Source organism: Camellia sinensis, chromosome 5 (assembly GCF_055761805.1).
Source record: "Camellia sinensis isolate YWXY chromosome 5, ASM5576180v1, whole genome shotgun sequence".
NCBI classification, from domain to species: domain Eukaryota; kingdom Viridiplantae; phylum Streptophyta; class Magnoliopsida; order Ericales; family Theaceae; genus Camellia; species Camellia sinensis.
In genome coordinates this window covers 203097674-203386031 of record NC_138965.1, presented here as the reverse complement: position 1 = coordinate 203386031, position 288358 = coordinate 203097674, and the positions used below count along the sequence as shown (strand labels likewise).

The following is a 288358-nucleotide window of genomic DNA, read 5'->3' as shown; positions in this document are numbered from 1 at the left end:
AACTTAATATAAGAAGTGCAAATTATTTCAATGTCATTCTCAGGATTAGGAAGTACAAAAAACATACACAAAAAGTATATGAATAGACAAGATTTTACAAAATTTGTTTGTGAGTTTCACTTCTTGAAAATCCAATAATTCATTTATTTTTTGTATTATATTTTATGTTTAGTTTTTGTGATTTTTTTAATATAATTTTCTTTGTTTTCTTTAAAAGTTTATTTTTAAAAATTAATTAATAAATAAATAAATCATTTTCTATTTCAAACAATTTCAATTTTGTTTTTATTTTTTATTTTTTCTTAAAGTAGATTTAGTTTTGGACAATTACTTACTTTTTTTCTATATATTGTAATTTTGTGCATTTTAAGTGTATGATGTTTTCACTAATATACTCGGAGATATACTATGAAAGAAGAATAATGTGAAAATCAAGTAAGAAGATGAAAAATAAATAAATAAAATAATACGATGAATGTGGAGTAAAGATCAAATGTCAAAACTCCCAAAGCAAGCAAGCAAGCAAACAAACAAGCAAGTAAAATAGAATGTTTAACAATAGACATTTGAAATTTACAACAAAATTTTATAACTTTCCTTTTTGCTAAGAAAATTCTATTTGGTATTAGCTGAATAAAATTCTTTTAAAATAGTTTTTTTATTATTATTTAAAATTTGAAATTAACACTATAGTAAATTTATATAAGCATAATTGCTAATCACATTGTTACTTAATGTATAATATTTATATTGACTATCATTTTCAGGTTTATTTTTGAAAGTATTCATATAGAAGTAAAAAAATGTCGTTAATAATAAATTTTTTCTTAATTTAGTTAAAAATTTTATCTGTACATTATTTTTAAATTTTGAACAAAAATAAATATAAAATAATTGATTGAAGATATGCTATATATTTCTTATATTCTTTTTTCTATGTATAATAAATAAATAAATAAATAAATAAAAATCACAATTCATATATATATACAAATAATTATAACGGAAATGATCCAGAGCTCGAAACTCTACGGCTCGAAATTTTTTTCCCCTTTTCAAGCAAAGGAGCTCTGCACAAACAGAGGGAAGAGGAGAGGAGAAAGAGGGAGAGAAGAGAGGAAGAAGAGAGGAAGAAGAGAGGAGAAGAGAAAGAGGAGGAGGCAGCACCACTGCCGTCGCAGTCGCCTCGCCGCCGTCGTCGTAGCACCACCTCCTCACCTCCTCGTCGATCGTCGCACCACCGCCTCGCCGATCGTCGCAGTCGCAGTCGTAACCCCCTCTTGTCCAGTTCGTCGCAGCAACTAACCTGGCGCAGCCCCGCCTCCTCCTCCAGCCCCATTTTTATGGCCCCCACCTCCTTCCGATCTTCTTCTCCACCCTTCTTCTTCTCCCTTCTTTTTCTTCTTCCTTTTCTTCTTCTTCTCTGTTCTCCTTCTCTGCAAACAACACAGGAAAAAAGAAAAAAGAAAAAAAAAAAACGACACCAAAACCGTTCTCCTTCTCTGCAAACAACACAGGAAAAAAGAAAAAAGAAAAAAAAAAAACGACACCAAAACAACGTCGTTTTGGTGTCGAGCCAATTTCGTGTCAAAGAATTTCGAACTACGTAGTGGGGTCGTAATTATAAATATAACCCGGTGGAACACTATTAGTATGATGAAGTGAATTGAACTGGCAATAGAATATTCAACATTGATGATGATGATGATGATGATGATGATGATGATGAAATGGGCTTTGGGTTGTGTTTGTGCCATAAGTGAAATCACATTTATGCAAAGGAGGGTGAGAGGTTGATGTCATGACAGAGCTGCGTGTGTGTACCTAATTGTACAAAACTATAGGGATGGTAGTGGGAAAGAATTCATGAGTTTTAGTGCAATTGTTGAATAGATGAGGAAGAAAGGTAGGGTTGGGGTTGAGGATGTGCAGTCAACTACATTGGATTCCCTCTATAATGTCTTTTCCTTTCTAAAACGACAAAAGCATCTTCAAATGCATAAAGTTGGGATTGGGGTATTTGGTAGGGTTGATTTATGATTTGTATAATTTATTTTTGTAAAGTTTACTGAACAGGTTATCAACATAAAAATTAAGTTGATAAGATATCGTTAATTACATTATCATATTATATTTATTTTAATAAATTGGAAAGTCTACTATCAAAATCGCATTTGTCATCTAATTTTTTTAAGACAAATGTGATTCGATCACGTGATTGTTGATATTCAATCTTTGTTTGGGAAGAACTAAAATAACTTTACTTTTTAATTTTTTAACTTTTTTAGCCTAATTTTTTTAACCTCGTTTGGTTTTTGTTTTTGACTTTTTTGAATTTTGTGAGAAAAAAAATATAATGATTATGGTTTAGATGTGACATTTTGTCTTATTGACTTATGTAACCAAAAAGCCAAAACCAAACATAGCTTATCAATTTGATTTTTACATAAATAATCTGTTTGATGTGTTTAATAAGATAAATGACTTAGATCACCACAATAGATCCAGAGTAGGACACAAATCCCATAAAATTACATATATAGAGTTTGTTTAAAAATTTATCCAAAAAAATACACTGCATATTAGATTTAACTCAATTAAAATGAATTTGTACTGTACATTAATTTTTGTGAATAATTTTTTAAACTTTCGAATTGATAAAAATTGTTAAATGGGAAGAGATAATCGGTGTGTTTGATTTCAGTTTTCTGAAATTAATTTTTTTAAAAATTAATTTTTTAATTTTTCGTGTTTTTTTTTTGTTTTTAGTGAATATTTTTAAATTTTAAGTATTTTTTTTTTACTTTTTTAGATAGACCTTACTTAAATGTAACTAAATAATAAAATATTTGTGAAAAAATATTTTAAAAAATTAATAAATACACAAAAATATAAAAAATGTATCGAATTTTTATATTTTTTGTTTTGGTATTTTTGATATTTAGTAAATTTTTTGAAGATTTTTTTCTCAAATATTTTACTTTTTAAGTATATTTATATTAAGTGTGTCTAAAAATTTAAAAAATTATTTAAAATATTAAAAAATTTAATAAATATAAAAATAAATTTTAAAAATTGTAACCAAATGGAGTGAATAGCTACCCTTCTCTCCATTCAAACACACCCAAGTGATAGAAAGGAACAATTATTTTCCACTCATTTGGGTACCCAACCACGTAAAGTGAGTGTCTTCATTAGGATTATGGTCAATTTGGTCCAAGTTTGACTCTCTTTTGGCTCCAACTGTCCTATTTGAGAGAGAGAAAGAGAAAGGTATTAGGTAGGCACCTTCTTCAAGTTTTGTTTGGCATGCATGGAGTAGTATAGTCAATTTTTTTTTTGTATTGAAACTTTTTTAGCCTAATTTTTTTAGCGACAATGCTACGTAGCTCAAATTTTGTGGCTCAAAAGTGGCTCAAATGGCCAAAACGACGTCGTTTTGAGTACAGAACAACATAAAAATGGCCAAAACGACGTCGTTTTGGCCATTTGAGCCACTTTTGAGCCACAAAATTTGAGCTACGAGACATTTTCCTTTTTTTAGTCATGTTTGGTTTGAATTTTTTTGATTTTTGTGAGAGAAAAAGTGTAATAATTATAGACTGAATGTGATATTTTGTCTTATTAATTTATTTAATTTATTTTGTCATTTTATACATTTTTTGCCCAAAAATAATAGTCAAACCAGGGCTTAGTTGATTGGCAACAAGTTTAAAGGAGAAAAGGGATAGAGAAGGTGAAAAATGGGGTCAAGAATTATAAATATGCTGGAATTTTTTTTTTTTGAGTGCTAGTTTGATTTGTGTTGAGCCTAAGTTCAGAAGCAAATATAAATTAGATTTACTATTGCACCATATATAAGAGTCTTAAGAATTAAATTTTTTTATTTTTAAAATTAAAAAATTTGTTACAAGAAATATTTGAGATTCAATTTCTGTTGTCGTAAAGATAATCATTAAAAAATTATTTCAAAAAGTTAAAAAAAGATTTATCGACAAAATTTAAAATAACTGATTTGATTATATAAACCAATAATTAAAGAGTTATTTAGAAAGTGTTAAATTAGTATATTTTTTAATTTTTTATAAAAAATATAAAATATAAATTAGAATTAAAATGATATAATAAAAAAGTAATATGACCAAATCACGTCAATGACATCATGGGGTCTACATTTTGGTCCTAAACAAGCACAACCTCAACTAAACCCATATGTTCTGGATCTCATGAGTGTTTACTTAAATTTATTACAAATTAGAAATTAATAATTACAAAATAAAATTTATAAACACATTTTAAAAAAAAAATTTACAAATAATTAATTAATTAAAAATATTTTTATTTAATAAATAATAAACAAAAATTGTACTAATCAATTTGAGATAAATTCTCAAATTAAAATAAATTATAAACAATTAATTTAATAATAATAAATTATAAAATTTCATGCTTTTGAAATGTTGATTGGTTGGGACTGTCTCTCTTTGTCTTGACTATACAGAAAGAGATATCATATGTAATGAGTGTTGTAGAGTCAAATAAATCAAAACCTAATTCGTGTAATAAAAAGAAAAAAACTAAAAAAAAAGGTGGACACATACATAATTTCAATCAACAAAGATCTCACGAGGAGCCAATTACATCACTCATCTCGAGTTTATCCCTCCAGATTCTCACCTCTTTTTTTTATTATGTTTTTTCATTTTTTAAAATAAATTATACTTTACCCATTTAAATTTCATGATTTTCCCATTTTGATTCATAAATTATTATTACTTTTACTTTAATTCTAATATTTGTAGTTTTTCCAAATTTAGTGAAAAAAAGAAAGGCGCTAATTATTTTTATATGATTTTTTTGGAGCAAAAATATTTTTTTTAAAAAAATTTAAAGGCCAAAATAAAATATTTCTAAAAATGTAAGGGAGTAAAGTGTAATTTACTCTTATTTTATCTACATGAACCTATAGATATAATCATATAGGTGTCTAAATTGTAGTCTATCTATAATTGCAATCATATGATGTTATTTTGGGTAAAGCGCTTCTTTTTTGCATATTATGGGGACATTTAGTAATATGGGTTAAAGTTAAAAGTAAGTTTTTAATTCATTTTCAATCACATTACTTCTCGCATAAAATAGTAAAAAAAGTTAAAAAAATTAAAAAGTCAACTTTTAATCATTTTTCTAAAACATTCCCATAAAAAGAAATGTAAAAAAATAAAGAGATAATGGGATGAAAATAAGCCAATAAGCTAATAAGAAGCTTATATTTGTATAGTTTTAAAATTATATTGATCATCTTTTCTTTTTTAATAAAATAAAATATTACATTTAAATCATAATCATTATACTTTTTTTCTCATAAAAGTCAAAAAAATCAAACCAATCAACACTAAAAGAGTCCCAATACAAAAAAAACTAGTTAAAAAAATTAATGCCAAACGAAGACTAAGAAGCCCAGGGAATGTAGGATTCACACATGCCATAGAAGAAGTTTTAGCAAACCAAAGCAAAGTCTAACACCCATGCATTCTCGGTCTGCTTCTCTACGTCAAGAAATGTACATACATAGATATATGCACACAACACAGAGGGCTTGACTACAAACTGTCTGACCCACAAGAGATTTTTTTGATTAATAATTAACTATTCCAGTGCTTAACAGCCCAGCACTTGAGTTCGCTTTTCATTTTTTTATTCAAGGGAATAAGCATAGAAAATTCTCTACGAACCCCTTTTTACTAAACCAATGAATAATTGAAGGAATTTTCTTCTATCTATCATTAAAAAAAAAATAGTAAGTATACATACAACATATAAATTTGATGAGATTTTTGAGAAGTAGACTTTACTAATAAATTTTATAAATTCTTGTCTATTTATATGATTTTTATATTAAATTTTGTATTTAGTTTTTGTGTCTCTATAATTTTTGGAAAAAAAAAGATTTATCATTAGTATTTTTTGATGATGCAAGTTTCAAGTCACCAAAACAATTTGCCCTTCTCAAATCCCCCCGCTTTAACGTACTAAGTCACATTTTTTATGATATTTTGAATAAACAATGATATAATTTTTTTTTTCTTTTTCTATAATGATGTGGCCTCACACAATCTTTTCATTTTCAATCAAAACATCCACAATTTTGACTGATAATTTTAAAAATTTCACTATCACATCATCTTGGATGATTTTTTTTTGTTGTTGTTGGCATAAAAACTCTATTTCTAAATCACTTTATCCTTGTGAATATATCTTGATTATTAGTTTGGGTTAGCTATATATTCTTTTCTTCACATTGCTGAACAAGTGTCAGGCTTGTTAGTCTTCACTTTTGCTACCAAAACCTACTGGTTTTTCTTGTTGAGCCAGACAAAAGCAGTGAGTGAGTGCACTATTGGCATGTAATATACATTGTCCACATATATTATTACATAACACAAAGAGAAACCCTTTTGAAATTGTTTGTTTTGAATCCATCAAAACGACTCCTCACCTGCTTCTTCCACTGCCAAAGATTGTTCTGGTTTTGAAACTCCTTAACTCTTAATGGAAACAAGAAGAGAAAATGCTGTTTTATGTTGTGTGGCTTTGTTCAGCTTCTGGGCCTCATCAAGTGCTTTGCTTTCTCCCAAAGGTGTCAACTTTGAAGGTAAGTGATTTTTAATTTTTAATTTGTTTATCCTTTTGATCCTCCAAGAAGTGAGACATGAAAAGCTCGTTTGGAACAATGTTTCTGGTAACTGTTTTTGGAAAAATTTCTGAAAACACCCATTTTTGAGGAAATACTTTTAAGAAGTTCTTTAAATTTTTAAAAACTATTTTTGCACAAAGATGGAAATGATGGGTGTTTTCGAGCTTTCATTGAAAACAAAAAATATCCAAAATGAAAATGATACCCAATTGAAAAACTTGTTTGGCAAAATGTTTCCGAATTTTTTTCTAAAGGCACCCATTTTTGGAGGAAACACTCTTTAGTTGTTTGAAAATTTTTGAAAACTATTTGTACACAGAGATAAAAAACTTTACATTGTTTTGTTTCATTAAAAATGAAAAATGATACCAAATTGACTAGAAGTTTTTTTTTTTTTTTTTTTTTCCTTTCTCTCTCTCTCTTAAAGTAATATTTTCTTTTTTGTATTTTTTAAATCAGTGCAAGCTTTGATGGGTATCAAAGCTTCTTTGGAAGATCCTCATGGTGTGCTAGATAATTGGGATAGTGATGCAGCTGATCCATGTAGCTGGGATATGGTCACTTGTTCAGATGATAAGCTTGTTATTGGCCTGTAAGTTCACAAAAATAACACCCCCTTTCATTGTCTAGTGAAGTTGTGACATAAAAGAAACATACAAATATAGAAGATTTTCACATAATGGAACAGTCTCTCACATCTGTATTCCATTCTGTGAAAATTCTTTGTACAGTTAGATTTACTCTACAGGGAAAATTCATAATAAACTTGAAATGTAGTGACTTGAGTTTCTGAAAAAGTTGAAATTGATCATGATGCAGAGGAACTCCAAGCCAGAACCTATCCGGTATTCTTTCGCCGAACATTGGGAACTTGATAAATCTCCAGATTGTGTGAGTACCTGAAAAGGGGCCGAGGATTCTCTGTTCCCCTATCTCCAAACATATGTGAAAATCTCGAGATACGGAAATTTTGAGACATGATTCAATGATTGTGAGTATTTTGAAATAGGAGACAGAGATCACGTGCCCCCAAAAAGAAAAGAACAAAGTGATTTCAATTTATGCATTTACGTATGCTTTTTAATGATCAATATGTTTTGCAGGCTCTTGCAGAATAACAACATATCTGGGCCAATTCCTCCTGAGCTTGGGAGGCTACCAAAGCTACAGACACTTGATCTTTCTAACAACTTCTTCACCGGTGAAATTCCCCCTTTTCTAGCCCACCTGAAAAGCCTCCAATACTTGTAAGCATCAAACCAAGCACACTCATAAATTCAACCATTGTGAATTTCTTTTTCCTTTTTTTTTTTTTGGTTGATAGTATTGGGTATTTTATTTTATGAGGGTATTCGGGGATTTGCCCCGACTAGTCCCCCGGGTACTTGTAATCCGACGAAATAACCATTCTATTCAAATGAACCAAACACTACATTAAGGCTATGTAAATTGTTGAGTTAGGGAAGAATTCCTCTAATTTCTATGATTCTTATAGTGGTTTTCTTGAATTGTGAGCAGGAGGTTAAACAATAACAGCCTCTCAGGAGCAATTCCTTCACCTTTGGCTAACATGACTCAGCTAGCATTCTTGCAAGTCTCCTTCAACCTTTTCCAATAACTGCATATTTTCTAATTTCTAATGAAACTACATTTGAAAAACAAAAAAACAAAAAAAATGAAAGAATTTTGTTTTTGAAAAATGTTGGCTGTGTGCTTTGTTCATGTTCCAGGGACTTGTCTTTCAACAATTTCAGTGGTCCTGTGCCAAGGCTTCTTGCCAAAACATTCAAGTAAGTTTATTTTTTTGGGGATACTTTTATAAATTGCTTCTCAAATTCAATATCTAAACACGGGCTTAAAGTAAAAACTGCCATCGTTGATTATTTTCTTTCATTGACATAGCCTTCTCGGAAACCCGATGGTATGTGCAACTGGGAAAGAGCAAGACTGCAATGGAACAACAGCGATGCCACTTTCCTACTCCTTCAATAATGCACAGAGTAAGAAAATTGGAACTACCTCAGGGTCTTGTGTATTCCAATTCTGTTCAATTTTTTTATTTTTTATTCTTTTTAAACTAATATTTTGAATTTTAATGGGGCAAAGGGGTGGACACAGCCCAGTGGCCCGCCCAGCCCTTCAAACCCAACCGATCAGTTTTAAGGGCTTGAAATAGAGATATATATATTTTTGAGAATATGAAAAATAATTATATTAAAATAAAATAACCAAAATAAGAAAAATAATAAGATTATAGGATGAGGCACAAATAAATTTCAAAATATGATCTTGTGAACTGTTAAGCTTCCGTTTGGGAAGTGGGTTGACTTTTTGACTTTTTTGGTTATTTGAGCATGTGCTCAAAAGTTTGGTTTGGGAAGAGTTTTTTGACTTTTTGACTTTTTTGACTTTTTTTGTGAGAGAAAAGTGTAATGATTATGGGTTGGATGTGATGTTTTGTCTGTTGTGGCTCAAATAGCCTATTCTGTTTTTTATGACTCAAAGAGCCAAAAGAGTCCAAATGAGCTCTTCCCAAACGACACCTAAGTCCTCTATTTTTTTTATGAATCAAAAAAATCCTATTAAAGTGGAACTTAAACAAAAGGGTGGTTACTTATATGTTTCGGTTTAATTTTTTAGAGATAAAAGTGAGTTTCTTCAAATATGAAATTATATATTTGGGCAATCCGCACTATAGAAGTTTTAGATTTTTCCACTTTTTGAAACAAATCCCACATTACGAAAAAAGAATGTAACACTCTAATATAACGATTAAGAATATAACACTCTAATATAACACACTAAAGAATTTCTTAGTGTACTTTTTCCAAACATAATAACATAACATTCCAAACTCTTTTCAAACTTAACACTCCAATGTAACACACAAAAAACTCTTTAATATAATTTTCCCAAATATAACACTCCAATCAATGTAATCCCAAACGTAACACTCTAATATAACACACACAAAAAAACTCTTTAGTGTACTTTTTTCAAACGTAACATTCTAATCAATGTAATCTCAAACGTAATACTCTAATGTAACACAAAAAACATTAAAAAACTCCTTAGTGTATTTTTTCCAAGCATAACACTCATAGTTTGAAATTATACATTTGTCCAAAACTTATTACGGAAACCTACATCTTTCTTTTTGGAGTGTTACATTTGGAAAAAGTGCATTAACGAGTTTTTTTGAGTGTTACATTGGAGTGTTACACTAAGTATTTTTTTTTTTTGAGTGTTCCGTTTGAAAAAAGTGTACTAAAGAGTTTCTTTGAAGTCTTACATTGGAGTGTTACATTAAATAGTTTTTTTTAGTGTTACATTTGAGTGTTATGTGTCAAAAAAGTATACTAACGAGTTTTTTTTGAAGTTTTACATTTGAGTGTTACATTTAGAAAAAGTATATCAATGAGTTTTTTTTAGTATTACACTTACATTTGAATGTTACATTAAAGAGTTTTTTTTAGAGTATTTCATTTAAGTGTTACGTTTGGAAAAAATATATTAAGAATTTTTTTTTTAGAGTGATACATTGGAGTGTTATGTTTGAATATTACATTAGAGTGTTACAGTTTAAATTATACGTTTGTCCAAAATTTACTAATGAGTTTTTATATTCTTTTTAAAATGTTTGAAAAATCTCACATTTCAAGTCATTCCAAATAAAAAAGATTTTCATATTAAAATTAATTCTAAATTTAATTTTCATAGATGGTGTATCTTACTTTTCTAGCATAAAAAGAAAAAGAAAATAAAAAAAATAAGGGTATTATCATAAAATTAATTTCTAAATAATATATTAAATCTCATTTTCTAAAATCAATAAGACTAATTAGTCTATAAAAACACTCTTAAGACTAGAATTACTATTTTTGAAGATGAGATTTATAAGTAAATTTTCCAATATTCTAAAAGATCAACCAAACAATAAACAAACAAACAATAACAAAATTTGTCAAAAAAATCAATTATGAATTAGAAAAAACTATCCATCTTCTCAGAGATCTACTCTTCTATTAAATGAAATAATCTTGAAAATAGTCATTGAAATTCAGTCCGGCCGATTGATTATTACATATTACATAATATATATAAAAATATTTTCTATGGATTTTCTTATCATGGGAAAGTCAAGAAAAAATTATTATAACTATTGGTAAAAAAATATATAAATTTCAAAATTTCTTAGTAGGAAATTTTGGAAATATATAAAATCATTTTGTTAAGTGACAAATGTACACATTTTATTTTATAATTAATGTTATAAAATTTTGTGATAAAACTACACATTTGCGGTGGGGCAACATTTTCCATGCTCTGAGTTTTCAAAAACCCATTTACCATTCTCTGATTTGTGGTTGTGTTCGGCTTTATTTTAGATTCTGAAACTTCTAGAAGGCTAAATGATAAAAAAATAGCCTTAGCAATTGGAACAAGCCTTGGGAGTGTCTGCATACTAATTCTAGGGTTTGGGTTTCTTCTCTGGTGGAGACGACGACACAACCAACAAATGTTCTTCAATGTTAACGGTTAGTACAAATGTGTTTTTTTAATATTTCACATAATTATAATTGGGTTCTTTTACATTTCAACTAAGACATTTCTCTTGAAAAAAAATATCCATTGTAATTTCAATTAAAATTTCCTTAATGTGAATATTTCAATTCATTAATTTAAATCAAAGCTACATTATTTAAATATATTAAAAATAAAAATGAAAACGAGATTGTGCATAGATATAAATAGGTTTATGCATAGATGTGATTTTTATCTCGGTGATGCTATATGCACCAATAAGTGTACACTAGTGACTAGTGTTATAATATTATTGTTGATCATATTTATTATACAAGTTACAAATACTTAAAACTTTACAAGTGATGTAACTTCATCTGTTAGTACACTAGTGTGACATTAATTGATACATATAGTATTATTCTTTTTATCTTTATATTTAATTTATTGTGATTGGTTTGTGTAGAATTAACTCTCACTCACTCAATTTTTTTTCCACATGACATGGTTGTAGTTGTAATTAATGATAATTAAGCTCTAAAATAAAAAGGCATATGATATCTATCCTCTTTTAGTCATTGTCCATCTAAATAAAAAGGTGAAAAAGTCCAATCATTTTTATTCTTTTCTTTTAAACGATCCAAAAACCGAGTGTAATTATATTAGTATAGACGTAATTTAAAAAAAAGAAAAAAAATCAACTAATCAAATGTGTAGTATAAAATAAGACTATGCTAATTTTTGTGTCAAATTTAGGACAAGAAATAACATTTGCTATTTCAACACAATATATAGTGCAATTTAGAGTGAATTTTTAATTCTAGCACTGATACATCTTAAATAACATTATTTTGGAGATAATCTTAATTCATGAATGCACCAACAATTTGATTTGACAAATCCTATGTACTCTGTGTAATTCAATAATTTTTCCTGATTCACAAAACAAACTGTTTCCTTAAAATTTCAGAGCAACATCATGGAGAAGTATTGCTTGGAAACTTGAAGAGGTTCCAATTCAGAGAACTTCAAATTGCCACAAACAACTTTAGCAGCAAGAACATAATTGGGAAGGGTGGTTTTGGGAATGTGTACAAAGGGTACATCCAAGATGGGACTGTTGTCGCCGTAAAAAGGCTCAAAGATGGAAATGCAGTTGGTGGGGAGATCCAATTTCAAACTGAAGTCGAGATGATCAGCCTTGCAGTTCACCGGAACCTCCTCAGGCTCTATGGGTTTTGTATGACTGCAACAGAAAGGCTTCTGGTTTATCCCTACATGTCCAATGGGAGCGTTGCTTCGCGCCTCAAAGGTAAAAAGAACCATCAAGATTGCTATTTAATAATTCTCTTCAAGTGCATTGGAACAGAGTACTGAAAAATTAGACGACATAGAATCCCGTGCCTTTCTTCAATTGTTTTTGAAAAATTCTACGGTTACAAAATGTACCGAATGCACATATGTGACTCAAAATGTTTGCAACTATAGATGTAAACATTTTGAGTCACATTTTGTATATCATTTTGTGAAATTCTTTGTGTGTGTATGGCATAGCTGATTGTTTTTTTTTTTTCTAGTTTTAGTTGTTCTTTGAACTTTTTCCCAATTGAAAGTTGCTTTTCTTTTTCTTTCTCAAATTCTTTGACTTGCTAATGTGACTATATTAGGTTTTAAATATTGAACGATTGTAGACTTTTGAAATTGATAGTTTCCATATATTGGTTGATATTATCCCATATCAGTCGATATATGACCATATCACCAATACTGATATGTATCTTGATACTGTTATTTAAAACAATGACCTATATCTTGTTTGTGCAAACAAAAAATTTAGGTACTTAACCATTAGATTCATAGTTTTCATCTCCTTTCAGCCAAACCAGCCTTGGATTGGGGTACTAGAAAAAGCATTGCCTTGGGTGCTGCAAGGGGTTTGCTATACCTGCATGAGCAATGCGACCCCAAGATCATTCACCGCGATGTCAAGGCTGCAAATATATTGCTTGATGAGTACTGTGAGCCAGTGGTAGGAGATTTTGGATGGGCAAAGCTTTTGGATCACCAGGATTCACACATTACGACAGCTGTTAGAGGAACTGTGGGGCATATAGCTCCAGAGTACCTCTCGACAGGCCAGTCGTCAGAGAAAACAGACGTTTTCGGTTTTGGAATTCTTCTACTTGAATTGATCACGGGTCGAAGAGCACTTGAGCTTGGGAAAACAGCAAACCAGAAAGGCGCTATGCTTGATTGGGTGAGGAACACATAAATGTTTTAGATGAATTCTTTTGAACTGTAAATAGTTTTGTTGTATTTTATTTTGCATCAGATATTTTGTTGTTGCAGATAGTATTTTTTTTTTTTTTTTTTTTTGAGGGGGGGACCATTGCAACTGCAAAAGAGACGACACAAAAAAGTTGGACGCAAAAAGCCCTTTTTCTAGTAGTGATTTGCATTGTTTGCCCTTTTTTGTGACAATTTATCCCGCCAACACTGAAAAGTACTAATTGTGACAACAAGGGAACTTACGCAAAAAGCCCTTTTCCTAGTAGTGTCATTAGCGTTGAATTAATGGCTATGATTGCAGGTTACAAAAATTCATCAAGAAAAGAAACTTGATACATTGGTTGACAAGGATCTGGAAAACAACTATGATAGAATTGAGCTCGAAGAAATGGTAAGAGTGGCTCTCCTATGTACCCAGTATCTTTCAAGTCATAGGCCCAAAATGTCTGAAGTAGTTCGAATGCTTGAGGGAGATGGGCTTGTGGAGAAATGGGAAGCTTCCCAGAGAGCCGAGGCAATGAGGAGTAGAGCAAATGAATTATCTTCTTCAGAGCGATACTCTGATCTAACCGATGACTCCTCGTTGCTTGTCCAAGCAATGGAGCTCTCAGGACCACGGTAAGAAATTTCTCGAAGAGAAAGAAAGAAGTCAAATAAGCATAAAAAGAAATTTTGATTGCAAGACTTTGTGTTGCAATGTGTTTGTTGTATAGTAGAAGCTGATTTGAGATACTGACATGTGTTTACTAGTCTTTTTTTTGTGTTGATGAGTGAAGTTTTTTTTTTTTTTTCCCCAAGTTTGTAAGAATAATGTATGAGTTCAAGAACTGACTTGCTTTTTCTGTAAAATACAGAAGAATTTCAAAGTGAATTGTCAAAGACCCCATTACCTTCTGTGAGTCTAGTTTGGTGCTGAGGGTATTGTTAATAGCATCATAGACAGGTATGGTGGATCTCTATACTTTGTTTGGATTGAAAGTTGTTTCTCTCATCAGAAAAATTTGAAGCCTAACACTATTTGTTTTGCTGAAACACGCTTTCTGTTTAACTTTTTTTTTTTTTTTAAAGTAGTTTGAAGGTCATTTTTAAAAGGAGAATGTTTTTGGTAGAAAAATATTTTTTTGCCGAAATAAACAGTGCAAGTGAAACTGATTAGTGTAATTTGAAGTGGCCTCCAAAAAGTAACAATACATAAACAGAAAAATTATACAAAAAGTGAAATGATATATATTTGTATTTATCCATTTCCAACTAAATCAAAAGAGCATTAGAATGACTTATTATTTCAAAAATATTTGTCGCATTGTTCATGTTAAGTTTTCCATTTATTTTCCGTCACAAAAATGAGAAGGATTTGCAGGAAGCTTAGATTCTTCAACGGTTCAACTATGCACTGCCAAAATTGTATTTTTCATTCAGAAATCATAGATGGTAAACAATGTCTAAAATTACATAAACTTACACACGAATCACAATTCATGGCAAACAATGCCAAAGTTGTATAGTATCCCAAAGCCCCGTTTGTTTGGAGTTATACGGAGGGGATTGGGATTACTAATCCCTTGGTATTACTAATGGGGTGTTTGTTTTGAGAGATGGGTAGGGGACTATTAATCCCTTAGTATTAGTAGTCCCTTTGGAAGGGGATTGGTAAGGAGGAAATAGAGATGGTATTAGAAAAATAGTGAGGGGATTAGAAATTTTTTTATTTTTTATATATTGAGAATTTTTTTAAAAATATTAATGTTTAATTTTTTATATTTTTTTATTTGCTTTATTATTTTATATAAAAATAATTTAACAATTCTTCACTATTAATCCCCTCACTAACAATCCTCTCACTATGAATCCTCCCACTATGAATCCTCTCCATTCTATCTCTGAAAACAAACGGGGCCTTCAAGCTTTTAAAATCAGGGAAATTTAATCCAAACAAGTAGAAAGTTGTAGCAACCAACCTCCGTTTGTTAGGGTAAAAAATAATATTTTTTTTGTGCATATATTGGCATTAAATATAACAAAAAATGAAAGTCTAACAGGAAATAATTTCAATGTAAAACAAACCTATTTAGGTAAAAATATTTTCCACTTTGACAAATATGGAAAATATTTTATGGACTAAACTCTTATCAATGTCACTACACCACTATCAATACTCACTACACCGCCACTACCTCCAACCCACCTCCATCCTGCCACCACCACCTCCAACCCTCCACCACCACTAATACAACAATTAATACATTAATTTCAAGCATGCAACCAAATATATACACATAAAAGTTATTTTCGATAAATATTTTCAGCCAAAACAAATGGAACAAATGGAGCCTAAGGGAATTTAAGAGGAGGATAAACTCTGTGAAGTATGTAGATCACATTGTCAATGCCAAGTTCCTGCCTAATTGATTACCGGAAATGAGGAACATGGAATGTGATGGGGGAGAACTTGATATAAAGTTAAAAATATCACCTAAATTCAATCACAAACATCATTGCCAAATTTCACATAATTTAAACAGTTGAAGAATTTTTCATTTTTCCTAAAAGGAGATCATTCTTTCGCCATCAGGCTGTTCCACTTTCCCTCAGTGAATGTCAATAGCAGTAATTATTTTTAAACATGGACCTATCAGACAACAATACAAAAAAGATCATCTCTCTGTCACACTCAAACCAAAGATGGCCAAAATGGACACAAACCATTTGCTAAACTTGATCTTCATCTTTATATTCGAATTCGATTTCTGCTTGAGGTGACAAGTGTGGAAATTGTGTCACCTCATTCAAAATTCTCAGTCCTTCGTCAGCAACCTTCTCTGTGTCTGTTTGAATAAACATTGTCTCCAGCACTGGCAATATAGCTAATAGAAGCTTAATAAACTTCAATTCAGACTGTGTGCCATATAGACCCCCCAACTGCACTACTTGAAGTTGATTTAACGAGACACCTGACCAGTCTTTCATTTCTAGAAGCTCCAGAACAGGATCAATAACATCAGCAGTTTCAGTACTTGATGCCTGGAAAGAAGAAAAGGGAATTGTGTCTCAGCCTAAAGATTCAAAATATACATTATAAACATAGGAAATAATAATATCTGTTGTTGCTTACCACAATTGTAATTTTTTCCAGGTTTGGAGAGCTTCTGATTAAACAAAGAATAACTGAGATCTCATTTACTTCTTCAAAACAAACAAAAAACAACTTGAGAGTTTTAAGGTTGTTCAAAGAAGTTGGAAGCCTCTTTGGTACACCACCTGCAGACATGTACTAGAAGCAAAAGAAGAAAAAAAAAGATCAAAGAAACATGGGTTAACTTACTTATAACATCCTGCCAAACAGCAACAACAAAAGAAAAAAAGAAGTGGTTTACTAAGCTAATCATACCCGAACAGTATCATACTCCAATTGCAGAAACTCAATGACAGGTAGACTACCAAAAAGCGTGACCAATTTGGAAGTTTCTGCCTGCGTAATTACATCCACATTCATGAAGTCCTTTAAACAAATAAAAACCGTTTCAAGTCGAGCAGTATTTTTTAAACAAATAGAACAGGCATGGATTTCACAGCATAAGAATCTAAGATTAGGAGCGTTAATTTCAAGGGAATCTAAACTGCCGGAGCTTTTAAGTGACAGATTCTCAAGTAGTGGGCAATTGGAGATTAAACTTGAAAGTATGTCGGCAGTAACAACAACTTCGTAAAGCACCAGTTCAAGGAGCCTGCTAAATCCTTTAACTTCAGGTGGAGATTTAAATACACAAGAACGAAGCCTCAAACACCTAAGTTGTTCACATGAAAATAATGATGACGGAAATTTATAAGGGTCACCCTTCCGAATCAGAAGGGCGAATTCCTAGATACCATTGTTTGAAAGGAAAAGTATCAGCTGATTGATCTCCGGGCAACTTTCCAGTCTAGATAAATTGAGTATGAACTTGGGTATTGGTCCACGATGAAGTAATAAAACTTGATAAATAGTCATTATAAGTTCAGTCTTAGTTTTTCTGGTTGATTCTCTGCAGAAGTTATCATCAAATATAAGTCGGGGAAGTTTTGTCCAGATATACCTCAATTTCTTTGACAAAACACTAGTCCTCACCGCTTCCTGTATTGGCAAACACACTAAGATTGTTTCTTTTACACTTTGTGGAAGATTACTGATTATGTCTGAAGTTGATCCACGCATTTCCTTCATGTTTCTCTCCATGTTTCTAATTGTTCTGACAATCAGCAAGCTTAACCAAATTGAAGTAAGTACCAAGCTCTCCAAGGTAATGTTTTTATTGCATTTCTCGGCACAAAATAAAAGAGCAATAAGGAATAACTCATTATCATATCTTCTGTTACAACATTCTATTAACCCAAATTTGCAGTAATGGAAAGAAAAAAGAGAACCACCAGAGAAAAATTTCCCAAATAACACAACTCCTAAAAATTAATCTAATCAACAACATTTGGATGGAACAAATGCACACAACTTGTAGACAAGAATCAGGAATTTAGCTGCCACAAGCATACCATTGGTTGATAGTGTGGAGTCTGTGAGATAGTAACTAGAATAGGAAGTAGAAAACAATTGATGGAGTCATTTTTGAGAGGAAAAAACAATTTTCGGAGTGTCGTTGCCTACAAAATAATGTTTAAACATTTTCATAATTTATTTATGTAAATAGATATTTTAGTTAAATGAATTAAGAGAGAGATGTGATTATTGAGTTTAAACTAGAGAGGTATGACTTTTGGGTTTAAATCAAGAGGTAAGAGGACTGTTAGATTTAAACAAAAAAGTATGACCTACCAACAAGTTGATTCTTTATTGCATTAGCTATTAATGATAGATTTTATAACTATAATAATGTCCTTGGACATGAAAATTAGATGAATCCGACAGAGAGTCGATGTAACATGAGTCAATTCTCTTCACGAAATCAGTGAGCAAACCAAACTAAACCTTGCGTCCAAATCAAGTGGGATCAATATGAACATTTTATGCCATTTCACTCTAGGAAAGGTTATACGCTTAATTAAATAAAATAAATATAAATCATTTTTTCTACCATATCTTATATCAATTTAGGTCTTCTCCTTCTTCTAACATTTCCATTTATAGTGATCGTATTTGATGATGCAGTTCATCCTGGGTGGATGGGTCGGGCTAGTCCAAGCTCTTTAAGTTCCGATTCAGGCGAGTGATCCCACCAGATGACCTGCAAGCAAGTCCAAAGGGGAACGGGGTAGTCCCCTAGTGAACCCTCCGGCGAGCGAATCAGTAGAGGAAGAAGGAAATATAGAGAGAGAGAGAGAGATAGAAAAGCTTAACCTTCCTCTTGTCTTCGATTCTTGCTTATATCCCTTGGTAATCATTTCACTGTCCCTTGTGAAGTACCCCCTTCCGCCGAAAGCCTGTGCCGTAGCTTACCTTGTTCAGGGTGAGGGGGCTCTGTTCCGACGGGGAGGTGTTGTCGTAATAAATGCTGTGATGGGCTGCATTAATGGTGATGTGTTGTGGCAATAACTCTGCAGATCTTTGTCTGCTGATGTGGGCTGTGTTTCACCTGCCATGTGCCCGAATGTCATTGGCCCTCCATGGCCAGATGGCCTCCAGCTGTCCTGGGCTTTGCCAACCGGGTTATGCTATGGGTCCCAAGCGATGGGTTTGGGGTTGTTTGCTGTGGGATGTAAGCCTTATGGGCCTATCCATGTCAGTAGTCCCCCATTTCCGAGTGCAGCTTTAGTCCAACGAAGGGAATAGTAATAAGGAAAAGAAGTGCGAACCGGGTGGAGAGGCCGACCATTAGGTGTGCCAACCGTGAGGTGTGCCGACTGCAAGGGTGGCTGAGCGGGAGGAGCTGACCGTGAGGGTAGCCGAGCAGGAGGGGTCGACCGTTAGGCGTGCCGACCGCAGGGGTGGCCGAGCGGGAGGGTCGATCGTTAGGCGTGCCGACCGCAGGGGTGGCCGAGCGGGAGGAGCTGACCGTAAGGGTGGTCGAGCGGGAGGGGTCGACCGTTAGGCGTGCCGACCGCAGGGGTGGTCGAGCGGGAGGGGTCGACCGTTAGGCGTGCCGACCAGGACGGCGCGGGGCTCAAAAAAAGAGGGGGCGTGCCATGTGATGATGTGAAATGGAAAGGACAGGGCAAGGGGAGGGGACAGTGCATCGTGGCCATACACGTGGCAATATCGTGGGGGAAGTGAAGCGTTGGAGCAGAAATGAAACGATAGGTCACGAGGGGGGTTTTGAAAAGGCGATTTTGGCGGTTGATTTGAAAGGTTTTTAAACGGGCGAAAATTAATGTGGATCAATGGAATACGGGTAAGCCGTGGGTTTTTGGCATAATTCGTTTCACCTACCTTTTTACAAAAACTCAAAACACCCAAGAGTTAATTCCTTCATTGCGTACGACACACCTGTGCAAAATTTTCTCAACTTCCTTGCTCCTGCGTCAGAAGTGATTCGTAAGCAAACCCTAGAAATGGCACAAGAAGAAGTGGTGAATGTGAGGGTGGACCCTCTGGGAGACGATGATGCAGAGGAGCTAGCAGCGCGATATAGGACGGAGACACGAATGGTGGGGGTGGGGGAACCGGTGGGACAATCGCAGGCGGTGGCCCTGATATTGACTCCAAGGCCAATAAGCTAGGTAGAGCCGGATCAGTGGCACATGAAGGCTGACAAATCCACAATTACTACGGCGGATTTAGAGGCTATCAGGGAAAAATACCAGATTCTGGCTGAGGTGGAGTTACTGCTGCCAACATCAAGGGAAAGGCCGTCTGATGCCAGGCCAGGGGAGTTTTCCCTTTACGAGGAGGCGCTAAAAGGTGGACTGAGGTTGCCACTGCCCCAAGTGGTGGTTGACGTACTGAACCGTCTGGAGGTAGCGCCGGGGCAATTGATGCCCAATGCATGGAAGATTCTGCTGGCCTGTGCTAGCGCGTGGCCCAAGGCGAATGGAGGAGAAGCCATGGCGGTAGACGAGTTCTTTTCCTATTATAAGGCGTCGGGGCAGCAAGAGACGTGGGTCACCCTACAGGCAGTGATGGGGAGGGGATTGGTGGCGGGGCTGCCGACATCAATCAAGGGGTGGCGGCCACGGTGGTTCTACGTGTCTGCCAATGGGGGATTGGGAGTGCGCACCGTCTGGAAGGTGCCCATTAGGTCGATGGAGTCAAGATTGGGGGCAGCGGTGGAAGAGAGGGTGAAGAAGGTGAAGGAGTAGAGGGAGAGAGAGAAGGCCAAATGGGACGAGCTTGTTCAACCGTCCGCATTGTTTGAGGCAGGGTTGGGACCGCAGCCGAGGGGTGGGGACCTCGACCGAGCAGAATTGGAGGCGAGAAGAGAAGTGCAGGAAGTAGAGGATCAGGCCATACTTGCCAAAGCCACAAAATTGAAGGAAACGCAAGGAGACCGATCGCCTCAATCGATCGCGCGGGAAAGGATCCGATCGCGCCCAAGGCCGCTAGGGGGGAAGGACTTAAGCAGTTTTGAGCCACGACCGCCCCCAGTAGATCCTGTAAAAGAACAGGCCAGAAAGGAGGGAAAGGCTCTGAAGAAGAAGAAGAAAAAGAAGAGGAGTGCCCCAGAGGGAGCTGCAGATGAGTCTGGGGCCAAGAGGGCTAAGGTGGCCCCAACTGAGGTGGAGGCCCCCGTGGCCAAGGATACCCCAGAGGTGGTGGGGGTCACCCCCACACTGGAGGCTGTGGAGATTGCCCCAACGGTGTAAGTAGGAGTTGGGATGACTGAGGCTGAGCCGAGCGGGAGGGAGTAGACCCAAAAGGGCCCTGCTGCCCAGGAAGGAGGGGTCCGTCTGGCCACGGCAATCTATCACGCTCGCGCGGTAACTGGAAGGTTGGAGGGAGAAGAAGGCCTAGCTAGGGCGGGGGCAGACCGCTTGGTGAAGATTGTGGAGGAGACAGCCCTGCGCTCGGCATCGGGATTCAATGAGGCTGACCTACTGAGGGGGTTATGCTCCGCCCAAATGGAGGTAACCACCTTGGCAGGGGCCCTTCTAAGGAAAGCAAGGGCTTCCAAGTTAAAGGTTGAAGAGGTCAAGGCCCAGTTGGCCAAGTTGAAGAAGGAGAGCGCCGACTGGAAGGCTGCCCATTCTGAGCTGCAAGCAGTCAAGTTGGAGCTGGAGGACACACGCCGTAAGGTCGTGTCGCTCGAGTTCCAACTGGCTGGTGAACAGAAAAAGTTGGAGGAGTCTGAAAGAGCCTGCGCCGTTGCAATCGAGCGGCATGAAGAGGCCATGAGCAGCAATGAAGAGCTGGTCAGGCAAAAAGATGAGGCAGATGCCAGAATTGGAGGTCTGTTGAAGGAGTTGGAGGAGGAGCGCGTCAAAGCAGAGGAGGAGAAGGGGAGGTTGGTGAGGGAGTTGGAAACAGAGAAGGCGAAGGCGATGGCAGAGATGGAGAGTCTGAGGAAGGGAGTGGAAGAGGAAAGGGCGACGGCGGTTGCTGAAAGGGGGGCCCTGCAGAGAGAGCTGGGTGAGGAGAGGGCGAAGGCGGCTTCTGAGAGGGCGGCCTACCCCGATCTGTGCGTCGCAGTAGTGGAGCAATACAAAGGGTCGTCCGAGTTTCAGATGGCGGTAGACGCCGCAGTCGCCAGGAGTCTGGCTGGTCAAGAGTCTGGGGGGGTGGGCCCATCAAGGACGACTGCTGGAGGTAGGACGGAGGTAGAAGTTATTGAGAGCTTCCAGTAGTCAGACTTCTACAAGCACGAAATGGCTGAGTTCTGGGACAGCGGTTGGAAGATGTTCAAACGCAGAGCTGAAGAGCTGTTCCCAGACTTGGACCTGAGTAGTGTAACGATTGGTGAAGATGATGTGGCCCAGACCCCCCTAGACGAGGGCATTGAAGAAGAAGAGCTTGTATCCAGCGAGGAGGAATAACCAAGATAGAATAAGAGCCCCCTCTTTGTGTTTGTTTTTGTTTTGTTTTTTGTTTTTTTGTAATGAACTTGTGTACACATTGTAAATGAATAAAATTTCGTTTATGTTGTCAATTGACTTGTGTTGGCCTGTACTGGCTAAAATGTATGATGTCTTGTTATAAAAACTGGTCATAAAAATTGTGCAATAAAAATTTGTATGAAAACTAAAAAGTATTAAGTTAAAAGTTTCTCCCCGCAGAGTGAGATTGGGTTTGTATGAAATTTGAAAGGATGATAGTGGTTTATTGAAAAATTGGATTATGAAATTGTAGAACATAATATTCGAATGGGGTTAGTACTTCCAGTTTAATAAAGACGAATGAAGAATCCATGGATGAGGACAGAGAAGTAGGTTGAAAATCGTGACTAAACAGCCAATTGTAAACTTGTAGAGAAGAGATTGGATAAACAAACTGGGTGGGGTGGGAGATAATCTGATTAGCAAGTGGAATACGTGAGAGCATCTTTGGAATCTAACTAAGTAAAAACGTGGTTCTGGAATTGTGAATAAGCTTCAAAATGTGACTAAGTGTTAAAAATGTGGTCCTGCTTGGCTTTGAAGTGCTCAGTCTGGCTGAGGCTTCGAGTGCTCGGTCTGGCCGAGGCTTTGGAGTGCTCGGTCTGGTTGAGGCTTTGAAGTGCTCAGTCTGGCTGAGGCTTTGAAGTGCTCAGTCTGGCTGAGGCTTTGAAGTGCTCAGACTGGCTGAGGCTTTGAAGTGCTCAGTCTGGTTGAGGCTTTGAAGTGCTCAGTCTGGTTGAGGCTTTGAAGTGCTCAGACTGGCTGAGGCTTTGAAGTGCTCAGTCTGGCTGAGGCTTTGAAGTGTCTAGTCTGGCCGGGGCTTTGAAGTGCTCAGTCTGGCTGAGGCTTTGAAGTGCTCAGACTGGCTGAGGCTTTGAAGTGCTCAGTCTGGCTGAGGCTTTGAAGTGCTCAGTCTGGCCGAGGCTTTGAAGTGCTCAGACTAGCTGAGGCTTTGAAGTGCTCAGTCTGGCTGAGGCTTCGAGTGCTCGGTCTGGCCGAGGCTTTGGAGTGCTCAGACTGGCTGAGGCTTTGAAGTGCTCAGTCTGGCCGAGGCTTTGAAGTGCTCAGACTGGCTGAGACTTCGAGTGCTCGGTCTGGCCGAGGCGTTGGAGTGCTCAGACTGGCTGAGGCTTTGAAGTGCTCAGTCTGGCTGAGGCTTTGAAGTGCTCAGACTGGCTGAGGCTTTGAAGTGCTCAGTCTGGCTGAGGCTTCGAGTGCTCGGTCTGGCTGAGGCTTTGGAGTGCTTAGACTGGCTGAGGCTTTGAAGTGCTCAGTCTGGCCGAGGCTTTGAAGTGCTGCAAGTGAAAGTGTCATGGGAGCGACATACAGACAGTTGAATTATAAAAGCTGAAAACTTCAGTCGGAATTTGCATTATGCATTAAAGAGGGAAATACAATAATGTTGACAATACAAAAGTGTGAACTTATTGGTAGTAACGCTTCAAATGTTCCGCATTCCAGGGATGGGGAAGGTCTCGGCCTTCCATGTCTTGAAGTTGGTAAGTGCCTGGTCGTGGTCGAGCTCTCACAACGTAGGGTCCCTTCCATTTGGCTGCCAGTTTGCCCTCAGTTGGATTCTTTGTGGCAAGGGTCGCTTCTCTCAAGACAAGGTCGCCTATAGAGAACTCTCGTGGTCGAACTCTGCGGTTGTAGTGTGTTCTCATTTTCTGCTGGTACGAAGCTAATCTGACGGTGGCAGTCTCTCTGAGCTCTTCGATCCGGATGTAAAACCCTGGGGGTGGGCAGACCGACTTCTACCGGAATAACCGCCTCAGCGCCATATGTTAAGCGAAAGGGGGTTTCCCCAGTGGGAGTGCGAGCAGTGGTTCGGTAAGCCCAGAGTACACTTAGTAGTTCTTCAGCCCAAAGGCCTTTAGCAGCTTCGAGCTTAGTTTTGATGATTTTCAGAAGAGAACGGTTAGTGACTTCAACTTAGCCATTTGCTTGGGGATGACCGGGGAAGAGAAGCATGGTTGAATCTGGAGATCTGCACAAAATTTTATGTACTTCGCGTTGTCGAATTGTTTGTCGTTGTCGGAGATGATGGCTTGCGGGATGCCAAATTGGCAAACGATCGATTGCCAGATAAACCTGGTGGTGTTCCGTTCGGTGATTGTGGCAAGGGGTTTGGCCTTGACCCACTTGGTGAAGTAATCAATGGCGATAATCGTGAACTTGGTCTGGCCTCGACCGGTGGGAAGTGGACCAACCAAGTCGATCCCCCATTTGGCAAACAGATAAGGGCTGCAGAGTGTGATTAACTCTGTAGGAGGAGCATGGGAGATGTTGGCGAAACGTTGACATTTATCGCATTTGAGCACGAAGTCAGTTGCATCCTGATTAAGAGTTGGCCAAAAATACCCAGTACGGAGTATCTTGTGGGCAAGGGACCTGCCGCCTGAATGATTACCACAAATTCCCTCATGGATCTCCTGCATTACATAAGTTGCCTGAGCTGGATTGAGACACCGTAGATATGGCCGGGAAAAACCGCGCTTGTACAATATACCGTCGACAATGATGTAATTGGATGCTCGGGATCGGACTTTAGCTGCCTACTGTTGGTCATCTGGTAGTGTCCCTATGGTCAAGAATAGGAGAATGTCGGATGCCCAAGGAATGGGTTCGTTTTGGATGAACTGTACAGTTTGCAGGTCGGGTGAAATAGCCGGGTGGTGTAGATATTCGAGACGGACATCATGGCTGAGATTAGGATGGTCAGCAGAAGCCAGTTGAGCCATCTCATCTGCTTTGGAGTTTTCCGCTCGAGGTATATGCCTGATGTGGAAGGTATTGAAGAGGCGAGCGAGGGGGAGTGCCATATCCCTGTAAGCTCGCATTGTGTCTTCCTTGGCGTCGAAGTCCCCCATCATCTGACCAACGACGAGCTGGGAGTCGTTGAATACTCGGAGGTGGCTGACCCCAATGTCCTTGGCAAGTCGGAGTCCTGCTATCAATGCCTTATACTCGGCTTCATTGTTGCTTGCTTTAAACAAGAAACGGAGGGCACATTTGAAATAGCCGCCCTCGGGAGAGGTGAGGATGAGGCCGGTCCCACTTCCTTCTTTGCGAGACGAACCGTCGACATTGAGAGTCCAAGAATGAGGATCTTCTGGCTCTGTTGGAGTTGGTGGGAGTGGTGGGGTAGTGGTCGAGGCCGGGTTGGTGAACTCCAGGATGAATTCAGCTACAGCTTGCCCCTTGATTGCTGTCCGAGGGCGGTAGGAGATGTCGAACTGGCTGAGTTCTACGGACCACTACATTAGTCTGCCTGAGAGTTCTGGTTGCTGCATGATCTTTTTCAGGGGCTGGTCGGTGAGGACCACTATGGAGTGGGCTTGAAAGTATGGGCGGAGTCGTCTGGAGGCGATGACCAAGGCCAGGGACAGTTTTTCTAATAAGGGGTAGTTCTGCTCCGCTCCCCTGAGAGCCCGACTGATGTAATAGACTGGCCGTTGGATTGAGCCATCTTCTCTGATGAGAGCTGCACTGACTGCGGTGCTCGACACTGCTAAGTAGAGGAAAAGGGGCTCGCCCGTGATTGCCTGTGAAAGAGGGGGAGGATTGGCCATGCATTGCTTTAACTGTTGGAAGGCCTCTTCGGATTTAGTTGTCCATTCAAAAGTCTGCCGAAGAACTTTGAAGAATGGTAGGCACTTATCTGTTGCGCGGGAAATGAAGCGGTTGAGGGCCGCCACTCGGCCGGTGAGTCTTTGAACTTCTTTGACCGTCCTAGGGGACTGCATCTCAAAAAAGGCCTTGATCTTCTCAGGGTTAGCTTCAATGCCACGCTGACTGACCATAAAACCCAAAAACTTCCCAGATCCTACGCCAAAGGCGCACTTCTCTAGGTTGAGCTTCATCTGGTACTTGCGTAAGGTGGCGAAGGTCTCTCGTAGGTCAGTGAGGTGATCGGAGGAATATTTGCTTTTGACTAGCATGTCGTCGACATAGACTTCCATATTCCGTCCTATTTGGTGATGGAAAACGGTATTAACCAGCTGTTGATAGGTGGCCCCAGCATTCTTTAATCCGAACGGCATTACACAATAGTGGTAGGTACCTCGGTCGGTAAACACACCACTCAACTCCCCCATGGAGCACGTCCTCAATCAGATTCAGCGGGACTACCCCCTCAAGTGGCCCCTGCCTTCATGAAACCCTTCCAATCGGAAAGATCAGTCCAAATACTGCCGTTTTCACCAAGACCATGGCCATACCACCGACGAGTGTATTAACCTCAAAGATCAGATCGAGACCTTCATACGTCAGGGCCGCCTCAGCCGATTCACAGACACCCGCCCTCAGCAGAGGCAAAGAACCGACCTCCCCGAGAACAACCGCCGGCATACACCACCCCGGAACCAAGCCCCACCTAACCAAGGCCATGATCGCCCACCGCCACAGCCTCGACCTCCAGGCAATCCCCGTCCACCAGTCGGAGAAATCAGAGTCATTTCAGGCGGCCTTGCTTGCGGGGGACCATCCCGCTCGGCTCAGAAGGCAGAGCTCAGAAAAATAAGGCAGGGCTCAGACAAAGCAGTGGCGACGGTGGATCGACCTTCCAAACAGTCAAAACAGTGGATCGAACCCATCACCTTCACGGACACCGACTGTGCAGGAGTCCGCTACCCACATGATGACCCCCTTGTCATTTCCGCCATCCTCTCCAACTACAAGGTCAGACGAGTCCTCATAGACAACAGCAGCTCTTCAGACATCATCTTCCTCAATTGCTTCCGCCAGCTAAAGATTGGGGAAGAAAGCTTGTCTCCCCTCAAAACCCCTCTGGTCGGTTTCACCAGCGACCGTGTAACCTCCATCGGCTCCATCGATCTACCTATAACCATTGGCGAACACCCGAGGCAGACCACTAAGTTGCTCACCTTCCTTGTGGTCGACTGCCTCTCAGCTTACAACATCATCCTTGGCAGCACAGCCCTAAACGCCTTCCAAGCCATCACATCCACCTACCACCTTGCCATCAAATTTCCTACCGATCTTGGCGTCGGAACCTCGGTCGGTAATGAATGATGTGTGTTCCCGATCAGATGTGTGCATCAGGATTTGGTTGTACCCCAAGAAGGCATCCATGAAGCTGAGCATTTGATGACCGGTCGTGGCGTCGACCAGCAGATCTATGAGGGGAAGGGGGTAGTAGTATTTGGGGCAAGCTCGGTTCAGGTCAGAGTAATCGACACAGAGTCGTCATTTGCCATTGTGTTTGCGGATGAGGACCACATTGGACAGCCATCTAGGGTAGTCCACATTTTTGATGAATTGGGCCTCGAGGAACTTGTCAACTTCTGCGGCTATAAGAGTGTTGCGCTCTGGATGGAAAATGCATTGCTTCTGGCGGTGGGGTCGAAAGTGGGGCTCGATGTTGAGGCGATGGGTTATGAAGGAGGGGTCAATGCCTGGCATGTCTGAATGGGTCCAGGCGAATACATCTCTGTGCTCGGTCAGGAGAGCGGTAAGGTCGGCCTTGGCTTGGGAAGGTAGTTGGCTGGCGATTTTGGCAGTTTTGAGTGGGTTGGTGGGATCGATATTAACTTCAACAAGTTCCTCCACGGGTTCTCCTCTGACCAGCTCGTCCTCGTCTCGGACGTCAAGCCCTTCGATGATCATGGCCTTTTTTAGCTTGACTTCTTTGAGTGACGCGACATAACACTCTCGGGCCACGGTCTGTTCTCCTTTGACAGTTCCGACGCCGAGATCGATAGGAAATTTGATGGCAAGGTGGTAGGTGGATGTGATGGCTTGGAAGGCGTTTAGGGCTGTGCGGCCAAGGATGATGTTGTAAGCTGAGGGGCAGTCGACCACAAGGAAGGTGAGCAACTTAGTGGTCTGCCTCGGGTGTTCGCCAATGGTTATAGGTAGATTGATGGAGCCGATGGAGGTTACACGGTCGCCGATGAAATCGACCAGAGGGGTTTGGAGGGGAGACAAGCTTTCTACCCCAATCTTGAGCTGGCGGAAGCAATTGAGGAAGATGATATCTGAAGAGCTGCCGTTGTCTATGAGGACTCGTTTGACCTTGTAGTTGGAGAGGATGGCGGAAATGACAAGGGGGTCATCATGTGGGTAGCGGACTCCTGCACAGTCGGTGTCCGTGAAGGTGATGGGTTCGATTCACTGTTTTGACTGTTTGGAAGGTCGGTCCACCGTCGCCACTGCTTTGTCTGAGCCCTGCCTTATTTTTCTGAGCTCTGCCTTCTGAGCCGAGCGGGATGGTCCCCCGCAAGCAAGGCCGCCTGAAATGACTCTGATTTCTCCGATTGGTGGAGGGGGATTGCCTGGAGGTCGAGGCTGTGGCGGTGGGCGATCATGGCCTTGGTTAGGTGGGGCTTGGTTCCGGGGTGGTATATGCCGGCGGTTATTCCCGGGGAGGTCGATTCTTTGCCTCTGCTGAGGGCGGGTGTCTGTGAATCGGCTGAGGCGGCCCTGACGTATGAAGGTCTTGATCTGATCTTTGAGGTTAATACACTCGTCGGTGGTATGGCCATGGTCTTGGTGGAAACGGCAGTATTTGGACTGATCTTTCCGATTGGAAGGGTTTCGTGAAGGCAGGGGCCACTTGAGGGGGTTGTCCCGCTGAATCTGATTGAGGACGTGTTCCATGGGGGAGTTGAGTGGTGTGTACCGCTCGAACCGACCGGGCGGTCGGGTCGGAGCCGACCGGTTGGCTCAGTGGGGTCGGTCATTATAGTGGGGTGTTTGGCTATTATACTGGGCGGTCCTGGGTTCCGAGTCTTTCCTCTTGTCTCTGGGGGTCGGATTTTTAGTGATTGGCTCCTGCCGAGCGGCCAGGGAATCTTCAGCATTCATGTACTTCTGGGCTTTGGATAGTAGGGCTGCCATGGTGGTTGGAGGGTTTTTGGAGAGGGAGAAAAGAAAATCGGACAACTGCAGGCCGGCCATGAAAGCCGTGAGGATGACCTTGTCGTCGTTCTCCGCTACTTGAAGGGCTTCGGTATTGAATCGGGTGACGAAGTTGCGGAGCGACTTCCCCTCGGTCTGACGAATGTTAAGGAGTTGGGTGGCTGGGTGTCTCTGACGCTGGGCTCCGATAAAATGGCTCAGGAAAGAGTCACTGAGGTGTTGAAAGGTAGAGACGGAGTCCGCCGGTAGCTGGCTAAACCACAACCGAGCTGATCCCTTCAGTGTCACGGGGAAAGCTCGGCACATGATCTCGTCGGGGAAATCATGGAGGATCATGAGGGTGCGGTAGGTTTCCAGATGGTCGACTGGGTCCGTCGTGCCATCGAAGGAGTCACTGGTGGGCATTTTGAACTTGGCGGGCAATGGTTTGTCCCGGATGGAGGCAACAAAGGGCGAGTTGGTGGTGACTGAGGGTTTGTGCTGGATGTTCTGCATGACCCCTTGTAGTTGGAGCTTCATAGCCCGGAGTTCAGCGTCCCAGAGGGGAATGTTGTCGCCATGGTCGGTCAACGGAGGTTGGACGCTGCTGGCTTTCCCCTTAGGGGCTAGTGCCACGACTGACGGGCGTGGAGGTGGAGGTGGTAGGCTCATATGTGGAGGAGGAGGAGGAGGTTGAAAACCTTCTGGGTTGAGCGGAGGGGGTTGTGGAGCAGTGTGGACCGGGGTTCTTTCTTGGTTGGGTGGAATATCTGGAGGTGGAGTGGGGAGGTTTCTTTGGAGCAAAGCACTGATCAGGGCCTGGTTTTGCTCGGCCATGCGGTTAATGCTGTTAGTAAGTTCGATGATGTATTGTGGTGGGTTGTTTGGATGGGAAGGGTCTATTTGATGATCGGTGGTATTATGGTGAGAAGCCATGGACCTAGTCGTGACCATACACTTGGACGGGTGAGAGGAAAAGGTAACGGTGAGAAAGGGGGGGCTTCGGCGATAGTGAACACAACTAGCGCACGAATAAACCACAATTTCCCACAGACGGCGCCAACTGATGATGCAGTTCATCCTGGGTGGATGGGTCGGGCTGGTCCAAGCTCTTTAAGTTCCGATTCAGGTAAGTGATCCCACTAGATGACCTGCAAGCAAGTCCAAAGGGGAACAGGGTAGTCCCCCAGTGAACCCTCCGGCGAGCGAATCAGTAGAGGAAGAAGGAAATATATATAGAGAGAGAGATAGAAAAGCTTAACCTTCCTCTTGTCTTCGATTCTTGCTTATATCCTTTGGTAATCATTTCACTGTCCCTTGTGACGTGCCCCTTCCGCCAAAAGCCTGTGCCGTAGCTTACCTTGTTCAGGGTGAGGGGGCTCTGTTCCGACGGGGAGGTGTTGTCGTAATAAATGCTGTGATGGGCTGCATTAATGGTGATGTGTTGTGGCAATAACTCTGCAGATCTTTGTCTGCTGATGTGGCCTGTGTTTCACCTGCCATGTGCCCGAATGTCATTGGCCCTCCATGGCCAGATGGCCTCCAACTGTCCTGGGCTTTGCCAACCGGGTTATGCTATGGGTCCCAAGCGATGGGTTTGGGGTTGTTTGCTGTGGGCTGTAAGCCTTATGGGCCTATCCATGTCAGTATTATTTTTCTTGACCGTTGGGTCTACAACTCTTCATTGACATAACTGGAGCAAATGCGGGAAAAAATTGATTTTTGTCCTTACAATGTACAAGTTCATAATAGGGAATGTTCATTCTTTAATCCATGGATTCTATTTTGAAGCATTAGTAATGACCTCCAACAATATAGTATGAGGGAGAGTTATCTTGAATCTTTAAATAAATTTGGACGTGCTTGAAATGAAATGAAGCTTCAGTGAACTATCATGAGATGCAGAGTGCAAATATGTAAAAATGACACAATTCTCACGTGCACTCCATTGATTGAAAAATTTAGTAGATGAAGGGGTTAAGTGTTGCAAATTTTAGTTAAGGTAAAGAGACACGGGGCAATAAGGTGTAATTTGCCCTATATTTAGGCATACATGCAACAACTCACTACATTTGGTGAGTACTATATAAACTCCTTAAAATAGCGATTGTACTAGCGAGTTTGTTGGAGTTAAATTTTTTCATTAATCATTTTCTAATTTAGTTGAAAAACATAGATGAGTTGTTTGATGTACTTGTCCTAAGAATTTGAACGTTAGAGATTAAAAAATATATCATCAAATTAATATGAAATGCATATTTATAGTAACCCAAAAAAATAAAATAAAATAAAATAAAATGGTACCAACTATTTGAGTAAGTTGAAATAAATTCCTTACAGTACGGAATTAAAGAAACATCAAAGAAATCAAACCAAATTTCAAATGTTAGAAAAGTATAGACTTCAAAAGTATCAAAATACACAGAGAGAGAGAGAGAGAGAGAGAGAGAGAGAGAGAGAGGGTACTGTGGCCGAGGAGGCAGAGGAAAGTGGTTGAAGAAAATGGGAGAGAAAGAGATGCGCAGAAAGGGTTTTCCTTTTTATATTGTATGGACACGTGGCAATATGAAAAGAATCTGACAGACAGAGACGTGTGAACTGGAAATTGGGACAAGGCTCTTAACCCCACTATATTTTTTTTCCTTTTTTAAGTTTTTGGAAAGTTTGGACAGGTTAGAGTTTGTCTAAATTAGTGGGAGTTGGGTTTGTAACCCAAGCTTATCGCAATTGTTTGAATTGCTTAGATTTGAATCACGTTACCATGGCTTCAGATTGCCTCTCAACAGGTCAATCGTTACTAGAGAACTTGAGTTGATTACCAGTGAAAGAGCACTTGAGTTCAGGAAATATCGAACCAGAAAAGTGCTCTGCTCAATTGAGTGAGAAACACAAATTAGTGTATTTGGTTTTAGTTTCTTCAATTTAGTTTTTTGAAAATTGAATTTTTTTTAAATAGTAAAATATTTGTAAAATAATATTTTAAAAAATTAATAAATACACAAAAATAGGAAAAATGTACTAAATTTTCATATTTTTTTATTTATATTTTTTGGCATTTAGTGTATTTTTTTTAAAAAAAATTCACAAATATTATATTTTTTAAGTGTATTTATGTTAGGTGTGTCTAAAAATTAAAAAAAAATTACTTCAAATATTAAAAAAATTTATTGAAAACATTAAAATAGGAAAAATAAAAAAAGTAGAATTTTTTGAAAACTAAAACCAAACAAGATGAATGTTTTTCAAAGAAATTTTTTAAACTCTAAATAGTTGTGTGTATGTGTGTGTGTTTTTCTTTTCCACTTATTTTGCCATCATGAATAGTATTTTTTGGGAGACCATTTGTCCCGCTTATGCAAAAAATAAATAAATAATAATAATAAAATAAAAATTGTGATGGCAAAAGAGAAGACACAAAAAAGTTGAAAGCATCTGTTGGCTTATTTTTCCTACGAAGGAAAATATCATAAATGCGAGCGTGCCAGCAAGGATTGAAAAATCCTTACAGATTAAATTTAAGCCAATTACCAAGCGATTGTGTTGACGGTTCTTTTGCCTCAACGAAAAGGACTTCAAATTTGCCAAGTGTAGAGAAAAGAAAAAGTAAAAGAAGAAAAAGGGACGGAGAAAGATGATTGAGTGAACAATCAAAGTAATAAATACTTACCTCTACTCCTATGCTTCGAAAAGAAAGTACATAAAATGCTTCGAAATGGAAATACTGAAAATAAATGCTTCGAAATATAAATCTATGTTAAACTACTCCTAAGATAAGGAAAATGACAAGAAATATTGAAATCAATTGTCTTTGATTTAAGTTCTGGATCCTTTACAATGTAGCCATTAATGGCTATTTATAGAAGAAAAAATACAGCAATAACTACTTAGTAACTACCCATTTCTTCCATCTTCATTCTTGTCTTGCCATGTGTCCTTCCACTCATCCACTTTGTCCTCCCACTCATCCACTTTGTCCTTCATATTCTCCATTATCTCTATAACTTCTTTTAACTTCCAAATGAATAAGAGGATGCCATGTGTCCTGCAATTATATAAATAATAAGTAATAATAAAAATTGCAGATTTATGGTGCTAACATTACCCCCCGCGGCCCTTAAAAATGATGTTTATTTGAATTTTTGAAGGGCCGAACCAAGCACATGACTAACCTAAGCAGCAAAGTGCTTCGAATGATGTAACAACACCAATAAAGTGCTTCGAATGAGTATGAAATTATGACTAGATGACTCGAATTATTACTAGTAACATGCTTCGAAAGTGATATAAAGGACCAAAATCATTCTTCGAAGGTCAATGGAACCGACAAAAGACGAATTACATCCTCAAAAATACTCGACAAAGTTTTGAAGGTTCACAACCACCATTATTATTTCTTCGAAGCTGTTGTTGATGCAAGATAGAGTGCTTCGAAGCTTACAAAATTATGACAAAACGGCTTTCGAAGCAACTTATGGCAAAACGGCTTTCGAAGCTGTTTTTGGCCAACCATTGTGGTTTATTCAAAACTTATATGTTCTGGTTCACACATAATTAATGAAAATATTAATTTTGTGTTTCGAACCAATTATTAATTCTTCGAAGACACCAAAACTGTTGTTCTTCGAGCCAACTTATGATGCCAAAAACAGGCATTATTCGACAACTAATTAATTGTCATTTTACATATATTTGAAGAGATGTACACATTTCGAAAGTTTTCAAAGTTTTATACAGTTTCGAAGGTGAAGTAATCAACCTTCGAAACAACTCTTGATGTTTCGAATGTATCTTCAAAGCTTTATACAGCTTCGAATGTGAAGTAATCAACCTTCGAAACAACTCTTGATGCTTCGAATGTATCTTCGATGCTTTGATTGTGTACATACAAACAACTGGCCATCAATTTGAAAAGATAAGCCATTCTCAACCATTTATTTAAATGCACAGGCTTTTTCTAGCCAAGTTCATGCATTTTAAATGGTCATCCCTTGTTCTTAGTGCTTCGAACTCATAAGAACAATTTGTTAATTTTATTAGCCACGTCATCATAATTATATTTTGATGTGAACCACAAATCCAAAAAGGATTTTGAACACCAAAAGTCATGGTATAGTGTGACCATGAAAATTTATACTTTTTGACATTTTGAAAAATATCAAAAATTTTGAATTCATGAACAGTGGCTTGTTCATTATTCTTGACCATGTTTGTTTTAAAAACATGACTTTTGCCGAATAGGTTTTCATAATTATTTGGCAAAGTGAGTTGTTTTTCCATGTTAGCCATTAATGGCTTATGAAAATCACCCATAGATATATTATTTTCATGACTTGACTCTCTAAAATTTGGTTTTTGGACCCCTCGAGTCATACATGGAACATCATTCTTAGCCAAATTTGGCTCAAGAACATGCTCTTTCGTTGTGTTAATTTCATAATTTGGCTCTTTTAAAACGAACTCTTGAACCCCCCGAGCCATTGATGAAATCAATTCTTTGCTTTTGCTATTTTTAACCATGGAAAAATTCAGAAAAAATTCAACAATTCCGACCATTAAAGCCTCAGTTAAAGACTTGGTAGTGAGAGTTGATAACTCATCATTCCATTGGCGAATTTCCATATCAAGTTGATGAATTTCTCCAATTAAATGGTGTCTTTTTTCTTCCACCAAATAATATTGTAAGGGATGAAAGTTTATTTCATCAAGAAAATGGATCTCTTCTTGAAGATCCAAAATTTCTCTTTCACGCCAATATATTTCATATTGACAAGTTTGAATGGCGAAATCCAAATCGTTTATCATTTCTTACACTTAGCTGTCCCACCGGGCGTGCCAAAAAATGTTGGCTTATTTTTCCTACGAAGGAAAATATCATAAATGCGAGCGTGCCAGCAAGGATTGAAAAATCCTTACAGATTAAATTCAAGCCAATTATCAAGCGATTGTGTTGACGGTTCTTTTGCCTCAACGAAGAGGACTTCAAATTTGCCAAGTGTAGAGAAAAGAAAAAGTAAAAGAAGAAAAAGGGACGGAGAAAGATGATTGAGTGAACAATCGAAGTAATAATTACTTACCTCTACTCCTATGCTTCGAAAAGAAAGTGCATAAAATGCTTCGAAATGGAAATGCTGAAAATAAATGCTTCGAAATATAAATCTATGTTAAACTACTCCTAAGATAAGGAAAATGACAAGAAATATTGAAATCAATTGTCTTTGATTTAAGTTCTGGATCCTTTACAATGTAGCCATTAATGGCTATTTATAGAAGAAAAAATACAGCAATAACTACTTAGTAACTACCCATTTCTTCCATCTTCATTCTTGTCTTGCCATGTGTCCTTCTACTCATCCACTTTGTCCTCCCACTCATCCACTTTGTCCTTCATATTCTCCATTATCTCTATAACTTCTTTTAACTTCCAAATGAATAAGAGGATGCCACGTGTCCTGCAATTATATAAATAATAAGTAATAATAAAAATTGCAGATTTATGGTGCTAACAGCATCAAACTCTTTTTTCTAATAGTGATTTGCATTGGTTGCCTTTTTTTGCGATCATTTGTCTCGCCAACATCAAAAATTATTTGCGACAACGAAAACTTATGCAAAACGTCATTTTCTATGTATTTTTTGCTTAAAAAGTGAGAAGGATTTGCAGGAAGTGTTCAACCCAAGATGTGATTCAAATGTAAATCTAACACTTCAACTATGGCACTGCCAAAATTGTGTTTTTTCAGTCAGTCATCATCATAAACTTTCCACATGAGTCATGGCAAACCAAACCATGCCAAAGTTGTATAGTACCATAAGCTTTAAAAACAAGGGAACATATATAATCCTAACAAATAGAAAGTTACAACAACTAAAACTGCGTTCGTTTGGATAGAGTGGTTTTTTGGAAAGTTAATAAAAAACCGACTTTTTTAGCTTTTTTGTTTTTTTTGCTAAAAAAATTGGCTTTTTTCTGATTTTTTGTGGTTTTTTTTTTGTGTAAAAAAGCTGAAAAGCTAAAAAGCTGACTTTTTACCATGCTCTCAAATTGCCAAAGAATATATATATATATTGTGCATATTCTGACATTTAAAATAACAAAAAGACAAAAGTCAATAGAAAATATTTTCAACAAAAAACAAGCATAATTAGATGAAAACATTTTCCACTCCGAAAAAAATGAAAGACATTTTTTTGAACTAAACTATTACTAATGACACCATCAGAACCCACCACAGCCACTACCTCCAACCCACCTCTTTGCAAAAATAACTTCTGGAAAAAATTATGTAAAAAATATTTTCTGTCAAAATAAATAAAACCTAACAAAAACACTTTAAGAGGAGAATAAACTGTGTATAGTGTGTACATCACCGTGTCAACGCCAAGTTCCTGCCTAATTGATTACCTGAAATGAGGAATAGGGAATGTAAACTTGATATAAAGTTAAAAGTGGCACTTAAATTCACAATCACAAACATCATGGCCAAATTTTAACCAAATTTCATATAATTTAAATTGTTGAAGAACTTATATTTTACCTAAAAGGAAAGCAATTTTTTGCCCTCAAGATGTTCCACTTTCCCTCAGTAAATGTCTTAGCCGTTTTAATTTTTAAAAATGGACCTATCAGACGATGAACACAGAAAAGATCATCTCTCTGTCCCACTCAAACCAAAGACGGCCAAAAAGGACACAAACCACACTACAAGAATTTACACATTTTGCGACCACTTTTACCGACTAAAAAAATTTTGGTCGCAAAAAAATGACGTTTGGCGACCAAATATTAATTAGTCGCGAATGATCATTAATTTTGGCGACCAAATTTTATTGGTCGCAGAAGGTTATATTTTGGCGACCAAAAAATATGTTGGTCGCAGAAAGTGGTATACTTTTGCCGACCAACTACAAATTTGGTCGCGGAAGGTCACATATTTTTTAGCGACCAAAAATTTGGTCGCGAAAAACTTATTTTTAGCAACCAAAAAAAATTAGTCGCCAAATTAGTACTTTTAGCGACTAATATTTTAGTCGCCGTTGATTGAGATTTGGCGACTAAAAAAATTTGTCGGCGAAAGAACCTATTTTTGCGACTAATTTGAGAGTTTGGTTGCCAAAAATTTGGGGAGAAATTTGAAACGTGGGGCGGGAATTGAATTTCAGAAAAAAAATTCTAGATTGGGGTAATTTTCTACTTCACACATTGTTGATGCATCAATCGAACCCAGATTGGGGTAATTTGGTTTAACTCGTCTCCTCCCATTCCCTCTCTGTCTCTCTCTCCCTCTCTGTTCTTCTTTCCTACCCTCCCTCTTGCGCTCGCTCCCGACGCTGGCCTCGATTTCTGCCTCTCCCCCATTCTCTCTCAGTGTCTTCAAGTCGCAATCCTCCCACTCGCAAGGTAGAGTTTCCGATTGTGAATCGCGACATTCACTACAAGAAAATTGACATACAACAACGTTTATACAACATCGTTTTAAAAAAATGCCATTTTTTAGTGTTTTGCATATTTTACATTTAAAAAAAGAGGAAGAAAGAAAAGTCAATTAACAGATCTCACTCTCTCACACTCGTATCTCCGTCATGGTCCGTCTCTCTCAGTCTTACACTGATATCTCACTCTCACAGACATCACCCCCTCTCAGTCTCTCACACACCGCTCCTCTCTATCGTAATCGAACATCGATCTACATTCCTCGGGCAAACATCAATCTCTGTCGCTCTAGGGCTTTGCCCTAGCTGTTCTTCATCGAACTCGAACTTGATCTCGATCTGTTATTCATCTCAGATCAGATCATTATCATTCTTCGATTCTCTTCTTCTCTCTTAGATCTCTCTGCAAATCTCTCTCTCTCTAAACTCTGTTTGGATCTATCTGTGTTCGATCATGGAGATGGAACGTGTGATCGAGTTTCCACACGCGGACATGGATCGTCGTCCCAGAAAGAGACCGCGTTTGGGTTGGGATGTTGCTCCTCAGGCCCTTATGGTATCAAATCTGTTCTCTAGATCTGTAATTTCATAATTTTTTTTCTTTCTCTTTTTTGGTTCTATTTTTTGCTAGATCTGGTTGAAATTAGATACGTGGTAGATCAGGTATGAGAAAAGGTTTATGCTTTTATAAATCTGTAAATTTCATGGTAGATCGGGTTGGGAAAAAGGTTTATTATTATTATTATTTTTTCTTATGTATAATCGATTTTTATATATGATCTGTAAATTTCTGTCTTCCTTGGTGGAGATGCGAAGTTAATTGAGGTAGAAAAGCTTGTTCTTCGTCTTTTCTTGAGCGTATATCTTCGAGATTGTTCGAATCCCTCTGATCTAAATCGATCTAGGGCTCAAGGTAAGTGTTTTCTGACTTGGATTCGCTAAGTTCATGGTTAAAACAACGATTTTGAGTATATTTACGTTGAGTTTTGTTTGTAGGCATCAGATTGGAGTCTAGGACCAAAAGAATGTATACTACTGCTTGGATGGCGCCCTGATGTTGCAGAAATGATTGAAGAATATGATAATTATCTTGGACCTGGTAGTGTATTCGTATGTTCTAATGTTCTTTAAGAAACTTCATCATATCTGCTATTTTGTTTGAGGTCATATACAATAATAAGATTTTATTTCGTTGCTTTAAAATTAGGGGGAAACTTTTATAAATTTGGTTTCCTTTAAGGCATCATAGCATAAAACATCTCATAAGATTAGTTGGTCCATTGGGCCGAATACTAAGTTCTCATTTTTTTTTTTGATACATGTGGATCTGCATCAGCCATCAATAGAATGACATCATCATTCATTCTTCTTCTTCTTCTTCTTTTTCTTCTTCTTTTTTGTTGTTGTTGTTGTTGTTGTTGTATTGGTTTGCTTTCACCTCTTTTGAAATCAGACACAAGATATATTAATGTCTTAGATCGTACATTAAGTTCTTAGATTTTAAATATGTTGCTTGAAATTTTATTTTTTAAGATCCATGTATGTGCAGGAAATATTGTCAGATGTGCCAATGGATGACAGAAACAGGGCAAGCAGCCTTGCTGGTCAAGGCAAGCTCAAGAATGTCCGGGTTTCCCACAGGGTACTGTTTCATCAATATGGTTAGAACTATTCATCTTCGTTCTTTCTTTCTTTCTTCTTCTTCTTCGTCTTCGTCTTCATCTTCTCTTTATTATGATTATTATTATTACTATTTAATATAAGTTTGGAATACCTTCTTTACATTCCTTCAAATCCGTCATGATTTTTTATATTCACAGATTGGGAACCCCATGGACTATGATGTCTTAAAGGAAACCATTAGTAATATTCAAAAATCTTTGAAGAATGAAGATATTCCCTTGTCAATCGCTGTAATATCTGATAGAGAATGGCTGCTTGGAGGTAATGGAACATAATATTTGTATTCTCTTAAACTAGCTTATCAGTAATTATTCTTTCTTCAGATCCATCCAGGGCAGACAAACATTCCACATATTCCCTTCTACTTGCTGAAAATATTTGCAACAAACTTGGAGTGAAGGTGAGCGCAACTCATATTAAATTATCTTGAAGGATATTAACGTTTATTTCAATTGTAAATAACATGAGTATAGCAACTACTTTTTCTTTTCTTTTCCGGGAAATCTGCCTAATAGAATTTAGAATTAAGGAGAAAATTCTCATTTGGGTTGTGAAACTATAAACAATGGGCTAATATGATTGAGGCTTAACATGTGCAATGCTAGAAGGATCCAATTGAATGACCTAGCGAAGCATGCTAGCAGTTCTTTTTATCTTGTAATGCCTATATAGGGCATACATGGGCAACAAGCCCCATTTGGAAGCAAGGAAAAAACGCAATATTATGTCAATGTATAATGTGTAATTCAATATATTGTCTATGGTAATTTGGTTGATATCATTGCATATATGTGGATGTGTGGGTACCCATTTGTGTCAAAATGCACTTGTCTTCATGCTTCCAAACATGCTTGTAGAATTGCCATTTTGTTTATCTGTTTTCTATGTTTGTTTAAATATGGATCGTATAGTACTATATTAAGGGCATATCACTTTGCATCATCAAAAATGCTTTTAGGAAATACCAAGCGATGCTAAATGCCTTTTTCCATGTTTTTTTGGGTGCAGTTTACCAATGATGAAACTTGAGGTGCCTCTTTTGATACCAAGAAGCGGTGATGTCACAATTATTATTATTATTATTATTATTATTATTATTATTATTATTATTATTATTATTATTATTATTATTATTATTATTATTATCATCAAGAGAGGGATTATCGTATCTAACTTCCTCCCTTCCTCTCTCTCTTGGTGAAATGTGTTGAGGTTTTTAAGGAATTTTATCGAACAAAAACAAAGCATAGAAAGCTTTCTTGGATTTACTCATTGGGTACTTGTAACATAATTGGCAAGTTTGTGCCAAAAACTATAGAGTTGATTGTGGGAACTTGTCAGGTAAATTCCTATTTATATTGTACTTTGATTTGTACAAATCAGGGATTTGAACTTGCTCATAATGTATGAAAGGTTGTTTGTTTGATGAATGAATTTGATAGGTTCTGTTGTGTTTTACATGTGTAGTTGGGCAATCATTGCATCAAAATTCAAGGATAAATCAACCAGGCAATGTAGAAGAAGGTTAATTATTTTATAAAAACATGATTTTTTTAAAATTTATGATCTCCTTTGTCTTCCAATAATTCTTTAATTTTCTATTTTTTAGTCTAACCCCTATGTTGATGTGACATACCATTGCAGATGGTACACTTACTTGAATTCTGATTTCAAGAAAGGGGGTGGTCTCCAGAGGAAGACTTGCTTTTATGTGAGGTAAAATTGATGCTTTCTGAACTCAAAAGTCGCGATATATCAATACTGACAAGCTAGTTTTTCCTTTCTATTACTATTATTGATATATTTTCTTTTGAACTATATATGTAACACTATCTTTGGTCAATCATTAATTTCCTTAAATTTTCTTTGAGTTCATTTGTTTTGTTGTCTCCAATGGTCCAACAGATAATGCCAAGTGTATTTCAAAATTAGATAATTATTTCTCCATTATTGTCTGTGGGAATTTGATATCTTAAGATCCACTGCAGGCTCGAAAAGTATTTGGTAACAGATGGACTGAAATAGCCAAAGTGGTCTCAGGGAGGTATATAAAGTTGTAATGTTTTATTTCTTGCTTGGCATTGGAAAAGTTTGTGGTAATTACAAATTAATTTCTTCATCTATGCTTACAGAACTGATAATGCTGTGAAGAACTGATTTTCCAGTGTGTAAGAAGAGGGCAAAATATGAAGCCTTAATGAAAGAGAATGATAACACTTCATACATCAATCCAAACAACAAAAGGGTTATCTTTCGAGAAGTTGTAGCATTAAATTTCCAAGGATATAAATTAGAATTTTTATGGTCTTCAATTTGGCATTGTAATTCAAATTTGAGCCAATTTGTGTTCTTTTATATTAATTATTAGTCAATTCTTAATCTCTGTTCCTAGTTAAATATCAAACGTCGCAAAAACCTATTGTGGCGGTTATCAAGCCTATAGCGGCGTTTGAAAAATGCCGCTAAAAGTCAAGTTTCTTGTAGTGATTGTGCTTCGATTGGGTCACCGAAGGCTAGGGTTTCCACCACCACAGCCACCTTCATCATCATCAGCTTCCTCAAATTCTACATTGACGCCGCTGTCTTCTCTTTCTCTCTCTGCTTCGAACCCCCATGGGAGCTCTCCGGTACCTCTCTCCCTCTCTCTCTCTTTCTCTCTATGCTTCTCTATGCTTTAAGTAAATCGATATTTGTTGGTGGAATTGAGGTAATGGTAAAGACTGATTATTGTCAATAATCAGTCAAGTAAATCGATTACAGAGTGGAATTGAGGTAATGCTTTTCTATGCATTTGAGTTCAAAAACATGTATTTGTTGTCAGAAAAGTTGTGTAATTACATATCCTCTGGGATTTTGACTTAGTTAAGGAACTCATTATCTTTCCTTGGACTTAGGATCTCATACTGCTTTTTTTAGAATTTCAATTAATTTCACTAATTTAGGTTGTGTGATAATTTCAATGTTTACATTGCATTTTCTTTAATTCAATCTGAATTTCAGGGTACTGCATCAGTTTCTGAAAATCAGGATGCGACTTTGCTGTTGTAAGGTAATCTTTTTAAAAACCAATATCTACTCATTAATGAATGAACAAAAATGAAAAGAAAAAATCATCTCGAACAACAAAGACCTGGTAGTTCTTCATCTTTATATGTGTATGTGTGTATCTACTCATCTTTATGTGTGTATGTTTCTTTATATTTGTTGGTGGAATTGAGGTAATGCTTCTCTATGCATTTGAATTCAAAAACATATATTTGTTGTCAGAAAAGTTGTGTGATGACATATCCCCTGGGATTTTGACTTAGTCAAGGAACTCATTATCTTTCCTTGGACTTGGGATCTCATATTGCTTTTTTTAGAATTTCAATTAATGTCACTGATTTAGGTTGTGTGATATAGTTACTTCTAATTTTCTCCCTTTGATTATCATGTGACACATCTAGTTTGATCTGTCTCATTATCAAATGAGTCCCCAGGACCCCATGCCTCATTGTATGACTGCTGCAATATCTGCTTATTAGCTCTGCCAAGTTTTTGGTGCCATTGATACCTAGCGAAGCTACAGTATAGTACCCACAGTATGCTGAATTTTTTTAAAGGTCTCTTTTTTGGTGGAAGAAAATCTTTTCGAGGTTTTGCAACATAGCATAACAAATTTCCCCCCTCTATGTTGCTTCGCACTACAAAAATTCTCCAAATGATCTACAATTAATGGCGGATGCTCCAGCGCATCACTTATTTGTGTTACTTGGTATATTACTTGTTATGTTTGCTATCCATTAATGCTTGTCTATCTCCCTCCCTTAATGCCTGATGTATTTATTGAACTCCATGCAGGTCCTGTTGATGAGTCCAAAAATCACCTCCCTGATATTCTCTGTGTTATCCAGGCTTGTTTCTTTTTTATGTGACACACACACCAGTATTTAAGGATTGGTAATCTTTTTAAGAAATTGAATGACTTTGGTCTTATTATACATTCGTGAGGAAGGTAATCAAAAAAGAAAGAAGATGAGTTCTTTGTTTTATCACTTAGGAGCAGTGTGAGATGAAAGTCTTATGCATGGTTTTGAATGAGAGAAACAAGTGAGGAGATGTCTGCAACTCTTTTCTGTTACTGCAAACATTATTCTATTGTGACTTCTTTGACATGACATGAATATCCATTTCGCCCCTTTTATACATCCTTTTGGTGCAATGTTTTCTCCTCTTTAACCAGACTTCCATATCAATCAAATACTATTGTTGCTAGAGTTCTGTCCTCTTCATAATAAACTATAACGTGGAACATTTGCTAAGCATAATAGTTTGGAAAAATAAGTATGTTCTTGAAGGAAATAGGCTGTAACATGTTAAAAGACACCTGCTTGCAAGGGAATTGGCTCTAAATTAAGAAGTTAATTTGCAAGTGATCCATACATGTTTTAGTTTTTGTAATGTATGTTCTACATGCCTTTAGGGAAGCAGAGTCTATGATTTTCTGCAGTTCTTGACATTGGCATGGTGTCAAACTGTTGGTTGAGGAATAAGTTATTGGGTGTTGTTTGTTGTGTAAATCCATATCAGCAATGAAGTATTTTTATTTTTCGTTATTCAACTAGAAAATTATGTAATTGTCACCATCTTTTGTCATTTGTATACCCAACTTGCAATTCCATGCCTCAAATTTTCCTGACTCATGTAATGCTTGCTTGTCTCGATGCATCATTATCTGTTAAGCTCTTCGAGCTTCGGTAATGAGGCTCACACATGCTACAAGTCCTTTGTTACTATAATTTTTCCTATTTTATGTCCTTGTAGGGTTGAGAAGAACAATTTGCTCACTGAATTGAAAACCTTCTGCTTTTCAAAAGATGTACTTGTGTGGAAATAAGTTTTTAAAGTCTAGAATGCTTTGGGTATATTTTATTTATTAACTTTTTCTTCATGACAGTAATTAGTGTTGGTGTTCTCCTTGATTTCCTATGAACAATATCATATATCTTTGGCTGCAGATAGAGTGTTTGGTCTAGCAACAACTACTCGTCATGTTTATGATGTTGCTGCTCAACAGGTTGTCAATGGTGCCATGCAAGGAATTAATGGTAATTACTTTTCTTTACACCTCCTATCATCTAATCTGATGTGAGCATGCATCAGGCATAGCCTTTTGTTGTATGATGATCTTGTTTTTGCTAGGGATGACCATTGAACATAAAACTCTTTTCATTCAATTGCTCTGAACAACTTTTTCCCCCACCAGTCCCTCAACACCCTTCCCCTTTTAAGGTTGTGGATCTTGGGACATGAGTCATATTCCTATCAACCCTTAGCATCTCATCTTGTGATGTTGACATCCTCACTTATAGGATTTGTTGCAAAAATATGCTCGTGTATTGGATGACTTTTTGGTCTCTGCACTGCAGTTCCTCTCTATTCCCTTTCTTATAAACACATTCTCATCATTCCCCAATCCCTTATGTTATATTTCCTTACCATGATAATCTCTTAATGGCTTTTGAGTGTTTTTGTGTAATGGATATATATGCTGTTTTAGATTTTTTAATGTGGCCCTTGATTGCTTGTTGAATTTGAGAAAGGTTATTTACAGATCTAGGGTTTTGGTAACTTCAGGATTTAGGGTTTTATTTTCGAATTATAATTCTTAAATCTTTGTCTGCGACTGATGATTATTGATTAGGGTTACTTCAGATTTTTCTTTGTTAGATCTTGGGGTTTTCCTGATACTTTGAGGGTTGCTTTGCAATTATTGATGTTTGGATGTTTATCTATACAATGCAGGCATATCTTTACTTTAGGGTCAATGAAGATATTGAATTCTATTTTATTTTATTTTATTTTTTAAAAATTCTGGTTATTGATTATCCTATCCGATCCAATTCAATAGAAATAAACTAGGGGCTTTGACTACAGAGCACTTGGATTTTTGATTTTGAAGTTTTTCATGTGGAATTTAGGTTTCTGTTAGGGTTCTGTTATTGGTATGTTGTTCTAATGTGTCTGAAACTGAGGTTTTTTGTTTACATCATAACCATATAGTAGGAGTAATTACATAACCTTCATTTGTGTTGAATTCTGTTGGGTTCCTTTGAGAGATGCGTCAATTGCTTTGTTTGGTCCAGTGACAAAGCATAGCAAAGGCAGAACATCATCAAATATTGAACTTATTACTTGCTATCTGGTTTCCAACTTTGTAAAGGCTGTAAAAGCCTTCTAAGACAATTGGGTTTCTTCCAAATTTAAGTCATACCATGCATGTTTCGCTTGCCTGCTAATATGTAAATTCTAATTTGAATCTTTTTTATAAAAAAAGTTGGTTGCATATTCTGTTGTTTGTACATATAGTTTTCCTTACAAAGCCTTATTATGATTCATGTGCTTTGCTAACTGGCAAGTTCCTTCCACTCCCATGAAGGTTTTCTCCAACAATATGGGAAAAAAATCTGAGCCCGTCATAACAAAATGCAAGGAGAGCGAAAACTGGACAAAAGTTACATTTAAGCCTGACTTAGCAAAATTCAATATGACTCATCTTGAAGATGATGTTGTTGCCCTGATGAAAAAGCGGGTGATTGACTTGGCGGGGGATGCCTTGGAAAGACTGTGAAGGTTGAGCTTAATGGGCAACGTATTCCAATAAAGTCTTTTCTTGACTATGTTAATCTCTACCTTCAATTTGCCTCCAAAGCCAGACTAGATGCCCTCCCAGGGTTTTCATTTCAATATTTATTGATTCATTTTACTTCTCATAATTTTAATCAAAATATCTAAAATCCAAATATTTTCCAATAACTGATTTTGGAACCTGATCATTTTGTTTTCTTTTGAGCCAAACTTGTCTCTTCATCATGTGCTTAATTGAGTGGATGGAGACATTGGCAGGATGTGCTGCATTGCACTATATAGTTTACCAACTTAATGCAATGCACAGGAATCTTATAAGTTGCTTACTATTTGTAATGTTAATTCACTTGCCCCTCTCAGCTGCTGCATTCTAATTTGATGTGTTGATATTGTTTTGTAGAGCGTGATGAGTTACGTAAAGACATTGAACAGCTGTATATGCAGCAAGCTGGTCCTGGTTACCTTGCTGTGGCTACTCGAATGCATTTTCAGAGGTATATTATTTATCTCAGGTCCATCAGATGAAGTTGTTATCATTAATATGAGGCTCCTTACCTTTTTTCACTTTGTTATTTTTTATTTTTATAAGCACTTGCATAGTCCTACTGCCAAGGTTTGAAAAAATTCATACAAGCACTTTAACTTTAAAAAGATATAGTGGAATTTTTAATCCGAGTTTATATGCTAGTACCATACAAGCACTCTAACTTTAAATCCTCCACACTTATGACACTATTGCCAACAGAAGAGTTTTACACGATCTTGTCCTATTCTCTTGTCTCAAATTCTATATTGTACCACACAATAAATATTTTTAACATGATTGTGTAGTGGAGAGTTGATCTAGTATAAAGAGGAAGAGATGATTTGGACATAGGATTGCCAATTGTTAAAGAAATGGTTTGCTACAATACCCTAACTCTGCTGTGTATGCACGATTTGAGTGTATATCAGGATCATGATCACCGTATTAGCAATGTAGTTGTACCTACAATATGTGAGAAAGATACATATTGAAATGACATAGATCTGGATCGTATTGTGTGATACATCTTCATATCTAGATGATACTGACGACCCTGGAAGACATCAATTTTCTGTAAGCTACATGATCACAAAATTCATATGTTCATTATCTTGATTTTTTACTCCCTCCTAATGCGACTATAACAGGGGTATATTAATAGCCAAATGATTATTTTTGATTGTCAATTAAGTATGACTCACTTCATAAGGTCTCAATTTCCTTCTTTTCATTACAATTGGTTCTTGTAAAAGCCTGCTTGAAGTGGTTCTCCTGTATCTTGAATCTAACGTTGGTATGATAGAGAGATTGAATTTTCTTATGTTGGCTAAACTGAGCAAGTATACTTTTGTTTGTTCTGTTGAATGGAGGACACATCTCTCGACTGAGATAAAATCTCACTTGTGCTTTCCAGGAAAATAGCGAATGGAATGATTGGCAAACTACTGTTTTACAGGAGCGTAATATTGTGGAAAATGTCTACAGATGGGCTTGCGGGTATGCTTATGATTGTGTTTTAATGCATAGTGTGATTAGGATGTCAGTGCACAGTACAGGATGATGCTTGTTGCTCTGATGAAACTCAGCCCATCTGGTTGCTACTTTTTGCATCCAAAATATTTGAGGTTCATTGCACTTTATCATAAAAGTAGCATAAGAGGGAAGGGGGCATGGCTATTGGCAAGATTCAGTAGTAAAATTTTGATATCCCACATTACTAAACTAAAAAAATCCCCACCATCGTTGTATTTTCTGTGTTTGTTCCCTTTTGTAGCCTGCTCCAAATATTTGTTGGCCTGTTTTACTTCCTGATAATTATTTATTTTCTTTCTTTTTGATGTACAGGCGCCCAACTGCATTGCAAGATAGGACAAGGGATAGTGATGAGGATGATCTTCATGACAGAGATTTTGATGTAGCAACTTTAGCAAATAATCTTAGCCAAGCATTTAGATACTCGATATATGATAATGAGGATGCTGAGGAGGTATTAGTGGACTCTATTGTATGTTTTTCTTACAATGCCTTTCTTTTTGTTGACAGACTCTTTAGATACTATAAATTTATCTTTGCCATTGGTTGCAGGGCAATGGGGCTCTTGATCGAGTTGATGAGGTAATAGTTTTTTCTTTTCTTTTTTTTTTTCTCCACCCTTTCAAATCTATGGTCTTTTCTCCCTCTGATTCAATTGAAAAGAAACTGAAGGCTGGTTAATATGAATCTGCATTATTGAATTGGAGGCAGCATACTTTGCATAAGAACTCTTTCAGCTGTTTATTCTGTTTTATTTATTTTCTATGAAGGAAAAATTAGATTGCAATTGTTGTATTGTAATTACTTGAACAAATAATTTGTGTATCCATGTGCTTTCATATTGTTTCTAATTGCAGCTATGCATATGTTGATTACAGTCATGAAGAACATTCTTATATTGAAGAGTTATAGTGAACAATAGGAACTGAAGGAATGAATTGAGTGGTTGCGAAGTGTTTTCATTGTAATTCAGTGAGCTCAAGAATCTCTGTGGTTCTTTCTTGAATAATGGGTTCAAGAATTCAGATCTGTTTGCTGGTTGTTTCTGTCCAAATTTTACTTGTAGCAGCGCAGACGAATAATGACTGTAAGTTCCATTCTTATGCCTAAATTGTTAATAGTTATATTATTGTTGAATGATATCTGCATATGAGAGGCTCCAATATGTGTTCTTTCTTGCTTTGATTAATACAATCAAGAATACATCCCTACTCATCAGTTAATGCATCCTCCAAAAACACAAAGTCTATGCTAGTCCTGTTTATGGTTTCTTTCTAACGCCTCATTTATTGTGGGGTTGATCGCTGATAAAGGAGAAGAAACAAAAACGAAATAAAAAATTGTGTTTTATGTTGTTTCTTATAGTGAAAATTAAAATGATCTGCACTCCACTGCTGGATGTTATCTTCTCTTGGTTTCCAAATGACACAAGATTTGAGATTCAAAGTTTGAATAAATATACATTTTTACTTTTATTTTTAGCCCCAGGTCTTTCAGCAATCAAAGGAAAGCCTTACTCAAATAGGGACTGGGTTTGAATATAGGCTGAAACATGAGTTGAAGGGTCCTAGCTATGGTCTTCTCGATTCACCACTGCGAGATTTTAAATGCATGTCCTTGACTGGGTTATAAGAAGCCATTTCTGTCTGGAGTTTTCTAATTTACCTGGGAATAATTTCCACAATGTAAGGATGTGAATCCCTTCCCACCTCTGGAATACATAGTTGCATTCCTACTATGTGTTAACTGCTTTCCGAAACTAGAAATCTTAGGTCTTATTTAGTGCGCACACCTCTGGAATACATAGTGCGCACACAATTAAATTATGTTGAAAATTTGTAAACTTTTAAACCGCCAAACCGATTCGTATATATCCGCCAATCCGCTCATCCGCTCAATCCGCATCCGCCGGATTGGCGGACGGATGCGGATTGATTTTCTCCAATCCGCCAATCTGGCGGATGGATGGCGGATTAGAGGTTCCGTGGCCGCAATCGATCCGCGCCCACCCCTAGCTAGTTGTCTCAATTCGATGTACATGTTTATAGGATTTAATTGATTTTTGCAAAGATACGGGTTTGCAATCCAGTGTTGCTGCCACTATCATGCTTCTCTGATAAATTTTCCAATTCTGTTTCTTTATTAGGTGCCTTACATCACTACTGCTTTGATGGATGCGAAGCTTGGCACGGAAGGGCGCAAGGATCTTTTTGATTGGCTATCAAGGCAACTTAGTGGATTAAGCAATTTTCCTGATGCTGTAAATCTGAATTATGTATTGTTTCAATTTGTTATGCTAGATGGATGTGACTTGTGAATGAAAACTTAGAATAGTTGTATTGTGTCGAATGTTAATGAATTATGTATTGTGTCGAATGTTAATGATTCAGTTAATTTGAATGATGCTTTAAAATTATAGGTTTATTATGGATTGAATGAATTATTAGGAATTACAGGTGTATTGTTTTCTTGCTTTGGCGACCAATTTAGTAGTCGTGACAAATAAATTATTTTTTTTTGCAAAAAATAACAATTGCCGACCAAGAGTTTTGGTCGCAAAAAATACATCTATTGCCGACCAAAACCGCTCTTGGTCGTGGAAACTCACTTTTGCCGACTAAAAGTTTTGGTCGCGAAAATTAACAAATGGCGACCAAAACCTTTGTTGGTCGCGGAATGTCACGATTGGCGACCAAAATTTTTTGGTCGCGGAATGTCACGATTGGCGACCAAAATTTTTGGTCGCGGAATGTCACCATTGGCGACCAAACTTTTTGGTCGTTGAATGTGATAATTGGCGACCAAACTTTTTGGTCGGGAAAATATCACTTTTCGTGACCAAAGTGTTTTGGCGACAAAATAAATTAGTCGCGGTAATTAAATATTTAGCGACCAAAAATTTAGTCGCGAAATCCAACTTTTGCCGACCAACCACAATTTTGGTCGCGAATTACTTTTGCCGATCCTCAATTGGCGACCAAAGTAGCGACCAAAAAAATTGGTCGCGGATAACTTTTGCCGACCAAAAATTGACTTTTAGCGACCAATTTTTTTGTTGCCAAAAGTGGTAATTCTTGTGGTGCCATTTGCTAAACTTGATCTTTATCTTTATATTCGAATTTGATTTATGCATGAGGTGACCAGCGTGGAAATCGTGTCACCTCTGTCAAAATTCTCAGTCCTTTGTCAGCAACCTTCTCTGAGTCAGTCTGAATAAACATTGTCTCCAGCACCAGCGATATGGCTAATAGAAACTCAATAAACTTCAATTCAGGCTATGTGCCAGATAGATTGCCCAACTCCACTGCTTGAAGTCGATTTAAAGAGACATCTGACCAGTCTTGCATTTCTAGAAGTTGTAGAACATGATCAATAACATCAGCAGTTTCACACCTTCGTACCTGGAAAAAAGGAAATGGAATTGTGTCTCAGCCTAATGATTCAAAATATACATTATAAACATAAGAAATAAAAATATCTGTTGTTCTTACCACAATTGTAATTTTCTCCAAGTTTGGAGAGCTTCTAATTAAACAAAGAATAACTGAGATCTCATTTACTTCCGCAAAACAAATAGACAACAACTTGAGAGTTTTAAGGTTGTTCAAAGTAGTTGGAAGCCTCTTTGGTACACCACCTGCAGACATGTACTAGAAGCAAAAGAAGAAAAAAAAAAAATCAAAGAAACATGTGTTGACTTACTTATAACATCCTGCCAAACAACAACAAAAAAGGAAAAAAAAGAAGTGGTTTACTAAGCTAATCTTACCCGAATAGTATGATACTCCAATAGCAGAAACTCAATGACAGGTAGACTACCAAAAAGCGTGACCAATTTGGATGTTTCTGCTTCCGTAATTCCTTCCACATTAAAGATCCCCATAAAACAAATTGAAACCCATGCAAGTCTAGTAGTATTTTTTAAACAAATAGAACTACCATAGATTTCACATACTAAGAACCTAAGATTGGGAGCGTTAATTTCAAGGCAATCTGAACTGAAGGACCTTTTAAGTGACAGTTTCTCAAGTAGTGGGTAACTGGAGATTAAACTTGAAAGTGTGTTAGAAGCAACAAAAACTCTATAAAGCACCAGTTCAACGAGCCTGCTAAATCCTTTAAATTCAGGTGGAGATTTAAATACACAAGAATGAAGACTCAAATACCTAAGTTGTTCACATGAAAATAATGATGACATCAATTTATAAGGTTCACCCTTCTGAATGGGAAGGGTGAATTCCTAGATACCATTGTCTGAAAGGAAAAGTATCAACTGATCCATCTCCGGGCAACTTTCCAGTCTAGATAAATTGAGTATGAACTTGGGTATTGGTCCACAATGAAGTAAGAACTTGATAAATAGTCATCATAAGTTCAGTCTTGGATTTTTTGGCTGATTCTCTACAGAAGTTATCATCAAATACAAGTTGGGGAAGTTTTGTCCAGATATACCTCCATTTTGTTGACAAAACACTAGTCCTCACTGCATCCTGTATTGGCAAACACACTAAGACTGTTGCTTTTATATTTTCTAGAAGATTACTGATTATGTCTGAAGTTGATCCACGCACTTCCTTCGTGTTTCTCTTCATATTTCTAACTGTTCCGACAATCAGCAAGCGTAACCAAATCAAAGTACCAAGTTCCCAAGGTAGTGTTTTTATTGCATTTCCTGGCACATAATAAAAGAGCAATAAGGAATAACTCATTACCATATCTCCTGTTACAACATTCTATTAACCAAAATTTGTAGTTATGGAAAGAAAAAAATGAACATTACAATGGCTAACAAAAATCTCATCATTCACTAATATGACAAGATCTATTGGCGATAACATGGAGTAAAAAATTATAAATAAACATTACAAAAATTACAAATTCACAAATTATAAAGGGCAAACTTCACTTTACCCCCTTGTGGTTTGGGCCGGGTGGGGATTCCCTCTTGACATTCGGAAATCACCACGTAACCCTCATGTAGTTTGTGGACTAAAACGTACAGTTAGCTTTTTCGTTAAAGATAACACATTGTGAGAGTCACGCGCTTGCAAGGAGAGTAACACTATTTTTAAGACGAAAATGCCCCTGGCACATCTTCAAATTTATAAACAATGCCATCAGATTTGTAAACCTTTACCCAGGAAAAAAAAGAAAAGAAAAGATGACAGATGGTTTGATCTTACTGAATATGGTTTGATCTTCATACTACCAAAAATTTTTGAGCTTTTTATTGCCTAACTCTGGTCAATCCCATTCCGGCACCACTCTCCGGTCAACCCCAGTCCAGAGCCACTCTCCGGTCAACTCCATCATGACCTCCATAGTCGACCACCCCCAGCAGCTTCAGACAACCCCAATCCAGAGCCATCGCGGCAAGCCACCGTCCAGATTATAGATTATATGTAACAAAAGTTAATAAATGCTGGTGCCTGAGACTTTGGAAGAGAAAATGTGTAGCTATATATATAATCTGTATATATGTGTATGCAAATTATATAATCTATATATATATGTATATGTATATGTATATCAAAGCTAATTTCAATTCATCAAAAAAAAAAAAAAATTGATTATATAATCTATATATATATATGTATATCAAATCCATATATATAAATATATATCTGTGTTATGTTTAAAAAAAAATTGATTTTGTTTTTGCATCTGCTGTATGTATATATATATTTTTTGAATTTTATCCATATATATATATATATATATATATATTTGTGTCATTCTATTTCAATAAGTTTCAATGGTTTGTGAAGATGAAAGATGATGAAGTGTATGTACAACTTCAGTTAACTGTATGAAAGATGATGAAGTGAAGTGTATGTCAGTTGGGTGAAGTGTATGTCAGTTGGGTGAACTGTATGTAAGATGAAGAAGATGAGAGAGAGAGAGAGAGAAGATGAATGAGGGTATAATTGTCAATTTACAACTTCTGTTAACAGAAGTTAGTGTGCGTTTTAATCCACAAGCCACATAAGGGTTCTGTGGTGATTTCCGAATGTCAGAGGGGGTAATTCGCACCCGGCCCAAACCATAGTGATAAAGTGAAGTTTGCCCAATTATAAATAAACAACACAAAAATTTACAAATTCAGGGCGGTTCACAATTTCTATAAGCAAATTACAATCAAGGACTTCAATGTTCCAAGTTTTTTTTTTTTCTTAGACAAATATGACTTTAGACAGACCTGGACCACCTCAAAAGATATGTGTGTTACAACTTCGAACAAAGATTCAAGATGACTATTCTTGGTGGGCATACAATTTAGATTCATGTATCTTTCTTTGAAGTCCCATTTGGATCCATCAACATTGAACTTCAAAGAACCAAAACAATTCACATTAATTTGAACTTGACAAACAACACCCTTAAAAATTGTACCCAAAAACTAGTTCAAACACACAAAAACAGAGAGAGAGAGAGAGAGAGGGAGAGAGAGAGACTACAATGGAGCTAATTAACCTCTCACAGTCAACAATGAAGGAATGGCATTGAGGTTTAGTAGATGAAAATGACACAATTCTCACATGCACTCCATTGATTGAAAAATTTAGTAGATGAAAGGGGTCTAGTGTTGCAAATTTTTTGTTAGGATAAAGAGACACGGGGCAATGAAGTGTAATTTGCCCTATATTTAGGCATACATGCAACGACTTGCTACATTTGGCAAGTTACTATAGAATCTCCCTAAAAATGGCGATTGTACTAGTGAATTTGTTAGAGTTAATTTTTTTGATTAATTATTCATTATTTTAGCTGAAAAACATAGATGAGTTGTCTGTTGTACTTATTCTAAGAATTTGAATGTTTTGGATTAAAAAATACATCATCAAATCAATATGAAATGCATGTTTATAGTACCAAAAACTCACATTATTCCGATACCTCCTAAAAAAAAAAAATTTAAAAATAAATAAATAAAGTGATAAAGTGAAATGAAAGATCAAAGAAGAAATCTTTACTTGGGTGGTGGTGGTCTCTGTCAACCTCCTCGTATCATGGTTGCTTCTATTTCTACTTCGAATCCCTGTTACAAAATTCCGATACAGACTTCAAAAGCGTCAAAATTCTAGGATGATAAAGATTTTGAAAGAGAGAGAGAGAGAGAGAGAGAGAGAGAGAGAGTACTGTGGCCGAGGCGGAGCAAACTGGTTGAAGAAAATGGGATAGAGAGATACGCAGAAAGGGTTTTCCGCATTTATATTGCATGGACACGTGCCAATACGAAAAGAATCTGATAGACAGAGACGTGTGAACTGGAAATTGGGACAAGGCTCCTAACCCTTCTTTTTTATTTTTATTTTAAGTTTGAGTAATGGTAGACACCCAAAAAAATTCTACAAAAATTTCTATCAAATGTTTCATATGGGTGTGAGACCTACACAATATGAGTTCTGTGATTTGCTAAAACTTTTAATAAAATTTTTGACTTCTCTAACATTTTATTTAAATTTTCAGATAAGACAGATTGAGAAATTGTCTAAGCTAGTCAATTTGAAACCCAAACTTATCGCAATTGTCTGAATTGCTTAGATTTGTGATAGATATCATCGGAATTCTTACCATGGTTGTTAGCGGAATCGTGAGGCATATAGCTCTAGATTGTTGGAGATTTCAAAACTATATTTCATTTTTTGGTTTGGGTGTGTTGTTTGATTAGAGTTTTTAAAAATTGATTCTACACTCATTTTTGAAAACATGTCTATCTGGTAATCTTCCGAATATTCCCCGGACATTCGGCCGTTTGATTGAAACAATATTCGTGTTTTTTTTTTTTTGACAATTGGTACCTGTTATTTTTTTTATATTTTAAATAAAAAATATTTTTCAAAATTTTTTAAATTTTTTTATGAATTTTGGATTGTGTGTTTGGTTATGAATTGTAAGTTTTTTAATCAAAAAACTTTTCTAATTTCAAAACTCCCTCTAAAACTCAATTCAAAACTCATAACGAAACAAATTTTATCTTTTCAAATCATAATTCCAAAACTCATAAACTCAAAATACAACTCTATTATCAAATCATAATTCTAAAACTCTACCAAACACTTTCGGGTTTGGAATTAATCTACTTGAATTGGTCACCAGTCAAAAAGGATTTGAGTTTGGAAAACATCAAACCAGAAAGGTGTTATGCTCAATCGGGTGAGGAGTACATAAATGTTTTTGGAGAATTTTTTTAAACTCTAAATAGTTCTCTTTTGGGTAAATTATAAATACATTTCTTGAGATTTTTATTAAAATATGAATCGCCCCATGTGATTTTGAAAATTACATTCCACTCATGAAATTTTTAATTTCATAACAAATTGCTCATTTTATTAATAAATCATCAAGTCAATTAACAATTTTTAATGATGTTAAAAATATGTTTCAATTAATAATTTAAGTAATTTTATTATTGTATAGGAGTGGAATTATGAATTTTATTTTTTCAGTTAATTTTGTTAAATAAAAAATTCTAATAAGGGAGTATTTGTAATTTTTCAAATCACAAAAACCAATTTGTATTTTAAACAAAGCTCAGGAGGTATATTTATAATTTACTATTATTTTTTTCCACTTTGAAAAATATAAAAAATGTTTTCTGAATTAAACTCCTATCAATGCCACCACATCACCATCACAACAACCCACCATAGCCGCTGCCTCCAACCCACCCCTTTACAAAAAATAAGTTCTAAAAAAAAATTATGTAAAAAACATTTTTTTATCAAAATAAACTAAAGTTAAGGATATTTTAAGTGGAAAATAAACTGTGTGAAGTGTGCAGATCACAGTGTCAATGCCAAATTCCTGCCTAACTGATTACCTGAAATGAGGAACAGGAAATGTAAACTTGATATAATTCACAATCACAAACATCATTGCCAAATTTCAACAAAATTTCATATAATTTAAACTGTTGAAGAAGTTTTATTTTTCCTAAAAGGAGAGCAATTTTTTGCCCTCAAGATGTTCCACATTCCCACAATGAATGTCTCAGCAGTAATTATTTTTAAATATGGACCAATCAGGCAACAAACACAAAAAATATCATCTCTCTGTCCCACTCAAACCAAAGATGGCCAAAAAGGACACAAACCATTTGCTGAACTTAATCTTCATCTGGATCGTTGAATTCAATTTCCACTTTAGGTGACAAGTGCGGAAATTGTGCCAACTGCTTCAAAATTCTCACTCCTTTGTCAGCAATCTTCTCTGAGTCAGGCTCAATAAAGATTACCTCCAGCATGGGCGATATGGCTAATAGAAGCTTAATAAACTCTAATTCAGAACTTGTGCCAGATAGATTCCAGAAATCCAGGGTTTGAAGTTGGTTTAAAGAGACGTCCAACCACTCTTGCATTTCTAAAAGTTCTAGAACAGGATCAACAGCATTAGTTTCTTCATTGACATATGCCTGTGAAAAAAGAAAGAAAGGGAATTGTCTCAGCCTAAAGATTCAAAATACACATTATAAACATAGGAAATAATAATCTGCCATTACTTACCTGAATTGTAATTTTTTCCAAGTTTGGAGAGCTTCTAATTAAACAAAGAATAAGCAAGATATCATTTAGTTGGCCGAAACAAATTTCTAAAAACTGGAGAGTTTTAAGGTTGTTCATAGTAGGTTGAAGCTTCTTTGGTACACATGCTGCAGACATGTTACTTATAACTTTGGTTGTCGGACCTTCGTCAGCAACCTCCACTGGGTCAGGCTTAATAATCATTGTCTCCAGCGTTGGTGATTTGGCTAATAGAAGCTTAATAAACTCCAATTCAGACCTCATTATAGATATATCATACATCTCCACTGTTCGAAGTTGATTTAAAGAGACATCTGACCAGTCTTGCTTTTCTAAAAGTTTTAGAACAGGATTATCAATAACATCATCAGCAGTTTCATCAGTATGTACCTGGAAAGAAGAAAATGGAATTGTGTCTCAGCCTAAAGATTCCAAATTTACATATAAACATAGGAAATAGTAATATTACTTACCAGAATTCTAATTTTTACCAAGTTTGGAGAGCTTCTAATTAAACAAAGAAAAACCAAGATCTCATTTAGTTGCCCGAAACAAATTTGATTCAAGTAGAGAAATTTAAGGTTGTTCAAAGTAGTTGGAAGCCTCTTTGGTACACCACCTGCAGACATATACTAGAAGCAAAAGAAAAAAAAATCAAAGAAACATGGGTCACTTACAAAATCCTCCACACACCCACAAAAAGAAACAAAAGAGTGGTTTACTAAGCTAATCTTACCCGAAGATAATAATAGTCCAATTCCAGAAACTCAATGACAGGTAGACTACCAAAAAGCGTCACCAATTTGGAAGTTTCTGCTACCTCAAATTCTTCCACATCCATGGACGCCATTAAACCAATTGCAACGCTTGCAAGTTGAACGGTGTTTTTTAAACAAATAGAACCGGCATGGATTTCGCAGAGTAAGAATCTAAGATTAGGAGCGTTAATTTCAAGGCAATCTATACTGGTGGAGTTTTGAAGTGACAGTCGCTCAAGTAGTGGGCTACTGGAGATTAACCTTGAAAGTATGTCGGCAGTAACAACTACTTCGTAAAGCTCCAGTTCAAGAAGCCTGCTAAATCCTTTAAATTCAGGTGGAGAATTAAATATACAAGAATGGAGAGTCAAAATCTTAAGTTGAAGACATGAAAATAGTGATGATGGCAATTTATAAGGTTCACCATTCTGAATGTTGAGATTCAATTCCTGGATACCTCTTTTTGAAACGAAAAGTATCAACTGATCGAACTCCGAACAACTTTTCAATCCAGATAAAGAGAGTGTGAACTTGGGTATTGGTCCATGATGAAATAACAGAACTTGATAAATAATCGTCATAAGTTTATCCTTGGTTTTGCTGAACAAGTCGCTGCAGAATGTATCATCAAATACAAGTTGGGGAAGTTTCGTCCAGGTATACCTCCATTTTCTTGACAAAACACTAGTCCTCACTGCATCCTGTATTGGCAAACACGCTAGGATTGTTTCTTTTACACTTTCTGGAAGATTACTAATTATGTCTGAAGTTGATCGACGCATTTTCTTCTTGATTCTCTTTATGTTTCTAACGGTTCTGACAATCAGCAAACTCGACAAAATCAAAGTAACAAGCTCCCCAAGGTAGTGGATTTATTGCATTTCTTGGCACAAAATAAAAGAGAACAATAAGAAATAGCTAATTATCGTATCTCCTGTTATAACATTCTGTTAACCCAAATTTGCAGTTGTGAAAAGAAAGGAAAAATTTCCCAAATAACACAACTCCTGAAAATTAATCTAATCAATAACCCATCCTGTTGACCTTAAAATTTGGTTCAAACAGTTGGACGAAACATATGCGCACGACTTGTAGACAAGAATCAGCAATTTAGCTGCCATTGGTTGATAGTTTGGAGTAAGTGGGATAGTACCGAGAATGAGAAGTAGAAAACAATTTCATTTTCTTGTACAAACAATCAACAGTCAAATGAGAAACCTAATAATCTCATTAAGAAACTTTTACAAAATTGAAAGAAAAAATGTTAAATACCTGCTGGAACCTGTATGAGTTAAAGGATATTTACAACAAGTCTAATGAATGCTTAACTGGAACTCAAGTAAAAGGAGAAAAATATAACTAACAGAAAAATCTCTCGTGGATTTTTGTAGGAAGCACATAGAAAACAAATAAATATAAATTGACTATCTTTTTTGTGTTTACTAGAAATTAATGACTGGAAATAATAATAAAAAAAGGATTTATTCTCTAAGCAACAAAAAACAAATAGAACACGAGGACAACTAATTTAAAATGTAAATTGAAGAAGGTAAAATGAATTTGCCCATCTTAACATGATATATTTTCATATTTTTTTGGGGATAAATAACATGATATATTTTCATTAAATACTCTGAATTTCTATACTAACCAGCAATTAACTAGAACCAACTAAAATAAGTTAGTAGTATAAATATTTCTTGAATGCTAACATGGTAAGTAACAAGATAGATAGAACTTTACTAAAGATATTACTATTGCATAAACCTATGATTCTAAATTTTTGAGATATTAATGGTTTGTATTAATAGGTTCTTCTTTGTTAGCAAAAACAATGCTTGTCCACATTGTTTTGGCTCTCTTGGTGCTCCCAAACCCTTTGAACCTAGTAAGAAACATTTGAATGCAGTCCCGTGGAACAACCCACTGATCATCACATAAGCCGAAAAGCCACTGCCATAATACAAAAGCTATTGGGCAATGAAGGAATAAATGATCCACTACCTTCGAATTCCTCTTGCACATCACACACCATTGAGAACAAAGAGAATGATTAGGCCTTCTTCTTTGGAAGACATCATTAGTTGTGACCCCCTTTTGAGCCAAAGACCACATGAAAAACTTCACTTTATGAGGGACAACTGCTTTCCAAATTTTCTTATGAATAGGAAACAAGGGAACAAAGGGATTATCAACAAGCTTATCAAAAAAGGATTTACGGCAAAAGACCCTTGAAGAAACAAGATTCCAAACCCTAATGTCACGGGAGGAAGAAAGAGAAACCCCCTCAAGCAATACCAACAAAGATGCCAACTCTACAGCCTCCCTATCATTCAAGTTTCTAATGAGATCAAAATTCTAAGAGATGGATGCCATAGAAGAGCATGCCACCAACGCTATCAAAACATTCCGAAAATGAACCAACCAATAAAGAAGAGTAAAAGCACTAAGCGATATATCCTCTAACGAAACATCCTCCCAAAAAAGGATGGACAACTCATTCCCCACTCTCAATGAAAGGAAGTTAGACATAAGTGGATACAAACGAGAAATAGACTTTCACGGTGGATGACAATTGCCTTTATTAACCATGTTAGAATCTCTAACATTGGGTTGAACTCCATACTCGCTTTTAACAACTGAACACCATAGTGAATCACTGTCAATAAGAAATCTCCACAACCACTTGCCCAAGAGAGCAATATTCCTAGCAACAATGTTCCCTATAACTAGAATCTTTGATGGCAAGGAATCAAGTGTAGAAGCTTTGTGGGATAGGGCTGGATATTTGGCTTTGTTTTAGACATTTGTATCCCCTCATTTTAAAGGAGTTCCTTTGTTCTTGATCTCTAGGGATTGGGCTCATGTTTGCCATCCCTAGGGCTAGGAATTTTGTACTTTTGTTTTGTTCCTTCTCTTTCTTTGTATGACGACTTCTTGTCCTCTTTCACTTTTCTTTTTTAATAAAATTTGGTTGATGCTCACACAAAAAAAAAAAAAAAAAAAAAAAAAAAAAAAAAAAAAAAAAAAAAAAAAGAGGTTCTTCTTTGTTTCTTATATGCTTCTTTGAATAATACAAATTCAACTAGGGTTTTAAGTCTTTTAACTAGGATTTATACAAATAGGAGGATTGTTCAACTTGGGTTTAATTCTTTCAACATTGAAGTTGCAGGAGAAGGAAGGGGGGAGGTGGTGGTTCTGTGGTCGTTGAGCATGGAAAAGGTTACCAAATATTGCTAACCTTGATCAAATTTGAGGTTCAATAGGTAAGGTGGAAGTTCGGGAGGCATCTCTTAAATGAGATATATTTTTGGGGAGTTTGAGAGGAAAACAATTGTTGGAGCGTCGTGGCCTACAAAATAAGCGGGCAGGTTTGTGGAGGTGGTTGGTCTGCAAGGTTGTACTTCCTAGAGTCAGATTTTGGAGATGGATAGGAGGGGATGGTTAGCAGAGATGCCTTTGGAGTTCAATATGGGAGGGCTAGCATTGAGTGAAGACAACAAAGAAATTCCTGCAGCAGGCTCTGTCTCTCTGTTGATAGGCAGATAGACTCAATTGATTCCTTTATGCTCATAGTTGTTGACTCTTTTATTGCAAAAGACATTCCTACCAACAAGTTGATTCCTTATTGCATTACCTATTACTAATTGATATTATAACTATAATTGTTCTAATGTCCCCAGACATGAAAATTAGATGAATCCGATAGAGAGTCAATAAAACACAAGTCAATTCTCATCACGAAATCAATGAGCAAACCAAACTAAACCTTGCGCCCAAATCAAGTGGGATCAGCAATATGAATACTTTGTTATTTTGTTTTGTGAAGGGTTATATGCTTAGTTAAATAAAATAAATACATATCATTTTTACTGTCATATCTCATCTCAATTTAGGTCTTCTCCTCCCCCTTACATTTCCATTTACAGTGATCGTAATATTTTTCCTGGTCGTTGGTTCTACGACTCTTCATTGACATAATTAATGAGCAAATTTGGAAAAAAAAAAAATCAACTTCGTTGCATTCTTATAAACGACAAAAAAAACTTTAACCCATTAAAGTCAATAAGTTGTGGTACCATGATTAGGCTCAATTTTGGCTTCATTAAAATTTCACCTCAACTTCTTTAAGCATGGGAATAACAATCCCAACAGTCTGCAAATTTCTTGGTAAGGAGAAGTTGTGTTTCAACCACCTTCCTCACCAAACTAGCAAGTTCAAATCTATACATGAGATGGCTCAGTCTGTTTTTATGGAAAGTATTCCAAATGATTCCACCAATATAACAAATCTAATCAAGTCCTTTTGTAAAACTTCATGTGGAAGTTCCCATCACTTTTAACCAAGACAATAATAAACACTCATTTTTTTTTATTTTTTTAAATTATTAAAAAGCAATTACTAAAAATGATATCCATCAAAGTTTTCATATTTATAGAGGGATAATCAAATAAAATAGAAAACAGAAAAAATAATTGCAAATTAATGGAGTGCAAGTGAGACATACCTGATACAAGTGAGAACTATGCAAAAAATGGCACAATTCTTAATTGCTCCATTGATTTGCAATTATTTTCTATGTTTCCTGTTTGTCTTATATTCCCCTAATTTTATATGTTTAGTAACGTTTATGTTTACTGCGGTGTGCACGTGAGGCACACCCGGTACAAGTAAGAACTATGCAAAAATGGAAAAATTCCCACTTGCACTACATTGATTTGCAATCATTTGCCATGTTTTCCATTCCTAATTTTATATGTTTAGTAATATTTATGAACTCATTTAAGGTTTCAATTTTCCACTTCTAGACAACGACTCATCTTTATTGATGGGAGGATATATCAAACGGAATTCAAACTGTAAACCTAACTAGACCGAGACTCATTTACACTATGTTGCATTGTCAGTCTTTGTCTAATTTGTATTTGATTGGAGAATATGTAAGGGAATTAGAACTATAAACCCAACTAGACTGTGACACCTAATTAAGATTGTTGGATATGTTTGGTTGTATTCAATTAAATGGACGGTATTCCATGTGCGAGCACCTATGATGATGCTTGGTCAGTTGTTGAGTATAACTGTCCCGCTGTTTGATCTGAACAATTTGTCCTTTCGTGTACTGACCCAACACACATGACATGCCACTACTAGTGCACGAGACTGCCTCCAGTCACCTAATTTCTGAATCGAGGTAAACTTTTCCACTTGGATTCTAATAAAAAGAATTTATACCACCAATATATTCTAAATCTTAATATCAAAATCCCACAATTAAGTCTAATTGTGCACATAATTTAGTTGTTAGGAAAAGGCTACCATGTGCACCCGAAAGAGGGTGCATATAGTATGCACCTTATACAAGAAGTATAAATTTTTCACATCATAACTTTACTATTCATAGTTTTCACCACAAAAATCAGAACTTCCATTAAAAAAGATCAAAACTTTCACCACAAAAATCACAACTTTTCTTACAATGTGCAAGTGCACATTGTAGCTGCACTTCCCTGACAGGGATTGTTCAGCCTTTAATTCATGGATTCTAATTTGAACCATTAGTAATGATGTTGAGCAATACGGTAGGAGAGTTATCTTGAATCCATTTAATAACTTTGGACGTACTTGAAAAGAAATGAAGCTTTAGTGAACTACGAATGATACCCTTTTTCGCACAGTGTAAGTGAGAATTATGTACAAAATGACACCATTCTCACTTGCACTCCATTGATTGAAAATTTTAGTAGAAGAAGGGGGTTAAGTGTCGCAAATTTTAGTTAGAATAAAGTGACATGGGACAATAGTTAAGAGTGGGTAAAAGTGTAATTTGCCCTATATATAACGACTTGCTACATTTGGCGAGTTACCATAGAAACCCCTTAAAATAAGGATCGCACTAGTTAGTCTGTTGAAGTTAATTTTTTTTTTTTTGGGGTTACTTATTCTCTAATTTATCTAAAAAAAACAGAGATGAGTTGTCTGTTGTACTTACCTCTTAAGAATTTGAATGTTAGGAAATTAAAAAAGACATCATCAAATCAATATGAAATGCAATGCATATTTATAGTACCAAAAAATCACATTATTCTGATATCCCAAAAAAAATAATAAATAAATATCGTAACAACTATTTGAGTGAGTTGAATTGAATACATCTGAAAAATCTATCAGACTCATGATTTCATGAATCAAGGTTTGATGGAAAAAAATTGGGGTAAATTAGGGTTTTAAATTCCTTACAGTACGGAATTAAAGAAACATCAAAGAAACCAAACCAAATCAAATCCTATAACTGAGTTCCTCAATCAAAACAAAACAAGATTAGATTTCAAACATTTAAAAAAAAAAAAAAAAGATTGAAAAAACAGAAATGAAAGACCAAAGAAGAAATCTTTACTTGGGGGGTGTGTCTTTCAACCTCCTCGTATCATGGTTGGTTCTATCTGCATGTCTGCTCTCTACTTGGATACCCTGTTACCAAATTCCAAATGTTAAAAATTACAGACTTCAAAGAATCAAAATTCGAGCAAGATATTCAGATTTTATTTAAACGATGAGAGTGAGAGTACTGTGGCCGAGGCAGAGAAAGCTGGCTTTTTGGAGAGAAAGAAAGTGATACGCACACAGAGAGGGTTTTTCCGCAGTTTTTCTTCTGCATGGACACGTGGCAATACGAAAAGCATCCGACAGACAGAGACGTGTGAATAGGATATTCCGACTAGGATAATTTTTTCCCTTTTCGGGCAGGTTGAGAGTTGTATTGTGAGTTGTCCCAGTGGGTCCGAGCGCGCTTTGTAACCCAACTTATTACATAACAATGCCTCCGTTTGCGAAGTCTTTTTAATTTTTTTTGACTATTTTAGTTTGGACTTAAAAATTTGGTTTGAGAAGGATTTTTTGATTTTTTGACTTTTTTGAGTTTTTTTGTGAGAGAAGAATGTAATGATTATGGGTTGGATGTGATGTTTTGTTTGTTATGGCTAAAATAGCCTATTTTGTTTTTTGTGGCTAAAATAGTCAAAAAAATCCCAAACCATGGCTTCCCAAACGAAGCCAATGTCCTGTTTGGTAAGACTTATTTTCAGTTTATTTTAATTTTTAACTTAATTTAAATTATTTTGATATATTTGGTTCAGCTTAACAATACAATTTATAATTTTTTGTAAATCAAAAATCAACTTATTCTTTGAGTGGGGGAGAAGAAATTTAATTTATAAGTAAAAAATCAGCTTATGTTCACAGTTATAAGGCATAAGCTGTTAAGGTATAAGTTATAATCGCTTTCCCACAGCTCTACCAAACGGGCCAAATGTAATTGTTTAGGAAGTTATTATTTTAGTAAGTTTTTTTAGTTTTGGAGGAAATTTTTTTTGTGTTTGGGAAGATAGTTAAATTTTTTTGTAGTTACATGTGATGTTTGTGAGAGAAAAAGTAAAATAATTATGAATTTGATGTGATATTTTATCTGAATTTGTTTTTTTTTTTTAACCTATTTTGTCTTTTAGCAAAAAACTAACAAAAAAAAATAAATAAAAAAAATCCTTTCCCAAACACCGCCATGATTTATATCACTAAAAAAAATATTACTAATAGTATTAACGTATTAGGAATATCAAAAAAAAAAAAAAACCAAAAAAATAAGGCATAGGCAATGAACGGGGCCCACTGTCACAATATTAGTGGTGCTATTAGAGCACCACTTTTAGTGTTCTCAATCATTTTTCATTACATACAGTTTCGTTTGGGAGCAGGTTGACTTTTTGATTTTTTAATTTTTTAGTTATTTTAATTTAGGGTTAAAAATTTTCATTTTAGAAGATTTTTTTTGACTTTTTGTGAGAGAAAAAATGTAATGATTGTGGGTTAGATGTGATATTTTATCTTATTGAGTTAAAAAACTTTTTTTGTCTTTTTGTAACTAAAATAACCAAAACCCAACCCAATCCTTCTTCCCAAGCGAAGCCACAGTTGTTCAAATTGTTTGAATTGCTTAGATTGATTAATTTGTTAAAATTATTTTATAAACATTTTTTTAAAGTATAATTATTAAGTGTAATATTATATTTATTGAATTTTAGTTTGCTCGAATCTTTGGAATTTGTATACGCCGATCATTCAGTCAGTTATTCAACAACAAGGGTAATAATGACGGTTAACAAGGGTTTTACTAGTTATTCGAGTGGTCGTTTAGACAGTTAACCACCATGCACATATTCAGATGATTCAGATAAATTCAAATTCGATGAATGAATATTTTTTAATTATTAATAATGGTATCAAAATAAATAATTTGTAAAATGTGAAAGACGGAGAGGTAAAATATAATGATTGAATTATCAATGTACGGCTGTGGTGGATTTTGTAGTTTTTAAGTGAGAAAAAAAATATTAAATTTTGTGTTATATTATTTGTATATATAACATATACTAATGAATATATTTAACGATGTAAATTATTTTAATATTATTCAATTGCTAATGAGTTTTATATATATATATATATATATAATATTTTTATATTTACGATTCAAGATTCGGGTTGTTTAGTGTTTTTAGGAAAAATTAGTCTAAGGTCCCTCTCCTATTTTTAGTAATGGAAGAGATCCACAATATTATTTTATGATGTCTAAGGTCTCTCAACCCCACACCCATATATCATAGAAAAATTTGATTTTCTTAAATCAAATTGGCCTCTCCCTCTCTGTTCTTCCTTTTTATTAACGAAGAAAGCATTGAACTTGTCAATCTCATCCTCCAACAGCCTCACAAAATTGATCACCTCCTTCGTCACAACCTTTTTCGCTCCGCCGTTGTGCATTGTCTGTGTCCACCACCGTGATAAGGCATTCATACACATCAATTTAAAAGCCCGTGTAGGTGGTCACAAATGGTGCGTTGGTTTAGTTTGTCTTCACTCAACCTCTTTGTGTTGCCCCAATCGTCTGCATTCCAAATCGAGTTGAACACTCCCATTGCTTGGTCCTTCGAGAATGGTATGGCTCTGTGTTCCAAGTTTGCGTATCATCACTACTTTTCAGACCCATATGAGAGATACACAGAGAGAGAGAGAGAGAGAGAGAGAGAGAGAGAGAGAGAGAGAGAGAGAGAGAGAGAGAGAGAGAGAGGGGACTTACACAACTTGGCACTAGTTCTAGAGAATGGAGTAGGAGTGGAAGTCCTTGGTGGGGTGGAACTAAAGGAATTAGTCTTGAGGAGATCAAAAAGAATTCGTCAATTTGGTATCGGTTCATTTTCTTCTTCTTCTTCTTCTTCTCTCTCTCTCTCTCTCTCTCTCTTTGCATGCATAACTTCTATACGTATTTTCTTCCTATCTCTATGTTATATATACGATAGAGATAGCAATTTGTTAATCAGCTTCTCTTGATGTTGCCAACAAGATCTACACCATTTTTTTATTCTTTAATTGTTATGGGTAAGTGAAATCAGAAACATAAAAATAGAGATTTTATCACAGAAGCAAATGTATGTATTTAATCTATTTGTAATTAAATGTATGTAAATGCCAATTGCAATGATCAAAATGGGTTTGGTGGTTGTGTCGACAATTGTTGCTATTGAAGGAGCTTGAATTGAATTGCAGTGGTTGTATTGAAATAGATTTAATGTGGGTTATAAAGGGATTTTCTCTGGTTCGATCAAAAATACAGAGAAAAATCTAATACAGAGAAAATTCTCTCAACCACATTAACAAACAACATTGAACCCAATACCAAAACATCAGAGAAATTCTCCAATCTTTTCAGAATTTCTTTGGATCAGAATTTTGTCTGGATGTGGAAATTTTGTGAATTTTGTTTGGATTTCTGGTTTTGTATTACAGTTTTGCTGTGTGCCGTTGTTGTTATTGAATGAGCTTGATTGAATTGCAATGGTTGTATTGAAATGGATTTAGGGCTAGTTTGGCATGTACTAAATAAGTCAAAAAGTCAAAAAGTCACTATCTTATTTAAGTCACATCATCTTATTTAAATCACATCACCTCTCTAACACATCACATCAAACCCAACCCAAACCCACCAATAAGTCAAAAAGTGTATTTTTTTAGGACATCCCAAACCAACCCTTAATGTGGGTTTTAAAGAGATTTTCTCGGGTTTGGTAAAAAATATAGAGAAAATTCTAATCCAGAGAAAATTCTCTCAACCACATTAACAAACAACATTGAACCTAGTACCAAAACATCAAATAAATTTTCTAGTCTTTCCAAAATTTCTCTGGATCAGAATATTCTCTGGATGTGGAAATTGTGTGAATTTTCTCTAGATTTCTGGTTTTGTATTACTGGTTTTGGATTTCTGGGTTTAGTTTTCTCTGTATTGTTAAATTTTCTTTGGTTTGAACTTAGAGAAATTTGATTTTTCTCTAGTTTGAACTCAGAGAAATTCTTTGGAAAGTCTGGAATTTCTCTAGAGAGAATTTCTCTGGGAAGAATTTCTTTGGATTGAAATTTCTCTAGATCAATGTTGAGGGATCTTAGACATTATAAAAATATTGAATGTATTTTATGTTATAAATTTTTAATATCAGGGACCTAAAAAAAATCCCTTGTTTTTAGCTAGGCTTGGGCAAATTTTATTTAGATTTTTTAATTTTTTTTTCAAATCTGTTATGAATTCAAAATTATATTGTCCAAATCTTAAAAATTTTCAAACCGAGTCTGCATTACTCCAGTTAAGTCCACTCAAATTGTGTCCCTAGTTTCTATTTCCATAGACCAGCAAACTCTTACCACACATTTTCTTTCCATAATATTTTTGCAAAAATTATTACATGAGTCCGGTAATGTCACTCATCATGTGCTGGCCATCAAATAGTATTTGTGATTTTTCTATCATTTTTCTTATTTTGGGCTATATAATCATTTAATTCCACTGATAACCTAAAACTCCCGAAATATAACATAATTACTTCATTTTAATACTATTTATGTTTAAATTTTTTTCTTTATATCTATAAAAGTTATAAATAAAAACTCACTTGAGTATTTATTTTTCTCGACAACCACCTCTTGTAATCAACAATCACAACCGAATGCAACTAACCATCTTAGACCACCACCATTTGTCGAAAACTACCTCCAACGCTTAAAAATCACCTAATGCATATTTATAGTACCAAAATTACATTGTTCTCATATCCAAAAAAAAAAAAAAAAAAAAACCAAGTCTAATAAATATTGTACCAACTATTTGAGTCAATTGGAATGAATCTCATTTTCCATTTAGCTACAAATCTGAAAAATAATCAGAGTCATGATTTCTCAAATCAAGGTTTAACCAAAATGTTGCAACACAATGAAAACTCAAATTGATTTTTATTTATTTTTCATTAAATTAAATTAGGCTTTTAAATTTCTGAAGAGTACGGCATTAAAGAAACATCACAGAAACCTAACCAAATCCTATAACTGAGTTCCTCAATGAAACAAAGGACCAAGCAGGAAACAAACACCAAAAAGATCAATTCCCCCTTGTGTCTCACTCAAACCAATGCTCATACAAAAAAAAATTAAAAAATTAAAAAAAAAGAAAAAAAGACAAACCATCTGCCAAACTTCTTCTTCAGCTTCATCTGGATCATTGTATGTGATTTCTACTTGAGGTGATAAGCGCTGAAATCTTGTCATCTCTTTCAAAATCCTCATTCCTTTCCTAGCAATCGTTGGGTTCAATAAGCATTGTCTCCAGCATCGGTGATTCAGCTAATAGAAGCTTAATCAACTCCAACTCAGACCTCTTGCCAGAAAACCTTTGCATCTCCACTTCTCAAAGTTGATTTAAAGAGACATTCGACCAGTGTTGAATTTCTAAAATTTCTAGACCAGGATCAAGAGCAGTAGTTTCATTGATAAATGCCTGGGAAGAAGAAAACAGAACTGACTCAGCCTAAAAATTCAAAATAAACATTACAAATACTGGAAATAATAATGTCGGTCATTGCTTACTTGAATTGAAATTTTTACCAAGTTTGGGGAGCTTTGAATTAAGCAAAAAATAGCAGAGATCTCATCTTATTCCACAAAATAAATTTCAGACAACTTCAGAATTTTAAGGTAGCTCAAAGCCGTTGAAAGCCTATTTGATGCAACACCAGCAGCCATGTACTAGAAGTAAAAGAGAAAACAAATAAATAAATAAATAAAATCAAAGAAATATGGCTGAATAAGTAATTATTAAAAAAAAAAAAAAACCACAGTTCACTAAGCTAATCTCACCATAGCATAATAATAGTCCAATTACAGAAACTCAATAACAGGTATACTACCAAATAAGTATGCACGAATCATATGATTCTATGAGTACATATTCATGGTCTCATGCAAACGAGGTGTAGCTTCCACAAGGTGAGGGGCATTTTTGAAAGAAATAGAACTAATACGGCTTTCACAGCATAACAATCTAAGATTAGGAGCTGCAATTTCAAGGTGATCGAAACTGGCAGAGCTTTCAACTGTTAGTCACTCAAGTAGAGGGGAACGAGAGATTAACCTTGATAATATGTTGGTAGTAACACTACAAGAATTAACACTTTTGGCAACAAAAAAATTGGTCGCTAAAAGTCTATTTTTGGTCGGCAAAAGTTATCCGCGACCAATTTTTTTGGTTGCTACTTTGGTCGCCAATTGAGGGTCGGCAAAAGTAATTCGCGACCAAAATTGTGGTTGGTCGGCAAAAGTTGGATTTTGCCGACTAAATTTTTGGTCGCTAAATATTTAATTACCGCGACTAATTTATTTTGTCGCCAAAACACTTTGGTTGCAAAAAGTGATATTTTCCCGACCAAATTTCTTAGTCGCCAATTGTCACATTTCGCGACCAAAAATTTTGGTCGCCAATTATTACATTTCGCGACCAAATTTTTTGGTCGCCAATTATCACATTTCGCGACCAAAAAAATTGGTCGCCATTTGTGTCTTTTCGCGACCAAAACTTTTGGTCGGCAAAAGTGAGATTCCACGACCAAGAGCTGTTTTGGTCGGCAATACATGTATTTTTTGCGACCAAAACTCTTGGTCGGCAATTGTCATTTTTTGCAAAAAAAAATTATTTTGGATGTCGCAACTAATAAATTAGTCACCAAAGCAGGAAAACAATACACCTGTAATTCCTAATAATTCATTCAATCCATAATAAACCTATAATTTTAAAGCATCATTCAAATTAATTGAATCATTAACATTCGACACAATACATAAGGGCCCCACCTTGAGCCCTTAGGTTACTAGTGAAAATTTAAAGGATTTGTTTCAAACATTTCTCATCTATAAACAACTTCAGGATATCTTTTGAACAGTTTGTCATATGGAAGCCTGAAGCTCATCCGGGCTTACAGCAGTTCCATTTGGGGTATCATCAGGACGGAGCTGTGAAGAGACATCATCTATGGCAGAGTTTAGCTGCGCGATCTTCTCAGTCAGGATTTTGCGTGTTCTCTGTTCTCATCAAATCATATAAAGTGGATGAGAGTTCATATTGTCAACATGAATCAATGACAAGATCCCTAGTAAAAATTAAAAAATACACCAAATCTTTTGGCAGTTGCAGTTGCCAAAATGCAAGAGAAAGATCTCACCTCCAAGGCTTTCTCTTCATCATATATGAATTTTGGCAGCTTTCTCATCAAATCTTTCCTGTCTGCTCCTGCCAGTGCCTTGCTGATCTGTAAGGCAAATGAACCTCACAGCAACTATGTTATCCAATGAAATTTGAAGTACCGCATATCAAACAATCCGGAGATTTGACCAAATAAATCCAATTCTAATGGATAGACAACAGTTCAGGAATACACACATACCTGGGGTGCATATATACAACCTAGTGCTCCAACAACAATTCCACCCAAGACAAAGCCACCAACAAAGATACTTGCACTACTTGGTCTTCCACCATCCACACTGCACATGCACACAAAGTGAAAAATTGTCTTAGAAAAAATAAAGTTCAATCTGACAAGAAGTGACAACAAAATGCTCAAGAACTAAAACAGGATTCTTTGAAAATCATCATAGATGTAAAAGTTTAGAAACTATCTTTTGTAGTCAGCATCAGCAAGGTCATGCTTAATCTGAAATGGTAAGCAAGCATCAAGGGGACCAGAACCATGCCACAATAACTAAAAGGCAACAATTCATGCATGTATGCATTTGCATGTCCGTATGCATGAGAGAGAGAGAGGCAACTTGCATCAAATAACTACAGGGGGGGGGGAAATTAAATTATACATTTTTATATGATGTTCATATATATTTAGTTGAGATTCTGAGACCAACTTGACATTAATGTAATTTGCCACTAATCCAAAGTATTTCCTTACCGTTCTCTTCCTTTCTTTCCGTAGTTATGTCGTGTACTATATGCATATTCTTTATCAAATCTCTCTGTTCTTTTTGGTATGTCCTGGAACACAAGTGGTAGTTTAGTTACCTCCATTCTTGCAAAACTTGCCTCTGTGATTATCTGATGTTTGTAACTTGGTTACTCTATGTTGAAGATTAGATCATGAACTTGTAATGCATTCCCACTTTAATTCTCATTCAAACCAATTTCTATTTTGTTTTGTTGTAGTCCCTCAAGCATCAGACAGAAATTCATAATTGTAGTGTGTATTGATTTGTTTTTTCACCTTTCATAGAATTTCATTGCTTATGTTTCTGTTCAATCATAACTTGCTTTCTATGCAAATTTCACTACAAGAAATTTGATTTTTAGCGGCGTTTTAAAAACGCCACCATATGCTTGAAAAACGCCACAATAAGTTTTTGCAACGTTTAATATTTTCGTTGTAGATACGGCCGCCGCAATATCTTAGCAGTGTTTCAAAAACGTCGCTAAAAACATTTGACGGCGTTTTTCAAAACGTCGCAAAATCTTTAACAGCCATCTACTTTTCCGTCACAATTAATCTATGATGTAATGATGACGTCATTCAGTGGCATTTTTTGAAAAACCGCCACCTTTTTTCATTTTTACTACTTACCTCAGATGTGATGTCATGATGACAACATGTAGTGACATTTTTTTTGAAAACGCCATTTTTTTTAATAAGAATACAGCCCAATTAATTGAGAATTTAACTAAGAATAGAGATTGAGAATTAACTGAGAATTTATATAAATTTAATTAGGAACAGAAATTGAAAATTAACTGATAATTAGTATATAATAAAACAGATTGGCTCAAATTTAAATTACAATGCCAAATTGAAAACCATAAAAATTCTAGTTTATCTCCTTAGATATTTAACCCTACAACTTTCCAAATCTCAATCATATACTGTCAAACAATTTGAATTTTCTTCAAATCACCCCCTCATTTTTGTTATTTAGTGCAAATCTTCAAATCTTTACTTTGCAACCAGCAGAAGTCAGTTTGTTGACACTATAATAGCCTGTTCAAAAATAAAATGAAAATGTGAGCACATCCAATCAACAGATAAACAAACTTACAACCAAAAAAAAAAAAAAGGCAACACTTACTTGCACCAGTTCAATTATAAAGCCTGCACCCAAATTTGCAAATTCAGATCCAGAGAGAAGAAATAGTTAGCAAGATTATACAAGTTACTCATTCATGGGCCAATGCTTATTTAAGGAACAAGCTGGCCAATTTTAGAAATTACACTGCAGAGTGGAACATCACCAATTTCTCTCTCCCTCGAGATGATATCCCCAAATTCAACCTCACAAAATAAGTGAAGGAAACAACAAATTAAGTCAGAAGGAGGAGGAAGACCAGAAGCCAAACTCATAAAAGTGAACTATTGAGAAAAAAAAAAACAAACCTCAAAAGACCAATGGTGTCGGTCTAGTGAAGGAACGTCCTTGAGAATGAACAATTGCCATTGAGCCTAGTTGGAGATTAGTCACACTTTCACCTACAGTCTCCACAATTCTAAGAAGGGACAATATAATTGAAATTGACTTGTGGTGTTCGATTAAATATTAAAAGTGACCTGAAAGTTAGTTAATTGAATATTTATGCCAATGTGACATTCACCTAGTCATTAAAAATTGTCTTGATTGTTCAAAATTATCTTTATCGGTTTGTAACCGAGATAAGTTAGTTTGAGGGTTCCAATATTAGATTAAATATTAAAAATGAGTCTAGAAAATTTAGTTTGAGTCGATTTTTTTTTCAACAATTCTTGGTTTAAGCATATAATACATCTTATTTTAATAACTCAATATAATAATAAAAAAAAAAAATTACCTTAATGTTTATGGTGCTTTTTGTCAATCAATAAAAATATTTATAAATATTAAGAGAATTATATTTGAACAAATTCTAACATAAATTTTTTACTTTAAAACTCTAAGACCTACACATTTTGTTTGATTTTATCTACATCGCTAACCTTTGGAGGTTTAATGAATTTTTTTTTTTAATGGAATCTCAGTTTGCTATAATATAGATATATAGATTGGAATATCGATGCATATAAAATTATTAAACATTAAGAAAAAAAAATATATGAAAGATGTAGGTTAATTCCTATATTTTAGTAGTATCAAAATTCAAATTCAAATTTATATTTTAGTAGTGACTTCTTTTTTCTTTCTTTTTTAGTAGTAGTCTCCACAACTCAACAGTCAACCAGACATAGAAGGAGGATCAAATTAAGTTGAAATTATCTGTAGCCGGATGTATTAGACAAAACACATACGTAAAAAGATAATTAAACTGGTGACTAGTTACAATTTAGTTCACGAGACTTGTTCACAACCAGAAACACATGTAGTATGGGAAATATGGTAAAAGTAGAAAAGGTAGTACCTGCCCTCTTCCCATTTCTTGAATAGCTTTGTGGAATATTTGTTCACTGTTACAGGTTTCTATCAGGTGGTCGATTGTCTGATACAGTCAAAAAAAATTTCAGTTAGGATAACATCCATAGTTCCATTTCACCATTACAGCCCAAATATTGATCTCATTATTTTGGCTCACTTCTTCATCTGGTCTGGTTCCTGTGACTGCTCAGTCATCTCAAAATTAAAACACAAAGTGAAACATAGCCAATAAAAACAAGATCAGCCAGCAACAAGCAAAATGATTACGAAAGACATCATTCCAACTTCAAATTTTAACCGTAATTTTTGTTTATATGCAGACAGCAATATTCAGACCTGTTATGAGCCTTCGCTCCACGACCTCACGGTATTCATCTTGGATCCTTTGTCTCAGAGTCTAATCAAGGAAATTCAGTTAGTGAATGAAAAGAAAGCAACTACCAAAATGAATATATATCCAAATATACCTGAAATTCAATCATTAGGTCCCTGAACTTTTTTGTCAACGCACTGCGTTGCAAGAAAATAATTAAATATGATTCTAAAACAACAAAAGTGCAATAATCTGAAATTCATATGCTGCAGAAGAAACACACTTTGTCATATTTGTCCTTGATCGATCAACACTTGTTCCCTTTCCACATCCAGGTTTCTGTCGATTGGCTAAGTTCTAAAGAGAAAGAAGAGGGAATCAGTACACACTGCCATACCAGGCTAACTACCATCAGATAACATTTTGATAGACATAAAAATAAAGGAATTAAGAAATACATCTTTGCTTATTGCTTCTAATTTTGCTTTGACATTTCGTGCAATCTTTCCCACTTCATCAACATCTTTCTCCATTCGCTTTTTGATTGCTGAAAATGAGAAATCAGATCAGATTGTTGCAGACGAAGAACTACAGCAAATATGAGCAGTTAGCTAACTAAACCTAAAATTTTGTCAACCAGTTACTGAAAAGGATAAAAAATTTTCAACCAGTTGCTGACTAGGCCAATATCACTACATAACTAGCTAAGATAATCTAAACTGCATTACTCAGCATGCCACTGATGCACAGAGAATGTGGCAATGAGATACAAGTGCGTGATAATCACCTTGCAACTAAAACATTTCAGCATAAGACTGAAAGAAATAAAACAAGGATTTGACCTTTCATGGATGAAGCTTTTGTAACGGACTTTGACTCCTCATTAGCATCCTGTAGGAAAGGGCTCACATTTTGAGTTTCTAAAGTTAAATTAAAGTATGATTTCCAGAAAGAGAAAAACAAATATTGCATCATTTGGTTCATGCAAAGCCATGAATAAGCATATAACCCATGCTTAGAGAACTTAGGCCATGTTTGTTTGGGTAGACATGAGCTTGGGATTGGACTAATAGTCTAATAAAATTATTAATTTGATGTTTGGTTAAACAATTGAAGTACGGACTAATTATTTTAAACTTGACTATTAGTTAAGATAGGATACATAACCCAACGGATTCGTAATCCCAGGACTATTAGTCATGAGAATGCTAATCCAGTCCGCCCAAACAAACATGGCCTTAATTTTCTTAAAATTCAGTTGTACACAAAATTAGGTACTTGTACTACAGCTGCTACGGTATGAATGATAACAAATGCTGAAATCAAGATCAGTAAGGTTTAAGAGAATTGAAGGTCTTCTTTTTGTTTGTTAAGAAGAGAGATAATGAAGATCTTATTCTTGATTCATGCAACACTACAACAACAATAAGACAAAACACCAGTATAGTAAGGAAGAGTTTCACTGACGTATGAACCAGAAAGCTACAATAAACAGCATATCTACAGGTCTCCTAGTCCCTGCAGGATAACAATAGCTCTTGCTTCTGCTTGCTTCTAGTTTTTCTTCTTTTTTTTTTTTTTTCATATTGCTTTCGTACCCAAAATGATGATAATAATAATAATAATAATAATAATAATAATAATAAAAGGGGCAACTCATATTCCACTTTATAATCGATTTTTGAGATACAAAAAAATGAGATACAAAAAAATTGAAGTAATAATTCTATGAATAAAGCATCAAATAATGAACTGTAAAGGCAGATTAAAGCTTATGGAAATTAATGCATCCAAAACAATAAACATGGGTTTTCAAGGAATAAAGCTACAGATGAGAGGTTAAAAGAGATTCGATACCTATCACCAGCAGAAAATAACCAGGAAGAAATAGATTCCCCTTAAGCTCATTATTAAACTTGGATTACAAAATGAGAAAAGGGAGGATGAAAACCAATAAAGCTTTCTATGTTTTGTTTTTGTTCAATAAAATTCCTTGAAAACCTCAACACATTTCACCAAGAGAGAGAGAAAGGGAGGAAGTTAGATACGATAATCCCTCTCTTGATAATAATAATTGTGACATCACCCCTTCTTGGTATCAAAAGAGGCACCTCAAGTTTCATCAACTTGGTAAACTGCACCCAAAAAAACATGGAAAAAGGCCTTTAGCATCGCTTGGTATTTCCTAAAATCATTTTTGATGATGCAAAGTGATATGCCCTCAATATAGTACTATACAATCCATATTTAAACAAACATAGAAAACAGATAAATAAAATGGCAATTCTACAAGCATGTTTTTAAGCATGAAGACAAGTGCATTTTGACACAAATGGGTGTAGCCCCACACATCCACATATATGCATCCAAACAAAGACATTCACAAACCTGAGATGTCTTCAGCTCCAGTTCCTCCCATTCTAAAGATGAATTACTTCCTTCAACTATACCAGTTCCAGCATAAATTAATGCAACAAGTCCCTATCCAAATTGGTCAGCACACATTACTTTGGGAATGACATCACTACGAAATCACGGACAGTTATAGAGATTTTTGAAATGAAAGTATATCCATATACAAAAATAACCCCATTGCTGTTACTGTCAGTGAAAACCATTTCAATAGTTCTTTTGGTATATAGCTTAACAGAGAAAAAAGGAAAAGAAAGGCAGAAACTACATTTTTAGTGTACTGTCAAAAGTTGAAGTTTTGATGACAAATAATATAGATTTCAGCGAAAGATGTAGCAGTAAGTGGCTCACCCTTCCCACCAAGGCTGACCTTATTCCAACAACAAACTCACTTTCTCCTCCTCCAAACCAACCAACCAGGCCAGCATACATTCCTCGGTCAAACATATCTGTACAACATAATTAATATATACTTCACTTACATAGGTTAATTCCTACATTTTACAGATCTTGAGTGAACTTAGCGAATCCAAGTCAGAAAACCCTTACCTTGAGCCCTAGATCGATTTAGATCAGAAGGATTCGAACAATCCCGAACATATACGCTCAAGTAAAGAGGAAGAACAAGCTTTTCTAGCTCAAGTAACTTCGCATCTCCACCAAGAAAGACAGACACTTACAGATCATACATAAAAATCGATTTTACATAAAAAAATAAAAAAAAAATAAAAATAAAAAAAACCTTTATCCAAACCCGATCTACCATGAAATTTACAGATTTATAAAAGCATAAACCTTTTCTCATACCTGATCTACCACGTATCTAATTTCAACCAGATCTAGCAAAAAACAGAACCAAAAAAAAGAAGAAAAAAAATTATGAAATTAGAGATCTAGAGAACAGATTTGATACCTTAAGGGCCTGAGGAGCAACGTCCCAACCCAAACGTGGTCTCTTTCTGGGACGACGATCCATGTGCGCGTGTGGAAACTCGATCACACGTTCCATCTCCATGATCGAACACAGATAGATCCAAACAGAGTTTAGAGTGAGAGAGAGATTTGCAGAGAGATCGAAGAGAGAAGAAGAGAATCGAAGAATGATAATGATCTGATCTGAGATGAAGAACAGATCGAGATCGAGTTCGAGTTCGAGTTCGAGTTCGATGAAGAACAGCTAGAGCAAAGCCCTAGAGCGACAGAGATCGATTTTTGACCGAGGAATGTAGATCGATGTTCGATTGCGAGAGAGATGAGCGGTGTGTGAGAGAGTGAGAGGGAGTGAGATCTGTGAGAGTGAGATATGAGTGTAAGAATGAGAGAGACGGACCATGGCGGAGATACGAGCGTGAGAGAGTGAGATCTGTTAAGTGACTTTCTTTATTTTTCCTTTTTTTATGTAAAACACGAAAAACACAAAAAAAAATGGCTTTTTTTTGAAACGATGTTGTATAAACGTTGTTGTATGTCAATTTTCTTGCAGTGTTTTGTCTTAGACTATGTGATGGAGATGGCTCAACTGTTTGGCCAATTTATCTTTTTCCTAAGATCCATCAAGAAAACATAATGGTAACAAATTCTTATTGCTGAATGTCTCAATTTTCAAAATTATAGTCAAATAATATCTCATTCTAATTAATTTTTCAAAAACATAAGCCAAGTAAGATTTCATTTTGACATTTAATCTGGAAAAAATTTGGGCCTATGTGTAATATTAGATGGCTGTTGTTAACTGACAACTAGTATTCGTTTTTTTCTTTCTGAAAGTGCATAATTTCAATAGGTCCAATGTTTGAATTTGCAAAACATGGGCATCCAGAATCTGGTGCATAATTTAATGTTTTAATAGTATATACAATGAAATTCTATGAAAGGTGAAAAAACAAATCAAAACATGGGCACCATAAAAATTAAATTATACATCAAATAACTAGGAAGTGCAAGTATATAGTTATACATTTTTATTTTCTTCATTCAAGTTCACATGTTTACTTACCACAAAAAATTAAATTAATATTATTCACATTCTTGCTACAAGCAACTATTTTCAGTGAAAGCGCATCAAATCAATCCCCAAACAGATAACTGCAACATTTAGAGGAATTATAGTGTAATTATATATGAATCTTTTACTTACATCCCATGCATGCTGGATGTAAAATCTGAACTGTTAGTTGCAGGAACGTTTCCTTGAAGCTTATTCCTATCCAGCCGAAGTTCCTCAAGGTATTTAAAATTGCCAAGTTCAGAAGGCAGCTTTCTAGTCAACCCATTGGATTGAAGGTTCCTGAAACAAGAAAAGCAAAATCTCAAACCAGAAGCAAACACATAAACTCAATTGAAGAAACAAAATGTCAAACACCATTTACATTTTCACAAGGCTGGTCAAGCTCCCAAGCTCGGAAGGAATTGGACCTGATAGTTGATTATTTCCCAAATCCAAGACCTTTAGGTACTTTAACATGCCACTTAGCCAATCCAAATATAAGGAGGATAATCATTTTTGTATTGTTAATAGGCAATGAAAAGTCCAAAAGCCAAAATGATGATTATGACACTAGTGCTAAGGAACTCATTTCTTGATAAATGATAACCCAATAGGCCTACCAAGACACACACTAAATTCAAATCAATTCCCACTTCCAATATGTTTGTTTGAATTTAAAACAAATTTAAGAGTCTGTTCAGAAGTACTATCAAGATTTTGCCACATAATTTCAGACTACACAGCAAAAAAATAAATTTGGTTGTATTCTAAGAAAATCTTATGTGGAAACTAATTTTCTAATTTGGTGATTGATGGAACTTACTTATCATTTGCTTTTCCAAGTCAATAAACAACCATATGAAGGTCTTCTTCTTTTATTTATTTATTTATTTTTTTTATCAGCAAAAAAAGAGGAACCTTTATAGATGGAAAATCATACAAGATATGAGATTACATCAAATAAAGGGAAGGAGTTTGGTGAGGAACCAAACCCGAAAGGAAAAAAAAAAAGCAGAAGAATAGAACACAGACAAAGAGAACCAAAAACAGAACAGAAAACTGAACAGAACAAGCACAGCAGACACAGTAGAGAGGAAGGCAAACTTTGCATACATGGACCTTACACAGCAGATTCATCCATAAATTTCCAGCAGCCCACAAATTTCCAGCTCAAATCAGTTTAACAACTCAGCAAAACAAGATTTCCAACAAACATAGCAGAGCACAGCACAACAAAGCAAATTTCAGCCCAACAAACACAGCACAGCAAATTTCAGCACTCCACCTTATATCAGTTCAGAGCAGTTCTGCTTTCCACATTAAGAAACAATATATTAAAAAAAAAAGGGGTGTGATTGAAGCAAGAATGTCAAGATGGGTGATTCCTGTTAGATCAACAGCCATGTGGGATATAATCTAATTGCTTTCCCCTCTCATTCACCTTCCAAATGTTCTTTGTCAATAAGTTTGGCTAGTTCTCCTAGGTGGTTCCATCTTTTGAGCACCAAATTGAGGCACATCATCACCTTATTTGAATTCTTGAATAAAAAATATATTATTGACGTGCGATGGTAGGGGGAGAGGGGAAGAGAACAATGGAGAAGAGAGAATATGATAGAAAAAAAAGAGAGGAAGAAGATGGGCAGAGAAGAGAGAAGAGGGAAATTAGGTAAAGTCATTTTTTGGTGTAAAATGATTGTTTTATGAGAGGGCAATTACAAATTCAACATTTCTGTTAGGTTTGTTGGTGAACTAACTATGTCAGTGAAGCTCAATATAATTTCATGAAACTAGTGGGACTTGTTCTAATAAACCCAAACCTTATGAGAGAGCAGTGTAATTTACCCATTAAGTAACTTAGCAAAGTATGCTGGCCCATTATCCAGTAATTAGAACTGTATAGGATGAGTCAATATTGTGTTTTATTCCAAGTTTTAATGGTTTGTTGCAATTTTATCTTTTCAAGTAGTTCAAGCTGAGAGAGTGAGGTCGTTGTTGATTTCATGATTATAAGGATCAGTATTAAAGTGATTGGAAGGTTATTCCGGGTAAGAGAGTGAGTGAGATCATTGTTGAATACGGGATTGGTCTTGTGATTAAATGCATCTATTTTCTTTATCCTTACTTATGGCTCCACAAGACAAGCTGCAACACTCAGTTATGACTCTTTAAGTAATTCATTCTGCTAACCATAGGTGCTGCGACGATTCAAGTATACTTAAAAATGTCAATGGATTAGTTACCGTATAGGTCAAGTGGGTGGGTTATTAGTCTATGAGGAATTTTCATCTTATACCTAAGAGAATGTACAAATGTAGGGAAGTACATTACATTATAGGTAAACTTGACCAAACTAGCTGTTGTTAGCCTTAAACTTAGAATGCTAATTCTCTCAAGCTGTGTTTGGCTATTGGATCTGTGTAGGGGTTTGTGGAGGGAAAAATAAACTTGACCAAACTAGTTGTTCCTATGTGTACTTCTCTATGATGAGTATGTATATGTATTTTAATTATTTGTTTAATGAAAGTTGAAGTTTTTATAATTATTGTAATACAATTGCACAGTTGAAAGCCAATGCCAGAGTGGTCAAATCGCAGTGTATATAATGCATATGTATGTGTATGCTTATGCACCAGCTGGGGAAAATAACACAAAAAAAAAAACTCCACTTCATTCAGCTATAAAGGCCACTAAATTACAACATGATCAGAAACTTAACGTGCTTAACTATATCAGCAATCTTTTGTAGAGCTTGATGATGAGACTTCGCATCAGCTTATAGAATCGAATGAGCAAAAATGACATATCAGAAAAGCATAAAAGCATGAAGATCATTAAAAAATATCATTTGGTGGGAAAAATATCACACAAACAAGAGAGAATAAAATGTAGCATAAATGAAAGGAAGTCCAACTTATTTGCTATCACGCTGGTCAATCCCCAGTGCCAACCTAACCTTGTTCAAAGCAGCAGAAAAATATAGAAGACCCTAAACCTCAATATTAAAAATTTATTTGGTCTATTCTACTTAAAACAAACCAACTTCTACAAATGCCCTATGAATACAAATGTAAAGCAACAAATAACTGATCCACCATGAGGAGAAGACCTTCACAGGTAAGGCATAAAGATCAGATCAGATAACACTAATGGACAATCACAAATTGAGAGTGAATTCCTGTACTTCTTGTAACCTGTACTTCTTGTTTCCCATGAAGAGAGTGAATTCCATAGTCACGGCACCAGATATGGCTGTGTTTTTCATGGCGGCTAACGCACGGACCAAGCAGGTAAAGGGTGGAAACGTGAGGATATCACTGCAGTCTGGTCAGGTTGGCGATTCAAGGTTAAATTTGGAGGGTGTCGAGGGGTTTCCGGCACCAGAGTTCAAGTATAGAGTAGCGGTGAGTAGGTCAAAGAAGCCCATGCTGGATACAATCCCAGAAGAGCCTCTTTGTTTGAGCAGAAAATCTATGTACCATGAATTTTTATTTCGAAACTCACCTCAAAAGTGAGGTTAGTCAAAAATTGTTGTCAATGTTATATAGAAGGAAAATCACTAGTTGTCTAATACATCAGGTAGGAAGCACCCAAGGCATCTAATCCATAGTTGATGGGACTTGATTAGGAATCCAGTGGATCCCATATAATCATGTTTGGTTGGTAAAAATAACATGGTACTAATTGTCCTTAGGATTATGAATCGCTCACATTGTGGGATTAGCATTTCCATGAAGTGGGATTGTGAATCCAATCCTATAAAATTGGATGTGAAAAGACTAGTTTGTTGTACTTTACAACAACAAAGCAACCTTTTAGACAAGGATTTTGTTGAAGTGTGTCCCTAGGGCATGAGTTTACAAGTTTAAAAAGAATGCACATTCTGCATGACTTAACGTGTGCCTTAAAAGGCACACATCAACTACACTAGTAATCTCATCACTCAATCCCATTGCACTTGTAATCTAACTCAACTTGATCCAACAATCAAACATGGCCTAAATACACCCACTTAATTTTTCTACACACTTGCTACAGCGATCCTAATCATTGTACTCTATGAAATGCTAGCAGTTGATCCGTATGTACGAGATAAAAGGAGAATGAAAATCAAAATAATATTTCATAAATTATTTAGGGAAAGGAGGTTGGTATATCTGAATAATCAAACCTTGTGTCCTGGCTTCCATATAGGAATAGGAAGGAGTAAGCCTTGCCTCCTACTCTGGATATTGGAGTGTAGGGAGGTGATCTTCTTGCATCCTATTCCTGTATGTGAAAGTGAAGGGAGGGTGTTCTGCTACAAGTTCAAGTTTACTGTTTTATGGCACGACTTAAAACAAGAGATACAACAGATGGCGCACAAAGCTATGAGGTCCAAGGTAAATACTAGATTTGGATTTTTCGCTTCATGAAGGAATCCAAAGCAAATGAGACAATTAGGAAGAGACTTGTAGTAAGGCATGGTCAGTTTGAAAGAATCAGCAAAGAGAATGTGTACGCAAACGGAGTGAAGCCAGTGTGTTCGTGCTTGTTAGTCCTAGCTTTCACCAATGCAACGCAGACCTAACCTTTGTGCTATGTGCAAAGTCACTGCTCTAGCTAGAACTGGTGTGTTTTTGCTTTTTAGTCCAAAAATTTACCAATGCACTAAAAAATAAATAAATAAAACCTATTTTTTATTAAAAAAACAAAACTAGTCAAACAGATTGTTCTTCCTTTACAATTAATCTAAATATAAATAAAAAAATCTTCACAGAACATACCTATGAGACTCATGGAATAAGCCTCCAAGCTTGATGCATGATATCATTGTTTATAAAATGGCGCAAGGACCACATCAGGCTGTAGCTTTCTAGTTCTCCTGATGACGATTTGAGATTAAGTGAAGAAACGATCCTTTGCTACAACAAAGTGATAATTTTCTCAGTCAGACCCCCTAAAAAGTGTTGACCGAAGGAGAACTTAAACCTTGTCATAGAATGTACACAATTTTCCCAGATTCAGATCATTATGCAGAAAAAGAGAAGAAATTAATCTCCCAATTTGGTTGGTTTTCAAAATCTATTATGTTATTTTTTCTTCAAAAAAACTAAAAACTAGTTTGGGGAAAAAATTGACCAAAAAAAAAAAAAAAGAAACTCATAATTTCATATGATTTCCACTTTTTTGGGACAATTTGTTTTTTCAAAAATTTGAAGAAAAAAATTTGGTATTTATGTTCATCAAATTAACTTTTATTTTTCCAAAAAAAAAAAAAATAATAGGAAACATATTCTGAAAATGAAACCAAACAAGGCAATAAATCTTCAAATTAGAAATATCACACAACATGAGGGAGCTTAGTACCTGCATAATGTAGTCCAGCTTCACCATACTATATGTAACACTCATCATGGCAGCATAATCAGTGTGTTCTGGTTTCGGAAGCTCAGAAGATACGGTTTCCTCCTGAAGAAAAAAAGAATCACAATGTTATAATTCAAACCGGAAACTAATCTCAAATAAGAGTTCTAAATACCTCTGCAGGTGGTGTTTGCGACAAGAAATTGTTGCACATCAATCAAAAATTAATAATTTGGCCAATTTCAAGCTAGATAGTCTTTTCTTTTACATTTTTTCCAAAAACAAATTTTATTGAAGCCCTTTGGATTTAATATATAACCAAAATCTAGGCATGAAATGCAGTGGAAGTAGACGAATAAATGCAAATAATTAAATCATCAAAAATTGGGAACAATCATTGCAAGTGGAAACAATCAGCTCAAATTTTGCAAATAGCAAACCATGTAAAGAGACTAAGTTATTTCTGCAAAAGGTGGGCGAGCGTTGCCAACCACCACATTAATACCATGTCACTCCAACAGAAAGATCTGACATCATTAAGCTGTTTATTAAATTATTTGTCATGTTTTATTTAGTTGAAAATCTCCCCTTACGCACTCTACTATACGGCAATGGGCAAGTTCACTCCGGGCTCCCCTTTCACCATGAGATCAAACAACTATATTATTGGGAAGTAGTACACCATAGTTCTAGTCCTAGGATTCCATATCGTTCATTGTCTTAGAGCTCCCAACTATGAAGATCTTTTCTTGAGCTAGTCAACAATTTGTGGATCCATGGTTTGTCTTTCTCCCAACAAGCCAAAAAATTTACCAGCCAAGCATGATAGATCAGAAGCCATCATATCTGTTGGCCACAACATTAAAACACAAAATAATTGCACCGAAAAATTGGGATGACCATTAACTTCAAACCCAATTAGCACCAAGAGACCTTGGTGCCTCAGTGTGCCTAGCACCTCAAATAAATGTATCACAAGTCAAATTGCAGCAATGAACATTCTAGAAAGATATCCACCCCAAAACAAATACTCGTCTCTCAAGAATATCGAAATTAACAACCCCATGTCAAATCCCAAACAACCCTAATTCAAGTAAAGTAGGTGTGCAAGCAAGCATCTAAATAACAAAATCGTATACCTTGTTTATCTATTTCATACTCTCGTTCTAAGAAGTACAAACAAGGGAATGGATATGGGCATTGGTAGGAATACGAGACAACGATTTTAAACAATTAGAATACGGACACAGCAGGAACACAGAAAATGTTAGCCCATTGTAATACGGACACAGCAGGAACAATTAGAATACGGACACAGTAGCCCAAACCCATTTGCCACCTTACTAATGTTAGCCCATTGTATCTTCAAGAATCTTGCACAGAAAATGAGGTGGATCAACAGGTAGTTGCTTCATCAAATTTGGACTCTGTTTTGTGCAATACAGTTTCTTGTGATGATTCTAATTCAGAATTCCTCAATAGTGTTATTGACTCTTCTATGGTTGCAACATCCAAAAACAGTCTGCATATTGCTGATGCTACCACAGTCCCATTGTCTTCAGATCAACATGACCAAGATTCAGAGTCAAAATCTGCCCAGAAGATTAATGCTATTGAGATTGCAAAAGATACTGTATCTTCACCTACCCATCATAATGCAGAGCTAAAAATGCATATTGCTGATGCTACCACAGTCCCATTGTCTTCAGATCAACATGACCAAGATTCAGAGTCAAAATCTGCCCAGAAGATTAATGCTATTGAGATTTACAGAAGACACTGTATCTTCACCTATCCATCATAATGTAGAGCTAAGAACTCCATTGGAACAAAAGGTTGAGTTACAAGATGATCAACTTGATGTGGAATCATGGGGTGAGCAAGATTCAGAATCAAAATCTGCCCTTCAGATTAATGTTATTGAGAAAGCAATCTCAAATAATTAAAAGGCTAGAGAGGGAGAGAGCGAGAAACAGAGAGAGAGACAGACAGACCGAGAGTGAGAGAGAACCTGTGAGGATGCGGCGGCGGCGGCGGTGGTGGCGCTAGCAGTGGCGTGCGACGTTGGTCTGAGATGAGGTGAGATTGGGTGAGGATCTTCTAGAAATGAGGAGTCCATTAGACAGAGGGCGATGGCGATTTGCGGCGGTGGCGATGTGCGATGGACTTGAGTAATGGTGGTGAGGGACTTCGGTGAGCTACATAGAGTGGGCACCGATTGAGAGAGAGAACACAGAGAGAGGGAGAGGGCAGACCAACATGGACACAGAGAGGGGGCTAGAGACAGAAGAGATTAGGGCTTTTTTTTCTTTTTTTTTTCTATTTTCCTGTACAAAACGACGTTGTTTTAAAAATGGCGACCAAATTTTTTTGTCGCAAAAAAAACTCAATTCCCGCCTCTATAAAAATCAAATTTTCCTCTCAAATTTTTGGCGACCAAAAGACTATATTAGTCGCAGAAAAGGTACATTCGCCGACAAACTTTTTTAGTCGCCAAATCTCAATCAACGGCGACTAAAATATTTGTCGCTAAAAGTACAAATTTGGCGACTAATTTTTTTTTGGTTGCTGAAAATAAGTTTTTGGCAACCAAATTTTTGGTCGCCAAAAAATATGTGACCTTCCGCGACCAAATTTGTAGTTGGTTGGCAAAAGCATACCACTTTCTGCGACCAACTCATTTTTTGGTCGCCAAAATATAACCTTCTGCGACCAATAATATTTGGTCGTCAAAAATAATGATCATTCGCGACTAATTAATATTTGGTTGCCAAATGTCATTTTTTTGCGACTAAAATTTATTTGGTCAGCAAAAGTGGTCGCAAAATGTGTAAATTCTTGTAGTGTAATGAGAACTTCGTGAAGCTCCAAGCAAAGGAGCCTTCTATAATCCTTTAAATTCAGGTGGAGGCTTAAACATACGAGAATGGAGATTCAAATTCTCAAGTTGTAGACATGCAAATAGTGATGATGGCAATTTATAAGGTATATCCTTCCAAACGTGAAGGGTTAAGTCCCAGATACCATTGTTTGACAAAAAAATTATCAACTTGTCAATCTCAGGAAACTTTCCAGTCCAGATAAAGATAGAGTGAACTTGGGTATTGGTCCAAAGTGAAGTAACAAAACTTCATAAATAGTCATCACAAGTTCATTCTTGGTTTTGCTGATCGATTCTCTGCGGAACATAACATCAAATAAAAGTTGGGGAAGTTTTACCCAGATATACCTCTATTTCCTTGACAAAATACTTGTCCTTGCCGCATCTTGTATTGGCAAACACATCAAGATTCTTTCTTTTATGTTGTTTGGAAGATTACTGATTATGTCCGAAGTTAAAACACACTCATCCTTCATGTTGCTAACTATTTTGACAATCAGTAATGTAAGTTAGTAGTTTTCAATTACATATCCTGGCTCAAAATAAAAGAACAAGAAAGAATATCCCATTATCACATCTCGTGTCATAACATTCTATTAACCCAAATTTGCAGCTGTATAAAAAAACAAGAGACATTAGTTCAGTGGTTAAAACTTAGCCCATTAACCTTGAGACTATGAGTTCGAACCTGTGTGCTTACTTTATCTAAAGAATATTGCTAATTGCCCCCATCCTTTTTCTTTAGACCTCCCACTACTTTGAACTCCCACCAACCAAAATTGCTACCCAACTCTTTTTCTTTGAACCCCCCAACCATAATTTAGAAAATATCCCTTTCTTCGAACCCCCAACTCCACTTCATGCTGCCAATGATCTCTAGTGACCCCCTCCCCACTACAACCGTTATAGCGATCCCGGTTGTCCCTTTACTGTTCTGTTGTATTCCGGAATCGGTTCTGTGGTGTTGGTAGTTGTATCTATCTTGTTGTCGTCCTTTAATCCCATTTGTTTGAGTTTTAGGATGTGTTGGGCATGTTTCGAACAAGTGGGTTGAACCTTGGTCTGAAATCTTGTTGCTAGGTTTTTGGTCGTTCCGCTCGAGCGGGCCTTGTTGCGCTCGAGCGGATATTGCACACTCCCAGTATTTCGTGTCCCTGCAAAACTTCTGTAGGTATGATTTTTATGCTCGAGCGGGTTTCTTTACGCTCGAGTGGTAGCACTCGAGCGGGTACTCTGGCGTTCGAGCGGGTAGTACTTTTTGGTGTAAGTTCTGGGAAGGGGAAATCTACGCTCGAGCGGACTGGTTTTTGCGCTCGAGTGGATGTACTTTATTCTTGTGTCTTGGTGCTAGAACAGGACTTCTTGCGCTCGAGCGTACCTAGTTTTTTGTTCTTGACGCTCGAGCGTTGTGTTCTCCGCTCGAGCGGGAATGTCGTATATCAGTTGGCAGCTGGGCATTTTAAAATCACTTTTTACATTCTCTCTCTCTCTCTCTCTCTTACTTTCTAAAAAGATATTTTGAGAGCTCCTCTCTCTAGAAACTCCCTTCTCTCTAGGGTTTGATCTAGTTAGAGTGTCTCACTATCCTCCGGCCTTTGCAAAAAGTGTGTGGATCGTTGAGGGCTCCATTTTGATTCGTGGATCTTTGAGTTTGGAGCATTTTGGTTTTCTTCAACTTCCCCGTTTGAGCTCTAACTTCGAGGTAGGGATATCCTACTCCTTCTCATGAGTTTTGTCTTTAAATTTTAGTATTTTGATGAGTTGGGGGTTGTTGGGTAATTTTGAGAAAGTTTGGGCCTTTGTGTAATTTTACAAAAGTTGGGGTTTTGTTTATATAAACTTATATGCATGTTTGGCATAGAGAAATGAGATCAATATTGGTTTATTGATGAAAATGGAACCTTAGGGTTGTGATGTTAATTATGAGAAATGCTCTAATTACATTGATAAATTAATTGGTATAATTAATTTGAAGAAAAGAATAATTAAATTGAGAATGTTGGAATTGGATGTGTATGGGATTAAAGGGTGTAGTTCGATTAGTTCATCGCTCACCTAGTTGAAATGTTGGTTATATATCCATTTGGTGCATTTATTTTCAGTATAGAAATAACTGCTTTGGGCTATCGGTGGAGGATAGTCTTGATTGTTGTAGACACTGCATGATGATTAGACAAACTAAAACTAATCGATTGAGTATGCTATTGAATATAGCAATTGGAATAATACATTAATTCTATGTATTGATTGATTGTATATGATCTATGTTTATATACATGTGTTGTGTGGGAGGAGATGGGGGATGTACTCCACGGTTTAGGAAAAGATAGGGGATGGACCTCTAAACCGGATTTTGTGTGACATTGATACAGCACTACAATGTGTATCAAGTGTTGATTATGGAAGTGTTTGAATTGATTTGATATAGCACTAAAATGTATATCGTTATCAATTGTAAAGTATAGAAGTGATTCTATGTTATGTTGATACAGCACCGAAATGTGTATCTTTCACAAAGTGTGGGAATGGTTTATGTGTTATTGATACAGCATTAAAATGTGTATCCCTCATGAATTTTGAAAGTGTTTTAAAGATGAGTCTAAATCTCATTAAGTTATTTGGCTAGGTGTTGAGCCTTGTTTTCAAACTCAAAGTTGGAAAAGACATGGGAAATGAAATGTAACATGGACTCAATGTCATGAAATCGAAATGTGATATATGTGGATGTATCTGTGTTGACCATCTATCAACTGCTAATCTTTTAGTCATTGTTCATGGCTGGTTTAGTGTATTTCTACTGGGCTGTGGCTCACCCTTTATGGGATATCATTTTCAGGTACAGGTAGCATGCCACCTCCAAGGACATGGCTTGGGAGGCTAGAGGCAGACAGACTGCTTTGTTATTTGCTTTCTTTTGATGGGTTACATGTAAATTCAAGCCAAGGGCTTAATATGTATTGAGTTAGCACTCTGCTTTTTGTAACCAAGTGTTAACTTGGAAAGCTGTAAGCCTATAGGGCATTTGCTTTTGTTGTTAACATGTAATACTTTTGTAAGAACTACTCAAATTAATGGAAAGATGGTTGGTTTCTTTGTATCAATGCATGTCTAAAGAGATGGGTTTTATGTATTTTTGTGAGGGCGTTACAACAAACCTCTCCCTTTCTCCCCTCAGCGTGTGACCTCCATAGTACAAGCCCCCTTTGTCAAACCTTAGCTGCCGCTGCCCCTCTTTGAAACCAATAACCACGATCGCGAAGGAGAATGAGAGAGCGAGAGAGACATCACGTAGAAGCAGAAGACAAGGGATGTGATGGGGCTATGGGGAGGGGTTGAGGGTGGCAGAGAAGAGTTGGGGAGAGATGAGGGTGAAAGAGAGGAGTTGGGGCAAGTCACGAGGAAGGATTTCCACGAGCTAGTGGTGGTGGATGTGGATGGATTCAAGATTATCACTACTATGAGTGTGAAATTATGTTTAGGAGGACAAATACTTATAATTTTTAATTATTTTAAATTTTGTATTATAATATATGATATTTTACAAATTTTTGGGGATGCGGTCACGCACACCAACACTCCCCTAGATCCCTCATTGTGGGGATGGGGGTAAGGTTAAGGTTTAGGAGGTTGGAAATGGGGATAAAGTTGGAATTTCATATTTGGTAAAAATTGTAATAGACAAAAATGAAGGGGGGAAAGGGTCCAAAAAAATAGGAAAGGTAGGAGATATTAGAAGCACTCTTATGTATACAACACCAAAGATTATGTTTGTACCCGATCTACCCTCCAAAACCCCATCCAATTGGGACTAGACAAACATATGTTTTTTAATATATATATATATATATATATATAAGATTTCCCATAAAACATCAATATGCATTCTCCTGCCTTTTAAATTCATCAGTAGGGTTACTTCCAAGTAGCTGATCCCACTTGATTGGGAACGACACAAGGCTTAGTAGGTTACTTCTTTGTCACACGCAAAAAATTCTTTGATTCAAATAATCAAGTCAAAAAAATTGTACTAGTAACGGATATCCTATTTTTGTATTCAGCTACAAATTCTTGAAAATCTTCAGAATGATGAATTCTCAAATCAAAGGTTTGACTAAAATGTGACAACAGACAATGAAAGCTTAGGTTGAATCTTTTTCCATGATCCAAACACAACTTTAAAAGGGTGTTGATAAAAGGGGGTGCTGATCATCTGGTGCTCAATGTGTATGCCTAAATCATTTAGGGTTTTAACCTTTTTACAGAATGGCATCAAATTAATATTACAGAAACTAATCAAATATTATAACTGAGTCCTTCAATGAAACAATATAAGATTTCAACCATCATACTAAGAAAATAACACAATTCGTCGCAGCAAAAAAAGAAAAAAGAAAAATCAAATGGAAATATTTTTGGTCGCTTACTTGGGTTTCTTCAACATCCTAACCCCTACTACTTCCAAACTCTGTTAGCAGTTTTCTAAACAGACAAGAATACGCAACGTGACCATTTAGTGGGGTGTTTGGGATTTGTTTTTTATTTTTCATTTTTTAAAAGGTTAATTTGTTTAGAAAGATTTTATAAAAAGTATACTTTTCGTAAGTGAAAATTAATGTGAAATTTTCCTTTTTCTAATTCATGACAAATAGTTTAGTAATTTTCTTGACTTTTTAGAGTTAAAAATTAATCTTTTAAGGTTGTTCCCAAACATACTTTCTAAATTTTGTCCTAAAAATATTTATATTCTATATTTAGGTGTTTAGCATTGATTTTTGAATAAATTACATTCATGTTTGAAAAAAATACAATCGCTCCTACATTTTTTATATAATTACCCTCACATTCCTTTTAATCATAGAAGGACTGAAAGGGATAGACTAATGGTAGGTAAAAAAAGAGAGTTGAAACTTCATTCTATCCTAGGTCATCAAACAAATCAAGATTGTTTAGCATTTGACAATCGAACATCAAGTTTGAACAGAACTTGAACACAAAAAAATGAAAAAAGTCATCTTCTACTCCACCACCACCCCAACCCCCTCCATTTCCTACCCCTTGATACCCCCATCTCCTTCAGAAATATTTGCATTGATTCATGTCAAACAAAAAACCAATGAAAGTAATTTATTATTTAAAAAACACTACTGTCCTATCATTCTTGTTGAATTTTCTGTGTGTTACTTTTGTTTGCAAATCAATTGCCACTGCCAAAATGCAAAAGATTTGCAGGAACCCAAGACGTCATTCATTTGTAAATAAAACACTTCAACTATACCACTTCTAAATTGTGCTTTTTCATTCAGATTTCATAGATGGCGAACATTGTCTAAAATTAGATAAAATTTTCATTGTGATTTCCACTCACCTGATTCATGGCAATGTTGTACATTACCCTAAACTTTAAAAACAGGGGAAATATAATCCAAACAAGTAGAAAGGTGCAATAACTAAGGATAATTTAAGAGGAAAATAAAAATGTGTGAAGTGTGTATATCAGCGTCATTTGCAAGTTCCATTGTACCTTGAATGGGGAAGAGGTAATGGGATTGGAGGGAAAATTGATGCATACATCATTGTACTATCTATTACCAAAAATATCAACCAAATTTCATAAGTTTAAATGTTGAAGATTCATTTTTCAAAAATGGAGAGCATTGTTTTTTTTTTTCCCTAGATGTTCCACTTTCCCATAGTGAGTCTCATTAGCAGTTGTTACTTAACAGAGAATGAATACCAAAAAGATCATCTTTCTGTGTCACTCAAACCAAAGCTAGTAAAAAAGGACACAAACCATTTGCTAAACTTAATCTTCAGGGGTTCATTTTCATTGCGACTTCCATCTGGATCATTGTATGTGATTTTTGCTTTTGGTGAGGAGCGCCAAAATCTTGTCAACTCTTTCAAAATCCTCAATCCTTTGTCAGCAACTTTCTCCAAGTCAGGCTCAATAAGCATTGTTTCCAGCATAGGGGATTTGGCTAATAGAAGCTTAATAAACTCCAATTCAAACCTTGTTCCAGATAGATTTCGGATCTCCACTTCTCGAAGTTGATTTAAAGAGACATCTGACTAGTCTTGAATTTCTAAAAGTTCTAGAACATGATCAATAGCAGTAGTTTCATGGGTACAAACCTGGAAAGAAGAAAGCAAAATTGTCTCAGCCTAAAGATTCAAAATATACACTATATATAAACACAGGAAATAATAAAATATGTCATTACTTTTTTCCAAATTTGGGGAGCTTCTGATTAAGCAAAGAACAATAGAAACCTCATTGACTTCCCCAAAACAAATAGCATACAAATCGATAATTTTAAGGTGGCTCAGAGTAATTGGAATCCTCTTTGGTACCCCACCTGCAGCCATGTACTAAAGAAAGAAAAAAAAAATTAGAGAAACATCAGTTACTTAAGCTAACCCCACGGCCAAAAAAAAAAAACATGGTTTACTAATCTTCCATGAACATAATAATAGTCTAATTCCAAAAACTGAATGGCGGGTAGACTATCAAAAAACAAGACCATATTAGATGTTTCTCCTTCCTTGAGTGTTTCCTCGTTTGTGTGCACTTTCAAACCGATTGAAACTTTCGCAAGATGAGGGGTATTTTTAAAACAAATAGAACGAACATGGCTTTCGTAGAATAAGAATATAAGATTAGGAACGTAAATTTCAAGGCAATCTAAACTGCTGCAGTCTTCAAGTGTCAGTTCTTCAAGAAGTGGGCAACTGGAGATTAAACTTGAAAATATGTTGGCAGTAATGGCAACTTTGCAAAGCTCCAGGCGAAGGAGACTCCTAAACCCTTAAAATTTTTCAGGTGGAGGCTTAAACATACTAGAACGGAGAGTCAAATCCTTAAGTTGAAGAATGAAAATAGTGATGATGGCAATTTATAAGGTTCACCCATCCGAATGTGAAGGTTGAATTCCTGGATACCATTGTTTGAAACAAAAAGTACCAACTGGTCGATCTCAGAACAACCTTCAAGTCCAGATAAAGAAAGAGTGAACCTGAGTATTGGTCCACGGTGGAGCAGCAGAACTTGATAAATAGTCATCACAAGTTTATTCTTCTGATTTTTGATCAATTCTCTGCAGAACTTATCATCAAATAAAAGTTGGGGAAGTCTGGCCCACATATACCTCAATTTCCTTGACAAAATACTAGTCCTCACCGCATCTTGTAATGGCAAAGACATCAAGATTGTTTCTTTTACATTGTCTGGAAGATGAGTGATTATGTCTGAAGTTGGCCCACACATTTTCTTTATGTTTCCAACTATTCTATCAATCAGCAAACATAACCAAATCAAAGTATCAGCTCCCCTGTGTAGTTAATGTCTGTTATTCCATTTCCTGGCACAAAATAAAAGAACAATAAGGAATGGCCCAGTATCATATCTCTTGTCATTAGTTATAGAAAGAAACAGAAAACATCAAAGTATCAACTCCTCAGGGCAGTGGTTTTTATCTTTTAAAATGCATTTTTATATTTAGGAATAGGAATGTCAATGGGGAGCAAGAGGGCGGATATTAATTCTCCATCCCCATTTCCCTATTATAAATTTTTTCCATTCCCTATCCTCCATCACTACTAAAATAAGCATTTTAAGTGATTACTACAAGAAGTCACAAAAAATAGAAATACAATCGCAAAAGACCTTTTGCGATGAGCCATGCGATGAAAAATGAGGGATGCGAATGTGGGGGTGGCAAATACTTTTTGCGACTGCAAAAAGCAGTCGCAAACTATTTGCGACCGCCTAACCAACTTATAACGATTGATGTTTTGCCATCGCAAAAAACTATAAAAAAATGCCTACAATGTATTAGCGACCATCTTGTTACCGTCGTAAATAATTTTCAATGACATTTTATAAATAGTACAAAAATAACTTTTTAGTGACAAATATTTTGAGACAAATCTACCAAATAAGGTCCCACTGAAAACAATAGCACCAAACCATTTATTTGAGACAAATCTAGCAAAACAAAGAAAGTGGGAACAAGCAAGTCAATATTTTCCAGGTTTATGTACACAGAGTAGTAACATATGCTTGCTAAATCAAGAACCAAATACCTGACATTAAACACATCAAAACATACATTTTGAAAAACTATTAGTGTGTCAAATCAAAACTAAAAAATGTGCAAAATCAGTAGGATTAGAACATTTAAGCCTTGTGTGTGCTTTTCTTGACTCTTAAGTGTTCATCAATTGCGAAGCTAACCTGTATACACCAAAGACAACATAAATTTTCTATAACACCACTAGTACTACCAAGAGGGCAATAAATTTTCTATCTTTTCTCACAGATGCCACAATTATCAGCAACAACACCAACTATCCTCCAACAAACAATGGCAACACCCAGAACATAACATATTCTTAAACAGTCAGGTAACTAATTTCTCAAGCGTATGATTCACATTTTTCAATAGTAGTACCTGCATAGTTGTCACTTCTTTCAAGCAAATATTCCAATATTTTATCACAATGCCCAAGTGCATATCAAAAATGAAAAAAATATCTAGTGCATATGCATAACAACTCCAAACTAACATTTTTGGTAGGAGCATTACTAGTAATTTATTCATCAAAGTGGTTTAACTAAAAAGGTTCAGATAAGTCAGGATCTGCTAAGAAAAAATCAACAACCCAACACCTGAGTCACATGCATATGAAATGCATCCACTTGCCCACCCACCAAGCATCCAATGTACTAAAATGCATGAATTTCAACCTAGGTTTATCCATCTAAAAATTACAAGAAGGCTGTTATTTACAAATTGCAATTAATTATTATAACCCAGTACAAAGCACTTTGGACATAATGCACAAAAACTACTTTGGGACAAACAATAATATATTTACAATAATGATTTGGAAATAGATACCCAGATCCCAAACTTGAAACCTTATGTTGTTATATTGCATTGTTTCCACATTAAATCCAATTGTAGCATCAAATATATACACATAAATTAATTCAGTGAAACAACTATGGATGCCCTGACTTTTGAAGTCTTTGCCAATTGAGACAAAAGGGTTTAGACTCTTCACATGCAAAAATACAGATTAAAAAAAAAAATTAATACTTCATGACAAGTCAACATCATAAGAGATGGTCAAAAAGTAATTGTGACTTTATATACTTTCTTTTCTTACGTTGTGTTTGGTTGGGAGATTTAGGAAGAGATTTGGAAAGGAAAAGGGAAAATGTAGGTGAAATGTGAATAAAATATACCTACATTTCACATAGTTTCACACACATTTTCTCTTTCCTTTTCCAAATCCCTTCCTAAATCCCCTAACCAAACACAGCGTTAAGTTCTTATTTATTTTGGGTAGTCATGATTTAGACACTTTTATGCTTTTTCTAAGAGATGTCAATTTCTACTTTGACATATATAGTAATTTATTATATATGCAACAACCAACACCAAATTAGATTATGGACTGCTCAAAATTTGTTCGAATAGTGGCATACTTGTTCATCTTTTTTTTGAAGCTTGTTGCCCACTAGATGCATCCGGCACCTACAATATGTTAGTTTAACGTGTTAATAATTTCCATATGTATATATACAAATTTGATCAAACGTAAAATTCATCAATTTGTAAGTATTGCACCTCTCTCGAGCTCTTACTCCCAACCACACCCTGTGACCCTAAGAACAAAACATGTGCCGGTAGGTTCTCGATCGTTGTAGCGAACCTAGACTCAATGTCTTGTGTCACACATTGTGTGATCTCATCAATAAATGAAGGGGCTGCTGATGATAGGGATGGGCCGCTACCACAAAATTGTTGAAGAAAATGAGCAATTGAGTATTTATGAAGACTAAAAGCTCAAAATAATAATATCATAATCAACCACATTTCACAAAGCTCAATAAAAACTAATAAACACAAATAACATATAAGTACAACTAAAAAGCAAAATAATAAACAACACATATGCAAAAGGAATGAGGAGAGAGAGGAAAAGGGAACCCACAACAGTAGAAGAATTTTGGGGAGGAAAAGTCATGCAATGCAGTCTTATATATAAAATTTAAACTTTGGAAATTAAGTTTAAGTAGCACACAAACTTAGGCAGCAAAATCGATGTGTTCTTACATTTTCTTTTCTTTAGTATTGTAAAACTTTTAGGCAATTTGCAAGAATAACATTTAAACCATAAGCAAAAGAGAAAATGAACAAGAAGATATCCGGCACTGATATGACCAGAGAAAACTGATAAAAATAAAATAAGATAGTCAAAAGAAGGGAGCTAGAAATAAAACAAGAGCAATGCTACAATCACACCCATCAAAGCAACCCCCTATTACCAATTACTAACTGATTAATGAATTAATTAATTAAAATTAGATAGTCCCTTCACTGAAACAATTCTCTGCTTTACGTAATGGTTCTTGTGTTCAATAATTGAATATCAATTTAATACATTAATTTATGTACTAGACTAAAAAGAAGTAATAACAGTGGTGCCACAAGCCAGTGGTGTTTGAAGTATAAGATAGATATCTACAATCTACTATAACTCTCAAAAGAATCAAAACCAAAATCAATGTTCACTTTGATGCGTTTGATATGAATTTTTCAACCAAAATCATCTACATGCCATACACATTTACTTTCTCACCCCAAGGCCAATATTCACCTTCTTCTAGTTTTCATGTTGTACATTCTATAAATTAGATATGAATTTTTTATCCAAAAAATATTTTCTCTATATCTATCAAGTGTTATTCAAGAATGGAAAAAACGAAGCATGAGCATCAACAACTAAAATTACCTCTTATCAATTGTATAACTCTGAAGCAATAGGAGGGAAAAAACAGAGCATGAGCATCAACAAACTTGGGTGATCAATTATTGCAATCCCAATTAGAATTCAACATACATAATCAAACAGAACAGTTCAAAGAACAGAAATGATGACATCACTTAACATACAAAATATTGTTTTTTTAGTCATAGGCCATTATATATCGCTGTTAGGATTTTTATCCTAATTGTTTGTTGCTTTGCAACTTGTTTTGGCAAATCCCGTGACAAACAATGTTTCACTTTGTTTCTTCTTGTATTGGATTTTTTATTATCTTTGTCGGCTATAGTTTTTTCTTTTCTTGTTTGTCAACTTGTGACAATTTGGTGATCTAGCATGTGCATCGTCTTCTTGATTTTGTAAATTGAAAGATGCAGATTGTGTGGCTCGAAGATTCATGGGCTTGTGTGATTTTGCTTGACCTTGTGGCTCAAGCATGGGAGAAAGTTTTGTTTTTTTAATTTCAGAAGTCAATTTTTATGGATGGTTTGTTGGCTAATCTTGTTAACAATCTTTGAAGACAAGCATGTGCGAGAATGATGACTTTTCCAGCCCAAAAGGGAGGTTGTTTGTCTGGAAAAACGTGGAACAAACATGGAGATTTTCAGCAGCAAAAAGTCTGCAAAAGCTGCTGGCTAGCATGCTTCATCGCGCCTGCGGACTTCACCATTGCTCCCGCGACCAAGCCGCGACCAAATCAGCTCCCAGAAGTTTTGTCTGCATCCCGTGAAGATTGGTCACGCTTGCGACCCCCATGACCACGGCCGCGAGCATGATGTGAGCACCATTGATGGTCCTTGGCCTAGGCCTATTTAAGGCGTGCTTAGCTGATTTATTTTGTATCCCTCACACTTGTTTCTGAGTACTCTCCCCCAAACTCTTCTAAGTATTTTTATCTTTTGAGAGATCATTTTTATGAGTAAGATACATTTTGGTTAATGTAAAATGTAAATTGTAAAATGTAAACTACCACCCACCTACCACCTCTTTCACCCACTCATTCTCTCTCTCCTATTTCTACTTTCCAACCAACCATTTTTTTTTTTAATATTTCAACCCACTCTTTCACCCCGTGCTTTGAGCAGTGATTGATTTTTTTTTTTATTTTTTATTTTCCTCTTCTTTTTTAAAACAAACATCATCATCTCATTTTTTAAAACCACTCTCTACGCACTAACATCTTAATATTCTTTCTTTCTTCTGTTTTTTATTTTTCTTTCCCTTTCACATGCCCCAAGATATTTCCCTTTAAAAAAAAAAAAAAAAAACAACCCCAACACAATTTACAAATTTGCACAACCACCCATATTTTATTCATCTTAGGGATCCACCCCGATCACAATCTTACACAAAAAAAAAAAAAAAAAAACAAAACAAAACAAACCAAACAACCACATCCACAGGCGGGATTTTCCCTTCTCTACTCTGCCGCCGGTCTCTTTTTCTTGCCTCCGTCTTGGACGGCCCTTGACGGTGTTGCCTCCGTGTTTCCTAGACCACCAAGCACGTTGCCTCCTCCCTGCTCCTCCACTACAGCATATGGCGGACCTCCAAATCGGAACATCACGGTGGCCTTCTGTTTCAGCTCCTTATTTTCCGCCTTTAGCACACTTATCTCTGCTCGCGCATCCTTATACATGCGCTGGAGCAGAGCCAGTTGGGCGTTTAACTACTGCACCTCATTTGTTCTACTCTGCAGCCGGTGCGACAAGTTTGTGACCGCGGTCATGGTCTCCACGCATGACTTCAATGTATACTGATTGGCCTCAATATCCGTTTGCACCGCCATTTTTTGCTCCACCGACCGCATCGGAAAGTTCAACGGAGCAAAACCAGAGGTGTTTGGTTGAGGTTCACTGGCCACCGCACCAGTTATTTCTCTTGTGGACTCGTTCAGTTCTGGAAAGAGCGTGAGCAGACCCCGGGAAGAGGAGGCCATGTTCTGGGTAGCTGGACGGGAAGAAGAGCAGGCCATGTTATGGGTTGCTGAGTGTTTCAGAGAAGGGTTGGTTACAGAATGTGTTACAGAGTGTTACAGAGTTTCTCTCTCTGCAAAGCAGACTTTTTTTTTCAGAAGTTTTTCTTCGCAAGTTGTTTGTCTTCGCCTCAGCCTCAGCCTCCGTCTTATAGCCAAGGCAGACACGCGCATCATGCGCCGCTCGGCGCTCGACGACAAACATGGCACGCCTTTTGATGGCACACCTTTTTATGGATTGGACACGCCTTTTGATGGCACGCTTTTTGAAAGATTGGGCACACCTTTTGAGGGCACGACTTTTGAGGGCTCGATATCTATATCCATGTATATCTTTTGGGCAGCCTATATACACACTCATACAGTGTCTTCTACAACGGTCCGACATGACCCCATAAACTGTCCCGACATTGATTCCGGTCAGCTTTTACATCGGTCCGACATGACCCCATAAACTGTCCCGACATTGATTCCGGTCAGCTTCTACTACGGTCCGACATGACCCCATAAACTGTCCCGGTCAGCTTTTACATCGGTCCGACATGACCCCATAAACTGTCCCGACATTGATTCCGGTCAGCTTTTACATCGGTCCGACATGACCCCATAAACTGTCCCGACATTGATTCCGGTCAGCTTCTACTACGGTCCGACATGACCCCATAAACTGTCCCGACATTGATTCCGGTTAGCTCCTACAACGGTCTGACACAACCATACAGTGTCTTCACCAACGGTTCGACACGACCATACAGTGTCTCCTATCCTATTTTATTTTCTTTTATCAATTTACTTTCCTGTTTTGTTACTCTCTCCAAACTCAAGTTGGCTAGTACCTATCCTCCTTGAGTTTGAGGGGGGCTGTTAATGTAAAATGTAAATTGTAAAATGTAAACTACCACCCACCTACCACCTCCACTACCACCCACTCCACCTACCACCTCCACTACCACCTACACCTACTAACACCCTCTCTTCTATATATAGGAATTGTAAACATTGTAAATACACATCAATTAATACATATCAATCAATAATATACATCAATTTATTTTTACAATTTTTGTAAAGAGATTTTGTTAAGTGTTTAAAGAGTGAACTTTGCAGTGAGGATTACTTGTAATACTCTCATGTGCTTGATGATTCATTAGCGTCTAAGAACCTCAAAGCTAATCATCAAGCTGCACAAGTCCTTCACACCTTTCAACTGTGAACCTTCTTGGTGGATTCCAAGATTGTAGATTTCAGTTGATTCTGAAATCATTGGCGTCGTGGCGATTTAACAACCATTGCGGAGATCCAGTGAAGAAAGAAGTGTTACTTATAGGTTGAGCAAACGCGTGTCCCCGGGGTAGCCTTTGTAAGATATCTTTTGTACTCTTTTCTTTTATAGTGGATTGTTCGCCTGACTGAGAGCCCGTGATTTTTTTTATCATAAGTTGGTGGATTCTAATTGTGATTTTTCCATGTAAAAAATATTTTGTGTCATGGTAGATTTATTTTCTCTTACTCTCTCTTTTATATACATTAATCATGGTTGTATAATTTTTAATTTGGATTACCTAAATCGACAATCACTCATCACAGGACAAATCTAGATTATCAAATGGATTTTTCAATAGAACTAGAATTTTCAATCACAAATTTCAAGAGAATTTAATTTAATAATGAAAAGCCAACCTCCCATTCTACAAAAGATTAATCCAACCAGCAGAATAACAATGGTGAAGAATCGAAATACAACATATATTTTTTAAATTTTATGAAATACTAAGTAGCATCAAGCATAATTGATCTCAAAGATATACTTGTAAAATCAAGGAGTAACATGATTATCATCCAAAACTCATGGTCGGCATCTTCAAGTAAAAACACATAAAAAATTAATCACAAAACCAATTAAGTTAATACTAGACATTCTTCAACAATTGGCAATTTTAACCGTCCAAAAATCAAGGAGTAACATGATTATCATGCAAAACTTCAAAATCTTCTCTGGTTTAGTTTTCAAATTGAAAAAAATTCGAAAAACTAAAAACTAGATTGGTGAAACTAAATGAAAATTTCACCAAAAAAAAAAAAGGAACTCGAGCTAACAAAATTGCTTATGCCGTTACACAATACAAACTGGCATCAAAATATAATACAATTTCAAGGCCCAATTCAGACACATTTTTCAAAAATTAAGATTTCAAATCGAAAATTTCAGACCTTCATATATATATACATCATCCCCTCTCTCTCTCATGAAAAAGTAACAGAGAATAAGGCCTTTTCGAGAAATGAGTCGAATGTCCATTCACAAAAAACTTTAGATCGATCAATACGAACAAAATATATATATATATATATATTAAAGAATTTACATCAAGAATGATAACAATTAAGACTTGGATAGTTCAGTTTGTACCTGTACGTGGACGAGAAAGGAATGAGTTGAACCAGAGCTTCCTTATATGATATACGTGTGTGGTGAGAGAGAGATAGAGATAGAGAGAGAGAGAGAGAGAGAGAGAGAGAGAGAGAGAGAGATTCATACCGCTTGAGATCTTTAGATGACAATGGTGAGCGGGCTGGCAAGAGAACAACGCTATACAGATCTGTTGCCATATGAGCTTAAAAAGATCTAGGGATGCGTATAAGGAAAGGTGAAATAAATAAAGAAATAAAAGGAAAAATAAATTACAGCTAGGAACACAAGCAAAATTATGCAGTTTTGAAGTAAATATAATTATCTAAATCTATCTTTTGCGACAGTAATTTTTTTTCATCGCAATAATTTTTTTTTCTACTGCTAAATAGTCGGTCGCAAAAAATATAGATTTAAACGGCCATATTCCTAGTAGTGCATGAAGATTACCCTTTCCATTCCCTAATGGGTTTGGGTTTTCCCCAACCCAACTTTACCCCTTTTTAAAAAAATTCTTCAAAAACAACGGCCTTATTTTCCCTTCAACGCAGTAATCAGAATCCATACAGATATAATACATATTAAATGTATGTGTTTGTTGTACATACATTCATGAAATCAATTAAAACGCATAAATATCGGTGTGGTGAGAAAACAAAGGAAGATTAAAAGATTCCGAACCCTGAATTACAGTCTTTCATTTTCATGGAATTCAAAACTCACCACGAATAAACCAAGCCAAATAGTTTTACAAAGAAATTGGAGACAATGATCAAGAAGACTCAAAATCTTATTTTCTTTCCTGTCCTACCTTTTCCCAGCAACTAAGCAACGTGCTCTTCATCGATGATGAATGAAGAAACAGAAAAATGACAACCTCGCAATATACTCAGGGCAGCGATTGTGATAAAGGGCGAGATTGAGATTGAGAACCCTAGCTATAAATAGGGTAGTCAAAACATATGGGGAAATGGGTGGGTACCCATCCTTGATGGACATTTAAACAATACCACCTACCCGACCTGACAGGCAGAACAAAAGGAGAAACCCCATGTATTCAGGTCGGGTCTCCATGGGTACCCACTAGGTAAGTTATCCATTGTCATTCCTATTTAGGAAATTTTTTTTTTTTTTTTTTTTTTTGTTTCTGTCAATAATGGTGAGCAATAGATAATTGGAAAGACACTGAAAGTTTTTGAGAGATTTTAACTAGTAGTTTTAAGAATTCAAGTTCAACATTATTATGTATATAACACCAAAGGAAATACTTGTACTAATCTACCCTCCCAAACCCCATCCAATTGGGACTAAACAAACATACTTATTTTTAATAATAATAATAATAAACAGATTTCCCATAATACATCTGCTGGAATAGTAACATGCATTCTTCTGCCTTCTAAATTCATCAGTTGAGTTACTTCATAAGTGGAGAGGCTACGGGAAGGGAAAGACCTAAATTGACAAAGGATGCATTAGTTAAAAAATATGAATTTATTTAATTTAACTGAGCATACTGAATGGCGAAAAATGATTCAAGTAGGTTTACTTCTTTGTCACACGCAAGAAATTCTGTGATTCAAATAATCAAGCCAACAAATTTGTATTGTACCAATGATATGAATTAAAATGGATTATATTTTTGTATTTAGCTACAAATTCTTGAAAATCTTCAGAATGATGAATTCTGAAATCAAGGCATTACTGAAATGTTGAAACAGACAATGAAGGCTTAGGTTGAATCCAAACACAACTTTAAAAGGGTGTCGATGAAAGGGGGTGCTGATCATCTGGGTATGCCTAAATTAGGGTTTTAAACTTTCTTAGAGAATGGCATTAAAGTGACATTACAGAAACAAATAAAATACCATAACTGACTTCTTCAATGAAACAATATCACATTTCAGCCATCATATTAAGAAAATAACACAATTCTTCGCCCAAAAAAGGAGTGAAAAAAATTAAAATGAAAAATCAAGGGGAAACCATTTTTGTTCGCTTACTTGGGTCTCTTCAACCTCCAATCCCCTGCTACTGCTAAACTCTGTTACAGAAAGAAAGACACTTTTCTCTAGAGAGAGACAGAGAAATGGAAAATTCTAATATACAGCCCTTAAATATCTATCATATGCATTATGCACCTAGTTATGTAATTTTATTTTTCTAGTTATGATTATTATTTTTTAATTATGATTCGTGAATTCTTTAATTATATTTTATGTTGAGTTTAATTATAATATATTTTTCTTTTTTAATTATGATTCAAAAAATTAAAATTATATCATTTTTTTAGGGGTATTTTTTTTAAGGTCCCTGATATTATGATTTTATAGTATAAAGGACATCAAATATTTTCATGATGTCTAAGGTCCCTCAACATCAATCCAGAGAAATTTCAGTCCCAGGGAAAATTGGTCCAGAGAAATTCTGGGAAGAATTTCTCTGGACCAACCCAGAGAAAATTTAGTTCAAAAACCAGAGAATTTCTCTGGTTTTAACCCAGGGAAAATTCAGTTAAAAAACCAGAGAATTTCTCTGGTTTCAACTTCAAATGAAACAAAATACTTAATTGATCCCAATTACTTAACTGAAACAAAATACTCATAACCTACCAGTTTTCAATATACAACAAATGGCATACTCATTCGATATATAAGATCATTCAATGCAGTTTACAGATTAACAAAGAAAAATAATAATAAAAAAGAAATGACTGGCAGATTCATATCAAATCTCCAAATCATCAGTTACCACTTCCATAATTACAAAGTAGCAAGTTTCTTAAAGGCCCATATTAGATATTATTTCCTAAATTCTGAAGCCACGCTTTTATGTTGACAGCCCCAAGTTTTCACCTTTGCAACAAGCAATGGCCTTCAGGTCCATCCAAAGCTCCATAGAATATTAATCACTGCAAAATTCATTATTAGTAGCACTTTGTCTAATCATATTTGAAAAAACTCCTTGGTTCCTTCCAAAGATAGGCCACTTGAGAAAGTTGAAAGTTCAATACACAACTCAGTCAACACTTAAATGATCACTTCCCTTCTTTTTGGGCCAAAAAAATGATTTTTTTTTTTTTGTTGTTGTTGTTGCAGGCATTGATTAACTGCATGGATAAACAGACACATTTGGCTACTTCTGTACCACCAACAGATCATGCATAAGCCCAAAATAAAAGCACACACAAGAACATTTTTGAAGCAAAGGCCAACTGATGTACTAAGGCAACAAGTACTAAATAGGCACGGTACCGACTTCCCTCTATGTATCATACACACACGCGCGCACACAGTTTTGCATAGTTAGGAGATGACGAGAATGTCCACCAAGTCCCAAGTCAGAGGAACTGCTTTGTCTATTAGGAACTTTATCACCCACATAATCATTGCAAATTTGCAAGGTGAGAAGCTACTAAACAGAGAAATTTGAATTTGCTCTGGGTTGAACTCAGAGAAATTCTGAATTTTCTCTGGAACTATAAAACTCTGATTTGATCAATTTATCTTTGGTTCTACTGCTGCTGATTCAATCACAATTTCCTGCACAAACAAATTAACAGTTCTTCAATCACAATTCAATCACAATTTCATGGACTCCAGAGAAATTTCAAATTTCTCTGCCGTGGGTTTGATCCTCCACCATTGTTGCTACTGTTGTAAGTGGCTGTACTGATGTTTCAAATTTCCATTTACTCTTGTCATTTCACACCAATCAATAGAGAAATTCTGCTCTGAATTTATCTCCAGAGAAATTTTGAATTTCTCTGGAACTGATATTGATGAACAAAAGACAAGGACAAAAAAGAGATGAGAGAGGTTAGCTATGAAAAAAGTAATTGTTTTGTTTCAGGTTCTGGTGATGGAGTATAATGACTATGTTGTTGCTTATGTGGCCATGACAAATCAGCAACCTCACTGCTAGACTCCAATGGTCTGAGATTGGGTTCCGGTGAAGGTGTTTCGAACGGGAACGACCTTGACATTGTCTACCTTGACATCGGGTCACAGAGGCTGAGGAAGACGACGGAGGACAAGGCGGTCCGTGGTGGAACCAAGCATGGCCGATCCGGTTGCGAGGCCGTAGACACACCCTATTCCAAGTCCTAGCCTCCGGTGCCGGACTGTGACAACAACGACTGTTCCGACGCAATCGATCACCTTCGACTTTCTCTCTACTCAAATCAAGCTTACTCACCGCCTCTGTATATATATATGTACATATCTGTGTGTGTGCGTGAGAGTAGACAAAAGGAAGGGGGCGGAATTTCTCTGTGATAGATGGGAGGGACTTTAGACATCAAAAAATAATTTTGTGGATCTCTTCCATTATGAAAAGTGGGAGAGGGACCCTAGACCAATTTTCCCTTTTTTTTAATTATAAAATGTATATAGTATACACCCTTTAAAGGTGTGTGTCATAATATTTCCTGAGCGACGTAGAGGAGACTATTGTTAGCATTTTTTTTTATTTTTTTGTAGGGTACCTGGACAGTTTTCGCACACCAGTCAACAGTTTTCTTACGGCTTGTTTGATTAGGAAATAAAACTTGGATAAAAGAAATTATGTATCTTAGTAATCTAGGTGAGTAATCAATCCTATATTAATTTCGTAGATTGTTAATCCCTTTGCTATTAATTCTTGCTAATCAAACAAGTCCTTAAGAAAATTACATATTAGTGAATTTTTTAAAAAGTACTTATATATTAGTAAAAAAACTTTTATAAATTTAATTAATTAATATTTAAAAATTTTACCATTAATTTAAAATTTTCTCTAAAAAAATATCTCTAAAAAAAATATTTTTTAAAACGTACTTAATTTTCTTAACAAAACAATACATGACGTGACCATTTAGTGGGTTTGGAATTTGTTTTATTATTATTATTATTATTATTATTATTATTATTATTTGAAGAGTCAAAAATTTTAATTTATTTAGAAAGTTATTAAAAAAATTATTTTTTGTAAGTGAAAATCATGTAACATTTAACTTTTTTTAACTCACGGCAAATAATTTAGTAACTTATTGATTAAAGCTAAGGAATCATTTTTTAAGGTTGACCAAAACTTTTTAAATTTTGTTTTAAAAATAATATTTGCATTTTGTTTTTAGTGGTTTAGCATTGACTTTCGAGTAAATTATACACATCTCTATTGAAGTTCAGAAAAAAATATAATCACTCTCGTATTTTTAATATAATTACACTGACTTTTCTTTTAATATGATTAATTGGGCAGCAGCAAGAGAAGGGCCGATAAAGCGGGATGAGGTGTGAAAGTTGGAGAAGGCAGTGGAAGTGAGGGCCGAGAAACAAGTGAGGTAGTGAGATGAGAGGGGGGAGGAGATGTGCGAACAAAAGGAAGAATAGAATGAGGCAAAGAAGAGGGTGGCAGTGTATTTTTAGGGACCAAACTAAAGCTAGTCGAAAAGTACACAATCCATTTACTATACTTCATCTTCAGAGGTTTCATCTTGGGCCAATTACACTGCACTTTGTACTTTAATATAGGCAAAGTTCATCATTAATTTGAAAATATTTTTATAAATTTACACTTCATTGATATTGCCCATTTCATCTTCACAGATTTCCATCTGGACCATTGTATGTGATTTCTACTTGAGGTGACAAGCGCCAAAATCTTGTCAACTCTTTCAAAATCCTCAATCCTTTGTCAGCAACTTTCCCTAAGTTAGGCTCAATAAGCACCATCTCCAACATTGGGGATTTTGCTAATAGAAGCCTAATAAACTCCAATTCAGATGTCATTCCAAGTACATTCTTCATCTCCACCTCTGGAAGTTGGTTTAAAGAGATATCCGACCAGTCTTGCGATTCTAAAAGTTCTAGAACAGGATCATCGTTAAATACTTGGAAAAAAGAAAACGGAATTATTCCAACCTAAAGATTCAAAATATACATTATAAACATAAAAATAATAAAATATGCTATTACTTGCCTCAATTTTAAATTTTGCCAAATTTGGAGAGCTTCTGATTAAGCAAAGAACAATAGAGACCTCATCTACTTCCCCTAAACAAATACCATGCAACATAAGAATTGTAAGGTGGCTCAGAGTAAATGGAAGCCTTTTCGGAATACCTCCTGTAGCCTTGTACCAAAAAAAGAAAAAAAAATCAGAGAAACATCAATTACTTAAGCCAATCCTACGGCCCAAAAAAAAAAAAATGGTTTACTAATCTTACCCAAAGGTAATAGTAGTCTAATTTCAAAAACTGAATGATGGCCAGTAACGGACAGAAGAAAAAGATTGGAGATGACACTCTTGCTGGGAGTGGGAGACCTATTGACCTTGATATCACAGGAGACGAATGCAACGCAGAAACTCATGAGCAAGCTCACGGAGTAAAAGACGTCGGCCAGACCGGCGACGTACCAAAGAAACCTGATCAAAGCAGGTATTACAACGAGGACGACCTCCAGGTTTGGAAGGATAGGTGCCTACGGAGGGACGAAAAGGTAAAAGAGATGGCAAACAAATTGGCAGACCTGCAGTCGGCCGTCAATTTCATGATGCAAAGTAATGTCATGCAGCCACTGTTCCCGCTGCACAACACGCCGATTCCAGCAGCCAATACCTAGAAGGGAGAGAAGAAAACAATCTCGCCGACTCGAGAAGAAAGTTTGCTCTCAAAAAAGTTTCTAACACCTTAATATTTGCTCTCAAAAAAGAGTTAGAAACTTTTTTGAGAGCAAACTTTCTTCTCGGGTCGGTGAGATTGTTTTCTGCCCTCCCTTCTGGGTATTGGCTGCTAGAATCGGCGTGTCGTGCAGCGGGAACGGTGGTTGCATGACATTACTTTGCATCATGAAATTGACGACCGACTGCAGGTCTGCCAATTTGTTTGCCATCTCTTTTACCTCTTCATCCCTCCGTAGGCGCCTATCCTTCCAAACCTGGAGGTCGTCCTCGTTGTAGTATCTGCTTTGATCAGGTTTTTTTGGTACGTCACCGGTCTGGCCGACGTCTTTTACTTCGTGAGCTTGCTCATGAGTTTCTGCATTGCATTCGTCTCCTGTGATATCAAGGTCAATAGGTCTCCTACTCCCAGCAGGAGTGTCATCCCCAATCTTTTCCTTCTGTCCGTTACTGGCCATCTATTCTACTTTCTTTCCCACAGACGGCGCCAAATTGTGTGAGTGATTTTCTGTTCACACTGCCCAACTCAGTATTCAACTGGAGAACATTGGCAGAATAGATGACACCTGGCTAACCTGTAACAGAAAGAGAAGATTCCGGCGGTGGTTTGTCCACCTGGGGTCACTCCGACGATCAAGTCAGTATATCTCTCAAAGATAATCAATAGTGCTAATCTCACTAGACAGAATATAAATTGCGTACCTTAGACCCATGGGGGTGCCTCTTTTTTATAGTTACCTCAATCCTAATCCCAATAGAAGCCTGACTTCTATGGATTCCTATTCAGTACTTACTTTAGACTCCTCACGAGATAAAGATAGACTCCTTAAGAGCTTTATCCTTATCTTGGCTAAGTCTCCTATTTATTCTAGGACTCTTGTCCCTTATCCCTTATCTCGGATTCCGATATCTTCAGAGATAACCTCGGCGTCATGACCAGGACACGTGGCACCTCGGCTGACACGTCGGCGTCACCTTGGCCACATGTTGGTACTTAGAAAGTATATCCCCACAGGTAGACTATCAAAAAACAAGACCATATTAGATGCTTCTCCTTCCTTGAGTGTTTCCCCATTCGTGTACACTTTCAAATTGATTGAAACTTTCGCAAGATGAGGGGTATTTTTAAAACAAATAGAACGAACATGGCTTTCGCAGACTAAGAATATAAGATTAGGAGCATCAATTTCAAGGCAATCTAAATTGCTGCAGCCTTCAAATGTCAGTTCTTCAAGAAGTGGGCAACTGGAGATTAAACTTGAAAATATGTTGGCTGTAATGGCAACTTTGCAAAGCTCCAGGCGAAGGAGACTCCTAAACCCCTTAAATTCTTCAGGAGGAGGCTTAAACATACAAGAACGGAGAGTCAAATCCTTAAGTTGAAGACCTGAAAATAGTGATGATGGCAATTTATAAGGTTCACCCTTCCGAATGTGAAGTTTGAATTCCTGGATACCATTGTTTGAAACAAAAAGTACCAACTAGTCGATCTCAGAACAACCTTCAAGTCCAGATAAAGAAAGAGTGAACCTAAGTATTGATCCACGATGAAGCAGTAGAACTTGATAAATAGTCTTAATAAGTTCATTCTTCTGATTTCTGATCGATTCTCTGCAGAACTTATCATCAAATACAAGTTGGGGAAGTCTGGCCCACGTATACCTCCATTTCCTTGACAAAATACTAGTCCTCACCGCATCTTGTAATGGCAAAGACATCAAGATTGTTTCTTTTACATTGTCTGGAAGACGAGTGATTATGTCAGAAGTTGACCCACACATTTGCTTCATGTTTCCAACTATTCTATCAATCAGCAAACATAACCAAATCGAAGTATTAGCTCCCCCGTGTAGTTGGTGTCTGTTGTTCCATTTCCCTGCACAAAATAAAAGAACAATAAGGAATAGCCCAGAGTATCATATCTCCTATCATCAGCAATATACAAAAACAGAAAACATCAAGTATCAACTCCACAGGGCACGACAGTGTTTTTACTTTCTAAAATGTATTTTTATATTTAGGATTTGTTTTTTGTTTGTCAATAATGGTAAGCAACAAATAATATAGTATTATATTTCTTTAAAAGAGAATCAACAGAATTGGCATGTATTGCATTCTGTATCCATAAAAACACAAAACAAAAAAGTCGGAAAGACATTGAAAGTTATGAGAGAATTTAACTAGTGGTTTTCAGAATTCAAATTCAACGTTATTAGGATTGTGAAATGGAACCAACTACAAGTGTTCTGTTTGGTTAACACAAAAACCTGATTCGAACCATTCTGGAACTAGCCCCCTTACAAACTTGATAATCAGATGTGTTTGGTTGTAAATTTGAAAACACTCAAATCTATAAAATGTAACAACTATTTGAATATTTTTACTAAGACAATCAATATGAAATTCATATTTATAATACCAAAAACCGCATTGTTATGATCTTACAACAAAAAGAAAACAAAAAACTGAACCAACTATTTGAGTTGGTTCAAATGAATCCCATCTTGCCATTTAGCTACAAAATCTGAAAAATCATCAGAATTGATGATTTCTCAAATCAAACCTTAATCAAAATGTTGCAACAGAGAATGAAAGCTTAAAATGGTGTCCGAAAAAGGTGGTGCTGATCATCTGCTTTCAGTTTATTTTTTATTTTTCATTGGAGTACATTGGTTTTAAATTTCATGTAGTTCGGCATTAGCATTAAAGTAACATAACAAAAATTAACCAAATCCCATAACGAAATTCTTGAATAGAACAAGATCATACTTCAACCATATAATAGTAAAAAAAACAACATACTCTTTGCCAATAAAAAATGACAACATTAAAATGAAAATCAGAGAATAAATTTTTTTTTGTTGTCAGACTTACTTGGTGTCTCTTCGAGCACCTCATATCATGGTTCTTTTTGCCCCTTTGTTTTCTTTTATGGTAAGTAATGTATATATACACTGTATCTTACCAACTTCCAAAGACCAGCCTTTTTGTCTTCCAAGGTGATAGAAATATATAATCTCACAAATGAATCAATCAGATTACAAGAGACAAAGGGTCTTTCATTTTCCAAAGCAAAACTTTAAAGTCACTTTTCTCATTGGCTTTTGGTTGCCGGACTTCATGCATTTGACTGCATGCCTCCTCATTTTTAAATGTTGAACAAGTTTCATTTTTCCAAAGGGAAGAGCATTGTAAATGTCAATAGCAGTTGTAGCTTTAAATTGGACTGAAAGTTGTAAAACACATAGTATATGATACTTGTAAATAGATTGTAAATAAAATTTTGGTATTTAAGAGATGTTTAGGTATAATTTATCATTTTTGTATAGCTTTCTGCTATTTGAAAAGATAAATAAATAAATTGGTGTTGAAGATTCGTTCAATCTTGGTTCATCAAACAAATCAAGATTGTTCGGCTATTGACAACCAAACATCTTGAAGTCATTTAGACACCTAAGGTTTGAACAAAGCTTGCACGAAAAGAGAAAAAAAATGGTCGGCTTCTACTCCACCACCATCCCAACCACCTCCCCCTTCCCCGACACCCCCATCTCCTTCAAAAAGATTTGTATTAATTCATTTCAAACAAAAAACCAATGAAAGTGAGTTATTACTGTCACATCATTCTTGTTTAATGTTCTCTATATAATTTTTGTTTGCAAATATTTTCTACCATCGAAATGCAAAAGATTTCCAAGAAGTGACCAGCCCAAGATGTCATTCAAATGTAAATCAAACACTTCAACTATACCACTTCCAAATTGTGCTTTTTAATTCAGATATCATAGATGGTGAATATTGTCTAAAATTACCTAAACTTTCAATGGTGATTTCCACTCACATGATTCATGACAAATAATCCAATGTTGTACTGCACCCCATGGCTTTAAAATTAGGGGAAATATGATCCAAACAAGTACCACAACTAAGGATAATTTTAAAAAAATAAAATAAACAGAATATGTGAAATGCGTAGATTAGTGTCAGTTGCAAGTTCTAATGTACCTTGAATGGGGAAGAGGGAATGAGATTGGGAGAGAACTTAATGCACAGTTGTAAGTGGCACTTCAATTCAGTCACAAACAACATAATTGTACTATCTCTTACCAAAAATATGAACCAAATTTTATAATTTTAAATGTTGAAGAAGATGCATTTTCCAAAATAGAGAGCATTGTTTTTCTCTAGAGATATTCCACTTCTCCTCAGTGAATTTCATTAGCAGTTGTTAGACTTAGCAGACAATGAATACCAAAAGAAAAATGCTATGAATCCCATATAATCTACCAAACCTCTCACATGGGTGTGGGATCCACACAAACCCACATGCGTATGTATTTATTTCATTTCTGAAATTGTGATTTTCAAAAAAAATGGCAACAGATAATGCTGAGACTATTCCGACCGTGACACCAACAGTCTCGGTACCACCGCCAAAGACTCCTACGGTGCCTATAAACCATGGAGAGAAACCAGAAAAATTCAATAGAACAGAGTTTAAGAGTGTCACGATCCAAACCTACCCCTATATGTTTAGCATCGTAACCAACCAATTATCTTGGAATTACTGAAGGCCTCTGAGACAGATTAACATAATATTAGGGGCTATCGAAAGCAAATACCAAATATACAACGTCTATTAAGCTATGCAAACTTATAGGAGATCGAAAATTTAAAACTTTATATATATATATATATATTTACATATCATCCTTACGTTACCGTATATATACAAATTAGACCAAAAGGGATTTAGCCCTATTCACAAATTAATAAAGACTTGTTTAGCCAAATAAGAAAACAAAACTTAAACTTTAATCACATAGCCATAATCACTTGACATATCCGGAATCTCTACGGGAGGCACATATATTGGCTGACAAAAACAGATTCCAGGTAGACGCCTCTAAGCCTGGTCACATACCTGATCACCTACATACATAAATAATACAGTGAGCTGGAGCCTAGTGAATAATAACAAAGTAAGGGTTTTAATGAATGATATCTATCACAGAGTCAGAAATTATGGTTTATATCAGAAACAGAATCTTATGCATATTCAGATTTCAAATTAGAAACAGATTCATATACATGTTCATATTCATATTCATATACAGATTTTGCCTAAGATTATACGTTGTACACCCATTAGCGCTAACAGATCAAATACGGAGCATTAAGGGTCACGTTTGCCAGTTCCGTAAAGGAACCTTCGGTATTGGGAACAAATCACATACTTGCCAGTTCCACACAGGAACCTCCAGTACTGGAAACAAATCACATACTTGCCATGTAACACCCTCAAAATAAACCCATAATATCATACATTCAAGATATAGGAAAGAGATATTATATTACAATCATCAGAGTATTCTTACAAAATGTATTACATATTGACAATAAAAGTAATCGCCCTATGGGCTTACAACTTCCCAAGACAACGCTTGGTTGCAAAAAGAGAGTGCAAACTCTATACAAAGAAAGCCCTTGGCTTGATATACATATAATACAACAAAACAACAAAAGGTGGTCTAATAGCCTCAAGCCTTCCAAGCTACGTCCTTGGAGGTGGCATAACACCTGTACCTGAAAATGATGTCCCATATAGGGTGAGCCAACGCCCAGTAGAGATATGCTAAACATAGTATGAACAGTAACTAAAACGTTAGCAATTGATAAACGTTTAACTCTTACACAACAACTTATAACACATTACAATCCCATGACTAATATGACCATGTTCTATTCCAGTTTCCATTTCTTATCAAATTCTCAATTCATAACTATGACTCATAACTTGGCCAATCAATTTAAACGAGATCACATCTCATATCAACAGTATTTCTATTTTAGGCGAGATAATAACTCATTTTAAACATTTCATACCTCATAATAGATACACATTTTAGTACTGTATCAATCTCAGACAAAAACACTTCCATACCTCACAAATGATACACATTTTAGTGTTGTATCAATAACAAACAAAAACACTTCTATACTTCACAAATGATACACATTTTAGTGCTGTATCAATATCAAACAAAAATCCGGTTTAGAGGTCCATCCCCCATCTTCCAATAAACCGTGGAGTACATCCCCTATCTCCTCCCACACAAAACAATGTATATAAGCGATTATCATGTACAAATTCGATCAATCAATACAAAATTTTGATGTATTATACCAACCGCCCTATTCAATAGCATACTCAACTGATTAGTTTTAGTTTGCCTAATCCCCATGCATTGTCTACAACCCTCAAGACTATCCTCCACCGATAGCCTAAAACAGTTATTTCTAAACAGAGGATAAATGCACCAAATGGATAAAATATCAACATTTTGTCTAGGTGAGCGATAAATTAATCCAACTACACCCTTTTAATCCCATACCTTTCTAATTTGAGTATTTCCTATTCAATTTCTCATTTCCCTAAATTAATTATACAAATTAATTTATCATAACAATTAGGGCTTTTCCCCCATATTCTCAACATCAACCCTAAGGCTCCAATATTACTAACAACATCAACAATCTCTATTTTAGACCCAAAACACGTATGGATGAGTCAAATAAACAAAACCCCTCTTTTCAAAATAGCACATTTCAAAACCCTAACTTCCCAAATCAAACCATTTAAACAAAAGCCCAACATCTAGGTTAAAGCTCATAAAGATGAGTAGAAATCCCTACCTCAAATGGAGAGACCAAATGGAGAAGATGAAGGATTTTGAAGGTGCTCCAAACCCAATAATTTTCGAATCAAAATGAAGAGCAAGCCATCCCTTTCTCTTCCTTTCAAGATATCTCTCTTGTTCTCCTTCCTCTTCTCCCTTATGAAAATGCTTACTCTCACTCTAACCACTCTTAATCTAAACTCAAAATATGTATAACAAATTAAGAGAGATATGGGAAAAACCATAGAAAGAAGTTGAGAGGTGAGCTCAATTTATAGGCAACCTTGATGTAGTTGGTATTGAAAGGTTGTTATTAAAGCCCATTAATTGGAAAATGAAAGGACAAGTTAGAATTAAATGAACACTAATTGAAATATGAATGGACAAGTTTGAATATGAATGGACCACTAATAAGGGTAGTAACTGAACTACTAATAAGGATATTAAATGAACAAGTTTGTAACCACTAACAAGGATATTAAATGAACCATTATGAAAATTTAATGGACATTAACCCTTGGTTTCCAAACACAACCAACCTGTTTTAAACCTACCCAACACGACCCAAGACTCATATACAAAGAGTAAAGGATGGAAACGGGAAAAAGACAACAACACATCCACGAAACCGAGTCTGAAATACAATTAAACAATGAAGGGAAAACTGGGATCGCTATATGCCAGTTCTACACAGTAATCTCCAGTACTGGGAACAGATCACATACTTGCCAGTTCCACACATGAACCTCCAGTACCGAGAACAAATTACATACTTGCTAGTTCCACACAAGAACCTCCAGTACCGAGAACAGATAACAGATATCACATGACGCTAAGGATGCCATGAATACATGTCAGAAATTGGGCAATTATTCATTGTATAGAATATAACATTTCATTAAACATATCTTATTGCATCATACGGAAAATAAGTAAAGTTGAACATAGCTTTACTAAGTTATTACTCACAGATAGCTACAGAAGCAGATCAAACAGATTGGACAGATAAGATAAATCAAGCAAATAATAGTCCGTGAGCTACACAAACACATAACATATATACATTGAAACACAATATCAATTCCTTGATCAAACTTGAATTTTCTTGTCTTTTTCTGTCTAAGTAGTCTGAAATTCTACTACGCTTATTCTTTTTTATTACAAAATGAGCCGGGTTCTTATTTTACACATTCTTTTATTACTAAGTCATTCTTTCTTATTAAAAAATGAGTCGGGTTCTTATTTCACACATTCTTTTATTACTAAGTCATTTTTCAATAGACGGTTTCTCACTTGGCATCTTAGTCAATTATTATTAAATCAATGACTTATTCCTTAACCAACTAAGCTATGTTGATTGTTAGCTTATTAATCTTTATTGAGTCATAAATCATGCTAAAAATAGCTTGGCCGCTCGAGCCACCACTGAGTCGCTTGAGCGGACTGTACTGTCTGTGAAAAAAAATACTGGAAGCTCAAAATGTTCGCTTGAGCCACCACTTGGTCGCTCGAGCGGCCTGTAAATTTTCTGAGTTCCAAGACTGTAGATTAGCTTCCAAATTTCATTTCAAAACTTAGATTTATGCATTATTAAAAACTATTAATTAACTTGATGATTTATTAATAAAATGACCTATTTGTTATTAAATTAGAAACTTTATGGGGCATAATGTAATTTCTAGAACTACAAGGGGTAATTTGTAATTTAAGTAAACCTCATTAGGTGTTAATTATATTTTTATCTCTTATTTATTTTATTTTTTATTTAATCAAATATTTATTTGTTTAATTTGTCTTCCACTCTATAGTATGCTTTTCATTTTTTAATTTTATTATTTAATTTTCTTTAAATTTTATCATACAATTTATTAAAAATATTGAAATGTCTTCTTCAAGCAATACTGGAGGGAAACACTTGATTATATTTTACTAAATTTTATTATATAGTTTTTTTTCGTACTATATTTTTGTCTCTTATTTATTTCATTTTTTTTATTTAATCAAATATTTATTTATTTAATTTATCTCCCACTCCATAGTGTCTTTTTTGTTTTTTAATTTTATTGTTTAATTTTCTTTAAACTTTATTTTACAATTTGTTAAGAATATTAAAATGTCTTCTGCAAACAACATTAAAGGGAAACACTTTTTCTTTAACCAATTAGTTTTATTTTTTATTTTTAGAAAAATAGAAGATAGAATCAATCAAATATGATGAATTAGATTTCTCATGACATAATTTTTTAAAACTTTTTTTAATGCTAAAATATATGTGACTATTTTTTTGGTTATTTTTAAGAAACTTTTTTTTTGTATTAATTTGTACCATTTTTATTGTATGATTTGAGTTAATAAAATTACAAAACAATATTTGTATGGTTTAATTATTATTATCTTTATGGTTTATTAGTATTTTTTATTTATGGGAGGGGTAGCATTGAGTGAAGACAACAAGGAAATTCCTGCAGCAGCCTCTGTCTCTCTCTCTTGGTAGGCAGATAGACTCAATTGATTCCTTTATGCTCATAGTTGTTGACTCTTTTATTGCAAGAGACCTTCCTACCAACAAGTTGATTCCTTATTGCATTACCTATTACTAATTGATACTATAACTATAATTGTTCTAATGTCCCAGACATGAAAATTAGATGAATCTGATAGAGAGTCAATAAAACATAAGTCAATTCTCAACACGAAATCAATGAACAAACCAAACTAAACCTTGCGCCCAAATCAAGTGGGATCAACAATATGAATACTTTGTTATTTTGTTTTGTGAAGAGTTATATGGTTAGTTAAATAAAATAAATACATATTATTTTTACTATCATATCTCATCTCAATTTAGATCTTCTCCTCTCCCTTACATTTCCATTTACAGTGATCGTATTATTTTTCTTGATCATTGGATCTACAACTCTTCATTGACATAATTAATGAGCAAATTGGGAAAAAAAAAATCAACTTCGTTGCATTCCTATAAACGACAAAAAAAACTTAAACCCATTAAAGTCAATAAGTGGTGATACCATGATTAGACTCAATTTTGGCTTCATTACAATTTCACCTCAACTTCTTTAAGCATGGGAATGACAATCCCAACAGTCTGCAAATCTATACTATATATTAAGTAAAATAGAGTTTTTAACCTCAAATTTTGTGGGAGATTCAATCTCTCAATCTAAATTTCTTGATTTTTTAATTTTTAAAAAAAAAATCTTAGCATTTATTAACTTCTCTCAACTCCCAAGTCTTACCCTCATAATAACACTTTAATGCATTAAGAATAAGCATAAAAAAAATTCTTTGAAATCCAACACATATAAATTCCTTGAAAAATCCCAACATATATGATTATTATCCCTCATAATAACACTTTAATGCATTAAAAACAAGTATAAAAAAAATTCTTGAAAAGTCCAACACAAGGGTGTTTGTTTCAGCTTTTCAAAGCTAACTTGTGGCTTTTAGCTTTGAAAAGTTATTTTGGACTGTTTGGTTAAACTTATTTCAAACAGCTTCTGATTCTAACAGTTTATTTTAACTCAAAAAAAAAAAAAAAAAATGATTCTGAGAAACTGCTTACCCCTTACTTCTGATTATCAGCTTCTGCTGTGGACATGTTAATTTATGGTTATACTCTTAGATTTTTTTTATTTTTTATTTTTTTAAAAATAGAAAAAGACCCAAATTGACTATAGATTATTATTATTATTTTTTATGAGAAATGTAGACAAACAAAAAATAAAAATTAATTGAAAAAGCTATTTCACAGCTTATTTAATAAATACTATTCAGCAACTTAAATCTATAATCCAACAGTTATACCAAACAGATTAACAACTTCTGATTAAAGTCATAATCTATAATCTGTTAAGCTATAATCTATAAGTTGTTTTAACAGCTACACCAAACAGGGCCATATGATCATTATCAAAATATTAAACTTTAATATAATATAATAAAAAAAAGACATTTAATTCCTTGAAAAGTCCAACACATATGATTATTATCAAAATATTAAACTTTAATATAATATAAAAAAAAGGAGAAAAAGAAGACATTTAAAAAAAATAAGTATTTAAAAATCACAATTCACATATATAGATAATTATAAACACAATCCGTGCATATATAGATAGTTAGTTCAATGGTTCTTTTTTTTTTCATTTATTTATTTTTATTATGAGAAAAATGTGATGTGATTGTAGTTTGTTCAATGGTTCTTTTTTTTTTTTTTAATGTGATTTAATTGTTTTAGTTACTGTTTGATTGAAGTCAAAGAGAAATGTGATGTCACTACTAAAAAAATACTTTTTGTGACCGCTATAAACCGTCGCAAATAATAAATAACAGTCGCAAAAGACTTTTTGCGACGGCCCATGCGACAGCAAATGGGGGTGGCAAATGTGGGGGTGGCAAATACTTTTTGCGACGGCAAAGCAACGGTCGTAAATTATTTGCGACCGCCTAAACTACTTATGGCGACCACTATTTTGCCGTCGCAAAAAACAAAAAAAAAAACACTAACATGATTTTTGGCGACCATCTTGTTACCGTTGCAAAAAAAAAAAAAAAAAAAAAAAATAATAATAATAAAATAAAATAAAAATAAATAAATAAATAAATAAATGTGTAGCATTAAGCACTCTAGAAATAGCAATGACAAGAATTCAGACAGTATAGCATTATAGTTTAATTGAATATTCCATTTGAGTCTCAAAATTTGAGCCATATGTGAAAGTTATTACAACTAAAAACTTGGGAAAAGTTCTTTTATGAAAAAAATACAATCTAGAACTGGCCAATCTTCTCATCAATTTTCTTGCTTGGGTGTTTCTCCACTCTATCGATGAACTGGCCAATCTTCTCATCAATTTTCTTTTCAAGTTCCACATTACAAAGATATGCTCCTGAAAGATATGCTTTGCAAGATATGCTCCTGAAAAGAAACATTAAAATGATTAATTAATGCTCTTGAAAAGAATTTTTGGTTAGAACAATCAATTTATGCTCTAACCATATATTGATCAATTTATCTTTGCATATCTTTGCCCAAATCACCAAAATTTTGGCCTCTGTGTGAAGCCACCCTCACAATTTTTAAATCTGTTACTATTTTGGATGATGCTCTGCATACTCACTAGTCAAGAGCATGCACAAATTACACATGGCATCCCAGCAACAGACATGATATACACTGACTAGCAGTTAATGATCCCAATTGACTAATCACACTAGTTTGATTAGCCAATCTAACAGAAGATAACAAGAAAACTAGCATTGATTAATTTGGTGGCTAACCAGAAACCAATTCAACAATTACCTGATAAGGCCTTATTGAGATATACAATCAAGGATTCTATTATATACATGTACAGTACATGTTTTCCATCATGCCTAAAAGTCTATTCTTAACAATCATTCTATTATATTGCTCCATAAAAGCCTACTTCAATATACTTATTAAATTAGGTAATAAGGCACTTTGAACTTGGCAAAAATCTCTTTCCAAAACAAATTCAGTAGCAGAACATTGTTGAATGATTTGATTCAGGCAACCTTTTAACATTTGGTCATTATGCATTTATCACAAATTACCTAGATGTAAGGGGACAGTCAAATCATCCAGATGGCAGGGAACTTCTTATAATCATTGTAGAATAATTGCGTTGATTCACTTTATATGACACAGAGGAACCTTTAAGCCATGTGTCAGAGGATATTATGATTGCAATAAGCTTGGCCCATTCAGACAACCACAATTCTCACCAACTCCAATTGGATGAATCTACTAGCACTCTAATGACTAATAGAGAAAACAAATGTATAAATGAAAACAATAACAAAGTTAACCACACATATCAACTGGCAAAACCAAACCATATCGAATTGAAATCAACTCATTACAGATCAAATTCCCACTTAAACCTAGAAATGAGTAGCAGCTTCATCAGTGGACTAGATGTAAAGGTTTTGACTAGACCAAGCACTAGATTCGCAAATTTCAAATAAGAAACACATGTTTGATACTATATAAAATTCTTTTTCAGTTAGTTATTCTGAACCGCACACCTCAAATCCACTTACATTCCCCACAATGCAACTCAGAAAACAAAAAATCATCAGTAATTCACTTAAATCTAGAGAAAAAGTATCTAAAAACAAGAAAAATTGTAACAATACCTCTTGGGTAACTTTATCAATCTGCTTTAGAATCTATGGCCCTTGACTTGTTATTCTTGTTGAAAACCTTATCCATGTTAGCTTCACCTGAACTTTAGATATAACTATTTTTCCCGTGATCTAGCAATATGTTTCATGTGTTTAGTTGTTTTGAGGGCAACACTAAAGCAACAAATCTAATACGACATAATACATGGTCCATATGATAAATACATGCAGAAATATAAGAGAAAAGAGAAGTATTCCAAAGAGATATTCAGAGAAATAGGCAACCTAATTCATAATAAGCTGAAAAATTCATTAAAAGCAGAGAAATGCGTACCTATTCATTTTGTTTTGAAGCTTGTTGCCCACTAGATGCATCTGACACCTATAATATGTTAGTATAATGTGTTAATAATTTCCATATGTATATATACAAATTGATAAAATGTAAAATTCGTCAATTTGTAAGTATTGCAGCTCTCTCAAGCTCACACTCCCAGCCACACCCTGTGACTCTAAGAATAAAACACGTGCCATTAGGTTCTTGATCGTCGTAGTGAACCTAGACTCAACTCAGATAAATTGAAAGATCACATCTATAGTGCTAATGAAAGTAGGCAGGTAAACTCCACTAAGATAAATTGCATTGTTGACTTTGATTCAAGTGTTTTATTCATTGCAATCATAATCACGTTGAGAGTTATTTTGGGACTCTTACGAGTGATAAATGAACCAAATAATTTGAGGTTGATTGGTGTTTGGGTTGTTAAAAATTTGTTTGATCTTCATTCGTTAAGTAAATAAATCAAGTTAGAACACATTTTAAAACTCATTAAAATTTTTAAACCAAGTTTAAATAGTCCATTGCTTGTTCGACTCAGTTCGATGAACCTAAAACTACCAAATTACTTGAGTTCGCCTTGACAAAACTTCATTTAAAATCGGCTTCAAAGTTTAACGAACTAAACTTGAATAAATTTTATAACTCATTAAAATTGTCACGCCCTCAAAATAAACCCATAATAACCATAACATTAACATGCATTTATAAAAGAAAACGAATCATTTGAGTTATTCATCAGAGTATTCTTATTGAAAGACATCACATGTAACATCCTGCAACATCAAAATAAATGCCCTAAGGGCTTACATCTTTCCAAGCTAACACTTGGACACAAAAAGGATGAGTACTAACTCAATTACAAGTTAAGCCCTAGGCTTGAATGTTTACATGAAATCTCAAAATAACAAAATAAAACATATAACTAAAGACAAGTCTTCAAAATCCCAAACATCAAATCCTTCCAGGCTAAGTCCGTGGAGGTAGCTTATCACCTGAACCTGAAAATGATGTTCCCTTAAAGGGTGAGCCACAGCCCAGTAGAAAAATACTAAACCAAGTATAAGCATTGAATAAAGCTATAGCATTCAATAGATGGTTAACCAAGATAATCAATTTTATCATTAAACAGTCTCATGACACTAATGTCTAAGACACATTTCACTTTCCATTATTATCAACATGGCTCAGAACCTGGCCAAACTTACAGCAGTGAATTATATATCATATTCACATTACTTCCAATATCAACAAAACAAATGAGACTCATGCTCATATCAAAACACTTCATACTTCCCATTTGATACACATTTTAGTGCTGTATCAATAATCATGTAAAAACACTTCAATATAATAAGCACACATAAAAATGGTGCTAATGGAGTCCATCCCCTATCTCCTCCCAAACAAAAATCCAGTTTAGAGGTCCATCCCCTATCTTCCCCTAAACCGTGGAGTACATCCCCTATCTCTTCCCACACAAAACAATATATGCAAATGCAATGCTCAATCAATACACGTATTTTCTGTATTAATGCAATAGTCAAAATTAATGACTTAACCAATGTGATTAGTTTCAGTTATTCCTAATCCACATGCAATGTCTACAACAATCACGACTATCCTCCACCGATAGCCCAAAAACAGTTATTTCTAAACTGAAAATAACTATGTCAACAATTCAATAGACAAATGATTCCAATTACATAATTACGCTATTTAACCAATGATTTCCCCAATTCCATGAATTTAACCATCTTTTCCCAATTCCATGAATTACTTATACAAATTAATTCGATAATACAACTAGGGTTTTTCCCAAAATTTACCAAAGTATCCCCAACATATCAAAATACCAAAACTTAGAACAAAACTTATAGAATGGAGTAGGAAATCCCTACCTTGAAGTGAAGAACTCGAATGGATAAGATGAAGATGAAGACCCAAATTCCAAAGTGCTCCAAACCACCAAACGTTCAGATTAAATGGAAGCCCTCGACTCACTCTATCTTTTTAATGAAGGATCTATGGTAGAAACACACTCTAAATAGATCAAACCTAAGAGAGAAGGTGTGTAGGGAGAGGGAGAAGACGGTTCTAGGGTTTTAAAATAAAAAAGGAGATGAAAAATGATCCTGAAAGTCGGATCTCGGATTTTTATACCAGTCGCCCCGCTCGAGCATGGAAACCCCCGCTCGAGCGCCACTCACAGACTCCCGCTCGAGCGGCCAAACTCCCGCTCGAGCAGCGAATGCACTCTCCCAGAAGTTTTTGCAGACAGGTCCACGCTCGAGCTCCCAACTCCCCGCTCGAGCGCCACTCACAGACTCCCGCTCGAGCGGCCAAACTCCCGCTCGAGCGGCGAATGCACTCTCCTAGAAGTTTTTGCAGACAGGTCCACGCTCGAGCTCCCAACTCCCCGCTCGAGCGTCACTCACGACTTCCCGCTCGAGCGTCCAATCCCCCGCTCGAGCGGCCAACACTACACAGGACATACTGGATGGGTGTATTCCCCGCTCGAGCGTCCAAACCCCCGCTCGAGCGGACAAGCCAAAATCTGGGCAACTAGACTTGGTTCCTAAGCTCAACCAACCTGCTCCAGAACTTCCCAACGCAACCCAAGACTCAAAAAAAGAAAATAATGAATGACAACAACAATTATACAATGACGGAATCTACGGAACCTAAGTCCGGATACAATAATCAAATGGGAAAAGACCGGGGTCGCTATAACCTCCCCCCCTTAAAAGAATTTCATCCCCGAAATTAAGCATAAGTTTGTAAATAAAAACAAGTTTTTCTCAATTCTCAAAGATATTGTATAACAACAATAAACATCTTGACCCAATACTGGTCACTTCAGCTCTTTATCAAAGGGTATCTTACAATATATATAAAACAACATATATTTCAACCTGTATCATTATTATGGATTATTCCCTTTAATGTTAACAATTCCCATATCATATTCAATCGCATGATACAAACAACACATTCAACGATGTACTCAATAGATGCAATGTTACACTAAACTTCTACAATGAAGCAAGTTTCAAGATACACCCATTTATCAAAACATACTCACGTTTTACAACTTAAGACATATGTAAAGCTCTTAAGTTTAACAATATTACAAAATCTAAATACTAGATTACAAATCGACAAACATGTCCGGGTATTTTTCGCGGACTTCCAACTCACGTTCCCATGTGGCTTCCTCCACCCCGTGATGTTTCCACAAAACTTTCACCAAAGGGATGGTCTTGCCTCGCAAAACTTGATCCCGCCTATCCAATACCCGAACCGGTCTCTCCTCATACGAAACATCCTCATCAACCACTAAATCGGTCCAATCCAACACATGTGATGGATCCGGCTCATACTTCCGAAGCATACTCACATGAAACACGTCATGTACTCCGGACAACTGCGGCGGCAAAGCTAAACGATAAGCAGCCTCGCCAATCCTCTCAAGGATCTCAAACGGACCAATGAACCGAGGGGACAACTTCCCACTCTTCCCAAACCTCATCAAACCCCGTCTAGGTGATATCTTCAGAAAGACATGATCACCCACCACAAACACCAAGGGTCTCCTCCTACGGTCGGCATAAGATTTCTGACGACTCTGGGCTGTAACAAGCCTCTTACGGATAAGCTCAACCTTCTCCGTCGTTTCCCTCACCAACTCCGGACCCAACAGAGGTGCATCACCCACCTCAGCCCAACAAATAGGAGATCTACACGGTCGGCCATACAAGGCCTCAAATGGTGCCATACCGATACTAGACTGGAAACTGTTGTTGTAGGCAAACTCTACTAACGGCAAGTGTCTCTCCCACGACCCACTAAAGTCTAGAACACAACCCCGAAGCATATCCTCAAGTATCTGAATAGTACGCTCGGACTGTCCGTCAGTCTGAGGATGATAAGCTGTGCTAAAGGTCAACTTAGTACCTAAGGCGCTCTGCAAGCTCTGCCATAATCTGGCAGTAAAACGAGGGTCCCTATCGGAGACGATCGTCACTGGAACCCCGTGCAACCTCACTATGTCCCGAATATACAAGTCGGCAAGATGATCTACCGAATCTCTCACGCGCATAGGAATGAAGTGCGCCGACTTAGTCAGCCGGTCCACAACCACCCAAATAGCATCACTGCCCCGCTGAGTCCTCGGAAGACCTACAACGAAGTCCATAGTGACATGCTCCCACTTCCACTCGGCAATAGGCAAGGGTTGCAACAAACCCACTGGCCTCTGATGTTCAGCCTTCACTTGCTGACAAGTAAGGCACTTAGATACGAAAGCTGCCACATCTCTCTTCATACCCTGCCACCAGAATTGGCGACCCAAATCCCGATACATCTTAGTGCCTCCCGGATGCACCGCAAGGCGTGAATGATGGAACTCTCGGAGTACCTCCTCTCGACAAGACTCCGGCACAAACAGACGGTCTCGGTATCTCACACTCAGGTCGGGATACACCGTCAAACCTTTCTCAACCTTCCCACCAGAAATCTTCTCACGGAGGGATTCAACCTCAAGGTCGCCCCTCTGAGCCTCTAACACTCGAATCACAAGTGTAGGTTGCGCAACAACAGAAAACAAGGCCGCAGCTTCAACGGATTCGCCCAGAAGCAAATCAAACTCTCCAAGTGTACCTAACATCTCCCACTCTCGGATGGCTATACTAGCTATGTCACCAACAGGTTTCCTGCTAAGGGCGTCGGCCACCACATTGGCCTTTCCCGGATGATAATGCAATTCAAAGTCATAATCCTCAATAAATTCCATCCACCTCCTCTGCCTCAAGTTCAAGTCTTTCTGTGTGAACAGATATTTCAGACTCTTATGATCCGAGAATACCTCGAACCTCTCGCCGTAAAGATAATGTCTCCAAATCTTCAAGGCAAATGTCACAGCTACTAACTCTAAATCATGAGTAGGGTAATTCTTCTCGTGAATTTTCAACTGACGTGAGCCATAGGCAACTACTTTCCCCTCTTGCATCAACACACAACCAAGACCCTCTCGTGAGGCGTCACAATAGACTGCATAACCCAACCCTCTCTCCGGAATAATCAAGACTGGAGCAGTGGTCAGTCTAACTTTCAACTCCTGGAACGACTTTTCACAAGTCTCACTCCAAACAAAACTGACTCCCTTCCGAGTCAATCTAGTCAAAGGCGAAGCTAATCTGGAGAAATCTCTTACAAACCGGCGATAATACCCAGCTAATCCCAGAAAACTGCGGATCTCAAACACACTCTTAGGCTGTACCCAATCTTGCACTGCCTCTGTCTTGGATGTATCAACAGACACCCCTTCCCTAGAAATTACATGGCCTAAGAACTTCACCTCCTCCAGCCAGAACTCACACTTCCCAAACTTAGCATAAAGCTGATGGGCTCTAAGTAAATCAAGCACCAACCTCAAGTGTTCCTCGTGCTCTTCCTCTGAAGGTGAATAGATAAGGATGTCGTCCACGAAGACGACCACAAAACGATCTAAAAATTCCCGGAATATCCGGTTCATCAAATCCATAAATACTGCCGGTGCATTGGTGAGCCCAAATGGCATCACCAAAAACTCATGGTGGCCATACCTCGTACGGAATGCCGTCTTTGGAATATCCTCCTCCCTGACTCTCAACTTGAGGCCACGCCTCAACTTCTTCTCAAACTCAATACAACGGCGTTCCTCAGACGCCACCAACTCAGGTGCAAACCTGGACAAACTAGTAAATGTAGCCTCAAACTCGGCCACTGAAGAACTCGACTGCTTAAGCTGGCAGAACTGGTCTCTCAGCTTCTCCCTAACTGCTGGAGATAAGAACTTCTCCTGGAAAGCATTCACAAAAGCCTCCCATGTACCTCCTATACGCCCCTTAGTGAACTTCCACCACTGACCCGCATCCCCCTTCAACTGGAATGATGCCAAGGTCACCTTCAACCCCTCGTCTTCGATGCCAAGCATCTCAAACGTCTTCGTTGTCTGTTCGAGCCATTCATCTGCCTTAAGCGGCTCTTTTGGATCACCCACAAATTCATCCGGATTAGACCGGAAGAACTCCCTCTTCAGAAAGGAAGGTCCTGCATCCGCAATAACAGCCTGAGCTTGATTCTCAGCTCTGAGAATGCCTACTGACTCCCTGAATGCCCCTGCTATCTCTCGGGCTAGAACGCCCATAGCCTGCTGGCCTACTGGCTCGGCCACATTGGCCTGGCCAATTCCCTCCTGAACTGCCGGAATCTCCTCTGGCACAGGCACCTCCTGCCTACCCGGCCTACCACGCCTACCGCGTCCTCGTCCTCGTCCTGACATCCTAATAAAGGAAACAGAGACATTAGCACATTAATAAATGTGCCGAAGCTAAACACTCGCGTCCTAATGCAATGGACAACAATAATACATTCCACGTAAACACATAATCACATAAGCACCACGAATTTCATTCCCGGATAATGATAGTCCCAATGCGTTACTATAGTTCCGGTTGGAAACAGCAGTGATCAAGTGCCTTTCCAACAAGACTACTAGAAACTCAAGGGTCCAATCAACATCCTAGAAACTACATTCCATACCCACATAATCACATAAACATGCTATCATATAAGCACATAACAGTACATCTAAGTCTCTATCAAGCGAGACGAACCCATTGTGATACTAATCACTTCCTACGTACCCAAAGTATTCGAACTCGGTACGCTCTGATACCAAGTTGTCACGCCCTCAAAATAAACCCATAATAACCATAACATTAACATGCATTTATAAAAGAAAACGAATCATTTGAGTTATTCATCAGAGTATTCTTATTGAAAGACATCACATGTAACATCCTGCAACATCAAAATAAATGCCCTAAGGGCTTACATCTTTCCAAGCTAACACTTGGACACAAAAAGGATGAGTACTAACTCAATTACAAGTTAAGCCCTAGGCTTGAATGTTTACATAAAATCTCAAAATAACAAAATAAAGCATATAACTAAAGACAAGTCTTCAAAATCCCAAACATCAAATCCTTCCAGGCTAAGTCCGTGGAGGTAGCTTATCACCTGAACCTGAAAATGATGTTCCCTTAAAGGGTGAGCCACAGCCCAGTAGAAAAATACTAAACCAAGTATAAGCATTGAATAAAGCTATAGCATTCAATAGATGGTTAACCAAGATAATCAATTTTATCATTAAACAGTCTCATGACACTAATGTCTAAGACACATTTCACTTTCCATTATTATCAACATGGCTCAGAACCTGGCCAAACTTACAGCAGTGAATTATATATCATATTCACATTACTTCCAATATCAACAAAACAAATGAGACTCATGCTCATATCAAAACACTTCATACTTCCCATTTGATACACATTTTAGTGCTGTATCAATAATCATGTAAAAACACTTCAATATAATAAGCACACATAAAAATGGTGCTAATGGAGTCCATCCCCTATCTCCTCCCAAACAAAAATCCGGTTTAGAGGTCCATCCCCTATCTTCCCCTAAACCGTGGAGTACATCCCCTATCTCCTCCCACACAAAACAATATATGCAAATGCAATGCTCAATCAATACACGTATTTTCTGTATTAATGCAATAGTCAAAATTAATGACTTAACCAATGTGATTAGTTTCAGTTATTCCTAATCCACATGCAATGTCTACAACAATCACGACTATCCTCCACCGATAGCCCAAAAACAGTTATTTCTAAACTGAAAATAACTATGTCAACAATTCAATAGACAAATGATTCCAATTACATAATTACGCTATTTAACCAATGATTTCCCCAATTCCATGAATTTAACCATCTTTTCCCAATTCCATGAATTACTTATACAAATTAATTCGATAATACAACTAGGGTTTTTCCCAAAATTTACCAAAGTATCCCCAACATATCAAAATACCAAAACTTAGAACAAAACTTATAGAATGGAGTAGGAAATCCCTACCTTGAAGTGAAGAACTCGAATGGATAAGATGAAGATGAAGACCCAAATTCCAAAGTGCTCCAAACCACCAAACGTTCAGATTAAATGGAAGCCCTCGACTCACTCTATCTTTTTAATGAAGGATCTATGGTAGAAACACACTCTAAATAGATCAAACCTAAGAGAGAAGGTGTGTAGGGAGAGGGAAAAGACGGTTCTAGGGTTTTAAAATAAAAAAGGAGATGAAAAATGATCCTGAAAGTCGGATCTCGGATTTTTATACCAGTCGCCCCGCTCGAGCATGGAAACCCCCGCTTGAGCGCCACTCACAGACTCCCGCTCGAGCGGCCAAACTCCCGCTCGAGCGGCGAATGCACTCTCCCAGAAGTTTTTGCAGACAGGTCCACGCTCGAGCTCCCAACTCCCCGCTCGAGCGCCACTCACAGACTCCCGCTCGAGCGGCCAAACTCCCGCTCGAGCGGCGAATGCACTCTCCCAGAAGTTTTTGCAGACAGGTCCACGCTCGAGCTCCCAACTCCCCGCTCGAGCGTCACTCACGACTTCCCGCTCGAGCGTCCAATCCCCCGCTCGAGCGGCCAACACTACACAGGACATACTGGATGGGTGTATTCCCTGCTCGAGCGTCCAAACCCCCGCTCGAGCGGACAAGCCAAAATCTGGGCAACTAGACTTGGTTCCTAAGCTCAACCAACCTGCTCCAGAACTTCCCAACGCAACCCAAGACTCAAAAAAAGAAATAATGAATGACAACAACAATTATACAATGACGGAATCTACGGAACCTAAGTCCGGATACAATAATCAAATGGGAAAAGACCGGGGTCGCTATAAAAATTATCAAATTAAGTTTAAACAATTAACTATTCGGCTTGTTTAACACCTCTTATGATTGAGGTATTGAGGACGAAGTGAAGTAATCGTCAAACTAGTCACAAAAAATTATAAAAAGTAATGGAATCCGTCTCCCTAAATAAAAAACAGAGGGACTTCAACTTTGAATTATCTTTTGCTAGGAATTATAGATTTATGATGGAGGAGGTATTGCTAATTTTCCTATTTTATTTTTAATACTATATATATGCACATATATTCATAAAAAAAATTATATGTTTTTCTAACCTAATCTTTTTCTACTATAATCAAATTATTTGATTGATTAATTGTGCCATTTGCATTATACTGGGATTATAAATGTGAGTTTTATAAAACGTGAGTTGAATCTTAGCCATATACAGATTTTCTTAGAATTTTTCCATACAAATTCTGAGTACATATCTTTACCTCTTCTGATATTTGAATCCTTTGGTATGTAATCAATCATTTCCAGTATCAGCATCAGCATCAGGGATGTAACTTCCATTCTATTGAATGTATGGACACTTTTTCTTATTTTTCCATTTAAGGTGGATGAGATTAATGCGCTTCCTATCTTCTACATTTGACAGTTGCTTTACTCTACAGTAGAGAAATAAATCCCAGTTCAGTTGTGGATTATGTCCATGATGGGCTTATAAGACGACATAGGACACCACAATTGTGGAGGTGCCTTTTGGTTTGGAGCTCAAATAGACAAACCTGAGAGGCTGGCTGTTGGCTGGTGTAACTCAAACACCAATTCAAGAATACATTCTATCACAGCATTTTCAAATGCAAAAAAAGCATAAGGTAAGGTGTTTCACCCTCATAAGGCAAAGGCCGCACAAAATAATCAGCTAGTTCTAGATCACAAAATAATAAAATAAAAATTTAGAAATTCCTAAAATCATTGTATGATGGCAAAATCGGAGTAATATCATTTTGATGACTGAAGATAATCAAACATATCCATCAAACATAATTCTTCATCAATAATCAAACATTTTGGAGCCATTTTTTTCATCAAATTTGAATCTGATGAACAATTGGAGATGCACAACCAAGAGAGACAAAATTGATAAAATTATAGAGCATTATGAGAAATCCTAATGAATCTAACCTCTAAGAGAAACAAAGAACTCCGAATCTGATTGCCTAGAGTTGGAAACTAACCTGCTCAATATGTCCTTGAAGAAAATAGAACACGTGTTCACCTGCATGAGGCACTGTCATGGGCGGACCAACACAAGTGCGCCATAGCTCCTTGTAAAGAGCTGCCACAAATTCTTCTTGAGACAGATTCCATTACAGAGAAGTACATAATTCGGATCATTACAGAGAGAGTGGAATCGATGAAGATGTGTTTAGGCTTACCGATTATGAAATCTTCAACAGTTGTGGACGAGAGAGTTGAATCGATCGATAGATTCGAGCGAGAGATTCGAGCGAGAATCGAGCAAGAGACAGATTTTGAGAGGGAGAGAAAGAGAGTTCATATTTGGGAAATAAGAAAAAAAAGGGGATTGAGGGGGAGAGAGAGAGAGAGAGAGAGAGTCAAGTTTTACTGATTTGGGTTAGGAAAATGAGATTGTAAAATGAGATTTTGAGGTCAAAAATGATTTTTTGCGACGGTTAAATTAGCAGTCGCAAGAAAATAGACGCAAAAAGTCACAATTCTAGTAGTGTGTGATTGTAATTTGTTCAACTTTTTTTTTTTTTAATTGGATTGTAGTTAGTTCAATGGTTCTTTTTTAATGTGATTGTATTTTAATTTGTTTAATGTTTTTTTTTTTTTTTTGTGAGTTCAATTGGTAGTTAAAGTACCAAAAATATATTTAACTACCATTGAACAGTCACAGTGCTTGTAATTGTAATTGTAATTGATTTTTTCTCACAAAAAAAATATGAACAGTCACAGTGAGTTTAATGGTTCTTTGATGACTTCAAGCTGACTCATTTTGATGTTCAAATCTCTGCAAAGCTCGGTTGATTGGTTCTTGGAAATACTGAAGTGACATAAAGATAGCTTCCTGTTTACCAAAAGATCATTTTTGTTAACACATGTTGATAGACAATTCTTAATGCAATGGAAAATTGATAAGTGAGATCAACAATAGTGCACCTCTGTTCGAAATGTTCTACTTCCTTGATTTGGACAAGTGTTCAAGTATGAATCAAATATCTCTTGTGCATTTTTCCCCTGGTAAACAAAAGTAACACGTGATTTTAAAAAAAAAAATGTGAGTTTTTAATTTATTTATTTTTTGGGTGATAAATGTGAGTTTTTAATTTTTAGTTTCCTTTTTTTTTTTTTTCCCGGCATTCTGCTTTATTGGCTCATCTAGCAAGTTTAAGTCATCACTTTAATAAAGCAACTTTAAAGATGCCTTTAAGTATGACTTCAAAGTTGACAAGTAAAATCAAAACCGTAAGATGATTTGGACGCAAGAGAGAGAGTTCACAAATAAAATGTAATTACAATTAATAGTGTAACAATTATTGATGATGATTAGATTATATTTTCAAAAACAAAATTGTAATTGATTTTTTTGTGATGTGATTGTATTTTTAACTATCAATTGATTTAATTTGTGATTGGGTTTTAATTCATTGTATTTTTAACTACCGATTGTATATTAAAAAATATCTAAAATAAATATAAATTCTTATTAAAAAATAACATGTTGTAATTGCAAAAAAAAATAAAAATAAATAAATAAATTACACTATAAAAAATAATTTGTGTATTAAAAAAATATCTAAATCAAACATAAATTTTTATTAAAAAATAACAAGTTACAATTGTGAAAAAAAAAAGAAAAAAAAAGAGAAAAAAAATTACACTGTAATTAGGAAATTACACACCCTTTTCAAGCCTTCCATTGTAATTTTATTAAAAAATTACACTGTTATCAAAAAGTTGAATATCATTATGATTATATTATTTGTCGTCACTGCATACATTTTAATACTGATATTATAACGAGGTAATTTTCTTTAGGTTAATAATTGATATGTAATAATTCAAACTTAACAAGTGTTTTAATTTTTTATTAGGTACAATATTTCTTTTTAACAATTTTTTTTTTTGTTTTTTGATTAGATATAATGTTAACATTGTGGTCAAAGACAGTACTGGTTCAATAAATCTTACTGTTCAAGATAAACGGACAGAGTTTATCTTGCGATGTCAACCCTCATATTTGAGGAATATGATATCAAAGGTAGGAAATTATAAAATTTATTATGAATAACTTATTCTTACCTTTTCAAACAAAATGTTATAATTCCAAATTTTTATAGGATAATGGAGTATGATTAAAGATTATATTGTGTCATGCTAAGACTGTGCTTATGCATTTATCATACCTGTACCAATAATGCTACGTCAACTAGCTTGTGCATCGTGTGTGAATTTTGTTTTAAATATAGATTGGTCTGAAAAATATCTATACCTTTTACAAGGTAAAAAACATATATATAATATGTAAGTATAATATTTTTACTTTATAATATTTTATAAGAACATAATATATGTGTTGTTTATCAATTATAATACTAACTATCATGTTGATAATGCAAGAATGTTGATAGAAGACCTTAATTATAATATATCTTATTTATTTAGTGAATTCTGAACAAATATAATAAATTTTCATTTTCATTACTTCAATTATAAAACATCAATATTTTCTTTCAAAATTACGTATACTTTATACTAATAATTTAAAAATATGTTTGATATAATCATAAATAATTTTTTAAAATCTAATCCCGTGCATAGCACGGGTGGTATTCTAGTTTATTGGTAAGGAAAAGTTGTGTTTAAACCACCTTCCTCACCAAACTAGCTAAGTTCAAATCTATACATGAGATGGCTCAATCTGTTTTTATGGAAAGTATTCCAAATGATTCCACCAATATAACAAATCTAATCAAGTCCTTTTGCAAAACTTCATGTGGAAGTTCCCATCACTTTTAACCAAGACAATAATAAACACTCGTTTTTTTTTAATTATTAAAAAGCAATTACTAAAAATGATATCCATCAAAGTTTTCATATTTATAGAGGGATAATCAAATAAAATAGAAAATAGAAAAAATAATTACAAATTAATGGAGTGCTAGTGTGACATACCTGATACAAGTGAGAACTATGCAAAAAATGGCACAATTCTCAATTTCTCCATTGATTTGCAATTATTTTCTATGTTTCTTGTTTGTCTTATATTCTCCTAATTTTATATGTTTAGTAACGTTTATGTTTACTGTGGTGTGCAAGTGAGGCACACCCGGTACAAGTAAGAACTATGCAAAAATGGAAAAATTCCCACTTGCACTCCATCAATTTGCAATCATTTGCCATGTTTTCCATTTGTCTGATATTCTCCTAATTTTATATGTTAAGTAACTATTATGAACTCATTTAAGGTATCAATTTTCCACTTCTAGACAACGACTCATCTTTATTGATGGGAGGATATATCAAATGGAATTCAAACTGTAAACCTAACTAGACCGAGACTCATTTACATTATGTTGCATTGTCAGTCTTTGTCTAATTTGTATTGGATTGGAGAATATGTAAGGGAATTAGTCTTTGTCTAATTTGTATTGATGAGAGTTTTTATGTGCATTAGGGTCGAGCTAGGCCCAGGCATATTAATGGGCCGTGGTAAAAAGGTCTTAGCAGATGGACCTTGTTGTTAGCTCGGTCCAAACATGTTTTCAATCACCACGATCGGAGTGGTGATAATTAGCTCGGCCATAGTATTCGGAGCCGAGGTGCTTGGATTCTTAATATTGACTTTGCCTTGTTAGCTCAGTCCAAACTTATGTACGATTAGCCCGGTCTCAACACGACGAAACCGAGGTACAGGTGAAAGGAGAGCCAAGCTATGAGTTGCATGTGAAGACATTGGATTAAGTATGATAAAGGGCTAGTGTTAGCTCGGTTGTACTGTCAACCAACCGTGGTAAAACCATCTCACTTGGTTTAAGCAGTGAGGGGGGTGTTGAAGGATAAGCATTATCTTTCAGGAGTGTGATTCCTAGGAGGACTCTACATGGAGGAATAATAATCCTACTAGGATTGTGCTATGCAGAATCTATAAAAGCTCATGACAGAACCTATGTAGAGGTAACACAACTTTGATTCCCGAATACACAGAGCTTTTGTTTATTTGTCTATTTTGCTGACTTAGGCATCGGAGAGGTAACTAGCTCACGTTTGTGTTTTCAGGGAGTAAAGCGACGACATTTGGAGGAGTGCAAACTTGATTAACAGGATTATACGAGAAGATTATTTCATGCTCGTACAATTGGCGTCATCTGTGGGAATTCCAAAAAGAATAAAACCTCTTGATCGAGTTTTTCCTCCCTAATTGGAAGCAATGGCGCACAATGAAGATTTGCCGCAATCCACTATTGACGGACAAACCCCAGATGGGGGTGGGAGGCGCGAAGGCTTGCCTCCTATCCCTCCCATGGCGGATTTAGAACCCCAGCGACAGAACCCCCGGAGGGATGCAAGGGGGAGGCGGGCTAACAGCCTTCGTCGCTCTCAAAGTCCTGAACGACAGAGGCGGAGGATGGACCCTCAAGTTCTGGAGGATTACGTGAAGGAGCAAGATGAATTAATAAGGAAGATAGCGGTAGACATGGAGTTGATGAAGTGCCAGATAAAAGGAAAATGGGTGGCGACAAGAGAGAGGAGCAAAAGCAACACGCCCCCTCCCACTCGGAGGATCGTGATAGGCGTACCACACCATTGCAAGCAGAAAGTAGGAGCCTTAGAACGGGCGACACTCAATCAAGGACTTCCAGGACTCGTTACTCTAGGTCTGAGAGAACGAGAACTGAGAGATCTTATACTGAGGGAAGCACCCATCGGCCCTCGCACACGCACCAGACGTCATCTAGGCACACAGAGTTGCCTAGATCGTCTGACTTACAAACTGTGCTTGAAGAAAGGGCACAATGGAAGGAGGATACCAGGGCACACGACCCGCGCAGAGTTTCAGCCCTTCAGTGGTTGGCCCCTCGGATGCATGGGAGCGTCGAGGTAGGAATGCCAATGTCGCGTCTTACTTACGAACCAATAGACAAAGCATTAGCAAGGTTACAGAGCTCGCTGTTCGTTCCAGCAATAGAGAACGCACCACTACCTTCAGGCTTTCACCAGCCCAAATTCACCACTTATGAGGGGAAGACAGACCCCTACATGCACTTGAGTCACTTTCGCCAGGTTATAGCAGTATACCGGCAAAACGAGGCTTTAATGTGCATCCTGTTTCCATCCAGCCTTGGCGACCTAGGTCTAACCTGGTTTAAAAGGCTACCAGAGGGCAACATCGCCTTCTGGGCACAATTGGCAGAGACATTCGTGACTAGGTTCAGAACGAACACCAAGACACCAGTGGAGATTGATCAGTTACTCTCTATTGACATGGACGACAAGGAAACGTTGAGATCCTACAACAGTCGCTACTGGGAAACCTTCAACCAGATTGGGGATTGCCTTACAAACCTCGCCATTGCACAATACAAACGGGGCCTACCAGTCGACAACAAATTGAGGGATTCAATTACTATGACGCCACCCTTCACGATGGAGGCCTTAATGGAGAGAGTGCACCAACATATTCGCGTGAAGGAGGATAGCGCCCGTGCTAAAGCAAAAACTGGCACAATAGCAATGCCAGATAAAAGGACTACAGTAAAAGTCAACACGATAGAACAACCTAACAGGAATGAGTGAGGCAGACGGGCCAACAGAGAGGACCCAGAAAAAAGGAAGTTAAGAGTTCGCATTGCCATTACCACAGTGTTCAAAAAACCAATCTACCAAATTCTTAGTGAGATACGCAACGAACCTTTCGTCCAATGGCCAACTAAGTTGGGAGAAGCACAAAAGGACTATAACGAGAGGTCCCGGTGCACCTTCCATGATGAAAAGAGGCACTGCACTAGAAAATTGCACGTTGTTGAGGCAGTATTTGGAGGAGTTAGTGGCAGCTGGGCACCTGGACCAGTACATAGAAGGAGGGACACAACCAGCCCCCCAGAACCATAACAACCCAAACGGGATGCCGGTCGACGCTCCACCTCAAGGTGTAATTAACGTAATACATGGAGTATTCGAACCTGAGCGGGTATGTGAGCTCAGGGGAATACTCAAAAAGGCTGAGCACTTAAGAGAGGTATTAAGTGCACAACCTGCCATAAAAAAGGGGAGAACAGAGGCCACAAATGTCATATCTTTTTCAGACAAAGATTTAGCAAGGATATATTGCCCTCACAATGATGCACTGGTTGTCACTCTACGCGTCAAGAATTTCGACGTCAAACGAATTTTGATCGACCAAGGAAGCTCATGTGAGATAATGTATTATGAAACCTTCAAACAACTAAAACTGGAGGATAAAGACTTGACACCTGCAATGTCTCCCCTGATCGGATTCAACTCAATGTCAGAGTGGCCAGTGGGCAAGATAATTCTCCCAGTCAAAGCAGGAACCATGACAAAACAGGTGGAGTTCTGGGTATTGAAAGTCCCTTTCACCTACAATATAATCTTGGGGAGGACATGGCTGCATGCCATGCGATCGGTAACGTCAACTTACCATCAAGTATTGTTGTTCCCCAACGAAGCTGGAGTGATAGAAGAGGTCTTTGGAGACCAAATTATGTCAAAACAGTGCTTCGTCACAGTAAATGGCAGCCGCGCTGCCAAAGGCTATGTACAAATGGTGGAAGAACGTGAAAGTAATGAACTATTTCCGGACATTGGCAAGGCAGCTGAACAAAAGGCAGTAGAAGACTTGGTACAGGTAAGGATAGATGAAAAAGACCCAGAAAAGTTTTTTTTTCTTGGCTCGTCTTTGTCCAGCATTGAGAGAATAGAGGTCATGGAATTCTTAATCTCTAACATCGAAGTGTTTGCCTGGACACCGTATGACATGCCTGGCATTGACCCAAACTTCATCTGTCACCAACTGAACGTCCACCCAACTGCCTGACCAGCTATACAGCGCACTTGCAAATTAGCACTTCACCATGCCGAGATAGTGGCAGAAGAAGTGGGAAACTTGCTAGAGGTAGGAGCTATCAGAGAAGTGCACTACCCCAGGTGGATCTCCAATACCGTAGTAGTGCCAAAGAAGAACGGAAAATGGCGTATTTGCGTGGACTACAAAACAGTCAAAAAGGCATGCCTAAAGGACAACTTTCACCTACCGCGGATAGACCAACTGGTAGACCTGACGACAGGACACAGTCGACTTAGCTTCCTTGATGCGTACATAGGTTACCATCAGATCGTTATGTATGAACCAGATTAGGAGGTCACATCATTTACAACACCTAGAGGATTGTATTGTTACAAGGTCATGCCCTTTTGGCCTAAAAAACGCAAGGGCAACATTCCAAAGGATGGTCACCAAGATGTTTGAACCATTGTTAGGCAGAACAATGGAGGCTTACATAGACGACATCATGGTCAAAAGCAAGAATGAGGGCGACCATCTCAAAGACCTAGGTGAAATGTTCTAGATTCTGAAGAAGAACAGGTTGCGCCTAAATGCATCCAAGTGTGCATTCGGCGTAGGATCAGGCAAATTCCTAGGCTTCCTGGTGACCAACCGAGGTATAGAGGCAGACCCCTCTCAGATCAAAGCAATCCAGGATCTAGAGAGGCCCAACACAATAAAAGAAGTACAGCATCTCACTGGCCTGGCAGCTGCGCTCAACTGGTTCATAACTCGGTCGTCAGACAAATGTCGACCATTTTTCCAAGCATTAAAGGCCAAGTTTGAGTGGAATGAAGAATGTGATGGCGCCCTAGATGACCTGAAAGAATACATGTCTTCTCCACTGTTGCTAGTAACCCCAATACCTGGAGAAGAGCTCTTTTTGTAACCTAGTAGTTTCATAGCACGCAGTTAGTGTGGTGTTGGTCAGAGCGGAAGGAATCCAACACCTGCCAATCTTTTATGTTAGCAAAACTTTGCTAGGCACAGAAACCAGGTACTTACCATTGGAAAAACTGGCCTTAGCCTTGATGATGGCCTCAAGGAAGCTGTCGCATTACTTCCACGCCCACACTATAATCGTCCTAACAGCTTTTCCCCTAAAAGATTTGCTTGAGAGGGCGAACTTTTCTGGGCAAATCTTGAAATGGGCAGTGGAATTGGGACAGTTTGATATCAAGTTTCAGCCTAGAACCACAATAAAAGCCCAAGCTTTGGCAGACTTTGTGGCAGAGTTCACACCAGGAAATCATCACATATGCCCAGTTGACTTGACTGGTACAACCGAAATGGGGAAGGAAAGTGTCGCAAGAAATGCGCAACCCCTAATACAAGACACCCCGCCACATTGCAGACCATACAGGCTTGAGGATCAGAAGGAAAGAACAAACCATGCCATTCCTAGTGAGGATTCATCCGCAAGTGAAAACTTGGGGTAGTCAGACAGTGAAGAGCAAACCCCAACAGCAGGCAGGGACTTGGAAGAAAACATAAACAACACGCACGACCCCAATACATCATCCGATCCCTCCACTTGATGGAAGCTATTTGTTGGAGAGATGTGGAAACTCTTCGTAGATGGAGCATCCAATAGGCACGGTGCAGGACTTGGCATAGTCCTCATCTTACCAGACGGCCTAGTAGTGGAACAAGCAGTCAAGCTTGGCTTCCCAGCATCAAACAATGAGGCGGAGTATGAAGCACTCTTAGAAGGCCTAAAATCAGCACTCTTCATATAGGCCACCAAGCTAATGGTTTACAGTGACTCCCAACTGGTAGTAAACCAGATTTCAGGCGACTACGAAGCGAAAGATGAGAGGATGACAAAGTATCAAGAGTTAGTTAGAAGGGAAATCATGAAATTCGAAGTGGTACGAATAGAGCAGATCGGCCGGGAAGAAAACAACAGAGCAGACGAACTAACAGGCTTTGCTTCGATGGCAGATACATCTATCCCACATCCATTACTAATCGACTTCCTACCAAGACCAAGCATTGAAGAACCCGAAGTAACTGAGGTATGTTGCGCCAAACTAGGCCCTTTATGGATGGATCCCATTATAGTATTCTTAAAAGACAGCGTCTTACTTTAAGAGAAGAAAGAAGCCAACAAGATCAGAGCAAAGTCACAGCGATTTTGGCTCTCCCAATCAATGGCCTTGTACAAAAAATCCTTCACAGGACCTTACTTGAAATGTGTCCATTCCAGCAAAGTCGAGGCATTCTTGTTCGAGATACATGAAGGCATATGCGGAAGCCACCAAGGGGGAAGATCATTGTCCTACAGAGCAATTTCGCAAGGATATTGGTGGCCTTACATACAGGCAGGTTTAGAGAAGTATGTCAAAAAGTGAGAGAAATGTCAGAAGTTCGCACATCAAATACATCAACCAACTAGAGAGCTTCTACCATTAACTAGCCCATGGCCCTTCGCAATGTGGGGCTTGAACATAGTAGGACCTCTTCCAATGGCACCCGGCAACAGGAAGTTCTTCCTTGCAGCAACAGACTACTTTACAAAATTGGTGGAAGCAGAAGCACTCGCCTCAATAAAAGAGAAAGATGTGAAGAAGTTTGTCTGGCAGAATATCATTACTCGGTACGGCATACCCAAGGCTCTAATATCTGACAACGGCACTCAGTTCGATGGCAAAATTTTTAGAGGCTTTTCTGAAGAGTACAAGATAAAATTCTATAACTCTACACCAGCATACCCCCAAGCAAATGGCCAGGCGGAAGCATCAAACAAAGTCATCTTAGATGGATTGAAGAAAAGGCTGGAGAAAGCAAAAGGCAAGTGGGCTGAGGAGCTCCCTTATGTTTTATGGGCTTACCGTACCACACCTCGACGGTCAACTGGAGAAACACCTTTTTCCTTGGCCTATGGCATGAAAGCAGTAATCCCACTAGAAGTTGACCTTCCCACTATTAGAAGTGAAAATTTTGACCCAGATTTAAATAGAGAAGCCATAGCCTTAAAACTCGACCTTGCGGAAGAGAGAAGAGAAAGAGCACTGGTTCACATCGCCTCATACTAGCAAGAGTTATCCATAAAATATAACAAGATGGTACATCCGAGGCAATTCAAGATTGGAGATTGGGTGATGATGGGCAAAGTAATGGGAAACACCCTGGTACCCGGATACGGCAAGTTAGGGCCTAATTGGGAAGGACCTTACAAAGTGGTTGGATTAGCAGGAAAATGGGCATACCACTTGGAAGATAGAGACACCAAGGCCATTCCCAGGCCATGGAACACGGCCAATCTCAAACTATTTTATTTTTAGCTTTTCTTTAAACATACTTGTAGTTTTTCTTTTTATAATAAAACAAGTAGTTTCCTTTTCAGCATAAATTGTTTTCTTCTGTAAAAATAGTTTAGTGAGCTAGGGGCAATGAAATCAGAGTTGGCCGAAATAACCAACTTTGAGCTTTCTTTAGCTGAGATCAGGATCTAGGCTGAAGAGGTTGACTGGAATAACCAACACTGAGCTCTCTTTAGCCGAGATCAAGATCTAGGCTGAAGAGGTTGGCTGGAAAAACCAACACTTCTCTTCAACCAAGATCAAGATCTAGGCTGAAAAGGTTTGGCAGGAATAACCAAACACTTGGCTCTAGGTTGGTAGGAATAACCAACACTGAGCTCTCTTCAGCCGAGATCAGGATCTAGGCTGAAGAGGTTGGCTGGAAAAACCGACACTTACTTCTCTTCAGCCGAGATCGGGATCTGAACTGAAGAGGTTAGCTGGAAAAACCAACACCTATCTCTCTTCAGCCGAGATAAGGATCTAGGCTGAAGAGTGGTTGGCTGGAATAACCAACTTTTGATACTCTTCAACCGAGATAAGGATCTAAGCTGAAGAGTGATTGGCTGGAATAACCAACTTTTGATACTCTTCAACCGAGATAAGGATCTAGGCTGAAGAGTGGTTGGTTGAAATAACCAACTTTTGGTACTCTTCAACTGAGATAAGGATCTAGGCTGAAGAGGTTGGCAGGTATAACCAAACAGATTGCAAGGTTAAGACCGAGATAGGTATCTCGGCCAGAAAATATTATACTTCATACAAATTATAGTTGAAAAATAAGTGCAGGTATGGAATAGACTGAACAAAAAGACGAAGATTTTCATTCAAAATCCAAATCAGAAGTACAAAAGGTGGGGCCTCAGCCCGGTTACAAACTTTTTTTGTTAAACAAGGAAAAGAAAAATCAGGAGAAAAAGTCTTCCAAGTTGGCGTCCAAATCAACCCGGGCTTCACCCAGAGATAGCTCGGTTGTGGCAAGCACACCTTGGTTGAGCTCGGTCGAAGGCACCACGATAGTCGCAACAGGTGAATGTAGGATGGAGACCACTGGAGTGGGAAAGGTAGACTGGCGACCGGGCTGGGCATTGTCTTCAGGAGAAGGATCCTCGTCGTCCTCCCTTTCTTGAAGAAATTTTTGCTGAATGGCAGTAGCATACTCCACCATGTAGCTCGGTATGAAATGTAGAGGAGGGTTTTGGAAGACCTCGGTCTCTTGGCCATGACCGAGCTTGGCCACAGCCGCTTTCTATCCATATTTGAAGAATATATCATTGGCAGCTTCGCATTGTTGGATGTAAGTGGCCTCCCCCTCCTTGTAACCCCGGTCTTCAGCGTCTTCCACGCTTTTCTCCAATCGAGCGATCTCAGTATTCTTCTTTCTCTCGAGCTTGGCTAGCTCGCTCAGATATTTGTCTTTCAACTCGGCCGCAGCCTTTTGCTTATCAGCTTCAGCTGAGCTAACAAGACCGGTCAGGCGGGCCATTTCAATATGTAGCTCGGTCATTTTCTACTTAGACTCTTCTAGCTCGACTGATTTAGCATTGGCCTCTGCCACGGCCTGCCGCATGGTCTTACATAGCCCCAGCACCTGCTTGTGAGCGACATGATTCTTCTGCATGGCCTGCAAAAGGAGAGATAATAATTACATCTAAGGCTGAACAAACAGATGTGCAAATTAGGACAAGAAAATGGAGAACTTACCAGCACCATTGATTTTGTTGCCGAGCGAATGGCCTTCAGCTCGGTGAGATGGTCATAGTGCTCCATATCAGTTGGAAGGCATACGCTCTTGGCAAGGTTAAAAGCCAGCGAATGGTCCTTTTTTGTGACCACCGAGTCGGTGCTAGTAATAGCTCGATTCTTGTAAGTGATCTTTGGCACCCATTCTGAAGGGCTAGCCCGGTTTAAACGCACTGGTTCTGGGCTCAGCTGGGTAGATTGAGAAAGTATGGTGTCTTCTTCAGCGACGAGACGTGGCTCGGTTGTGGAAGTTCGAGCACGTTTGCTTGGCCAAGATAATGAAGGCTAGGTGGTTGGAAGTGCTACCACAGCCTCTTGTGTTTGGCCGGCTTGTGGTACCTCAGCTTGATTTGTTTCGGTGATGAGGGCCCTAACTGCTCTCTTCTTGGCCATTTTTTGCTCCGCTGTTAGTGGGATAAGGTTGATTTGTGGAAGGGTTGGATCAGGTTCAGGTGATGGCTCTAAAAGGAAATCTATCACCCTGGTCTTCCTCCTACCACTGTATCTATATGTTGGCTCAGAATTCAATAGCTCGGCCCAACCTCGTTCGCGTATCAGAGTGCGGCGCGGAGTGCGTCAAGATTGGGGTATTGATACTGCTGCTTTAGTTGGTCCAAATCTGCAAAATGAGAAAGCAACGGTTAGCACGGTACCAAACTTATAAACAGAGTAAAGAAAGCACAAAACTAAGCCGAGGTAGTTATACCAGCTACTCCTTTGTTCCAGTTAATCTGGTCTCCTAGTATTTGGGCTTCTTGATCTTCGAAGTTACCAGAGACCTAGAAAAAATCGTCGTCGTTTACATCTTTATCTGGGGTGTTTTTTATTATTTTATGTAGTATACCCAGCCGTCTTCATTTTGGCCAAGGGAATATTGGTGAAAAAGCTCGGCTAAACCGAGGTTGAGGCCAAGCCGGCGATTTAGCTCGGCGATGCCGTTTATTATTCTGTATGAATTTGTGGAAAGCTAGGTAGGGAAAAGTCTTGTTTGTCTAAGGAATTCACAAAGAAGAGGTTGTACAGGGAATTGGAGTCCGGTTTCTAAAATAGAAAGGAGGGTGAAGGAACGAAGCCCGATTTTCCCCAGGGAGTGGTGTCTAGTTCGGCTAAACTAAAATGAACATCATCAGGCATGTTGTAGTCCCTTTAGAACTCGGCCATAGCCCCTGGAGAGTTTGCTAAGAATCTATATTTACGCATGTGGACTTAAAATAGGTATAAATTAGCTCGGTGTTGAAATGGTGTTGAGTATCTCGGTTGAAGCGTTCAAAGGAGTGCCTAGCCAACCTAAGTCAGTCTGCAAAGTGAAAAGGAAAAGTCTTAAGCACAGATCGATGGACCGTGCTGAGTACAAAGGCAAAATTAGTATAAGTCTAGCTCGGCTACGTGGAATACTATCTGTTCTTAGTTCGGTTGGTGCAGAGGACTTTAGCTCGGCTAAATGAAACTAAAGGTTTGGGATGAAGTTTTATTTCGGTCATTAGAAGAGTTATCTAGTTTGGCTAGGTTCACGCCTAAAGATACAACCAACTTCCTAGTTCGGTTGGAATTCTATTTTGGATCAAAAGCGTCGTTTTTCAGATTGTTCGTGAATCCAGTGGATCTATTACTTGGTTCTTGGAGTAAAGTGGTCATTTCCCATGGAAACTACAAAGTGTTTTGAGAAACATATATACTATGCTATGTACTACAATACTATGCAAAATGAACAAAAAAAAAAAGAAAGGCTTAAGCCACATACCAGTTCAAGGTGGGGGGACTGAAGATTGAAATAATATCAGCAGAAAACACGAGCTTTGTAGATGCAGTGTTGAGTAAAAATGGAGGCTCAGAAGGTAGAGAGAGAGAAGATGATGAATAGTAGAAATGGTTGGTTTAAAACATTTGGTTTTTGTGTAAAGAATGTGAAAAAGGCGGGACTGTTCAAATTTCGCGAGATACTGTAGACACCCCATTTTGACCGTCCTCAAGACTTGGACGTCACCGTTTGAACACTCGGTGATTATCCATGTTTGTGTTCGTTTGGAGTTCCCGGAGGTCTCGGCTACGCGCCCTGCCTCAGGATCTCCGAACTTGACTGTTTAGTGTCTGGTTTTGCACCAAACACTTGTGTTTTGCCTTGGAAGGGCAGGGAATGCCTTGTGAGGCATCCCCACACACCACCGGCAGTGGCTAGAGGCCACTGGCTGGTTTTTGCTGCCACCGGCAATGTATATTGCCGGCCGGCACTCTTTGTTGCCGGTCGGCACTAAATTTTGTCAAAATGACATTTTTGGCCGGCTGATTACTGTGCATCTGCTTTTGCAGATATTTTAAGACAGCTGTCTTGCTTTTTGCTCCCCTCCATACACGTGTATGGAGGGATTTCTCTCTTTAGAAGCTTGTCTTGTAAGCTTTACAAGACAATAAGCTCTATAAGAGAGAGCCTTGTCTCTTGGCTTTAGGTGAGAGACTTTAGACATTTTAGAGAAAGAGAACACAGAGAGAAGCTCTGGTTTTAGGGTTAGGGTTAGATACACACTCTATCTCTCTTTTACTCTCTTTGTATTCTAGGTGCTTTAGTCCATACTATTGCACACAAACACCTAGTGTTTCACCTTCCTTTGGTTACTGAGGTTCTAAGGGACTAATTTTGGTGTTTTGGTGTTGGATTCAAGCCAAGGAGGGCCATTGGAGCATCATTGTTGAAGAGGTCTTCAAGGGTGAGAATCTTACCTCTTTTTACCCCATTTTTGCATCTTGTTTTTACCTATCTTTGAACTGTTTTTGTGCTTAGTGTATAACATAAAAAAGTTCTTTTTTTTAGCCCTCTTGATTGTTTATTAAGAGTGTTTTGTGGTTTGAGGGTGTTTGACCCCTCTTAAGCCTTGAAAGGCCCCATTTTGAGCCATTTTGAGCAAGTTTCGAGACTTTGGTGTTTGGGCCTCTTCACCACTGTGCCTTGAAGTCTCCAAAAAGAGAGGGCCACCCCCTCTCCTTGTTGTCCTTGAAAAGGACCATTTTTGGCCTCTTAAGGGAGCATCTAGCTAAGCTTCATGTTGACCATGCCTTGGCTGTTTTTTGTGCCTAATATGTCATATTATACCTCTGTTTTTTGTTGGTTTTGGTACACAATGCATGCTTAGCATACCTACCATGTTATTGCCTCAATGTGCCTTAGGTTGTTAGCCCTTGTTAGAGCATGTTTTAGGCTTAGTCTTGTGAAGCTTTTGTGCATATTTTGCCATGTTTTAGGTCTGTCCATAGTTGTTTGGGTCGAATTTGGCATGCTTAGTATAGCTCCTTTGCATTCCGACTTGTTGGCCTTAAGTGTGTGAGTGTATAGCATGACATTTTTGCATTGATTTGGTGATTTGGAATCATCCACCATGTCATTTCAGACCTTATAGTATGCTTGTATGCTTGCTTTAATTACCTCTTTGATGCTTTGAAGGTTTGTGTAACATGTTCCATGTTTTGGAACTTGTGCATACCTTTGAATTTGAGCCATTTAGATGCCATCTAAGTGGTCTTTTGGGCTTTATTTTATGTGCTAAAATTCTGTTTTTAGTCATTTAGTTCATGCCATGTTCGGTCTTGCTAAGTGTAGTTCAATACTCCATTGGTTTACTTTGAGTACTTGGACCATTTGCATACTAATGTTTAGCTTATCTTGTTGCTTGGTTTGACATCATCCTAACATGATTTCTAATGCTTACCTTGCATGCTATATGTCCATGATTGCCTCATTCAAATGTGCTTAGAAATAGCCCTTTGATGCTTAAGCATTTGGGCCTTAACATGTGCATGCGTGTATGTGTATTTTGGTCCCTTATTTTGGTCACTTCGGCCGCTGTTTTGGGTCTATTTAGAGTTGCCTAAATCGTGCATAAGTCCATCTTTTCATCCATTTGCATTGCCTCATGTTTGCTTGTATGCTTGCATAAGTGCCTTGCCATGCCATGTTGCATCTTTAGCTTGCATGCCTAGGTTGCATTGCATCTTGCATGCATGCCTTGTTCCTTGACTTGGTGATAGGAATTGGGCCTTGGTTTGTTTGTTTGGTTTGCATTTCATTTGACATGAAAGTTGCACTCTTGATCCTTTGGGCCATCTGTAGATGCGCCCGCGGAGGGCCTCGCTACAGTTCGGACTCGATTTGTGTCACGGTTCTTAATCTGAACCAAAGAGTCCAAATCTGGCAAATCGTTTTGAGAAACAGATTTTTGAAAAAGTAGTGCCAAACATGGACTGCTTTGCCAGATACAGAGTCGCCACCTAAATATTTTTTATGGGAGAATTTAGGAAACCCTGACTCGGTGCCGAAGGCCACATGTCCGTCATCACCGGAGTTGTCTCGGCTCGGGAGCTTGGGTACGATCGGGGAAGGTCAGCTATGAGCACCCCCTTTCGCCCGGTCCGAAGACCGGCCTCTACTAACCGTGATATCCGTTTTTGAAAACTTTATGTGTTCTTAAACCAATTGTTAGCCTAGAATTACTATGTTATGCGCACAGCAAACAAGTATAGACCAAATCGCTTAAATTGGAACGAAACATAGCACGTTTGTTTTGAAAATGGTTTGCTACTCGCAAGTAGGCTAAAATGCAGGTTTTGCCACCCTCAAGTGGGCTTTAGAAAAGACGGTTTTTCCACTATCTGGTGGGCTTAAAACTCACAGTTTTAATGCATTATTCCAATTTATGTAATTTGACCTCCATCCACAGGCATTCAAGCAGTTATATCACATAAGCAGCTAGCCTCATGGTAATCATGCTATCATGGCAACATTCACACGCATGCGATATGCTAAAGCATAAAAGCTTACCTAGTACTCCGAGCCAAAACAGAAACTAGTTAGTAATCATATGCATGATCCTAGTTCATGTTAAAAATGGCTAATGCAACACATGCAAAGATGCAGTCTAAACAGGCTCGGCTATCCTAAAGATGGCATGTGAAATGCTGCAACTAACAAGTACTCAACTTGGAATTGAAATACAAGTGCAGTTAGCATGATGTGCCGAGCCCGGTGCATGTAAGACAAATGTATGGATGCACGCATGCTATCATACTGTTATGCTAATTTAAATATGCCCTAGTCTACCATCATAAGCGGGTAAATAAAAAGGGAGAAAGAAGTGGAGGTTGGAAGACATGCACACATGCACCCACATTTATTACAAGTTTGCCCTCGCTCGGAGGGACCAAAAGAATAATACAGTCCGAATGATAAATCGACTATCCTAGCTAATTAATTATTACAAACCCTTAATTAATTAACAAAATAAATGCAGCAAGAAGGTGGCTGCAGCCCTGCCTTGGGATGCGTGAGTGATGCATGCTCGGATCCGTCTCGCCTGGAAAGCCCGTACCATAACACTGCCACCTCTGTTTATACTGCCATATCTCTCTGAAAATTGCCAAAACTCCAGGACAGGCTCCTTGCATGCTGCAGAGCACCACCGGCTAGGGGAAATTCTCACCGGCAGTTCACAACTTCCATCGGATGTTTATTGGGTCACCGACATTTCAAAAAGTGCCGGTCGGCACTAAATTCTGCCGATCGGCAGAAGCTCCCTGCAGAAGACAGTTTTGACAGCAACAGAGAATAGACAGCATATGGCATAGGATTTCAAGCACATGTATGCATGGACACACTCCCTATCATGTAATGGACTCAAGGGAACATGGCCCTCGACCCTCGGGCCACCAATCACGCATTTCGATGCATGATGGCCAAAGAGTCAAGTATGCATTTCAATGTCAAATGCAATGCACACAAAACATACAAGGGACCCAACCTCAATCATGGTTGGTCAAGAGGCGAGGCAATGCACAACAATGCACATGCGACCTAAGCATGCAAGCAAACATACAAACATGCAATATAACTACATGGCACACACAATGCTAACAACATAACATGCACAACGTATTGAAACATGGCATACACAATGCAAGATGGACTTACACCAATGTGAGTGAACCTCAGCCGCACCCACATCAGTGGCCATAAGATGAAAATGAAATGCCTCGAAATGCGTGCACACGGGCACGCAAACCGAGGCAATGGCATATGCAATGCAATGGCTAAAATGGCATATAGAATGCAACATGGACTTATACTAACATGAGAGAGCCTCAGCCACACTCACATAAGAGGCCGATGGATGAAAATGAAGTGCCTCGAAATGCGTGCACACGGGCACGCAAACCGAGGCAATGGCATATGCAATGCAATGGCACGGAAAATGATATGCAAACATGCTAATGGGATTTCAGCACTGAAATGTGGGGGAAAACAGCCCCGAAATGAGGCGAAAGCACACCCGATGCATGGAATAGTCCCCAAACATGAATTTTGGCACCCGAAATGGCCTATAGCTATACCAAACATGCACAATATGGACATGCAATGAATAGACAGTAGCAAGGAAGCCCCAAAATAATCATTTTTCCAGTTCAAAGCATGGCCAAACAGCAAACATGAATAGGGCAAAACTAGTATGCAAAAATGGCCCTAAATATGAGATTATGAAGCAACTCACAGCTGCTGACTTCAAACGGGTTAGGGCCCTTCAACAACATTGGAGAGGGGCCCAAAATATGCACATTTACAGAACTGTAAAAACCCCAAAAACAAACATAGGTATGGCTAAGATCTTATGCAAGAAATGGGCCAAAAGGTGGCCAAAGAAGCAAGTATACAAAACATTCATCAAACAGCCAAAGACCCTTAATGAAACATGACAAGGGGATCAAAATATGGCTGTTTTTAGTTCGGACCAAAGTCCAAAAACAGCAACATCAGGGGCTGCCAAGGCATGCAAAAATGGGACCCAAAAGAGAATATAAAGGCAAGTATAGCATGGAGATCCCAAACAGTGTTGAGCCCTTCTTCAATGTTGAAGAGGAGCTCAAAATAAGCCTATTTACAGTTTACATCATGCTCCAAAACATATTACACATAATCCAAAAATAACATGCAAGATTAGGGCCTAAAGGAGAGATAAAGAAGGAAGTGCTAGCTACTGTCCTCAAACAGCAAGAGGTCCTCAATCAAACATGAAGAGGACCTCAAAATATGATGATTTATAGTTTGGGTCGGAGCCCAAAAATGCAAGCAACTATGGCTTAGCTATGAAGCAAGAAAAGACTAGAAAAGGGAAGAGGAGGACTCACCCTTGAAGACCAGCAAACCAGCACCTCTTGGACCAAGTTTAGGTGCTCCTAAGCTCTGAGGAACAGCCTCAAGTTGCTGCAATGGAGTAAGGATGCCTTGTGCTATGAGTTGATGAAGAAATGGCCCAAGAACAAGGGTGTTTGATGGTTGAATGGGAGAGATAGAGGGAGATATATAGAGGGATGTATATATCAATCCCAGCTGGTTTTTCTAACCTAGTATAAGGAAGAAGAGAGCTTCCTTTATAGAGCCAAGGGAGTAAGACTTCTCTTAGAAGCTTCAAAACCAAGAGCCAAGATCCTCCATACACGTGTATGGAGGATCCAGTCTGTGCCCTCCAGCTGGCACAGCTGGAATCCACTCAATCTGTAGAATGCTCCGGAAGGTCATCGGCTAGCAAAAATGGTCAGTCAGCTACTTTAATCTTCCGGTCGACAATCTATTTGGCCGTTCGGCCATCTGTTCTGGCCGGTCGGCCATCTATTTGGCCGGTCGGCATAATGTTTGGCCGGCCGGCAGGAAAAATCTGCTCTGCAGGTCCAACTTCAAACGAGCATAACGTCTTCATATGAACTCCTTTTCAGGTCAATCTTGTGTCCAAATTGAATCCCCGGAAGTAAGCTTTCCCATGGCACCAGCCGTGCATCAAAATTCCAACTGTACAAAAAGTTATGCTTGTTTTGGTGAAGGCTGCTCAGTTTCGGCTCAACCGGGATGATGCCCAACTTCAACCAATCATATCTCCGCCCTCCGGACTCAGATTTAAGAGATTCTTCAGTGAAAAATGAAGCCCCAGAAGTCTTCTTTCCAATGGTGGTGACCTCATAACTAAACTCCAAGTGTACAGATAGATAAGCCCGATTCAGCGAGGGCTGCTTGACTCGCTTCTACTCGGATTCATGCCGAACTTCTCCCAAACTAGTTTTCTCCTCTCCTTTCCTCTCTTCTTCAACTCCAAACCCCTAAAAAAAGTGTTTTTAAGGATTTGCCTCTCTCCTTGCCGAAGAAACTGAACATTTGCCCTGCACACCTTTCTCCGCCAAGCAAAACATCAGTGGTGCCCAAGTCTTAAGGGCGGTCAAAAATGGGGTGTCTACAGTTGCCCCTCTTTGACAGAACTCGAAAGTCATAACAATGACGGGAGTGAATGTCAAAGCCCAGAGACGACCCATTTTTGACAAGGCCGAAGACTTGGACAAACAAACAAAATACCGATAAATAAATGGTTGTGCCCACAGGCTGCCTACGTATCCCTTTGCAAGGAATCAAACCAGCGTAGTTCAGGGGCAGGATGCAAATGATATGCAGGAAGACTTTGATAATTGGACTTATACGCCACGCGAAGCCAGTTTGCACTCAAAACAATGCAATGTACTAACAAGTACAAGTGAGGTGCGCAAAATAGCGCGAATGTAGCTGTGATGAAGCAATTATGCAAAATAAATGCAACATTTTAAGCGAATGCTATGCCAGCAAGTAGACATGAACCAAACTACATCTCATGCAGAAAGGATGTAAGAGAATTATGCAATTCTCACGAACAAGTGCGTTAGATACACAAAAGTGAACGAAGTGTGATAGATACACTAAGTGGACAAACATGCGTGATAGATACACAAAAGTGAAGAGAGTGTGATGGATACACTAGGTAAGCGTAGTGTGATGGATACACTAAAGGTGAACACAAAACGTGATAGATGCACCTAGTGAACAAGTATGATAGATATACTGAAAGCGAACACAAAGTGTGATAGATGCACTTAGTGAGCAAGTATGATAGATATACTAAAAGGGAACACAAAGTGTGATAGATGCACTATGTGAATAGAGTGTGATTGATACACTAAAAGCGAACACAAACTGTGATAGATGCACAGTGTGAACAAAGTATGATTGATATACTGAAAATGAACACAAAGTGTGATAGATGCACTATGTGAACAAGTATGATAGATATACTAAAAGGGAACACAAAGTGTGATAGACGCACTATGTGAACAGAGTGTGATTGATACACTAAGAGCGAACACAAAGTGTGATAGATGCACTTAGTGAGCAAGTATGATAGATATACTAAAAGGGAACAAAAGTGTGATAGATGCACTATGTGAACAGAGTGTGATTGATACACTAAAAGCGAACACAAAGTGTGATAGATGCACAGTGTGAACAAAGTATGATTGATATACTGAAAATGAACACAAAGTGTGATAGATGCACTATGTGAACAGAGTGTGATTGATACACTAAAAGTGAACACAAAGTGTGATAGATGCACAGTGTGAACAAAGTATGATTGATATATTGAAAATGAACACAAAGTGTGATAGATGCACTATGTGAACAGAGTGTGATTGATACACTAAAAGTGAACACAAAGTGTGATAGATGCACTATGTGAACAGAGTGTGATTGATACACTAAAAGTGAACACGAAGAGTGATAGATGCACTAGGTGAACAGAGTGTGATTGATACACTAAAGGTGAACACGAAGTGTGATAGATGCACTTAATGAACAAGTATGATTGATATACTAAAGGTGAACACAAAGTGTGATAGATGCACTTAGTGAACAAGTATGATTGATATACTAAATCAATGAAGTGCGATTGATACACTGAAAGTGTGATACAGAAAACGAGAATGTGTGTGATAGATACACAAAATGAAAGAAATGTGATTGATACACTAAGTGAAGAGAGTGTGATTGATACACTAAATGAGAATGTGGGTGATAGATACTCAAAGCGAGTGAAGTGTGATTGATACACTAAGGCAAATGAAGTGTGATTGATACACTATATGAATGAGAGCGTAACTGAAGCGTGATTGATACACTAAGTAGATTAGAGTGTAATTGAAATTAGAGTGTAATTGATACACTAAGTGAATGAAGTGTGATTGATACACTAAGCGAATGAAGTGTGATTGATACACTAAAGTGAGTGTGTGTGATTGATACACGAAAGTGAATGACCTTAAAACGGAACTTCTTTGAATGAACCGTGCATACAATATCGTGCATGACTGAGGAAGAAACTTGATAGGTATAATGCATTACAATGCAAGTGAAGTGGGTGCATAAAAATGTAAGTGGAAGAGTGTATAACCTTGAAGCAGGATTGATCTTGCGCCTGAGGTAGAGGTACACTCATATTTCGGAGCATTGATAAGGCCCTGAAGAGGTACGTCCGGAGTACAATCACGGAATTTTCTGAAGTTGACACAAACTCAGATACTTCGATTTTCGCTCTTTTGTCTTTGCTTTGCAGTTTGGAACCATCATAGCTTCAGATAGGTCCTGGTTTCACCGTTCACACTTATCGGGGGTGGACCCTGCAGTTTTATGGAAAAAAGAATCTTGTTTTGCACAAACGTGAAGGATGTCACAGCACTCTGAGCACAAAACGATTTATTTTTGAAATTGAGAGATGAGTTTTCGACCAGGTATTGAGCCTACGACTGAACACAGCGAGAAAGACTCAACAACGGAAAACAAAAGGTAAACAACCTAAACACGTCGAGACACGCTCGGAACGACTCAAAGCAAGAATCGAGACAAACAAAACAAAAGACACGACACACAGACGTGCACAGGGAGCCTGTTTCACCGGGTATTATTCCCACCCTTTCTTATTTGTGATTCTCACATCACTCGGCTCTCAAGCTCGGTTTTTCTCTCAAAACCCTTTTCTCGCTTTTTCTCTCAGCGCACATCTCTCTATTCTTTAATCTCTCGTTTTTCATCCCTCCCCTGGGTGGTTGATGGATAAACAGGGAGTCGTGGGCCCTTGCCTCTGGTATTCTACCATCTTTTGATTCTTGTTCACAACAGTGAATTCGTCCCACAGAGGGGGTTGCGCTACAACTGGGTATGTAGCAAATCTGTAGCTGACATCAGTTGATGATGCTCTGCTGGGAGGTTCGGACATGATCAGATCTGTCCAGATGAGGGAGTGGAATATCTCGCCCCATTCCAGTTCGTGCTTCGCACTTGTCTTGATACCTCATTGCTTGGAGGATGAGAGAGCTTTCAGCCCTTTGTTGTTGACTTCAGTTGTGCCCTTCTTAGCAGGTCGGGTGCCCTTCTTAGCGGGTAGTTGATGACGGGGGAAAGACAAAACACCTGACTCAACTGTGCCCCTAGTTCATCATTTTGACCATTTTTTTTTTGTTTTCTACGAAAACAATTTTTGACCAATATGAGAGTTAGATTAACACACTTGTTCGATTTTTGATTTGAAATCATGCAAGTCAGGCTATGAGCACTGAAAATTTTCCTTTTTTGGGTCCAAGAAATGGTCCAGTTTTTGGAAAAGATGGAACAATTTTCGAGAAAAGTAGTCAGCTTCAGTAAAAATTCTCAAAAACTATTTTTGCAAACGGCCAATGCTTAACAAGCACGGAACCCACTCTTGAGACGCACAACCTCGGATTTGGAGGAAAATTGCCCCCTTGCTCGAAGAGAGCTACATGGCAACGGAAAGTTGCCCCTTGTTTGCACGGCACCGCAGCGCATTGAATGGCAACGGAAAGTTGCCCCTTGTCTGAATGGCACCGTAGCGCATTATAATCAGTCCTCGAAGCGATGATTGCAACCGAACTCTCGGATACAGAGAAGGCAAAAATTATCAGAACCATTACATGGACACAATTGATTTTGAAGTGTTTTACGGCTGGACTTTGGAATGAAGTTGCCTACGTATCCCAAAGATGGGAATCAAGCCTTACGTAGTTCGGGGTTAAGGTACACTCGGGTATTTAACCTCTCCTTTTTAGGCTCTAACTTTTACCAAGGCGCCCGATGCGGGTTTTCGACCTTGCGAGCTTTGTTTTTCTTTTCTTTTCAATTTCTTTTCTTTTCATTTCTTTTCATTTCATTTTTTTTTTGATTTTCTTTTTTGTTCTTTTCTTTGCATTTTTTTTCTTTTTTGTATTTTTCTCTTGCTCTAACTTTTGCCTGAGTCGCCCTTCCGGGTTTTCGGCCCAGCGAGCCTCTCAAAGGGTAAAAGCGTAGTTTGGTCCATGCCAAATGGTTGTAGGATTTTGAAGCCATCCGTATCCAGGAAAGTGGCTGTTGATTTGCAAGAGGACTCATCTTCGGCTCTTCGAGCACGTCTGACATCTTTGCCCCTAGTTTGAAGGGTACTTCTGTTCTAGCTTTGCAAGCTTCTTCTGATGAGGTCTAGTCTTCTTGATCTGACTTTCTTGCCTCTTGTCCGAGGGCTGCTTCGAATCTGGCTACACAGGCCTCATATGGCGGTTGACCATTGAACATTCTGAATTTAAGTCCGAGGTTTGAAAACAAATGGACAGAATCTTGAGGCTGAGAGCGATCCTAGGCTGCACAATCTCAAGAGCGATTCCACACAAGTCTTCACAGGACTGCGCAAAACATTTTTCGAAAGTTTTTAAGAAAGCGACAAATCGCTCGCGCTGAAGACAGTGTGGGACCAATCTGGATCAAGCCAGGATCCTTCTCAGTACTCACATTAACAAACATGATCTCATTCATTAAGGGCTTAGCACGCCTATCTTTCCCTCAGTTTGATCAAATTTTGCAAAATCTGAGGAATTCCTTCCTCTCCATTTTTATCACCGCAGTGTTCAAAAAGGTTTTGAAAAGCTTAGGTCATTACAATGACTTCAAGGCACAGAAAAGGCACAGCTTCTAGTCAAATATTGCCATCTCGTTTAGAATTTCTAGCACAACTGGCACAAGGTAGAAGCAAATACAAGAGTGTGAAAATCACTGCTGTTCATTCAAATCTGTTGGCACAACTGGCTCCCCGGCAGAAACAGCCTCAAAAGGACAAACACAAAGCAAAATAGTGATATCCGAAGTAACACCCCCGGAATCACCCGACTTCTGTACAATAGGACTGACTCGATACAACGAGACAGACCCTTAATCGAAAAGACTGACTCAAAACAAAGAGAGAGACTCAAAACAAAACCACAAAACTGACTCAACACCCAAGTCAGAAGCTACAAAAAACCAGCATTCGCAAATGCTCAAAACAGTGCGTGCCACACGCCACATCTGGAGTAAACTGAGTGCCGCCCACAAGTGGTTCATCCCCTGATCACATATTCGTACTATCCCCCGAGTTCACTGATCCAGTGGTGATAGACTTTACTGAGCTGGTGCGGCAATGACCTTGTTGTCAAACAAATCCTGTACATCATGGCGCAGACGAAAGTAGCTATCGGTCTCATGACCGGTTTGTTGGTGGTACGCGCAGTACTTAGTCTGGTCATGCTTTGCAGGGATAGGATCGGGTAGGGGGCGTTGTTCCAACGGTTTCAGATGTCCTTTCCGGAGTAAGACCTCTAGAGCCTTTGACAAAGGCATATGAAGTGGAGTGAAGACCCTCTTGACTCGAGGTGGATATTTGGTTTTTTGTGAGCTACTTCCGGATGCATCGGTGAATGGGGTAGCTGTTCTTGGTGTGGTGGTGGCGACCATGCCCACCCCGGAAGATCTTGCAGCTGCGTCACCGCTGGTGGTCGCATTCGAACTGCGGGTAAACGCCCTCCTGGGCTGCTCCTTCTCCTGGTCAATGAGGCCCTGCTTCATAGCATCCTCGATCTGTACTCCCATCTCATGCAAATCTGAAAAGGTAGGGAAGGGGAGCACGATCATTTTCTGCATTAGTTTGGGCTGGAGGTTGCGCACAACCATCCGTATCTGATCCTTATCTGTTGGCCTAATGGTCATCATTGAGGCCTTGGCCCTCCACCGAGCCACGAATTCTGAGAAGCTCTCCTTAGGCTCCTGCCTCGTCGTCTCAAGATCACGGGTCGTAATCTCGATTTGTGTATTGTATGAATATTGTGCGACGAAGGCCTCAGCCATCTCGTCCCAACTTCTCTTGACGTTATCCTCCAATTTGGCATACCATGCGGCCGCTACACCTGACAGGGTCCGGCCAAATAAAGATAGCTTCTGCAGTCTAGTGAGGCTCATTGGCCTTAGGACGTCTGAAAATAGTCGTAGGTGCACCATGGGATCCCCAGACCCGTCAAAACGATCAATTTGTGGCATCTTAAACCGATCTGGCAGCGTCACGGCTGCGTCAATGTATCCGTCTCCAATGTCCGGAATGGACTTCACACCTTGAGATTTCTTGAACAGCTTTTCAAGCTTGTGCATTTTTAATGCCACGGGCTCCACCTCGGGCTCGAAGGGAGAATCTGATTGGTTGATAGGAGTGGGTGCCTTGGATAGTTGAGGTAGAATCGGGGGTGGAGCTGGCCCGACTAGAATGTCCGTATCATCCTGGACATGGGTTGCCTCCCCGAGTATGGGAACTCTTGGTGGGGGAGGAGCCTGGTGTGAAGTAGATACTCCAGTTTGCTGCTCCAATCTGGCAATTGTCTCTGCCTGTTGGGCTATGACCACAGCCTGTTGCTTGGCGAATTCTGCTTGACGGACAGTGTCTTGCTGCATGGCTTTCATACTATCCTGGAGTTGGCGCACCATCTCTTCCAGACTTGACATACTGTTCTAATCTAACTGAGCAACCGGTATATCTGTGTCGGCAATAGGTTCGGAAATCTCAGCCTGACTGCTCAAAGATCACTGATCTGGTAGCTGTTGTACTGGTGGTCTGTGCCTGACTAGCCTTCTCTAGCCCTGATTACCCTTGAACTGAATCTCTGACCTGACAAAGTCTGTCAGCACAAGTCCGATGAACCTCGGGGGATATCGGAGCCTTCTGAAGCTATGGTTCCAGGACTACCCTGTAAAAGGGAAAACAGAGAGCATCTCAGCCTAATTTCACTGTAACAGATTTGAGCATACTAGGATAAATGTACCCAATACTGATCACTGTTTCCCAAATATCTGCCTGTAAACTGATACCCTCAGGTAAAACTGATTCCCCAAATACTGATGCTGATGCCCACAGGCCTGATGCCCAGACTTGTAAACTGGTATATGCATTCCTGTAGAGATACACTCTAAAAGCACATAGCAAGGAAGAGAGAGACAAAACACCCCTATGTTGGGGTAGGGTTTTCCTGTCCTATTTTGTCAGGAACCAGGGTTTCACTATGCACACAGCAGTTTCAAACAACCTATCGGGTAAGCAACCTTTCCTAGTTTGGGATGGTCACTATGGATTCCGAATATGCACTAGGTCGAATGGTCAAAAAGGGTGCCCCGGTAAAACCGGGGTTTGTGTTCCCATACTGTCAGAGCCCATAACCGGTCAGCCTTATGGTCATGCCTTGACACGACAAGCCTCCGGCAAACCATTCAGGAATGGCAGATGGCAAACACGGTGTCCTAGGCGCGCCAATGCACATGCAATGCAAAGAAACACATAAGTGAAATCAAAACAGGATATCACGAGTTCGAGTCAAGCTCTCTAAACTCCCCAGCAGAGTCGCCAGAAACTGTAGATGCGCCCGCGGAGGGCCTTGCTACAGTTCGGACTCGATTTGTGTCACGGTTCTTAATCTGAACCAAAGAGTTCAAATCTGGCAAATCGTTTTGAGAAACAGATTTTTGAAAAAGTAGTGCCAAACATGGACTGCTTTGCCAGATACAGAGTCACCACCTAAATATTTTTTATGGGAGAATTTAGGAAACCCTGACTCGGTGCCGAAGGCCACATGTCCGTCATCACCGGAGTTGTCTCGGCTCGGGAGCTTGGGTACGATCGGGGAAGGTCAGCTATGAGCACCCCCTTTCGCCCGGTCCGAAGACCGGCCTCTACTAACCGTGATATCCGTTTTTGAAAACTTTATGTGTTCTTAAACCAATTGTTAGCCTAGAATTACTATGTTATGCGCACAGCAAACAAGTATAGACCAAATCGCTTAAATTGGAACGAAACATAGCACGTTTGTTTTGAAAATGGTTTGCTACTCGCAAGTAGGCTAAAATGCAGGTTTTGCCGCCCTCAAGTGGGCTTTAGAAAAGACGATTTTTCCACTATCTGGTGGGCTTAAAACTCACAGTTTTAATGCATTATTCCAATTTATGTAATTTGACCTCCATCCACAGGCATTCAAGCAGTTATATCACATAAGCAGCTAGCTTCATGGTAATCATGCTATCATGGCAACATTCACACGCATGCGATATGCTAAAGCATAAAAGCTTACCTAGTACTCCGAGCCAAAACAGAAACTAGTTAGTAATCATATGCATGATCCTAGTTCATGTTAAAAATGGCTAATGCAACACATGCAAAGATGCAGTCTAAACAGGCTCGGCTATCCTAAAGATGGCATGTGAAATGCTACAACTAACAAGTACTCAACTTGGAATTGAAATACAAATGCAGTTAGCATGATGTGCCGAGCCCGGTGCATGTAAGACAAATGTATGGATGCACGCATGCTATCATACTGTTATGCTAATTTAAATATGCCCTAGTCTACCATCATAAGCGGGTACATAAAAAGGGAGAAAGAAGTGGGGGTTGGAAGACATGCACACACGCACCCACATTTATTACAAGTTTGCCCTCGCTCGGAGGGACCAAAAGAATAATACAGTCCGAATGATAAATCGACTATCCTAGCTAATTAATTATTACAAACCCTTAATTAATTAACAAAATAAATGCAGCAAGAAGGTGGTCGCAGCCCTGCCTTGGGATGCGTGAGTGATGCATGCTCGGATCCGTCTCGCCTGGAAAGCCCGTACCATAACACTGCCACCTTTGTTTATACTGCCCTATCTCTCTGAAAATTGCCAAAACTCCAGGACAGGCTCCTTGCATGCTGCAGAACACCACCGGCTAGGGGAAATTCTCACCGGCAGTTCACAACTTCCATCGGTTGTTTATTGGGTCACCGGCATTTCAAAAAGTACCGGTCGGCACTAAATTCTGCCGATCGGCAGAAGCTCCCTGCAGAAGACAGTTTTGACAGCAACAGAGAATAGACAGCATATGGCATAGGATTTCAGGCACATGTATGCATGGACACACTCCCTATCATGTAATGGACTCAAGTGAACATGGCCCTCGACCCTCGGGCCACCAATCACGCATTTCGATGCATGATGGCCAAAGAGTCAAGTATGCATTTCAATGTCAAATGCAATGCACACAAAACATACAAGGGACCCAACCTCAATCATGGTTGGTCAAGAGGCGAGGCAATGCACAACAATGCACATGCGACCTAAGCATGCAAGCAAACATACAAACATGCAATATAACTACATGGCACACACAATGCTAACAACATAACATGCACAACGTATTGAAACATGGCATACACAATGCAAGATGGACTTACACCAATGTGAGTGAACCTCAGCCGCACCCACATCAGTGGCCATAAGATGAAAATGAAATGCCTCGAAATGCGTGCACACGGGCACGTAAACCGAGGCAATGGCATATGCAATGCAATGGCTAAAATGGCATATAGAATGCAACATGGACTTATACTAACATGAGAGAGCCTCAGCCACACTCACATAAGAGGCCGATGGATGAAAATGAAGTGCCTCGAAATGCGTGCACACGGGCACGCAAACCGAGGCAATGGCATATGCAATGCAATGGCACGAAAAATGATATGCAAACATGCTAATGGGATTTCAGCACTGAAATGTGGGGGAAAACAGCCCCGAAATGAGGCGAAAGCACACCCGATGCATGGAATAGTCCCGAAACATGAATTTTGGCACCCGAAATGGCCTATAGCTATACCAAACATGCACAATATGGACATGCAATGAATAGACAGTAGCAAGGAAGCCCCAAAATAATCATTTTTCCAGTTCAAAGCATGGCCAAACAGCAAACATGAATAGGGCAAAACTAGTATGCAAAAATGGCCCTAAATATGAGATTATGAAGCAACTCACAGCTGCTGACTTCAAACGGGTTAGGGCCCTTCAACAACATTGGAGAGGGGCCCAAAATATGCACATTTACAGAACTGTAAAAACCCCAAAAACAAACATAGGTATGGCTAAGCTCTTATGCAAGAAATGGGCCAAAAGGTGGCCAAAGAAGCAAGTATACAAAAAATTCATCAAACAGCCAAAGACCCTTAATGAAACATGACAAGGGGATCAAAATATGGCTGTTTTTAGTTCGGACCAAAGTCCAAAAACAGCAACATCAGGGGCTGCCAAGGCATGCAAAAATGGGACCCAAAAGAGAATATAAAGGCAAGTATAGCATGGAGGTCCCAAACAGTGTTGAGTCATTCTTCAATGTTGAAGAGGGGCTCAAAATAAGCCTATTTACAGTTTACATCATGCTCCAAAACATATTACACATAAGCCAAAAATAACATGCAAGATTAGGGCCTAAAGGAGAGATAAAGAAGGAAGTGCTAGCTACTGTCCTCAAACAGCAAGAGGTCCTCAATCAAACATGAAGAGGACCTCAAAATATGATGATTTATAGTTTGGGTCGGAGCCCAAAAATGCAAGAAACTATGGCTTAGATATGAAGCAAGAAAAGACTAGAAAAGGGAAGAGGAGGACTCACCCTTGAAGACCAGCAAACCAGCACCTCTTGGACCAAGTTTAGGTGCTCCTAAGCTCTGAGGAACAGCCTCAAGTTGCTGCAATGGAGTAAGGATGCCTTGTGCTATGATTTGATGAAGAAATGGCCCAAGAACAAGGGTGTTTGATGGTTGAATGGAAGAGATAGAGCGAGATATATGGAGGGATGTATATATCAATCCCAGCTGGTTTTTCTAACCTAGTATAAGGAAGAAGAGAGCTTCCTTTATAGAGCCAAGGGAGTAAGACTTCTCTTAGAAGCTTCAAAACCAAGAGCCAAGATCCTCCATACACGTGTATGGAGGATCCAGTCTGTGCCCTCCAACTGGCACAGCTGGAATCCACTCAATCTGCAGAATGCTCCGGAAGGTCATCGGCTAGCAAAAATGGTCAGTCGGCTACTTTAATCTGCCGGTCGGCAATCTATTTGGCCGGTCGGCCATCTGTTCTGGCCGGTCGGCCATCTATTTGGCCGGTCGGCAGGAAAAATTTGCTCTGCAGGTCCAACTTCAAACGGGCATAACTTCTTCATATGAACTCCTTTTCAGGTCAATCTTATGTCCAAATTGAATCCCCGGAAGTAAGCTTTCCCATGGCACCAGCCTTTCATCAAAATTCCAACTGTACAAAAAGTTATGCTTGTTTTGGTGAAGGCTGCTCAGTTTCGGCTCAACCGGGATGATACCCAACTTCAACCAATCATATCTCCGCCCTCCGGACTCAGATTTAAGAGATTCTTCAGTGAAAAATGAATCCCCAGAAGTCTTCTTTCCAATGGTGGTGACCTCATAACTAAACTCCAAGTGTACAGATAGATAAGCCCGATTCAGCGAGGGCTGCTTGACTCGCTTCTACTCGGATTCATGCCGAACTTCTCCCAAACTAGTTTTCTCCTCTCCTTTCCTCTCTTCTTCAACTCCAAACCCCTAAAAAAAGTGTTTTTAAGGATTTGCCTCTCTCCTTGCCGAAGAAACTGAACATTTGCCCTGCACACCTTTCTCCGCCAAGCAAAACATCAGTGGTGCCCAAGTCTTAAGGGCGGTCAAAAATGGGGTGTCTACAGTTGCCCCTCTTTGACAGAACTCGAAAGTCATAACAATGACGGGAGTGAATGTCAAAGCCCAGAGACGACCCATTTTTGACAAGGCCGAAGACTTGGACAAACAAACAAAATACCGATAAATAAATGGTTGTGCCCACAGGCTGCCTACGTATCCCTTTGCAAGGAATCAAACCAGCGTAGTTCAGGGGCAGGATGCAAATGATATGCAGGAAGACTTTGATAATTGGACTTATGCGCCACGCGAAGCCAGTTTGCACTCAAAACAATGCAATGTACTAACAAGTACAAGTGAGGTGCGCAAAATAGCGCGAATGTAGCTGTGATGAAGCAATTATGCAAAATAAATGCAACATTTTAAGCGAATGCTATGCCAGCAAGTAGACATGAACCAAACTACATCTCATGCAGAAAGGATGTAAGAGAATTATGCAATTCTCACGAACAAGTGCGTTAGATACACAAAAGTGAACGAAGTGTGATAGATACACTAAGTGGACAAACATGCGTGATAGATACACAAAAGTGAAGAGAGTGTGATGGATACACTAGGTAAGCGTAGTGTGATGGATACACTAAAGGTGAACACAAAACGTGATAGATGCACCTAGTGAACAAGTATGATAGATATACTGAAAGCGAACACGAAGTGTGATAGATGCACTTAGTGAGCAAGTATGATAGATATACTAAAAGGGAACACAAAGTGTGATAGATGCACTATGTGAATAGAGTGTGATTGATACACTAAAAGCGAACACAAACTGTGATAGATGCACAGTGTGAACAAAGTATGATTGATATACTGAAAATGAACACAAAGTGTGATAGATGCACTATGTGAACAAGTATGATAGATATACTAAAAGGGAACACAAAGTGTGATAGACGCACTATGTGAACAGAGTGTGATTGATACACTAAGAGCGAACACAAAGTGTGATAGATGCACTTAGTGAGCAAGTATGATAGATATACTAAAAGGGAACAAAAGTGTGATAGATGCACTATGTGAACAGAGTGTGATTGATACACTAAAAGCGAACACAAAGTGTGATAGATGCACAGTGTGAACAAAGTATGATTGATATACTGAAAATGAACACAAAGTGTGATAGATGCACTATGTGAACAGAGTGTGATTGATACACTAAAAGTGAACACAAAGTGTGATAGATGCACAGTGTGAACAAAGTATGATTGATATATTGAAAATGAACACAAAGTGTGATAGATGCACTATGTGAACAGAGTGTGATTGATACACTAAAAGTGAACACAAAGTGTGATAGATGCACTATGTGAACAGAGTGTGATTGATACACTAAAAGTGAACACGAAGAGTGATAGATGCACTAGGTGAACAGAGTGTGATTGATACACTAAAGGTGAACACGAAGTGTGATAGATGCACTTAATGAACAAGTATGATTGATATACTAAAGGTGAACACAAAGTGTGATAGATGCACTTAGTGAACAAGTATGATTGATATACTAAATCAATGAAGTGCGATTGATACACTGAAAGTGTGATACAGAAAACGAGAATGTGTGTGATAGATACACAAAATGAAAGAAATGTGATTGATACACTAAGTGAAGAGAGTGTGATTGATACACTAAATGAGAATGTGGGTGATAGATACTCAAAGCGAGTGAAGTGTGATTGATACACTAAGGCAAATGAAGTGTGATTGATACACTATATGAATGAGAGCGTAACTGAAGCGTGATTGATACACTAAGTAGATTAGAGTGTAATTGAAATTAGAGTGTAATTGATACACTAAGTGAATGAAGTGTGATTGATACACTAAGCGAATGAAGTGTGATTGATACACTAAAGTGAGTGTGTGTGATTGATACACGAAAGTGAATGACCTTAAAACGGAACTTCTTTGAATGAACCGTGCATACAATATCGTGCATGACTGAGGAAGAAACTTGATAGGTATAATGCATTACAATGCAAGTGAAGTGGGTGCATAAAAATGTAAGTGGAAGAGTGTATAACCTTGAAGCAGGATTGATCTTGCGCCTGAGGTAGAGGTACACTCATATTTCGGAGCATTGATAAGGCCCTGAAGAGGTACGTCCGGAGTACAATCACGGAATTTTCTGAAGTTGACACAAACTCAGATACTTTGATTTTCGCTCTTTTGTCTTTGCTTTGCAGTTTGGAACCATCATAGCTTCAGATAGGTCCTGGTTTCACCGTTCACACTTATCGGGGGTGGACCCTGCAGTTTTATGGAAAAAAGAATCTTGTTTTGCACAAACGTGAAGGATGTCACAGCACTCTGAGCACAAAACGATTTATTTTTGAAATTGAGAGATGAGTTTTCGACCAGGTATTGAGCCTACGACTGAACACAGCGAGAAAGACTCAACAACGGAAAACAAAAGGTAAACAACCTAAACACGTCGAGACACGCTCGGAACGACTCAAAGCAAGAATCGAGACAAACAAAACAAAAGACACGACACACAGACGTGCACAGGGAGCCTGTTTCACCGGGTATTATTCCCACCCTTTCTTATTTGTGATTCTCACATCACTCGGCTCTCAAGCTCGGTTTTTCTCTCAAAACCCTTTTCTCGCTTTTTCTCTCAGCGCACATCTCTCTATTCTTTAATCTCTCGTTTTTCATCCCTCCCCTGGGTGGTTGATGGATAAACAGGGAGTCGTGGGCCCTTGCCTCTGGTATTCTACCAGCTTTTGATTCTTGTTCACAACAGTGAATTCGTCCCACAGAGGGGGTTGCGCTACAACTGGGTATGTAGCAAATCTGTAGCTGACATCAGTTGATGATGCTCTGCTGGGAGGTTCGGACATGATCAGATCTGTCCAGATGAGGGAGTGGAATATCTCGCCCCATTCCAGTTCGTGCTTCGCACTTGTCTTGATACCTCATTGCTTGGAGGATGAGAGAGCTTTCAGCCCTTTGTTGTTGACTTCAGTTGTGCCCTTCTTAGCAGGTCGGGTGCCCTTCTTAGCGGGTAGTTGATGACGGGGGAAAGACAAAACACCTGACTCAACTGTGCCCCTAGTTCATCATTTTGACCATTTTTTTTTTGTTTTCTACGAAAACAATTTTTGACCAATATGAGAGTTAGATTAACACACTTGTTCGATTTTTGATTTGAAATCATGCAAGTCAGGCTATGAGCACTGAAAATTTTCTTTTTTTGGGTCCAAGAAATGGTCCAGTTTTTGGAAAAGATGGAACAATTTTCGAGAAAAGTAGTCAGCTTCAGTAAAAATTCTCAAAAACTATTTTTGCAAACGGCCAATGCTTAACAAGCACGGAACCCACTCTTGAGACGCACAACCTCGGATTTGGAGGAAAATTGCCCCCTTGCTCGAAGAGAGCTACATGGCAACGGAAAGTTGCCCCTTGTTTGCACGGCACCGCAGCGCATTGAATGGCAACGGAAAGTTGCCCCTTGTCTGAATGGCACCGTAGCGCATTATAATCAGTCCTCGAAGCGATGATTGCAACCGAACTCTCGGATACAGAGAAGGCAAAAATTATCAGAACCATTACATGGACACAATTGATTTTGAAGTGTTTTACGGCTGGACTTTGGAATGAAGTTGCCTACGTATCCCAAAGATGGGAATCAAGCCTTACGTAGTTCGGGGTTAAGGTACACTCGGGTATTTAACCTCTCCTTTTTAGGCTCTAACTTTTACCAAGGCGCCCGATGCGGGTTTTCGACCTTGCGAGCTTTGTTTTTCTTTTCTTTTCAATTCTTTTCATTTCTTTTCTTTTCATTTCTTTTCATTTCATTTTTTTTTTGATTTTCTTTTTTGTTCTTTTCTTTGCATTTTTTTTCTTTTTTGTATTTTTCTCTTGCTCTAACTTTTGCCTGAGTCGCCCTTCCGGGTTTTCGGCCCAGCGAGCCTCTCAAAGGGTAAAAGCGTAGTTTGGTCCATGCCAAATGGTTGTAGGATTTTGAAGCCATCCGTATCCAGGAAAGTGGCTGTTGATTTGCAAGAGGACTCATCTTCGGCTCTTCGAGCACGTCTGACATCTTTGCCCCTAGTTTGAAGGGTACTTCTGTTCTAGCTTTGCAAGCTTCTTCTGATGAGGTCTAGTCTTCTTGATCTGACTTTCTTGCCTCTTGTCCGAGGGCTGCTTCGAATCTGGCTACACAGGCCTCATATGGCGGTTGACCATTGAACATTCTGAATTTAAGTCTGAGGTTTGAAAACAAATGGACAGAATCTTGAGGCTGAGAGCGATCCTAGGCTGCACAATCTCAAGAGCGATTCCACACAAGTCTTCACAGGACTGCGCAAAACATTTTTCGAAAGTTTTTAAGAAAGCGACAAATCGCTCGCGCTGAAGACAGTGTGGGACCAATCTGGATCAAGCCAGGATCCTTCTCAGTACTCACATTAACAAACATGATCTCATTCATTAAGGGCTTAGCACGCCTATCTTTCCCTCAGTTTGATCAAATTTTGCAAAATCTGAGGAATTCCTTCCTCTCCATTTTTATCACCGCAGTGTTCAAAAAGGTTTTGAAAAGCTTAGGTCATTACAATGACTTCAAGGCACAGAAAAGGCACAGCTTCTAGTCAAATATTGCCATCTCGTTTAGAATTTCTAGCACAACTGGCACAAGGTAGAAGCAAATACAAGAGTGTGAAAATCACTGCTGTTCATTCAAATCTGTTGGCACAACTGGCTCCCCGGCAGAAACAGCCTCAAAAGGACAAACACAAAGCAAAATAGTGATATCCGAAGTAACACCCCCGGAATCACCCGACTTCTGTACAATAGGACTGACTCGATACAATGAGACAGACCCTTAATCGAAAAGACTGACTCAAAACAAAGAGACAGACTCAAAACAAAACCACAAAACTGACTCAACACCCAAGTCAGAAGCTACAAAAAACCAGCATTCGCAAATGCTCAAAACAGTGCGTGCCACACGCCACATCTGGAGTAAACTGAGTGCCGCCCACAAGTGGTTCATCCCCTGATCACATATTCGTACTATCCCCCGAGTTCACTGATCCAGTGGTGATAGACTTTACTGAGCTGGTGCGGCAATGACCTTGTTGTCAAACAAATCCTGTACATCATGGCGCAGACGAAAGTAGCTATCGGTCTCATGACCGGTTTGTTGGTGGTACGCGCAGTACTTAGTCTGGTCATGCTTTGCAGGGATAGGATCGGGTAGGGGGCGTTGTTCCAACGGTTTCAGATGTCCTTTCCGGAGTAAGACCTCTAGAGCCTTTGACAAAGGCATATGAAGTGGAGTGAAGACCCTCTTGACTCGAGGTGGATATTTGGTTTTTTGTGAGCTACTTCCGGATGCATCGGTGAATGGGGTAGCTGTTCTTGGTGTGGTGGTGGCGACCATGCCCACCCCGGAAGATCTTGCAGCTGCGTCACCGCTGGTGGTCGCATTCGAACTGCGGGTAAACGCCCTCCTGGGCTGCTCCTTCTCCTGGTCAATGAGGCCCTGCTTCATAGCATCCTCGATCTGTACTCCCATCTCATGCAAATCTGAAAAGGTAAGGAAGGGGAGCACGATCATTTTCTGCATTAGTTTGGGCTGGAGGTTGCGCACAACCATCCGTATCTGATCCTTATCTGTTGGCCTAATGGTCATCATTGAGGCCTTGGCCCTCCACCGAGCCACGAATTCTGAGAAGCTCTCCTTAGGCTCCTGCCTCGTCGTCTCAAGATCACGGGTCGTAATCTCGATTTGTGTATTGTATGAATATTGTGCGACGAAGGCCTCAGCCATCTCGTCCCAACTTCTCTTGACGTTATCCTCCAATTTGGCATACCATGCGGCCGCTACACCTGACAGGGTCCGGCCAAATAAAGATAGCTTCTGCAGTCTAGTGAGGCTCATTGGCCTTAGGACGTCTGAAAATAGTCGTAGGTGCACCATGGGATCCCCAGACCCGTCAAAACGATCAATTTGTGGCATCTTAAACCGATCTGGCAGCGTCACGGCTGCGTCAATGTATCCGTCTCTAATGTCCGGAATGGACTTCACACCTTGAGATTTCTTGAACAGCTTTTCAAGATTGTGCATTTTTAATGCCGCGGGCTCCACCTCGGGCTCGAAGGGAGAATCTGATTGGTTGATAGGAGTGGGTGCCTTGGATAGTTGAGGCAGGATCGGGGGTGGAGCTGGCCCGACTGGAATGTCCGTATCATCCTGGACATGGGTTGCCTCCCCGAGTATGGGAACTCTTGGTGGGGGAGGAGCCTGGTGTGAAGTAGATACTCCAGTTTGCTGCTCCAATCTGGCAATTGTCTCTGCCTGTTGGGCTATGACCACAGCCTGTTGCTTGGCGAATTCTGCTTGACGGACAGTGTCTTGCTGCATGGCTTTCATACTATCCTGGAGTTGGCGCACCATCTCTTCCAGACTTGACATACTGTTCTAATCTAACTGAGCAACCGGTATATCTGTGTCGGCAATAGGTTCGGCAATCTCAGCCTGACTGCTCAAAGATCACTGATCTGGTAGCTGTTGTACTGGTGGTCTGTGCCTGACTAGCCTTCTCTAGCCCTGATTACCCTTGAACTGAATCTCTGACCTGACAAAGTCTGTCAGCACAAGTCCGATGAACCTCGGGGGATATCGGAGCCTTCTGAAGCTATGGTTCCAGGACTACCCTGCAAAAGGGAAAACAGAGAGCATCTCAGCCTAATTTCACTGGAACAGATTTGAGCATACTAGGATAAATGTACCCAATACTGATCACTGTTTCCCAAATATCTTCCTGTAAACTGATACCCTCAAGTAAAACTGATTCCCCAAATACTGATGCTGATGCCCACAGGCCTGATGCCCAGACTTGTAAACTGGTATATGCATTCCTGTAGAGATACACTCTAAAAGCACATAGCAAGGAAGAGAGAGCCAAAACACCCCTATGTTGGGGTAGGGTTTCCCTGTCCTATTTTGTCAGGAACCAGGGTTTCACTATGCACCCAACAGTTTCAAACAACCTATCGGGTAAGCAACCTTTCCTAGTTTGGGATGGTCACTATGGATTCCGAATATGCACTAGGTCGAATGGTCAAAAAGGGTGCCCCGGTAAAACCGGGGTTTGTGTTCCCATACTGTCAGAGCCCATAACCGGTCAGCCTTATGGTCATGCCTTGACATGACAAGCCTCCGGCAAACCATTCAGGAATGGCAGATAGCAAACACGGTGTCCTAGGCGCGCCAATGCACATGCAATGCAAAGAAACACATAAGTGAAATCAAAACAGGATATCACGAGTTCGAGTCAAGCTCTCTAAACTCCCCAGCAGAGTCGCCAGAAACTGTAGACGCGCCCGCGGAGGGCCTCGCTACAGTTCGGACTCGATTTGTGTCACGGTTCTTAATCTGAACCAAAGAGTCCAAATCTGGCAAATCGTTTTGAGAAACAGATTTTTGAAAAAGTAGTGCCAAACATGGACTGCTTTGCCAGATACAGAGTCGCCACCTAAATATTTTTTATGGGAGAATTTAGGAAACCCTGACTCGGTGCCGAAGGCCACATGTCCGTCATCACCGGAGTTGTCTCGGCTCGGGAGCTTGGGTACGATCGGGGAAGGTCAGCTATGAGCACCCCCTTTCGCCCGGTCCGAAGACCGGCCTCTACTAACCGTGATATCCGTTTTTGAAAACTTTATGTGTTCTTAAACCAATTGTTAGCCTAGAATTACTATGTTATGCGCACAGCAAACAAGTATAGACCAAATCGCTTAAATTGGAACGAAACATAGCACGTTTGTTTTGAAAATGGTTTGCTACTCGCAAGTAGGCTAAAATGCAGGTTTTGCCACCCTCAAGTGGGCTTTAGAAAAGACGGTTTTTCCACTATCTGGTGGGCTTAAAACTCACAGTTTTAATGCATTATTCCAATTTATGTAATTTGACCTCCATCCACAGGCATTCAAGCAGTTATATCACATAAGCAGCTAGCCTCATGGTAATCATGCTATCATGGCAACATTCACACGCATGCGATATGCTAAAGCATAAAAGCTTACCTAGTACTCCGAGCCAAAACAGAAACTAGTTAGTAATCATATGCATGATCCTAGTTCATGTTAAAAATGGCTAATGCAACACATGCAAAGATGCAGTCTAAACAGGCTCGGCTATCCTAAAGATGGCATGTGAAATGCTGCAACTAACAAGTACTCAACTTGGAATTGAAATACAAGTGCAGTTAGCATGATGTGCCGAGCCCGGTGCATGTAAGACAAATGTATGGATGCACGCATGCTATCTTACTGTTATGCTAATTTAAATATGCCCTAGTCTACCATCATAAGCGGGTACATAAAAAGGGAGAAAGAAGTGGGGGTTGGAAGACATGCACACACGCACCCACATTTATTACAAGTTTGCCCTCGCTCGGAGGGACCAAAAGAATAATACAGTCCGAATGATAAATCGACTATCCTAGCTAATTAATTATTACAAACCCTTAATTAATTAACAAAATAAATGCAGCAAGAAGGTGGCCGCAGCCCTGCCTTGGGATGCGTGAGTGATGCATGCTCGGATCCGTCTCGCCTGGAAAGCCCGTACCATAACACTGCCACCTCTGTTTATACTGCCCTATCTCTCTGAAAATTGCCAAAACTCCAGGACTGGCTCCTTGCATGCTGCAGAGCACCACCGGCTAGGGGAAATTCTCACCGGCAGTTCACAACTTCCATCGGTTGTTTATTGGGTCACCAGCATTTCAAAAAGTACCGGTCGGCACTAAATTCTGCCGATCGGCAGAAGCTCCCTGCAGAAGACAGTTTTGACAGCAACAGAGAATAGACAGCATATGGCATAGGATTTCAGGCACATGTATGCATGGACACACTCCCTATCATGTAATGGACTCAAGGGAACATGGCCCTCGACCCTCGGGCCACCAATCACGCATTTCGATGCATGATGGCCAAAGAGTCAAGTATGCATTTCAATGTCAAATGCAATGCACACAAAACATACAAGGGACCCAACCTCAATCATGGTTGGTCAAGAGGCGAGGCAATGCACAACAATGCACATGCGACCTAAGCATGCAAGCAAACATACAAACATGCAATATAACTACATGGCACACACAATGCTAACAACATAACATGCACAACGTATTGAAACATGGCATGCACAATGCAAGATGGACTTACACCAATGTGAGTGAACCTCAGCCGCACCCACATCAGTGGCCATAAGATGAAAATGAAATGCCTCGAAATGCGTGCACACGGGCACGCAAACCGAGGCAATGGCATATGCAATGCAATGGCTAAAATGGCATATAGAATGTAACATGGACTTATACTAACATGAGAGAGCCTCAGCCACACTCACATAAGAGGCCGATGGATGAAAATGAAGTACCTCGAAATGCGTGCACACGGGCACGCAAACCGAGGCAATGGCATATGCAATGCAATGGCACGGAAAATGATATGCAAACATGCTAATGGGATTTCAGCACTGAAATGTGGGGGAAAACAGCCCCGAAATGAGGCGAAAGCACACCCGATGCATGGAATAGTCCCGAAACATGAATTTTGGCACCCGAAATGGCCTATAGCTATACCAAACATGCACAATATGGACATGCAATGAATAGACAGTAGCAAGGAAGCCCCAAAATAATCATTTTTCCAGTTCAAAGCATGGCCAAACAGCAAACATGAATAGGGCAAAACTAGTATGCAAAAATGGCCCTAAATATGAGATTATGAAGCAACTCACAGCTGCTGACTTCAAACGGGTTAGGGCCCTTCAACAACATTGGAGAGGGGCCCAAAATATGCACATTTACAGAACTGTAAAAACCCCAAAAACAAACATAGGTATGGCTAAGCTCTTATGCAAGAAATGGGCCAAAAGGTGGCCAAAGAAGCAAGTATACAAAATATTCATCAAACAGCCAAAGACCCTTAATGAAACATGACAAGGGGATCAAAATATGGCTGTTTTTAGTTCGGACCAAAGTCCAAAAACAGCAACATCAGGGGCTGCCAAGGCATGCAAAAATGGGACCCAAAAGAGAATATAAAGGCAAGTATAGCATGGAGGTCCCAAACAGTGTTGAGTCATTCTTCAATGTTGAAGAGGGGCTCAAAATAAGCCTATTTACAGTTTACATCATACTCCAAAACATATTACACATAAGCCAAAAATAACATGCAAGATTAGGGCCTAAAGGAGAGATAAAGAAGGAAGTGCTAGCTACTGTCCTCAAACAGCAAGAGGTCCTCAATCAAACATGAAGAGGACCTCAAAATATGATGATTTATAGTTTGGGTCGGAGCCCAAAAATGCAAGAAACTATGGCTTAGATATGAAGCAAGAAAAGACTAGAAAAGGGAAGAGGAGGACTCACCCTTGAAGACCAGCAAACCAGCACCTCTTGGACCAAGTTTAGGTGCTCCTAAGCTCTGAGGAACAGCCTCAAGTTGCTGCAATGGAGTAAGGATGCCTTGTGCTATGATTTGATGAAGAAATGGCCCAAGAACAAGGGTGTTTGATGGTTGAATGGAAGAGATAGAGCGAGATATATGGAGGGATGTATATATCAATCCCAGCTGGTTTTTCTAACCTAGTATAAGGAAGAAGAGAGCTTCCTTTATAGAGCCAATGGAGTAAGACTTCTCTTAGAAGCTTCAAAACCAAGAGCCAAGATCCTCCATACACGTGTATGGAGGATCCAGTCTGTGCCCTCCAACTGGCACAGCTGGAATCCACTCAATCTGCAGAATGCTCCGGAAGGTCATCGGCTAGCAAAAATGGTCAGTCGGCTACTTTAATCTGCCGGTCGGCAATCTATTTGGCCGGTCGGCCATCTGTTCTGGCCGGTCGGCCATCTATTTGGCCGGTCGGCATAATGTTTGGCCGGCCGGCAGGAAAAATCTGCTCTGCAGGTCCAACTTCAAACGGGAATAACTTCTTCATATGAACTCCTTTTCAGGTCAATCTTGTGTCCAAATTGAAGCCCCGGAAGTAAGCTTTCCAATGGAACCAGCCTTGCATCAAAATTCCAACTGTACAAAACGTTATGCTTGTTTTGGTGAAGGCTGCTCAGTTTCGGCTCAACCGGGATGATGCCCAACTTCAACCAATCATATCTCCGCCCTTCGGACTCAGATTTAAGAGATTCTTCAGTGAAAAATGAAGCCCCAGAAGTCTTCTTTCCAATGGTGGTGACCTCATAACTAAACTCCAAGTGTACAGATAGATAAGCCCGATTCAGCGAGGGCTGCTTGACTCGCTTCTACTCGAATTCATGCCGAACTTCTCCCAAACTAGTTTTCTCCTCTCCTTTCCTCTCTTCTTCAACTCCAAACCCCTAAAAAAAGTGTTTTTAAGGATTTGCCTCTCTCCTTGCCGAAGAAACTGAACATTTGCCCTGCACACCTTTCTCCGCCAAGCAAAACATCAGTGGTGCCCAAGTCTTAAGGGCGGTCAAAAATGGGGTGTCTACACCATCATGCATGGAAATGCGTGATTGGTGGTCCGAGAATCGAGACACATGCCCCTTTGAGTCACAAACATGATAGGGGACATGATTAGTGCATACATGCCTTTAATTGTGCTGCCATGGTTTGCCTTGCCCTCTGTTGCTGTCAATTGCAGATTCTGCAGGAACACTTTGCCGACCGGCAGTTCCCAGTGCCGACCAGCAATCCATTCTCTGCCGATAGCTTCACCAATGGCCGGTGGCCACATCCCACTGCCGGTGGCAATTCCATTCAGCCGATGGTGTTCCCCGATGTCCAAGGAAGCAGTCCTGAGGTTTTGGTAGCCTCCAGAGGAGTAAAGGAAGGAAAACAGAGGCAGCCTACGCATGGCGGTGCATTTCCGAGCAAGACCCGAGCACGCGCTGCATCTGGCACTCCTCCCGAGGCGGTTTACTGTCTTTCCTAGCTTAGTTAATTTATTAATTAATTAGGCAATTTGTAATATTTAATTAGCTCGCGTAGTTAATTAATTTGTATTATTTATTTGGTCCCTCCGAGTGAGGGCAAATCTGTAATAAGTGTGGGTGAGTGTGTGTATGTCTCCCAATCCCCACTTCTTTCTTCCCTTTTATTTACCTGCTTTGATGGTAGATTAGGGCATGTTTAAATAAGCATACCTTATGCAATGCATGCTTGCATTCATACATTTGTCTTGCACGCACCGGGCTCGGTACATCATGCTAACTGCATTTGTATTTCAATTCCAAATTGAATACGTGCATCAATTGGTTGCATCTCACATGCCATGTTTAGGTTAGCCGAGCCTATCTAATTGCATCCTGTATGTGTTGCATTAGCCACTTTAACATGAACTAGGACATGCATGTTTGCTAACTAGTTTACTATTTTGGCACGGAGTACGATGTAAGTATTTATGTTTTAGCATCCCGCATGCGTGTGAGTGTTGTCATAGCAGTATGCTTGCCATGCGGCTAAATGCTTATATGATAAACTGTTTGAATGCCTGTGGGTGAAGGTTAGATTGTTTGAGTTGGAAAAACTCATTGAAATCCGTGTTTTAGCCTACTTACGAGTAGTAAATTCCAAAGCACTTTTCAAAGCAAACGGATATGCAATGCCTGTTTTCAAATTAGGCAATCTAGTCTATACTTGTTTGCTGCACGCATAACATAGTAATTCTAGGTTAATAGATGGAATAAGAACACATAACGTTTTCAAAGTCGGATATCATGGTTAGTAGAGGCCGGTCTTCGGACCGGGCGAAAGGGGGTGCTCATAGCTGACCTTCCCCGATCGTACCCAAGCTCCCGAACCGAGATAACTCCGGTGATGACGGACATGTGGCCTTCGGCACCGAGTCAGGGTTTCCTAAATTCCCCCATAAAAAAATATTTAGGTGGCGACTCTGTATCTGGCAAAGTAGTCCATTTTTGGCACTTCTTTTCAAAAAATCTATTTCTCAAAACGATTTGCCGGATTTGGACTCTTTGGTTCAAGATTAAGAACCGCGACACAAAATCGAGTCCGAACTGTAGCGAGGGCCCCACGCGGGCGCGTCTACAGATACGAAGTCGACGTCGACAGTTGTACTTAACCAATAGGGGCCTTCCACGTGTTTATAGGAATAGCAAGCGATTCAGAAGCACAGCGTGACTGAATAGACTTTTTTTGATCGGGCAAATCGGTAACCCGGTGACAATTTAGGTCGGTTGAAGGACTGACGTTTTAGCTCGGCTGGTAATGAATAATCCCAATCATACTACGCAGATGGAATTAAGGAGCAATTGAGTGGGAGCTTTTATGTGCATTAGGGCCGAGCTAGGCCCAGGCATATCAATGGGTCGTGGTAAAAAAGGCTTAGCAGGATGGACCTTGTTGTTAGCTCGGTCCAAACATGTTATCAATCACCACAGTTGGAGTGATGATAATTAGCTCAGTCATAGTATTCGGAGCCGAGGTGCTTGGACTTCTTAAGGTAGACTTTGCCCTGTTAGCTCGGTCTAAACTTATGACGGCTGGCTCGGTCTCAACAGGACGAAACTGAGGTACAAGTGAAAGGAGAGCCGAGCTATGAGTTGCATGTGAAGACATTGGATTAAGTATGACAAACGACTAGTGTTAGCTCGGTCGTACTGTCAACCAACCGTGGTAAAACCATCTCACTTAGTTTAAGCAGTGAGGGGGGTGTTGAAGGATAAGCATTATCTTTCAGGAGTGTGATTCCTAGGATGACTCTACATGGAGGAATAAGAGTCCTACTAGAATTGTGCTATACGGAACCTATAAAAGCTCATGAAAAAACCTATGTAGAGGTAACACAACTTTGATTCTCGAATACATAGAGCTTTTGTCTATTTGTCTATTTTGCTGACTTAGGCATCGGAGAGGTATCCGGCACACACCAGCCGGCTAGCTCACGTTTGTGTTTTCAGGGAGTAAAGCGACGACGTTTGGAGGAGTGCAAACTTGATCAACAGGATTATACGAGAAGATTATTTCATGCTCGTACATTTAGTAACGTTTATGTTTACTACGGTGTGCAAGTGAGGCACACCCGGTACAAGTAAGAACTATGCAAAAATGGAAAAATTCCCACTTGCACTCCATCGATTTGCAATCATTTGCCATGTTTTCCATTTATTTGATATTCTCCTAATTTTATATGTTTAGTAACGTTTATGAACTCATTTAAGGTTTCAATTTTCCACTTCTAGACAACGACTCATCTTTATTGATGGAAGGATATATCAAATGGAATTCAAACTGTAAACCTAACTAGACCGAGACTCATTTACACTATGTTGCATTGTCAGTCTTTGTCTAATTTGTATTTGATTGGAGAATATGTAAGGGAATTAGAACTATAAACCCAACTAGACTGTGACACCTAATGAAGATTGTTGGATATGTTTGGTTGTATTCAATTAAATGGACGGTATTCCATGAGCGAGCACCTATGATGATGCTTGGTCAGTTATTGAGTATAACTGTCCCACTTTTTGATTTGAACATTTTGTCCTTTCCTGTACTAACCCAACACATGTGACATGCCACTACTAGTGCACCAAACTGCCTCCAGTCGCCTAATTTTTGAATCGAGGTAAACTTTTCCACTTGGATTCTAATAAAAAGAATTTATACCACCAATATATTCTAAATCTTAATATCAAAATCCCATAATTAAGTCTAATTGTGCGCATAATTAAATCTCTATTGTTTGTGTGGTACAAAAAATTTTAATATTTTATTTTGAAATTTCATTCTCGAAATAAATCCTGGTGCTAACATATGAATTTAGTTGATAGGAAAAGGCTACCATGTGCACCCCAAAGAGGGTGCATATAGTATTCACCTTATACAAGAAGTGTAAATTTTTCACATTATAACTTCACTATTCATAGCTTTCACCACAAAAATCAGAACTTCCATTCAAAAAATATCAAAACTTTCACCACAAAAATCACAACTTTTCTTACAATGTGCAAGTGCACATTGTAGCTGCACTTCCCTGACAGGGAATGTTCAGCCTTTAATTCATGGATTCTATTTTGAACCATTAGTAATGATGTTGAGCAATACGGTAGGAGAGTTATCTTGAATCCATTTAATAACTTTGGACGTACTTGAAAAGAAATGAAGCCTTAGTGAACTATGAATGATATCCTTTTTTGCGCAGTGTAAGTGTGAATTATGTAAAAAATGACACCATTCTCACTTGTACTCCATTGATTGAAAATTTTAGTAGATGAAGGGGGTTAAGTGTCACAAATTTTAGTTGGGATAAAGAGGCATGGGGCAATAGTTAAGAGTGGGTAAAAGTGTAACTTGCCCTATATATAACGACTCGCTACATTTGGCGAGTTACTATAGAAACCCTTAAAATAAGGATCGTACTAGTTAATCTGTTGAAGTTAATTTTTTTTGGGTTAATTATTCTCTAATTTATCTAAAAAAACCAGAGATGAGTTGCTTGTTGTATTTACCTTTTAAGAATTTGAATGTTAGGAAATTAAAAAAGACATCATCAAATCAATATGAAATGCAATGCATATTTATAGTACCAAAAAATCACATTATTCTGATATCCCAAATAAATAAATAAATAAATATCGTACCAACTATTTGGGTGAGTTGAATTGAATAAATCTGAAAAATCTATCAAACTCATGATTTCATGAATCAAGGTTTGATGGGAAAAAATTAGGGTAAATTAGGGTTTTAAATTCCTTACAGTACAGAATTAAAGAAACATCAAAGAAACCAAACCAAATCAAATCCTATAACTGAGTTCCTCAATCAAAACAAAAAAAAAAGATTAGATTTTAAACATTTAAAAAATAAAAAATAAAAATAAAAAAGAGTGAAAAAACAAAAATGAAAGATCACAGAGATCACGTGAAAATCTGAAAAGGGGCCGAGGATTCTCTCTTTCCCTATCTCCAAACACATGTGAAAACCTCGAGATACAAACATTTTGAGACATGGTTCAATGATTCACTACGTCAAAATTGGGCTTTAGCAGCAGTAATTTAGGACTGCCGATTATACTCGTGTCGGAAAATGTACAACCGTCGTAAAAGTTTAAATTACCGTTGTTAAAAGTCGACAAAAAACGGCAGTAATATAATACCAAAAACGGTGGTTCTTTATCGCCGTAAATAGGTTCAAATTTTTTAAAAAATAATTCTTTCTTCTTGCAACCCCCAAGTCTCGAACCCTTGACCTCTAATCTACACATACCAACCACTCCACCACAGCCACTCTATATGAAATATATTCCCTAAATAAATATTTAAACATTACTTTTTCTTTATTGTAGATAGTCATGTTCAACCTCTGGCCGCGCGTGGTCACTACTCGCCGGAGCTCCGCCGGCAAAGACCGCCGTCATTAACGGCGGTAATGAGAGGGCTTTAGTGGCGGTTTCGTTACCGCCGTTAAAAGAGGGCTTTAGTAGTAGTTTTTTTTAACGGCGGTTTCATTACCGCAGTTAAAGATACTTTAGCGACCATTTTTTTAACGGTGGTAACGAAACCGCCGTTAAAGATACATCAACGGCGGTATTAATTGCAGTTTCATTGCCGCTGTTAATAGTATCTTTAACGGCGGTAATGAAAACCGCCGTTAAAAAAACCGCCGTTAATGTCCTGTTTTGGCGTAGTGATTGTGAGTATTTTGAAACAGGAGACAGAGATCACGTGCCTCCAAAAAGAAAAGAACAAAGCTACAAACACTTGATCTTTCTAACAACTTCTTCCCTGGCGAAATTCCCCATTTTCTAGCCCACCTGAAAAGCCGCCAATATTTGTAAACATCAAACCAATCACTCATAAATTCAGCCATTGTGAATTTCTTTTTCCTTTTTTTTTTATTTTTTTTGGTTGATAGTATTGGGTTTTTATTTAATGAGGGTATTCGGGGCTTTGCAACGACTAGTCCCCTGGGTACTTGAAAAAAAAAATGAAAGAATTTTGTTTTTAAAAAATGTTGTGTGCGCGCTTTGTTCATGTTCCAGGGACTTGTCTTTCAACAATTTCAGTGGTCCTGTGCCAAGGCTTCTTGCCAAAACATTCAAGTAAGTTTATTTTTGGGGGGATACTTTTATAAATTGCTTCTCAAATTCAATATCCAAACATGGGCTTAAAGTAAAAACTGTCATTGTTGATTATTTTCTTTCATTGACATAGCCTTCTCGGAAACTCGATGATATGTGCAACTGGGAAAGCGCAAGACTGCAATGGAACAACAACGATGCCACTTTCCTACTCCATCAATAATGCACAGAGTAAGAAAATTGGAACTACCTCAGGGTCTTGTGTATTCCAATTCTGTTCAATTTTTTTTTTTTTTTATTCTTTTTAAACTATAGATATAAATAATATTTTGAATTTTAGTGGGGCAAAAGGGTGGACACAGCCTACTGGCCCGCCCAGCCCCTCAAACCCAAGTAATCAGTTTTAGGCTTAGTTTGGAAAGAAGGGGTGGGTTAGGTTGGGTTGGGTTTGAGATTATTTTAGTTACAAAAAGACAAAACAAGCTTTTTAATTTAATAAAGACAAAATATTACATTCAACTCATAATTATTGCATTTTTTCTTTCACAAAAAATCAAAAAAGCCAAAAAGTACTTCCCAAGCGAGGCTTTTTAGCACCAGGCTAAAATAATCAAAAAGCCAACCCACTTTCCAAACGAATCCTTAAGGGCTTGAAATATAGATATATATATTTTTGAGAATACAAAAAATAATTATATTAAAATAAAATAAACAACATAAGAAAAATAATAAGATTATAAGGTGAAACACTAATAAATCTCAAAATATGATGTTGTGAACTGTTGAGTCCATTTTTTTTTTTTATAAACCAAAAAGTCCTATTAAAGTGAAAATTACACAAAATGGTGGTTACTTATATGTTTGGGTTTAATTTTTTAGAGATAAAAGTGGATTTTTCCAAATGTGAAATTAAATATTTGGGCAATCCGCACTATATACGTTTTGAATTTTTCCTCCTTTTGAAACAAGTCCCACATTATGAACCAAAATGTAACACTCAAATAACGTAACACTCGAATGTAACACACTAAAAAATTGTTTAGTGTACTTTTTCCAAATATAACAACATAACACTCCAAACTCTTCCCAAACTTAACACTCAAATGTAACACACAAAAAAAACTAATTAATATATTTTTTTCAAACGTAACACTCCAATCAATATAATCTCAAACGTAACACTCTAGTGTAACACACACAAAAAAACTCCTTAGTGTACTATTTCCAAACGTAACATTCCATTATAATACAAAAAATACTAAAAAACTTCTTAGTGTACTTTTTTCAAGCATACTCATAGTTTAGTGTATTTTTTTCCAAACGTAACAACATAACACTCCAAACTCTTCCCAAACTTAACACTCAAATGTAACACAAAAAAAAAAAAAAAAAAACCTAATTAATTTATTTTTTCCAAACATAACACTCCAATCAATATAATTCCAAAGTAACACTCTAATGTAACACACACAAAAAAACTCTTTAGTGTATTATTTCCAAACGTAACATTCCAATCAATGTAATCCCAAACGTAACACTCTAATATAACACAAAAAATATTAAAAAATTTCTTAGTGTACTTTTTCCAAGTGTAACTCATAGTTTGAAATTATACATTTGTCCAAAACTTATTACGGAAACCCACATCATTTTTTTAGAGTATTACATTTAGAAAAAGTACACTAATGAGTTTTTTGAGTATTACATTGGAGTGTTACCTTTGATAAAAAAAAAATGTACTAACGGGTTTTTTTGAAGTCTTATATTGGTGTGTTACACTAGTGAGTTTTTTTTTTTAGTGTTATATTTGAGTGTTACGTTTGGAAAAAATATACCGATGAGTTTTTTTTTTTTTTTTTTTTTTAGTGTTACACTTATATTTGAGTGTTAAACTAAGGATTTTTTTTTTTTTTGAGTGTTTCATTTGAGTATTACGTTTGGAAAAAATGTATTAAGGATATTTTTTTAGTCTTATATTGGAGTGTTACGTTTGAATGTTACATTGGAGTGTTATAGTTTAAATTATATGTTTATCCAAAATTTACTAATGAATTTTTGTATTCTTTTTAAAATGTTTGAAAAATATCACATTTCAAGTAATTCCAAATAAAAAAGATTCCCCTATAAAAATTAATCCCAAATTTAATTTTCATAGATTGCGTATTTTACTTTTCTAGCATAAACGGAGAAAAAAAAAAACATAATAAAAAATAAGGGTATAACCCAAAATTAATTTCTAAATAATATATTAAATCTCACTTTCTAAAATGAATAGGACTAATTGATTTATAAAAAAAAACTATTGGGACTAGAATCATCATTTTTAAAGATGAGATTTATAGGTAAAATTTTCAAGATTTTAAAAGATCAACCAAACAATAACAAAATTTACCAACAAAATCGATTATGAACTAGAAAAAACCTACCAATCTCTCATAGATCTACTCATCTATTAAATGAAACAATCTTGAAAATAGTCATTGAAGTTCAATCCGGGCCGATTGATTATTACATATTACATAATATATAAAAAGAATTCTTTTCTATGGATTTTCTTATCATGGGTGAGAGGGAAATTTATGAGCTGGATTGGACCGTGATAATGACCGGGCAGATTATGGGCCGAACATGTTGTGGGCCGTGGTAGCTTGGGCTTAGCCGGAGAGGGTTGTGCTCGGTAATGGCCCAGGACCATGCTAGGTCCAAGCTACTTGGCTTGTTTATATAGGAACCGAGCTAATTGGGTAATTTGACCGAGATAATGGAAGCCGGTCCTGTTCCCATGGTTCGCGCTTCAACCCGGCTGGAAAGGTCTTCGGTTTACCAGCTCGACCAGTTTTCAGCTCGGCTATGTCGGAATGCAACTGAGCTCGGACGTCGTTGAGCTCGGCGAGCGGAGCGCTCTAGCTTGTGCAACACGGCCGTTGGCAGCCGAGATGATGTAGCCCGGTTGTCGAGGTCCCGGTATGTGGGCTGGCAGTTTGGTTAGGTGATGATCAGCTAGATTTGTGCTGACAGATGGGATAGCAGCGCCACGTGTCGAGAGACTAATGGGAATAGATTTGGGGCGCAGAAGGTATATAAGCGAGTCTGCGCCCCCCATGCTTGACAAATGAACATTTGGTGAGATATACACTTACACTCAACTCTCTCCTCTCAATCTATCCCTGTGTGTGTGTGTGTGCTAACTTGATCGTCAGAGGGGTTTTCCGGCTACACATTGCCGGGTAGCTCACCGCCGTTATGCTTGCAGGTCGATCGGACAGATAGGAGCTTGGAAGAAAGGAGTACGGGCTTGCCTGAGTATTTGCTCCCCGTACAATTGGCGCCGTCTGTGGGAACTTGACAGACAAAACCTTGTCTTCCAAGCACATCTGATCGCTGTCCATGGCGAACAACGATGAGATTCCGTTATCTGTCATCGACGGAGTTACCCTATAGTCAGGCAGACGGAGAGAAGGACATCCCGCCATCCTTCCTATGGCGGACCTGGAGACTTCTCCAGGAGAACATTCAAGAGACGCGCAGGATAAGCGCAGAAGAAGCTTTGGTCATTCACGGAGTCCAAACGGTCACTGGCGGCGGAGAGAATCGCATGCCAGACGACTGGAACACAAGCTAAGGGACCAAGACGCCGTCATCCGACGAATGGCGGCGGAGATGGAGGATCTCAAGCGGCATGTCAAAGGGAAGGGTGTAGCTGGAGTGGGAGACCACAGTGAGCGCACCCAACCCCGCTGTTCAGGCAGTTAGAGCCAGCGGTGTACTCCGTCCATCTCAATCACCAGAAGTTACAAGGTTGGAGATTCCGATGCGCGCGTAGAGAAGTCCAGCGCACAAGATAGCACCTATCAACCCTCACGTCCAGTGACGACGTCGAGGTATTCTTATTCCACTCGTTCAGAGGATTTGCGGGTAGTCTTGAAGGAACGGGCTCGCCGACGGGAGGCTCAAAGGGTGCCGACATTCCAGCGGCTATCCTATGGGGTTCACGCCAGTGAAGAGATCGAAATGCCTCCTCCCCGCCTAGCTGCGCCTCTCCTTTTAGACACAGACTTGGCGAGGCTGAGCGCCACTCCTTTCTCCCTAGAGATAGAAACAACACCGCTTCCGACGGGCTTCCACCAACCAAAGTTCACACTCTACGACGAAAAAATCGATCCATATATGCATGTAAGCCACTTCCGATAGGTCATGGCCGGACATAGGCGAAATGACGCTCTTATGTGCCTTATCTTCCCGTCAAGTTTGGGCGAGCTGGGCTTGAAATGGTTCGAGAGGTTGCCGGAGGGAAGCATCGAAAGGTGGCAACAGTTGGCGGAAGCCTTCGTGACACGTTTCAAGACCAACACCAAAACGCCAAAGGAAGTTGACCACCTTCTCAGTGTCAAGATGGAGCCGAGTGACACACTCAAGGCATACAACTCCAGATACTGGGAAACTTTCAATGAGATCTTAGATTGCCCGGTTAACCTGGCAATCACTCAATATAAGCGTGGTCTCCCGGTCGGACATAAACTGCGGGACTCGCTTACTATGCACCAGCTGACATCCATGGGCCAATTAATGCAGCGCATCAACGAGCACATCCGAGTAGAAAATGATGCGGCAGCGTCTACCGTGAATGCAACTCCGGTAGCAACAGACAAGAGGTCGGCTGGCAAGGTGCACGCGGTCGGACAGGAGACCAACCGTTCAAATGATCGCGCCGAGGAATCTGATCGAGGTTCAAATCATCGAAATTGGGGCAGGGGTCGACAGAATGACCGAGATAAATACCCTCGCGATGACGTAGCTGATACGAACAGAAGGTTGAAAGCCAGGACAGGCATCACCAGGGTCTTTAAGATTCTAATTTATCGCATACTTAGTGAAATTCGTGACGAGGATTATGCCTGGTTTCCTGCTAAGTTAGGCGATGCGTAGAAGGGTTTCAATCCACGGTACCGTTGCACATTTCACCGGGAGTGTGGACGCTGGACAGAGGATTGTTTGCCTCTGAAGCAACACTTGGAGGAGCTAGTCGCAGTCGCCGGACACTTGGACCTTTACATTGATGGGGGTGTTAAAGCCGCGCATCCTACTCCGGTTGATCCGCGTGGACCGGATGACTTGGAGGCACCCCCTCAGGGCATTGTTAATGTGATCCACGGCATTGTGAAACCGGCGCGTGTATGTGAACTCCGAGGTATGATAAAAAAAGTGGAGCACATGAGGGAAGTGTTGTCGGTCCAACCCGTGATCAAAAGGGGCAAGATCGAAGAAAAAGACGTGATCAGTTTCTCCACAAGGGACCTAGAGCGCATTCAGACGCCGCACAACGATGCCTTAGTGGTCACACACCGCGTCAAAAAATTCGATGTCAAACGCATCTTGATCGATCAGGGAAGCTCGGTCGAGATCATGTATTACGACGCATTCAAACAGCTCAAGTTCCGGGATACAGACTTGGCTCCGGCAACTTCGCCACTGGTTGGTTGCAACTCACAACCTGAGTGGCCTTTGGGAAACATTATTCTGCCGGTCAAAGCGGGATCCGTAGTCAAGCAAGTGGAGTTTTGGGTATTGCAAGTGCCGTCCACATACAACCTGATCCTTGGAAGGGGATGGCTTCACGCTATGCAGGCCGTAGCGTCGACCTACCACCAGGTGATGAGATTCCCTTCGGCTATGGGGGCAATCGAGGAAGTTTGGGGCGATCAAGTCATGTCGAAGCAATGCTTCGTGGTAGTCAACGAGAGCCGAGCTGCCAAAGGCTTCGTCCAAATGATTGAGGAACTAGAAGACTGGGGAGTCCTTGACGATGTGGGCACTAAGGCTGAGGACAAGGCTGTTGAAGAATTGGTGAAAGTTCGGATTGACACAGAAAGTCCAAACAAGTTCTTCTTGCTTGGCTCAAGCCTTACTGCCCAAGAAAGGACCGATATGATGAATATAACAGCTTTCCACTACCTAGAATAGACCAGCTTGTGGACTTAACAGCTGGACATAACAGGCTCAGTTTCTTGGATGCCTACCGCAGTTATGATAAGATTGCCATGCATGGCCTCGACCGCGAGATCACCTCATTCACTACATCGAGGGGACTCTTCTGCTACCGAGTCATGCCTTTTGGTTTGAAGAATGCCGAGGCAATTTTTCAAAGGATGGTGACCAAGATGTTCACTCCTCTGCTAGGCCGGACAATGGAGGCTTATATAGATGATATGGTGGTTAAGAGCCGGCATCGCAGACCACTTGTCTGACTTGGCCGAGATGTTCGCCATTCTCAAACAACACAAGCTACGCCTGAATGCGTCTAAGTGTGCCTTTGGCGTGGGATCCAGAAAATTCTTAGGTTTCCTAGTCACAAACCGAGGCATCGAAACAGACCCCACACAGATCAGAGCCGTACAAGAATTAAAGCAGCCTCGCTCGGCTAAGGACGTGCAGCATCTGGCTAGAATGGCCGCCGCGCTTAACCGATTTATAAGCCGGTCATCAGATCGCTGCCGCCCTTTCTTTTAAGCTCTGAAATCAAAGTTCTCATGGGATGAAGAATGTGACCAGGCTTTGGCCGAGCTCAAGGAGTAGCTGTCTTCAGCGCCCCTGTTGGTCACACCGAAACCCGGCGAAGAACTCTACCTTTATTTGGCTATTTCTCAGCACGCAGTCAGTGCGTGCTTGTCCGGTCATAAGGAATCAAGCACCTCCCCATCTTCTACGTCAGCAAAACCTTGCTACCGGCATAGTCGAGATACTTGCCGCTGGAAAAACTTGCATTGGCATTGATGATAGCCTCCAGGAAGTTGGCGCACTATTTTCATGCTCATACCATCATCGTTTTAACTAAGTTCCACCTCAAAGCTTTGTTCGAATGGGCGGATTTCTCCGGTCGAATTCTCAAGTGGGCGGTCGAACTAGGACAGTTTGACGTCAAGTTTCAGCCACGCACTGCCATAAAAGCCCAGACATTGGCTGACTTCGTTGCTGAATTCTCACCTGGAACTCATCCGGTATGCCCGGTGGATATTGCTGCGGCAGATGAGGAGGTGAATATAGGCTCGACCGAAATAACACAACTTGGCGATGTTGGCGACGTGGACATTGTGCACCCCACCGAAGAACTTTCAGCTAGTACGACACTTCTGCCCGGCGATGCGTCGATGGAGTTAGGTATCACCGACCAACCTGCTCTGTCTAGTGCCGCATCACCAAGGGGGGAGGAAGTGGAACTGATCAGCATTGAACCTGAAGCCGAACAGCCGAGCTACCGTGGTAACATCAATCTTTAGGCCTCCCAGGACCCTTTAGAATGTTGGAAGCTCTTTGTGGGGAAAATGTGGAAACTTTTTGTTGATGGGGCTTCTAACCGCCACGGTGCCGGGCTGGGCATCGTTCTGATTTCGCCAAACGGACAAACCATCGAACACTCTATCACCCTTGGATTCCCTGCATCAAACAATGAGGCTGAGTACGATGCGCTTTTGGCCAGGCTTAAGAGCGCGCTTCAGATGCAAGCATCCGAGCTAATGGTTTACAGTGATTCCCAGTTTGTGGTTAACCAAGTTTTTGGGGTTTATGAAGCAAAGGATGACAGAATAGTGAAGTACCAAGCTCTGGTCAGAGACCACATCAAGCGATTCCAGGCGATAAGGGTCTAACAGATTGGTCGTGAAGAAAACGGCCGCGCAGACGAATTAGCCGGCCTTGCTTCCATGGTCGATAACACATCTCCCAGCCCTCTCCTGATTGAGTTCCTACCGAGGCCCAGCATTGAGGAACTGGGCAGACAGAAGTACTCTGCGTCGAGCTAGGTCCTTCTTGGATGGACCCTATTATCCTCTTTCTCAGAGAACAGACCCTTCCAGCCGACAAGAAGGAAGCACATAAAGTCCGGGTGAAGTTAGAGTGGTTTTGGCTCTCTCCATCAGGCGCTTGTAGACACCCCATTTTTGACCGCCCTTAAGACTTGGGCACTACTGATGGTTTGCTCTGTGTTGAGAGATGTGCAGGGCAAAGAATCAATTTCTTCGGCAAGAAGAGAGGCAAATCCTTCAAAACACTTTGTTTAGGGGTTTGGAGTTGAAGAAGAGAGGAAAGGAGAGGAGAAAACTAGTTTGGGAGAAGTTCGGCATGAATCCGGGTAGAAGCGAGTCGAGCAGCCCTCGCTGAATCGGGCTTATCAATCTGTACACTTGGAGTTCAGTTATGAGGTCACCACCGTTGGAAAGAAGACTTCCGGGGCTTCATTTTGCACTCAAGAATCTCCTAGAGCCAAGTCCGGGTGGGGGAGATATGATCAGTTGAAGTCGGGCATCATCCTTGTTGGATCGAATCTGCGCGGCTTCACGGAAAAGGGCATAACTTTTTGCACAGAAGGAATTTTAATGCAAGGTTTGCGCCATTGGAAAGCTAACTTCCGGGGCTTCAATTTGGACACCAACCGGCACTCTTTTGACCTTACCGGCCACCCATCGGCACTCTGTTTGTGCCGACCGGCAATTTATTGTGCCGACCGGCCATTTATTGTGCCGACCGGCAGATTAAAGTGGCCGACCGGCCTTTTTTTGCTAGCCGACGACCTTCCGGAGCATTCTGCAGATTGAGTGGATTCCAGCTGTGCCAGCTGGAATGCACAGAATTGATCCCCCACGTGCATGTGTGCTTGTTTTGCACCTTGTGAGCTTTTGAACCCCCTAACCTTCTAGAAGCTTGAACCTTTTGGCCAAGCTTCTTGGAGAAGCTTGGCCAGCTGTTTTAGCTTCCTCTAGAAGCCTTGCACCCCCCTTGAACCCCTTGGCCCCTTTGAAGCTTGTCTTAGAAGCTTAGCATTGCTTATATAAGCACCTCTCCTCCTCCTTTGTTTAGGTTGGATTTTTTGGAACAAAAAACCAGAGATATATAGATATATCTGATATACATACACACAATCCTTGATCTCTCTCTATATCTCTCTCATTCAACCACCAAATACCCTTGTTCTTGGGCCATTTCTTCATCAACTCATAGCACAAGGCATCCAACGCCTATTCCAGCAGCTTGAGGCTGTCCTCCAGAGGTTAAAAGCTCCCAAACTTGGTCCAAGAGGTGTTGGTTTGCTGGTCTTCAAGGGTGAGTCTTCATCTTCCCTTTTCTAGCCTTTTCTTGCTTCATATCTTAGCCCCTTGTGGTTACATCTTTGGGCTCCGACCCAAACTTCAAATCATCATATTTTGAGGTCCTCTTCATGTTTGATTGAGGACCTCTTGCTGTTTGAGGACAGTAGCTTGCACTTGCCTCTTTACACCTTTGTATGCCATCATTTTTGCATAGTATCTTTGGCCCATGTGTGATCTGTTTTAGAGCCTGATGTAAACTGAAAATAGGCTTATTTTGAGCCCTTCTTCAACATTGAAGAAGGGCTAAACCCTGTTTGGGACTTCCATGTTGTACTTCCCTTTATATCCTCTTTTTGGTCCCATTTTTGTATGTCTTGGCAGCCCCTGATGTTGCTGTTTTTGGACCTTGGTCCGAACTAAAAGTGGCTTTATTTTGACCTCCTGAACATGTTTTATTAAGGGCATTTTCTTGTTTGGAGAATGTTTTGTATACCTCATGTTATAGCCACTTTTTGAGCCTCATTTTGCATTGTATTTCTAGCATGTTTGTATACTGATTTCGGGGCTGCCATGAACTTTAAATGTGCATATTTTGGGCCTCTCTTCAATGTTGTTGAAGGGCCCTAACCTGTTCGGAGTTAGCATCCGTGAGTTGCTTCATAACCTCATGTTTAGGGCCATTTTTGCATGCCATTGTTGCCCTATCTTTGCTTGTTGTTTGGCCATGACTTGTACTAGAAAAATGCTTATTTTGAAGCTGTTTTTCTTCTTTCTTCATGCTCCATGTCCATATTGTGCATGCTTTGTATAGCTGTAAGCCATTTCGGGTGCCAAAAGTCCATGTTTCGGGACTATTCCATGTATCGGTTGTGTTTTCGCCTCATTTCGGGGCTGTTTTCCCCCACATTTCAGTGCTGAAATTCCATTAGCGTGATTGCATGCCATTTCCATGCTATTGCATTGCGTATGCCATTGCCTCGGTTTGCGTGCCCGTGTGCATGCATTTCGAGGCACTTCATTTTCATCCATCGGCCTCTTATGTGAGTGTGGCTGAGGCTCTCTCATGTTAGTATAAGTCCATGTTGCATTCTAGATGCCATTTTAGCCATTGCATTGCATATGCCATTGCCTCGATTTGCGTGCCCGTGTGCACGCATGTCGAGGCACTTCATTTTCTTCTATTGGCTACTGTTTTAGGCCTATTTAGAGTTGCCTAATTCATGTTTAAGTCCATCTCTCCATCTATTTGCATTGTCATATGTATACTTGTATGCTTGCATAAGTTAGTTGCCATGCCATGTTGCATCCTTAGCTTGTATGCTTAGGTTGCATTGCATTTTGCATGCATTCCTTGCCCCTTGATTTGGTGATAGGGATTAGGACTTTGGTTTGATTTGGTTTGCATTTCATTTGAAATCAAAGTTGCATACTCGGTTCTTTGGGCCATCATGCATGGAAATGCGTAATTGGTGGTCCGAGAACCGAGACACATGTCCCTTTGAGTCATTACAATGATAAGAGACATGGTTGGTGCATACATGCCTTGAATTGTGCTGCCATGCCTTGTTTTGCCCTCTGTTGCTGTGAGTTGCAGGTTCTGCAGGCTTTATTTGCCGACCGGCAGTGTAAGGTACCGGCCGGCAATCTTTCTTCTGCCGACAGCTTCAATTTTGTGCCGGTGGAAACATCTCAGTGCCGGTGGCAATTTCACCCAGCCGGTGGTGTCTCCCAGCATCCAAGGAAGCAGTCCTGAAATTTTGGCAGCCTCCAGAGGAGCACAGAAAAGAAAACAGAGGCAGCCTACGCATGGCGGCGCGCTTCCCGAGGCGGTTTACTGTTTTCTTAGAATAATTAATTTGTTAATTAATTTGTAATATTTAATTAGCTCGCGTAGTTAATTAATTTGTAATATTTATTTGGTTCCTCCGAGCGAGGGCATATTTGTAATAAGTGTGCGTGCGTGTGATGTATGTCTTCCAACCCCACTTCTTTCTTCCCTTTTATTTACCTGCTTATGATGGTAGATTAGGGCACATTTATTTTAGCATACCTTATGCTATGCATGCGTGCATCCATGCATTTGTATTGCATGCATTGGGCTCTGTACATCACGCTAACTGCATTTGTACTTCAATTCAAAAATTGACTATGTGATAGTTGATTGCATTTCACATGCCATGTTTAAGATTAGCCGAGCCCATCTAATTGCATCCTGTATGTGTTGCATTAGCCACTTAACATGAACTAGGGACATGCATGTTTGCTAACTAGTTTATTGTTTTGGCACGGAGTACAATGTAAGTATTTATGCTTTAGCATCTCGCATGCGTGTGAATGATAACATGACAGTATACTTACCATGCGGCTAAGTGCTTATATGAGATAAACTGTTTGAATGCCTGTGGGTGGAGGTCGAATTGTTTAAATTGGAATAACACATTAAAACTGTGAATTTTAAAGCCCACTAGATAGTGGCAAAATCATCTTTTCTAAAAGCCCACTTGAGGGTGGCAAAATCTGCATTTTGGCCTACTTGCGAGTAGCAAACCATTTTCAAAACAAACATGAAATGTTTTGTTCCAATTTGGGCGATTTGGTCTATACTTGTTTGCCGCGCGCATAACATAGTAATTCTAGGCTAACAATTGGTTTAAGAACACATAAAGTTTTCAAAAACGGATATCACGGTTAGCAGAGGCCGGTCTTCGGACCGGGCGAAAGGGGGTGCTCATAGCTGACCTTCCCCGATCGTACCCAAGCTCCCGAGCCGAGACAACTCCGGTGATGACGGACACGTGGCCTTCGGCACCGAGTCAGGGTTTCCTAAATTCTCCCATAAAAAAAATATTTAGGTGGCGACTCTGTATCTGGCAAAGCAGTCCATGTTTGGCACTACTTTTTCAAAAATCTGTTTCTCAAAACGATTTGCCAGATTTGGACTCTTTGGTTCAGATTAAGAACCGTGACACAAATCGAGTCCGAACTGTAGCACGAGGCCCACGAGGGCGCTGTTACAGTTTCTGGCGACTCTGCTGGGGAATTTAGAGAGCTTGACTCGAACTCGCGATATCCCATTTTGATTACACTTCTGTGTTTCTTTGCATTGCATGTGCATTGGTGCGCCTAGGAACACAGTGTTTGCCATCTGCCATTCCTGAACGGTTTGCCGGAGGCTTGTCTTGTCAAGGCATGTCCGTAAGGCTGACCAGCTATGGGCTCTGACAGTATGGGAACACAAACCCCGGTTTTACCGGGGCACCCTTTTGACCACTCAACCTAGTACATTTTCAGATCCACAGTGACCATTCCAAGCTAGGACAGGTTGCTTACCCGATTATAGGTTGTTTGAAACCGCTGTGTGCGTAGTGAAACCCTAGCTCCTGACAAAATAGGACAGGGAAACCCTACCCCAACATAGGGGTGTTTTGGCTCTCTCTTACTTGTTATGTGCTTTTAGAGTGTATCTCTACAGGAATGCATATACCAGTTTGCACATTTGAGTATCAGACCCGAGGGCACCAGAATCAGTATTGTTGGGGATCAGTAATTGAGAATCAGTTATCTGCGGGTATCAGATTCAGTATTTTGGGAACAGTGATTTTTGGGAACAGTGATCAGCAGTAGGGTATAGTTGTTCGGCTACACCCGTGTTTGATCCGTTTTGGGCTGAAATGCTGCCTGTTTTTCCTTTCAAGGTTCAGAGAGTCGCAAAGTTGATACAGAATAGCCAGTGTCTCCCCTTTGCCGAGGCAGGACTTATGATGGCGCAGAATTCAGAAGAGACTGTGGTTATGACAGCCACATTAGGTCAAGGAATCAGTTTGCAGGGCGAGATCGATGGTGGTGCACCACATTCGCCCAGGTTGCTTGTTGCGCACCCGGTCTGGACCTCCCAGCTATACCAGGCTCGCGAGCCTACTACATTTGAACTAATGAGGATGATCGAAGATCTTCAGAGAACTGTGGCAGATCTGGCCTTTGGGGTTTTGGCTCCATCATCAACCACATCACGTACCAGGGAGTTCATGTCTAAAGGCTCCCCAACTTTGGGACGGGTTGCATTGGAAGAAGGCCAATCTCTTGACAAAGTGGAAGCGACTGGTAAGAACAAGGTAGGAGCAGGCATTGGTCCCCATGAACACCTTCAGTGGGATATTGAGGCTTTGAAAGCTGAGGGACTGAACAAAGAGCAAGTCCTTGCGGTTGTCACAAAAACTGTGGATGACACTTTCGCCACTCAGAATGAGAGCAGTCTGAATCAAGGGGCAAGCCAGGAGAAGGGCCTTTGTACGAGGAATGTTCCTTTCAGCCCTAATCCCGTGCTCGGAAACGATCAGAAAACCCAGTCAACGCCTGCCAATCCCTTTGCTGGTGCATCCAGCAAAACTCCACAAACCTCAAAATATCCACCTCGAGCCAAGAGGGTCTTCACTCCACTTCATATGCCTTTGTCAAAGGCTCTAGAGGTCTTACTCCGGAAAGGACATCTGAAACCGTTGGAACAACGGCCCCTACCCGATCCTATCCCTGCAAAGCATGACCAGACTAAGTACTGTGCGTACCACCAACAAACCGGTCATGAGACCGATAGCTGCTTTCGTCTGCGTCATGATGTACAGGATTTGTTTGACAACAAGGTCATCGCCGCACCAACTCAGCGAAGTCTATCGTCATTGGATCAGTGAACCTGGGGGATAATGTGATGTGATCGGGGGGTGAACCACCTGCGGATGGCGCTCGATTTACTCCAGATGTGGTGTATGGCACGCACTATTTTGAGCATTTGTGAATGCTAGTTTTGTACATTCTGACTTGGGTATTGGGTCAGTCTTGTTGTGTTGTTTTGAGTCTGTTTTGAGTCAGTCTTTTTGTTTCAGGTCTGTCTTGTTGTATCGAGTCAGTCCTGTTTTGTTAAGAGTCGGGTGATTCCGGGGGTGTTACCTCGGACATCACTATCTTGTTTTGCGTTTGTCTTTTTGCCTTCTTTTGAGTATGTTTCTGCCTTGGAGCCAGTTATGCCAACAGATTTGAATGAAACAGCAGCAATTTTCACACCCTTGTGTTTGCTTCTGCCGTGTGCCAGTTGTGCCAGAAGTTTGAATGGAATGACAGTGCTCTTCGCCTGCCTTTTCTGTGCCTTTGAAGTCATTGTAATGACCTAAGTTTTCCAAAACTTTTTTCGAAACATTGTGATAAAAACAAAGAGGAAGGAATTCCTTGGGTTTTGCAAAAATTTGATCATTTGAGAGAAAGAGAGGCATGCTAAGCCCTTAATGAATGAAATAATGCTTGTTAGCGTGAGTACTGAGAAGGACCCTGGCTTGATCCAGACTGGTTTCACACTACCTTCAGCGCGAGCGATTTGTCGCTTTCTTAAAAACTTTCAAAAACAAAATGTTTTGCGTGGTCTTGCGAAGACCTGTGTGGAATCGCTCTTGAGATTGTGCAGCCTAGGATCGCTCTCAGCCTCGAGACTCAACCCCTTCGCTTCCAAACCTTGAACTTGAAATCAGAAGGTTCGACGGTCAACTACGATATGAGGCCTGTATGGCCAGATTCGAAGCAGCCCTCGGACAAGAGGCAAGAAAGTCAGATCAAGAAGATTAGACCTCATCAGAAGAAGCTTGTAAAGCTAGAACAGAAGTACCCTTCAAACTAGGGGCAAAGATGTCAGACGTGCTCGAAGAGCCGAAGATGAGTCCTCTTGCAAATCAACAGCCACTCTCCTGGATACGGATGGCTTCAAAACCCTAAAACCATTTGGCATGGATTTGCGACACTTTTACCCTTTGAGAGGCTCGCTGGGCCGAAAACCCGGAAGGGCGACCTAGGCAAAAGTTAGAGCAAGAGAAAAATACAAAAAAGAAAAAAAAATGCAAAGAAAAGAACAAAAAAGAAAATAAAAAAAAAAGGAAATGAAATGAAAAGAAATGAAAAGAAAAGAAATGAAAAGAATTGAAAAGAAAAGAAAAACAAAGCTCGCAAGGTCGAAAACCCGCATCGGGCGCCTTGGCAAAAGTTAGAGCCTAAAAAGGAGAGGTTAAATACCCGAGTGTACCTTAACCCCGAACTACGTAAGGCTTGATTCCCATCTTTGGGATACGTAGGCAACTTCATTCTGAAGTCCAGCCATAAACACTTCAAATTCAACTGTGTCCATGTGATGGTTCTAGTCATCTTTGTCTTTTCTGTATCCGAGAGTTCGGTTGTAATCATCGCTTCGAGGACTGATTATAATGCGCCGCGGTGCCATTCACACAAGGGGCAACTTTCCGTTGCCATTCAATGCACTGCGGTGCCGTTCAAACAAGGGGCAACTTTCCGTTGCCATGCAGCTCTCTTCGAGCAAGGGGGCAATTTTTGTCCAAATCTGAGGTTGTGCGTCTCAAGAGTGGGTTCCGTGCTTGTTAAGCATTGGCCGTTTGCAAAAATAGTTTTTGAGAATTTTTACTGAAGCTGACTACTTCTCTCGAAAATTGTTCCATCTTTTCCAAAAACTGGACCATTTCTTGGACCCAAAAAAGGAAAATTTTCAGTGCTCATAGCCTGACTTGCATGATTTCAAGTCAAAAATCGAACAAGTGTGTTAATCTAACTCTCATGATTGGTCAAAATTGTTTTAGTAAAAAAAAATAATAAAAAATGGTCAAAATGATGAACTAGGGGCACAGTTGAGTCAGGCTTCCTGTCTTTCCCCCGTTGTCAATGCATCTGCCAGAAAGGGCACTCTACCTGCCAGAAAAGGGCACAACTGAAGTCAACAACAAAGGGCTAAAAGCTCTCTCATCCTCCAAGCAACGAGGTATCAAGCCAAGTGCGAAGCACGGACGGGGACGGATCAAGATATTCCACTCATTTGTTTGGACAGATCTAATCACGTCCAAACTCCCCAGTAAGAGCATCGTCGCTGCACATCCAGCCGCATCGCATCCCCTCTGTGGGAGAAAGTTCACTATTGTGGGTAGAAGAAGAGAATCTAGCAGAATGCTTGGAGCCAGAACCCGCAACTTCCTGTTTATTCATCAACCACCCTGGGGAGGGATGAAAAATGAGAGATTAAAGAATAGAGAGATGTGCGTTGAGAGAAAAAGTGAGAAAAGGGCTTTTTCAGAAAAACAGAGCCTGAGGGCCGAGCGATGTGAGAATCACAAATGAGAAAGGGTGGGAAACAATACCCGGGGAAACAGGCTCCATGTGCACATTTGAGTCTTGTGTTTTTATTTTGTCTGTCTCGATTCTTGTTTTGAGTCGCTTCGAGTGTTACTCGATGTGTTTAGGTTGTTTACCTTTGTTTTTCCCTTGTCGAGTCGTTTTGGCTGTGGCCAGTCGTCGGCTCAATACCCGGTTAAGAACTCATTTCTCAATTTCCAAAAATCATCTTGTGCTCAGAGTGCTGTGCCATTCTCCACATTTGTGCAAAACAATATTTGTTCTTTCATAAAACTGCAGGGTCCACCCCCGATAAGTGTGAACAGTAGAACAAAGACCTATCTGAAGCTATGTAGGTTCCAGACTGCAAAGCAAAAGAAAAAGGAAAATTCGGAGCATCTTAGGGTGTTCCAGCTTTGGCAAGATCCGAGACTGCATTCCAGGTGCACCTTCTCAGGCCTCGCCATTTCTCTGGAGTATGAGTGTATCTCGACCCCAAGTGTAAGCCTGCTTCAAGTCAGAATGGCAATTAAAGCAGCAGCAGATGTTATCTCTTGCCAACATAAACAGGGTGTCCCCTTTTGAGCTGAGCGTATTACAAAGTCCTCCGAAAGGTAAATCGGAGGCACCAGAGTACGTGTTTGATACCCTTCCGTTGCATAGAATGTGCACTTTCGTATACACTTCTGTGACATATGTGCCGCACATCGTTATGATTCATGCATAGAATATGCTTGCTTTCGATTCTGCATAGAATTTGCTTTCAATATTGCATAGAATATGCTCCTGTTTCTTGCATAGAAAATGCTCGTATCTCTTGCATAGAAAATGTTCGTATCTTTTGCATAGAAAATGCACTCTTCCATATTTGCATAGAAAATGCACCTCATTTGCATAGAACATGCATTCACTCGTGCTATCATGCGCACCTTACTTGCACTTGTTAGTGCATTGTATTTTGTTCGCGCTATTTTGCGCATCGCACTTGTTAGTGCATTACATTTTCTTCGCGTTATTTTGCGCATCGCACTGTTTTGTGCATTACATTTCCTTCGCGCTATTTTGCGCATCGCACTATTTTGTGCATTGCATTTGTTCGCGCTATCTTGCGTACCTTACTTGCACTTGTTAGTGCATTGTATTTTCTTCGCGCTATTTTGCGCATCGCACTGTTTTGTGCATTACATTTCCTTCGCGCTATTTTGCGCATCGCACTATTTTGTGCATTGTATTGTTCGCGCTGTTCTGCGCATCGCACTGTTTTGTGCATTGTATTGTTCGCGCTGTTCTGCGCATCGCACTGTTTTGTGCATTGTATTGTTCGCGCTATTCTGCGCATCGCACTGTTTTGTGCATTGTATTGTTCGCGCTGTTCTGCGCATCGCACTGTTTTGTGCATTTCAAAGTTGTTCGCGCTATTCTGCGCATCGCACTATTTTTGTGCATTTCAAAATTCGTTCGCGCTTTCTTGCGCATCGCACTGTTTTGTGCACCTCACTTGCATCTTGCATGCATTCTATCGCGCTATCTTGCGCACCTCACTTGTACTTGTTAGTACACTGCATTGTTTTGCATACGAACCGGCTTCGCGTAGCGTATAAGTCCAACTTTCAAAATCGGCTTCGCGTAGCGTATAAGTCCAACTTTCAAAATCGGCCTCGCGTAGCGTATAAGTCCAACTTTCAAAACCGACTTCGCGTAGCGTATAAGTCCAACTTTCAAAACCGGCTTCGCGTAGCGTATAAGTCCAATTGTCAAAGTCTTCCTGCATGTCATTTGCATCCTGCCCCTGAACTACGCTGGTTTGATTCCTTGCAAAGGGATACGTAGGCAGCCTGTGGGCACAACCATTTATTTATCGGTATTTTGTTTGTTTGTCCAAGTCTTCGGCCTTGTCAAAAATGGGTCGTCTCTGGGCTTTGACATTCACTCCCGTCATTGTTATGACTTTCGAGTTCTGTCAAAGAGGGGCAACTGTAGACACCCCATTTTTGACCGCCCTTAAGACTTGGGCACTACTGATGGTTTGCTCTGTGTTGAGAGATGTGCAGGGCAAAGAATCAATTTCTTCGGCAAGAAGAGAGGCAAATCCTTCAAAACACTTTGTTTAGGGGTTTGGAGTTGAAGAAGAGAGGAAAGGAGAGGAGAAAACTAGTTTGGGAGAAGTTCGGCATGAATCCGGGTAGAAGCGAGTCGAGCAGCCCTCGCTGAATCGGGCTTATCTATCTGTACACTTGGAGTTCAGTTATGAGGTCACCACCGTTAGAAAGAATACTTCCGAGGCTTCATTTTGCACTCAAGAATCTCCTAGAGCCAAGTCCGGGTGGGGGAGATATGATCAGTTGAAGTCGGGCATCATCCTGGTTGGATCGAATCTGCGCGGCTTCACGGAAAAGGGCATAACTTTTTGCACAGAAGGAATTTTAATGCAAGGTTTGCGCCATTGGAAAGCTAACTTCCGGGGCTTCAATTTGGACACCAACCGGCACTCTTTTGACCTTACCGGCCACCCATAGGCACTCTGTTTGTGCCGACCGGCAATTTATTGTGCCGACCGGCCATTTATTGTGCCGACCGGCAGATTAAAGTGGCCGACCGGCCTTTTTTTGCTAGCCGACGACCTTCCGGAGCATTCTGCAGATTGAGTGGATTCCAGCTGTGCCAGCTGGAATGCACAGAATTGATCCCCCACGTGCCTGTGTGCTTGTTTTGCACCTTGTGAGCTTTTGAACCCCCTAACCTTCTAGAAGCTTGAACCTTTTGGCCAAGCTTCTTGGAGAAGCTTGGCCAGCTGTTTTAGCTTCCTCTAGAAGCCTTGCACCCCCCTTGAACCCCTTGGCCCCTTTGAAGCTTGTCTTAGAAGCTTAGCATTGCTTATATAAGCACCTCTCCTCCTCCTTTGTTTAGGTTGGATTTTTTGGAACAAAAAACCAGAGATATATAGATATATCTGATATACATACACACAATCCTTGATCTCTCTCTATATCTCTCTCATTCAACCACCAAATACCCTTGTTCTTGGGCCATTTCTTCATCAACTCATAGCACAAGGCATCCAACGCCTATTCCAGCAGCTTGAGGCTGTCCTCCAGAGGTTAAAAGCTCCCAAACTTGGTCCAAGAGGTGTTGGTTTGCTGGTCTTCAAGGGTGAGTCTTCATCTTCCCTTTTCTAGCCTTTTCTTGCTTCATATCTTAGCCCCTTGTGGTTACATCTTTGGGCTCCGACCCAAACTTCAAATCATCATATTTTGAGGTCCTCTTCATGTTTGATTGAGGACCTCTTGCTGTTTGAGGACAGTAGCTTGCACTTGCCTCTTTACACCTTTGTATGCCATCATTTTTGCATAGTATCTTTGGCCCATGTGTGATCTGTTTTAGAGCCTGATGTAAACTGAAAATAGGCTTATTTTGAGCCCTTCTTCAACATTGAAGAAGGGCTCAACCCTGTTTGGGACTTCCATGTTGTACTTCCCTTTATATCCTCTTTTTGGTCCCATTTTTGTATGTCTTGGAAGCCCCTGATGTTGCTGTTTTTGGACCTTGGTCCGAACTAAAAGTGGCTTTATTTTGACCTCCTGAACATGTTTTATTAAGGGCATTTTCTTGTTTGGAGAATGTTTTGTATACCTCATGTTATAGCCACTTTTTGAGCCTCATTTTGCATTGTATTTCTAGCATGTTTGTATACTGATTTCGGGGCTGCCATGAACTTTAAATGTGCATATTTTGGGCCTCTCTTCAATGTTGTTGAAGGGACCTAACCTGTTCGGAGTTAGCATCCGTGAGTTGCTTCATAACCTCATGTTTAGGGCCATTTTTGCATGCCATTGTTGCCCTATCTTTGCTTGTTGTTTGGCCATGACTTGTACTAGAAAAATGCTTATTTTGAAGCTGTTTTTCTTCTTTCTTCATGCTCCATGTCCATATTGTGCATGCTTTGTATAGCTGTAAGCCATTTCGGGTGCCAAAAGTTCATGTTTCGGGACTATTCCATGTATCGGTTGTGTTTTCGCCTCATTTCGGGGCTGTTTTCCCCCACATTTCAGTGCTGAAATTCCATTAGCGTGATTGCATGCCATTTCCATGCTATTGCATTGCGTATGCCATTGCCTCGGTTTGCGTGCCCGTGTGCATGCATTTCGAGGCACTTCATTTTCATCCATCGGCCTCTTATGTGAGTGTGGCTGAGGCTCTCTCATGTTAGTATAAGTCCATGTTGCATTCTAGATGCCATTTTAGCCATTGCATTGCATATGCCATTGCCTCGATTTGCGTGCCCGTGTGCACGCATGTCGAGGCACTTCATTTTCTTCCATTGGCTACTGTTTTAGGCCTATTTAGAGTTGCCTAATTCATGTTTAAGTCCATCTCTCCATCTATTTGCATTGTCATATGTATACTTGTATGCTTGCATAAGTTAGTTGCCATGCCATGTTGCATCCTTAGCTTGTATGCTTAGGTTGCATTGCATTTTGCATGCATTCCTTGCCCCTTGATTTGGTGATAGGGATTAGGACTTTGGTTTGATTTGGTTTGCATTTCATTTGAAATCAAAGTTGCATACTCGGTTCTTTGGGCCATCATGCATGGAAATGCGTAATTGGTGGTCCGAGAACCGAGACACATGTCCCTTTGAGTCATTACAATGATAAGAGACATGGTTGGTGCATACATGCCTTGAATTGTGCTGCCATGCCTTGTTTTGCCCTCTGTTGCTGTGAGTTGCAGGTTCTGCAGGCTTTATTTGCCGACCGGCAGTGTAAGGTGCCGGCCGGCAATCTTTCTTCTGCCGACAGCTTCAATTTTGTGCCGGTGGAAACATCTCAGTGCCGGTGGCAATTTCACCCAGCCGGTGGTGTCTCCCAGCATCCAAGGAAGCAGTCCTGAAATTTTGGCAGCCTCCAGAGGAGCACAGAAAAGAAAACAGAGGCAGCCTACGCATGGCGGCGCGCTTCCCGAGGCGGTTTACTGTTTTCTTAGAATAATTAATTTGTTAATTAATTTGTAATATTTAATTAGCTCGCGTAGTTAATTAATTTGTAATATTTATTTGGTTCCTCCGAGCGAGGGCATATTTGTAATAAGTGTGCGTGCGTGTGATGTATGTCTTCCAACCCCACTTCTTTCTTCCCTTTTATTTACCTGCTTATGATGGTAGATTAGGGCACATTTATTTTAGCATACCTTATGCTATGCATGCGTGCATCCATGCATTTGTATTGCATGCATTGGGCTCTGTACATCACGCTAACTGCATTTGTACTTCAATTCAAAAATTGACTATGTGATAGTTGATTGCATTTCACATGCCATGTTTAAGATTAGCCGAGCCCATCTAATTGCATCCTGTATGTGTTGCATTAGCCACTTAACATGAACTAGGGACATGCATGTTTGCTAACTAGTTTATTGTTTTGGCACGGAGTACAATGTAAGTATTTATGCTTTAGCATCTCGCATGCGTGTGAATGATAACATGACAGTATACTTACCATGCGGCTAAGTGCTTATATGAGATAAACTGTTTGAATGCCTGTGGGTGGAGGTCGAATTGTTTAAATTGGAATAACACATTAAAACTGTGAATTTTAAAGCCCACTAGATAGTGGCAAAATCATCTTTTCTAAAAGCCCACTTGAGGGTGGCAAAATCTGCATTTTGGCCTACTTGCGAGTAGCAAACCATTTTCAAAACAAACATGAAATGTTTTGTTCCAATTTGGGCGATTTGGTCTATACTTGTTTGCCGCGCGCATAACATAGTAATTCTAGGCTAACAATTGGTTTAAGAACACATAAAGTTTTCAAAAACGGATATCACGGTTAGTAGAGGCCGGTCTTCGGACCGGGCGAAAGGGGGTGCTCATAGCTGACCTTCCCCGATCGTACCCAAGCTCCCGAGCCGAGACAACTCCGGTGATGACGGACACGTGGCCTTCGGCACCGAGTCAGGGTTTCCTAAATTCTCCCATAAAAAAAATATTTAGGTGGCGACTCTGTATCTGGCAAAGCAGTCCATGTTTGGCACTACTTTTTCAAAAATCTGTTTCTCAAAACGATTTGCCAGATTTGGACTCTTTGGTTCAGATTAAGAACCGTGACACAAATCGAGTCCGAACTGTAGCACGAGGCCCACGAGGGCGCTGTTACGCTTTATACAAGAAGACTTTCACCGGTCCCTATTTAAAGTGTGTGCACCCAAGCAGTGTGGAAGCCTTCCTGTACGAAATTCACGAAGGCATCTGTGGTAGTCACATAGGGGGCAGATCTCTGGCCTACCGGGCTATATCGCAAGGATATTGATGGCCGTGCATGCAAGCAGACGCGCAGAAGTACGTTCACAAATGTGAGAAGTGCCAGAAGTTTGCCCACCAAATCCACCAGCCAGCCAGGGAACTTCTTCCCCTCACCAGCCCTTGGCCCTTTGCGATGTGGGGGCTAGATATAGTGGGGCCACTCCTAATGGTGCCAGACAATTGGAAGTTCTTCATTGTGGCCACAGACTACTTCACCAAATGGGTTGAAGCTGAGCCTTTGGCGACAATCAAGGAGAAAGACGTCAAACGGTTTGTCTGGCAGAATGTGGTAACGCGATTTGGCGTCCCCAAAATTCTGATCTCGGATAACGGCACCCAATTTGACAGCTGCCTATTTAGAGGAGTTTGTGAAGACTTGAAGATTGAATTCTACAATTCTACCCCAGCTTACCCGCAGTCTAATGGTCAATCAGAAGCATCAAACAAGACCATTCTTGATGGGTTGAAGAAAAGGCTTGAGAAAGCCAAAGGCAAATGGGCTGAGGAACTCCCAAGTGTCCTTTGGGCATACCGAACAACCCCGCGCCGATCAACCGGGGAAACTCTTTTTGCCTTGGCATATGGCATGGAAGCGGTCATCCCTTTGGAAGTTGGTATGCCCACCCTCAAAAGTGAAAGTTTTGAGCCCGAGCTGAACGCTGAAGCCATTGCCCTGGAATTGGACTTAGTGAAAGAACGCCGGGAAAAGGCTCTCATCCATGTGGCCACCTACCAACCAGAGCTTTCAAGAAAATACAACAAAATGGTGCACCCCAGACCGTTCAAAGTGGGTGACTGGGTCTTGAGGAAGGTCATGGGCAATACCCTGGTACCAGGTGAAGGCAAACTAGGGGCAAACTGGGAAGGACCCTACAAGATCACCGGTCCGGCGGGCAAGGGGGCATACCACTTGGAGGACCTGGAGGGAAGAGGAATACCCCGACCATGGAATGCAGCCAACCTCAAATTGTACTATTTTTAGCTTTTGTTTTCTTTTTGTGCAAAGGAATTTTTTACCTTACACTTCAGAATGTAATATTCTTTTTGTCAATATATAGAAGTGTCTCATTTCTGCCTTAGCATTCTGATTGTTGCTTTTTAATTTTGAGATTCTCAACCGAGATGTTTTACTCCGGTTGAAAGAGTTGGTGTTTTGCTCAACTCTGAGATTTCAACCGAGATGTTTTACTCCGGTTAAAAGAGTTGATGTTTTGCCCAACTTTGAGATTTTAACCAAGATGTTTTACTCCGGTTGAAAGAGTTGGTGTTTTGCTCAACTTTGAGATTTAAACCGAGATGTTTTACTCTGGTTAAACGAGTTGATGTTTTGCTCAACTTTGAAATTAAAACCGAGATGTTTTACTTCGGTTAAACGAGTTGATGTTTTGCTCAACTTTGAGATTCTCAACCGAGATGTTTTACTTCGGTTGAATGAGTTGATGTCTTGCTCAACTTTGAGATTCTCAACCGAGATGTTTACTCTGGTTGAATGAGTTAATGTTTTGCTCAACTTTGAGATTCTCAACCGAGATGTTTACTCCGGTTGAATGAGTTTATGTTTTGCTCAACTTTTATATTTCAACCGAGATATTTTACTCCGGTTGACTAGGTTGATTATTTATTCAACTTTCGTGGAGCTTTATTCTGGCTGATTGAGTTGATGATTTGCTCAACTTTTATATTTAAACCGAGATGTATTATTCTGGTTAAAACAGTTGATGATTTACTCAACTTTATGCTTGAAACCAAGAGGTCTTTTCCGGTTAAATAAGTTAAACAAGATGATTAGTTTGGCCGAGGTATTTTTTAGCTGAAGTTATTTAGCTTGAAGACCGTGCAAACACTTGATGGAAATTGAACTTTTTCATTGATGTGCAAAACAACTACAAGAGGAGGGGCAGATAGCCCGGTTACATGTTCAGACACAAAAGAAAGAAGACAAAAGAAAACTAAGCTATGGGGGAAAGGTCAGTGAATTCATCCCTGCTTGCCTCCAGGTTGACCGTTGGTGTTTGGTCTTGGACACCGGTCTCCATTTGGCCGGGCTGCTCTTGGCGGTTTTCTTCCTCAGCATTTTCCTCGATCTCTTATGCGCCTTCTTCCTCGGCTTCAGCCTGCAACGCGCTGAAGACGTCATTGGTATATGGCACGAGATATGTCGGCAGGAAGACAGCTGCCGGAAAGGCAAATACGCCGGTCCCAGGTCCTTAGCCGAGCTGTTCACAAGCAGTTTTCCAACCCGCCTTAAAGTAGATGTCTTGGGTGGCATGGACTTACTTTGTGTAGCTCACCTCGACCTCCTTGACGCCGACATTATTGGCGTCCTCCAGCTCCTTCTCCCTTGATTATTTCAGCGCATCAAGCTCAGCTCGGAGCGCGTCTCTCTTTGTCTCGGCAGAGCCAAGCTGGCCGAGCAGCCGGGTGTTGTTAGTGTTGGCTATTTGCAGTGAAGATTGGGCTATCCCGAGCTCGGCTTAGAGGCTTTGAACTTGGCTGGTAGAGTCAGTTGCCTTCTGCTAGAGTCGGTGAATGCGCTCCATGACCAAGTGCTGCTTCTGGATGGCCTGCAAGAAGGAAGTTTGATTAGAAACCGAGCAAACACTTGTGAAATTTGAATAAAAAGTTTGAGATTCTTACCTTGGTCATGGGCTTGATCGAGGATTTCACCAACCGGGTGTTTGGCACATGGTCGCTGCCGACCACGTCGCTCGGTAGGAGGAGGGCTTTGCTGAGATCAAAGGCGAGCAGATGTTCCTTGTCGCCTTTAACAGAAGCTGTCGCCGGGATCTCTTTACCCCGGTGCTTAAGTTGGGGCCTCCACGGAAGAGTTGGGTCAGCTATCATGGCAGGTTGCTCAGTGTTGAGCTTCGTAACAAGCTCGGCTGAAGGGTCTGCACGTGGCCTTTTGCCAGCCCGGCAGATGTCTTGGCTGGATTGCCCGGCGGCGGGAGACGCCAATGCAACCACGGTTCCTCTGGATTGCCCAGCAGCAGGAGAGCTGGTTATGACACTCGGTATCTCGGTGGAGGTGGTGGTGATCAGGTTCTTGATGTGGCTTCTCTTGGCTATCTCTTCTGCTTCGGTCAGACGGATGAATGGAATATCAGAAAGTGTAGGATCTGGAGGCGGAGATGGAGCGCGGAGAAAGTCTGTGACCTTACTCCAGCGAGGAGCAGAATACCGATATGTTGGTGTGTAACCAAGGAGGTCGTGGCAGTCCCGGTTGCGGTAACGGAGCACAGTCCTGATGGCTGCTTCGTTGGGGTAGTGATAGTTGGCTTGCAGGGCTTTGATCGCTGCGAAGGAAAGAAGAAAAATGTAAGTATAGAATAGTGAAGAAAGGCAATCGACCGAGCAAGTTAGCACAGCTAACATGTGGAACCGAAGTTCTTGCTAATGAACCAGCTCGGTACGTTGGCTGTTTCATAGTTGCCGGACACCCAGAAGAAGTCGTCGTCGTGCAAGTGCTTGTCCGGGGTGCCAGTCACTATCTTTTCTTTGCCCGGTATAATCTTTAAGTAATAGGCGAGGCCACCGCTTGTGTGCCCAAGGGTATATTGGCGGAGTATCTCAGCTAAACCTAAGTTGGTTCCAAGCCGGTTGTTCAGCTTGTGGATCCCGTTGATTATTCAGTATGTGTTTGTTGAGACTTGTGTGGGTGCTAGCCTGGTGCGACGCAAGAATTCGGTCATCAATGGGTTGACCGGGAAGCGGAGGCCTCCTTCAATGATGGATAGCACGGTGAAGGGGCATTGGTCTAATCTACCCCAAGGGTTGATGTCTAAGGCGCCGATCTCTAATTGAACGTCAGTCGGGATACCATACTCTTCCTGGAATACGACCAAGGCGGCCGGAGTGTCAACAAGGAAGCGGTAGCGCCCCATGTGTCGCCAGCTGGTTTAGCTCGGCTGAGGTGGTTTGGCACAGATTGGTGTTTGATGGCTGCTTGGTCTTTGAGAGCCTCGGTATTTGGTCTGTGGTCCCCTTGGACTCTGTAGGAAAAGGATAGCAAGTGTAAGTGGAAATGCGGTCGCGCAAAACGAGCTCAACTTTAGCCCGGTCATGAAGAGTGCCAGATCACCTCGGACACAAAGGTAAACCAAGGAGCTCGGTCGCTCAAACGGACCAGATGTTAGCCCGGTCGAGCGGCCTAGTCCTCTGTCTACCTCGGTTTCTACTAAGGTTTTGGCAAACTTGTAAGTTGCTCGGTCTTAATGTTATTTGGGATCAAAAGAAGACCTGGAGCTCAGTCCGCTCCATATCTTCATGTGTTAATGTGTTCATCACTGGGATTGAAGAACAGCGAAGAGAGTAGGGACAAGTAGGAATGGCAACGGGGCGGGGCGGGGCCGGGGATCACCCACCCCGTCCCCGATCCCCGATTGTGAAAATCTCCCCGGCCCCGGCCCCGATCCCCGACGGGGAACCTACCACCCTCCCCATCCCCGCCCCTACCGGGGATCGGGTTTCCCCGACCCCGAAAATTCCCCACCCCCAAATCTGTTTCAACACCGAATCATCAACAACAACAACAAGAGAATCATCATCATTGACAACGTCAACCGAATCATCAACACCAACATCAACATATCAACAAAAATATCACCAGATTATAAACAAAAAAAAAAAAAAATGGACAGATAGATACACAAACAGATTAAAAAATGGACACAACACAAACAGATCTGAGATCTGTCACAGAGAGAGAGAGAGAGAGAGAGAGTGGACGAGAGAAAGAGAGAGATCTGTATCACAAACAGATCTGAGATCTGCCTCCGATGCCGACGCTTCCCCCTGTACACGATCGGACTGCTTCCTCCGACGTCGACTGCCTCTGACGCCGACTGTCCCTTCGATCTACTGAAAGAGAGAGAGGGAGGATAGAATAGAGAGAGACGAAGTGGAGAGAGAGAGGGGGTCGCGGACTCGGGCAAAGAGAGAGCGATAGAGTTAAGAGAGAGAGAGAGAGAGAGTAGAGTCAGAAAGGAATTGAGAGTGAGATCACATATATTATATATATATATATATATATGCATATAAATTATAATTAAGGGGTTTATTATATATATATACATATAAAGGGTATAAAAGTAATTTCACTTCGGGGAAATTCGGGGACGGGGCCGGGGACGGGGATCGGGCCGGGCCGGGGATCAAACACTGATCACCGTCCCCGGCCCGTGACAGATCGGGGATTGATTTTCAAATACCGTTACCTCCCCGTCGGGGGTATTTTTCGGGGAAAAACCGCTTAAATCGGGGTCGGGATCGGGGATCCCCGTCGGGTCGGTTTCAAATTGCCATCCCTAGGGACAAGTAAGGGTTTTTGGAGGGGTATATCCTAAAACCTACGGATTTTGTGCCCTAGAATGTGAAATACCAAGTGAAAATAGCAAAAAGGGGCCCGAAGGACTTACCAGTTAAGGGCAGAAGCTTCTCCTTCGGACACGAACTCAGGAATGGCAAGAAAAGAAGGGTGCGGGAGCTCTTGAACGTCGATAGCTTGAGGAGAGTCAGTAAGATTGAAAGGAAGTGAGATATGGCATGTTTATAGAGGTGAAAAGGCCGCCCAAATTTGAATGTGAAGGGACGTGATGGTTGGCTGCTCGAGGCCAATCCAGGCACGACACGTGTCCCTATTGACGGCGGCATCAGTACTGAAGAGACAGGATGGCAAATTGAGGCGTCGACTGCGCAAGTTTTGAAGACATGCATGTCAACTAGCTCGGTCACCGTCTTGCAAACTGAGGACCGAGGAAGAGTTACCCCGGTCAGAACAGGTAATCCCAGTCACGCTTGCGCGGATGGAATTAAGGGGCAATTGAGAGGGAAACACTACAACAAGTTGGGTCTTGAGTGACGAAATTTTTTTGTCTCGAAAAAGCTAATTTTGTCACTATAGATATTTGTGAGGAAATATTTTCGTCACCAGTTTCGTCATTGAACGTTTGTCACTAAAAACCACCGTGACGAAAAATAATTTCGTCACCAATGAAATTAGTTAAGTGACGAAATTTTTTGTCACCAATAAAACAAGATTTTGTCGCCAAAAATTCTTATTTTCGTCACCAAATAATTATTCAGTACCATATTTATAATTTTAGTTGACGAATAAATTTGTCACAAATGTTGATCATTGATGAGGAAATAATTTCGTCATAGTAAGATGTAAAGGTGACGAAATTTTTCGTCTCCAAAAGTCATACATGGGTGACGAAATATATTTCGTGACAAAAAGATGTATACGTGACAAAATTTTTGGTCACCAAACAACAAAATCAACAAAACTTTACATATATAGCTGCGATAAATTTCGTCACAAAACTTATTGTTCCATATTTTATAATTCAATTTAAATTATTATTTCACAAATATCCTGCTCATATCTCAATAGCCTTCAAATATACTAACAAATCCACTAGCTATTATACATCACTCTACAAAACAATTCAGTAACCAATTTATATTATAAATCAAAATAAATCCATCATACAAATTTAATAATAATTCATCATACAAATTTTTAGTCTCCAAAGTCCATTTCTCCATGCAGATAAGTCAAACCACGAGCTGCATCTTGAGCAATTTTTAATCTTGCCATCCATGGCAGAGGAGACGCTACCCGAGCCAACAGATAGTCCTCTAAGCTTTTGTTACGCATGAGCTCATACACCAAAAGCCGCTGAATCCCTCTTTCATCATCTTCTGCACAGTATCCCACTAACTTGACAAGATTTTGGTGCTTGACTACATGCAACAAGTTCATTTCATCGATCCATTCCTTGTGCCCCTGAAAACTAGAACGAAAAATAACACCCATCAGATAACCTTTAAATTTATGGAGGAGATGCTCTCAAAGATCAAACATACAATATAGCACTTTATCAATCCATAGCCAGGAAATGAGATCAGTCCCATAAGCAGAGGAACCCATCCTCTGAATCCACTTCCTGTCGGTGACATAAATGGGTCATTGTAATTATCGATTTGATAACTCTGTAACTAAGAAATAACAAAAGCCTTGAAAGCTATGAAAGATTCAATCACTGCCAACGAAACGAAATGGCAGCAATTGCCATGGACAGGTGCACATTTTTTTTTTTTAAATGAGAAGAATCAGAGTACATTTAGATTAGGCATAAAAAGCATCAATGTCGTAAAACCAAGATAACAAAAAACCCTCGTCTGGATGATAGTGCATACACTAATTCGAAGAAGCTAAATACCCGAGGGCACATTTGGAACTGAACAACTATTTGGTCACAAGCATACAGTGATCATTTAATGGGCATTGATGATTAACAGAGATACAATCAAGATGGATCGTGTCTTATCAATTAACATATCATGAAACGCCAGAATTATGTATCCACAAAATAATTTCATTTCCATGAAACATCCAAATATGCAAATGTCCCATGGTGAAAAGTCTGATATGAAGAAAGAAATGCAGCAACACCCAAAAAGGAAAAAGAAAGCGTGGTCTCATTCAGACTTTCAAACAAATAGCACAATTTTATGGGACTGATCTCATTTCCTGGCTCAAATCCATTCAAGTTCGTAACTAAATTGACATACTTAAAAGCTTAATTTCCTAAGACTAAGTTTGAATCATGATCTTCAATTTTCTACAGCATGACAAACATAGAATTACTAAGTCTTTCACGCTAATCCATCACACTGCATCATGCATGGCGATGGATCCATGAGGTTAGCTTGGAACTGCAAAAGACAGCAGCAGCTGAGTAATCAAAGACAAGCATATCTAGATTCTAACCAATTATTTAACAAGTTCAATTTACTATGATGAGACTAACATTTTTGAAATTTTGTGAAGCAAAGCTCTAATTTGAATAGATTTTTCTGTATTTCTTTTTTCTGCATTGATGCAAGTTAGGATGCAACAGAGCATAGAGTATATTGAAATCTACACATATGGGATCTGCATTAGCATGCAGAACAACATGGAAATTTACAATTACCAAAAAATAAAAAAGTTCGAAAGCTTTTAAGTCACAAAAACTCCAGAAATGTTCAAATGGGTACAAAGGTTTGCTGCATTTTCTCTGCTTCTTGTACTCATGCAAGTTAGAACACAGTGGACTGTGGTCTGCCCAGATGGGATTATGCAACACGTAGAACCAAAGTACTTAATAAATAAAATCAACATTAACAATTTGGAAATTCACCAAAGTACTTAAATATTGATTGAACTGAGCATATGTTCATTGTATATGAAGATCAAAAGATTAGAATCATCATGTGACATGCACTGATGAGAAATTGTTAAATAATTGGTATGAAAGCTAGAAAAGAGACCTGATGCAAACATAGCAAGCTTCAAACAAGGTCTCCTAGTTAACTTGCTCCAAGCAAATTGAGTATATCAATTCATATTCTGAAGCCTTATTATCTTTATCTTATGTTCTCGAGTCTTGAATTGCCTACGAGCCAAATTTGAAGTCAGAAATTATAAACCATCCTGAAAGAGTAAAAAAGACACTGATAAAAAGTAAAAGCTGAAAAAACTATAACTAAATTTTGATATCATTGACTTCATCAAGCTATCTCGGAGAATAATTTTGAGGATTACACAAAAACAAATATCTTCCATACACATAACAAATGCTCTTCCTGTAGTATATTTTGTCTTCCAGCCACCCAGTTTCGGAAGCAATTCACTGAATAATTTTTTAAGAACGATGAGATAACCCTCTCCACAAAAATTATACCATCTCAAATTGTTCAAATCCCTGCATGGAATAACGCATTAGAAATATTCTGGAAATAAATTCTAAACCAATGATTCAAGGTATCGTTGGCCTAAAGTATAGTATAACATTTCTAAAAACTTCTAGTTGTTGAATGCCATCCAATCATGTACATAATTTATCATTAATATTGAGGATGTAAAACTAGTAACATTTTATACTAATTCTTGTCACAGGGATGGCCACCTAACATCTATGAAATGCATGCATTCTTCCAAATTTTTTTTTTTTTCAAAGTTAAACCCAACAAAAGAAAATTTTCATTCAAGATTTGTGGAAGGTCCATGAGTTTGAAACCAGAAAGAGGGAAGAGGGACTGATTCAAATAAAACAAGTAGAGAGAGAAATTTATCACACAGTAGCCCAAAAGCGGACTCAAACACAATTACCCAGAGAAAAAAAAAAAAAAAACCACCTTTCTCAAGGAATCCCCACCATCTCATTTAATAACGGTTAAGATAAACAATTATTGACAACATTGATGCAAAGAACAGTGACCGATTTCTCATAAACAGTACTGCTATGATAACTGTGGACAGTGACTGTTGAAGAATTCAGCAAGTGACATAGTGAAACAAAAGACCATCAACACCCCACTCACTAATAAACTAAACAAGAGCTCTGTTTGGTGTCCATGGTCTAGACTCTTAAAATACCAAATCAATCTTATCCCTTGTCAATTTGGTTTCCACTTGGACAGTATACCCTGAGCACTAGTACCAAGTTAAGACAACCCACTACACTAGTTTACCATTTCTATATACTGTTGGAAGCTATCAGCAGCTAATTTTGTTGCATTTTCCTTCATGGTAAACAGTTAGTACTTCAAATGTGTATGCATATAACAGGAAACAGGGATGCATTTCCATTATGTTAGAGAAATCAAGATTTTCCAAACATCTGAAATTTTTTCTAATAAGTTCAAGAATTTAAGAACAATTTTGTAACATTTTATCATAGTTGAAAATCCTTTTTAGATCTTATTCAGATCATGAACATGATTTCAAGGGTACAAGACAAGCTAGAGAAATTTTATAAAGAAAACTTTGATCATGCAGGATCCACTGACCTGTAATCAAGAAGAGATTCGATGAGATAAATGACCTTTGAAGGCTTGTATGTATGAGATAAAAATCACAGGCATTGGGTGTTCTTGCCTGCAAATGAGATGGCCAATCTGCATGTTTAACAAACCAATCGAAAACTCGGTGTATACTCCATTTATGAATCTATCAAACATCCTACTATCCCCTAAATTCTGCTTAAATGCATATATGCATTAATCACCTATGGAATTAATTGATTTGGTTTCATCCTCTGAAGTACATGAAGTGAAAATGAAATAGACAAACATTAGGAGCAGTTAAATAGAACTACAATTTTAGTAATGAGAAAAAATCATTGTTAAATTAGTATTGGAGTTAATATTAAGAATCGAAAGAAAATTTTGTATAATTAAAACTACAATCCATTTCGTTTGTTCAATATATCTTCAACTTGAAATTCAAAAACCCTAAATCATTTCATAGAATAAATCATCTCATCCATCACACCAATAACTAGTTCAAAAAACCCTAAATCTAGAACAAAAATCAAAACTAATGTACTCATTTCACAAAAATAAAAATCCTACAACATCAACAACAACCAAAAAAAAAAACCGTAGCTCTAGAGTGAAATAGGAAAATAAAGGAAGAGAGAGAGAGAGAGAGAGAGAGACCTGAACGTCGATGGGAGCCGAGGAGAGGGTGAGCTACGATGAGTGACCGACGGCGAGCAATGCTGACTGAACGCCGATGAGCGGCTATGAGAGAGAGGGGGGGAGCAAGACTGGTGTTTGGTCACTCTGTTTGGTGTATGTACCTGTGTATACAGATAAATTAAAAAATAATAATACTGAAATTAAACTAAACTCAAATTGGGATATCACATAAATTAAAAAATAATAATACTGAAATTAAACTAAACTCAAATTGGGCGGTAATATTCAGAGTGAAAATCGAGTTAATTGAAATTATAGAGATTAAAATTCAAAAAAATTAATTATTGCATAGGAGAACATTTTGAAATTTTATTTTTTGTTTTAAGTCATATAAAGTCGTTGATCAATTTTATACATGTGACAAGCATAGTTAAAAAACATGTTATATGCAGTTTAATTTATTTGTTTTTATTGTTTTGTGCATTTTAAAAATTTTGAAAATATATTTGCAGTTTTGTTTTTTCAAAAAATGTTATTAGATAGATTGGAAAGTTTTTGGCTTAGTGACATTTCTCAAAATGTTATAAAATATTTGTTTATGACACTTTTCACCTAATGCCATAAAAAGTAACTTGCACCCACCTAGTTTAATGACATCTGTTGATAAATGTCACTAAAACAATTTCTTGTGTCACATAAAATTGATGTGACATTTTTTATTGAAATGCCACTAGAGCCTTATATGTTTACAATTCTGTAGCATTTTTCTAAAATATGTCACAAAATATTATTTTTGTGACATTTTTTAAAAGCATGTCACTAGTGCAGTGCCACTAAAGTGTGTTTTTGTTGTAGTGTATATTTTTCATCAAATAGTTTCAAAATATTTAAAATCAAATTTTTCAAAAAAAAATATTTAAAATTATTAGTGATGAAAATATATTCCTTACTAATAATTTTATAATTTGTGACAAATTTTTTTCTCACCAAAAGTCTCAAAATTTTGGCCCCATCCAAAAAAATTAAAGAGAAAACCTTTGGTGACGAAATTTAGTTTTTCCTCACCTAAAATGAAGTATTTATTGACGAAAATGAAGTATTTATTGACGAAAATAAATTTCGTCACTTATTATTTTTACTTTTTTATTATGTGACAAAATTTTATAATTCGTCATAGATTATTTTTATTTAGTGACGAAATTTATTTTCTTCACTACTTTTTGTCACTATAGGTTACTTAGAAAACTAATTAACTTGTGTTTTGTTTTGAGAGAGAGAGACACAGAGGGAGAGGAAAATTGATAAACAAAAAGGGGGGAGGAGTTAGTAGTATATTTTTTTTCATTACTGCCCAATATGTCAAAATTTTCCCTCTAAAATTAGTGACAAAATAATTTCCTCACTAAAAAGTCTCAAAATATTAAAAACTATTAATGACAAAAATATATTTCTCACCAAATGGTCTTAAAATATTTAAAATCAGGGTTCTCAAAAAATATATATATATAAAATTATTGGTGACGAAAACATATTCCTCACTAATAATTTTAGAATTGGTGACAAATTTTTTTCTCACCAAAAGTCTTAAAATTTTGGTGCCACAAAAAAAAATTAGCAGGAAAACCTTCGATGACGAAACTTAATTTTTCCTCACCTAAAAAGAAGTATTTGTTGACGAAAATAAATTTCGTCACCTATTATTTTTATTTTTTTTCTTATATGTGACAAAATTTTATAATTCGTCACGGATTATTCTTATTTAGTGACGAAATTTATTTTCTTCACTACTTTTCGTCATCATAGGTTACTTTTGTTGTAGTGAAATTTATGAGCTGGATTGGGCCGTGGTAATGACCGAGCAGATTATGGGCCGAACATGTTGTGGGCCGTGGTAGCTTGGGCTTAGCCGGAGAGGGTTGTGCTCGGTAATGGCCCAGGACCATGCTAGGTCCGAGCTACTTGGCTTGTTTATATGGGAACCGAGCTAATTGGGTAATTTGGCCGAGATAATGGAAGCCGGTCCTGTTCCCATGGTTCGCGCTTTTAACCTGGCTGGAAAGGTCTTCGGTTTACCAGCTCGACCAGTTTTCAGCTCGGCTATGCCGGAATGCAACCGAGCTCGGACGTCGTTGAGCTCGGCGAGCGGAGCACTCTAGCTTGTGCAACACGGCCGTTGGCAGCCAAGATGATGTAGCCCAGTTGTCGAGGTCCCGGTAGTGTGGGCTGGCAGTTTGGTTAGGTGATGATCAGCTAGATTTGTGCTGACAGATGGGATAACAGCGCCACGTGTCGAGAGACTAATGGGAGTAGATTTGGGGCGCAGAAGGTATATAAGCGAGTCTGCGCCTCCCATGCTTGACAGATGAACATTTGGTGAGATATACACTTACACTCAACTCTCTCCTCTCGATCTATCCCTCTGTATGTGTGCTAACTTGATCGTCGGAGGGGTTTTTCGGCCACACACCGCCAGGTAGCTCACCGCCGTTATGCTTGTAGGTTGATCGGACAGACAGGAGCTTGGAAGAAAGGAGTACGGGCTTGCCTAAATATTTACTCCCCGTACAATGGGAAAGTAAACAAAAAATTAAAACTATTGGTAAAAATATATAAATTTCAGAATTTCTTAGTAGGAAATTTTGGAAATATATAAAATCATTTTGTTATGTCAATTTGTGACAAATTTAAGCATTTTATTTTATAATTAATGTTATTAAATTTTATGGTAAAATTACGCATTTCCGATGGGCAACATTTTCCATATTCTGAGTTTTCAAAAACCCATTTAACAATCTCTGATTTGTGGTTGTGTTTGTCTTTATTTTAGACTTTGAAACGTCTAGAAGTCCAAATGATCAAATAATAGCCTTAGCAATTAGAACAAGCATTGGGAGTGTCTGCATACTAATTCTAGGGTTTGGGCTTCTTCTCTGGTGGAGGCGACGACACAACCAGCAAATATTCTTCAATGTCAACAGTTAGTACAAATGTGTTTTTTTAATATTTCACATAATTATAATTAGGTTCTTTTACATTTCAACTAAAACATTTCTCTTGAAAAAAAATGTCCATTGTAATTTCAATTGAAATTTTCTTAATGTGAATATTTCAATTCATTGGATTGTGTATGAGAGGGAGATTTATGATCTGGATTGGGCCGTGGTAATGGCCGGACAGATTTGGGGTGAACAAGATTGGGCCGAGGTAGCACGGCTCGTGCCCTGAAAGGATTTGCTTGGTTAAGGCAAGGCGTGGTTGGACCGAGCTACTTGCCTGCATGCTATAGAGGCCGGGCAAGTGAGGTGTCCGGCGCCAGGAATGGCTTTGTTGTTCCATGGTTCGTGAGTTAGCCCGGCAGGAAGGCCGGCGGCAAACCAGCATGGACTGTCCCAAGCTCAGCTATGCCGGGATGCAAACGAGCTCGGTCCTCATTGAGCACGGTGAGCGGAGCGCTCTGGCCAGCTGCACAGCACGACTGTTGATAGCCGAGAAGATTCAGCCCAGCTGCCGAGCTCCCAATAAAGTGGGCTGGCAGTTTGGTTAGGTGGTGTTCAGCAAGATTTGTGCTGACAGATGGGATAGCAGCACCACGTGTCAAGAGACAAATGGGAGTAGATTTGGGGCGCAAAAGGTATATAAGCAGTTCTGCGCCCCCCATGCCCAGACAGATGACAATTTGGTGAGAAAAACACTAAACACAACTCAGTCCTCTCTTTCTCTCTCGATCCCTGTGTGTGTGTCTAACTTGATCGTTGGAAAGGCTTTCCGGCCACACACCGCCGGGTAGCTCACCGTTGTTGTGCTCGCAGGTCGATCAGACAGACTGGAGCTTGGAAGAAAGGAGTGCGGGCTTGCCTGAATATTTGCTCCCCGCACAATTGGCGCTGTCTGTGGGAACTTTGCAGACAAAACCTTGTCTTCCAAGCTCGTTTGATCACCGTCTATGGCGAACAACGAAGAGATTCCGCTGTCCGCCGTCGACGGAGTTACCCCAAAGTCGGGCAGACAGAGAGAAGGACATCCCACCATCATTCCTCCGATGGCAGACCTGGAGACTTCTCCAGGAGGGCACTCAAGAGATGCGCGGGATAAGCGCGGAAGAAGTTATGGTCGTTCACGGAGTCCAGACGGTCATCGGCGGTGGAGAGAATCGCACGCCAAACGTCTGGAACACAAGCTAAGGGACCAGGACGCTGTCATCTGGCGAATGGCGGCGGAGATGGAGGAGCTGAAGCGGCATGTCAAAGGGAAGGGTGTAGCTGGAGGGGGAGACCACAGTGAGCGCACCCAACCTCGCCATTCAGGCAGTCAGAGTCAGCGGCACACTCCTTCTATTTATATCACCAGAACTTACAAGGTTGCAGATTCCGACGTGCATGTAGAGAAATCCAGCGCGCAAGATAGCACTTACCAGCCCTCACGTCTGGTGACGACGTCGAGGTGCTCCTATTCCGCTCGTTCAGAGGATTTGCGGGCAATTTTGAAGGAACGGGCTCACCGGCGGGAGGCTCAAAGGGTGCCGGCGTTCCAGCGGCTATCCTATAGGGTTCGCGCCAGCGAGGAAGTCGGAATGCCTCCACCCCACCCAGCCGCACCTCTCCTTGTAGACACAGACTTGGCGAGGCTGAGTGCCACTCCATTCTCCGTGGATATAGAGACAGCACTGCTTTCAGTGGGCTTCCACCAGCCAAAGTTCACGCTCTACGATGGAAAAAATGACCCGTATATGCATGTAAGTCATTTCTGACAGGTCATGGCCGGACATAGGCGGAATGACGCTCTTATGTGCTTGATCTTCCCGTCGAGTTTGGACGAGCTGGGTTTGAAATGGTTCGAGAGGTTGCCGGAGGGGAGCATTGAAAGGTGGCAGTAGTTGACCGAAGCCTTTGTGACGCGCTTCAAAACCAACACCAAAACACCAAAGGAAGTTGATCACCTCCTGAGTGTCAAGATGGAACCAAGCGACACATTGAAGGCATACAACTCCAAATATTGGGAGACCTTCAACGAGATCTTGGATTGCCCGGTCAACCTTGCAATCACACAATACAAGCGTGGTCTCCCGGTCGGACATAGACTGCGGGACTCGCTTACCATGCACCAGCCGACATCTATGGGCCAGCTAATGCAGCGCATCAATGAGCACATCCGAGTGGAGGATGATGCGTCAGTTACTACCGTGAAGGCAACTCCAATAGCAACAAACAAGCAGTCGGCTGGCAAAGTGCACACGGTCAGACAAGAGTCCAACCGTTCAAATGACCGCGCTGAGGAATCGGACCGTGGCTCAAATCGCAAAAACTGAGGTAGGGGACGTCGGAATGACCAGGATGAATACCCCTGGGATGACGTAGCCGATGCAAACAGAAGGTTGAAGGCCAGGACAGGTATCACCACGGTCTTTAAGATTCCAATCTATCGTATACTTAGGGAAATCCGTGACGAGGAGTATGTCCGATTTCCTGCTAAGTTGGGGGACGGACAAAAGGGCTTCAATCCGCGGTACTGTTGCACGTTTCACCGGGAGCGCGGCCACCGGACGGAGGACTGTTTACCTTTGAGGCAACACTTGGAAGAGCTAGTCGCAGCCGGACACCTGGACCTTTATATTGATGGGGGCGTGAAGGCAAATCAAGCTCCGGTTGATCCGCAGGGACAGGATGACCAGGATGCGCCTCCACAAGGGGTTTTTAATGTCATCCACGGCATAGTGGAACCGACGCGTGTATGTGAGCTCCGCGGTATGATCAAGAAGGCAGAACACATGAGGGAAGTTTTGTCGGTTCAGCCTGCAATCAAGAAGGGAAAGACCGAAGAGAAAGATGTGATCAGTTTCTCCTCAAGGGACCTATAGTGCATTCAGACGCCGCACAACGATGCCTTGGTGGTTACACTCCGCGTCAAAGAATTCGATGTCAAGCGGATCTTGATCAATCAGGGAAGCCCGGTCGAGATCATGTATTACGACGCATTCAAACAGCTCAAGCTCCGGGATACAGATTTGGCTCCGGCAACTTCGCCACTGGTTGGTTTCAACTCACAACCGGAGTGGCCTTTGGGAAAGATTATCCTGCCGGTCAAAGCGGGATCCGTGGTTAAACAGGTGGAGTTCTGGGTGTTGCAGGTGCCTTCTACTTATAACCTGATCCTTGGAAGAGGATGGTTTCACGCTATGCAAGCCACGGCATCAACCTATCACCAGGTAATGAGATTTCCCTCGGCTATGGGGGCAATTGAGGAGATTTGGGGCGATCAAGTCATGTCGAAGCAATGCTTTGTGGCAGTGAACGGGAGCCGGGCTACCAAGGGCTTCATCCAAATGATTAAGGGACCGGAAGACCGGCGAGTCCTTGACGATATGGGTACCAAGGCCGAGGACAAAGTCGTTGAGGAATTGGTGGAAGTGCGAATTGATACAGAGAATCCGGACAAGTTCTTCTTTCTCGGCTCAAGCCTTACTGCCCAAGAAAGAACCGAGATGGTTGAGTTTTTAATGAAGAATATCGAAGTCTTTGCATGGTCGCCTTACGACATGCCCAGCCTCGATTCGAGTTTTATTTGCCATCACCTCAACATCTTTCCCGGAGCCAAGCCGGTCATTCAGCGAACAAGGAGATCGGCGCTGCATCATGCTGAGGTAGTTGCAGAGGAAGTGAAGAACTTGCTTGAGGCACGCGTAATTCAGGAAGTGCACTATCCTCGGTGGATTTCAAACACGATCGTGGTGCCCAAGAAAAATGGGAAATGGCGAGTCTATGTGGATTACAAGACCGTCAACCAAGCCTGCTCGAAAGACAGCTTCCCTCTGCCCAGAATTGACCAGCTTGTGGATTTAACGGCTGGACATAACAGGCTCAGTTTCTTGGATGCATACCGCAGCTACCATCAGATTGCCATGCATGGCCCGAACCGAGAGATCACCTAATTCACCACACCAAGGGGGCTCTTCTGCTATCGAGTCCTGCGTTTTGGTTTGAAGAACACCGGGGCGACTTTCCAAAGAATGATGATGAAGATGTTTGCTCCTTTGCTGGGCCGGACAATGGAGGCTTACATTGATGATATGGTGGTTAAAAGCCGGCATCAAGTGGACCACTTGTCTGACTTAGCCGAGATGTTCGCCATTCTCAAAAAACACAGGCTACGCCTGAATGCGTCTAAGTGTGCCTTTGGCGTGGGATCTGGAAAATTCTTAGGCTTCCTAGTCACAAACCGAGGCATCGAAGCAGACCCCACACAGATCAAAGCTGTACAAGAATTGAAACAGCCTAGCTCGGCTAAGGACGTACAGCATCTGGCCGGAATGGCCGCTGCGCTTAATCGAGTTATAAGTTGGTCATCAGATCGCTGCCGTCCTTTCTTTCAAGCATTAAAGTCAAAATTTTCATGGGATGAAGAGTGTGACCGGGCTTTGGCAGAGCTCAAGGAGTATCTGTCTTCGGCGCCACTATTGGTAACACCGAAGCCCGGCAAAGAACTTTACCTCTATCTGGCCGTTTCACAGCATGCAGTCAGTGCAGTGCTTGTCCGGTCGGAAGGAATCAAGCACCTCCCTATCTTCTACGTCAACAAAACCTTGTTACTGGCAGAGTCGAGATACTTGCCGCTGGAAAAACTTGCGTTGGCATTAATTATGGCCTCAAGGAAGTTGGCGCACTATTTCCATGCGCATACAATAATCGTTCTGACCGAGTTTCCCCTTAAAGCTTTATTCGAGCGGGCGGACTTCTCTGGTCGAATTCTTAAGTGGCGGTCGAGTTGGGACAGTTTGATGTCAAGTTCCAGCCGCACACTGCCATAAAAGCCCAAACTTTGGCCGACTTCGTTGCTGAATTCTCACCCGGAACTCATCTGGTATGCCGGGTCGATATTGCCGCGGCAGATGAAGAGGTGAATGCACGCCTGACCGAAATATCACAGCTTGGCGGTGTTGGCGACGCGAAACATGTGCGCCCCGCCGAGGCACCTTTAGTTCATACGATACTACAGCCTGGCGATGCGATGACGGAGTTGGGTATCACCGACCAACCTGCTCTGTCCAGTACCGCATCACCGAGGGGGGAGGAAATGGAACCGCTCAGCACAGAGCCTGCGGCCGGCATAATACCGCAACCTGGCGATTCGCCTACGGACTTAGGCATTATGGATCAACTTGCTGAGTCCAATGCCGAATCCCCAAGAGGGGCTGAAATGGAACCGCTCAGCACAGAACCTGCGGTCGGCATAATACCGCAACCTGGCGATTCGCCTATGGACTTAGGCATTATGGATCGACTTATTGAATCCGGCGCCGAATCCCCAAGGGAGGCTGAAGTGGAACCGCTCAGCACATAACTGGAAGCCGAACAGCCGAGCAACCGTGATCCCATCAACCTTCAAGCCTCTCAGGACCCCTAAGAGTGTTGGAAGCTCTTTGTTGGCGAAATGTGGAAACTTTTTGTTGATGGAGCCTCGAACTGTCACGGTGCCGGGCTGGGCATAATTCTGATTTCGCCAGACGGACTGACTATTGAACATTCTATCACTCTTAGCTTCCCAACATCCAACAATGAGGCCAAGTACGAGGCGCTCTTGGCCGGGCTCAAGAGCACGCTTCAGATGCAAGCATCCGATCTGATGGTTTACAGTGATTCCCCGCTCGTGGTTAACTAAGTTTCTGGGGTTTACGAAGCAAAGGATGACCGAATGATGAAGTACCAAGCTCTGGTTAGGGACCACATTAAGCGATTTCAGGCGATCAGGGTCCAACAGATCGGCCGAGAAGAAAACGGTCAAGTAGATGAGTTGGTTGGTCTCGCTTCTATGGTCGACAACTCATCTTCCAACCCTCTTTTGATTGAATTCCTTCCGAGGCCCAGCATTGAGGAAACCACGCAGACAGAAGTACTCTGCGCCGAGCTAGGTCCTTCTTGGATGGACCCTATCATCCTTTTTCTCAGAGAGCAGACCTTTCCAGTCGGCAAGAAGGAAGCACATAAAGTGCGCGTGAAGTCAGAGCGGTTTTGGCTCTCTCCATCGGGCGCTTTATACAAGAAGTCTTTCACCGGTCCTTACCTGAAGTGTGTGCACTCGAGCAGCGTGGAAGCCTTCTTGTACGAAATTCACGAAGGCATTTGTGGCAGTCACATAGGGGGCAGGTCCTTGGCCTACCGAGCTATTTCGCAAGGCTATTGGTGGCCGTGCATGCAAGCCAACGCACAGAAGCATGTTCGCAAGTGTGAGAAGTGCCAGAAGTTTGCCCACCAGATCCACCAACCGGTCAAGGAACTTCTTCCCCTCACCAGCCCTTGGCCCTTTGCGATGTGGGGGCTAGATATAGTGGGGCCGCTCCCAACCGCACCAGGCAACCGAAAGTTCTTCATCGTGGCCACAGACTACTTCACCAAGTGGGTTGAAGCAGAACCTTTGGCAACAATCAAGGAGAAAGACGTCAAGCGGTTTGTCTGGCAGAATGTGGTAACGCGGTTTGGCGTCCCCAAAATTTTGATCTCTGACAACGGCACCCAATTTGACGGACGCCTTTTCAGAGGATTTTGTGATGACCAGAAGATAGAATTCTACAACTCCACCCCAGCTTACCCGCAGTCTAATGGTCAAGCAGAAGCGTCAAACAAGACCATCCTTGGTGGGTTGAAGAAAAGGCTGGAGAAGGCAAAGGGAAAGTGGGCTGAGGAACTCCCCAGCGTCCTTTGGGCATACCGAACAACCCCGCGGCGATCTACCGGGGAAACTCCTTTTGCTTTGGCATATGGAATGGAGGCGGTCATACCTTTGGAAGTTGGAATGCCCACCCTCAGAAGTGAAAGTTTTGAGCCCGAGCTGAACGCCAAAGCCATTGCCCTGGAATTGGACCTCGTAGACGAACGCCGAGAAAAGGCTCTCATCCATGTGGCCGCCTACCAACAAGAGCTCTCAAGGAAATACAACAAAACGGTGCACCCCAGACCGTTCAAAGTAGGTGATTGGGTCTTAAGGAAAGTCATGAGCAATACCCTGGTGCCAGATGAAGGCAAACTAGGGACAAATTAGGAAGGACCCTACAAGATAACCGGTCTGGCGGGCAAGGGGGCATACCACTTGGAGGACTTGGATGGTAGAGGAATATCCCGGCCGTGGAATGCAGCCAACCTCAAACTGTATTATTTCTAGCTTTTGCTTTCTTTTTGTGCAAAGGAACTTTTTGCCTTACACTTCAGAATGTAATATTCTTTTTGTTAATATATAAAAGTGTCACATCTTTGCCTTAGCATTTTTATTGTTGCTTTGAGTTTTGAGATTCTCAACCGAGATGATTTACTCCGGTTGAAAGAGTTGATGTTCTACTCAACTTGGGTATTCTCAACCGAGATGATTTACTCCGGGTGAAAGAGTTGATGTTTTGCTCAACTTGGGTATTCTCAACCGAGATGATTTACTCCGGTTGAAAGAATTGATGTTTTGCTCAACTTGGGTATTCTCAACCGAGATGATTTACTCCGGTTGAAAGAGTTGATGTTTTGCTCAACTTGGGTATTCTCAACCGAGATGATTTACTCCGGTTGAAAGAGTTGATGTTCTGCTCTTGGGTATTCTCAACCGAGATGATTTACTCCGGTTGAAAGAGTTGATGTTTTGCTCAACTTGGGTATTCTCAACCGAGATGATTTACTCCGGTTGAAAGAGTTGATGTTTTGCTCAACTTGGGTATTCTCAACCGAGATAATTTACTCCGGTTGAAAGAGTTGATGTTTTGCTCAACTTGGGTATTCTCAACCGAGATGATTTACTCCGGTTGAAAAAGTTGATGTTTTGCTCAACTTGGGTATTCTCAACCGAGATGATTTATTTCGATTGAAAGAGTTGATGTTTTGCTCAACTTGGGTATTCTCAACCGAGATTATTTACTCCGGTTGAAAGAGTTGATGTTTTGCTCAACTTGGGTATTCTCGACCGAGATTATTTACTCCGGTTGAAAGAGTTGATGTTTTGCTCAACCTGGGTATTCTCAACCGAGATGATTTACTCCGGTTGAAAGAGTTGACGTGCTCAGCTTTGTATCTACTACCGAGATGATTTATCTCGGTTAACTATGCTAACCGAGATGTATTATTACGGTTGAAACAGTTGGTGATTTATCCAACTATATGCTTGCAATCGAGATGCCTTTGCCGGTTAATTAAGTTATGTAAGATGGTTAATGTTGCCGAAGTATTTTGTCCGGTTGAGGTTACTTAGCTTTAAGACCGTGCAAACACTTCAAGAAAATTGAGCTTTTTCATTGATGATAAAACTATGTACAAGAGGTGGGGCAGATAACCCGGTTACATGTGCAGAGCAAAAAGAAAGCAAAACAAAGAAAACTACGCTAGGGAGGAAAGGTTAGTGAATTCCTCGCCAGCTTCCTCCAGGTTGATCGGTGGGGTTTGATCTTAGACACCGGTCGCAGTTTGGCCGGGCTGCTCCTGCTCTTGGCGGTCCTCTCCCCCAGCATCTGCCTCGCCTTCTCCTTTAAATCCTTCCTCGGCCTCAGCCTGCAACGCACTGAAGACGTCGTTGGCATATGGCACGAGATAGGTCAGTAGGAAGACAGCCAGTGGGGAGGCAAACACGTCGGTATCAGGACCTTGACTGAGCTGAGTGCAGGTAGACTTCTAACCCGCCTTGAAATAGATGTCTTGGGTGGCGAAGACTTGCTTCTTATAGCTGTCCTCGGCCTTCTTAAAGCCGGCGTTGTTGGCGTCTTCGCACTCCTTCTCCCTTGACTCTTTGAGTGCGTCCAGCTCGGCCTGGAGCTCATCCCTCTTTTTCTAAGCGTCACCAAGCTGGCCGAGCAACTTCGTGTTGTCAGGGTTGGCAATCTGCAATGAAGACTTTGCTCGGCCGAGCTCGGTTTGAAGACTTTGGACTTGGCTGGCAGTGTCGTTTGCCTTCTGCCTCAGTCGATGAATTCTCTCCATGACCAAGTGTTGCTTCTGGATGGCCTGTGGGAAGAAAGCTTGATCAGAGAAGAAAGCGTGCAAACACTTGTGAAAATTTAAGTATAAGTTGGGACTTACCCTGGTCATGGACTTCACTGCGGATTTCACCAACCGGATGTCTGGCACGTGGTCGCTGCCAACCACGTCGCTCGGTAGAATGAATGCTTTTGAAAGGTCAAAGGCGAGCAGATGCTCTTTGTCGCCCTTGACAGAAGCAGTTGCCGGGATGTCTTTACCCCAGTGTTTGAGTTGGGGCCTCCATGTCGGTGTTGGGTCGACGGTGATGGCAGGTTGCTCGGTGCTGAGCTCGGTCACCAGCTCAGCAGAAGGGTCCGCACGTGGTTTTTTGCCAGCACGGTGTGTCTCTCCGCTGGCTTGACCGACAGCCGGAGAAGCCAAGGCAACCACGACCCCACTGGATTGACCGGCAGCAGTTGGGCGGGTTTTGATGCTTGGGATCTCGGTGGAAGTTGTTGTGAGTAGGTTCTTGATGCGGCTTCTCTTTGCCATCTCTTCCGCCTCGGTTAACCGGATTAGGGGCACGTCTGGTAGTGTTGGGTCTAGAGGAGGTGATGGAGCACGGAGAAAGTCTGTGACTGTACCCTGGCGTGGAGCAGAGTACCGGTAGGTTGGGGTGTAGCCGAGCAGCTCGTTGCAATCTCGATTGCTATAACGGAGCACGGCCCTGATGGCTTCTTCGTTGGGATAGTGGTAGTTGGCTTGTAAGGCTTGGATTGCTGCAAAGGAAAGAAGAGAAATGTTAAATACAGAATATGGAACAAAGGCAATTGACCGAGCAAGTTGGCACAGATTACATGTGGAATCGAAATTCTTACTGATGAACCAGCCCAGTACATCGGCCGTTTCATAGTTGCCAGACACCCAGAAAAAGTCGTCATCGTGTAAGTCCTTGTCTGGGGTGCCGGTCACTATCTTTTCTTTGCCCGGTCGAATTTTTAAGTAATAGGCGAGGCCGTCGCCCGTGTGCCCAAGAGTGTACTGTCGAAGTATCTCGGCTAAACCTAAGTTGGTCCCTAGCCGGTTATTTAGCTCGTGAATGCCGTTGATTATTCAGTAGGTATTGGTTGATACTTGTATGGGTGCTAGCCCGGTGCGGCGTAGGAATTCGATTAGCAGAGGGTTGACCGGAAAGCGGAGGCCTCCCTCAACGATGGAAAGAACGGTGAAGGGGCACTGGTCTAATCTGCCCCAAGGGGTTGTCTCGATCTCGGCGAGCTTTAGGTGAACATTTGCCGGGATGCCGTAGTCTTCTCGGAATACGGCCAAGGCAGCCGGGGTGTCGACAAGGAAGCGAAAGCGCCCCATGTGTAGCCAACTGGTTTAGCTCGGCTAGGTGGTTTGGCATAGACTGGTGTCTTGATGGCTGCTCGGTCGTTGAGAGCCTCGGTAATGGTCTGTGGTCCCCTTGGACTCTACAGGAAAAGGATGGCAAGTGTAAGAGGGAGCGTAGTCACGCAAAACAAGCTTGACTTTAGCTCGGTCATGAAGAGCGCCAAACCACCTCGGTCGTTAAGGCTAACCAAGGAGCCCAGTCGCTCAAGCGGACCAGATGTTAGCCCGGTTGAACGGCCAAGTCATTTGGTTACCACGGTTTCTACTAAGGTTGGGACAAACTGCTTATTTGGTCGGTCCGAATGATTTTTTGGATCAAAGGAAGACCTGGAGCCCGGTCCGCCCCAGATCTTCAGTGTTCATCAGAGAAAATGAAGAACAGTAAGGAGAGTGAAGGGTTAGGGACGATTTTGGGTGCCTATGTCCTAAAACCTACGGATTTAGTGCCCTAATATGCGAAATACCAAGTGAAATAACAACAAAAGGGGTTGAAGAACTTACCAGTTGAGAGCAGTGGCTACTTCCTCGAACACGAACTCAGTAATGGCAAGAAAGGAAGGGCAGAAGCTCTGGATCAGCAAGGATAAAGGAAAATCAGTAAAGACGAAATGAAGAAGGAAATGGCGTATATAAGGGAGGAAGACCGCCAAAAATTTGAATCTGAAAGGATGTGATGTTTGGCTGTTTGAGGCCAATCAGCGCACGACACGTGTCCCTAATGACGGCGGTGTCAGTATTGAAGAGACAGGATGGTGAATCGAGGCGTCGACCGGGCAAGTTTTGAAGACAGGCATGTCAACTAGCCCAGTCATCGTATTGCAAACCGGACGGAATAGGTAATCCCAGTCACGCTTGCACGGACGGAATTAGAGGGCAATTGAGAGGGAGATTTATGATCTAGATTGGGCCGTGGTAATGGCCGGACAGATTTGGGCCGAACAAGATTGGGCCGAGGTAACACGGCCCGTGCCCTGAAAGGATTTACTTGGTTGAGGAAAGGCGTGGTTGGACCGAGCTACTTGGTTGCATGCTATAGAGGTTGGGCAAGTGAGGTGTCCGGCGCCAGGAATGGCTTTGTTGTTCCACGATTCGTGAGTTAGCCCGGTAGGAAGGCCGGCGGCAAACCAGCATGGACTGTCCTGAGCTCGGCTATGCCGGGATGCAAACGAGCTCGGTCCTCATTGAGCACGGCGAGCGGAGCGCTCTGGCCAGCTGCACAGCACGACCGTTGATAGCCGAGAAAATTCAGCCCGGCTGCTGAGCTCCCAGTAGAGTGGGCTGGCAGTTTGGTTAGGTGGTGTTCAGCAAGATTTGTGCTGACAGATGAGATAACAGCACCACGTGTCGAGAGACGAATGGGAGTAGATTTGGGGCGCAGAAGGTATATAAGCGGGTCTGCGCCCCTCATGCCCAGACAGATGACAATTTGGTGAGAAAAACACTAAACACAACTCAGTCCTCTCTTTCTCTCTCGATCCCTGTGTGTGTGTCTAACTTGATCGTCGGAGGGACTTTCCGGCCACACACCGCCGGGTAGCTCATTGCTGTTGTGCTCGCAGGTCGATCGGACAAACTGGAGCTTGGAAGAAAGGAGTGCGGGCTTGCCTGAATATTTGCTCCCCGCACAGTGTAGAATTAACTCTCACTCACTCAATTTATTTTTCACATGACATGGTTGTAATTAATGATAAATTAAGCTCTAAAATAAAAAGGCATATGTATCCTCTTTTTGTTATTGTCCATCTAAATAAAAAGGTGAAAAAGTCCAATCATTCTTATTCTTTTCTTTAAAAGGATCCAAAAATCGAGTGTAATTATATTAGTATAGATGTAATTTAAAAAAAGAAAAAAAATCAACTAATCAAATGTATAGTATAAAATAACACCATGCTAATTTTTGTGTCAAATTTAGGACAAAAATAACATTTGCTATTTCAACACAATATATAGTGCAATGTTAGAGTGAATTTTAATTCTAGCACTGATACATCTTAAATAACATTATTTTGGAGATAATCTTAATTCATGAATGCACCAACAATTTGATTTGGCAAATCCTATGTACTCTGTCTAATTCAATAATTTTTCCTCATTCATAAAACAAACTGTTTCCTTTAAATTTCAGAGCAACATCATGGAGAAGAATTACTTGGAAACATGAAGAGGTTCCAATTCAGAGAACTTCAAATTGCCACAAATAACTTTAGCAGCAAGAACATAATTGGGAAGGTTGGTTTTGGGAATGTGTACAGAGGGTACATCCAAGATGGGATTGTTGTCGCTGTAAAAAGGCTCAAAGATGGAAATGCTGTTGGTGGGGAGATCCAATTTCAAACCGAAGTCGAGATGATCAGCCTTGCAGTTCACCGGAACCTCCTCAGGCTCTATGGGTTATGTATGACTGCAACAGAGAGGCTTCTGGTTTATCCCTACATGTCCAATGGGAGTGTTCGCACCTCAAAGGTAAAAAGAACCATCAAGATTGCTATTTAATAATTCTCTTTGAGTACATTGGAATAGAGTATTGAGAAATTAGACGACATAGTATCCCGTGCCTTTCTTCAATTTGTTTTTGAAAATTTCCACACATACAAAATGTACCTGAATGCACATATGTGACTCAAAATGTTTGCAACTATAGACGTAAACATTTTGAGTCACATTTTGTTTATCATCTTGTGAAATTCTTTGTGTGTGTATAGCTGATTGTTTTTTTTCTAGTTTTAGTTGTTCTTTGAACTTTTTCCCAATTGAAAGTTGCTTTTTTTTTCTTTCTCAAATTCTTTGAATTGCTAATGTGACTATATTAGGTTTTAAATATTGAACGATCGTAGACTTTTGAAATTGATAGTTTCCAATATATTGGTCGATATTATCCCATATCAGTCGATATATGATCATATCACCAATACTGATACGTATCTTGATACTGTTATTTAAAACAATGACCTATATCTTGCTTGTGCAAACAAAAAATTTAGGTACTTAACCATTAGATTCATAGTTTTCATCTCCTTTCAGCCAAACCAGCCTTGGATTGGGTACTAGAAAAAGCATTGCCTTGGGTGCTGCAAGGGGTTTGCTATACCTGCATGAGCAATGCGACCCTAAGATTATTCACCGCGATGTCAAGGCTGCAAATATATTGCTTGATGAGTACTGTGAGCCAGTGGTAGGAGATTTCGGATGGGCAAAGCTTTTGAATCACTGGGATTCACGCATTACTACAGCTGTCAGAGGAATTGTGGGGCATATAGCTCCAAAGTACCTCTCGACAGGCCAGTCATCAAAGAAAACAGACGTTTTCGGGTTTGGAATTCTTCTACTTGAATTGATCACCGGTCAAAGAGCACTTGAGCTTGGGAAAGCTGCAAACCAGAAAGGTGCTATGCTTGATTGGGTGAGGAACACATGAATGTTTTAGATGAATTCTTTTGAACTGTAAATAGTTTTATTTTTAATTTTTTTTTGCATCAGATATTTTGTTGTTGCAGATAGTAAATTTTTTTTTTTTTTTGGGGGGGGGGGACCATTGCAACTGCAAAAGAGATGACCCAAAAAAGTTGGACTCAAAATGCCCTTTTTCTAGTAGTGATTTGCATTGTTTGCTCTTTTTTTAGACAATTTATCCCGCCAACACTGAAAAGTACTAATTGTGACAACAAAGTAACTTATGCAAAAAGCCCTTTTCCTAGTAGTGACATTAGCATTGAATGAATGGCTATGATTGCAGGTTACAAAAATTCATCAAGAAAAGAAACTTGATACATTGGTTGACAAGGATCTGGAAACAACTATGATAGAATTGAGCTCGAAGAAATGGTAAGAGTGGCTCTCCTATGTACCCAATATCTTTCAAGTCAGAGGCCCAAAATGTCTGAAGTAGTTCAAATGCTTGAGGGAGATGGGTTTGTGGAGAAATGGGAAGCTTCCTAGAGAGCCGAGGCAATGAGTCGAGCAAATGAATTTTCTTCTTCAGAGCGATACTCTGATCGAACTGATGACTCCTGGTTGCTTGTCCAAGCAATGGAGCTCTCAGGACCACGGTGAGAAATTTCTTGAAGAGAAAGAAAGAAGTCAAATAAGCATAAAAAGAAATTTTCATTGCAGGACTTTGTGTTGCAAAGCTGATTTGAGATACTGACAAGCATTTACTAGTCTTTTTTTTTGTGTTGATGAGTGAAGTTTTTTTTTTTTTTTTTTTTTTTCCAAGTTTGTAAGAATAATGAATGAGTTCAAGAACTGACTTGCTTTTTCTGTAAAATACAGAAGAATTTCAAAGTGAATTGTCAAAGACCCCATTACCTTCTGTGAGTTTAGTTTGGTGCTGAGGGTATTGTTAATAGCATCATAGACAGGTATGGTGGAACTATATACTTTCTTTGGATTGAAAGTTGTTAAAATTTGAAGCCTAACACTATTTGTTTTGGTGAAACACATTTTCTGTTGAACTTTTTTTTTTAAAGTAGTTTGAAGGTCATTTTTAAAAAGAGAATGTTTTTGGTAGAAAAATATTTTTTTGCCGAAATAAACAGTGCAAGTGAAACTGATTAGTGTAATTTGAAGTGGCCTCCAAAAAGTAACAATACATAAACAGAAAAATTATACAAAAAGTATGATGATATATTTGTATTTATCCATTTCCAAAATCAAAAGAGCATTATAGAATGACTTATTATTTCAAAAATATTTGTCACATTGTTCAAATATGCAACCAAATATATATATGTATATAAGTTATTTTCGATAAATATTTTCAGCCAAAACAAATGGAACAAATGGAGCCTAATGTTGTGTTTGGTTGGAGGATTTGGAAATGGATTTGGAAAAGGAAAGAGAAAAGGTGTGTGAAACTAGGTGAAATGTAATTATATTTTATTCACATTTCACTTTCTTTTTTTATTTTCCTTTCCAAATCCCTCTTCAAATCCCCTATCCAAATCCCCTAACCAAACACAGCGTAAGGGAATTTAAGAGGAGAAGAAACTCTCTGATGTATTTAGATCACAATGTCAATGCCAAGTCCCTGCCTAATTGATTACCTGAAATGAGGAATAGGGAATGTGATGGGGAGAACTTGATATAAAGTTAAAAGTAGCACCTAAATTCAATCACAAACCTCATTGCCAAATTTCATACAATTTAAACAGTAGAAGAATTTTCATTTTTCCTAGAAGGAAATCATTCTTTCGCCCTCCGGCTGTTCCACTTTCCCTCAGTGAATGTCAATAGCAGTAATTATTTTTAAACATGGACCTATCAGACAACAAACACAAAAAGATCATCTCTTTGTCACACTCAAACCAAAGATGGCCAAAAAGGACACAAACCATTTGCTAAACTTGATCTTCATCTTTATATTCAAATTTGATTTCTGCTTGAGGTGACAAGCGTGGAAATTGTGTCACCTCATTCAAAATTCTCAATCCTTCGTCAACAACCTTCTCTGAGTCGGTCTGAATAAACATTGTCTCCAACACGGGCGATATGGCTAATAGAAGCTTAATAAACTTCAATTCAGACCGTGTGCCATATAGACCCCCCAACTGCACTACTTGAAGTTGATTTAAAGAGACACCTGACCAGTCTTTTATTTCTAGAAGTTCCAGAACAGGATCAATAACAACAACAGTTTCAGTACTTGGTGCCTGGAAAGAAGAAAAGGGAATTGTGTCTCAGCCTAAAGATTCAAAATATACATTATAAACATAGGAAATAATAATATCTGTTGTTGCTTACGACAACTGTAATTTTTTCCAAGTTTGGAGAGCTTCTGATTAAACAAAGAATAACTGAGATCTCATTTACTTCTTCAAAACAAACAAAAAACAACTTGAGAGTTTTAAGGTTGTTCAAAGAATTTGGAAGCCTCTTTGGTACACCACCTGCAGACATGCACTAGAAGCAAAAGAAGAACAAAAAAAAAAGATCAAAGAAACATGTGTTAACTTACTTATAACATCCTGCCAAACAACAACAACAAAAGAAAAAAAGAAGTGGTTTACTAAGCTAATCTTACCGAACAGTGTCATACTCCAATTGCAGAAACTCAATGACAGGTAGACTACCAAAAATGTGACCAATTTGGAAGTTTTTGCCTGCGTAATTACATCCACATTCATGAAGTCCTTTAAACAAATAAAAACCCTTTCAAGTCGAGCAGTATTTTTTAAACAAATAGAACAGGCATGGATTTCACAGCATAAGAATCTAAGATTAGGAGCATTAATTTCAAGGGAATCTAAATTGCCGGATCTTTTAAGTGACAGTTTCTCAAGTAGTGGGCAACTGGAGATTAAACTTGAAAGTATGTCAGCAGTAACAACAACTTCGTAAAGCACCAGTTCAAGGAGCCTGCTAAATCCTTTAACTTCAGGTGGAGATTTAAATACACAAGAACAAAGCCTCAAACACCTAAGTTGTTCACATGAAAATAATGATGACGGCAATTTATGAGGGTCACCCTTCCGAATCAGAAGGGCGAATTCCTGGATACCATTGTTTGAAAGGAAAAGTATCAATTGATTGATCTCCGAGCAACTTTCCAGTCTAGATAAATTGAGTATGAACTTGGGTATTGGTCCACGATGAAGTAATAGAACTTGATAAATAGTCATCATAAGTTCAGTCTTGGTTTTTCTGGTTGATTCTCTGCAAAAGTTATCATCAAATACAAGTCGGGAAAGTTTTGTCCAGATATACCTCCATTTCTTTAACAAAACACTAGTCCTCACCGCATCCTGTATTGGCAAACACACTAAGATTGTTTCTTTTACACTTTGTGGAAGATTACTGATTATGTCTGAAGTTGATCCACGCATTTCCTTCATGTTTCTCTCCATGTTTCTAATTGTTCTGACAATCAACAAGCATAACCAAATCAAAGTAAGTATCAAGCTCTCCAAGGTAATGTTTTTATTGCATTTCCTGGCACAAAATAAAAGAGCAATAAGGAATAACTCATTACCATATCTCAGGTTACAACATTCTATTAACCCAAATTTGCAGTTATGGAAAGAAAAAAGAGAGCCTCCAGAGAAAAATTTCCAAAATAACACAACTCCTAAAAATCAATCTAATCAGTAACAGTTGGATGGAACAAATGCACACAACTTGTAGACAACAATCAGGAATTTAGCTACCACAAGCATACCATTGGTTGATAGTGTGGAGTCTGTGAGATAGTAACTAGAATAGGAAGTAGAAAACAACTGATGGAGTCATTTTTGAGAGGAAAAAACAATTTTCGGAGTGTCGTTGCCTACAAAATAATGTTTAAACATATTCATAATATATGTATGTAAATAGATATTTTAGTTAAATGAATTAAGAGAGAGATGTGACTCTTGAGTTTAAACTAGAGAGGCATGACTTTTGGGTTTAAATCAAGAGGTAGGAGGACTGTTAGATTTAAACAAAAAAGTATGACCTACCAACAAGTTGATTCTTTATTGCATTAGCTATTAATAATAGATATTATAACTATAATAGTCATAATGTCCTTGGACACGAAAATTAGATGAATCCGATAGAGAGTCGATGTAACATGAGTCAATTCTCTTCACGAAATCAGTGAGCAAACCAAACTAAACCTCGCGTCCAAATCAAGTGGGATCAATATGTACATTTTATGCCATTTCACTCTAGGAAAGGTTATATGCTCAGTTAAATAAAATAAATATATGTAATTTTTTCTACCATATCTTATATCAATTTAGGTCTTCTCCTTCTTCTAACATTTCCATTTACAGTGATCGTATTACTTTTCTTGACCGTTGGGTCTACAACTCTTCATTGACATAATTGAAGAGCAAATGCGGGAAAAAATTGATTTTTGTCCTTATGATGTGCAAGTGCATATTATATCATGTCCCTAATAGGGAATGTTCATTCTTTAATCCATGGATTCTATTTTGAACCATTAGTAATGATCTTCAACAATATGGTATGAGGGAGAGTTATCTTGAATCTTTTAATAAATTTGGACGTGCTTGAAATGAAATGAAGCTTTAGTGAACTATCATGAGATGCGGAGTGCAAATATGTAAACATGACACAATTCTCACATGCACTCCATTGATTGAAAAATTTAGTAGATGAAGGGGGTCAAGTGTTGCAAATTTTAGTTAAGGTAAAGAGACACAGGGCAACAAGGTGTAACTTGCCCTATATTTAGGCATACATGCAACAACTCACTACATTTGGTGAGTATTATATAAACTCCTTAAAATAGCAATTATACTAGCGAGTTTGTTGGAGTTAAATTTTTTGATTAATCATTCTCTAATTTAGTTGAAAAACATAGATGAGTTGTTTGATGTACTTACCCTAAGAATTTGAACGTTAGAGATTAAAAAATACATCATCAAATCAATATGAAATGCATATTTATAGTAACCCAAATAAAATAAAATGGTACCAACTATTTGAGTAAGTTGAAATAAATTCCTTACAGTACGGAATTAAAGAAACATCAAAGAAACCAAACCAAATCAAATCTTATAACTGAGTTCCTCAATCAAAACAAAACAAGATTAGATTTCAAAAATTAAAAAAAAAAAACAAATTTAAAATAAATAAATAAAGTGATAAAGTGAAATGAAAGATCAAAGAAGAAATCTTTACTTGGGTGGTGGTGGTCTCTGTCAACCTCCTCGTATCATGGTTGCTTCTATTTCTACTTGGAATCCCTGTTACCAAATTCCAAATGTTAGAAAAGTACTGACTTCAAAAGTATCAAAATACAGACACACAGAGAGAGAGAGAGAGAGAGAGAGAGAGAGAGAGAGAGAGAGGGTACTGTGGCCGAGGAGGCAGAGGAAACTGGTTGAAGAAAATGGGAGAGAAAGAGGTGCGCAGAAAGGATTTTCCTTTTTATATTGCATGGACACGTGGCAATACAAAAAGAATCTGAGAGACAGAGACGTGTGAACTGGAAATTGGGACAAGGCTCTTAACCCCACTATATTTTTTTTCCTTTTTTAAGTTTTTGGAAAGTTTGGACAGGTTGAGAGTTTGTCTAAATTAGTGGGAGTTGGATTTGTAACCCAAGCTTATCGCAATTGTTTGAGTTGCTAAACAATTGCTAAGATTTGAATCACGTTACCATGGCTCCAGGTTGCCTCTCAACAGGCCAGTCGTTAGAGAACTTGAGTTGACTACCAGTCAAAGAGCACTTGAGTTTGGGAAACATCGAACCAGAAAGGTGCTATGCTCAATCAAGTGAGGAACACAAATTAGTGTGTTTAGTTTTAGTTTCTTCAATTCAGTTTTTTGAAAATTAATTTTTTTTTAAATAGTAAAATATTTATAAAAAAATATTTTAAAAAATTAATAAATACACAAAAATAAGAAAAATATACTAAATTTTCGTATTTTTTTATTTATATTTTTTGGTATTTAGTGTATTTTTTTTAAAAAAAAATCTCAAATATTATACTTTTTAATTGTATTTGTGTTAGGTGTGTCTAAAATTAAAAAAAGTTTACTTAAAATATTAAAAAAATTTATTGAAAACATTAAAATAGAAAAAATAAAAAAAAAAATTAGAATTTTCTGAAAACTAAAACCAAACTAGATGAATGTTTTTCAAGGAAATTTTTTAAACTCTAACAGTTGTGTGTGTATGTGTGTTTTTTTTTTTCCCATTTATTTTGCCATCACGAATAGTATTTTTTGAGGAGACCATTTGTCCCGCTTATGCCAAAAAAAAAATAAATAATAAAATAAAAATTGTGATAGCAAAAGAGAAGACACAAAAAAGTTGAAAGCATAAAACTCTTTTTCTACTAGTGATTTGCATTGGTTGCCTTTTTTTGCGATCATTTGTCTCGCCAACATCAAAAATTATTTGCGACAACAAAAACTTATGCAAAAAGTCACTTTCTATGTATATTTTGCTTAAAAAGTGAGAAGGATTTGCAGGAAGCGTACAAACCAAGATGTGATTCAAATGTAAATCTAACACTTCAACAATGGCACTGCCAAAATTGTGTTTTTTCAGTCAGTCATCATCATAAACTTTCCACGTGATTCATGGCAAACCAAACCATGCCAAAGTTGTATAGTACCATAAGCTTTAAAAACAGGGGAACATATACAATCCTAACAAATAGAAAGTTACAACAACTAAAACTGCATTCGTTTGGATAGAGTGGTGTTTTGGGAAATTGATAAAAAGCCGATTTTTTTTGCTTTTTTGATTTTTTTGCTAAAAAAGTTGGCTTTTCTGACTTTTTGTGGCTTTTTTTGTGTAAAAAAGCTAAAAAGCTGATGACTTTTTATCATGTTCCCAAATTGCCTAAGAATATATATATATATATATATATTGTGTGTATTCCGACATTTAAAATAACAAAAAGACAAAAGTCAATAGAAAGTATTTTCAACAAAAAACAAGCATAATTAGATGAAAACATTTTCCACTCCAGAAAATATGAAAGATATTTTTCTGAACTAAACTCTTACTAATGACACCATCAGAACCCACCACAGCCACTGCCTCCAACCCACCTCTTTGCAAAAATAGTTTCTGGAAAAAATTATGTAAAAAATATTTTCTGTCAAAATAAATAAAACCTAACAAAACCTTAGAGTACTAAGAGGAGAATAAACTGTGTAAAGTGTGTACATCACAGTGTCAATGCCAAGTTCCTGCCTAATTGATTACCTGAAATGAGGAATAGGGAATGTAAACTTGATATAAAGTTAAAAGTGGCACTTAAATTCACAATCACAGACATCATTGCCAAATTTCAACCAAATTTCATATAATTTAAATTGTTGAAGAAGTTTTATTTTTCCTAAAAGGAGAGCAATTTTTTGCCCTCAAGATGTTCCACTTTCCCTCAGTAAATGTCTTAGCAGTTTTAATTTTTAAATATGGACCTATCAGACAATAAACACAGAAAAGATCATCTCTCTGTCCCACTCAAACCAAAGATGGCCAAAAAGGACACAAACCATTTGCTAAACTTGATCTTTATCTTTATATTCGAATTTGATTTCTGCATGAGGTGACCAGCGTGGAAATCGTGTCACCTCTGTCAAAATTCTCAGTCCTTTGTCAGCAACCTTCTCTGAGTCGGTCTGAATAAACATTGTCTCCAGCACCGGCGATATGGCTAATAGAAGCTCAATAAACTTCAATTCAGACTGTGTGCCAGATAGATTGCCCAACTCCACTACTTGAAGTTGATTTAAAGAGACATCTGACCAGTCTTGCATTTCTAGAAGTTGTGGAACATGATCAATAACATCAGCAGTTTCACACCTTCGTACCTGGAAAGAAGAAAATAGAATTGTGTCTCAGCCTAAAGATTCAAAATATACATTATAAGCATAGGAAAGAAAAATATCTGTTGTTTCTTACCACAATTGTAATTTCCTCCAAGTTTGGAGAGCTTCTAATTAAACAAAGAATAACTGAGATCTCATTTACTTCCTCAAAACAAATAGACAACAACTTCAGAGTTTTAAGGTTGTTCAAAGTAGTTGGAAGCCTCTTTGGTACACCACCTGCAGACATGTACTAGAAGCAAAAGAAGAAGAAAAAAATCAAAGAAACATGTGTTGACTTACTTATAACATCCTGCCAAACAACAACAAAAAAGGAAAAAAAAGAAGTGGTTTACTAAGCTAATCTTACCCGAATAGTATGATAATCCAATAGCAGAAACTCAACGACAGGTAGACTACCAAAAAGCATGACCAATTTGGAAGTTTCCGCTTGCGTAATTCCTTCCGCATTAAAGATCCCCATAAAACAAATTGAAACCCTTGCAAGTCGAGTGGTATTTTTTAAACTTATAGAACTGCCATAGATTTCACAGGCTAAGAACCTAAGATTGGGAGTGTTAATTTCAAGGCAATCTGAACTGAAGGACCTTTTAAGTGACAGTTTCTCAAGTAGTGGGCAACTGGAGATTAAACTTGAAAGTGTGTCAGAAGCAACAAAAACTCTGTAAAGCGCCAGTTTAAGGAGCCTGCTAAATCCTTTAAATTCAGGTGGAGATTTAAATACACAAGAACGAAGACTCAAATACCTAAGTTGTTCACATGAGAATAATGATGACGGCAATTTATAAGGTTCACCCTTCTCAATGAGAAGGGTGAATTCCTGGATACCATTGTTTGAAAGGAAAAGTATCAACTGATCCATCTCCGGGCAACTTTCCAATCTAGATAAATTGAGTATGAACTTGGGTATTGGTCCACGATGAAGTAACAGAACTTGATAAATAGTCATCATAAGTTCAGTCTTGGATTTTCTGGCTGATTCTCTGCAGAAGTTATCATCAAATACAAGTTGGGGAAGTTTTGTCCAGATATACCTCCATTTCGTTGACAAAACACTAGTCCTCACCGCATCCTGTATTGGCAAACACACTAAGACTGTTGCTTTTATACTGTCTGGAAGATTACTGATTATGTCTGAAGTTGATCCACGCACTTCCTTCGTGTTTCTCTTCATATTTCTAACTGTTCTGACAATCAGCAAGCGTAACCAAATCAAAGTACCAAGTTACTAAGGTAGTGTTTTTATTGCATTTCCTGGCACAAAATAAAAGAGCAATAAGGAATAACTTCTTACCATATCTCCTGTTACAACATTCTATTAACCAAAATTTGCAGTTATGGAAAGAAAAAAATGAAAATCCAGAGCAAAATTCCCCAAATAACACACCTAAAAATTAATCTAATCAATAACAATTGGATGGGACATATGCGCACAACTTGTAGACAAGAATCAGAAATTTAGCTGCCACAAGCACACCATTGGTTGATAGTGTGGAGTCTGTGAGATAGGAACTAGAATAAGAAGCAGAAAACAATTGATGGAGTCAGATTTTGAGAGGAAAACAATTGTCGAGTGTCGCTGCCTACAAAATAATGTTTGAACAATTTATAATATATATATTTTCAATATGAAATGCATGTTTATAGTACCAAAAACTCACATTATTCCGATGTCCCCTAAAAATAAAAATAAAATTCGTACCAACTATTTGAGTAAGTTGAATCAAATTCCTTACAGTACGGAATTAAAGAAACATCAAAGAAACCAAACCAAATCAAATCTTATAACTGAGTTCCTCAATCAAAACAAAACAAAACAAGATTAGATTTCAAATATTAAAAAAAAAAAATTAAAAATAAATAAATAAAGTGATAAAGTGAAATGAAAGGTCAAAGAAGAAATCTTTACTTGGGTGGTGGTGGTCTCTGTCAACCTCCTTGTATCATGGTTGCTTCTATTTCTACTTCGAATCCCTGTTACCAAATTCCGAATATTAAAATTTACAGACTTCAAAAGCGTCAAAATTCTAGGATGATACAGATTTTGAGAGAGAGAGAGAGAGAGAGTACTGTGGCCGAGGCGGAGCAAACTGGTTGAAGAAAATGGGAGAGAAAGAGATACGCAGAAACGGTTTTCGGCATTTATATTGCATGGACACCTGGCAGTACGATCCGATAGACAGACGTGTGAACTGGAAATTGGGACAAGGCTCCTAACCCTTCTTTTTAATTTTTTATTTTTATTTTAAGTTTGAGTAATGCTAGGGATCCAAAAATTCTATTAAGGCTTGGTTTGGGAAGTAGGTTGGCTTTTTGGCTTTTTGGCTTTTTTGACTATTTTAGCCTGGGCTAAAAAGCTTGGTTTGGGAAGGGCTTTTTGGCTTTTTTGACTTTTTTTGTGAGAGAAGAATGTAATGATTATAGGTTGGATGTGATGTTTTGTTTGTTATGGCTAAAATAGCCTATTTTGTTTTTTGTGGCTAAAATAGCCAAAAAAAACCTGAAAACCATCTTGCCAAACAGAGGCTAAAGTTTCTACCAAATGTTTCACATAAGTATGGGACATTATACAATGTGAGTCTTATCCCATATCACATTTAGTAAAATTTTTGATAAATTTTTTAAAATTTCTAACATTTTTATTTAAGTTTTCAGGTAATTCAGAGAGATTGTGTAAGCTAGTCTCAATTTGTAACCCAAACTTATAGCAATTGTCTGAATTGCTTAGATTTGTGATAGATATCATCGGAATTCTTACCATGGCTGTTAGAGGAATCATGAGCCATATAGCTCTAGATTGGTGGAGATTTCAAAACTATATTTCATTTTTTTATTTGAGTGTGGTGTTTGATGAGAGTTTTTAAAAGTTAATTCTACACTTATTTTTAAAAACACGTCTATTTGGTAATCGGCCGAACGTTTGAGACATCTCTCAAACGTTCGGCCGATTGACTGAAACAATATTCGTGTTTTTTTTTTTTTTGACAATTGACACATGTTATTTTTTTTATATATATTTTAAATAAAAAATATTTTCAAAATTTTTAAATTTTTTTTATAAGTTTTGAATAGAATTTTGGATTATGTGTTTGGTTATGAGTTGTAAGTTTTTTAATCAAATAACTTTTCTAATTTCAAAACTCCTTCTAAAACTCAATTCAAAACTCAAAACGAAACAAATTTTATTTTTTCAAATCATAATTCTAAAACTTACAAACTCAAAATACAATTCTATTATCAAATTATAATTCTAAAATTCTACTAAATACTTTCGGATTTGGAATTAATCTACTTGAGTTGATCACTAGTCAAAAAGGACTTGAGTTTGGAAAACATCGAACCAGAAAGGTGCTATGCTCAATTGGGTGAGGACTGCATAAATGTTTTTGGAGAATTTTTTTAAATTCTAAATAGTTCTTTTTTGGATAAATTATAAATGCACTTCCTGAGATTTTATTAAAATATGAATCGCCTCCTGTGATTTTAAAAATTACATTCCACCCATGAGGTATCTAATTTCATAACAAATTGCTCATTTTATTAATAAATTATCAAATCAATTAATAATTTTTAATGATTTTAAAAATATGTTTCAATTAATAAATTAAGTAATTTTATTATTGTATAGGAGAGCAATTATGAATTTTATTTTTTCAGTTAATTCTTTTAAATAAAAAATTATAATAAAGGAGTATTTGTAACTTTTCAAATCACAAAGATCAATCTGTAATTTAAACAAATCTCAAGAAGTGTATTTATAATTTACCCTTATTTTTTTCCACTTTGAAAAATATAAAAAATATTTTCTGAATTAAACTCCTATCAATGCCACCACATCACCATCACAACAACCCACCATAGCCACTGCCTCCAACCCTTTACAAAAAATAATTTCTAAAAAAAAAATTATGTAAAAAATATTTTTTATTAAAATAAACTAAACTTAAGGATATTTAAAGAGGAAAATAAACTGTGTGAAGTGTGTAGATCACAGTGTCAATGCCAAATTCCTGCCTAACTCATTACCTGAAATGAGGAACAGGAAATGTAAACTTGATATAAAGTTAAAAGTGGCACTTAAATTCACAATCACAAACATCATTGCCAAATTTCAACCAAATTTCATATAATTTAAATTGTTGAAGAAGTTTTATTTTTCCTATAAGGAGAGCAATTTTTTGCCCTCAAGATGTTCCACTTCCCCGCAGTGAATGTCTCGGCAGTAATTATTTTTAAATATGGACCTATCAGGCAACAAACACAAAAAATATCATCTCTCTGTCCCACTAAAACCAAAGATGGCCAAAAAGGACACAAACCATTTGCTAAACTTAATCTTCATCTGGATCGTCAAATTCGATTTCCGCTTTAGGTGACAAGCGCGGAAATTGGGCCAACTCTTTCAAAATTCTCACTCCTTTGTCAACAATCTTCTTTGAGTCAGGCTCAATAAAGATTACCTCCAGCACGGGCGATATGACTAATAGAAGCTTAATAAACTCTAATTCAGAACTTGTGCCAGATAGATTCCAGAAATCCACGGTTTGAAGTTGATTTAACGAGACGTCCAACCACTCTTGCATTTCTAAAAGTTCTAGAACAGGATCAACAGCATTAGTTTCTTCATCGACATATGCCTGTGAAAAAAGAAAGAAAAGGAATTGTCTCAGCCTAAAAATTCAAAATACACATTATAAACATAGGAAATAATAATCTCTGTCGTTACTTACCTGAATTGTAATTTTTTCCAAGTTTGGAGAGCTTCTAATTAAACAAAGAATAAGCAAGATATCATTTAGTTGGCCAAAACAAATTTCTAAAAACTGGAGAGTTTTAAGGTTGTTCATAGTAGGTTGAAGCCTCTTTGGTACACATGCTGCAGACATGTTAGTTATAACATTGGTTGTCGGTCCTTTGTCAGCAACCTCCACTGGGTCAGGCTTAATAATCATTGTCTCCAGCATTGGTGATTTGGCTAATAGAAGCTTAATAAACTCCAATTCAGACCTCATTATAGATATATCATACATCTCCACTGCTCGAAGTTGATTTAAAGAAACATCTGACCAGTCTTGCTTTTCTAAAAGTTTTAGAACAGGATTATCAATAACATCATCAGCAGTTTCATCAGTATGTACCTGGAAAGAAGAAAACGGAATTGTGTCTCAGCCTAAAGATTCCAAATTTACATTATAAACATAGGAAATAATAATATTACTTACCAGAATTCTAATTTTTACCAAGTTTGGAGAGCTTCTAATTAAACAAAGAAAAACCAAGATCTCATTTAGTTGCCCAAAACAAATTTGATTCAAGTAGAGAAATTTAAGGTTGTTCAAAGTAGTTGGAAGCCTCTTTGGTACACCACCTGCAGACATATACTAGAAGCAAAAGAAAATAAAACAAAATAAAAATCAAAGAAACATGGGTCACTTACAAAATCCTCCACACACACACACACACACACACACACACACACACACAGAAAGAAACAAAAGAGTGGTTTACTAAGCTAATCTCACCCGAAGATAATAATAGTCCAATTCCAGAAACTCAATGACAGGTAGATTACCAAAAAGCGTCACCAATTTGGAAGTTTCTGCTTCCTCAAATTCTTCCACATCCATGGACGCCATTAAACCAATTGCAATGCTTGCAAGTTGAACGGTGTTTTTTAAACAAATAGAACCGGCATGGATTTCGCAGAGTAAGAATCTAAGATTAGGAGCATTAATTTCAAGGCAATCTATACTGGTGGAGTTTTGAAGTGACAGTCGCTCAAGTAGTGGGCTACTGGAGATTAACCTTGAAAGTATGTCGGCTGTAACAACTACTTCGTAAAGCTCCAGTTTAAGAAGCCTGCTAAATCCTTTAAATTCAGGTGGAGATTTAAATATACAAGAATGGAGAGTCAAAATCTTGAGTTGAAGACATGAAAATAGTGATGATGGCAATTTATAAAGTTCACCATTCTGAATGTTGAGGTTCAACTCCTGGATACCTTTTTTTGAAACGAAAAGTATCAACTGATCGAACTCCGAACAACTTTTCAGTCCAGATAAAGAGCATGTGAACTTGGGTATTGGTCCATGATGAAATAACAGAACTTGATAAATAATCGTCATAAGTTTATCCTTGGTTTTGCAGAACAAGTCGCTGCAGAATGTATCATCAAATACAAGTTGGGGAAGTTTCGTCCAGGTATACCTCCATTTTGTTGACAAAACACTAGTCCTCACTGCATCCTGTATTGGCAAACACGCTAAGATTGTTTCTTTTACACTTTCTGGAAGATTACTGATTATGTCTGAAAGTGATCGACGCATTTTCTTCATGATTCTCTTCATGTTACTAATGGTTCTGACAATCAGCAAACTCGACAAAATCAAAGTAACAAGCTCCCCAGGGTAGTGGATTTATTGCATTTCCTGGCACAAAATAAAAGAGAACAATAAGAAATAGCTAATTATCGTATCTCCTGTTATAACATTCTATTAACCCAAATTTGCAGTTGTGAAAAGAAAAGAAAAATTTCCCAAATAACACAACTCCTAAAAATTAATCTAATCAATAACCCATCCTGTCGACCTTAAAATTTGGTTCAAACAGTTGGATGGAACGTATGCGCACGACTTGTAGACAAGAATCAGCAATTTAGCTGCCATTGGTTGATAGTTTGGAGTAAGTGGGATAGTACCGAGAATAAGAAGTAGAAAACAGTATTTTCTTGTACAAACAATCAACAATCGAATGAGAAACCTAATAATCTCATTAAGAAACTTTTACAAAGCTGAAAGAAAAAATGTTAAATACCTGCTGGAACCTGTATGAGTTAAAGGATATTTACAACACATCTAACGAATGCTTAACTGGAACTCAAGTAAAAGCAGAAAAATATAACTAACAGGAAAATCTCTCGTGTATTTTTGTAGGAAGCACATAGGAAACAAATAAATATAAATTGACTATCTTTTTTGCGTTTACTAGAAATTAATGACTGGAAATAATAATAAAAATGGATTTATTCTCTAGGAAACAAAAAACAAATAGAACACGAGGACAACTAATTTAAAATGTAAATTGAAGAAAGTAAAATGAATCTGCCCATCTTAACATGATATATTTTCATATTTTTTTGGGGATAAATAACATGATATATTTTCATTAAATACTCTGAATTTCTATACTAACTAGCAATTAACTAGAACCAACTAAATAAGTTAGTAAAATAAATATTTCTTGAATGCTAATATGGTAACTAACAAGATAGATAGAACTTTACTAAAGATATTACTAATGCATAATCCTATGATTCTAAATTTTTGAGCTATATTAATGGTTTGTATTAATAGGTTCTTCTTTGTTAGCAAAAACAATGCTTGTCCACATTGTTTTGGCTCTCTTGGTGCTCCCAAACCCTTTGAACCTAGTAAGAAGCATTTAAATCTAGTCCCGTGGAACAACCCACTGATTATCACATAAGCTGAAAAGCCATTGCCATAATACAAAAGCCACTGGGCAATGAAGGAATAAATGATCTGCTACCTCTGAATTCCTCTTGCACCTCACACACTATTGAGGATAAAGAGAGTGATTAGGCCTTCTTCTTTGGAAGACATCATTAGTTGTGACACCCTTTGGAGCCAAAGACCACATGAAGAACTTCATTTTATGAGGGACAACTGTTTTCCAAATTTTCTTATAAATAGGAAACAAGGGAACAAAGGGATTACCAATAAGCCTATCAAAAAAGGATTTATGGCAAAAGACCCCTGAAGAAACAAGATTCCGAACCCTAATGTCACGGGAGGAAGAAAGAGAAACCCCCTCAAGCAATACCAACAAAGATGTCAACTCCACAGCCTCCCTATCATTCAAGTTTCTAATGAGATCAAAATTCCAAAAGATGGATGCCATAGAAGAGCATGCCACCAACGTTATCAAAACATTCCGAAAACGAACCAACCGATAAAGAAGAGGAAAAGCTCTAAGCGAGATATCCTCTAACGAAACATCCTCCCAAAAACGGATGGACACCCCATTCCCCACTCTCAACGAAAGGAAGTTAGACACAAGTGGATACAAACGAGAAATAGACTTCCACGGTGGACGACAATTGCCTTTATTAACCATGTTAGAATCTCTACCATTGGGTTGAACTCCATACTCGCTTTTAACAACTGAACACCATAGTGAATCACTGTCAATAAGAAATCTCCACAACCATTTGCCCAAGAGAGCAATATTCCTAACAACAATGTTCCCTATAGCTAGAATCTTTGATGGCAAGGAATCAAGTGTAGAAGCTTTGTGGGATAGGGCTGGATATTTGGCTTCGTTTTAGACATTTGTATCCCCTCCTTTTAAAGGAGTCCCTTTGTTCTTGATCTCTAGGGATTGGGCTGATGTTTGCCATTCCCAGGGCTAGGAATTTTGTGCTTTTGTTTTGTTCCTTCTCTTTCTTTGTATGAGGACTTCTTGTCCTCTTTCACTTTTCTTTTTTAATAAAATTTTGTTGATGCTCAAAAAAAAAAAAAGGTTCTTCTTTGTTTCTTATATGCTTCTTTGAATAATACAAATTCAACTAGGGTTTATACAAATAGGAGGATTGTTCAACTTGGGTTTAATTCTTTCAACATTGAAGTTGCAGCAGAAGGAAGGGGGGAGGTGGTGGTTCTGTGGTCGTTGAGCATGGAAAAGGTTACCAAATATTGCTAACCTTGATCAAATTTGAGGTTCAATAGGTAGGGTGGAAGTTCAGGAGGCATCTCTTAAATGAGGTATATTTTTGGGGAGTTTGAGAGGAAAACAATTGTTGGAGTGTCATGGCCTACAAAATAAGCGGGCAGGTTTGTGGAGGTGGTTGGTCTGCAAGGTTGTGCTTCCTAGAGTCAGATTTTGGAGATGGATAGGAGGGGATGGTTAGCAGAGATGCCTTTGGAGTTCAATATGGGAGGGGTAGCATTGAGTGAAGACAACAAAGAAATTCCTGCAGCAGCCTCCGTCTCTCTCTTGATAGGCAGATAGACTCAATTGATTCCTTTATGCTCATAGTTGTTGACTCTTCTATTGCAAAAGACATTCCTACCAACAAGTTGATTCCTTATTGCATTACCTATTACTAATTGATATTATAACTATAATTGTTCTAATGCCCCCAGACATGAAAATTAGATGAATCCAATAGAGAGTCAATTCTCATCACGAAATCAATGAGCAAACCAAACTAAACCTTGCGCCCAAATCAAGTGGGATCAGCAATATGAATACTTTGTTATTTTGTTTTGTGAAGGGTTATGTGCTTAGTTAAATAAAATAAATACATATCATTTTTACTATCATATCTCATCTCAATTTAGGTCTTCTCCTCCGCCTTACATTTCCATTTATAGTGATCATATTATTTTTCTTGATTGTTGGATCTACGACTCTTCATTGACATAATTAATGAGCAAATTTGGAAAAAAAAATCGACTTCGTTGCATTCCTATAAACGACAAAAAAAAAAAACTTTAACCCATTAAAGTCAATAAGTGGTGATACCATGATTAGGCTCAATTTTGGCTTCATTAAAATTTCATCTCAACTGCTTTAAGCATGGGAATAACAATCCCAACAGTCTGCGAATTTCTTGGTAAGGAGAAGTTGTGTTTAAACCACCTTCCTCACCAAACTAGCTAAGTTCAAATCTATACATGAGATGGCTCAATCTGTTTTTATGGAAAGTATTCCAAATGATTCCACCAATATAACAAATCTAATCAAGTCCTTTTGTAAAACTTCATGTGGAAGTTCCCATCACTTTTAACCAAGACAATAATAAATACTTGTTTTTTTTTTTTAAATTATTAAAAGGCAATTACTAAAAATGATATCCATCAAAGTTTTCATATTTATAGAGGGATAATCAAATAAAATAGAAAACAGAAAAAATAATTGCAAATTAATGGAGTGCAAGTGAGACATACCTGATACAAGTGAGAACTATGCAAAAAATGGCACAATTCTCAATTGCTCCATTGATTTGCAATTATTTTCTATGTTTCCTGTTTGTCTTATAATCTCCTAATTTTATATGTTTTGTAACGTTTATGTTTACTGCGGTGTGCAAGTGAGGCACACCCAGTACAAGTAAGAACTATGCAAAAATGGAAAAATTCCCACTTGCACTACATTGATTTGCAATCATTTGCCATGTTTTCCATTTGTCTGATATTCTCCTAATTTTATATGTTTAGTAACATTTATGAACTCATTTAAGGTTTCAATTTTCCACTTCTAGACAACAACTCATCTTTATTGATGGCAGGATATATCAAAAGGAATTCAAACTGTAAACTTAACTAGATCAAGACTCATTTACACTATGTTGCATTGTCAGTCTTTGTCTAATTTGTATTTGATTGGAGAATATGTAAGGGAATTAGAACTATAAACCCAACTAGACTGTGACACCTAATTAAGATTGTTGGATATGTTTGGTTGTTTTCAATTAAATGGATGGTATTCCATGAGCGAGCACCTATGATGATGCTTGGTCAGTTCTTGAGTATAACTGTCCCGCTGTTTGATCTGAACATTTTGTCCTTTTGTGTACTTACTGCCCAACACACGTGACATGCCACTACTAGTGCACCGACTGCCTCCAGTCGCCTAATTTCTGAATCGAGGTAAACTTTTCCACTTGGATTCTATTAAAAAGAATTTATACCACCAATATATTCTAAATCTTAATATCAAAATCCCACAATTAAGTCTAATTGTGCGCATAATTAAATCTCTAATTGTTTGTGTGGTACAGAAAATTTTAATATTTTATTTTGAAATTTCATACTCGAAATAAATCCTGGTGCTAACATATGAATTTAGTTGATAGGAAAAGGCTACCATGTGCACCCGAAAGAGGGTGCATATAGTATGCACCTTATACAAGAAGTACAAATTTTTCACATCTTAACGTCACTATTCATAGTTTTCACCACAAAAATCGGAACTTCCATTAAAAAAAATCAAAACTTTCACCACAAAAATCACAACTTTTCTTACAATGTGCAAGTGCACATTGTAGCTGCACTTCCCTAACAGGGAATGTTCAGCCTTTAATTCATGGATTCTATTTTGAACCATTAGTAATGATGTTGAGCAATACGGTAGGAGAGTTATCTTGAATCCATTTAATAACTTTGGACATACTTGAAAAGAAATGAAGCTTTAGTGAACTATGAATGATACCCTTTTTCGCACAATGTAAGTGAGAATTACGTAAAAAATGACACCATTCTCACTTGCACTCCATTGATTGAAAATTTTAGTAGATGAAGGGGGTTTAGTGGGGCAAATTATAAAGGGCATGGGACAATAGTTAAGAGTGGGTAAAAGTGTAATTTGCCCTACATAACGACTCACTACATTTGGCGAGTTACTATAGAAACCCCTTAAAATAAGGATCGTACTAGTTAGTCTGTTGTATCCACCCAAAAAAGTTAGTCTGTTGAAGTTATTTTTTTGGGTTAATTATTCTCTAATTTATCTAACAAAACCAGAGATGAGTTGCTTGTTGTACTTACCTTTTAAGAATTTGAATGTTAGGAAATTAAAAAAGACATCATCAAATCAATATGAAATGCAATGCATATTTATAGTACCAAAAAATCACATTATTCTGAAATCCCAAAAAAAATAAATAAATAAATAAATATCGTACCATCTATTTGAGTGAGTTGAATTGAATAAATCTGAAAAATTTATCAGACTCATGATTTCATGAATCAAGGTTTGATGGAAAAAAATTGGGGTAAATTAGGGTTTTAAATTCCTTACAGTACGGAATCAAAGAAACATCAAAGAAACCAAACCAAATCAAATCCTATAACTGAGTTCCTCAATCAAAACAAAACAAGATTAGATTTCATACATTTTTTTAAAAAAAAAGAGTGAAAAAGCAGAAATGAAAGACCAAAGAAGAAATCTTTACTTGGGGGGTGTGTCTTTCAACCTCCTCGTATCATGGTTGGTTCTATCTGCATGTCTGCTCTCTACTTGGAAACCCTGTTACCAAATTCCAAATGTTAAAAATTACAGACTTCAAAGAATCAAAATTCGAGCAAGATATTCAGATTTCATTTAAACGATGAGAGAGAGAGAGAGAGAGAGAACTGTGGCCGAGGCAGAGCAAGCTGGTTTTTTGGAGAGAAAGAAAGTGATACGCACAGAGAGAGGGTTTTCCGCAGTTTTTCTTCTGCATGGACACGTGGCAATACGAAAAACATCCGACAGACAGAGACGTGTGAATAGGAAATTCCGACTAGGATAATTTTCCGTTTTCGGGCAGGTTGAGAGTTGTATTGTGAGCTGTCCAAGTCGAGTTGAGATCTTCTGCTTCAACTCTTTGTTTGTATCCTTACTTGCAATGGTAGAGATGTATTTTGAGTTGATTCAATGATTGAGATTTGGCTATTTAAAAATAATAAAATAATAAAATAAATTTAAATTTACTTTTCCTATTTAAAACTAGACCATTGGATCAACTCAAAGTATATCTCTACCGTTACAAATTGAAAGACAATGAAAAAGCACAAGAAGAGAATCTCAACTCATCCAAGTCGGTCCGAGCGCCCTTTGTAACCCAACTTATTACCTACCAAGAATGAATCACACCATTTTAAAAATTAAAAAAAAAAATTACTAATAACACTAATATATTAAAGATATCAAAAAAAATAAAAATAAATAAGGTATAACTCATTGTCATATCAGTAGTGGTGCTATCAGAACATCACTTTTAGTTCTCTTAATCATTTTTCATTACATACTACTTCGTTTGGGAACGGGTTGACTTTTTGATTTTTTTGTAGTTATTTTAATTTATGGTTAAAAATTTTCATTTTTGAAGAATTTTTTTGACTTTTTGTGAGAAAAATAATATAATGATTATGGGTTTGATGTGATGTTTTATCTTATTGAGTTAAGAAAATTATTTTGTCTTTTTATGACTAAAATAACCTCAAACCCAACCCAATCCTTCTTCCCAAACAAAGCCCTTGTTCAAATTGTTTGAATTGCTTTGATTGATTAATTTGTTAAAATTCTTTTATTAACATTTTTTTAAAGTATAGTTATTAAGAGTAACATTATATCTATTGAATTTTAGTTTGTTCGAATCTTTGGAATTTGTATACGCCGAACATTCAGTCAGTCATTCAACAACAAGGGTAATAGTGAAATTGTCAATCTCATTCTCCAACAGCCTTACAAAATCGATCACCTCTTTCGTCACAACCTTCTTCGCTCCGTCGTCGTGCATTGCCTGTGTCCACCATCATGATAAGGCACCCATACACATCAATTTAAAAGTCCGTGTAGGTGGTCACAAATGGTGCGTTGGTTCAGTTTGTCTTCACTCAACCTCCTTGCGTTGCCTAATCGTCTGCATTCCAAATCGAGTTGAACACTCCCATTGCTTGGTCCTTCGAGAATGGTATGCCTCTGCGTTCCAAGTTTGCGTATCATCACTGCTTTTTAGACCCATATAAGAGAGAGAGAGAGAGAGAGAGAGAGAGAGAGAGAGAGAGAGAGATAGGGACTTACACAACTTGGCATTGGTTCTAGAGAATGAAGTAGGAGTGGAAGTCCTTGGTGGGGTGGAACTAAGGGAATTAGTCTTGAGGAGATCAAAAAGAGTCCGTTGATTTGGTATCGGTTCATTTTCTTCTTCTTCTTCTTCTTCTTCTTCTTCTCTCTCTCTCTCTCTCTCTCTCTGTGTGTGTGTGTGTGTGTATGTGTGCGCGCATGCATAACTTCTATACATATTTTTCTTCCTATCTCTATGTTATATATACAATAGAGATAGCGATTCATTAATCATCTTCTCTCGATGTTGCCAACAAAGATCTACACCACTTTTTTATTCTTCAATGGTTATGGGTAAATGAAATCAGAAACATAAAAATAGAGATTTCATCACAGAAGCAAATATATATATTTAATCTATTTGTAATTAAATGTATGTAAATGCCAATTGCAATGATCAAAATGGGTTTGGTGGTTGTGTCAACAATTATTGCTGTTGAAGGAGCTTGAATTGAATTGTAGTTGTATTGAAATGGATTTAATGTGGGTTTTAAAGGAATTTTCTCTGGTTCGATCAAAAATACAGAGAAAAATCTGATCCAGAGAAAATTCTCTCAACCACATTAACAAACAACATTGAACCCAATACCAAAACATCAGAGAAATTCTCTAATCTTTCCAGAATTTTCTCTGGATGTGGAAATTTTGTGAATTTTGTCTGGATTTCTGGTTTTGTATTACAGTTTTGCTGTGTGCCATTGTTGTTATTGAAGGAGCTTGAATTGAATTGCAATGGTTGTATTGAAATGGATTTAATGTGGGTTTTAAAGGGATTTTCTCTGGTTCGGTCAAAAATATAGAGAAAATTCTCTCAACCACATTAACAAACAATATTGAACCCAGTACCAAAACATCAGATAAATTTTCTAGTCTTTCCAGAATTTCTCTGGATCAAAGTATTCTCTGAATGTGAAAATTGTGTGAATTTTCTCTAGATTTCTGATTTTGTATTACTGCTTTTGGATTTCTAGGTTTAATTTTCTCTGTATTGTTCAATTTTCTTTGGTTTGAACTTAGAAAATTTTGAATTTTCTCTAGTTTGAACTCAGAGAAATTCTTTGGAAAGTCCAGAATTTCTCTGGAGAGAATTTCTCTAGGAAGAATTTATCTAGATTGAAATTTCTCTGGATTAATGTTAAGGGACCTTAGACATTATAAAAATATTGAATGTACTTTATGCTATAAAATTTTAATATCAGGGACCTATAAAAAGTCCCTTGTGTTTTAGCTAGGCTTGGGCAAATTTTATTTAGATTTTTAAACTTCTTTTTCAAATCTGTTATGAATTCCAAATTATATTGTTCAAATCCTAAAAATTTTCAAACCGAGCCTACATTGCTCGAGTTAAGTCCACTCAAATTGTGTCCCTAGTTTCTACTTCCATAGACCAACAAACTCTTACCACACATTTTCTTTCCATAATATTTTTGCAAAAATTATTACATGAGTTCGTTAATATCACTCACCATGTGCCGGCCATCAAATAGTATTTGTGATTTTTCTATCATTTTTCTCATTTTGGAATATATAACCATTTAATTCCACTGATAACCTAAAACTCCCGAAATATAACATAATTACTTCATTTCAATACTATTTATGTTTAAATTTTTTTCTTATATCTTTAACAATTATAAATAAAAACTCACTTGAGTATTTATTTTTCTCAACAACCACCTCTTGTAATCAACAATTACAACCGATTGCAACCAACTATCTTAGAACACCACCACTTGTCGAAAACTACCTCCAACGCCTAAAAACCACCTAATGCATATTTATAGTACCAAAATTACATTGTTCTCATATCCAAAAAAGAAAACCAAGTCTAATAAATATTGTACCAACTATTTGAGTCAATTGGAATGAATCTCATTTTCCATTTAGCTACAAATCTGAAAAATAATCAGAGTCATGATTTCTCAAATCAAGGTTTGACCAAAATGTTGCAACACAATGAAAACTCAAATTGATTTTTATTTATTTTTCATTAAATTAAATTAGGCTTTTAAATTTCTTAAGACGTATGACATTAAAGAAACATCACAGAAACCTAACCAAATCCTATAACTGAGTTCCTTAATGAAACAAAGGACCAAGCAGGAAACAAACTCCAAAAAGATCAATTCCCTTGTGTCTCACTCAAACCAAAGCTCATAAAAAAAAAAAATTTAAAAAAAAGAAAAAAAGACAAACCATCTGCCAAACTTCTTCTTCAGCTTCATCTGGATCATTGTATGTGATTTCTACTTGAGGTGATAAGCGCTGAAATCTTGTCAACTCTTTCAAAATCCTCATTCCTTTGCTAGCAATCGTTGGGCTCAATAAGCATTGTCTCCAGGATCGGTGATTTAGCTAATAGTAGCTTAATCAACTCCAACTCAGACCTCTTGCCAGAAAACCTTTGCATCTCCACTTCTCGAAGTTGATTTAAAGAGACATTCGACCAGTTTTGAATTTCTAAAATTTCTAGACCAGGATCAAGAGCAGTAGTTTCATTGGTAAATGCCTAGGAAGAAGAAAACGGAACTGACTCAGCCTAAAAATTCAAAATAAACATTACAAATACTGGAAATAATAATGTCTGTCATTACTTACCTGAATTGAAATTTTTACCAAGTTTAGGGAGCTTCTAACTAAGCAAAAAATAGCAGAGATCTCATCTTATTCCACAAAATAAATTTCAGACAACTTTAGAATTTTAAAATAGCTCAAAGCCGTTGAAAGCCTATTTGATGCAACACCAGCAGCCATGTACTAGAAGTAAAAGAGAAAACAAATAAACAAATAAATAAAATCAAAGAAATATGGCTGAATAAGTAAATATTAAAAAAAAAAAAAACGCAGTTTACTAAGCTAATCCCACCATAACATAATAATAGTCCAATTACAGAAACTCAATAACAGGTATACTACCAAATAAGTATGCCCGAATCATATGATTCTACGAGTACATATTCATGTTCTCATGCAAACAAGGTGTAGCTTCCACAAGGTGAGGGGCATTTTTGAAAGAAATAGAACTAATACAGCTTTCACAGCATAAGAATCTAAGATTAGGACCTGCAATTTCAAGATGATCGAAACTGGCAGAGCTTTCAACTGTTAGTCGCTCAAGTAGAGGGGAACCAGAGATTAACCTTGATAATATGTTGGTAGTAATGAGAACTTCGTGAAGCTCTAGGCAAAGGAGCCTTCTATAATCCTTTAAATTCAGGTGAAGGCTTAAACATACGAGAATGAAGATTCAAATTCTCAAGTTGTAGACATGCAAATAGTGATGATGGCAATTTATAAGGTATATCCTTCCAAATGTGAAGGGTTAAGTCCCAGATACCATTGTTTGACAAAAAAATTGTCAACTTGTCAATCTCAGGAAACTTTCCAGTCTAGATAAAGATAGTGTGAACTTGGGTATTGGTCCAAAGTGAAGTAACAGAACTTCATAAATAGTCATCACAAGTTCATTCTTGGTTTTGCTGATCGATTCTCTGCAGAACATATCATCAAATACAAGTTGGGGAAGTTTTACCCAGATATACCTCTATTTCCTTGACAAAATACTTGTCCTTGCCGTATCTTGTACTGGCAAACACATCAAGATTCTTTCTTTTATGTTGTCTAGAAGATTACTGATTATGTCTGAAGTTAAGACACACTCATCCTTCATGTTGCTAACTATTTTGACAATCAGTAATGTAACCAAATTGAAGAATCAAGCACCCCAGTTAGTAGTTTTCAATTACATATCCTAGTACAAAATAAAAGAACAAGAAGGAATAGCCCATTATCACATGTCGTGTCATAACATTCTATAAACCCAAATTTGCAGCTGTATAAAAAAACAAGAGACATTAGTTCAGTGGTTAAAAATTAGCCCATCAACCTTGAGGCTATGAGTTCGAACCTATGTGCTTACTTTATCTAAAGAATATTGCTAATTGCCCCCATCCTTTTTCTTTAGACCTCCTACTACTTTGAACTCCCACCAACCAAAATTGCTACCCAACTCTTTTTCTTTGAACCCCTCAACCATAATTTAGAAAATATCCCTTTCTTCGGACCCCCAACTCCACTTCTGGCTGCCAATGATCTCTAGTGACCCCTTCCCCACTACAACCCTCTCCCCTTCTCCCCTCAGTGCGTGACCTCCATAGTACAAGCCCCATTTGTCAAACCTTAGCTTCTGCTACCCCTCTTTGAAACCAATAACCACGATCGCGAAGGAGAAGGAGAGAGGAAGAGAGACATCATGCAGAAGCAGAAGACAAGAGATGTGATGGGGCTGTGGGGGAGGGGTTGATGGTGGCAGAGAAGAGTTGGGGAGAGACGAGGGTGAAAGAGAGAAGTTGGGGCAAGTCATGAGGAAGGGTTGGGAGCTGGTGGTGGTGGGTGAGGATAGATTCAAGATTATCACTATGAGAGTGTGAAATTATGTTTAGGAGGACAAATACTTATAATTTTTAATTATTTTAAATTTTGTAATATAATATATGATATTTTTCAAATTTTTGGAGATGCGGTCACCCCCACCCGCACTCCCCTAGATCCATCATTGTGGGGATGGGGGTAAGGTTAAGGTTTAGGAGGTTGGAAAAGGGGATAAAGTTGGAATTTCATATTAGGTAAAAATTGTAATAGACAAAAATGAATGGGGTAAAGGGTCCAAAAAAATAAGAAAGGTAGGAGATATTAAAAGCACTCTGTAGACGTCTCCGAACGTCCCGGGAGGGAAATCCCGTTCTGTTCATTTGGGCTCACTACAGTTCGAACTCCAATTGCCATGGTTCTTAATTTGATCTCACAATGTGCGATGTGAGATTGATAAATCACCAAAGAGTCCAAATCCGGCAAATCGTTTTGAAAAACAGATTTTTTAGAAAGAAGTGTCAAACATGGACTGCTTTGCCAGATACAGAGTCACCACCTAAATATTTTATTTTTAGGAAATTTAGGAAACCCTGACTCGTTGCCTAAGGCCACATGTCCGTCATCACCAAAGTTGCCTCGGCTCGAGAACTTGGGTACGATTGGGGAAGGTCAGCTATGAGCACCCCCGCTCCCCCGATCAAAGATCGGCCACTACTAAACATGATATCGAGTTTTGAAAACATTATGCATTCCTATTCCGATTAATTGGCTAATCTTACTATGTGATGCGCACAACACAAAAGTATAGACTAGATCGCCTAATTTGGAACAAAGCATCACATATTCGTTTGTTTGGAAATGATTTGAGGTTTGCTACTCGCAAGTAGGCTAAAATACAGATTTCAATGAATTATTCCAATTCAAACAATCCAACCTTCACCCACAGGCATTCAGGCAGTAAATCAACTAAGCATTTAGCCTCATGGCAAGCATGCTGTTATGTTAACACTCACATACATGCAAGATGCCAAAGCATAAAAACACTTACAGTGTACTCCAAGCCAAAACAAGAAACTACTTAGTAATCATGCGTGATCCTAGTTCATGTTAAGATGGCTAATATAACTCATATAGAATGTCACTAGAATAGGCTCGACTAATCTATGGATGGCATATGACATGCACAGATAACATGTATTCAAGTTAGATTTGAAATACTATGCAATTAGTATGATGCGTCGAGCCCGGTGCATGCAATACAAATGGATGAATGCACACATGCATAGCATAAGGATGCTAATTGAAATATGCCCTAATACTAACCATCAAAAGCAGGTAAGTAAAAGGAAGAAAGAAGTGGGGATTGGAAGACATGCATCACACGCACGCACGCTTATTACACAATTCGCCCTCTCTCGGAGGAACCAAAAGAATAATACAAATTAACTAACTAATCAAGCTAATTAATTATTACACAACACTTAACTAATTAAATGAATTAATTAAGCTAAGAAAGCAGTAAAGAGGCCTCGGGAAGAGGGATGAATGCATGCATGTTCGGTTTCGCTCGGAAATCCATTGTCATGCTCATGTTGCCTCTGTTTGCACTGCTCTGCACATCTGAAGACTGCACAAGTCCCAAGGATGCTTCAGAATCACTCCATGATCACTGTGGGATGTCACCGGCCAAGAGGAATGGTCACCGGCCATGGAAAAGTGGTCAACGACCAGAAGTGTGGCTCTCGGCCTGAGATTTGTAGTCGGCCGGCACTGAATGTGGTCGGTCGACCATTCATTCCTGCAGAACCCTGTTTTGCAGCAGCAAAGGACAGACAAGGCATGGCAATGCATTTTTAAAGCAATGTGTGCACAACCACCCTCCCGATCATGTTATGGACTCAAGGGAGTATGGTTCTTGACCCTTGGACCATCAATCACGTATTTCAATACTTGATGGCCAAAGAAGCCAAGTGTACAACTCAATATGGAATGAAATGCACAAAACACACAAAGGGCCCCAACCTCTATCATGATTGATCAAGAGGCAAGGGATGCACACACAATGCAATACAACCTAGACAAGCAAGCAAGCATGTAAATAACTCAAGTGTGCAACAAATCTAATGCAACATGAGCATGTTAACATGCAATATGCAATAGGCATACAACCTAAACATGTGGACATGTATAGCATGCAACAACATGCAAAATGAAACAAGTATACAACAACATGGTGAGATGGACTTACACTAACATGGGTAGCCCTCAAGCATGCCAAAATTAGTGGCCAATGGGATGCAACAAAAGCATGGAAACATACATACAAGCATGCATGCACAAAGGCCTATCATCTAAGGCATAAAAGAAACAACTTTTAAACACATTTAAAAGAGACTATTATGGACAAATGGCAAGCATACTAAGCTCTGAAGTTACATGAAAGATGATGCCAAATCAACTAATCAAGACAAGCAAAGCATGTTAATGGACTTAAAGCTCAAAGCAAGCCACGGGACTTGAACCATGGCCATGTCGACCAAGCCCCAAAGGGCTAAGGTGATCCAAAACAGTCCCAAGGGAGGCCAAAACAAGGCTAGAACATGCATGGAATGAGGCCAAAACATGCTACAAAGGCAAGTACAAAGCAAGACGCATACAAGGCCTAAAAGGGGAAATGCACTACACATCTTACAACCAAACATGGCATGATTTAGGCAAATAAAATCAGAGTTAAAACACATCAAAATAAGCCCCAAAACCCAATGAGTAGGTCTTCCAAAGACCAAATCATGGAGGCGCATGCAATGGCCTATTCTTAAGGCATAACACACAAACTATCCCAAGCATGGAATGGATGATAAATGCAAGTGTGTGGCCCTGGAACATGGACTGAAATGGCATGGGAAGTGATTCCAAATCACTGAAATAGCCTAAATGAAGCATGATAATAACTAACACACCCGAAGCTAACAAGCTAGAATGCGAAGAAGCTATATAAAGCATGGCAAGCATGACCAAATCGACACCAAACAGAACTTAAATATGTTAAAACATGACTAAAAACTTCACAAAGTTAAGTCAAAACATGCAAGCATGGTGGTCCAAATGCAAGATGCCTTTCTAGGCAAAATAGAGGAACGCAAGGTAAGTGTTTGGTGCATGCAAGGGGTCAAAAAACCAACCTAAAACGGAGGTAAAGCATGCCTAAATAACACCAAATACCCACTGAAATAGAGCCAACACATGTTAGAATGAGGTGCTCCTTTGGAAGGCCATGCAAGGGGTTGTTCTACACATGCAAGATAAACATTAGATATGACAAAACCACCTCTGGACAAAGGTTATATAGGTCCTAAAACTCACCAAAAATGGCCTGAACCAAGCTTGGGATGCATGCAAATCTGGGTTCCTTTGTAAGGCCAAAAATGCAAGTAAACAAAACAATAAGGAGAGGGGATGGCCCTCTCCTTATTAGGACCTCAAAACATCATCCCCACCACTGAAATCTCTCTGGATTTCAGTGGTGAGAAGGCCAATACAAGGTGGTCCCGAACCTCACAAAAAAGGCACAAAAAAGAGGCCAAACAAGGCCTAAGAGGAGGTAAACAACCCCAAACACCAAAGAGACCTTAAACAACCATGTAAAGGACCTCAAAATAAGACTTTTTTCAGTTTATACCAAAGCTCAAAAATGCTTGCAAGTATGGCTAAAAGATGGAGCAAAATAAAGCTTAAAAAGGGAAAAAGTGTGCTCACCCTTGTAACTCAGCAAAACAACCACTTCTCTAGACCAAAACCAGCTCCTTAAGCCCTCTCAAGACCTTCCAAGAACCTTAGGTTGATGGTGGAAGGGTTAGGCTATGAGGTGGTGTGCAAAGGGCCAAGAACATTCACTCTTCTAAGCCTAAATATAGAGATGCAAGGAGAGATATGTGTATAAGCCTTAGACAATTTTTTTTGGAATCTTTTCTAATGAGGGAGAGGCTCCCTCTTATAGAAGAACAAAGGTCCAAGCTTCTCTTAGAAGCTTGGAGCAAAGGGGCCAAGCTTCTTAAGGAAGCTAAAGCAAAAAGGGTCAAGCTTCTTGAGGAAGCTAGAGCAAAGCGGTCAAGCTTCCTCAAGAAACTAAGAAAGGCTCAAGCTTCTCTTAGAAGCTTGAAGCAAAGGGTCAAGCTTCTTGGAGAAGCTAAAAAGGGTCAAACTTCTTGGAGAAACTAAAGCGAAAGGGTCAAGCTTCTTGGAGAAGCTAGACAAGGGTTCAAGAGATTCAAGCTTCCTCAAGAAGCTAAAACGAGGGGTTCAAAAGGTTCAAGCTTCCCCAAGAAGCTAAAACGAGGGGTTCAAAAGGTTCAAGCTTTCTCAAGAAGCTAAAACAAGGGTTTAAAAGGTTCAAACCTCCTCAAGAAAAGGTATCGGCCAGAAAAAGTGGCCGATTGATCAAAACAGTGGCCGGTCGACCAAAAACACTGCCGACCGGCCAACACTTTTGGCCGGTAGCAAGAAAATAGGGCCGGTGGCCTCAGGCCGTGGCCGGTGAGGTGTGGGGATGGCCAACAAGCTATTTCCCACCCTCAGAAGCAAAACAACAAGTGTTTGGTGCAAAACCAAACACAAAACAAACAAGTCGAGAGGTCTTGAGGCGAGACGCGTAGCCGAAACCTCCGAGAACTTAAGACAAACACAAACATGGGTGATCATCGAGTGTTCTAAGTCTTGAGGATGGTCAAAAATGGGGTGTCTACAGTTGCCCCTCTTTGACAGAACTCGAAATTCATAACAATGACGGGAGTGAATGTCGAAGCCCAGAGACGACCCATTTTTGACAAGGCTGAAAACTTAGATAAAGCATACAAGCTACAGACAAAGATATGCACCCGAAGGCAGGGGCAAAATGCAAGACAATGCAGAAAGTCAAGCATAACTTATGATCATGCAAAGAAAGCTGTAACGAAGCATAACATGCAACAGTTTTAAACTAGCATCAACCAAACTACATTACAATGCAGAAAGGATGTAAGAGAATTATTCAATTCTCGCTACGTTTCACGCGGAGAATATAATACCTGTCCGACTCGTCTAGTCATGCCAGCTTCAAATGGACCATACATACAATATCGTGCCTGAAAGAGAAAGAAAACTTAACAGGTACAATATTGTTAGAAGTGTGCATAACAATGCAATTGAAAGTGCGTGACAACGCAAGTGAGGGGATGCATGACAATGCAGGATGGATGCAAAATAATGCAACCTGAGACAAATTCCAAACACACTAAAAATGTGTAAGGAAAGGGAGAACCTCTCAGCGCAGCACACGCGAGAGAGGAAAGGGGATGGTACAAACATTGGAACGTATTCCAAATGCTCTTTAACCAAAAAAGGAGAAGAGCAGGGACATATCCCGGTGTTGAGAATGGCATAAGCATTGGAACGTATTCCGAATGCTCTGATCCAAAGAGGGAGAAACATGGGGACATATTCCGGTGTTTCGGAAAGGTATAAGCATTGAAACGTATTCTGAATGCTCTTAACCAAAGAGGGAGAAACATAGGGACGTATCCTGGTGTTTCGGAAAGGTATAAGCATTGGAACGTATTCCAAATGCTCTAAACCAAAGGGGGAGAAACATAGAGACGTATCCCGGTGTTTCAGAATGGTATAAGCATTGGAACGTATTCCAAATTCTCTTAACTAAAAGGGGAGAAACATAGGGACGTATCCCGGTGTTTCGGAATGGTGTGAGCATTGGAACGTATTCCAAATGCTCTTAACCAAAGGGGGAGAAACATAGGGACGTATCCTGGCGTTTCAAAATGGTGTGAGCATTGGAACGTATTCCAAATGCTTTTAACCGAAGAGGGAGAAACATAGGGACGTATCCCGGTGTTTCGGAATGGTGTAAGCATTGGAACGTATTCCAAATGCTTTTAATCGAAGAGTAAGAAACATAGGGACGTATCCTGGTGTTTCGGAATGAGAAGAGGAAACATAGGGATGTATCCCGGTGTTTCAGAAAGGTAAGAGGAACATAGGGACGTATCCCGGTGTTTTGGAAGGAAGGAGAAACATAGGGACGTATCCCGGTGTTTCAAAAGGAATGAAAAACATAGGGACGTATCCTGGTGTTTCGGTAGGAAGGAGAAACATAGGGACGTATCCCAGTGTTTTGAAAGAAAGGAGAAACATAGGGACGTATCCTGGTGTTCCAGAAGGGGAGAGAAACATAGGGACGTATCCCGGTGTTTTAAAAGGAAGGAGAAACATAGGGACGTATCCCGGTGTTTCGGAAGAAAGGAGAAACATAGGGACGTATCCCGGTGTTTCGGAAGGAAGGAGAAACATAGGGACGTATCGCGATGTTTCAGAAGGAAGGAGAAATATAGGGACGTATCCCGGTGTTTCGGAAAGGAAGAGATAGTGCAAAACGACGCAATTGAAAGGGTGCATAACAATGCGAGTGAAACGTGCATAACAATGCGAGTGAAACGTGCATAACAATGCAGGTGGAACGATGCATAACAATGCAAGCAAATCAGTGCATGACAATGCAGGAGGAATGAGTGCATAACAATGCAAGTGAAGTGTGTGTGACAACGCAAGTAAAGAGGTGTATGACAATGCAAGTAACGTGCGTGACAGCGCAGGTTAAAGAGATGTGCAAGACAATGCAATACAGGTACACAAGACAGTGCGATGTGGATTAAATGCATAGAACAGTGCGATGCAATACACTAACACGTACAGGTAAGGTGCGCAAGATAGCGCGATGCAATGCACTAACAAGTACAGGTAAGATGCACAACAAAGCGCGAACAATGCAATGCACTAACAAGTGCAGGAAAGGTGCGCAAGACAGTGCGAGTGAGGTGCACAAAAGAAGTGCGATAAAATGCATTTTCTATGCAAGTATGGGAGCATTTTCTATGCAACATGAAAAGCATATTCTATGCAATATTGAAGACATATTCAGTGCATGAGACAAGCATACTCTATGCAACATTGAAAGCAAAGCATATTCTATGCGAATCGAAAGCAAACATATTCTATACGGAATCGAAAGCAAGCATATTCTATGCATGAATCATAACGATGCGCGGCACGCATGTAACAAAAGTGTATATGAAAATGCACATCCTATGCAATAGAGGGGCATCAAACATGTACTCCGGTGCCTCCGATTTACCTCTTAGAGGACTTTGCAACACACTCAGCTTGAAAAGGGCACACCCTGTTCATATTGGCAAGAGATGACATCTGCATGTGAAGACCACATGTGCTGCTTAGACTGCCATTCTGACTTGAAGCAGGCTTACACTTGAGGTAGAGGCGCACTCATACTTCGGTACCATTAACAAGGCTTGAGGAGGTGCATCCGGAATACAATCATGGAATTTGAAACAAACTCAGATGCTCCGATTTTTCCTCTTTTCTTTTGCTTTGCAGTCTGGAACCTATATAGCTTCAGATAGGTCCTAGTTTCGCTGTTCTCACATGACCTGGGTTGAACCCTGCGGTTTTTATGAAAGAACAAATCTTGTTTTGCACAAATGTGGAGAATGGCACAACACTCTGAGCACAAAACGATTCATTTTTGAAATTGAGAATGAGTTCTCGACCGGGTATTGAGCCTACAACTGACCACAGCCAAAACGACTCAAAAATGGAAAACAAAGGTAAAATAACCTAAACACAACGAGACACACTCGAAACGACTCAAAACAAGAATCGAGACAAACAAAAACACACATACACAACACTCAGTTGTGTATTACCAATGGCAAGAGACTTCTCAGTTCACGAGGAGCCAGTTTTTCTAGGTATTGTTTCCCACCCTTTCTCATTTGTGATTCTCACATCACTCGACCCTCAGGCTCGGCTTTTCTCTCAAAATCCTTTTCTTACTTTTTCTCTCATCGCACATCTCTCTATTCTTCATTCTCTCATTTTCAATCCCTCCCCTGGGTGGTTGATGGATAAATAGAAAGTTGCGGGGTCTTGCCCCTAGCATTCCGCTAGATTCTCTTTCTTGTTCACAACAGTGAGTTTTTCCCACAGAGGGGCTGTGCTATAACTGGATGTGTAGCAAATCTGCAGCTGACATCGGTTGACGATGCTCTGCTGGGGAGTTTGGACATGATCAGATCTGTCCAGATAAGGGAGTGGAATACCTTGCTCTATTTCAGTTCGTGCTTCGCACTTGGCTTGATACCTCGTTGCGTGGAGGATGTGAGAGCTTTCTGCCCTTTTGCGGTCAGCTTTAGTGGTGCCCTTTTCCGACAGGTAGAGTGCCCTTTCTGGCAAGTATAGTGCCCTTTTGGGCAAGTATGTTGACAACGGGGAAAAGACAGAACACCTGACTCAACTGTCCCCCTAGTTCATCATTTTGACCATTTTTTTGTTTTTAGTTTTCTACTAAAACAATTTTGACCAACATGAGAGTTAGATTAACATGCTTGTTTGATTTTCTGATTTAAAATCATGTAAGTTAGGTTATGAGCACTGAAAATTTTTTCTTTTTTAGGTCTCCAAGAAATGGTCCAGTTTTGGAAAAAATGAGATAATTTTTGAGAGAATTACTCAACCTCAATAAAAATTCTCAAAAACTGTTTTTGCAAATCAGCCACTACTCAACGAGCACGGAACCTACTTTTGAGATGCACAACCTCGAATCCATAACAATGGAAAATTGCCCCTTGCTCGAAGAGAGCTGCATGGCAACGGAAAGTTGCCCCTTGTTTGAATGGCACCGCAGCGCATTGAATGGCAACGGAAAGTTGCCCCTTGTTTGGATAGCGCTATAGCACACTGCAATCAGTCCTCAGAATGACGATCACAACCAAACTCTCGGATACAGAGAAGGCAAAGACGATCAAAAATCATTACATGGATACAATCAATTGTAGAAGCGTTTGCAGCTGGACTTCAGAATGAAGTTGCCTACGTATCCCAAACATGAGAATCAAGCCTTACATAGTTCGGGGTTTAGGTACACTCGGGTATTAACCTCTCTTTTTGCGCTCTAACTTTTGCCAAGGCTGCCCTTTCTGGGTTTTCAACCTTGCGAGCTATGTTCTTTTCTTCTTTTCAATTCTTTTCATTTCGTCTCTTTTTCTTTTTTTTTCTTTTCTTTTCTTCATTTCTTTTCATTTTCTTCATTTTTCTTTTTCTCTTTTTTTTTTGTTCTTTTCTTTTTTTCTTGCTCTAACTTTTGCCTTGGTTGCCCTTTCGGGTTTTCATCCTAGCGAGCCTCTTAATGGTAAAAGTGTAGCTTTGTCCATGTCAAATGGTTTTGAGATCCTGAAGTCATCTGAATCTAAGAGAATGGCTGCTGTTCGCTGACAATGTAGGAGTCCATCCAATGGGGGTTGAATTGTCTCCAGTGTTGTGGATAGGAACTCGGTTGTCCTTCAGTAATACTTTCTTCTTTTTCTCCCTTCTGGGATTTGGCGGTCTTGCTAATCTTCGTTAGCTTGAGAAACATCCCAATTTTCTTGACTCTTCGAGTACATCTAACATTTTTTTTCCCTAGTGTCGAGGGGTGCCTCTGATTTAGCTTTGCAAGCTTCTTTTGATCATATCCGATCTTCTTTGATCTAACTTTCTTGCCTCTTGTTCGAGGGCTGCTTCAAATCTGGCCACACAGGCCTTACATTGTGATTGACCTTTGAATATTCTGAATTAAGGTTCGAGGTTTGAAAGCAGGGGATTTGGGTCTCGAGGCTGAGAGCGATCCTATGCTGCACAATCTCAAGAGCGATTCCACACAGGTCTTCACAAGACTGCGCAAAATATTTTTTGAAAATTTTTAAGAAAGCGACTAATCGCTCGCGCTGAAGACAGTACAGAACCAATCTGGATCAAGCCAGGGTCCTTCTCAGTACTCACGTTAACAAACATGATCTTAATCATTAAGGGCTTAGCGTGCCTCTCTTTCTCTCAAACGATCAAAGTTTTGCAAAACCCGAGGAATTCCTTTCTCTTCATTTTCACCACAGTGTTAGAAAAAGTTTTGAAAAACTTAGGTCAATATAATGAGTTCGAGGCACAAAAAAGTAGGCAAAAAGTACTGTCGTTTCATTCAAACTTTCTGGCACGACCGGCACAAGGCTAAAGCAAGCACAAAAGCATGAAAAACCACTGATGTTCATTCAAATCTGTTGGCATAACTGGCTCCACGGCAGAAACAGACTCAAAAGAAAGAGAAAAGACAATCACAAAACAGGAAAGTGATGTTCGAGGTAACACCCCCGAAATCACCTGACTTCAACACAACAAGACTGACTCGATACGACAAGACAGGCTCAACAGGATTAACTCGATACAACAAGACAGACTCAATACCCAAGTCAGAAAGTAGGATAAGCAGTATTCGTAAATGCTCAAAATAGTGCGTGTCATCCATCACATCTGGAGTAAACTGAGCACCGATAGCAAGTGGTTCATCCCCCGATCACATAACAACATAGGTCCAGAGTACCCGGGGGATATCAGACCCTTCTGAAGCTATGGTTCCAAGACTACTTAGCAAAAGAGAAAACAGACAGCATCTCAGCCTGATTTCATCAAAACAGATTTGACTCTTTACTGAATTCTGCCCCAAAGTTCTGCCTCAAATCTGATACCCTCGGGTAAAACTGATCCCCCAAATACTGATGCTGATGCCCGCAGGCCTAATACCCAAACTTGCAAACTGATACATGCATTCTTGTAGAGACACACTCTAAAAGCACATAACAAGCAAGTGAGAGCCAAAACGCCCCTATGTTGGGGTAGGGTTTCCCTTTCCTATTTTGTTAGGAGCTAGGGTTTCACTACGCACGCAGCGGTTTCAAACAACCTATATCGGGTAAGCAACTTGTCCTAGTTTGGATTAGTCACTATGGATTCCGAATATGCACTAGGTCGAATGGTCAAAAAGGGTGTCCCGGTAAAAATCGGGGTTTGTGTTCCTGTCGTGGCAGAGCCCGCAACCGGTCAACCTTATGGCATGCTTCTCAAAGCAAGCCTCCGGCAAACCGTTCAGGAATAGCATACAGCAAACACGGTGTCCTAGGCGCACCAATCCAAATGCAATGCAAAGAGACACATGAGTGTAGTCAAAACAAGATATCATGAGTTTGAGTCAAGTTCTCTAAATCCCCAGCAGAGTCGCCAGAAACTGTAGACGTCCCCGAATGTCCCGGGAGGGAAATCTCGTTCTGTTCATTTGGGCTCACTACAGTTCGGACTCCAATTGTCACGATTCTTAATCTAATCTCACAATGTGCGATGTGAGATTGATAAATCACCAAAGAGTCCAAATCCGACAAATCATTTTGAAAAATAGATTTTTTAGAAAGAAGTGCCAAACATGGACTGCTTTGCTAGATACAGAGTCACCACCTAAATATTTTAATTTTGGGAAATTTAGGAAACCCTAACATGTTGCCTAAGGCCACATGTCCGTCATCACCAAAGTTGCCTCGGTTCGGGAACTTGGGCACGATTGGGGAAGGTCAGCTATGAGCACCCCCGCTCGCCCAATCAAAGATCGGCCACTACTAAACATGATATCGAGTTTTGAAAACATTATGCGTTCCTATTCCGATTAATTCGCTAATCTTACTATGTGATGCACACAACACAAAAGTATAGACTAGATCGCCTCATTTGGAACAAAGCATCGCATATCCGTTTGTTTTGAAATGATTTGAGGTTTGCTACTCGCAAATAGGCTAAAATACAGATTTCAATGAATTATTCCAATTCAAACAATCCAACCTTCACCCACAGGCATTCAGGCAGTAAGTCAACTAAGCATTTAGCCTCATGGCAAGCATGTTGTCATGTTAACACTCACATACATGCAAGATGCCAAAGCATAAAAACACTTACAGTGTACTCCAAGCCAAAACAAGAAACTACTTAGTAATCATGCGTGATCCTAGTTCATGTTAAGATAGCTAATATAGCACATACAGAATGTCACTAGAATAAGCTCGGCTAATCTATGGATGGCATATGAAATGCACAGATAACATGTATTCAAGTTAGATTTGAAATACTATGCAATTAGTATGATGCGTCGAGCCCGGTGCATGCAATACAAATGGATGAATGCACACATGCATAGCATAAGGATACTAATTGAAATATGCCCTAATACTAACCATCAAAAGCAGGTAAGTAAAAGGAAGAAAGAAGTGGGGATTGGAAAACATGCATCACACGCACGCACGCTTATTACACAATTCGCCCTCTCTCGGAGGAACCAAAAGAATAATACAAATTAACTAACTAATCAAGCTAATTAATTATTACACAACACTTAACTAATTAAATGAATTAATTAAGCTAAGAAAGCAGTAAAGAGGCCTCGAGAAGAGGGATGAATGCATGCATGTTCGGTTTCGCTCAGAAATCCATTGTCATGCTCATGTTGCCTCTGTTTGCACTGTTCTGCACATCTGAAGACTGCACAAGTCCCAAGGATGCTTCAGAATCACTCCATGATCATTGTGGGATGTCACCGGCCAAGAGGAATGGTCACCGGCCATGGAAAAGTGGTCATCAACCAGAAGTGTGGCTCTCGGCCTGAGATTTGTAGTCGGCCGGCACTGAATGTGGTCGGTCGACCATTCATTCCTGCAGAACCCTGTTTTGCAGCAGCAGAGGATAGACAAGGCATGGTAATGCATTTTTAAAGCAATGTGTGCACAACCACCCTCCCGATCATGTTATGGACTCAAGGGAGTATGGTTCTCGACCCTTGGACCATCAATCACGTATTTCAATGCATGATGGCCAAAGAAGCCAAGTGTACAACTCAATATGGAATGCAATGCACAAAACACACAAAGGGCCCCAACCTCTATCATGATTGATCAAGAGGCAAGAGATACACACACAATGCAATGCAACCTAGACAAGCAAGCAAGCATGCAAATAACTCAAGTGTGCAACAAATCTAATGCAACATGAGCATGTTAGCATGCAATATGCAATAAGCATACAACCTAAACATGTGGACATGTATAGCATGCAACAACATGCAAAATGAAACAAGCATGCAACAACATGGTGAGGTAGACTTACACTAACATGGGTAGCTCTCAAGCATGCCAAAATTAGTGGCCAATGGGATGCAACAAAAGCATGGAAACATACATACAAGCATGCATGCACAAAGGCCTATCATCTAAGGCATAAAAGAAACAACTTTTAAGCACATTTAAAAGAGACTATTATGGACAAATAGCAAGCATACTAAGCTCTGAAGTTACATGAAAGATGATGCCAAATCAACTAATCAAGACAAGCAAAGCATGTTAATGGACTTAAAGCTCAAAGCAAGCCATGGGACTTGAACCATGGCCATGTCGACCAAGCCCCAAAGGGCTAAGGTGATCCAAAACAGTCTCAAGGGTGGCCAAAACAAGGCTAGAACATGCATGGAATGAGGCCAAAACATGTTACAAAGGCAAGTACAAAACAAGACGCATACAAGGCCTAAAAGGGGAAATGCACTACACATCTTACAACCAAACATGGCATGATTTAGGCAAATAAAATCAGAGTTAAAACACATCAAAATAAGCCCCAAAACCCAATGATTAGGTCTTCCAAAGACCAAATCATGGAGGCGCATGCAATGGTCTATTCTTAAGGCATAACACACAAACTATCCCAAGCATGGAATGGATGATAAATGCAAGTGTGTGGCCTTGGAACATGGACTGAAATGGCATGGGAAGTGATTCCAAATCACTGAAATAGCCTAAATGATGCATGATAATAACTCACACACTCGAAGCTAACAAGCTAAAATGCAAAAAAGCTATACAAAGCATGGCAAGCATGACCAAATCGACACCAAATAGAACTTAAATATGTTAAAACATGACTAAAAACTTCACAAAGCTAAGTCAAAACATGCAAGCATGGTGGTCCAAATGCAATATGCCTTTCTAGGCAAAATAGAGGAATGCAAGGCAAGTGTATGGTGCATGCAAGGGGTCAAAAAACCAACCTAAAACGGAGGTAAAGCATGCCTAAATAACACCAAATACCCATTGAAATAGAGCCAACACATGTTAGAATGAGGTGCTCCTTTGGAAGGTCATACAAGGGGTTGTTCTACACATGCAAGATGAACATTAACTATGACAAAACCACCTCTGGACAGAGGTTATATAGGTCCTAAAACTCACCAAAAATGGCCTGAACCAAGCTTGGGATGCATGCAAATATGGGGCTCCTTTGTAAGGCCAAAAATGCAAGTAAACAAAACAATAAGGAGAGGGGATGGCCCTCTCCTTCTTAGGACCTCAAAACATCATCCCCACCACTAAAATCGCTCTGGATTTCAGTGGTGAGAAGGCCAATACAAGGTGGTCCCGAACCTCACAAAAAAGGCACAAAAAAGAGGCCAAACAAGGCCTAAGAGGGGGTAAACAACCCCAAACACCAAAGAGACCTTAAACAAACATGTAAAGGACCTCAAAATAAGACTTTTTTAGTTTATGCCAAAGCTCGAAAATGCTTGCTAGTATGGCTAAAAGATAGAGCAAAATAAAGCTTAAAAAGGGAAAAAGTGTGCTCAACCTTGTAGCTCAGCAAAACAGCCACTTCTCTGGACCAAAACCAGCTCCTTAAGCCCTTTCAAGACCTTCCAAGAACCTTAGGTTGATGGTGGAAGGGTTAGGCTATGAGGTGGTGTGCAAAGGGCCAAGAACATTCACTCATCTAAGCCTAAATGTAGAGATGCAAGGAGAGATATGTGTATAAGCCTTAGACAATTTTTTTTGGAATCTTTTCTAATGAGGGAGAGGCTCCCTCTTATAGAAGAACAAAGGTCCAAGCTTCTCTTAGAAGCTTGGAGCAAAGGGGCCAAGCTTCTTAAGGAAGCTAAAGTAAAAAGGGTCAAGCTTCTTGAGGATGCTAGAGCAAAGGGATCAAGCTTCCTCAAGAAGCTAAGAAAGGCTCAAGTTTCTCTTAGAAGCTTGAAGCAAAGGGTTAAGCTTCTTGGAGAAGCTAGACAAGGGTTCAAGAGGTTCAAGCTTTCTCAAGAAGCTAAAACGAGAGGTTCAAAAGGTTCAAGCTTCTCCAAGGAGCTAAAACGAGGGGTTCAAAAGGTTCAAGCTTCCTCAATAGGCTAAAACAAGGGTTCAAAAGGTTCAAACCTCCTCAAGAAAAGGTCTCGGCCAGAAAAAGTGGCCGATTGATCAAAACAGTGGCCGGCCGACCAAAAACATTGCCAACCCGGCCAACACTTTTGGCCGGTAGCAAGAAAACAGGGCCGATGGCCTCTAGCCATGGCCGGTGAGGTGTGGGGATGGCCAACAAGCTATTTCCCACCCTCAAAAGCAAAACAAAAAGTGTTTGGTGCAAAACCAAACACAAAACAAACAAGTCGAGAGGTCTTAAGGCAAGGCGCGTAGCCGAAACTCCGAGAACTCAAGACGAACACAAACATGGGTGATCATCGAGTGTTCCAAGTCTTGAGGATGGTCAAAAATAGGGTGTCTACACACTCTTATGTATATAACACCAAATATTATGTTCGTACCCGATCTACCCTCCAAAACCCCATCCATCTGGGACTAGACAAACATATGTTTTTTAATATATATATAAAAGATTTCCCATAATACATCAATATACATTCTCCTGCTTTTTAAATTCATCAATAGGGTTACTTCCAAGTAGCCGATCCCACTTGATTGGGAAGGACACAAGGCTTAGTAGGTTACTTCTTTGTCACACACAAGAAATTCTTTGATTCAAATAATCAAGTCAAAAAATTTGTACTAGTAACGGATATCCTATTTTTGTATTCAGCTACAAATTCTTGAAAATATTCCGAATGATGAATTCTCAAATCAAAGGTTTGACTAAAATGTCACAACAGACAATGAAAGCTTAGGTTGAATCTTTTTCCATGATCCAAATACAACTTTAAAAGGGTGTTGATAAAAGGGGGTGCTGTTCATCTGGTGCTCAATGTGTATGCCTAAATCATTTAGGGTTTTAACCTTTTTACAGAATGGCATTAAATTAATATTACAGAAACTAATCAAATATTATAACTGAGTTCTTCAATGAAACAATATCAGATTTCAACCATCATATTAAGAAAATAACACAATTTGTCGTAGAAAAAAAAGAAAAGAAAAATGAAATGGAAATATTTTTGGTCGCTTACTTGGGTCTTTTCAACATCCTAACCCCTACTACTTCCAAACTCTGTTAGCAATTTTCTAAATAGACAAGAATACGCAACGTGACCATTTAGTGGGGTGTTTGGGATTTGTTTTTTATTTTTCATTTTTTAAAAGGTTAATTTGTTTAGAAAGGTTTTATAAAAAGTATACTTTTCGTAAGTGAAAATTAATGTGAAATTTTCCTTTTTTTTAATTCATGACAAATAGTTTAGTAATTTTTTTGACTTTTTAGAGTTAAAAATTAGTCTTTTAAGGTTGTTCCCAAACATACTTTCCAATTTTTGTTTTTAAAATATTTATATTCTATATTTAGGTGTTTAGCATTGATTTTTGGATAAATTACATTCATGTTTGAAAAAAATACAATCGCTCCTACATTTTTTATATAATTACCCTCACATTCCTTTTAATCATAGAAGGACCGAAAGGGATAGACTAATGGTAGGTTAAAAAAAAAGAGTTGAAACTTCATTCTATCCTAGTTCATCAAACAAATCAAGATTGTTTGGCATTTGACAATCGAACATCATGTTTGAACAGAACTTGAACACAAAAAAAATGAAGAAGCATCTTCTACTCCACCACCACCCCAACCCCCTCCATTTCCTACCCCTCGACACCCCCATCTCCTTCAGAAATATTTGCATTGATTCATGTCAAACAAAAAACCAATGAAAGTAATTTATTATTTCAAAAACACTACTGTCATACCATTCTTTTTGAATTTTCTGTGTTACTTTTGTTTGCAAATCAATTTCCACCGCCAAAATGCAAAAGATTTGCAGAAACCTAAGATGTCCTTCATTTGTAAATAAAACACTTCAACTATATCACTTCCAAATTGTGCTTTTTCATTCAGATATCATAGATGGTGAACATTGTCTAAAATTAGACAAAATCTTCATTGTGATTTTCACTCACGTGATTCATGGCAATGTCGTACATTACCCTAAACTTTAAAAACGGGGGAAATATAATCCAAACAAGTGGAAAGGTGCAATAACTAAAGATAATTCAAAAGGAAAATAAAAATGTGTGAAACGCGTGTATCAGTGTCAATTGCAAGTTCCATTGTACCTTGAATGGAGAAGAGGTAATGGGATTGGTGGAAAATTTGATGCATACATCATTGTACTATCTATTACCAAAAATATCAACCAAATTTCATAAGTTTAAATGTTGAAGTAGATTCATTTTTCCAAAATGGAGAGCATTGTTTTTTTTTCTAGATGTTCCACTTTCCCATAGTGAATCTCATTAGCAGTTGTTACTTAGACTTAGTAGAGAATGAATACCAAAAAGATCATCTTACTGTGTCACTCAAACCAAAGCTAGTAAAAAAGGACACAAACCATTTGCTAAACTTAATCTTCAGGGGTTTCATTTTCATTGCGACTTCCATCTGGATCATTGTATGTGATTTTTGCTTTTGGTGAGGAGCGCCGAAATCTTGTCAACTTTTTCAAAATCCTAAATCCTTTGTCAGCAACTTTCTCCAAGTCAGGCTCAATAAGCATTGTCTCCAGCATAAAGGATTTGGCTAATAGAAGCTTAATAAACTCCAATTCAAACCTTGTTCCAGAAATATTTCGAATCTCCACTTCTCGAAGTTGATTTAAAGAGACATCTGACCAGTCTTGAATTTCTAAAAGTTCTAGAACATGATCAATAGCAGAAGTTTCATGGGTACATGCCTGGAAAGAAGAAAGCAAAATTGTCTCAGCCTAAAGATTCAAAATATACATTATATATAAACACATGAAATAATAAAATATGTCATTACTTAACCTCAATTATAATTTTTGCCAAATTTAGGGAGCTTCTGACTAAGCAAAGAAAAAAAAGAAACCTCATTGACTTCCCCAAAACAAATAGCATACAAATCGATAATTTCAAGGTGGCTCAGAGTAATTGGAAGCCTCTTTGGTACCCCACCTGCAGCCATGTTGTAGACGTCCCCGAACACCCCAGAGGATGAATATCGTTCTGTTCATATTGGGCTCACTACAGTTCGGACTCAAATTGTCACGGTTCTTAATCTAAACCAAAGAGTCCAAATCCGGCAAATCGTTTTGAGAAAAACAGATTTTTAGAAAAGAAGTGCCAAACATGGACTGCTTTGCCAGATACAGAGTCGCCACCTAAATATTTTATTTTGGGGGAATTTAGGAAACCCTGACTCATTGCCTAAGGCCACATGTCCATCATCACCAAAGTTACCTCGGCTCGGGAACTTGGGTACGATTGGGGAAGGTCAGCTATGAGCACCCCCTCTCACCCGATCCGAAGATCGGCCTCTACTAACCATGATATCTAGTTTTGAAAACATTATGCGTTCTTATTCCGGTTATTAGCCTAGATTTACTATGTTATGCGCACAACAAACAAGTATAGACTAGGTCGCCTGAATTGGAACGAAACATTTCATGTTTGTTTGTTTGAAAATGGTTTGATGATGCTACCCGTAAGTAGGCTAAGACACGGATTTTTCCACCCTCAAGTGGGCTTAGAAAATATGGTTTTGCCACTTCCAAGTGGGCTTAAAACTCGCATCCAATGCATTGTCCCAATTCAAATAACCCAACCTTCACCCACAGGCATTCAGGCAGTTATATCACATAAGCGTATAGCCTCATGGTAAGCATGCTAATATGGCAACACTCACACGCATGCAAGATGCTAAAGCATAAGAGCTTACCTAGTACTCCAAGCCAAAACTGAAACTAGTTAGTAATCAAATGCATGATCCTAGTTCATGTTAAGATGGCTAATGCAACACATTCAGAATTCAACTAGAATAGGCTCGGCTAATCTAAGAATGGCATATGATGATGCCACAGCTAACACGTATTTAACTTGGAATTGAAATACAATGCAGTTAGTATGGTGCGCTGAGCCCAGTGCATGCAATACAGATGGATAGACGCACGCATGCAAAGCATAGGGTATGCTAATTTAAATATGCCCTAATACTAACCATTGAAAGCTAGTAAATAAAAAGGGAAGAAAGACGTGGGGTTGGAAGACATACACACACTCACACACACTTATTACACAATTGCCCTCGCTCGGGGGGTCCGAATAAATATTACAAGACAAATAAATAATTAACTCTTCTAACTAATTAAATATTACACATCTTCTATTTAATTAACAAATTAAATGCAGAAAGAGGATGGCCGCAGCCCCGCCTCGGAATGCTAGGATGATGCATGCTCGACTCGCCCCGCCCGAAAACCCGTGCCATGCCACTGTTACCTCTGTTTACACTGCCTTGCTCCTCTGAAAATTCTGAAAGTCCCCAGACCCATTTTAAATCACCCTCTGAGTGCTCTGGGGTGTCACCGGCCACAATTCAAGTTCACTGGCCATGGGGATGGGCTTATCGGCCAAAAGTTACACCACTAGCTGGACATTGATGGTCGGTCGGCACTGTATGTGGCCAGCCGGCCATTTCTTCCTGCAGAAACCTGTTTTTGATAGCAGCAGAGGGCAGACAGTGCATGGCAAGGAAATTCAAAGCAATGTATGCATAGCCACTCTCCCAATCATGCTATGGACTCATGGGAGCGTGACCCTCGATACTCGGGCCACCAATCACGCATTTCAATGCATGATGGCCTAAGACACCAAGTTTGTAACATAATGTAGATGCATGCATAAAAGAAATGAATGCCTTATGCCCTATCATGTTGGGGTCAAGGGCATTGGCGAACGAGGGTTGAGGCATATTTCGTCACTTTGAGTACGAACGCACCTCACCCCTCATGCTTGATTTGACACCCCATACCAAACCATGCAATGCATGTATACAAACGTGGCTCAAAAATGTAACGTGGCTCGAATATGCAACATGAGGTTAAGTTACAAGGCATGCCAAATGCAAGGTGACCCATCATGCAAGAATGTAATGTGCCAAGTATGCAATGCTACAATGCGATGCAACCTAACATGTGATGCAAGCATGGTATAATGTAAGCATGTAATTAGAGGCAATATGTCAAACATGCAACTATACACAAGGTGGGACTTAAACCGAAATGGGAGGCCTCAGCCACACCCCAAAACAGTGGCCAAAAGATGATGCAAAAACAGACAAATTATGCATGCAAGTGTGCACACGCCAAGGCCCATCACCCAAGCATGGAGGGCTACTCTCAAGAACACTCAAAGGTGATATACATGGACATTAAACACTCATGTTAAACTCTGAAAAGCATGCCAAGAATGATGCCAAAACATGCTAGGGAATGGATGCAAAAATGGAAGGGATTCAAGGCCACAAAAGAGAGCATTGCTCAACACCTACCCCAAGCACTCATGGCGTGAACTAAGCAACCAAAACAGAGTTTCTATGCATCAAAATACACCCCAAAACCCACTGATATGATAGCCTCAAATGCCTAAACATGGTATCATACACAATGACTCATTTCTAGGCATAAAAGAACAATCCTTCAAGGCATGAAAGGGATGATGAATGCAAGCATACAAGCATAGATTAGGGACTGAAACAGCATAAGAAGTGATTCCAAATCACTGAAATAACCCGACTAAAGCATGCTCATGACTCACACCCTCAAGGCTCACAAGCCAAAATACAAAGGGACTACCCTAAACACGGAAAATATGACCAAAACAGCTCCCAATAGACCTCAAGCATGGTAAGAAATGACTAAGAACTTCACAAAGTTAGGCCAAAACATGAGAGCATGGTAGACTAAATACATGATGCACTTCTAGGCAAAAGAGAGGAATACAAAGAAAGTATATTAAGCATGGGAGGGGGCACTAATCCGACCAAAAACAGAGGCATAATATGACCTAATAACACCCAAAAACCTCTAAAATGAAACCAAGAACAACTAATCATACATGCTACCCTTATGGGCCAAAAAATGCAAACAAAAGAGAGACCAAGGGAGAGGGGTGTCCCTCCCCTATGCAAGACTTCAAAACCCCTTCTTCACCACTGAAAATCCACTGGATATCAGTGGTAAGAAGGCCAATACACAAAAGTCCCCAAAGCTTATCAAAGAGAGCACAAAAAGGGCCAAACAAGGCCTAAGAGGGGGAGGTCAACCCCCAACACCAAAATGACCTTAATGAAAGATCTTAAGCATGCAAATAAAAGACTTTTTTCAGTTATACACAAAGCTTAAATCAGTATGCAAGATAGGTTAAAGACTAGTGCAAGATTGGAAAATACAAAGTAAATAGTGTTACCCTTGAAGAACACTTCAAGAACAGCAAGCTCAACCCTCTTCTTCTGATCAAAATCGACCCAAAGCTCCAAGAACAAACCCTCAAGACCTCCAAAGTCGAAGTATGGTGTAATAGTAGGCGACTTAGTACAAAACTAAGAACTAAATACACTTTTAGGCCCTCAAACACACACAAATGAAGAGAGAGAGGGAGATATAGAGAGAGAAGATGTATATATCAGAATATATACGTTTTAGGTCTGATTTTACTGAACCTCTCAAATGGAGAAGAGAGGTCTCCTTATATAGACAAGGCAATGGTGCTAAGATTCTTAGAGAAGCTAATATAAAAAGGTCAAGGGGGTCAAACTTCCAAGGGAAGCTAACCCAAAGGTCCAAGCTTCTTGAGGAAGCTAAGACAAAGGGTCAAGCTTCCTCAAGAAGCTAGACCAAAAGAGGCCAAGCTTCCATGAGAAGCTTGAGTAAAAGGGTGCAAAGGTTCAAAACAGCCACATACGTGTATGGGGGGGAGGGTTCGTGCACTCCAGCTGGCACAGCTAGCTTGCACCATGCCTGAAAAAGGCAAAAAGGAGGTACCGGACAATCGGCCAAATAAATGGTCGGCCGGCTACTATAAATGGTCGGCCTGCTATTTTGCTGGCCGGTCGGCAAAATTGGTGGCCGGTACATGGCTGCCAAGGCCAAAAAATGGTCGGTGGATGTCCAAATTGAATCCCCAAAAGTTAGCTTTCCAATGGGGCAAACCTTGCTTTAAAATTTCTCCTGTGCAAAAAGTTATACCTGTTTTGGTGAAGCCGCGCAGATTCGATCCAACCGGATTGATCCCTTACTTCAACCAACCATATCTCCCCCACCCGGACTTGGCTTTAGAAGATTCTTGAGTGCAAAATGAAGCCCCAGAAGTAAGCTTTCCAACGGTGGTGGCATCATAGCTAAAATCCAAGTATGCAGATGAATAAGCCCGATTCAGCAAGGGCTGCTTGACTCTCTTCTACCCGGATTCATGCCGAACTTCTCCCAAACTAGTTTTCTTCTCTCCTTTCCTCTTTTCTTTAACTCCAAACCCCTAAACAAAGTGTTTTGAAAGATTTTTCAAAGATTTCATCTCTCTTTCATTCATCTCCACTTTGTCCTTGCTTGGTTTACCGAAAAGCGCAACATTTACCGAAATGCGAGCGTCGGAACATCGTAGGAACTTTATTTTCAAAACATTTTGAAAGAGAGGGTTTTAAGATCTAAAATATTTTGATCAAGATTGTTTTGGTCCAAAAGGGGTATGAAGTTGGGATTTGACTCTCTCATTGCTGAAGAAATTGAACCTTTGCCCTGCACACCTTTTACCACCAAGTAAACCATCAGTAACGCCCAAGTCTTAAGGGCGGTCAAAAATGGGGTGTCTACACATGTACCAAAGAAAGAAAAAAAAATTAGAGAAACATCAGTTACTTAGGCCAACCCCACAACCAAAAAAAAAAAAAACATGGTTTACTAATCTTACCCGAACATAATAATAGTCTAATTCCAAAAACTGAATGCGGGTAGACTATCAAAAAACAAGACCATATTAGATGTTTCTCCTTCCTTGAGTGTTTCCTCATTTGTGTGCACTTTCAAACCGATTGAAACTTTTGCAAGATGAGGGGTATTTTTAAAACAAATAGAACGAACATGGCTTTCGCAGAATAAGAATATAAGATTAGGAGCTTCAATTTCAAGGCAATCTAAACTGCTACAACCAGTGTCAGTTCTTCAAGAAGTGGGCAACTGGAGATTAAACTTGAAAATATGTTGGCAGTAATGGCAACTTTGCAAAGCTCCAAGCGAAGGAGACTCCTAAACCCTTTAAATTTTTCAGGTGGAGGCTTAAACATACAAGAATGGAGAGTCAAATCCTTAAGTTGAAGACATAAAAATAGTGATGATGGCAATTTATAAGGTTCACCCTTCCGAATGTGAAGGTTGAATTCCTGGATACCATTGTTTGAAACAAAAAGTACCAACTAGTCGATCTCAGAACAGCCTTCAAGTCCAGATAAAGAAAGAGTGAACCTGAGTATTGGTCCACGGTGGAGCAGCAGAACTTGATAAATAGTAATCACAAGTTTATTCTTCTCATTTCTGATCGATTCTCTGCAGAACTTATCATCAAATGCAAGTTGGGGAAGTCTGGCCCACATATACCTCCATTTCCTTGACAAAATACTAGTCCTCACCACATCTTGTAATGGCAAAGACATCAAGATTGTTTCTTTTACATTGTTTGGAAGATAAGTGATTATGTCTGAAGTTGGCCCACACAATATCTTCATGTTTCCAACTATTCTATCAATCAGCAAACATAACCAAATCAAAGTATCAGCTCCCCTATGTAGTTAGTGTCTGTTATTCTATTTCCTGGCACAAAATAAAAGAACAATAAAGAATAGCCCAGTATCATATCTCTTGTCATCAGTTATAGAAAGAAACAGAAAACATCAAAGTATCAACTCCCCAGGGCAGTGGTTTTTATCTTTTAAAATGCATTTTTATATTTAGGAATAGGAATGTCAATGGGGAGCAAGAGGGCGGATATTAATTCCCCATCCCCATTCCCTTATTATAAATTTTTTTCATTCCCCATCCCCCATCACTACTAAAATAAGCATTTTTAGCAATCGCTATAAAAAGTCGCAAAAAATAGAAATACAGTCGCAAAAGACCTTTTGCGATGAGCCATGCGATGACAAATGAGGGATGCGAATGTGGGGGTGGCAAATACTTTTTGCGACTGCAAAAAGCAGTTGCAAACTATTTGCGACCGCCCAACCTACTTATAGCGACTGATGTTTTGCCGTCGCAAAAAACTAAAAAAAAAATGCCTACAATCTATTAGCGACCATCTTGTTACCGTCGTGAATAATTTTCAATGACATTTTATAAATAGCACAATAATGACTTTTTAGCGACAAATATTTTGAGACGAATCTACCAAATAAGATCCCGCTGAAAACAATAGTGTCAAACCATTTATTTGAGACAAATCTAGCAAAACAAAGAAAGAGGGAACAAGCAAGTCAATATTTTCCAGGTTTACGTACACAGAGCAGTAACATATGCTTGCTAAATCAAGAACCAAATACCTGACATTAAACACATCAAAACATACATTTTGAAAAACTATTAGTGTGTTAAATCAAAACTAAAAAATGTGCAAAATCAGTAGGATTAGAACATTTAATCCTTGTGTGTGCTGTTCATCAATTGCGAAGCTAACCTGTAAATACACCAAAGACAAAAACATAAATTTTCTATAACACCACTAGTACTACCAAGAGGGCAATAAATTTTCTATCTTTTCTCACAGATGCAACAATTATTAGCAACAACATCAACTATCCTCCAACAAACAATGGAAACACCCAGAACATAACATATTCTTAAACAAGTCAAGTAACTAATTTCTCAAGCATATGATTCACATTTTTCAATAGTAGTACCTGTATAGTTGTCACTTCTTTCAAGCAAATATTCCAATATTTTATCACAATGCCCAAGTGCATATCAAAAACGAAAAAATATTAGTGCATATGCATAACAACTCCAAACTAACATTTTTGGTAGGAGCATTACTAGTAATTTATTCATCAAAGTGGTTTAACTAAAAAGGTTCAGATAAGTCAGGATCTACTAAGAAAAAATCAGCAACCCAACACCTGAGTCGCATGCATATGAAATGTATCCACTTGCCCACCCACTAAGCATCCAAAGTACTAAAATGCATGAATTTCAACCTAGTTTTATCCATCTAAAAATTACAAGAAGGCTGTTATTTACAAATTGCAATTAATTATTATAACCCAGTACAAAGCACTTAGAGTATCTCTAACGGTGAATCAAAATTTTCACCAAATTTGAGTAAAAAAAAGCCAATTTTCTTAATCTGATATGGGTTGCTCCAACGGTGCATCAAAAGGGAAGGGTCATCTGGTGGGTCGACCGGTAAGGCTAATTTTTTTTTTTTTAAACCTGTTTGAACCTTTTGACCTGTTTGAACCTATCTATTTGAAAGGGAACCGGTCGACCGGTTGGTCAACCGGCCAGACATCCGGCTGGTTGACCGGTTGGCCACGCCCAACGGTAACGCACAGTGAAATACTGAAATCTGCAGCGTGTTCTCACTGTGATGAAAATTTTGTTCCATTCTCATTTTGATATCAATTTGGTGAAACCATTGGAGTGAGAAAAAGTGACTTTTTCATCAAATTTCAAATCTGATGCCAAGTTTGATGAACCGTTGGAGATGGCCTTAGGACATAATGCACAATAACTACTTTGGGACAAACAATAATATATTTACAATAATGATCTAGAAATAGATAAGATAACACAGATAATCAAAAGTAATAGTTGGCATACCCAGATCCCAAACTTGAAACTTTATGTTGTTATATAGCATTGTTTCCACATTAAACCCAATTGCAGCATCAAATATATACACATAAATTAATTCAGTGAAACCAATTTGGATGCCCTGACTTTTGAAGTCTTTGCCAATCGAGACAAAAGGGTTTAGACTCTTCACATGCAAAAGTACAGATTAAAAAAAATAAATTAATACTATAACAAGTCAACATCATAAGAGATGGTCAAAAAGTAATTGTGACCTTATATACTTTCTTCTCTTATGCTGTGTTTGGTTGGGAGATTTAGGAAGGGATTTGGAAAGGAAAAGGAAAAATGTAAGTGAAATGTGAATAAAATATACCTACATTTCACATAGTTTCACACACATTTTCTTTTTCCTTTTCCAAATCCCTCCCTAAATCTCCCAACCAAATACAGCGTTAAGTTCTTATTTATTTTGGGTCGTCATGATTTAGACACTCTTATTCTTTTTCTAAGAGATGTCAATTTCATCTTTGACATATATAGCAATTTATTATATATGCAACAACCAACACCAAATCAGATTATGGATTGCTCAAAATTTGTTTGAATAGTGGCATACTTGTTCATCTTCTTTTGAAGCTTGTTGCCCACTAGATGCATCTGGCACCTACAATATGTTACTTTAACGTGTTAATAATTTCCATATGTATATATACAAATTTGATCAAACGTAAAATTCATCATTTTGTAAGTATTGCACCTCTCTCGAGCTCTTACTCCCAACCACACCCTATGACTCTAAGAACAAAACACGTGCCGTCAGGTTCTCGATCGTTGTAGAGAACCTAGACTCAATGTGTTATGTCACACGTTGTGTGATCTCATCAATAAATGAAGGGGTTGCTGATGATTGGGATGGGCCGCTGCCACAAAATTGTTGAAGAAAATGAGCAATTGAGTATTTATGAAGACTGAAAGCTCAAAATAATAATATCATAATCAACTACATTTCACAAAGCTCAATAAAAACTAATAAACACAAAAATAACATATAAGTACAACTAAAAAGCAAAATAATAAACAATGCATATGCAAAAGGAATGAGGAGAAAGACGAAAAGGGAACCCACAACAACAGAAGAATGTTGGGGAGGAAAAGTCGTGCAATGCAGTCTTATATATTAGGTTTAAACTCTGGAAATTGAGTTTAAGTAGCACACAAACTTAGGCAGCAAAATCGATGTGTTCTTACATTTTCTTTTCTTTAGTATTGTAAAACTTTTAGGCAATTTGCAAGAATAACATTTAAACCATAAGCAAAAGAGAAAATAACGAGAAGATATCCAGCACTGATATGACCAGAGAAAACTAATAAAAATAAAATAAGAAAGTCAAAGGAAGGGAGCTAGAAATAAAACAAGAGCAATGCTACACTCACACCCATCAAAGCAACCCCCTATTACCAATTACTAACTGATTAATGAATGAATTAATTAAAATTAGATAGTCCCTTCATTGAAACAATTCTCTGCTTTACGCAGTCGTTCTTGTGTTCAATAATTGAATATCAATTTAATACATTAATTTATGTACTAGACTAAAAGGAAGTAATAACAGTGGTGCCACAAGCCAGTGGTGTTTGAAGTATAAGATAGATATCTACAATCTACTATAACTCTCAAAAGAATCAAAACCAAAATCAATGTTCACTTTGATGCAACAGATATGAATTTTTCAACCAAAATCATCTACATGCCATACACATTTACTTTCCCACCCCAAGGCCAATATTCACCTTCTTCTAGCTTTCATGTTGTACATTCTATAAATTAGATATGAATTTTTATCCAAAAAATATTTTCTCTATATCTATCAAGTGTCATTCAATAAGGGAAAAAACAAAGCATGAGCATCAACAACTAAAATTACCTCTCATCAACTGTATAACTCTGAAGCAATAGAAGGGAAAAAACAGTGCATGAGCATCAACAAACCTGGGTGATCAATTCTTGCAATCCCAATCAGAATTCAACATACATAATCGAACAGAACAGTTCATAGAACAGAATTGATGACATCACTTAACATACAAAATATTGTTTTTTTAGTCATAAGCCATTACATATCACTGTTAGGATTTTTATCCTAATTGTTCATTGCTTTGCAACTTGTTTTGGCAAATCCCGTGACAAACAATGTTTCACTTTGTTTCTTCCTTTATTGGATTTTTTAAGATCTTTGTTGGCTATAGTTTTTTCTTTTCTTGTTTGTCAACTTGTGACAATTTGGTGATCTAGCATGTGCATCATCTTCTTGATTTTGTAAATTGAAAGATGCAGATTGTGTGGCTCGAAGATTCATGGGCTTGTGTGATTTTGCTTGACCTTGTGGCTTAAGCATGGGAGAAAGTTTTGTTTTTTAATTTCAGAAGTCAATTTTTATGGATGGTTTGTTGGCTAATCTTGTTAACAATCTTTGAAGACAAGCATGTGTGAGAATGATGACTTTTTCCAGCCCAAAAGGGAAGTCGTTTGTCTGGAAAAACATGGAACAAACATGGAGATTTTCAACAGCAAAAAGTCTGCAAAAGCTGTTGGCAAGCATGCTTCATCGCGCCCGCGGACTTCACCATTGCGCCCGTGACCAAATAGCTCCCATAAGTTTTGTCTGCATCCCGTGAAGACTGGTCACGCCCGTGACCCCCATGACCGCGACCGCGACTATGATGTGCGCACCCGCGATGGTCCTTGGCCTAGGCCTATTTAAGGCATCTCGGCTGATTTATTTTGTATCCCTCACACTTGTTTCTGAGTACTCTCTCCCAAACTCTTCTTAAGTATTTTTATCTTTTGAGAGATCATTTTTATGAGTAAGATACATTTTTGTAAAGAGATTTCGTTGAGTGTTTAAGAGGGAACGTTGCAGTGAGGATTACTTGTAATACTCTCATGTGCTTAATGATTCATTAGCGTCTAAGAACCTCAAAGCTAATCATCAAGCTGCACAAAGTCCTTCACACCTTTTATTTGTGAACCTTCTTGGTGGATTCCAAGATTGTAGATTTCGGTTGATTCCGAAATCATTGGCGTCGTGGCGATTCAACAACCATTACAGAGATCCAGTGGAGAAAGAAATGTTACTCATAGGTTGAGCAAACGCGTGTCCCCGGAGTAGCCTTTGTAAGATATCTCTTGTACTCTTTTGTTTTATAGTGGATTGTTTGCTTGACCGAGGGCCCGTGGTTTTTTTATCATAAGTTGGTGGATTCCAATTGTGATTTTTTCATGTAAAAAGTATTTTGTGTCATGGTGGATTTTTTTTTCTTACTCTCTCTTTTATCTACATTAATCATGGTTGTATAATTTTTAATTTGGATTAACTAAATCAACAATCACTCATCACGGGACAAATCTAGATTTTCAAATGGATTTTTCAATAGAACTAGAATTTTCAATCACAAATGTCAAGAGCATTTAATTTAATAATGAAGAGCCAACCTCCCATTCTACAAAAGATTAATCCAACCAGCAGAATAACAATGGTGAAGAATCGAAATACAACATATATTTTTTAAATTTTATGAAATACTACGTAGCATCAAGCATAATTGATCTCAAAGATATACTTGTAAAATCAAGGAGTAACATGATTATCATCCAAAACTCATGCTCGGCATCTTCAAGCAAAAATACATAAAAAATTAATCACAAAACCAATTAAGTTAACACTAACACTAAGAAATTCTTCAACAATTGGCAATTTTAACCGTCCAAAAATCAAGGAGTAACATGATTATCATCCAAAACTTCAAAATCATCTTTGGTTTAGTTTTCAAATTGAAAAAAAAAAATTGAAAAACTAAAAACTAGATTGGTGAAACTAAATGAAAATTTCAACAAAAAAAAAAGGAACTCGAGCTAACAAAATTGCTTATGTCGTTACACAAAACAAATTCGCATCAAAACATAATACAATTTCAAGGCCCAATTCAGACACATTTTTCAAAAATTAAGATTTCAAATTGCGAATTTCAGACCTTCATTATATATATATCATCCCCTCTCTCTCTCTCATGAAAAAGTAACAGAGAATAAGGCCTTTTCGAGAAATGAATCAAATGTCCATTCACAAAAAACTTTAGATTGATCAATACGAACAAATATATATATATATATATATATATTCAAGAATTTACATCAAGAATGATAACTATTAAGACTTGGATAGTTCAGTTTGTACCTGTACGTGGATGAGAAAGGAATGAGTTGAACCAGAGCTTCCTTGTATGATATATGTGTGTGGCTAGAGAGAGAGAGAGAGAGAGCGATTCAAGTCTGCTGCCATATGAGCTTAAAAAGATCTAGGGATGCATATAAGGGAAGGTGAAATAAATAAAGAAATAAAAGGAAAAATAAATTATAGCTAGGAACACAAGCAAAATTATACAGTTTTGAAGTAAATAAAATTATCTAAATCTATCTTTTGCGGCAGTAATTTTTGTCATCGCAATAATTTTTTTTGCGACTGCCAAATAGTCGGTCGCAAAAAATATAGATTTAAAAGGCCATATTTCTAGTAGAGCATGAAGATTACCCTCCCCATTCCCTAATGGGTTTGGGTTTCCCCCAACCCAACTTTACCCCTTTTTTAAAAAATTCTTCAAAAACAACGGCCTTATTTTCCCTTCAACGCAGTAATCTGAATCCATACAAATATAATAAATATTAAATGTATGTGTTTGTTGTACATACATTTATGAAATCAATTAAAAAGCATAAAAATCGGTTTGGTGAGAAAATGGAGAAAGATTAAAAGATTTCGAACCTTGAATTACATTCTTTCATTTTCATGGAATTCAAAACTCACCACGAATAAACCAAGCCAAATAGTTTTACAAAGAAATTGGAGACAATGATCAAGAAGACTCAAAATCTTATTTTCTTTCCTTTCCTACCTTTTCCCAGCAACGAAGCAACGTGCTCTTTGTTGATGATGAATGAAGAAACAGAAAAATGACAACCTCGCAATATACTCAGGGCAGCGATTGTGATAAAGGACGAGATTGAGATTGAGAACCCTAGCTCTAAATAGGGTAGTCAAAACATATGGGCGGGTACCCATCCCTGATGGACATTTAAACAATACCACCTACCCGACCCGACGGGCAAAACAAAAGGAGAAACCCCATGTATTCAGGTCGGGTCTCCAGGGTACCCACTGGGTAAGTCATCCATTGTCATTCCTATTTAGGATTTTTTTTTTTTTTTTTTTTGTTTCTGTCAATAATGGTAAGCAATAGATAATTGGAAAGACACTGAAAGTTTTTGAGAGATTTTAACTAGTAGTTTTAAGAATTCAAGTTCAACATTATTATGTATATAACACCAAAGGAAATACTTGCACTAATCTACCCTTCCAAACCCCATCCAATTGGGACTAAACAAACATACTTATTTTAAAAAGATTTCCCATAATACATCTACTGGAATAGTAATATGCATTCTTCTGCCTTTTAAATTCACCAGTTGGATTACTTCATAAGTGGAGAGGCTACGGGGAGGGAAAGACCTA

General features: G+C 38.7%; 7 protein-coding genes, 1 long non-coding RNA gene and 1 pseudogene across 41 annotated transcripts; 3 read left to right on the top strand and 6 right to left on the bottom strand.

The window, feature by feature from the left end:
- Positions 1-5829: 5829 nt before the first annotated feature.
- On the top strand, positions 5830-14553 carry LOC114271777 (protein CLAVATA3 INSENSITIVE RECEPTOR KINASE 5). Of its 2 annotated transcripts, XM_082871244.1 has the most exons (12): positions 5830-6655; positions 7157-7289; positions 7517-7588; positions 7801-7944; positions 8216-8287; positions 8428-8487; positions 8600-8697; positions 11086-11235; positions 12192-12533; positions 13099-13478; positions 13812-14128; positions 14365-14553. In XM_082871244.1, the coding sequence occupies exons 1-12, from the start codon at positions 6553-6555 to the stop codon at positions 14378-14380; spliced, it is 1887 nt and encodes a 628-aa protein (XP_082727370.1). In that variant the 5' UTR covers positions 5830-6552; the 3' UTR covers positions 14381-14553. The 2 variants fall into 2 exon arrangements, with proteins under 2 accessions (XP_082727370.1, XP_082727371.1); XM_082871245.1 differs by lacking the exon at positions 8216-8287.
- A 21958-nt stretch (positions 14554-36511) lies between these two features.
- Positions 36512-50064, top strand: LOC114271205 (putative ion channel POLLUX-like 2). 18 transcript variants are annotated; one of them, XM_082871222.1, is made up of 21 exons: positions 36512-36627; positions 38236-38312; positions 38753-38866; positions 39306-39398; positions 39577-39700; positions 39763-39839; positions 40907-40963; positions 41084-41155; positions 41345-41483; positions 41572-42066; positions 42440-42488; positions 44243-44340; positions 44437-44526; positions 45858-46051; positions 46467-46560; positions 47506-47588; positions 47937-48078; positions 48177-48206; positions 48503-48711; positions 49107-49309; positions 49771-50064. In XM_082871222.1, exons 1-7 carry the CDS (start codon positions 36534-36536, stop codon positions 40937-40939), a joined length of 612 nt encoding a protein of 203 aa, XP_082727348.1. In that variant the 5' UTR covers positions 36512-36533; the 3' UTR covers positions 40940-40963; positions 41084-41155; positions 41345-41483; positions 41572-42066; positions 42440-42488; positions 44243-44340; positions 44437-44526; positions 45858-46051; positions 46467-46560; positions 47506-47588; positions 47937-48078; positions 48177-48206; positions 48503-48711; positions 49107-49309; positions 49771-50064. The 18 variants fall into 18 exon arrangements, with proteins under 18 accessions (XP_082727348.1, XP_082727355.1, XP_082727357.1 ...); XM_082871229.1 differs by lacking the exon at positions 49107-49309 and having other exon boundaries at positions 41428-41483; positions 41605-42066; XM_082871231.1 differs by lacking the exon at positions 49107-49309 and having other exon boundaries at positions 41428-41483.
- Positions 50065-56503: 6439 nt separating this feature from the next.
- On the bottom strand, positions 56504-64685 carry LOC114271801 (F-box/FBD/LRR-repeat protein At1g13570). Of its 2 annotated transcripts, XM_082871242.1 has the most exons (6): positions 64477-64685; positions 64305-64378; positions 57885-58789; positions 57622-57780; positions 57131-57538; positions 56504-57039 (listed from the first exon to the last, which is right to left on the bottom strand). In XM_082871242.1, exons 3-6 carry the CDS (start codon positions 58686-58688, stop codon positions 56734-56736), a joined length of 1677 nt encoding a protein of 558 aa, XP_082727368.1. In that variant the 5' UTR covers positions 58689-58789; positions 64305-64378; positions 64477-64685; the 3' UTR covers positions 56504-56733. The 2 variants fall into 2 exon arrangements, with proteins under 2 accessions (XP_082727368.1, XP_082727369.1); XM_082871243.1 differs by lacking the exons at positions 64305-64378; positions 64477-64685 and having other exon boundaries at positions 57885-58821.
- Positions 64686-71060: 6375 nt separating this feature from the next.
- LOC114263562 (uncharacterized) lies at positions 71061-87067 on the bottom strand. Its single transcript, XM_082871220.1, has 7 exons — positions 86783-87067; positions 84775-84876; positions 84192-84329; positions 79576-79725; positions 71722-71821; positions 71500-71586; positions 71061-71359 (listed from the first exon to the last, which is right to left on the bottom strand). The coding sequence occupies exons 3-7, from the start codon at positions 84236-84238 to the stop codon at positions 71225-71227; spliced, it is 519 nt and encodes a 172-aa protein (XP_082727346.1). The 5' UTR covers positions 84239-84329; positions 84775-84876; positions 86783-87067; the 3' UTR covers positions 71061-71224.
- On the bottom strand, positions 73060-79569 carry LOC114280976 (syntaxin-132). 13 transcript variants are annotated; one of them, XR_014330884.1, is made up of 13 exons: positions 78352-79569; positions 77988-78084; positions 77790-77887; positions 77415-77507; positions 75869-75917; positions 75485-75573; positions 75310-75383; positions 75181-75223; positions 75050-75110; positions 74871-74896; positions 73546-74777; positions 73403-73425; positions 73060-73314 (listed from the first exon to the last, which is right to left on the bottom strand). XR_014330884.1 is itself a non-coding variant. In XM_082871219.1 (13 exons), exons 1-12 carry the CDS (start codon positions 78451-78453, stop codon positions 73417-73419), a joined length of 819 nt encoding a protein of 272 aa, XP_082727345.1. In that variant the 5' UTR covers positions 78454-79569; the 3' UTR covers positions 73060-73314; positions 73403-73416. The 13 variants fall into 13 exon arrangements, 1 of the variants encoding a protein (XP_082727345.1); XR_014330885.1 differs by having other exon boundaries at positions 73566-74777; XR_014330886.1 differs by having other exon boundaries at positions 73403-73817; positions 74700-74777.
- Positions 87068-93394: 6327 nt separating the features above from the next.
- On the bottom strand, positions 93395-94916 carry LOC114309911 (F-box/FBD/LRR-repeat protein At1g13570). Its single transcript, XM_082872511.1, has 4 exons — positions 94614-94916; positions 93923-94021; positions 93785-93814; positions 93395-93721 (listed from the first exon to the last, which is right to left on the bottom strand). Exons 1-4 carry the CDS (start codon positions 94914-94916, stop codon positions 93395-93397), a joined length of 759 nt encoding a protein of 252 aa, XP_082728637.1.
- Positions 94917-95844: 928 nt separating this feature from the next.
- LOC114271786 (uncharacterized) lies at positions 95845-287898 on the bottom strand. 2 transcript variants are annotated; one of them, XR_014330896.1, is made up of 6 exons: positions 287742-287898; positions 287027-287089; positions 284717-284781; positions 283549-283711; positions 283408-283455; positions 95845-95885 (listed from the first exon to the last, which is right to left on the bottom strand). It is a non-coding gene; the product is annotated as an uncharacterized LOC114271786 (long non-coding RNA). The 2 variants fall into 2 exon arrangements; XR_014330895.1 differs by lacking the exon at positions 284717-284781 and having other exon boundaries at positions 287742-287895.
- LOC114293466 (protein CLAVATA3 INSENSITIVE RECEPTOR KINASE 6-like) lies at positions 144993-232024 on the top strand (annotated as a pseudogene).
- Positions 243098-251375, bottom strand: LOC114271782 (F-box/FBD/LRR-repeat protein At1g13570). 2 transcript variants are annotated; one of them, XM_028213413.2, is made up of 6 exons: positions 251153-251375; positions 250971-251044; positions 244519-245424; positions 244219-244377; positions 243727-244134; positions 243098-243633 (listed from the first exon to the last, which is right to left on the bottom strand). In XM_028213413.2, the coding sequence occupies exons 3-6, from the start codon at positions 245341-245343 to the stop codon at positions 243328-243330; spliced, it is 1698 nt and encodes a 565-aa protein (XP_028069214.2). In that variant the 5' UTR covers positions 245344-245424; positions 250971-251044; positions 251153-251375; the 3' UTR covers positions 243098-243327. The 2 variants fall into 2 exon arrangements, with proteins under 2 accessions (XP_028069214.2, XP_028069215.2); XM_028213414.2 differs by having other exon boundaries at positions 251207-251375.
- Positions 287899-288358: the final 460 nt, after the last annotated feature.

Coding starts and splice junctions, on each gene's coding strand:
- LOC114271777 (XM_082871244.1), top strand. CDS start 6,553: ATGGAAACAAGAAGAGAAAATGCTGTTTTATGTTGTGTGGCTTTGTTC. Junction 7,589..7,800: donor TTGATAAATCTCCAGATTGT/GTGAGTACCTGA, acceptor TATGTTTTGCAG/GCTCTTGCAGAATAACAACA. Junction 11,236..12,191: donor AATGTTCTTCAATGTTAACG/GTTAGTACAAAT, acceptor TTAAAATTTCAG/AGCAACATCATGGAGAAGTA.
- LOC114271205 (XM_082871229.1), top strand. CDS start 36,534: ATGACACCATCAGAACCCACCACAGCCACTACCTCCAACCCACCTCTT. Junction 36,628..38,235: donor ATGTAAAAAATATTTTCTGT/CAAAATAAATAA, acceptor GTGTGATCGAGT/TTCCACACGCGGACATGGAT. Junction 39,840..40,906: donor GCAACAAACTTGGAGTGAAG/GTGAGCGCAACT, acceptor TTACATGTGTAG/TTGGGCAATCATTGCATCAA.
- LOC114271801 (XM_082871242.1), bottom strand. CDS start 58,688: ATGCGTCGATCAACTTCAGACATAATTAGTAATCTTCCAGAAAGTGTA. Junction 57,539..57,621: donor TGGTAAAAATTAGAATTCTG/GTAAGTAATATT, acceptor TCTTCTTTCCAG/GTACATACTGATGAAACTGC. Junction 57,040..57,130: donor TGGAAAAAATTACAATTCAG/GTAAGTAATGGC, acceptor CTTTTTTCACAG/GCATATGTCAATGAAGAAAC.
- LOC114280976 (XM_082871219.1), bottom strand. CDS start 78,453: ATGGAGATGGAACGTGTGATCGAGTTTCCACACGCGCACATGGATCGT. Junction 75,918..77,414: donor TGGAGCTGAAGACATCTCAG/GTTTGTGAATGT, acceptor CCTTTCCTACAG/GATGCTAATGAGGAGTCAAA. Junction 75,574..75,868: donor AAAAGCTTCATCCATGAAAG/GTCAAATCCTTG, acceptor TCTCATTTTCAG/CAATCAAAAAGCGAATGGAG.
- LOC114263562 (XM_082871220.1), bottom strand. CDS start 84,238: ATGATATCATGCATCAAGCTTGGAGGCTTATTCCATGAGTCTCATAG. Junction 71,822..79,575: donor ACATCCAGCATGCATGGGAT/GTAAGTAAAAGA, acceptor GTGCATGTGCAG/TGTGGATGGTGGAAGACCAA. Junction 71,587..71,721: donor GTTGTATATATGCACCCCAG/GTATGTGTGTAT, acceptor TTTGCCTTACAG/ATCAGCAAGGCACTGGCAGG.
- LOC114309911 (XM_082872511.1), bottom strand. CDS start 94,916: ATGTGTGGGCCAACTTCAGACATAATCACTCATCTTCCAGACAATGTA. Junction 93,815..93,922: donor GTTTTGGGGAAGTCAATGAG/GTTTCTATTGTT, acceptor TTGAATCTTTAG/GCTGAGACAATTTTGCTTTC. Junction 93,722..93,784: donor TTTTGCTTTCTTCTTTCCAG/GTTTGTACCCAT, acceptor ATTCAAGACTAG/TCAGATGTCTCTTTAAATCA.
- LOC114271782 (XM_028213413.2), bottom strand. CDS start 245,343: ATGAAGAGAATCATGAAGAAAATGCGTCGATCACTTTCAGACATAATC. Junction 244,378..244,518: donor TGGACTATTATTATCTTCGG/GTGAGATTAGCT, acceptor TTTTGCTTCTAG/TATATGTCTGCAGGTGGTGT. Junction 243,634..243,726: donor TGGAAAAAATTACAATTCAG/GTAAGTAACGAC, acceptor CTTTTTTCACAG/GCATATGTCGATGAAGAAAC.